Genomic DNA, 231,426 nt, shown 5'->3' with positions numbered 1-231,426 from the left:
GCTCCCAAGAGGGTCTCAGTCACATGGGGGTGACATAAGGGAAGAGGGCCCCCCCAACACTCATCTTTCGCTATAGCGAGGGTCTCTCATGATCAGATAAATCGGCTTGTGGAAAATTAAAGTAAGACCACACCCGTGTGTGGAGACTGCCTCCCCAGAAGGGACTGGATGTTTCCAACCTCAGTCACAGGGGAGAGGATGGACCTGAGAAGGGAAACAGGACCTTAGAAAGCGGGGCCTCTCATTCTGTCCCTCTGGGGCCTGAGCGCTGATAGATCTACCCCCGTCTGCGGATGCTTCCGTGATCGCAGCTTTCACAAAGCACCCTGTTGCTCTAGATAATTTCCCGTAGTTTACAAATCCTCTGTAATCTGGCCTCATCCCTCACTAAACCCATCCTTCCCTTGCAGGATACTAACCAACTGCCAGTGGTCACCTGCACACAGCATGCTAGGTCACACTGTAAAGATTTTATCTTGAAGTCATCTCTACACCCAATGCGGGGCTCGAACTCACAACCCCGAGATCGAGGGTCGCTGGCTCCACCAACCGACCCAGTCAAGCGGCCCCCGCCCCCCCCCCCAGGTCACACTTTAAACAGCACACGCCACACCCCGTCCCCTGGTTACCTACTATCATGGTTAAAATGAAGCTAGGTGTCAACTCATCTAGGCGGCCTTCTTTGACAACCTCGGGCCGGGTTCAGTAACTGCCCTGTGTGCGTATTTGCGCTCAAGCACTTGGCACGTCGTATTGTAACTGTTGACTTGTGTGTTTCCCTCAGTAAAGTTCCTCAAGAACATGGATCCTGTCTTACTTGTCATCCTACCAGGGCGCCTGGGTGGCTCAGTCGATTAAGCGTCCGACTTCAGCTCAGGTCATGATCTCACGGTTCGTGGGTTCGAGCCCCGCTTGGGGCTCTGTGCTGACGGGTGGGAGCCTGGAGCCTGCTTTGGATTCTGTGTCTCCTTCTCTCTCTGCTCCTCTCCTGCTTGTGCTCTGTCTCTCTCTCAAAAATAAATGAACATTAAAAAAAAAAAAACGATCATCCTACCTCCAGCTCCACCTTAGCACCTGGCACCCAATATCCTGCCCAGAACGATGGGGCGGACAAGGGAACCACCGCAATGCCTCTTTCCTTCACATCAAACCCTCTCTGTCCACACATCTCCTTGACTTTGACTTCCCTGCTGTTATCACTCAGGATGAATTGGAATGTGGCCCTAGAGTCTGGCTTCTCCAACTCATCAGTCCTGCTTCTCAATCCCAGTTCCTCCCACCTACTCCAGAAGATGAGGGAAACAATTCAAACTAGGGGCACCAGGGGGCGCTCTCGGGCAAAGAAGAAACAGACCCTCTAATCTTGAGTTCCGATCGCATCACATCGGTTGCCATTGCTCAAGAACCCGCAGTGGCTCCCGATTGCCTACTGTCTCTTAAGATCCAGTTCTTCCCCTATGACCTAACTCCACCCCGTCTGTCCAAACTCACACATTACGCACCTTCTACCCTGCTGAATATCTAGCCATGCAACACTCTTTCTTGGGCACCAGCTGTTTACGTAAAGGTGATGCCAACAGGTGATGGTAGTGGCTAAAGCTCTCCTCAAGGCACTCCAAATAAACCTATAATGGAAATGAAAGCAGATATACTTGCCCCATGTCCTAGCCTCCCTTTCAGTCCCAGCCCTCCCCTTGCTCCTGCCACCCGCCCTGCCTGGAAAGATCTCTCCTCACTGCTCCCTCTCTAAATCCAGACTCTTCACAGAAGCCTCCACCGTTCCAGAAAGACTTTCCTGGCTAGTGCAGGCAGAGGTTCACATGGATGTTGCCTTTTCTGAATCCCTGTTGAACATCCTGTTTATACGACCGAATTCAGTGCTCCTCAATCCACTGCCTTTGTTTCCATTATAGGCTTACTTAATTCAGCTGTAAATTGTTACAAGTATAGCACACTGGTTTGTGAGTTAGAGCAGTCTTGGTTCAGAGTTTAGTTCCTTGAGGCGATCAGAAAGTTCTGGAAGTAGGCAGTGTTGATGATTGGATAATACTGGGAATGTACTTAATGCCACTGAATTGCACAATTGGAATGATTAAAAGGGTGAATTTTATGGTATGTGTATTTTACCACAGTAAGATATATATATATGTGTGTGTGTGTGTGTATTCCCATTGCTCACAGGCTGTGTGAGTTTAGATCATGTCACTCTTTTTTTTTTTAAGTTTTTTAAAATTTATTTATTTTGGGGGGTGGGGGGAGGAGGGGGCAGAGAGAGAGGAGGAGAGAGAATCCCAGGCAGGCTCTGCACTGCAGTGCAGAGCCCAAAGCGGGTCTCAAACCCATGAACCTTGAGATCATCACCTGAGCTGAAATCAAGAGTCAGACGCTAAACTTAAAAGGGGGTGGGGGGGGTGGGGAGCACCTGGTGGCTCAGTCCGTTAAGCATCAGCTCTTAGTTTCGGATCAGTTCATGATCTCATGGTCTGTGAGTTCGAGCCCGACATCAGGTTCCACACTGATGGTGCGGAGACTGCTTGGGATTCTCTCTTTCCCTCTCTCTCTGCTCCTTTCCTGCTCGTGCTCTCTCTCTCTCTCTTTCAAAATAAATAAACTTAAAAAAAAAAAGATGCTTAACCAACTGAGCCACTCAGGCACCCCTAGATCATGTCACTCTTCTTCAGTTTTTTCATTTTTTTGCAAAGATCAAGATAAATACTGGTGATAAAAATGATCTTGATGTGAAACGTCTAAGTTGTAAAGCACCATATATTAGATATGAGTGGCTTCTTCCCTCATTCTGAGCACTGCCGTGTCCCCTCTGAACAGTCACTGGTTTGGTCACTTGCCCAAGATTAGTTAACGAAGTGGCAGGGCTGTCTCAAAGCCACCCACAGTCAGCAGTTTGAGACCAAAGTTGACAGGCACGCAAAGGGAAGATGCCAGGGGGGAGCGCAGCCCCAGTCTTAAACCTAGTCTGGGGCTTTTTCCTGACTCCAAATTCTGTGTTCATCCTCCAGCCACAGGGGTGTGGCACAGGGAGGCAGGGAGCAGTCTCCAGGCGTGCCTCCCCTCTTCTCTTTCCTCCTCTCTCCTCTCCTCCAAGGTCAGCTGTGTCAACTACAGTGGGGATCACAGGTCCCCACCTCCAGGGCTCCTCCCAGGTGGCTCAGAGGTCTGTGTGGAAGGAGGGGAAAACAAAATGCAGAAGTCGCCTGGAAGAGAAGGCCAGGAGACCCTGGTGGTGTGCCTGGGTCCCCCTTAGGTCTCTCTGCAGTTAGACTAGCTGGCCTTTTCTCAGGGACAACTCAAAGTCAAATTTAAACAGCCCTCTGGGGACATTTCTAGGTGGTGGTATTTTGGGGAGCGGATGTGAACTTCCCTGAGGGGGAGAGGTGTAAGCTCCAGCATCCTGCTCCCATGCCCTCCCCCCCACCCTACCAACTTGCTCCCTTCTCCAAATTTAGGATGGGAGGAGGAAGCAGCAGGGGCCTCAGAAGCCAGAGAACTGAGATCCAGGATTCGGGGGGGGGGGGGGGGGGGCGGGGAAGGGGATGTGCAAGGAGGCCCTCTTATCACAGCTAACAGGAGTGGGTATTGCAGAGCTAGAGAGAGACCCCGAAACCCCCACTCCTGTCCCGATGCTGAAACCCTGGCCGGAGGGTCCTACTCTTTCCTTGATCCGAGGTAGCTGCGCGCCCAGGAGGCGGCCCCCTGGGGCTCCCCATGCGGCCTCGGCTCTCTCCACCCACTCCCCCAATTCTACTTCCCGCTCCTACTTTCCAGCGCGAGGGGGGCGGGTGGGGTACTGGACTGAATCACGGCTGCCGGCTGCGCTCTGGGAAAGGCCTAGGGACCGACTGGGGCTTCCGGAGAGCTCCCGGGCCCCCGCCCAGAGCCCCTCCCCGGCCCGCGGCTGCCGCCTGAGCATTTAAGGTAATGTTTGGGTTGGTGCGAGCGGCGCCGGATGCCCCGCCTCCCGCGGCCCCCGCTGGGCGAGACCCCGAGAGCAGGGCTCCTGGGACGCCCGGCGGGCTCCCCCGGGCCGAGGCCTGGGTGCTGGAGGGCCGCCAACGTGGAGAGGCCCCTGGGGTCGGAGAGGACGAGGACAGTCACCATTCAGAGGCCTTAGCGGGGTTGGGATGGGAGGGCAGCCCCCCTCCATTCTGGTGGAAGGGTCCCTAGTCCCCAGGAAGCGTCCCTATGCATCCACATCCTCTTTCTCCTTCTCTCCCCCCACTCCCAGCAGACAGGGGGCCGAGAAGAGAGGCCAGCGGCTCCCAGGGGAGTCTCTGGAATGCTGGGAGCCTGGGAACAGGCCGTGCAGTCCCTGGGAAAGCCAGGCTGTGGGAATCCCACCCGCAGCCCCCTCCCCAGGATGGACCACCACCGGATGCCAGAGACCCCAGCTCCCCCACAGGGGGCTTTGTGAGAGTGGAACCCTCCCCCCCTTCCAAGCCCCAGCCTAGGCCGACCCGTAGTTCAGTAGGCCAGCTGTGACGAGGAGTCCCCTCCCCCGCCCTCCGCTTGCCCCGCCGGCTCCAACATAATTCTTGCCATTGTGCCACTCACCCCCTCCCCGCTCCCCTTCTCTAGACCCCTGTACAATGGGGCCTTTGCCGCCTCCAGCACTCAGGGTGGAGATGAACTCACTCAAGGTTTTCCAAGTTTAAAAATAGCCCCTCCCATCCCCCGCGCCCAAGTCACCCTCCTCTTCCCCTGCCTTTCTGGGGGCACACCTCAATCCAAGCTGCACCTCCTTCCTCCTGCCCTGGGTCAGGTGCAAAGGACATGTGAGACTGCGTCCGGCCAGGATAGGGGCTGCTTCCCCCCATTCAATCTCTTCCCCCACATCTTCCAACCCAGCCCCCCAGTATCCGGTTTCCTGGCCTGATGATGTCTTCGGCAACAACCGCCCCCCACCCTCTTCCCACCCTATTTTCCACTCCCTCAATGCGGTCTCCTCCCAACTCAGACCCCCATTCTGGAAAAATTCCCCTCCCTTCCCCTCCAAACACTCAAACTGGACCCTATTCTCTGGCCAGGCCAGGGGGTTCCCCAGCCTCCATAATTGCCAAGATTGCTGGGCTGCCCCCCCACCCCCAGTTCCTTCCTCATTGCAGCTGCAAACTTGTCTTTATCAGCTTCCTTCCTCTGCCCAGCCCCCCCTTCTCCTATCTTCCTCCCAGTCAAGCCCCTCAACTAGAGGGTTGGGTGGAAGGGCCACCGTGCCCACTGTGCTGAGACAGGACTCCTAGGTTAGAATCTTGCCCCGGCGGCCCCCTGGGCCAGGCCCATCCTTGTCTTTTTACCTCCCCATCCGCTACACTGCGGCCGGGGCCTCACTCTTCTCCACTTTAACTTACACTGAAACGAAAGCCCCACCCACCCTGGAGACCAGACCATGGCCACCACCCCACCCAGCCTCAGTTTCTCTGCCTGTGGTCAGACCCATGCCAGGGAGACACGAAGAGGACATTCTACACGGCGGGACCCCTCATCTCCGAGTAGCCTGGGCCTATCATGGGGGTGGAGGAAAGCAGCCTTCCTACCCCTTCCTTCTGGAGAGAAATAGACAAAGAATTAGGACTCTGGTCCTGGGCTGCTTTTTGTCTTGGCCTACATTCGAGTAAAGCTGCTTCCAACGCAGCCCAGGTGTCTCTGCCCGTGGCCACCGCCTCCTTGATCCCTCTCCAGCTGGGTCACAGTCCTTTCTTGCTGAAAGTTCTTCCTCTGCTGCCTTCTCTCCTCCCTGCCATTACTGCAGCCCCACTTTCTGGCATCTTCGAGGAGCCGGAGGGCTGATACTCTCCACCTTCTGTTCTCTCTACCCTGTTCTCCTGCCTTCACTGCCCTTTCTTCTTGTTTCCGTGCCCCTTTGCATCCTCTCCAAGGTCCTGATCTCTCTTTGGTTTGGAATCTCAAAGTGCCCCCATCATGAGCCCATCCCAAAGCTGCCTGCCCCCTGACCTCTACCACCCACTCCCTGGCAGCCCAGGTCGCCCCCAGGCTGCCGGCTTCCTTAAAGGACAGTCTTTGTGCATGTTTGGTGGAGACACACTGGGAAAGGATGTCACCCTGGGCTCTAACCTCATTTCCCCTTCGACGCTGAGGCAGCTCCTCTACCCCCACCTGGCCGCACTCTGCTCAGGGCGGAAGAAGAATTCCGAACTGACTGTCCTTGGTGGCTAGCTGGCTTTGTTTGCAGGCGGAGAGGAGAATGATTAGTTAATGGTGTTAAGTGAAGGGAAGGGAGTGGGGGCGGGGAAGCGGAGCTCCCTGCCCAGCTCTGGCTTGTGGGGTGGGGGAGGCAAACAGCATCCTTCAGCCATTCCTGCTCCTTCCCCCGTAGCCGAACAAACTCATCCATTCCACTCCGGGCCCCGGGGCCAGTCCATACATTCACTCCCGGGGGATGCGGAGCCACGGTCCTCCGGTCCTCCGCTTGGCCTCTCCCCCTAGGCTCCAGGCCCCACGCCCCTGCCCTGGCCGGCTTGGCATTGCTTCTGGCTGGAGACTGATGAAGGGAGAGGAGGGGTCAGCAAGGTTCCAAAAAACCGAGGCTCATGTGGTTTGCCAGTCATCTCTGCGTCATCAAAATACCAGCCCAGAGCATTCTCTCAAGTCACCTGCCCATCTCTAGCGTTTGCTGCCTCACGCTGCTCCTCCCCCAGCCCGCTGAGAGGCTGCTCTGCCAGGCGACCGGCCTCCACCCCAAATCCAGACCTCTATTTGACCCTCTCCCTGGAGTCCCAGCAGATGTGATGCTGGGGTCTCTAAGAGGCAGGAGCCCATCCCACTCCCCAGAGCCCGAGTTCAAGGGGCCAGAAGACTTGGGTGTGGGAAGAGGGGGAGCTTGCTGTGTGGAGGGCTGCCTGCGATCAGACGGGATTCCCCCTCCACGCTTCCACCCCCAGCTGCGGAGCCAGTCCACAGGGGGCCTGGGGTTGTGCTGTTGGTGGTGGTGAAGGGCGGTGGGGGGGGGGGGCGGGGAAGCCCCGCTTCAGGGGGTCCTTTCAACCATCAGGACAGCAACAGGTTTTCAGAGGTCAACTGGAGACGTCGCACCCATGAACCCTTCCTTCTCCCTCTTTTCTTTATTCAGGAGAGGGGAAACTGAGCCCCAGCTGGGCTCATTGAGTGAAGAGGGCAAAAGCAGAATCTTCAAGGCCCGGACTCGGTTCCGTGTGAAAGCCTTGGGCCTGTGAATTCAGCCCCCCTCCCTCTTCCGCTCTTCAGACTTGCGGGGGCTTGGGTTCGAAGGGGGAGCCCACGGGGCACCGTCTCCACTCCTCAGTGCGGGTACCTCCGGGTCTGCGGGCCCCGGCCCGGGGCTCTTCCCTCAAAGCGACCAGCACTGCGAGGCTCGGGGGTGGGCGAGGCCTTGGGGGTAGTGTCAGGCCGGCGGCAGCCGCAGTGGTGCAATATTTCTGGGAAGCCGCCGCGGCCGGCCGGTTTCTCGGTGGCAGGGGTCCGGCGGGGTGGTTGAGGAGGCGGGCAGAGGCGCCTGCACGGGAGGCCCCCAGCGGGGCGCCGGAGGACCTGGTCTGCTGCTCCTCCGCCCGGCCGTCCCGGTAGGGGCCGAGCGGGGCCGAGCGCCGCCGGTTCTGAGCCGGCGTGACTCGGGGCGTCCGGGCCGACCTCCCGTAGCCGCCGCCTCGGCCAGTCAGCGCGGCCTCGAGACACCTGTCACTGCCCCCTCGCCCGACCCGAGCCGGCAAGGGGGGCTGGGCGCCGGGCCCGGCCTAGCCGGGCGCGCGGCTCCGCGCAGCTCCGGGCCCGCCCCCGTGGAGCGGCGGCGGGGGCGGGGGGCTGCGCGGGGCGGGGCGGGCCGGGCCCCCTCCCCCGCCCCCCTGACGTCAGCCCCCGGCCGCCGCCGGCTGGCTCACTAGGCGCTCGCCCTCCGGCCGGGAAGCATGGGGCCGTCCGGGCTCGTCTGCGCCCTCCTGCTCGCCGCCTGCTGCTGCTGTCGCCGCACCGCGGGTGAGTGGCTTCGCAGGGGGCCCGCGCCCCCGAGCGGCCCGGGCCAGGGGTCTTTGGCGGAGCGCGCCCGGGGAGCGGAGCCGGCGGCGCGGCGCCGGTCGGGGCTTTGCGCCCCGGCGTGCGCTCCTCCTGCCCGGCGCCTTGCGCGCGTGCAACTCTTCTCCGCGGCCAGTTTGCAGTCTCGATCCTAGAGTATCCCGGGGAGGAGGACGCGGGGAGGAGGCTGCTGCCCGGAGCCGGAGGGGGTGGAGCCGAGCCTCTCGGGGGAGCTGGGGGAGAGCTTTTTGCCTCAGGTGCCCACTCTGGGGGCCCGCGGCTGGAGCGGCGGCGGGAGGCGCCGCTGGAGCGCATCCCCAAATCCCCGATTCTGCGCCCGCCTGTTGCTGGAAAAGGCGGCTTGCTTAGCGGGAGGGGGCGCGCCGACGCCTCCTCTCCGGCCTGGGCTCCGAGCCAGGCTGGAGGTGAGCGAGCGGGGGAGGGACGGCGGCTCCCGCCCGAGCAAGGGCGTTGGCAGGGGCTGGGGGGCGGCGTGGGTCGCCTGGCGCCTGTCCCGGTGAGGGGATCCCAGGTGGCAGAAGCGAGGGCTCGAGGGTGCCCAGGGTGGAAGCGCCCAGAATTGTTACGCCTCCCGGAGTGGGAACCACGTTCAGGTGGGAAGAGCGCCCCTGCACCTCGGAGTTTTTCTCTGGAACTGCCTGGGAGCCGGGCGCTCCCGGGTCCACGCTGCCCTTGTATGGCCTGCAGCGGTGTCGCGTGTTTCTCTTGGCTCCCTTTCCCGGGTCCCAGCCGCTGTCCGGCTGGGGAAGGGGAGGGCTAGGCAATACCCAGCTCGCTGGCCTCATGCCCGGTGCCTACAGTGTCCCTGGGGTACCCCAGGCTGCTGCCTCCCAGGCTGACTGTGTTTCTGGGGAAAGGGCTAAATTGGGCTCCACAGCTGCAGCCAATCTAGCCCCGCCCTGCCCCGCTCCTCTCGCTCCGGGGAAACGGAGTCAGGGACGCGAGCGAGGCCTCTGCTGTGGGCTGAAGACCGCTCCATCTGCCCTCCTTGTCTGGGCGCCAGCCCCGGGGCAACAACCCAGGCATCCCTGAGGCCAGCCAGATGGTATTGAGTGACATCACCTCCTCACAGGGCAGGCAGCACGCTGGCACCACTGACGTCACTCTTGCTCACTGCCTGGCCCTCACCCTGACCCCTGGGGGACATTCTGACCCCTTCGTGCTCACGAGACTCCCAGGCTGGGGGGTCCCCTGAGCGTGTGGGATGTCCACAGAGGTACCGCTTTGGGAGCCTGAGATGGGAGCTTCTGGCCGGGGTTGGCTCGCTGCGTCTTGTGGGAAATTTGGGGAGGGCTTTTTTGGGGGGCAGAGTAGTGAGGTCTTCCCCGCGGTGTGGGGACACAAAGGGGCCTGTGTGCCCCAGCCTGGCACATGCCTTGCATTCCCACACTCTGAGCTCACTGGGAGTGGAGGGGGCCTGGAAGGAAAGGGGCCTTCCTCTTGGCCCACCGCCTGGGTTGCCCCTCTGCCAGCCTCGTCTGGAAGGTGCCTGGTGCTCAGGGTCTCCTCCTGCGATGACCAGAGACGGTCCCCCCCGACTCCCCTGAACTGGGGGAGAGGGCGGCCTGGGGCGGCCGGTAGAGAGGGGTTGAGGCTCAGGAGGGCAGGGCCCTCTCCCGGAAGAAGAGCTGCAGGGAGCCGGCTGGGAGGGGAGGCCACGGGGAGCAGCTGGAGCTGACACCACCGCTGGGGTGTCCCCTCCCGCACCCCAGGTGTGCCTGGAGAGGCGGAGCCCCCCACCCCCGAGCCCCTGGAGGTGGAAGTTGGCGGCACAGCCCTCCTGAAGTGCGGCCCCTCCCACTCCCCGGGCAACTTCAGCCACGTGGACTGGTTTTCTGTGAGTGCGTGGAGAGGGTGGCAGGGTGGCAGGGTGGGAGGCTGTCCCCCTCCCGCAGCCCCAGGACCCTCCCCTCCCCTCCGTCACCCCTCCTCAGGTCCACAAGGAGAAGCCGACTCTCATCTTCCGCGTGCGCAAGGGCCAGGGCCAGAGCGAACCCGGGGAGTACCAGCACCGGCTCAGCCTCCTGGACAGAGGGACTACTCTGGCCCTGGCGCACGTCACCCCCCACGACGAGCGCATCTTCCTGTGCCAGGGCAAGCGCCCTCAGTCCCAGGAGCACCGAATCCAGCTCCGCGTCTACAGTCAGTGCCCCGTCCGTGCCTCGCGGGCGGTGTGGGTCGCGGGAAGCGGTGTGGGTCGCGGGAAGCCGTGTGGTCCCACGCCCCTCCTCTCCTTCCCTTGTAGAAGCCCCGGAGGAGCCGACCATCCAGATCAATCCCTTGGGCATTTCAGTCAACAGCGAGGAGCCCGAGGAGGTGAGCCACGCCAGGGTGGCCTGGCGGGGCCTGGTGGGGCCCGAGCGGCAGCGAGACTCACGGCCTGTCCCCCTCAGGTTGCTACCTGCGTGGGGAGAAATGGGTACCCCGTTCCTCAAGTCATCTGGTACAAGAATGGGCGGCCCCTGAAGGAGGAGAAGAAACGTGAGTGCAGCCCCGTCAGCCCTTAAGGGCCCTGCTTATGGTGCCACCACCTTGCCTTTCGTCGGACCTTGGTTTTTTGAAGCACACAAGCGAGGCCTGGAAACGTTCTCGTGAGGATGTAAACGACCCAGGAGATCTAGAAGGAAAATTCCCTTCTCGCCCCACATCCCCTCCCGGAAAGTAATCTCTGCTGTCAGTTGAGTGACATACCCAGTGGGTATGGTGTAGTCAGGCTGGCCGTTCACTACCCCCGTGGGTGGGCGTCTGGAGCGTTTGCTGAGGGGCACGGGTCAGTCGCTGCGGCATTCCTGGCACGCGCCCTGGTGTGCGCGCGCACCCGCGCGCCCCTGGAACAGGTGGATAACGAGCAGTAAAGCTTCGGAGGTGAAGAGTCGCGGCTCCGTGGTGCCTGGCCTTCTGCGGAGGCGGGGGTCCCTCCGGGAGCCCCCTCCCGCAGCCCCTGCGACCAGGGGTTGGGGGCGGAGGCGGGGCCGAGGCCGAGCCTCTCTCCCCTTCCTCCCTGCCCAGGGGTCCACATTCAGTCGTCCCAGATCGTCGAGTCGAGCGGCCTGTACACCCTGCAGAGCGTTCTGAAGGCCCAGCTGGTTAAGGAAGACAAAGACGCCCAGTTTTACTGCGAGCTCAACTACCGGCTGCCCAGCGGGAACCACATGAAGGAGTCCAGGGAAGTCGTCGTCCCGGTTTTCTGTGAGTCCCCATAGCAGCCCTGGGCTGGGGCGGGTGGAAAAGTCAGGCCGCTCCCCGGCGCGGGGACGGCTCGCGGGCTGACGGCCGCCGCCCCCGTGCCCCCCTGTGCAGACCCGGCGGAGAAAGTGTGGCTGGAAGTGGAGCCCGTGGGCGTGCTGAAGGAAGGGGACCGCGTGGAAATCAGGTGTCTGGCTGACGGCAACCCCCCCCCCCACTTCACCATCAGCAAGCAGGTGCGGAGGGCGCCCGCGCTGGGTGCGCGCGGGCTGCGAGAGCGGCTGGAGGCGCACGCTGCTCACCCCCTCGCTCTCCCCCAGAACCCCGGCACCCAGGAGATGGAGGAGAAGGCGACCGAGGACAACGGGGTCCTGGTGTTGGAGTCCGCCCGGAAGGAGCACAGTGGGCTCTATCAGTGTCAGGGCCTGGACCTGGAAACCATGGCATCGCTGCCGAGCGAGCAACAGGAGCTGCTGGTGAACTGTGAGGGCCCCGGGGCCCCGGACGGCGGGGGTGGGGGCAGGCGGGGGGCAAGCGGGAGTTTTGCCCAGGCTGACGCCCTTGCCGTGTCCCCAGATGTGTCTGATGTCCGGGTGAGCCCTGCGGCCCCGGAGAGCCGGGAGGGCGGCAGCCTCGCCCTGACCTGTGAGGCAGAGAGTAACCGAGCCCTGGAGTTCCAGTGGCTGAGAGAAAAGGTACTCAGGCGGGCCTGGGGCTGCGGCGCGTGGGGGGCCGTGTGGCTGTGAGTGACCCACCGACCCCTCTCTCCCCCCAGACAGGCCAGGTGCTGGAGAAGGGGCCTGTGCTCCGCTTACACAACCTGCAGCGAGACGCGGGGGGAGGCTACCGCTGCGTGGCCTCCGTGCCCGGCGTCCCGGGCCTGAACCGCACTCAGCTGGTCCGCGTGGCCATTTTTGGTGAGGCCCTCTGGGCAGAGACCGGGCGGCCCGGGAAGCTACCCCCGGCTGGGTGGTTTCGAGCTCTTCGAGGACGAAAGGCCACCGGCTGCCCCGGGATGCTCGGGCAGGGAGGGGGAGGCAGGCCAGCGGAGTTGGCCGCCACACCTGTCCCCCTCCCTCTCTAAGGGTCCCCGTGGATGACATCAAAGGAAAGGAAGATGTGGGTGAAAGAGAACACAGTGTTGAATCTGTCCTGTGAAGCGTCGGGACATCCCCGGCCCTCCATCTCCTGGAGCGTGGACGGCACGGTGAGCCCCTCTCCTTTTCCCCTGCTCACGCACCCCTGCCCCAGGCTCTGCTGCGGGGACCGGGCCGGGCCCCTGAGCTCCGCCTCCTTCCTTACAGGCCCATGAACAAGACCAAGATCCGCAGAGCGTCCTGAGTGTCCTGAATGTCCTCGTGACCCCAGAGCTGTTGGAGACAGGTGCAGAGTGTGTGGCCTCCAACTTCCTGGGCAGAAACACCACCACCATTTTCCTGGAGCTGGGTACGGGCCTCGTCCGTCCTCAGTGTGGCGGGGTGTGGCGGGCACGGGCACGAGCTTGTGCTTTTCTTAACCCGCCTTTCGATCCGTTTAACCACAGACTCAAACAGAACCACTGGCCCCAGCACCTCCACTGTCGGTCCTTACACCAGAGCCAACAGCACCTCCACAGGTGAGCAGGCAGTCTGGGCTCCAGAACGGGGGGCCGCGAGGCTGTGCCAGGGCACCCTTATCCTGCCCTGTCCCTGCCCGGGGAGCCCCGGGCTGGGTGGGGCAGTGGTGGAAGCGTGGCCACCTGGGGCCGGGAGTGACTAGGAACATCTCTGTGGGACAGAGAAGAAGCTGCCGGAGCCCGAAAGCAAGGGCGTGGCCATCGTGGCCGTGACCGTGTGCGTCCTGGTCCTGGCCGTGCTGGGTGCCGTTCTCTATTTCTTCTACAAGAAGGGCAAGCTACCGTGCGGGCGGTCGGGCAAACAGGAGATGTAAGCGTGGCACCCCGCGCCCTCGGTCCCCCCGCCCCCCGTCGTGCTACCCAGCTTGTTGCCTCCGCGGGCACATTCCCTGCCTGCTCGAGTGCCCGCTCACCCCTTAGAAGCAGGAGGGGGACGCTGTGTGAGTGCTCCCTGCTCTCCTGCCCGCTGCATTCACCCACGCCTTCTCCCTTCCATTCACTGCGTGTTTCCCTTCCCTGAGCTGGCCCCACAGCACCTGCCTAAGAGCCCCATCACCCAGTCCAGCGTCTTTCCCAGCGACCTTCCCTTCCCTTGCCCCTGAGTTGCCAACTTCTTGCCTCCCTCCCTCCTCCCAGCACGCTGCCCCCGTCTCGTAAGAGCGAATTTGTAGTTGAAGTTAAGTCAGATAAGCTCCCAGAAGAGATGGGCCTCCTACAGGGCAGCACCGGTGACAAGAGGGCTCCAGGAGACCAGGTAGGAGGCAGTTCCTGCGGCCAGTGCCTGACGCCTCTCCAGGGATTGGGAGCCGCTAATGGCTCTCGTCCCCTGAACACTCTCTCTCCCTTTCCTCCTCCTCTACTGGAGACTGGGAGCAGGCCCGTCTTGCCTTCCTAACACTAGTCCCAGGTTGGTAGGGCGAGGAGAGTGGCCGGGGGACCGTGGACAAGGGGTAGCTCCCGGGACTGACAGCACACACTCTGCCCTGTCACCGCCACCTTTCCCCGAACAGTGCCGTGGCTCAGGTCACCGAGCGCAGTGTGGCCAGTCCAGTTCGGAGCCTAGGCCCTCCTGCCCCGCCCCCTCCCACCGCGTCCCTCCACGCCTCGTCCATCAGCTTTGGCTTCGGTCCCTCATCCCTTCGGCGCTCCCACCCCAGACGCCAACGTGGTCCCCCCGCGCTCCCCTTACCTCTCTCCTCTTCACCTACTTCTAGGGAGAGAAATACATCGATCTGAGGCACTAGCCTGCTCCTCACACTGCGTGCCCTTCCCGCCTGGAACACTTCCTGCTCCCTGCATCCCTCTCCCAACACTCAGGATGATCGCCAAAGCCTCTAAAGCGGGGCAGGAGAAGGTCCCTACTCCAGCTGGCCTGCAGACCCCATTTCTGAGGGAAGGGCCGTCGGGAGAAGGTCCTCTTCAAGGACCGACCCACCGCGGTCTCGGTTGGGTGAGGCTCATCCCAGGGAGGGGGCCTCGGTATCCCGGGAGTGGGAAGGAGCTTCTTGCAGACCGCGTTTTCTCTGTAGACATATTGTGGATGTATATACCTGTTTTCTACCAGCAGCCAAGTTAGGTAGTCTGTTTATCTGGAGCTGGTTTCTGCCCCAAAGGCTGGCGTCCTCGTTCGGTTGTGTCACTGAGGTGAGGACACACTGAGCCCAGGCCCCTCTCTGCTGACACAGATTCTGGAGAGTATGTACCCCAGCATTCATTACAAAGCAGCTGCCTGCCTGCCGCGGGAGGCCCTTTTGTGACCCACCTCTCTGGGAAGAAGCCAGGACTGGTGTTGTTCCTTAGATCTTGTTGTCCCTGCAGGGAGGAAGCTGGACAGTTTTCCAGAGTTAGGCCATTGTGCCCAAACCCCCTGCGTTAATTTGGCTCCCATTGTCCTGTCGGGGGTCACGTAAGACTGAAAGGTGGGGTTAGTGGACAGCCATGAGGTCCAGACTGTCCTTTATGACGATTAAGACTGTAACTCTACAAGCACCCAACTTCTATAAAGTGAGCTAATGGCCTTAAACCCTGGGAGAAGGGCCTTCCCTAATGGGAGAATGGTACTTGGGGATGAGAGCTGGCCTGGCTGGAGCTTTGGGGTGTGAACGTGTATCTGTGTGTGCGCACCTGTATGTATATGTGGTTTCGTTAGGTTGTGTGTAAATTCGCAAATTTCCTCTATGTATGTATATATATATATATATATATATGTATATGTAAGAAAAATAAAGCTTAACTGTCCCAGAAATCTCACCCCGTTTTTTATTCATCCTGGGCACCACAGCAGCCTGGGGTCTCCACAACTGGAATCGTACCGAACAGAACACAAAACCCTTCACATTTAGGAGCGGGGACCAGAGGTTCCCTCTGCTTCTGAGCAAACAGCTCCTGCTCCACCACAGAGGATAATCCCCCTGCCTCTCAGCAGCAAGGCCGCCTCGCTCTAAGGCAGCTCTCAGGGCCCGGCAGGCTGTTGGCAAGGAGGAGCTATCAACTTTTTTCTAGGCTTTCCAGCGGCTCGGACTTGCCTTGAGGTAGCAGCAGACTCACCACGATGACTGTGCGGGCCTGGTCTTTCACTCTCCCACCCCCACGGAAGGGCAAGAACTCCAGGCTGCTACAACAAAAGAAACTTTATTTAAAAATATTTTTTTTTTTTTTTTTTTTACAGACACGGGTGCTTGAAAAAGCTCTTTAGTTAACTGTGTATGGAAATGAAAAAAAATTAATAAATAACATTAGTATAACAGACCTCTAAACATTAATACATTGGCAAAACAAAAGGGACGTCAAATGAAAACCAATCTTAAAGCTCTGCTCTTCTCTGTAAGAATATTTACCTTCTGTCTTATTCTTTACAGGTGAGAAGGATTAAATACTGCTAATAGAAATTTTTTTTTATATTAATGACACATTTTTAAAATAGTCCACAAAAATCTCCTCTAAGTTTTCGTTTTGTTTCATTTTTAACACTGATATACAAATTGGGACTCTATTCCGGAGGAAGCATCAAGTTCTCCTCAGCCCCACCCAGGCCAAGAATGTCAAAATCCTAAAGAGGGAGGACGTTCAAAAGAATGGTTTCTCTCCCAATTCTTGATTAAAGGCAGGGAAGAACTGAAAGGGGAAAGGGAGAAGTAAAATCTCAGAAAACTTTTTTTCCTTTTTTCTTTGCTGAAACTGACCGTGACCACCATGCTGAGGGCCGGGCACGTGGTCCTTGCTGCCTTCCCCAGGGGAAAACTGGACCCGCAGAGGGCACTGGCTGCTTAATGCTTTAAGACTGAAGTCTGCAAATGAAAGGAAAGCCACGTCTCGAGGGAGAGGCAGGAGGTCTAGGCCAGTTCAGGATCCAGCAAAGAGAAAAGACACACACCACGTCTGTTCTCAGGAGAGTCCGTCCTACGCTTTTCCATGCAGTCGAGTCACTAGCAGGCCCAGAGGCTGGCACACTTGAAATGGTCCAGGGCGTACCTGGAAATCCCAGAACAGTCTCCCTCTCTCCTTGCTGGAGACAGAGCCTTCAACCTGGCGGCTGCGATCCTGACTAGAGCCAAGCGAATGATCCCAGGGGAACACGTACTCCAAAAGAGCATCACGGCAGGGAGAGGGGACCCCAGACGTGCCTCACCTATCTGACATCTCTCCAGCCACACAGAGCGTTTCCTCCTCCCCCCAGTCTGTAAGGATGGACACTCAAGGTAGAGGAGCTAAGACTCTGGTATTTCCATATTAAGTCCTAAAATGCAGCCTGAGTTACAGTGCTGCCTTAGAAAGGCACAAAAATGTTTGGCTTTTTTTTTTTTTTCAGTGTGCTAAAAATTGTTTTGTTTTGAATAAAGGAAAAAGATATATAAGGTTAAAAATCCCAAGTCACCACAGCCAGAAAGCAAATGTAGGAGGAGGTACCTCGTAGCTGCCATGCCCCTACCACATGTTTCAGCAGGAGGTCAAGGCCGAGACACGGAGACCGGTAGGTCAGGAGGCATCCACTCTCACGGGCAACGTGCCTGCAGGCTTACCCAGACAGCAGAAGGAAGAAACCGAGGAAGAGAAAACACAGTCTACAGACTCCTACGTGGTTCTCTGCCTCTGCGGTTTCAAGACAGCCATGAGCATGGCTACCTCGCCCCGAGCAGGGTCCGAGGTAGGGAGGGAGGAGGGAACGGACACACGGGGCACGCGACACGCGAGCAGGTTGGCGCACTGGGCGTGGGCACACGGCGCCCCCCTCGTCGGGGCTGGGCGGGAGGCGGAGTGAGGCCCGAGGAGCTGCCCGGGGCGTGTGCCCGCGCCTTCCCCCTTCCCTGGCCCTCCGGTCCGGCTCGGGCGCGCAGAGGACTTGGGAGAGGCAGTGGCGGGGTGCCCCTCACGTTCATTTCAGGAGCGGGTCAAGAACGTGGAGCCGGGCAACCAGAACTCCGCTGATCTGTTCGGCCGCCTGAGCGGTAGGAGAGCGGAGGCTGGCTTTCAGCCTTTGCTCTGGGCAAACAGAGGGAGCGGCCCACCGCGTTTTTCTCGAGCGTTACACAAGGGAAGCGGCAGGGAGAGCTCCAGACAGCTGTTGCTCTTAGCCGACAGCTGGCCCTTCCGTTCTTTTCCCGTTCCCATCTGAATGTGAGGGAGCCTCCGGCCAGAGCTTGCTCCTCCCGTCCCGGTCCCCCCGCCTCTTACGCGGGTGCCGCTGCTCAGACCCAAAAAACACTGCGCTCCCCTGTGGAACCACGCCAGATTTCCTAGGACACGGAGGCACCCGGCCCTGCTGTCCCTCTGCTCCTTGATTCTGGCGCCCAGTCCAGGATACCAACTGCAAGGGCTGACGACCCACCCTTCATCACGTGCCTCAATGTGTATCTTTGGATTACTAGGTTACTTCTGTGTATTCCTAACGACTCCAACAGCTTAAAAAAGTTACAAGTAATTATGAACGTGCCTTAAGAACACGGGACAGGCTCTAGGATGAGGTAAGCAAGATCAAAAGACTTAGTAGGCAAGCAGAAGCAGTTTTTTGAAAAATAAAATTAAAATTAAAAAAGGCTCTGATACAGGACTACAAAGAAATCAAGTGGACAGGGGAGACCAGGGTTCCCGGTCTAAAGAGCTCTCAGTCAAAACTCTTCTAAACTGGAATCTACATCTAATTTATATCCTGGCTACTGTCCCGGTTATTATATATTCCTGCTGGCTATGGGGAAGTAGTTTCTGAGGTACCCCGGAAGGCTTGCCCAAGAATATTACCGCAGGGCTCTCCTCGAGGAGGAGGGGAGCCACGGCCACAGGCCCATAGAATGGATGTATTTTCGGTGCTAAAACTTGAAGAGAGCCCAAAAGTCCATGGGTGGCTACAGTGGGATGTGTGATCTGCTCTCCAAATAATATGAAAGAAGGCTAAAAACCTGAGATTGAATGAAGGCAAAGAAACGTCACCTAAGAACAGACTAGCTCCGGAACAGGAGAAACGGGTCCTGAGGAGGGAGGTAAGAAATCTTGGATGCCAAGACTGATAAAGGGATTGAAAACAGGAAATAAAGAAACAAAGACGACGATAACCCAAATTAAGCAAAACCCAAGAATTTTCTCAATATCCCAGACACAGTCCCATGTCTACCTTTCTACTCTAAAAAAAGGCAGTATGCCAGCAGTTTTACTACTAAAATACCTTTAGGGTATCTATCCTGCCTATAGCCTCTTCTCCCCCCATCTCCCACCCGAAGGGGCACACCGCTGCCGCCCCACACGCCAAGGCTAACTGGTCAGGCGTAGACACCCAGGCAATGTGCTGGGCTGATCGTGTTCTTTCTCGAGAATCTGAATGAATCAAGAGGCACTGGGAAGCTGTGTACGGTGATCCCTAGAGCTGGGACGTCGTGTAGACTTGGGGACTGGGTCGTCTATTCCAGGGCTGTGCCCGACAAGCAGGAGAAAGGACCGAGTGCAAAGTCTGCCAGTCCCAGCCCAGCCCCATACAAGAATCAACTGTACTTCTCACACTGGGGTCTATAAAATACCCTGTATCCTTAGGATTCCCTCCTTTCTTTAGCCTGAATACCTGTTTCTGACATCCGAAGGATTCCTAAACAGGACAAAGATACAAAACTGTGGCTTCCTTTCACTATGAACCCTCCTCCATGCACTGCGTAGCTTTACGCGCTTCTAAAGAAAGACAACGAACACAGGCTGAGGTCAAAGTAGTGCCAGTAACACTGCAGGTGGACTTAGAATACTTCAGATTGAATTCTAAAGCCTGAAAGTCTGGCAGGAGAGTGGTGACGTATGTATTCTGATGCTAAGTTCTAGGGTCCTAGGCTCCTTAGCCCAGGAAAGGCTGGCATTTCTGAGAACTGAGTTCCATCTATTTTGCCGACTGGCTCTTGGGAGACCAAAGGATCGGCTGAAGACCAGGACCGAACAGCAGGTATCCGCCCCTCTCCCACACCTGCAGCCTTTCTAAGACACAGAATCGGCTGCAAAGGGTGTTGGAAGACTGGAAAATAAGTTCCAAAGAGAATGGGAGGTGGTAACAGGTCCCCGAAGGGCGACAAGGAAACTTCACAACAAGGGGGATTAGGAACTCCAGCAGCTCAGGAGGAAGATCAAGGAAGGCACTAGACTGGAGAGGAACTACGGGCAGATGCTTTACTTAAACACGTAACTGCCCTAACTGTGCAGCTGAGCCAACACACCCCTCAACCCACCAAACAGATTCCACTGAAATACACAAAAGACGGTGGGTACCCATGAGACACGTTGAGGAATCTCCCAGAAAGTATCGAAGCTCTAGGAAGACGACATGGGTTAACGGAGGAGCCTTGAATCGATTTTACCCAGGACAGCTCTTTAAGGAAATATAGATCTACATAAAAGAGCTGTGAATAAAAACTGCACCATCTTTTGGGGAGGAGCTATTTTAGGGCCAAATGCAAGTCCTGGACAGGGAGGGACACGGAGAAGCTGGCGCTTCTGGCACATGGTAATCGCTCATACACATTTGCTGAACGAACAACCTAACTGGTAACCACCAGGCCAGGCCGATGGTTAGAATACCACTGTTCCCTGGGCAGCGGTCACCAGAGTCAGAAAGGCCAACGGCAGGAGGGGGGACTTCCTTAGCTTGGGAAGGAGGTCTAGAACCCTGACTGTCATGAGGTGAGGTAGGAGAATATTCTGCATCAACACCATCGCCAACCACCCACACACAACACACACAGGTGTCAAGTCTGATGATGGTGCCTTGAAGGGAATATACAGTCCCTACTCTGCCAGCAAATTTACAAAAACTCATTTGTAGGTCTGCTGTTTGGACCCTAAGTTATATTTTAGTTTTCTATAGAGGAGATAAATACTTGAAGATTGAAGAACAGCGACCCCCATCCAAAAATTTTAACCCAAGGCAGCTGAATGACACTACGAGCGCTACCCCCCATCCTGGGCCCTGGTGTCGTCTGTATGGGAAGAGCACAGAAGAATGGCGGAGTGTGTTGAGTGGGGGGAGGAGGGCTAGCGGAAGAGAACGGCCGTCCAAGGTGCAGATCGTTACTTACATAAAAATGAACAGAGGCACGTGGAGACCGGAAAGTGCCCAATCTCTTATTTTCTTAAAGGGAGGTATATCACAGAGCCCACAGGTTTTTCTGCTCTGGGAATCTTTTACTTTAGCGGAAGGAGCACAGAGGGCAGCTGGCGAGGCAGGCCGGGCAGGGCAAACCAGAAAGAGGGAAAGGAGACTGGACTGAACAGAATAGCCTAATGCATCTGAGAAAAAAGAAAAACATCAAAGTGACTTTTACCTTATCCACCTGGCAAGTTAACACAGAAGGAACCACGTGTAATTCGGAGGGAGAAGGGAGATGGGTTTACCCAAAATGGCAAAACGCAAAGCCTACTTCTGAAAGAGCAATTCTAAATTCAGAGCAGAGCCCAAGAACTAAAAACTGCCATACGAATGGAGGACGAAGAAGGTGGTATTTGTGCCTTAGCCCGAGGAAAATTTAAGAAATTCAAGTTTTGGAAATACCCTCAAGACAAGCCTCCACGTGAAAACTTTCGTGAGACTACCTTGGCGACCTGAGGCTTGCACCCAGGTCTGTCCTCGCAGACCTGAGGAGAGAAAACCTCACAGAATGGTCTCAGAAGCTTGAAAGCCTACAGCTACCCAGCTGCCAGGCCCATGACCAAGCCAATCAATGAAGCGTGTGTCCAACACTGGGATCTGACACCCCAGTTGGAGGCCTGACCCCATGAGCCACAGGGGCGCTCAACTAGGAACAAAAGGAGGAACTCGCCCTTAGCCTACATATGTAAGGACATACTCTCCAAAGGTTCTGGATACACTGAACAGGCAAAAGATACGCAGAATCAGTGTTCTGTTCTCTTGACACATCTTCGGACTATGGGCAATGTCTGCGGACAAGGAAAACTTCCAGTGTGGGCAGGCATGGAAAATGCTGCCATTTCTTCTAGTTTTTCGTCTGGGTCTTCAGCATTTAAACAAAATACAAGCTGAACGTTACCACAAACGAAACCCTATCCTTACTGGCTTTTAGAAGGAGACGCTAGGTTACTGCCACTCTCCCTGCCCCCAGCCACGACCATCAGGACCTCCTGCACCTGACGGTGGGCTGGGCTGTTTTCCGCCACGTGGAGCAGGCATTGGGGAACCAGAGCAAATCAACAAGAAGTCCTGTACCTTCTACCCTGGGAATGTAAATGGTTCGGAGGCAAGAGGATAAAGCCAACAGGTCTAGGAACAGCTGAGAGCCAAGAGAAGAGTTAGAAAAAATTTTAGTTCCACAGATGACAAGATGAGAAAGAAAACCGATCTGAAGAGATTCTGGATCTAAAGACAAAAGCGTGACTTAGATTTTGAGGAGGGCAGATTTATCAAAGAGCAGGCGTGCTTCTGACAAGCGAGGGGGTACACCCGCTTTGCTGGGGAAGCCAGCAAAGACCGGACAGAGAACTGACCCAACTCTAGGGGTCATTTCGCAGCACCTCCAGGAACCGACTAACGGGTGCCCCATGCTGGACCCTGAATCTCCTTTGTAACCTGCAATTACACAAACCGTCAGGCTTCTCACATACGGTCTCTGACCACAGTAAAGTCATTTATACACTGAATGCTAATCACCGTGGAGAACGCAGTCACGAGAGAGTACACAGGACTAAGGTGACGAGGAGACGGAAGGACGTGCTACATGCCCAAAGCCACAGGCACAAGAGAAACCCAGCTGTCGGAGGCCCCGATGCGGGACTGGGGCTGTCAGCGCAATGCTGCACCACCATGGGTGTCAGCCCCTTTCCTTCGAGGGCAAAGAGCAGATTCTCCTCCGAAAATATAACCTGGCTCATGTTCAAAGGGAGACACCCGTATAAGAAGCTGGAATTAACTCACCGGGAAAAAAAAAACCCAACAGAGACATCTTCACTATTTTGTGCATCTTATGTAGAACAAGGCAAAGAGCCTGTGCGTGAAGCTTGCTAAAAGTTTTGTGGTATTCGGGTCAGAAAGCCACTGCTGGAAACAAATGCCCTTCCCTTCCCGTGAAGCAGAAAAACCCACGGCCTACGTTAGAACACATACCTGGCATCAAGGCAACGGACTCCCACAGACCATCTTCTGGGGAGGGCATGGAATGTATCTGAAGGCCTCTTTCTCGAATCAGTCATTATGGAATTAGGACAATGAAAACATCGTACTTTAACAGAGTCGATGTTCCTAGGGAAACAGTGCTTTGGAGTGACCAGTGTTAGCTGCTAGATCAAACATGACTATAAGGATACAGCAACAGTACTTTTTCCCCCACTACCCATCTACCACACAAACCAACACCGACCATCACACATAATAAGGAACAGCCTATGAGCCACCCGGCTTCAGTAAGTCTGGTCACAGCAAGCCCACTGCCAATGACAGACACCGAGGAGGAGGAGGAAGCAGGACAAAGGACAGAGGGAGGGTGTTCTAAAAATACAAGACTTGAGCTATGCACGTGGTAATCCAAGCCGTCGGGGAGTGTTGAAGTTGTAATACACACTGGGGTTGGGTAGAATACCACAGTAGATGGAAGTCTTTAAACGATTCCTTCCTAAACCTCTTGTGCTAATTCCCTGCCTGGGATTAACACACACAGCAGGTTAATCTTATAATCACAGGACACACGCGACCACAGACAGACAGAAACACAACCACATCCTTAACCCAGGGAAGTCTGAAGTCCCCAGTGAGGATTTACAGCACAATACTTCTCCTACTGCTTTCCGGACTGTTCCCCAGGTAGGCTACCATTTACTAAGAATCCACACTCTAAGGTGAGGACTGAAGGACACCTTCGAATCCACTCTCAAAACAAATAAAATAATAAAACACACTAGCTGCTCCATGTTCATTCCACTGCTTTGAAATCTTGGAACCACAGATGTGAAACCCCACAGAGAGGGCGAGACCTCACCGCGAAGTCTCCAAAGGCACCTCTGCCCTTGCAGGTGCCACTCCAGTAAGAGCGGCCGGCTCACTGGTCCTCTGACGCTGCAGCGGGGCGGGGGTGTGCTAGGTGGCGACGTGGGCGGGAGAAGAAATAGAAACAAATTCCCGGAGGATATTTTTGGCCATTTCGATGTTGTTGTGGGCAATGACCAAAGCTTTCTGAATGTCCTGGTAGGAGTATCCCTGACTCATGAGGTTCTCGATCTCGCTGGAGAGCTGCGGTGGGGCGGGGGCGGCACCGCCTTGCTGACAGCTACCTGCTTTTCGTTCAGAGTTGATTCTCCGAGGGAACGGTTTGGGAGGCCTTTCGGGAACTTGGGAACCCTCAGTGAAGTCTAGAAGAAATCAGAAAGAAAATATTTGCAAATCTGGCGGGGGCGGGGAGGGGGGGAGATCCCCACTTAACGGCAGGAATAACAGTGTGCTAAGATCAAGGTATTACCGACCTACTGTACCTGGGCAGGGACTTGTGCTCTTAAAGGGCCGGGTTTTACCGGTTCCAGGGTTTTAGCAGAAAGCCTTCTCCTCCTCCTCACAGCGGGAGCAGCCTTCTAAATATACCATGCACCTGCTCCGCTGACAGGAACACTGCTGTCCTGAGCACAGACACCTGCATCCGCATCACGCTTTATACACTTTTCACACAGAGTGCCTAGATTATTTAAAACAACTTCTCTGGCAGGGCCAAAGACACTAAACTTCTCCTTCCACAAAGAGGACAACAGAAATAAGACTAAGTTGCAGTGGAGAAGCATTAAACAAGGCTGGGCGGGTGGGGATCACCACCTGTTTGGGCAACTGGATGTATCTTTTTTGCCAGCTGTCCTGAGCACAGTCTTCAATTTCCAAAGTGACAGCAACTCTGGCTGCTGCCCTCCCAGGCAGCCACAGGTGCAAGGGCAGCCCCTGAGAGTCAAGGCCCAAATGTGAGCTGGCTCCGAGCCCACTCAGTGTGCTTCCAGAGCCGGCGCGCCCTCGTTCCAATGGGACAGGGCCCGGAAGTCAAGAATGCGTGCTCTGAACCATCAAGCTTCGTTACTGGTGTCATGACACGCACCCCAAAGAACCAGACGTCCTACCTAGCACCAGCCAGGAGCAGCCACGGGTTAAGGAACAACCTTGTTTCTAAGTCTGGCAGAATCCTAAAGAGTCTGACTTCAGTTCAACTTCCTAATGGAGACCCCGGGACCACCTTTCCTCCCACGTAGACTAAAACAGACTTAACATCTGGTGACAAAAGCACTGTCACCAGGCAGTCACCTCTGTTGCAATACAAACCGGGAGCCACACAGCCATTCAGCACAAACCCAGGCCGGCCTGGAGACTCACTTGCGGTGGGGTCGCCTTCCAGAGACAACCAGCCGAACGAAGAGCTGGCGTTAGAGATGTCGGACAGAGTCCGCCGGGCCAGCACTGCCGGCACAGGCGGCTTGGGGACGTCATAGCCATCCTCCTCGTTTTCAGACTCCTCGGGTCCGGTGCTGGCGTGGGCCGGGGCCAGATTCCCTTCACCTAGAGAACGGTTTGTGCGGTTATCTTCTGCGTCTCACACACACACCCCGTCTTCTAACGCAGCTCGTTCGTTCACACATGGCCAGCACGCAAGCTACCAATGGTCTACCCTGGGCCTGACCGCCATGGCAGGCCCCGCGGGTGGAGACAAAAGAACAGAGAAAACGCAATCTGCACCGACACTGCGGCCCTGCTCTCCCGAACGTGGTAAAGGCTACCCTTGTCAGGGTTAACAGCCACTGAAGCCAAAGACTCAAGTGTCATTTTATAGCATTCATTCAACATTTCTACTGGCGTTTCACCTCGCAAGACCAGCCAAAGGGCCTGTGTGTGCTGCCTTCTTGAACTTTCAACTTGGTAAGCTAGTTGATATGGGAATTGAGTATTCACCACCCACACACAAAAGAATTTCATCAATGCTAAAAAGCAAAGGAAATAAAAGGGAGCTGCCAGCATTGTGGGCCCAGGCCACAGAACCCAAATGTCTCTAGGCCCTGGAAGGATGAAAAAGTACAAAGGGAACTAGTTGCGTGAACAGGAAATAAAACAGAGGAGACGGTTCTACTGCCCCTGGATCAAAGATATTTTGCCAAGAAGATCATTTAAAAGAAGTTTCTGCCTAGAATCAAGCTGTCTCAAATAGCGAAGTATGACAGGCTCATTCCAATGGCACATCAATGATTTTCAAAGTAGCAGAATGGCTACTCACCAAAGGTGCTGCTCTCTGTGACAGCCGGTGCCGCCTGGGACTGAATATTATACATTGCTTCATATGTACAGCTATCAATCTGCTGGTCACAATCACACGCTCTGAACCAGAAGGAAAGTGGCATATGATCTTCAGAAATAGAACTCTGTTATCTGCAAACTTATTAAGCCTGGTCTATTCTTAACTATCCTAGACCCTGAGTCTATCAAGATAGCATTTTCCTTTTGCCAGGATCACTAATAAATGGCACAAGATCGACTCTTACGATGCACAATGGACGTGTGGTTTTGTAACCACTGTGACAGTGAGGAAGCCTAAGTGGAATTGCTTCTAGGTGCGAGGGGCCAAACGCTGGGGTATGTAGGCTCCACACGTCTTTCTGCTTTCATTCTGGCCGGATAACATCACATAGGGAGCAGCTAGGCAGGTGAGTGGTGTCAACTTAATTCCCAGAAGACTATCGTGAACGTACCGTGAACTCTGGGTTGTGTCCAAAGGCCATTTCCCATCCGGTTTCGGAAGTCCTAGAGGCCTGGAGGAGGGGGTCATATACTCCGTGTCCTCCTCACTTTCACCCTGCTCCCCGGGGGGCAGCTTTGGCACAGGAAGAGGCCTGGGAGAGGAAGAAGACAGAAAAAGAAAATGAAAACGATAAACAAGCTGCAAAACGTGCAAGTGTGAAATGAGAGTCTTCGAGACAGACCGCAACTCACTTCTGACGGAAAAACACATGCCACCTAGGGAACTGTGACTTCTCCTGGTCGAGACAGGTTCATTATTACAAAACACACTAACTTCAAGTTTTGCTTTCAGCTGACCACAGACACAGCTATGTTGTCTGAGATGGGCTACACGGGAACAGTGCTTGAAGCCAGTTCGTCTCAGTCCCCAAATAAACTGGGGTCCCAGCCCAAGAGCTGGCGTGCCGGTTTTTCCCTCACCAGGCACGAAGCGAGCAGCAGCTGTGGCCTTCTGACAATATGCTAGGAACCTATGCCAGATGCTAATTCTTAACATCTACCTATGGTTTCAAAGACTAATACAGCTTGTTGAAAGCTTCCTCATAGGTTATCTCCTACTTTAATCACTTTTCTCTTCGTTTTAGAAAACAAAAATCTGACATAAAGAGAGATCAAGTGGTAGGTTAGCATCAATTCTGAGATGGCATCTCCCATCTTCTGACTCCTGCTTTGGGGATCTTGCCGTTCCACCCGAAGCTCTCACCTAGCAGCTCTGGAATCAAAACTTCTCCTGCTCCCTCCCCCCACCCAAGAAACTTGACAAAACCAGGGGAAAAAAATCAACAAAACAAGACACATGCACATGTGCACAAGCACACACACATACACACAACTGCTGCCGGGAACGTGAGTTAAAGAGTGTATCTCCTCCCTTCCTCTTTGTACTTTTTTTGCACATCCTGACACTCGATAAGGAGCATCTACTGGATTTGTCTGTATTTACTCCATGTTTCTTTTTCCCAACTATAAAAGCAATAGCTGCTTATTATAAAACACTTAAATGTTACAGAAACCTAAGACAGAGTGACAGTCCCTATAATCTAACTGCAGGTTTTTCTTATGTCTACGTATTACTTTGTGTTCCGCATGCTGAAGTTTTGGGGTGGAAGCATATTAGTATCTACAATTTGCTATGAAACGTGCCCAAGAAGTCAGACAGACTGACAGATGGATAGGGACAGAAGTATATAGAGGGGTGCCTGGCTGGCTCAATTGTTGCAGCGTGTAACTCTTAATCTCAGAATTGTAGGTTTGAGCCTCACGCTGGGTGCAGAGATGATTTAAAAACAAAAAGTACACGGAACTAAAGGGTATTATGCTAAGTGTAATTCGCAAGAGAAAGACAAATATATGACTTCACTCATATGAGTAAGTTAAGATACAAAACAGATGAACATAAGGGACGGGAAGCAAAAGTAATATAAAAACAGGGAGGCGGACAAAACATAAGAGACTTTTAAATACAGAGAACAAACAGGGCTGCTAGAGGGATTTTGGGTGGGGGGATGGGCTAAATGGGTAAGGGGCATTAAGGAATCTACTCCTGAAATTACTGTTGCACTATATGCTAACTTGGATGTAAATTAAAAAAAAAAAAAAACAAAAAAAAACAAAGTGTAAGTGAGCATAAGAAAATGTTAATAGAGCCCGGGTGGGGAATGTATGGCTGTTCACTGTAAAAATCTGTCACCCTGACTCTATGCTTGAAATTTTTCATAACAAGTTGTTGATGGGAAAAACCCATCAAGATTAAGAAAAAATGTCAAGTATTAGTGAAGATACAGGGAAATGGTACTTTCAAATAGTTTCAGAAATGAGACATTGGTACAATTTTTCTAGAGTGTAATTCAGCAAAAATATTTAACCAAACAGGCATACACACGGGCTCAGAAATTCCATTTCTAAGAATTTTCCCTAAGGAAATAATCAAGAATACTCACTAGAGCATTATTTATGATACTGAAAAAATAGGTGCTAACCGGTCAAATAAGAATGTACTGAATAAAGTAACTTTGGAACCACATACGCAGCAATATACCTGAAGCCAACCGGGTCCCTCAGTGCCTTAGAGGTTCCAAGCAGAAGCCTCAGAGGCCTACTTCCTTCTACCACAGTCAGTCTGTTCTTATCTACTTTACCTACTAAGGTTCCCATTAAGCCAGTTCTGCTGCTTTGTAATCATTTGCAATAACCTGAAAATCATTGTAGTAGGAGACTATATTATGATGTCCTAGGACGTTCAAGATCCTCCTAGTGAAAAAACGCATGCACAACAGGATTCCATACCCACATAGAATGGCAATGAAGATATTCAAATTGCTAACCACTGTCTGAACCTAGGTGTTAAGATTATGGATAACTTTCATTTCTTCAGTGTCACGTATCTCTATTTTCTAAATATTCTTTAGCATATTACTTCCATAGAGAGAAAAAGATCATTAAAGGTGCAAGCAAAAGCTTTTTAAATTATTAGAATCTTTTTGTTGATGATGTTAATAAAAGTATACAACTGCACTTCCTTCCTCATTAAGTATCTTGGCAATACATCAAAACACTCACAATCTCTTGTCCTGGTAATTCTACTTTGGATGTATCTCTGGTTATGTGAAGATGTTCAATGAAGCAAATTTATTATGGTAAGAGGTTTTATACAAAATAAATATCCAACAGGGCAATGGTTAAATATGTAATGTTATATGATACTATATAACCATTAAAAGTGACTATTTTGAAAACCCTTTTTTTTTTTTTAATTTTAGTTAACATATGTTGCAATACTGGTTTCAGGAGAATTCAGTGATTCATCACTTACATGCAACATGCAATGCTCATCACAAGTGCCCTTTTTAATGCCCATTGCACATCTAGCCCATCTGCCACCCACCTCCCTCCATCAATCCTCAGTTTGTTCTCTATCGTTAAGAGTCTCTTGTGGTTTGTTTCCCTCTCTTCTTACCTCCCCCTTCCATATGTTCACCTGCTTTGTTTCTTAAATTCCACATGTAAGTGAAATCATATGGTATTTGTCTTTCTGATTGGCTTATCTTGCTTAGCATAATACATTCTAGCTCCATCCACATTGTTGCAAATGGCAAGATTTCATTCTTTTTGATGGCTGAGTAGTATTCCATTGTATATGTACTACCACATCTTCTTTATCCATTCATCAGGTGATGGACATTTAGGCTCTCTTCCTAGTTTGGCTACTGTTAATAATGCTGCTATACACACTGGATTGTTAAAGAACTTTTTTAATGATAGGGAGAAATGCCCAAAATAAAAGGCTAAGGTGAAGAAAAGGGAGACTTTAAAACCATACCTTGATTTAAAACATACGTACATTTTACATGTCTACAGACACGACCAGTCGCAAACATCATCTAACTGCCTGAAACAGCTATACAGGCAGGATGAAATACAAACGAAAGGATGCACTGGACAGCGGCCTGGCAGCCAAGACTCAAGGGGCCAAGACTCAGAATACCTTAAAGCCAGCTCTATACAGGGGTTCTGAACTTGAGACGTGAAGGCAGTTTCAACAGGCTAGGGAGAAAGGGACTAGAAATTTGGGGTTCCATGATGGCCAAGACATGGGAGGCCAAAAATCCCAGAGAAAGGCATAGGGGAGAAGTAGTCTGAAATCCTGCTACAGTTTTCCCTGGAGCTGCAGCTAACCTCTGAACTGTGTCTAGAGGCCAGCAGATTCTGAGAAACTGAGCAGACGGTAGTAACTGAAGGGCTCAACTGATACTTTGGTTATCTCACTAACCTGGAGAGACAAAGCTGGAGTTAACAGATATGACCTTTGAAAGATTACTCTTCACGTGCTCAGTAACAAAAACGAATGGAGAATTTTATTAGAAAATTAGAATCTATACATTTTTAAAAATCACGTGGAGGGGCACCGGGGTGGCTCAGTCGGTTAAGTGTCCGACTTCGGCTCAGGTCATGATCTCACGGTCCGTGAGTTCGAGCCCCACGTCGGGCTCTGTGCCGACAGCTCAGAGCCTGGAGCCTGTTTCGGATTCTGCGTCTCCCTCTCTCTCTGACCCTCCCCTATTCATGCTCTGTCTCTGTCTCAAAAATAAATAAAACGTTAAAAAAAATTTTTTAAAAATAAAAATAAAAATAAAAATCACGTGGAAATTCCAGAACCTTAAAACACAGTATCTGAAAATACAAACTGAACAGATGGATTCAGGGCAGGTTAGAAACTGTGAAAGAGAAGATCAGGAAACCGGAATAGAGTAGAAACTATTGAGATCAAAGTAAAGAGAGGAAAGGAAAACAGCAGAGAGCCTAAGAGCTGTGTGAGGCACGGTCAAAAGGAGGGACATTCAGGTAACTGTGGTCACAGAAGGAGAAGGGAAGGAGATGGCAGTGCTCAGTCTATTTTAAGAAAGAGTGGCTTGAAATTTTCTAAAACAGGTTTTAAAACGTGAAATCACAAAATCAATAAGCTCTACAAACCTTAAGAAGAATAAAGAAAACTATTTAGAAGTATTATAGTAACAGCACTGGCATCCAAAGACAAAGAGGTCTTAAGGAGTCATGCAAAGAAACACTACCTGTAAAGAAGCAACATTAGCCTGAGAGCTAATGTTCCAACAGAAACAATGGGATATTTTTAAAATGCTGAAAGAAAGCAATGGTTTGTAACTGTACTTTTGAATTTCTTTCTTTTTTTTTTTTTTTAACAAATTTATTTGTTTTGAGAGACAGAGCTGAGAAGGGGAGGGGCAGAGAAAGAGAGGGAGACAGGATCTGAAGCAGGCTCCAGACACAGAGCCCGAGGCAGGGCTCGAAGTCACAAATCATGAGATCATGACCTGAGCTAAGTTGGATGCTTAACTGACTGAGCTACCCAGACACCATCCCCCACCCAACCAATTTTTTTTTTAAGTGATTTCTACACCCAACATGGGGGTCGAACCTACAACTCTGAAATCAAGAGTCACATGCTCCACCGACTGAGCCAGCTGGATGCCCTACTTCATAAAAATGTTAAAATATTTTATGCATCGAAAAACGATCCACCATAAAATAGCAACCCACAGAATGGAAGGGAATTACTCACAAATCACATCTGATAAAGGATTAACATTCAGGATATAGAGAGAACTTATAAAACCCAACGACAACAATGAAAGAACAAACAATCCAATTAAAAAACAGGCAGGTGCCTGGGTGGCTCAGATGGTTTCAGCTCACGACAAGATCTCACAGTTCTTGTGCCGTCTCGAGCTCCTGTGCCGTCAAGCACAAGGAGCCTGGGATTCCTTCTCTCTCCCCCTTCTCCTGCTTGGGCTCTCTCTTTCTCAAAATAAATAAACAAAATTTAAAAAATTACAAACGAGTCGGGGCGCCTGGGTGGCTCAGTCGGTTAAGCGTCCGACTTCGGCTCAGGTCATGATCTCACAGTCCGTGAGTTCGAGCCCCGCGTCGGGCTCTGTGCTGACAGCTCAGAGCCTGGAGCCTGCTTCGGATTCTGTGTCTCCCTCTCTCTCTGCCCCTCCCCTGTTCACGCTCTGTCTCTCTCGGTCTCAAAAATAAATAAACGTTAAAAAAAATTTTTTTTTAATAAATAAAAAATTAAAAATGATCGAATGTCTTAAATAGACGTTTTTCCAAAGAGGATATGTGAATGACCAATAAACACATCAAAAGATGCTCAATATCACTAATCATTAGGGAAATGCAAATCAAAACTATGACACCACCTCATTAGAATGACTACCATCAAAAAACCCCCAAAATACCAGGTGTTGGCAAGAATGTGGAGAAACGGGAATCCTTGTGCACTGTTGGTGGGGATATAAAATGGTACAATAGCTGCTGCAGGAAATGGTGTAACAGGGTCTCAAAAAAATTAAAGACAGAATTATCCTATGATCCAGGAATACGACTTCTGGGTATACATTCACAAGAACTGGAAGCAGGGTCCTGGGGGGTACTTGTTCACCCACGCTCACGGCAAACTCTTCGCAAACTGCTGAAACGTGGAAGCGATCCAAGTGTCCATCCACCGATGAACGGATAGGCAAAATGTGGCCCAGCAGTCACCCTTTATCTGCAATTTTATTTTCTGTGGTTTTACTTCCCCAGTCAATTGCGGTCTGGAAGCAGATGATCCTCCTCCTGATGTACCATCAGAAGGTCAATAGGGGCCTAACACTATGTCACGGTGCCTACGTCGCTCACCTCACTTCATCTCGTCACATGGGCATTTTACCATCTCACATCACCCCAAGAAGTGTGACTACAGTACAGTATTCAGAGAAAGACCACAGTCACGCACTTGTATCATAGCATACTGTTATCATTGTCCTGGTTTATGATTAGTTATTGTCGATAATCTCTTACTGTGCCTAATTTATAAATCAAACTTCATCATGTATGTATGGAGAGAAAAAACATAGCATACACACGTTTCGGTACTATCCTTGGTTTCAGGCATTCACTGAGGGTCTTGAAATGCACCCCCTACAGATAAGGCACAGGGTGGGGTGGGTACTGCATACAACGGGAATATTATTCAGCCTTAAAGACGAAGGAAATTGTGCAATACTGTACAACATGAATGAGGACATTATGATAAGTGAGTTAAACCACAAAAAGACAAATACTGCATGGCTGCACTTATATAGGTGGTAGACTGGTCAAAATCATAAAGTATAACGGTGGCTGCAAGGGGCTGTGGGAGGGAAGGATGGGGAGCTACTATTTACCAGGTACAGAGTTTCCGTTTTACGAGATGAAGAGTTACGAGCATGGATGGTTGTGATGGTTGTGAATGTAGTTAATACTAATTTAATATTTAATACTGATAATGTACTTAATACAGCGAATGTATTTAATACTGCTGAGCTGTACGCTTATAAACAAGATGGTACAGTTCATGTGTTTTTTTGCCACACACACAAAAAGAAGACACCGCAGAATTAAGAATTAAAATGAAAAATGATAAGAATTAAGAAAAGAATTGTTTTTACAAAAGTCAACAAAACCAGAACTGCTTCTTTAAGAAGACGAGTAAAATTGTTAAGCCCAATAAGACAGAGAACATGCACACAGAAAAAACATTAGTCCAAAACAGAAAATATAATAATTCTGAATTGATACAAATACAGATCAATTTTTATTTTCTTTACACTCCTGTGGGTTTTCTAAATTCCGTGAGTGAGCTGTTTTAACAGTACCAACTCCACGGTGAAATACAGCTTTAGGGGCACCTCGGTGGCTCAGTCTGTTAAGTATCCAACTTCAGCTCAGGTCATGAGCTCACAGTTCGAGCCCCACATCAGGCTCAGTGCTGACAGCTCAGAGTCTGGTGCCTGCTTTGGATTCTGTGTCTCAGTCTCTCTCTGCCCTTCCCCCGTTGTGTGTTCATTCTCTCTCTCTCTCTTTCTCCCTCAAAAATAAGTAAATGTTTAAAAAAAAAAAAATTGAAATACAGCTTTAGTACTTACCTGGCAGCGAGAGAATAAATGGCACTGGCAGACGCAGAAGGTTTGATTTTGGGGTGCTCAAACTCTGAACCTGCTAATGGGCTGTTATTCATATTCTGGAAAGAAAAGTGGTGAAAAAGAACCTTCTTAACACAGCTCAGTATCTCCTCTTATTTATTTAACTTATTCAAAATAACAAGAACAGTAACACAGACACAGACCTCACTCTCAACGCTGTGCTTACGGGTTATTGCATCCCACCAAAAGTAGGACTGCTTTCAGGCTCTGAAGAAAGTGTAAATGTAAGGGTTAGGAAGACAGAGATCTAAAAAGAGCCAAGGAGATGGGGGTTATTGTTTCAATTCTAGATTTGAGGAAACTGGCTGTCTCCACAAATACCATTTCTAATTTTAAATATCTGCACCTCTGTCTACAATGATGCCACCAGAAAGTCCAGTCTAATTTATTCTAATTAGACTGCCTATCACACAGATGCCACTTAAATGTAAGCCACTCTCCTCCTTCTCTTGCAACCGAGAAATGTGCAGTTCATTCAAGGGCCACAGCATTCCTCAGCTTCACTACTCACAGACCATTCTCTCTTTTTCTTTGTCTGGAGGAGACTGCCAGCATTACTATTTAGTTATGCTGCTAATTAACCTTCAACTATCCGTACAGCACACAAGAAATAACACCGCTCGCAGATACAAGAGAACACGGGGTAATGAAATGTGCACTAGACCATTCTCTCTCTTGCTTACTTAGCATCAGAGCTCGATAAGCCCCTTTGTGATTCCTCACAGACTCTCCCAAACTCGCTGGCTTCCCCTCCATCCTGGAATGGTCTCCCTGAGAATCAGCACAGCGGCCTCCAGGTCTTTGCTCAGAACTGTACCCCATCCCTCCACGTACCCCTCAGCCCGACTCCAGCTATCCCTACAACCCCGTTTTGAGCTGTTTTCCTCCACAGCACTCATCAGCACCCAACATCCTGTGTTTCATTAACTTACCGAGTTTATTTTGTCTTCACTCCACCAGAATGTAAACTTTCTAAGAGTAAGATTTCTTGTTGAGTACATACATAAACGAACCCCCAAAAAACAGATACACCTCCCCACGCCCAGGTCTGGACCCCTTTCTCATGCTTATTCAATGAACTACTAGCCTTTTTTCAATCTATCCTTTTAGCAATCTATTTGACATAGTGCTACTACATGTACCTCTTGAAACCATCATTTTGCTCATGTCCCTCCACTGATTTAAAACCTTCAGATGCTCATTTCCCACCAAATAAATTCAAATTCTTTTGGCCTTGATGGGATTTTCAAGGTCCTCTAATCTAGTATTAACGCTCCTTTCATGACCTTTTCCCCACTCCGATACACAAACCTTCTGCTCCACTCATATTCACCTACTTCTTATCCCACAACACACCTCAAGCATTTGTGTCACTGTGGCTCTGACCTTAAAACTATCCACTTGGGAAAGAACACTTCAAATTCAGATGCCATTCGTTCCATAAAGCCCTCATGATTGCTCTATTTGGAAATAACCTCTCCTTTCTCCAAAACTGAAGTGTTTTCTATTTACACTACACGAATCCAGCCATACCTACATATATACACACATACGCACGCACCCACATACATATTGCAGTATTTACAAACATGCCTTATCTGATCTATTAATACACTTCTTGAGGGTATATATACTTCTGAGGGTAGGGATTACGTTTTATTATTTCTGAGTCCTAGACAAAAGTGCGACCCATGAAATGCCATCCACAAATATTTGTTAACAGGCTAAATAATTTCAAAAGCAGGACTCACCACGGAGGTATCCACACTGAATGTGCTTCCAAGCCTAGGCACATCTGTTCTGGGCTCCATTTGTGAGGGCAATGAAAATGGAAGTGAGTGCCGGTTGGTTAATTCTCTACCTGTCCAGGGGTCACTAGCGTTTGGAGCGACCACTGGTACTTTGGGGATCGGCCGAGGCAGCCACGATTCCCCAAGGCGGCTAGAGGGAACAGGGGGCAGTTTGTCCCTGGACGGACAGTCGCCTGGTGTGCAAGGCAAGGGGCGTCTCTGAGGCCGGCTTTCTGCTCCAACAGAGTATGGCCGGTCTGGAGGGGGCGGTGGTGGAAGATCTCGAAGTGTGGGAGGTATCGGTAACGGTTTGTCCTTATGAAGGGAGCCAGAAGCTGCCTGTGGACGCAGGATGAAAGCAAATCAATCAAAACCCACTAATCAAAAACAACAACAAAACACCCAACAACCACCACCACACACACACAAAGCCCACTAATCCACAACAACGAATCAGAAACCGTAGAAACGGATAATGTCTTACCTTAGAAGCACTTCCAAGCCCAGAAGCACTGGAAGGAATAGACACCCGCTGTTGCAGAAGGTCAAGTCGCGGTGGCACCGGGGAAGGGAGGCTTGCGGGGCCACTGAAAATGGAGAGGGAGGCCGTTCCACCTGACACAAATAAAATTTCCTAATAGGTTATTCTTGTTTTGAGGGAGTGGCATGTTTCAACTCCTCCGAAAGCTGTAGACAGCAAGTGCTAGATGAACACTGACTAGAACTGCCAATGGCTCAGACTTCCTGAATTAGTTCTGTGTCACCATAAGAGGGCGCTCTCAATCACAGAAACACCATACAGATGCAAGTTACAGGCAAGGATCTAAAAATGGCTGTGCTACAAAAAGCTTCCTAGTTTGCATCCGAAAACAAGTGTTACAATTTTCCACATCTTCACCTGGAGAGAAAAAAATCTTTTCAAGGTTACAAATACGAGCCCATATAAAAAAGAAAGGAGCAGACGTTAACCTTTCAACAAGTCACCTGGGAAAAAAAACATTTAAGGGCACAGGACAATGAAAGAGATCAAAGATGATAAATTCTCCATGGGTTGTTATGATAGAAATAAATAAATAAATAAATAAATACATAAATAAATAAATAAATAAATAAAGGTGTTTTAAGAGGAGGAAAACAACCAACAGGATTGCTAAAAAGCATCTTGCGTCCTTCTGAAGAAACAAGTTATTTCAATTCAGCAATTCAAAGGGATTAATATTTTCTGTCAATCTGTGTTCTTAAAATATGAGGTGCCAAACTGGACGAAGCAATACATGTCTGTGCCTATGCAGGGTGACCGAGTAGCTGATAAGCGTTTCCAGGTAAGCGATCAAAAGAGATGCATAATTCATACAAAATGCTACTTGGCATTTGTGTTCCCTTCCAGGAAGCAATACAGATGGAATATGGGTAAATATGTATTACAAGCACTTACGTAAAATGACAAAAACAAAAAACAAAAAACACGTTCACACCCTTAGTCCTGCCATTAATGCTAAGTGGTTTGTAAACGAGGGCAAAGAAAGCCCTCATCATCAGCTAGCGGCCGTACTCATGCCTAAGGAAACGGGGCTCCGGCTCTGACTCAGTGGTGCATGAGCGATGCAGCTGGAGCAGCCAGGCACCTCAAGGGTTAAAGTGAGAAGTTGTTAGTCAGGCTAATTCTCACTTCTCCATTAGTTTCTAGCCAGTCGCTGTACCGGATTTCTCCATGGAAGAGTCTCGTATCTTTATGTGCCTTTTCGTTCTGCTCACCAATCCCAGACCCGATTTATCAAAGCCAGCTTCTAGCAATTCTCCCAACTTCTGGTTTCTTATCTCGCCAAATCCTTTTGCTCACCGTTACCAGCTTAGCCATCCTTCAATATGCAGTCGCTCAAAACACCATCCAACACTAACTCACTTTCCCAGTGTCTCAGCTCAGGAATTCCTACCTCCTCACCTTTGTTCAAGTTGTTTCCCAATCTGAAAGGCCCTCTCTGCCTTGAAGATTTATTTTTAAGTGATCTCTATACCCCACATGGGGCTTGAACTCACAACCCCAAGAGTCGCTCGTTGCACCGGCTGAGCCAGCCTATTTCAACCCCTCTCGACATCTATCCTCGTTCTCATTCCTGAAGTGCAGAGGTTGAGCTAATCATACTCTTTAATTCATGTCTCACCATCACAACTGATCCTTGCAGTGTTCTTTTATCTCAACATATATGAAAGTTCCAGAAAAGGAGAAAAACACAGGGGAGAAATTATCAGAGAAATGAAACAAGAATGTTTCTGAGACCTAACGGACACGAATATCCATAGGAAAGTTTTACTGCACAGTTAGCCCAATGAAGGAAAAAACCCACAACAAACAAGCAAATAAATAAACCAAAAAGGCCCTTACATTTTCAAGGAATTAAGGATAAGGAAAATAACCTAAAAGTTTCTTGGGGACAGGAAAAGGGGACACCAAGTAGCAAACTAGAACCCATGAGCGAAGTGAAGCCGTAACCATTGAGAGTTGAGTCTTTTTCAACCTATTCTGTAACCAGTCCGTCTGAAGGTTGAACAAAGACACTGTAAGGTGTCAAACGTCTCAAAAATTTTACCTCTCACCTTTTGGAAGAGATACTCCACCCAAACAAGGAAGTAAAGCAAGAAAGAGGGAACATGGGAGACGTGTTTCACAGGCACTTCCACAGAAAGGAGAGACAGGGAGGTTTCACGGGGGTGAGAGGAAGGCTCCAGGGGCTGGGTCGCAGCACCCCCAGAAAGTCCAGGCTGGGGCTGGAACGTGAAAGACTCTCATATGGTCCTACACTATATTACATACTATGTACTGTATTCAGAGAAGTAAGAGGCTATCGGACAGCTTGGTAAGCCTCGGCAGTGACAGGTACAGACGGAAAACTAAGGAAATAAAAATAAAGCGATTATCCCAAGAAGAGCAGAAGGTCGTATGAGAAAACAACAGCAACTGCATCGTAGCGTATTACTTGGAGAGTCAGGGAGCAAAATCCTTACAGACCGAATAGTGATTTGGCCCCAAACCACTCAAATGTAATAGGGAGATATGGTGGAGGAAGGAGGGAGACAATAAACCCTTTGCTACAACACCTGAAGTGAACAGAGACTACTACTGAGGAGGCAAAAGAAAGTAGCGTAAGTAGATGGTATGAAGGGTTCAAGGACTAACAAATCTGAGTGGGCACACAGAGGAGCTGAAGGGAGGGCGGTGGAGGCAGGGAGCCAAGGTTTCTGTCAGCCTTCTAGCAATTCTTTTACACTTACCAGAAAATCCACACGCATTTATCATTTGGATTTTGTAGTAAGTAGATCCACTGTATTAAAAATGAATCAAAATAAAACAGCAACAAAAAACAGCAGCTACCCAGGGCATGATGAAACAGGCACTCTCCTAGTCTCATTTACCTTTGGGAGCGATTTTACAACAAAAAAAACCGGGGATAAATTTTAGTATCTATACAAAAAAAATTAAATATTTTCATAAAATATTTTATTCATACAAATGCAAAGAATAATAAACACCTACGTAAGTACATCTAGGAAATGCAACAGCACTGTCTCTGTGAAACTCCCCTGTGCCTCTCCCCTAACTGTATCTTTTCCTCCATCAAAGAGTCTAAATGTACTTTCACTTTCATTCGGCAATCCCACCGCTTGAAATTTATCATACAGACAGACTTGCAAAAGAACACCAGCCTGCATAAAAAGTCTCGAAATAATACAAAATGTTCATGGAGAGACTACGTAAATTGGGGGCGCTTGGGTGGCTCAGTCAGTTAAGCATCCAACTCTTGGTTTGGCTCAGGTCATGGTCTCACCGTTCCTGAGTTCAAGCCGCAACCTAGGCTCCACAATGACAGCACAGAGCCTGCCTGGGATTGTCTCTCTTTCCCTCTCTCTCTGCCCTTCACCTGCTCACACACTCTTCCTCAAAAATAAATTAAAAAGAGAAAGAGAGAGAGAGAGAGAGAGAGAGAGAGAGAGACTACATAAACTGAGGTACCTGGCTCAGTTGGTGGATCTAACTCTTGATCGCAGGGTCGTGAGGTCAAGCCCCATGTTCGGTGCAGAGATTAATTAAAAATAAAATCTTTTTTAAAACAGGAAAGACTATAAATAAAGTATGGAATAGCCAACTGATAATACACGAAGCTGTTTTTTCTTGATTTGAATTTTTACAGTGTACTTTTTATTTATACTTTTATTTAAATGAATTTAAAATCATTCATACAGATCACATTAAGAAAATTTTTTACAAGCAATTTTTTTTTTTTTTAACAAAAATAAGGTGACACTATATACAGTATAGTTATTTTTAAAACAATATAATTAGGGGCGCCTGGGTGGCTCGGTTGGTTTTGGCTCAGGTCACGATCTCACAGTTCACGGGATGGAGCCTTGTATGGGGCTCTGTGATAACACCGAAGAACCTGCTTGGGATTCTTTCTCTCTCTCTCTCTCTCTCTATCTCTGCCCCTTCCATGCTCACATTCTCTCCTTCTCTCTCAAAATAAATAAACTTTAAAATCTATATATAGATATATACATGAGACAGCTTTCCACTGAAGTGTATGTAAACTGAACTCCTTCTGCAGAGGATTCCATCATGTGGACTGTGGTAGCCAGAATGAGGACTCCCTGTCCCCCAGCCCGAAGATGCTCATGCGCACCCTCAAACCCAGCAACTGTGGATACCTTACTTTCCTTGGTAAAAGGAACTTTGCTGATATGATTAAGGGTGTGGATCTTGAGATGGGGGAATCACCCTGGATTATCAGGATGGGCCCATCTAATCCCAAGAGTCCTTAAAAGCAGAGAACCTCTGAGAGATAAGGCAGGAGGAGGAGGAAAGGAGTCCAGGATCCAAAGAATGCAGCTGACCACTGGAAGCCGGGAAGAGCACGAGCTGACAGCCGGCAAAGACACAGGGATCTTGATCCTACAACTGGCAAGGAACTACACTCTGCCAAATCCAAATAAGAAAGGAAATGGATCTTTCCCTAGAGACTACAGAAAGAACTACAGACCTGCTGACAGCCTGATTTTAGCTTGACGGCAAGTGTGTTGCACTTCCCACCTTCTTGGAAACTGTAACAATAGTTTGTGTTGTTTTCAGCTGCCAAATTTGTAGTCGTTTGTTACAGCAGCCATAGAATACAAGCACATGGATGTATCATAATTTCTTACTGCTGGACATGTGAATTCATTTTGATTTTTCATTGTTGCAGATAATGCCGTAAGAATAACTACATCCACATCTTTGTGTGCTTATCTGAGTTTTTTTTTTTTTTTTTTTTAAATTTGAGAGACAGAGAGAGAGCACTCGTGCAAGCAGGGGAGAAGGAAAGAGAAAGAATCTTAAGCAGGCTCCACACTGAGCAAAGAGCTCAACGTGGGGCTTGGTCCCACGACCCTGGGATCACGACCTGAGCGGAATACAAGAGTCGGACATTCAACCGGCTGAGCCACCCAGGTGTCCCATTCAGGATAAATCGCTAAAACTGAAATGGCTAGTTTAAACATTACACATTTTGATAGATGTCAAATTGTCCTCCAAAAAGATGGGCTAATCTGTACCCACATCAACACTGAATGTGATGCCTATTTCTCCACAGTATTACTCATCTATAAAATTTCATAAAGGGGTAATTTTAATTTCAAATAAAGACATCCATGAAAGTTCACCTCTTTATCCTTTTATTCAGCTTCCCTAATATTCCAGGAGTTACGAATAGATTTTCATGAATGAACGCACAGAAATTTATGTAAGAATATAAAACTGCTTCAGAGGCCAAATTAATCTCTTAAAGTGGAACCAAAGAGCCTGTTTTAAGAGGCCAAAACTTTAAAAAAAATCTGTGCACTTCAAAAAACCAAAAATGTACACCTCACTCCAGATTTCCTCCACTATCCATTATTGATACAGTATAGATAGATCTATCAATCCTGTTCTGAAGCGGTTTCAATTCCCAAACATTCAAAACAATTACTAAGTGCTCGATTTTGAGGAGTAAATTACAAATGAGACATGGCTCTTGCTTTCTGGGAATTTATAACATACCAGGAAATACATGTATAAAATATTACAAGGTGGTAAGTTCTGTGGCGGACATATTCAGCGTCCTAGAGACACCCGGCCAGACCTAGATGTGTGTGCAAATCCATGTGAACTAGGGGTGGAGGAGGCAGGGAACAGTCTGGAAAGGTTTCCTAGGAAATGAAATCTCCACTAAATTACATAGAAACTACCAAGACAAAAGCATGGAGAGATTTTTACCATCTGGTTTGGCCTTGCTGGACCATAAAACGTAAAGCAGAAAGGATTGTAAGGGCAAAGTGCCTAGAAAGGAGAATGGCTTAACCCATTAAGTAATGAGAAGTCTGTGGTAAGAGTATGAGGCAAAGGAATGAGGTGGTCAAGTCTGCACGGTAGACCAACGGTTCTGGAAGCAGGAAGAAGAGATAAGGAGGACAGCCTGAAATAAGGCAGTGGCACGGAGAACACAGAGGAGACACAATGGATACAATCATTTAAGAGATCAACCCATTCTTTCGATACTTATTGAGCACCTACTATGTGCCAGGCAGTAAGGGGATGATATGAAAGAAAGCTGCCCATGAATCTGTAACACTCTAAACTAGAGAACCTAAAGCGTATCAGAAGCTTTTGTTTGCCCTATATTGGCTAAAATCTTCAAGGACTGCCTTACTTCTTACTCGTGAATAAATCTGTTTTACCCTACCTACTCATGTTACAGAATTTGATCCCATCCTTTCCCGGCCTTCATGTTTTCTCTCTTTACCAGGGCCTTTCCAGTTTGTTTAGTTTCTACATAATACTTCCTACCGCCAGTTGTCATTTATTTCGTTACTAACAGTGCCTCGCCCGCGCCCCCCCCCCCCCCCCCCCGCAATCTAACCTTCTAATGCCAAGACATTAATTAGGAAAGAAGGCAAGAAGACCACATTCTCCTCACAGCAGCAAAATAGGGTCCCATTTTTTTATACTCCCCTCATTTTCTCCAACAAGCTACGTGAGTAAAGCCCAGTCTAGGACACAGGGCACGGGCCTTAAAGGCGGAATGTCTGGCCACAGACCCCGGTTCAACTCACTAGCAGTGTGACTGTCAGCAAATTCCTTAACCTTGCCATGACTTGGTTTCTTCATCTGCTAAATGAGAGGAGTAGTATCTACTCCTCGGTTATCGGAGGAGACATGAGTATAGGACTGTAGGAGTTAAAATAAGGGAAGTGCTTAACATGGTATCTCTCACATAACAAATACTCAGTAAACGTAAGCTACTGTGACCCCTTGTAGATCGATGTCAGCAGGCGCTCTATCTATCGCTTTAGAGCACAACTCACCATGCAGTTTGTCACAGTCTCTTGCACTGCAGTCTTACCTTGGCACCAGCCAATTCCTTCATCATAAAGAGAGAATCATCGGCTCGTTCGTCGTCATCGTCATCATAATTTGGGGAGGGAGCTCCCTCGGCTCCTTGCCTCAGCAGGCTGCCACTTCCTCTGGGGTCAAACGGATCTACCACAATGGGCTCAGTACCTTTAATTTCACATCGGCAGAAAGGACAGCCCTGGCCTTCTGATTCCTGCGGAGGAAACAGGAGATGGTAACAGACACGTCTCAAAGTACTGACAAGATCTGTCCACTGGGAAATGCATTTCCTAGAGACGAAAAAAGAAATCAAAAATTTAAAACCTACCCCACAAGCCAGGTCATCCTTTTTATCTGTAAAGGATACACAATCCCCAATTCTTCAGAGTGATTACACAGCTGGGGAAATGCATGCTTTGGATCCATACCTGCCAGGACGTAAGACAGGACGTGCACATGAGGTGTCCACAGGGCTCGATTTTTACATCCTTATCATTTTCAGCACATATTTTACACAGTTGGAATGTGGAGCCCATCTCACAGTATAATTCATATTGTTCCTTTGATTAAAAAGAAATTAAAGAGATTACTCAGCCCATTCAGATATTTGTTGAACTGTAACTGTACTGTTACCGATTGTAACCGTAAATACTAACAACAGAAAAACTAAAGACTTATTTTCTATACAAATTTTGCTTGTACGAAAGTGGTCAATAGTCTCTCGTTAAGAGAGAAAAAAAGCACTCGGTCTCGGTCTTATTTTAAGTTCTTTAGAGAAACCACACACACATAAATTCACTAATCTAGTCAATGGTTTAAAATGTAAATGTTCTGGGGCGCCCGGGTGGCTCAAACACCCGCCTTCCACTCAGGTCATGATCTTGAGGTTCGTGGGTTCGAGCCCCACGTCGGGCGCGGTGCTGACAGTTCGGACCCTGGAGCCTGTTTCACATTCTGTGTCCCCCTCTCTCTCTCTGCCCCTCCCCCACTTGCCCTCTGTCTCTCTCAAAAATAAACATTAAAAAAAGGATAAAAATACATAAATGTAAATGTTTCAATCACTTAATACAATAGAACTGTCAGTTCTGTAAAGTACATACAAAAGCTCGCCTCCAGAGCTATGGTTACACCATACAACAAAATTCACCTGGGTCACTTTGATGTGGTCTTGGGGAGTTGGTTCACACAAGCCTGTCAGGTCAGGATTCTGATTCCGTCCATCTGGAAACAGATAGCTGTAAAAAGAGTAACCAGCCTCGGGGTTTTACTAAAGCTAATTTGTAACTGCTACCAAGACAGACAAATTTTATCTAGCAATTCTCTCATTCTAAAAGGGTAGTTTTGCATAAGTACAAAGATGTATCTTACTAATACTTCAAAAAAACATACAGGGGCGCCTGGGTGGCTCAGCAGGTTGAGCATCCGACTCTTGATTTCGGCTCAGGTCATGATCCCAGGGTTGAGGGATCAAGCCCCACATCGGCCTCCACGTTGAGCATGGAGCATGCTTAAGATTCTCTCTCCTTCCCTCTGCCCCTCTCCCCCACTTGCGCGCGCGCGCTCTCTCTCTCTCTCTCTCTCTCTCTCTCAAAACAAACCAAACCAAACCAAACCAAACCAAAACAAAAACAGAACAGTTCCAAGAAGATATTCCCAAACACTGATAGCTCTTTCTCTAGGCCACAATGCCCCAGGCTCTATCGTCTGAGAGGCTGACAACTTTTTCAGTAAAGGGCCAGACGGTAACTATTTTTGGCTCTGCAAGCCACGTAAGTCTGTCTGTGTCATGTATTCTTCTCTGGTTGTTGTTTTTTAAGTAACACTTGAAAAGGGAAAACCTGTCTTAGGTGCGGGCTGTACCACAACAGCCAGCCTCACAGCTAACAACAGCTTCGAGCCATAGTTTGCCAACCCCTATGACTCCTTTTAAATAAAAACAAAAGTCCTCCAGAACCTGGAGGTCAAAACAATATAACCTGTTAAGACGCTCCTTGAATCTTAAACTGCAAAAGAACCCTGGAATAAAGTCACTGATGGTCAAGTTTCACAACCCCTAAGTGCCTAGACTCCAGCAGATGACAAACAGTAGATACTCACAAGCCTTCCCTGAAGCCGTCAATCAGGGCTTGGAAGAGAGGTTTATTGTGTGGGATTGTCTGGAGAATGTTCCCGTCAGCAGTGACGTACCCAATAGCCCACTGACCCAGACGAGTGCAGCTGAGCCGGAAAATGTAACTGTGAACGGTGAGGAACAGAACCTTTTACATACTTGTATTCGGGTGGAAGCGGAGACAGAGACAAAAATCAAAAGGACCACCAATAATAGATTCCACGATGACTACAGAGCAAAAGCAAGAAACACATAAGCTCAATTTTTAAGTGGCTTGAAAGCATTTATCAAACCCTAAGATCTGAATCCGTCAACTCCTCTGGTGAACGGACAGCAATCCCAGTAAAGAAACGTGGCCGCTGGGGAACTAACACAAGATGGTGTTTCCTCCTTTCTGGCAAAGGTCACAAGAGAATAAGATATAGGAGGATAAACCTCTTTGCTTCAAGGAACTGACCTTCCAGGTTTGTGAATGAACTTCTGGAGCCGAGCTTTTACTTCATCATACGTCAGGAAAGCCATGTATCCGGGATGAGTTACAGCAAGACTGTTCCAGTTCCTGAGCAAAGAGGACCACGGCTAAGGGAACAAGAGTTCAATCAGACCACTCGGCTCAAGACCTAAAACCAACTTCAGAGCAATGAAAAACAGAAGGCAAACAACCTTGATTCTCAATGATAAATTCTCCATTTACTCTCACAAATTTTGAATTATGTTGTCACTCTGAGGGAAACACGGTTGAGATAAGAGCTTACAAAAACTAAGAGAAAACAAATATACACTTACAGAAAGATTTTTTTCATAAAATGAAATTCAAGACATTCTAACGCAGTTCTACTGACAGGAGTGAGGTTAAATAGCAACAAACAAAAGAATCAGAGAAACAGCAGGACCCACACATGCAACTAAGAAGTTGCAAACAAAGGCTTATGCAAGTTTGGCTACACGCACATTATCTTTATGGAAAGAAATAAATGAGCTCTTTCGAAGCTCTCAATATTAACAGTCAAGAATTTCAATACAATAGGAGAAAAAGTTGGAAACACATAATGTCCAGCAACAGGAAACTGATTAAATAGATCACATTATACCCATTTTCTGGACATTCCAAAACCATTAAGACAATGCAAAAGAAGACTACTCACTAACAAAAGGAGATAATAAATATGAGGCGAACAAAGCAGATCATATAGTTATTTTTACCAATAAATAAATAAATAGAAATACAGGGCAGTGGGGTTTTTTTTTTTTTTTTGCTTATAATTTCTAGACTAAAAATACTTTTATACAATAGACTTTCAAATGTTACTTTTTTAAAGAGCTCTCTCTTCAGAAAAGTAGCAACAACTAGTTGTTAGTTTTCTGTTTTTAGTATCCTACCTGAAAGAGTCTTGTGAAGATGTCAAATTCAAAAACTGAAATATAATCATTGCAGGTCAGATCAATAGTGGATTTCAGAGCCATGGCCTCGAGCCCGGAACTGATGGGATGCACTTCGTGAAGGGCCTGTCGGAAACTCTTCCAAGGGACTATTGTCCTGGGTGGGGGGTGGGAGGGAAGGCACTGAGTGAGACAACAGACAATTCTGGGCATTGCTAAAATAACCAAGGAAAAGAAAGCCACATGAAGGTCTTAAAATCAATTTCAGGGGCGCCTGGGTGGCTTAGTCGGTTGAGCGGCCGACTTCAGCTCAGGTCACGATCTCACGGTCTGTGAGTCCATGAGTTCGAGCCCCGCGTCGGGCTCTGGGCTGATGGCTCAGAGCCTGGAGCCTGCTTCCGATTCTGTGTCTCCCTCTCTCTGCCCCTCCCCCATTCGTGCTCTGTCTCTCTCTGTCTCAAAAATAAATAAACGTTAAAAAAAAAATTAAAAAAAAAAAAAATCAATTTCAATTCTCTTAAAGAAGCTAAGCTATATTTTGGATTGAGAAGAGAAAGGGAGTAAACGATGTATTTAACTTTCTAATGCGTACATTAGTAACAGAGACATCTTCTTCCACTATTCTTTGGCAGAAGGTCACAAACCAACGCCTTTCTCCTCTTTCTTCACACATTTGTTCCATTTAGGGAAGCATGGAAAGAGAGAGGAAATTACTCTTTTTATATAATAAATTCAACCTCTGGCCAGGCCTCAATTAACAGCAAGCTTACGTTTAAACTAAGTTTTTTATTTTTTTAAATATTTATTCATTTTGAGAGAGAGAGACTGCACACGCATGTGCGCGTGCACGAGCGGGAGAAGGGCAGAGAGAGGAGGGGAGAGAATCGCAAGCAGGCTCTGAGCTGTCAGCGCAGAGTCCAACATGGGGCTCGATCCCACGAACCGTGAGATCACGACCTGAACCAAAATCCAAGAGTTGGACACTTAACCAACTGAGCCACCTAGGCGCCCCAAAATAACTTTTTCTTTTAATTTTTTTTAACGTTTATTTATTTTTGAGACAGAGGGAGACAAAGCGCGAGTGGGGGAGGGGCACAGAGAGAGGAAGACACAGAATCTGAGCAGGCTCCGGGCTCTGAGCTGTAGGCACAGAGACCGTCGCGGGGCTCAAACTGACGGACCACGAGATCATGACCTGAGCCGAAGTCAGAAGCTCAACCGACTGAGCCACCCAGGGGCCCCCAAAATAACTTTTTCAAAGCATGAAATACATTCTGAGTTCTTTGAGGAACTCACACTCTCAAGGATGAGACAGGAGGAAATAGGCTTATGGCACAGGAGCAACAGAGTTTGACAGGGATGAGGAATAAATTATTAATATAAGTGATTAAACCCCAGATAAGGCAAGCACCAGATATTATGGGATTTCTATTTCTCAAAATACAAGCTCATTGCCTTTGAAAAGTTTTAAGACATCAAGTGGCATTTTGAACTCTTTTCTAATGTAGTTATTAAGTTAAAAGAAACAAAGTTAAACTTATTCCCGTCCTCTTTACCCAGATTTTTAAATCACTAATTATTCTATGTTTTACATTTACACATATTTTGAAAAAGGTGGCATTTAAAAAGAAATTTACATTAGGATCTGTATATTCGATGAAAAAGTTTTATTGTTTTCTATCTTTTCATTTCCTTGATCCAAGTTTCAGAGGACATACAAGAACATTTATATTAATACTTAAGAGCATAAGCTTAATTCATGAATCTGTCTGTCGAATTTAAAACTTCTATACATCAAAAGACAATATAAGGAAAGTGGAAAAACCAGCTACGGATTAGAAGATACTTGTAATGTAAGTAACTAACAGACAATCCGTATCTTACAAGAGGAGAAAGAGTAGTAAAAAGGACAAGTCAGGAAGAGGAATAGGCAAGTTAGGGTAAGAATCCTGACTGGTCACACTTGTGAAAAGATGCTCAGTCTCCCATGTCATCAGGACTGTAAAGCAAAATATGACACCCAATTCACATCACCAGTGTTGGCCAGACTGTGGAGCCACTGGAATTTATGTACACTACTCACAGGGATACAAACTAGTATAACCACTTTGGAAAGCAACTGGGCAATATCTGGCAAAGCAGAGGATGTGAAACCCCCTGATTTGGCTATTTTGCTCCTAGCACGGAACTATGAAGAAGCTCCTGCCTATGAAGGTGAATATAATTTTGTTCACCTCAGCGGTTTGTGATAGCAAATAATGTGACACATATGTCCATTAACAGCAGAATGGATGGGGAGAAAAAGAAATAAATATTCAAACAAAGAGCACGGGTCTCAACTGAATCTGCGAAATTTTCTCCAAAAAGAAAAAAAAGTTAGCTATTTACACCAAAGCAGGGAAGCAGATACAGTACGTCCTCCCTTATCTGCAAAGGATACTTTGCAAAAACCCTCAGTGGATGTCTGCAAACGCAGTAATACCAAACCCTATCTGTATTATGCTTCGTCCTATACACACACACCTAAGATAAAGTTTAATTTCTAAATTAGGCACACTGAGAGATTAAGAACAATAACTACTCAAATAGAACTATAACAATAGACTGTAATGGAAGTTATAGAAATATGATCTTTCTCTCTCACAATATCTTACGGTACATACCCTTCTTGTCGTGGGTGATGTGAGATGATAAAATGCCTAAGTGATGTGATGAAGGGAGGTGAATCACGTAGGCACTGTGATGTAGTGTTAGGCTACTAGTGACCTTCTGATGAAGTATCAGGAGGATCACCTGCTTCTGGACCACAGGTGACCGCAGGGAACTGAGACCATGGAAAGTAAGACTGCAGATAAGGGGGGGAGGGGGGAAGCTACTGTACATTCGTGTTCGTTATTTTTCTCTATGCTTTTCCATATTATTTCATTCATAAAAAAATAAGTAGGGGCTCAGTCAGAAGACCATATGACTCAGGGTTGTGATTTCGAGCTCCACACTGGGGTTAGAGTTTACTTAAAAAAAGTTGGGGCAGCTGGGTGGCTCAGTTGGTTCGGCATCTGACTCTTGATTTCAGCTCACAGTTGTGAGATCACTGGTGACATCAAGCCCTGTGTCGGGCTTCGTGCTGAGCAGGAGGCCTGGTTGGGATTCTTTCTCTCTCTCCCTCTCTGCTCCTCCCCCACTCTTTCTCTCTCTCAAAATAAAATAAACATTAAAAAAAAAAAAAAAGGAAAAAAAGTTAAAAATTAGGTAAGAAATTAAAAAATACACAAAAGGCCAAAACATATGCTTTAGTTTTTCATAGTTCAAATTATTTGAGCACTTACTTTTCCCCAAAAGCTTTCCTCCAAAATTCTGCAGCGTCTGCTTTCGTAATCCGAAATGTGTCTCCTTGAAAGAGTCCACTTGGAAAGATTCCTTTTAGTTCCGCCAGCATGTGGCTGAAGATCAGTGACAGTTTGGTTAGGTTTCGCCTACAGATGATCAGAAGTGCAATAATTAAACACATAAAGTTATTTTTATTTTAAATTCACTGAAATCAACCATGTCAGGTGTGTAATTAATATGAACATGAATATACATTTACGAAGAACATCTTCCAATATACTTTCTGATCAGTATTATTCAGAGATATTATAAAACTAGGAAAGGAGAGAGGAAGGAAATGTGCTGTTGACATATGAAATACTCTGTGATACTATCTGTGTTCAAAGCAGGGCTTCAGAAACTGTTTTTGCTCTAACATTATATGAAAGATACAGATATAACAAAGACTGTGGCACTCACTAGATCCACTCCCATTCCCTCCATTCAAAAGATGTCCTATAGTAAATAGAAAAAATTTAACAGGAATATATTTTAAGGCTTTTAATCTAACTCAAGCCAAATACCTCTGAGTATTCACTAATATGAACAAATCCACGTTTTGAAGATGACAGAGGACTCAAATAAAGGTACTTACTTGAACACCTCTACTAATCTCACAAAAGAGACGAAATGCTAACAAAGCAAAATAATCAGAATAGCTTTGTATAAGCTATTCTGGATTTTAAAACGAATCATCATACGACTCACACAAATTAAAAAATAAATTACTAATAAATTAATAAATGACAATTCTCAATTTAAATATCTAAGACCTAACAAATATTCTCACTTAAATCAGACCTGAAAAGAGGTTAGATTTTACCAAAACAACTCCTCATCCTATACCAAAACTGAAGTGCTAAAATCCAAACCGTGTAAACATTTCTAAGTGAATATGCTACTATTTTGCTTTGACCATCAGGGAACTTATTCTCATAACCTGTTTAATCTCTGCTTAATGAATGGAATCATAAAGATGCCACACAGCTTAATGTACTGAGTTATGTAATCACTGTGTTGGGGCACCTGGGCGGCTCATTCGGTTAAGCGTCCAATTCTTGATTTTGGCTCAGGTCATGATCTGAGGGTCGTGGGACTGAGCCGCACACGTTAAGATTCCCCACCCCCTCTGCTAGCACTCTCTCTCTCTCTCTCTCTCTAAAATTAAAGAGTCACATGCTCCACCGACTGAGCCAGCCAGGCACCCCTAGGTGTATACTGTAATCAGATTACCTTTCTTATCTTTAATGTGCTGTCACACAGAAAAGATACAGACAGATGCTTTACTGTTAAGCACCAAACCAGCTACCGTCTGCACTACCTTCCCTTTGTCTCAGTCATTGGTATTTCTGTATTCAAAAGTCTATTCTTGTCATGAGTGGCTTATAAAATTTCAAGTCAATTCATAATCAAATTTGCTCATCTAAAAATTCTCTTTAATAGAGACTTTTCTCTTTATGTTATAATGGAGATCCCATCTTTGTCTTTAATGTATAAAATGCTGCACCAAAGTAACCAAGTCTCTCTAGCCCTGACTCTTGTGCAAAATGCTACTGAAATCTTTCCAGTCAGCTTTTCAACAAATCTGCTCCATTTTCCTGATATGTCTTCTTGCACTTGTAGCAAGTTATTCTCTTTCTAGTTTCCTATTTGTTTTCTGAAAGCACCTACAAAAGTGATAATATATTCCTTGAAGACAGTCTGAAAATAATTCATATGCTAAATAGATCAAGTGTGAGACAGGAATACACGCACTTATCCAATCCCTGAGTTCCATCAGCAGTTCTCCTCTTGGCACTCGGAGATCCTTCCATTATGGCTTGCTAGAACTTTTACTATTTTACCAGAGTTGTAACAAAAATCATAAAGATCAAGGCTGTATCACAGAATGGGGTGCCTGGTTGGCTCAGCTGGTAAAACATGCGACACTTGATCTTGGGGTCGTGGGTTCCGAGTTTCACATTGGGTATAGAGAGTACTTAAAAATAAAATTTTTAGGGGCGCCTGGGTGGCTCAGGCAGTTAGCATCTGACTCTTGATTTCAACTCTGGTCATGATCTTCCAATTTGTGCGATTGAGTCCCGCATCAATCCCTCTTGGGATCCTGTTTCTCCCTCCTTCTCTGTCCCTCCCCTACTCTCTCTCTCAAAAATAAATAAACTTTAAAAACAAACAAACAAACAAAAAGAATATATCACGAATATATCTCAGAAGAATTCTGCAACACAGAACTTGGTAGAAAACGTGCCAAGCACCAATTATTCCCAATGACCTTACTTTCAAGTCGTCAGCGGGACACAGTAGACTGAACCTCAATAAACATAGATCACATTCTGCCAAATGTTAATCTTTAAAGAGAAACAAGTGAGAGCCCAGGATTTCCTTAGGTTATGCTAAATTGTTGAGAACTTCCTATGTGTAAAGAACTATGCTGGGGCGCCTGGCTGGCTCAGACAGAAAACATGCGACTCTTGATCTCAGCGTCGTGAGTTTAAGTCCCACACTGCGGGTATAGGTTACTTAAATATTAAAAACACAAAAAAACAAAACAAACTATGCTAAACAGTACAGCAGAGTAATATATGTATAATATGACCAAGAAGATATTATATCACACTCTCAAGGTTTTAACAGCTTTTTCAGGACTCTTATTTCCTCCTGAAAGTATCTTTCTTTGGTTTCTCTCATGTTGTCCTCTCTTGGTTCTCCTACTGGCTTTGTCTTTCTTTGGCTTTTCTTCCTATTCTCTCAACAGAGCTATTTCCCAAGAATATGCTCTCGGCTACTTTCTTTTCTCTCTCCGTGTAATCTCTTGACTCTTCCTTCACAATCAGAAGCTTGAGAAACCACTCTGCAAGTGATTCCCAAATCTTAAAATTTGGTAACTTTCCAACTGCCAACTATACTTCTCCATTCACATGCTAACACCTCAAAGCAACATGTTCAAAATTAAATTAATCTTCCTTCTCAAATCTGTTCTGTCTTCATATTCTCTGTAACGACAACACCATCTTACTTCCCACAAATTCAAAACCTTAGAAGGGCGCCTGGGTGATTCAGTCAGTTAAGCATCCAGCTCCGACTTAGGTCATGATCTCACCACGGTTTCATGGGTTCAAGCCTCACATCGGGCTCTCCACTCTCAGCACAGAGCCCACTTTGGATCCTGTCTCCCTCTCTCTCTGCCCCTTCCCCGCCTGCACGCAGGAGCGCATGTGCGTGCTCTCTCGAAAATAAACATTAAAAAAAATTTTTTTAAATAAAGAGTTTCTGAAGTATATATATATATAAATATAAAGCTTAGAGTTATCTCGGCTTCTTCCACCTCCCTTATTCTCCATATCTGACCTATTTGTCAGTTTGCTGACCACTGTTGTCTTCCTACCTTTAAACTACATGATTTTAATTGAAGTTCGTTGCTACCCTCCCCCACCTACTCCACAATTCAAACTTTAGTCTTCCACACAGATGGCCAACAGACATGTGAAAAGATGTTCAACATCACTCAACATCAGGGCAATGCAAATGAAAACCACAAAGAGATATCACCTCACACCTGTCAGAATGGCTCCTATCAACACACAAGAAACAATTGTTGGTGAGGATGGGGAGAAAAAGGAACCCTCATGCACAGTTGGTAGGAAGTGAACTGCTGTAGCCACTGTGGAAAACCATACGGTGGTACCTCAAGAAGGTAAAAATAGGGACGCCTGGGTGACTCAGTCGGTTGATGTCCGACTTCGGCTCAGGTCATGATCTCCCGGTTGGTGGGTTCGAGCCCCACTTCGGGCTCTGTGCTGACAGCACCGGAGCCTGGAGCCTGCTTCAAATTCTGTGCCTTCCTCTGTCTCTGTCCCTCCCCTGCTCACACTTTGTCTCTCTCTCTCAAAAATAAACATTACCAAAAAAATGTGGTTAGGGGGAGGGGGAGGAGGAGGGGAGTGGTCTCTAGTCCTATGATTAGGTCTCAGCCTTTAAAAAAAAAAAAAAAAGGTAAAAATAGAACGATCCTACAATCTAGTAATTGCACTACTGGGTATTTACCCAAAAATTACAAAAGCACTGGTTCAAAGAGATACATGAACCCCTATGTTTATAGCAGCATTATTTATAGTAGCCAAATTATGGAAGCAGCCCAAGTGTCCACTGACTGATGGATAAAGATGTGTGTGTGTGTGTGTGTGTGTGTGTGTGTGTATACACACACAATGAACTATTACTCTGCTATAAAAAATGAAAGCTTCCCATTTGCAACCACACGCATGGAGCTAGAAAGTACAATACTAAGTGAGATAAGTCAGGCAGAGAAAGACAAACACCATATGATTTCACTCATACATGTAATTTAAGAAACATATGAGTAAAGGAAATAAGATAGGCAAACCAAGAAACAGACTCTTAACTACAGGGAACTCTGATGGTTAACAGAGGGGAGGAGGGTGGGAGACGGGTGAAACAGATGGTGGGGATTAAGGAGGGCACTTATGATGAGCACGGGGTGATGAATGCAAGTGTAGAATCACTAAACTGTACATCTTAAAACGAATATTACAGGTTTTTTAAAATTTATTTTGAGAGAGACCGAGAGAAAACAAGCGGGGGAGGGGAAGAGAGAGGGAGAATCCGAAGCAGATTCAGCATGGACATAGGGCTCGAACCCATGAAACCGCAAGATCATGACCTGAGCCGAAATCAAAAGTCGGACGCTTAACCAACTGAGCCACCCAGGCACCCCATTATTACACTGTACGTTAACCAACTGGAATTAAAATTAAATACAATAACAAAAACACACTTCAGTCTTCAGTCTCCTCCTGTGAAGGCGAATCCTGCCACATATACAACTGCCTTTTTAAGGAGGGGAAAAAACAATTTCCACACTGCCAGGGGGACAAAACCCAAACTCATTTTGATTTGAAGACTTTCCGCTGACTTGAATCTAAGCTACCTCTCTAATTTCTTACTTCTTCACGAGTATGTTCTAGCCAAACTGAATACGTCATCTTTTCTCATACATACTACCCTTGTTCACTTTCCCACCTATAAGCCTCTGCTTATCAGTTTCCCTAGTCTGAAGTAAGACGCAGCTTAAATGTCATTTCCTAAGAAGACAGCTAGAAGTAATAAACCACTCAAATACCCACAGCACGTTCACCGCAGCTCTCATGTCATCTGAACCCCTCTTGTACTATAGTTATCTATGTACACGAGAGCTAAATCCATTTCTAACGGGTATTTACATCGCTTTGGGCAGCTGCCACAATTTCTAACCTTCGTTATACCTTCAGAAAACACTGCCTACTAGTGCTAGGCTCTAGGGATGGATGCAGCTATGAACAAAACAAAATCTGGCTTTTTGGCATTCCTGTTCCCATGGCAGAGCATCAGGTGGTGGGAGAAAAGTGCTCAGAAGAAAAACAATGCAGCCTATGAGAAGAGAGTCACGGAGAGTTGCTGTTTTAGAGAGGGTCGTCTTAGGAACCTCTCTTTTCAGAGTTGATTTCTAAGCCAAGTCTGAAGCAGGGGCAAGAAGGGAGTCTGGGATGACTGAGCTGTGTTGGCATCTTTTCAAAGAATGTTCCAGAGAGATCTACCAAGGGTCCAGCACGATGCTGGATCAGAGATAAAATATACACACCAAAATCATAATGAGCAGAAAGCTATTTTAATTTGTGAAGCCACCAAAAAAAAAAAAAAAAAAAAAAAGAGAGAGAGAGAGAAAGAAAAGAAAAGGGAAAGTTATTGACCACAAGGATGTAATGGCACCAGGCACCTAAGAGCAGCTCAAAGTGCTGACTGAAATAGTTACTGAAAATCAATTTGAGACACTTTCCTACTCAAGGATGCATCCCCAAAAAGCCAACTTACATTTCTGAAAACCACCAGAGTTGTGCACCATAAGCATCATACTTCTTAAAAGGAAATTAAATATCTATAAAAGCCCATGGGTCACAGCATTTTGTAACTGATCTGAGTTGAAATTCTGTTCAATAACATTTTAAGGCCGCTGGCTTATGGTTGAGTGCTGTGTATAAGGCTGAGTTTCATCAGCAGAATCCGTCTAAACATGTAATCTTAGAACAACGAGGCGTGATGGATATTTAGCTTATTACGAGGTAAGCAATACTTTTCAAAATTCTGTCAGCAGTTACTTCAATTCATACAATATGTTCTAACAATTCTCCAAAGAGCCACAAAGGAACACAACTGTTCTATTTTTTTTATAAATACCCTGAAGACAAAACTTTTCTTAAGTTCCAGCAGTAGCAAGTAATACAGGTTTTACTTTAACTCATGAGGTATTTGAAGAAGGAAGTCATTTTTTTTAATGTTTATTTTTGAGAGCGAGACAGGGAGCAAGTGGGGGAGGGGCAGAGAGAGAGAGAAAGGGAGAGAGAGAAAGGGAGAGAGAGAAAGGGAGAGAGAGAAAGGGAGAGAGAGAAAGGGAGAGAGAGAAAGGGAGAGAGAGAAAGGGAGAGAGAGAAAGGGAGAGAGAGAGAGAGAGAAAGGGAGAGAGAGAGAGAGAGAGAAAGGGAGAGAGAGAGAGAGAGAAAGGGAGAGAGAGAGAGAGAGAAAGGGAGAGAGAGAGAGAGAGAAAGGGAGAGAGAGAGAGAGAGAGAAAGAGAGAGAGAGAGAAAGGGAGAGAGAGAGAGGGAGGGAGGGAGGGAGGGAGAGAGAGGGAGAGAGAGAGAGAAAGGGAGAGAGAGAGAGAGAGAGAGAGAAAGGGAGGGAGAGAGAGAAAGGGAGGGAGGGAGGGAGGGAGGGAGAGAGAGAGAGAGACAGACAGACAGACAGACAGAGAATCCCAAGCAGGGTCCAGGCTCCAAGTTGTCAGCACAGAGCCCGAAGCGGGACTCAAACTCACAAACCATGAGATCATGACCCGAGCCGAAGTTGGATGCTCAACCAACTGAGCCACCCAGGTGCTCCCATTTTTATTATCTTTGACACCAAACATCTACACCTAAGTAACCACAAATGCTACCCTCTAGCTTCCCTCCTCTTCTTCTCTTAGCTCACAACTTCCCCATAATAATCGAATGCTGACTCAGTATACAGTGTCAATTGTTTTCAAAGTTCAGACCAGTGTCAGCTCTTTCCCCCTAACTCAGGTCCTACTCTACAAGCCAACATACCTTTGTACCTGAGGCCTAAAATAATGGTTCCATTTTCTGTGTATAGTTTCAGTTAATAAGGGACTAAGATTTCTATGTCACCAATACATAGCTATATTAAAGATTAAAGAAGCAATATAGCTCCTGCTTTAGCTTCTAAAGTAGAAAGATAAATACAACTTGATACGAATTGCAATCACCATTTCTATAAATCAAACAGAACAGTGTTGAAAAGTAGCCTTTATATGAACACGAGATAAACAGAAAACTCTTCAAACGATTCCAACCAATGAACTTACCACACAAAATACTGAAAAACAAGCCATCTTTAGAACTCATGGCCACAAAGTACTTTGCAGAGAAAGAGGAAATGAAAAAAAGAACATAGTATGGGGAGATAAATTAACTCTTTATGTTAAAATTTATGAACATTTAAGAGGAATACTGAGAATGGCACCACTCTTGCTTTAATGAGAATGCTCCATCCCTTCCAAGTATAGCAACAATTTATTGCATGAAGAAAAGGACTTTTCAGAAATAAGTATTAAGAGATTGAGATCTTTTAGAAAACAATGATGACTTACAATACAGTTAGTCCAACGTATTCATAAAGACATTCTCACTTAGGGTTACTTTTCTGAAACTCCATTTTGGGGGCGCCTGGGTGGCCCAGTTGGTTAGGTGTCTACTTCAGCTCAGGTCATGATCTCACAGTTGGTGATTTCAAAAACCATGGAGGGCTCTGGACTGCCAGTGTGGAGCCTGCTTGGGATCCTTGCTCCCTTCTATCTGCCCCTCCCCTACTTGTGCTTTCTCTCTCAAAATAAATACATGAACTTAAAGCACAGTCCTTAAAAAAAACCAAAAAACTCCATTTTGATAGTAATAAATTCTGTAACTCACAAGCATGGTCTGTCTATTCTTTCTACAAAGGAGTATGTGAAAATATATGTGAGAATAGTTAAAAAGACTAGAGATCTAAAATGTATTTCCTGGAGGGGATGCGTGGGTGGATCAGTTGGTTAAGTGACCGACTTTGGCTCAGGTTGGGATCTCGTGGATCGTGAGTTCAAGCCCCATGCTGGGTTTTCTGCTGTCAACACAGAGCCTGTTAATCTAATGTGGTGAGTTAAATATTGTTACCTATTTGGGGGTGCCTGGGTGGCACAGTTGGTTAAGTGTCCGACTCTTGATCTCAGCTCAGGTTCATGATCTCATAGTTCATGAGTTCAAGCCCTGCCATCGGGCTCTGTGAGGTTGTTGCAGAGCCTGCTTGGGATTCTGTCTCTCCTTTTCTTTCTGTCCCTTCCCTGCCTGTGCTCTCTCTCTCAAAATAAACTTAAAAAAAATTTTTTTTAAATATTGTTATACATTCTAACATTAGAGACTTGCTAAATGCCAGAATCTGTGAATTATTTTACTCAATTTTCTTTCTGAAGAAATAACACAGGGGTGCCTGGGTGGCTCAGTCTGTTGAGCATCAGACTTCAGCTCAGGTCATGATCTCACAGTCCCTAAGTTCAAGCCCTGCATCAGGCTCTCTGCTGTCAGCACGGAGCCTACTTAGGATCCTCTATCCCCATCGCTCTATCCCCCTTGGTTGCTCTTGCTCTCAAAAATAAATATTAAATGTTAAATAAGTGTTAAAAACATTTTAAAAAGGTAACACAGAAACATCAAAAATCATCTCAGCCATTTCAAAATACTGTCTCATGTGAAAATGGTTCAAAGACTCAGAAAGAAGTTTCTTTGATTTTTAAAGCAAAGGAAGCAAGACTTTCCTTTTATAATTTAGTCACTTGTAGAATCTAGGGGACAGGTACAGGATTGGTGTAAAGTTCTTTCAATGTTTCTGTATGAATGAAAATTTTCATAGTAAAACACTGGGGGGAAACCCCAATAATTTAGGCTGAAATGTATTTTAGTATTTGTGGACCCAATGAACCTGTATTTCCCAGTGGGTAAATTTCAAAGTGATTAACACTTTTAATACAATGATTCATAAATAGCTACACAACATTATACAGTATCATTTTGAAGTTGTAAAACATTCTCCCAAATGAGGTCAATATAACCCATTTTTTGACATTTAGCCATGGTGTGGGCTAAGGACTCCACAGAGATGATGACAAATTAATTATACTGTTGAATGGTGAAATGATCAGTGTTTGTAAGTACTTCATGTACTGGTACCATTTCAGTGATAACTATGCTGCTTTCCTAGTCACTGGACTCCAAAAACCTTACATGCAAACACTAATGTCATCCAAAGAATGCTGACTGAGAACATAGTGACATGACATTTATAACTCAATAGCAGCATCCTCTGCTCAGAGTAATCAGCTTTAAAAATAGATACAACGGAACTTCTTTCAACAAGCTTCACAGGAAGTCAATAAAGTACTGTTTAGCTCTTATCTGCTTAAACTGCTTTAAAAGGGGGGGGGGGGGGTGCAAAACCAAAAGCATCACCTACAAAAGGAGTTCTGAACCAGTATCTCTGAAAATATCAATGACCTTTTTTTTTTTAATAATACTAAACACACATTAAACGTATCTGCATATTGGTGGTCCTGCCTTTGAGGTCCCCAGTTACATGTAACAGACTACCATCACACAACATTAATCATCCAGAGCATTTTGAACTACCGGTTTCATAGAATTCAAAGCTAAAGGGACACTAATTTAATTCACCAAGTGACTGGGAGGGCAGCAGCCCATGTGAGAATCTCTAATACTCCCCTCACACTTCTAACAAATTAATCTTAAAACTCAGACTCAATCTCTTTACTCCCTCCTACACAAAGATTTTCAAAGACTTCCCAATAACCACCAAAAAAGTTCAAACTCCTCAGCTTGTAAATTAAAGCACTTACAAGATGGTCCCAATTCATCCTTCTAAACACATACTACAGTATTTTCCCAAACATTCTATACTTTCTGGGGCCCCACACCTCTCTTGATGGTGTTACATCAATACATGCCTCCCTCTAGTTCTAATAGTTCACATTAAGAGCTTATTATGTGTCAGATGCTTTGCTAAACTACATGCATACCTCCTGTGATTCTCACAATGCTTTGAGATAGGAATCATTAATCCTACCTTACAAATGAAGAACAAAGACAGGGATATTAAATGACTCACCCAAGGTCATAGAGCTAGTAACTGGCAGAGCAGGTCGTGAGCCCAAGCTGGTGGGAATGATATATATTTCCTTTCTAATGCCTGTGGTTACTAAAATCCTGCCCAAAGTTCATTCTAAATGCTGTCTCTTTGGTGTATGTATTGGGTGGGGTGGGCACGGGATATTTAACAGCTTTCATTTAAGGTCTTACTCTCCAACCCCAGACCCCAAAGCATCTTAATTCTTGGCACAGGCTTCACGGGGCGCCTGGGTGGCTCAGTCTGTTAAGACTCCAACTTTGGCTCAGATCATGATTTCTCAGTTCATGAGTCTGAGCCCCACATCGGGCTCCGCACTGGCAGTGTGGAACCTGCTTGAGATTCTCACTCTCTCCTTCTCTCTCTGACTCTTCTCTGTTCTCTCGCTCAAAGTAAATAAAACCTAAAAAAATAAAATAAAAAATAAAATACTTAGCACAGGTTCCATCATGTTCTGCTTTGCATCAGCTGTCTCAGTCCCCAACAGAATAACAACTCCTTAGGGACAGGAGCAGGTAAAGTGTCTTACACACTATCTCCTGCAGTAGTGAGCACACTGCCTTGCACTTAACAGGCATTCAATAAATGTGTAGAATGAAATTAGAAAATATAACTTTACCTTTTAAATAAACTTTTTATTTTGGAATCTTAGATTTACAGAAAAGTTGCAAAGATAGTACAGAATGTTCCCATATACCCCTCATTCAGTTTCACTTTCTCCTAATGTTACCACCTCATGTTACTATGGTACATCCATCAAAAGTAACAAACCTTCATCAGTATGGTCCTATTAAGTAAACCCCAGACATTATTCAGGTCTCACCTGTTTCTTCCATTAATGTCCTTATCTGTTTCAGGATCTACTCTAGGATACATAACATTTATCATCATATATCCGCACTCTCCTCTGGTGTGGGATAGTTTCTTAGTCTTTGTTTTTCGTGACCTTAAGAGTTTCGAGGGTTACTGGCCAGGTATTCTGTAGCACATGCCCTCAAGGTGTTTAGCTGATTTTATTCTCATATTTTTGACCGTGCTTGAGTTTACAGAAAGAATGTCATAGAAGTGAGGTGCCCTTCTCATCACAACAGGGGATATGTGAAGTCCACATGACATCACTAGTGATGCTAAGCTTGACCATTTGGTTAATGCCGGGAGTGTCTGCTTCTCCACTGTATAGTTATCAGTGGAAAAGATTTACTTTTTCACAATCTATTCTTTCTTTCCTAACTCATCTGAAACAGTGATCACTTATACTAGAGACAATATTTTAAAATAATTATTTCTGGGGTGCCTGGGTGGCTCAGTCGGTTAAACATCTGACTCTTGGTTTTCGCTCAGGTCATCTCACAGTTCGTGGGATTGAGCCCCATGTTGGGCTCTGTGCTGACAGCATGGAGCCTGTTTGAGATATTCTCTCATTCATTCTCATTCTCTCTCTCTCTCTCTCTGTCTGTCTGTCTGTCTGTCTCGCCAAAGCATAAGAGACTCTTAAAAACTGAGAACAAACTGAGGGCTGATGGGGGGGGGGGGGAGGGTGGGTGATGGATATTGAGGAGGACACCTGTTGGGATGGGCACTGGGTGTTATATGGAAAGCAATTTGACAATAAATTTCATATATTTAAAAAAAAAAGAGAGATTCTCTCTCTCAAAAAAATGAATAAACAAATTTCCTAAAGAGTTTAAAAATAAAATCTGACTTCTCTATATTTCAAAATAACCTTTGAATTTATTCAACCAAGTTCTGAAAGGTAACTATATAAGTTATTATATACACTGAAGCATTTGTCTGCAGCTAAAAGCATATTAACCCCGAGAACTGATTACTACTTCTCTATACCAATTCTTTAAATACACAAACACGTAAGTAACATAATGCAGAAATCTCCAAAACTTCTCATATCCTCCCACTAACAAATGACAAAACCACCAGGCAATTTTCAGAAAGCTCATTCTGTAAACTTAAAAAATAAATTAAAAATATAAGGATATATGGGGCACCTGGGTGGCTCAGTCTGTTAAGCATCTGACTTCAGCTCAGGTCATGATCTCACAGTGAATTCGAGCCCCACGTTGGGCTCTGTGCTGACAGCTCAGAGCCTACAGCCTGCTTTGGAGTCTGTGTCTCATTCTCTCTCTGCCCCTCCCCGATTTGTGCTCTGTCTCTCAAAAATAAATAAATGTAAAAAAAAATTTTTTTTTAAATATATGGATACATTATAGACAGACAGAACAAATTATACTGAGGAGATAGCTCTAATAGAATCTAATCAAATATGCAGAAAGTCTATCTGGTTAGCATTAATTATTTACCTCCTGAATATATTAGACATTAGACATTTAAATACATGGTTTTTGCCAACAAATACAGAGCAGCTACTAAACTTTGCTATCCTCAAAACCTGGGAAAGAACATGGAATTTTCTATAACTATCTGAATCTAATGCTTCTAAGGGATCAAAACTAGAGAAATCTTCATCATTGCCATTCTCTTCAATGTATTTTCCATGAAATATAATCCTCAAGCTCACAATTCTGTATCTCTGTACAACTCTGGTATTAGTATTTTAGCTATTAGTATTTAGTATAGTTTATATATGTAAAGGTGTATATATAGTATATATGTAGTATATAGTATTAGCAGTATTTTATCAAACTTAACATACTTTATTAAGAAACCATCAACAAAGACAACTCCTACGACATAAGAAAGAACGTCTTCCTCGACGCTACTGTCTAGTTAGCAAAGCAGACTTGCACACTTAGGAAGACTCTATAAGTACTAAAGTCAAGTAAAAACCAAGTGCCATAAGAACATGGGTGGGAGAACCACAAATTAAAACTAGTAAAATTTAGGAGACCTCTTGGGCTTTACAGAATCCATAAAACTTCCAACGATGGGAAAGAAAGCGATTCCAGGCCGAGGGAGTGAACCAAGACTCCACAGAGGAGCTCGGAGACTGGTAAACCCGACCGGGATGGCTGGAGTGTATCACCACCATGGGAGCCTGCGATAAAACTGAAAACGCGGGCAAAACTCAAAATGGAGATTTAGCAAGCTGGGTGGGAGACAGGACAAATGCAGTGGGAAGTCATTAAAGGTCTGCAATCAAGAGTCATATTTAATGTGTTTTAAGGCCATAAATAACAGCAGCATTGAAGAGTGAATTAGAGGAGAAATGACAAAAGCAGGAACATCAGTTAGGATATACTGCAGTAGAAAGGTAATGGGAGCCTGAACATGGGCAGTAAAATAAGACCGATTTAGGGTGCCTGGCTGGCTCAGTAGGTAGAGGTTGCAACTCTTGATCTTGGGGTCATGAATTCAAGCCCTGTGTTGGGTGTGGAGATTACTTTAAAAAAAAAAAAAAAAAGGAAAAAAAAATATACACACACACACACACACACGTATATGTATGTATTTTTGAAAGACCAATTTGAGAGATACTGCAGAAGTAAAATCAAGAAGAGATGACTGAATAGAAGAGATGGTGAACAGGAAACTCTGAGCCTGAGCAACTGGGATAGGGTTATTCCCATTTTTATAGTAATAAATATACAATATATTAATATTTTATAGTAATAAAAGCTAACACTTTTATTAAAGGCTTTCTATGTGTCAGGCACTTTATGTATCTTACTATTTAGTTAATTCTCATTTACAATCCTGCCAGATAGATTGAACCATTATCCCCATTTTACAGATGAAAAACCCAAGGCTGAAAGAAAAAGCCTATAACCAATCCTAGCAGTTTGGGCCTATCACCACTATGTGATACCAATGCTAGGAACAAAGCAGCAGCTGCTGGTCTGCTTAGTGAAAAGGGCACATTCTGTGTTCTGACACGTTGAGTGTGAGGTGTCCGAAAGATATTAACACGGCAACATCCAGCCAGCTGCCTGAGAAAGAGGCAGGGAAACAGATGTGCACAGGATTGTTGACACGACTGGGAATGGAACGGCCTGTCTGTTCCTTCCCTCACACAGGACAATCCAACTGAAATGATGGCGTTTTGAAAAAACGTGGAGCGTGTCTCCCTTTGGGAGGAGTGTGGGGGAAGGTGGGATGAAGTCGGAACATGAGTGGCAGACTTCTTTTATAAAAAGCAGAACAAATCCATGTGGAAGGTTGTCTTGAAACAATGGGCAACCGGTGTCCCAAGTGAGCCACCTTTCTAAGAAAATCATGATTTTCTACTTGTTCTCACCTAAGGCAGAAATTAATGCCATCTCTTTGGACCCAGTCTTTGTTTCTCAGTATCTTTTACAGACTTGATGAAAATGCATTTAGCATCCCAGCGCATCTCCCTACATTCTAAAATTTTAGGGGTTCTACCACCCATTCATATTTCCCAACAGGAAAATCATATGGAACCTGTATATTAGAGCCACCATGCAAAAGTAAACCATATTTACTGTGTTCATTAAATTTGGTAAAGTAAGACACGTATGATAAAACGTCAACATTGTCAAAGTGCAGAGGTATGTTCACAAATGAAGAAAAATAAAGAAAAAAAATCACAAATGTGTCTTGAGTAGAATGTAAGATATTTGAAAGCTGAAATCTTAAACCTATCATGATGAATTGGTAAAATAAAATCTTCAGAATGCACCAGCTTTTAAAATCTAACACAATTAGACACAAATAAAAATATAGAAGGTATTTTAATAACAGAATACAATGAAATCTATTCCAATAACCCTTACTAATTTACTCATTCCATAAACAGTGAATGCCTACTATATGGCAAGCACTGTTCTTAAACGTGTTAAGTTTAGGGGAAATGGACTTTCATTTCAAACCTTGAGTAAACCACAACCCCTAAACAGAGTAGGCATCAAAAACCCCCTCCCCAGCCCTCACACACAGACATAGTTATGCACGCATGTATGCACAAGCATGCACATTAGACCATAACAGTACTACAGAAGAATTTTTACTGAATATTCCCCACAAAAACTAATGATTTTTGCAAACGGTCACAAATACAGAAAGAGAATAACTCATTTTGATTACTTCCATAGTCAAAAGACCATGAGAAAAAAATTCTATGCTAGTTTCTCTTACTGACATAGATGAAAAAATTGTAAACGATTGTTAAATAGAATCCAATGAAGCATTTATACATCATTACAAACTAGGGTTGATCCAAGCAATGCAAGGATAGTTTAGCATCACAAATCTATTACCACAATTCACTGTTAACAACTGCATACAGAAATAACAAAAACAAAAAAGGTTCCCTTTATAGAGCCATCTTTTTTTTGAGAGGGAGAGAGAGTGCGCATAAGCGTGGGGGGGGGGGGGGAACTGAGACAGAGAGGGAGGGAGAGAATCTTAAGCAGGCTCCTCACCCAGCATGGAACCTGACGCAAGGCTCAATCTCATGACCCCAAGATCGAGATCATGACCTGAACGGAAATCCAGAGCCACATGCCCAACCACCTGAGCCACTCAGGTGCCCCTATAGAGTCATCTTTATCTCCATCACAGTCCACTTACCACTTTAGTCCCAGCCACCATCATCTCACGTAGATAACTGACTCTGGCTCCTGACTGACCATCCTATGCTCTCTGCCAATGAGCTTAGCAATGAGCTAACAAAGACCAAGGGCTCCTCCTTCCCTGACAGGAAGAGTTTCTCCTAAACATCTTCCCAAGGGCTCCCACAGTCTCTACGTACCAGGCAGCTGGTTCTCAGCAGTTCCTGGAAACAGGTGGTTCCCCAAATTCCACTTTTTACCTTACTCATCACACTCAACCCCGTAAAGAGAGCTCAGGAGTGGGTTGGGGAGGTAGGGTCTCTTTCCTGGAGCTCAGTCGCATGCCCCAACCTAAGCACTTCTCTCCACAGGGCACCACGAGAACAGGGGGATCTGTGTACCTGTCATCCTTCCATGCATGAATTCCAGCCTGACATTCATCTGGAGTCTACTGAGAGTCAAGTTTTCAAAAGTGACTTCAGTAGTTTTTGAATTATGAGATTTCTTCTGAAAAAATTATGGTAAAATACACATGACATAAAGTTATTTTAACCATTTTCAAGTCTATAATTCAATGGATAGGACATTGAATACTTGTCTCCTTCCCATAATCTGAGGACTGTGTATCTAATTTTTTTTTAAGAAAGCAAATACTTAGGTCTGTTTTCTGTGTACAGGCATTTTTCTAAGAGTTTTCTAAATATTAACTTATTATAATATGACAGCTAATATAATAGGATATATTATAAATACAATATTTACAATATAATAAAAATTATATAACTTATAATATAATATTATGATATATAACATATATAATTCATAATAACATATTATATAATATTTATGATTGTGATATGTAATTATTATAATAAATATAATTATATATAATATTAACTTAATATAACGTGATTATCACATTATAATATAATCCTATGAGAACACCTTTAAGTGAGATACTGAGGCAAAGAGCAGTAACTTGTCTAAGGCCATGACACACGGCTGACGGCAGAGGACTCCAATCTGGGCAATCCAGCTCACACATACCGTCAGCCCGCTTAGCACCTAATTCTACTGTGCCAAAGCATCACGGCTCAACGTGCCATGTTTCCTGATACATAAGTGTGCCGCTGAGTGGAAATGACTGACAAACTGTGCTATAAAACAGGGCCTTAATAATCATTCAGGATCTGCAAGTAAAGATTTAATCTACAAAATCTTGATTCAGTGATTAAAAAGTAAAATAGACAATATTCACACATACACAGGCCTAAAGACCCCTGCGCAAAGTTCGTGTGAATTTAACTCACTGTTAACACAAACAACAATGGAAGATTCTCTCTCCTAAATCCCTTTTCAATCATGCTCTTTGAAATCAGAACAGGAGAATCAAAGGAAAGGATCACTATTATCTGGTTCAACTTCACCAAGATTATACAAGTCAACTATTCTAAATATAAATAACTGGGGGCGGAGGGAGGCGGCGCCCGGGTGGCTCAGTCGGGGTTGGGCGCCGACTTTGGCTCAGATCACGATCTCCCGGCTGGAGCCCTGAGTCGGGCTCTGTGCTGACAGCTCAGTTTCTGGAGCCTGCTTCAGATTCTGTCTCCCTCTCTGCCTCTCCCCCACTTGCAAGCGCTTGCACTCACTTGCGCTTGCGCTCGCTCTCTCTCTCTCTCTCTCTCTCTCTCTCTCTCTCTCTCTCGCTCTCTCAAAAATAAACATTAAATGTAACTAACTGGGGGAAGAGGCCCTAAGAATAAGAATGGAAACAAGTTAAGAAATACTAACTCTAAGTACTTAAACTTGGATTTCAACCGTCTAGGTGTATTTTATTAGACACTAAAGCTGGGTGAGTGTTTTGCATGTAAAAGGAGGAGGGGGAGGGTTTAAACAAAGAGGAAAGAAAAATGCTAACGAAGTCTTCTTAGTCCATTTCTTTGGCAAATTTAAAACACTGGATTTAAGCTTTCGGGAAAAAAAACAAAACAAAACGAAAAACATGTATTGCAACACACAGTAAGTATAAGGAGAAAAAGAAGTTGCCAGGATGAGAATTCACATAGTTACGTATCCCTAGCAAGCGTTTGCTACTTTGTACACAACAGCCTGGCAAAAAAGGCATTCTTGCAGCCAGCTTTTGAGCTTGTTCTTTAAGATGTTCTCATTTAAATGCAGTTGTACACTTCACAAGTATTATGGTTTTAGAGCAAGCCTTGGTTGGCACTATTAGAGCAAAGTGATTAGAAAAAGGCTTTTACACATTCTACTTGACATTCACTGCCTACTTCGCTATAATGTTCTGGTTTCATAGAAGTTACCACAGATTCTTTGCGGGGAGGCAAGGGAGGAGCTCTTCATATTCCTTCTATTTGCATAATCAAGCTTATGTCCAATTAGAAGTATTTCAGTGACCTTCTCTTGTTATGTAAGGACATAATCCTGTGATAAATGGCACTGCTGAATGTTTTTGTGTTCAAAAGACATGCCTGTTAAAAAAATGTTTTAACTTCTCTGAGTCTATGTGGTTTACTATTTCAGAAGATACTTGAAAAGTGGGGTCTCCAAGGGATCATTTCTATAGTATGGAATGGAATATACAGTTACCTTTCCTTTACATTCAAAGAAAACCAAAGTCATGAGTAGTAAACATTTGGGAGAGTAGCTTTAAAAAAAAAAAAAAAAAAAAAAAAAAAAAAAAAGAGGCTCTGGCACTTAACTAGCTACACGTACTTGGGTAACTTATTCTAACTCTTGATAACACAAAAATATCTATCCGGGGCCTCTGCCCATTGTTTAGTCAGGTTATCTGTGTTTTTGGTATTGAGTTGTAGCAATTCTTTATATATTTTGATTATTAACCCCATATTGGACATATCATTGGCAAATATCTTCTCCCACTCAGTGGGTTGCCTTTTTGTTTTGTTGATGGCTTCCTTCACTGTGCAAAAACTTTTTAATTTGAGGTCTTCTCAAAAGTGTTTATTTTTGCTTTTGTTTCTCTTGCCTCAGGAAACCAATGAGTTTACTGCCTAGATTTTCTTTTCAGAGTTTCATGGTTTTATATTTTAATTCAAATCCCTTCTCACTTCTTTTGATAAATCTCTAAAAGTGGAACTGGGGGCACCTGGGTGGCTCAGTCAGTTGAGCCTCTGACTTCGGCTCAGGTCATCTCAGTTTGTGGGTTCAAGCCCCACATCGGGCTCTGTGCTGACCTCTTGCTCAGAGCCTGGGGCCTGCTTCAGATCCTGTGTCTCCTTCTCTCTCTGCCCCTCCCTACTCACACTTTGCCTCACTCTGTTTCTCAAAAATAAATGTAAAAAAAAATTTTTTTTCTTAAATAAAAGTGGAACTGCTGAGCAAAAGTTTAAATCTTTGTATATAAACCAGCCCCCAGAAAGGCTGAACCAATTTCATTCCTACCACAACCAGATAGGGGTGCACTCAATTTCCTGCACCCTCCTTTGAAACACTAAAGCCAATTTTCCATTTTTTTGCCAATTTTTTTAGTCCAAAGGAAAATTATTTTAGGACTAGCAAACTAGATTTATTTTTTAGTATTTCTATTTGCCCTTTTTAGTTTATTTGAGAACAGGGGCAGGCATGTGTGTTGCACAAGCAAGTGAGGAGCAGAGGGAGAGGGGGAGAGAGAATCACAAGTGGGCTCCCTGCTGTCAGCGGAGAGCCTGACACAGGGCTTGATCTCAGTAACCTTGAGATCATGATCTGAGCTGAAATCAAGAGTCAGGCGCTTAAATGACTGAGTCACCTAGGTGCCCCCTGTCAGCTTTCTATTTAGAGAGAGGGTTTTTGTGTGTGTTTTTAAATTTTTCTTTGCTGGCTACTGCAATCTATCCTCTCTCCTTTCTTTCTTTTTCAGTCTCCACCGTCAACTCCTCTCCCCTTAGATGATTCTGTCTACTCTCATGGCTTTAAATATTATTCTGAAAGCCACTAAATTTCTAACTGTAATCTACACCTCTCCCTCTGAATTCCAATGTCCAACACAGCTAATTGCCTGGTTGACTTATTGCCTTAGATCGCTCATAAAAATAGCTCAAAAGTAAACAAGTCCAAAAGGAACTCTTGATTCTCCCCACTCCCGATTTAGTTCTTCCCACACCTAGACTCCAAATTCCCCAGTTTAGTAAATGCTGCCGCCACTGGCAGAGTTAACGACAGAAATCTATAGGTCATCATCGATCCTTCTCTGTCATCTTTTCTAGCTCTCCCCTTGTCCAACTCACTAGCAATTCTTTTCGATTCTAGCTCCAATCCATCTCCTGTCTGTCCACTTTTCTCCCCAGACCAGGATGTCTCACCTCCCATGTGGCTGACAGCAACAACCTTGTCACGTCCGCCTCTCCCCATCACTGCTACCCCCACAGGCCTAATCTGTTTCCCACAGAGCAGCCAGCAGGTATCACTGTAAAGAAACAGCCAGATCAGGTCCTTCCCCTTTTCTACTTCTCTATGGCTTCCCATTGCACCATCTAGCCCGTTTCTCAAACCAGAAACCTAGCCAATCATTAACAACTCATGTTATGCCAGCCTGAAAACACATCAAGTACTATCTACTTCTTACCTTCTCTGCCATCACAACTTTGTGTTCAATTCATCATCTTCTCTGTCCAGCATTGAAAAGGAGGTGCTGCCCCTCTCCCAATCGAGAGAAATGCATTCCTAATCTGAGAGGGAATCTTTCCTCACCAAGCCCAAACTTCTCAACACAAAGATCTAAGCTGCCATCATCTACCAGTGAGATTTGGCATACTAACTTTATAACTAAAAAGGCAGGACAGTTACAACAAAGTTTAGTCTTACTTCCAAAGGACATACAACAAAACGGTAATGTTTTAAAATTAGCTGCATCTCAATATCCCATTCAGCTTCTGCTATAACATCCTGTGCAAGAAAGAAAACAGGTGCAAAAACCAGGGTTACAGATCAAAGACAAGAAAGCAGCTTATAGCTTTTGCTTAAATCGTTTTTATGAAGTCTAAGAAAAACAAGGGCAAATTTCTCTTTAGGGAAGTTACTTCATCCAATATCCTCTCTAAAACAAAGACAGGAAGCAACTATATTAAATATTGATAGATATACTTATGCAGAGCATATTGAAAGGATCAGCTCTTCAACTTTCAGTCTAAGAACAAACTCCCTTGTGCATACAGCTTGAGGGGAATAAGTATGCTCCCCAAGCCACAGGTTCATCTAGAGGGGACACCTGGCCCACGCTGGATGAATCCCAGCACTTGCCTTTTCTTTGGAGTCGACTGGTTCAGGGGTAATCAACTGATCTCTAGCAAGTCAGATCAAAACGGAAACTAAGAGTCAGATGTTCTGCTACAGCAGAAACCCTTAAGATGTAAATCCTGGATGTAGCAGAGGTCAGATTTTCCTTTAATTCAGACATTAACCTGCATTGAGAGAACGCAGATAGAATCCCAGCACATTTCCAACCCTGGTTTCAGTTACTCCTCAGGCTTACTTGCATTCTTGCCCCTAATGCAATTTAACATACTCACTTTTTCTAGAATTTTACAAGTCCACAGATTTCCCTCTCCAAAGAAGAAAAACCAGGAATGAAGCACGAAAGGCTTGTTAACTTCCTTTCATGATTTAAAAAACAAAAAACAAAAAAACACACGAAACAAGGAATAGAAGAAAACTTTCATAACCTGATAAAGGACATCTCTGAAAATCCCACAGCTAAACATCATACTCAGTGGTGAAAGACTGAAAGCTCTCCTCCTAATATCAGGAACAAGACAAGGATGTCTGCTCTTACCACTTCTATTCAACATAAATTCTATTCAACATGAGGTTCTAGACAACACAAGTAGGCAAGAAAAAGAAATAAAAGTTATCCATAAAGAAGTAGTAAAATTTCCTCTATTTGCACATGACATGATCTTGTTTGTAGAAAATCCTAAGGAATCCACTACAAAACTACTAGAACAGGGGCGCCTGGGTGGCTCAGTCAGTTAAGCGTCCGACTTCAGCTCAGGTCGTGATCTCATGGCTCGTGAGTTCGAGCCCCACGTCAGGCTCTGTGCTGACAGCTCAGAGCCTGGAGCCTGCTTCAGATTCTGTCTCTCCCTCTTTCTCTCTGCCCCTCCTCTCTCTCTCTCTCTCTCTCTCTCTCTCTCTCTCAAAAATAAACATTAAAAAAAATAACTTAAAAAAACCCTACTAGAATCAATAAATGAGTTCTGCAGAGTTGCAGGATATAAAATCAATACATAAAAATCAATTGTGCTCTATAAACCAGCAATAAAGTATCCAAAAGTGAAATCAGAAGAGCAATTCCATTTTTAATAGCATCAGAAAGAATAAAATACTTAGGAACAAATTAAGCTGAGGTGAAAAACTTGTACACTGGAAACCACAAAACAATGTTCAAAGACTTTTAAAAAAACCTAAATAAATGGAAAGATATCCCATGTTCATAGATTGGAAGACTTAGTATTGTTAACATAGCAATACTTCCCAAATTGATCTTCCAGTCCAATGCAAAATTACAGCCACTCTTTTTGTAGAAATTGATGAGCTGATCCTAAAACCCATAAAGAATCTCAAGGTACCTCAAATAACCAAAACAATCTTGAAAAAGAACAAAGCACACTTCCTGATTTCAAAGCTTTACTACAAAGCTACAGTAATCAAGATGGTGTAGGGGGGCACCTGAGTGCCTCAGTGGGTTAAGCTTCCAACTTCAGCTCAGGTCATGATCTCACTGTTCGTGGTTTCAAGCCCCACATCCAGCTCTGTGCTGACAGCTCAGAGCCTGGAGCCTGCTTGGGATTCTGTGTCTCCCTCTCTCTCTGCCCCTCCCCTGCTCACACACTGTCTCTCTTTCTCTCTTTCAAAAATAAATAAACATTAAAAAAAAAATTTTTTTTAAAGAAAAAAAACCCGATGGTGTAGATACTGGCATAAGGAAAGACACATACCCAATGGGAAGAACAGAAAGAATCCAGAAATAAAAATTTAAATTTACATATAAAATTTACATCTAAAAATAAAAATTTACATATGGTAAATTGACTTTTGACAAGTGCATCAAGCCAATTCAATGGGGAAGAGTGTTCTTTTTCTCTTTTTATTTTTTTTAATGTTTATTTATTTTTGAGACAGAGCACCAGCAGGGGAAGGGACAGAGAGAGAGTGGAAGACACAGAATTCAAAGCAGGCTCCAGGCTCTGAGCTGTCAGCACAGAGCCCGACATGGGGCTTGAACCCACGAACCATGAGATCATGACCTGAGCCAAAGTCAGATGCTCAACCGACTGGGCCACCCAGGTGCCCCAGAAAGAGTGTTCTTTTCAATAAACAGTGCTGGCACTAAAGGATACCCACCTGCAAAAGAATAAAGTTGGACCCTTACCTTTAGACCATATACAGAAGTTAACTCAGAATAATCACAGGCATAATCTTCATGACACTGAATTAAGCAATGGTTTCTTGGCCATGACATCAAAAGCACAAGTAACCAAAGAAAAAACAGTGGACATCAAAATTAAAATCGTTTGGGGGCATCTGGGTGGCTCAGTCAGTTAAGCGTCCAACTTCGGCTCAGGTCATGATCTCATGGTCCGTGAGTTCGAGCCCCGGGTCAGGCTCTGTGCCGACAGCTCAGAGCCTGGAGCCTGCTTTGGATTCTGTGTCTCCCTCTCTCTCTGACCCTCTCCCATTCATGCCCTGTCTCTCTCTGTCTCAAAAATAAATAAACATTAAAAAAAATTTTTTTTAATAAAAAAACAAAATTAAAATCATTTGTACTTCAACTGATACTAACAAGAAAGTAAAAGACAACCCACAGAATGGAAATAAAATTTTGTAAATCATATATCTGATAAGGGTCTAGTATCCAGAATATGTCAAGAACCCTTACAACTCTACGATATAAAGAAAAACCACCCAAAATGGGCAAAGGATTTTAATAGACATTCCTCCAAAAAAGATACACAAACAGCCAATAAACACATGAAAACATGTTCACATTATTACTCATTAAGGAAATGCAAATCAAAACCACAATGATACCTACTTCATACCTAGTAGGATGGCTATAATCAGAAACAAAAACAATAACAAGTGTTGGTAAGAAACTGAAACCCGTGTACGTTGTTGGGGGAATGTGAAATGCTGCTGCGGTAAACAGTCTTGTAGTTCCTCAAAAAGTTAAACGTAGAGGGTGCCTGGGTGTCTCAGATGGTTGAGCAATCAACTCTTGATTTTGGCTCGGGTCAGGATCTCAGTCATGAGATGACCAAGTTTCGTGGAGCTTCACGGAGCCTGAGGCTAGGCTTGGAGCCTGTTTAAGATTATCTCTCTCCCTCTTCCTCTCCCCCACTAGTGCACTCTCTTTCTCTCAAAAAAGTTACCCTATGACTCAGCAATTCTACTCTCAGGTATATACCCAAGAAAACATGGCCACACAACAACTTGCACACAGATGTTCATAGCAGCATTACTCATTATAGTCACATGGAAACGAAGATGTCTGTCTGTAATCAAAACGTGATATACCCATGCAAGCAGAAATTATGTAGCCATTAAAAAGGAATGAAGTACTGACCCACACCATAACGTGAATGAGTTGTGAAAACATGCGCTATGAAAGCCAAACAAAAAAGGCCACATGTTATAGAACTCCACTTATGTAAAACACCTAAAACAGGCACATCTTCAGAGATAGAAAGGATTGTGATTGTCAGGGGTTCAGGGGTACGGAGCAGGAGTGGGGAACGGAGAGTGACTGCTAATGAGTATGATGTTTCTTGTTGACGGAATGGAAACATTCTGAAATTAGACACTGGGGACGTGACACAATTTTGTGAACATAATAAAAAAACCACTGAATTCCATGCTTTAAAAGGGTGGATTTTATGATATGTTAACATCTCAATGTGAAAACTGATTGGGGGACGCTGGGTGGCTCAGTCGGTTAAGCATCCAACTTCCGCTCAGGTCATGATCTCACAGTTCGTGGGCTGGAGCCTGCATTAGGCTTTTCGCTGACAGTGCAGAGCCTGCTTGGGGTTCTCTCCCCCTCATGCTTTCTCTTTCAAAATAAATAAACTTAAAAAAAATAAAAAACCGATTAGGAAGGGGCGCCTGGGTGGCTCAGCTGAGCATCTGACTTCGGCTCAGGTCATGATCTCACGGTTCGGGAGTTCAAGCCCCACATTAGGCTTCTTGTTGTCAACGCAGAGCCTGTTCTGCCTCCTCTGTGTCCCACCTTCTCTCTCCCTTTCCCCCACAGAGCCCGCTTTTGATCCTCTGTCCCCCATCTTCTCTCTGCCTTTCCCCCGCTTGTTCTCTCTCTCTTTCTCAAAATAAACTAAAAACAAAAAAAAACCCAAAACTGATTAGGAAAAAAAGCCTCTAAGAAACCAAAATACAGATCACAAAGGTCATACAGTAAAACCATTTTCCTTCATTGAAAAAAAAAAAAAAAAACTGTATCTCAACTGAAATTTATTCTCACTTTACATATAACTTGTACAAATCTTGCTGTATTAATCCCATAGTACATTAAAAATTTTATATTACGGGGAATAAAACTGATATTCCCCAGGAATACTGGGGTAAAGTATCAGGCACACTAACAGTAAAGTAAAAAAAAAAAAAAAAAAAAAAGGCAAACGAGGGCCCTCTGTGACAGCCCGTTTGTGCTTAGTGTCCCGTGCACACGCTTTGCAAGCAGCGGCACCACGTGTCTGACTTCCAGCACGCGAGGTGAATGGATGGCAGCAGTTACTATTGCTGCCAGTACAGCTGCGACTGGATTATCTGGCTCACAAAAGATTTTACATTAAAGATCATCCAACAAGGGGCGCCTGGGTGGCTCAGTCAGCTAAGCGTCCGATTTCGGCTCAAGGCCGTGAGTTCACAGTCTGTGGGTTCGAGCCCCGCGTCGGGATCTGGAGCTCAGAGCCTGCAGCCTGCTTCGGATTCTGTGTCTCCCTCTCGCTCTGCCCTTCCCCTGCTCGCACTCTGTCTCTGTCCCTCTCTCCCACCCCAAAATAAATAAACATTAAAAAAAGATCATCCCACAAATCTATGGTGAACCCTCACATCCAGAAAGACAACCCTAAGGTAGTACATGCTTTTGACATGGAAGATTTGGGAAATAAAAGCTCGTGTACTGCCACTGCTGGAGGTCCAAAAAGTTCCCAGTCTGTGATGGATTCACACAAACGCAATGAAGAGACTTGAGACAACGTGGGACCTCTGATCATTAAGAAGAAACAAACTTAAATGGACAGTTTTGATGCTGCAAACCGACTCGTCATGATGTTACCTGATTGTTTAACTAGAATGACTACCACTTCTGTCTAATTCACCTTCCCTGGGTTCTAGATGGGGTATATTGCCAACTGCAGCTTTCGTATTCATAGCATTTGCTTCCTTGTTGAACCATCGTGGTGCACATTGTTTAAACAAAAAAAGGAAAAAGTAAAAACTAAAAACCTCATGGCCTTTGGGTTAAAAAAAATTCAAAAGAACTTGAAACAATAGTATGAGGCCATTCAGTTAGGACAAATCGGTCTATATACTTCATTAGGATCTGGCAGTGTCACGAATACTCAGCCTTGTACAAGCTATGTTTAGAGTGAAGAAAATGAGGAAGATGATTAAAATTAGAGCTAATACACTTATCACTTTCACTGTGCCAATCACTGTCCTAAGCACTCAACCTTTACTCAATAATTCCCAACAACCTTACAAGGAAAGTACTACTATTATCTCATTTTACAGATGAAGAAACTGAGGGATCAAAGAGCTAAGTGCCAAGTTAAAATTCAAACACAGGCTTCAGAGTCCATCCTCTTAACTAGTACACCATACTGCCACTCAGAGATGAACATTTCATTGTTTAAAAAAAAAGTTAACGGGCGCCTGGGTGGCTCCGTCGGTTAAGCGTCCGACTTCGGCTCAGGTCATGATCTCACGGTTCACGGGTTCGAGCCCCACGCCGGGCTCTGTGCCAACAGCTTGGAGCCTGGATGGAGCCTGCTTCAGATTCTGTGTCTCCCTCTCTCTCTGCCCCTCCCCCACTCATGCTCTGTCTCTGTCTCTCAAAAATAAACAAACATTGAAAAAAAAAGTTAAATATTCAGTATGTTCTAAGACTGGAAAATCTATAATTTCACTGTAACAGTGCTCTTTAAAAAAAAATCTTAAAAATCATGGCAGCGTATGTATGATCTATAGGGGACTGTCTAGAAGTAATAGAACAGTTACCACCTGACTTCACCCTGTACTCCCAGCTCACTTATCTTCCCTAATTCTAGCCAAAGTAGACTGCTCCCTTTCCTTCAACATACAGAGCCTATGTTTTCATGCCCCTGTGTTAAAGGTGTTTTCTTCATTTCACTGACTAGGAAATTTCTACTTGCCCTCCTAAAACCTAGCTCAAATAACACTTCCTCTGTGCCAAATTCTCTGATGCTGCTAGGCCAAACTGTGTTCACACAGCATTTTGTCCATATCTCTATTAAGCAATCTAACACAGTACCTCAATTGAGAGCTTAACTCCCCTTTTCACCTCCTACAATTAGAACCTAGTTCACTGTAGATGTTTAAATTTTAAAGTTCTGGTACCTAATAAAGGAAAATTATTTTTTAAAAACTTAGCAATACAAAATCACCAGTTAGCTATAGCCCACATAGTCAGGGTTTTATTTTAACAAAAGTCATAAAATTTAAATATTTTAAAGGAACAAAGTTCACGTTCCTATAAACCTAGGAGTTACAAAGGTTCCCACAGATTGAATTCAATCGCCAGAGATCTTTTTAACAAGAAAAGACTGGTACTCTGGACCAAACCTGAGTAATTTGTCATAGTAAAGGTAATACGAATAATGATGTGGGTATAATTTTAAGTGAGAGATGCAGGTTCCTGGAATCTGAGCCAACAGAGTCAAAGGAGTGGCAGGTAGGCCACAAGGATACCATTTAGTAAGTTACTGCTTCAGTCGTCACACATGCCAACTTAACCCCGTCCTTCCTAATTCATGTCACTCCTGGAGAGTAATTTACTACCTAAAAAGTTCAAGTAGGATTTACATTTTTATGACTTGTTCTAGATGAATTAATATGTCCAACTGGTCATAACCTCACGGTTTGTGAGTTCAAGCCCCACGTTGGGCTCTGTGCTCGGAAGTCTAGAGCCTGTTTCGGATTGTGTGTCTCCCTCTCTCTCTCTGCCTCTTCCCCACTCACACTGTCTCTCCCTCTCTTTCTCTCAAAAATAAACATAATAACGGCACACTTTTAAATCAAATGTCAACGTTGCATTCTCGTTGACATAAATATTAAAACCAATTCAACTACTTCTGTGTGTCACCCACTCAGGCAGTCACAGACCTGAATAAGTATTTGTGTGGTATTTGCCATTACCTAGGCTGAGAATTCTCCTCATACATTCTTTCTTTCCCCTCCTTGAAGAGGCTTATGGTCTGCTTAGTTTTCTTCATCAAATTCTCCATGAACACCCTAAAATACTCATTTTCTCCAAGTGTCTCCATCTTCCCCTCATATCTTGACAAGATAGTGCGCAGATGCTGGTAGGTATCTGGCAGCAGGTCTAAGATATAAGGTGGGCTATTCTTTAGCGCCAGCTTTGGGTTCTGACACAACCGCACCACCTGCAACAAATGGAAAAGAAGGGCTATTACTGGGAGGATCTTAAGGACAATATCCTTTTTCAAGTTAAAAAAAAAAAAAAAGTTACAAAATATGTGTTCGATTGCAGAAATATAAAAAAAAATGCACAAGACCCTAAGAGATGATCTGTAACACCCCTGCCTGTGGACAATGATTTTCCATTTTTAGTGGTTCCCCTGGAAGGGTGGGTTCTTAACACCGTACAAGAGACTAACGGTTCAGAAATTACACAGCAGGCTAGGGGCGTCTGGGTGGCTCAGTCAGTTGAGCGTCTGACTTCGGCTCAGGTCATGATCTTGCGGTTCATCATTTAAGCCCCGCATTCGGCTCCGTGCTGACGGCTCGGAGCCCGGAGCCTGCTTTGGATTCTGTGTCTCCCTGTCTCTCTGCCCCTCCCCCTCTCTATATAAAATCAAACACATGGCTACCCTGGGAAGTAATGCAGAGGCCAGAGTTTAACAACCACTGGGGTGAGGGAGCAGAGCGGCCCTGAACCCAGTAAAGCATGCATCCGAACCGAGACACCATTCCTTGCCATATAAATGACCTCCAGAATTTGCCTGATAATTCTTTTTCCCATCTTCTACTTTCAACTTTTCTGAGTCCTGATGTTTTATATAGGTTTCTTTTAGAGAACAGGTAGCTGTATTTTTAAAACTCAAGGTAACAACCTTTGTTTTTTAACTAGTGAGTTTAGTACATTTTATATTTGTTACAATGACCGATAAATTTGTATTTATTCCTACCATCTTATTTTGTACTTCGCCACTTACATGGATTTTTCTGTGTCTGGGAAAAACAAATAAATTAGTGGGACAGAAAAGCTTAGAAACAGACCCACACGTATACAGACCCTTCACTTATCACAAAGGAGTGGTCTTTTCCAAAAATAGTAGTGGGACAACTGGGTATCCATATAGAAAAACAATAAAATCAAACTAAACCCTCACCTTACACTATCCCAAAAATAAATAAATAAAAAAGCAAAAAAACAAAAACAAAACACCAAAGAACTATGTGGGTTATAGACCTAAATGTGAAAGGCATATCTATAAAGCTTGAAAAGATAATAGAAGAAAATTATCTTCATTACTTCATGAGAGAGAAAACTTTTTTAAACAGGATAAAAAGCATTAACCACACACATACAAAAGCTACTTAAATTCTACCACTTTATAAGAACTTGTTCACGAGATATCGTACAAAGAGTAAAAACACATGTACAGAATCAAAGAATGTATTTGAAATACACAGAATACGTCCAAATGTACCTATATCCAAACTACACAGGCATACCTCAGAGATATTGCAGGCTCGATTCCAGACTACCACAATAAAGCACCCATCTCAATAAAACGAGTCAAATGAGTATTCTGGATTCCCAGTACATATAAAAGTCATGTTTATACTCTACTATAGTCTATTAACAGTATAATAGTATTAGGTCTTAAAAAACGTACATACCTTAATTAAAAAATACTTTATTGCTAAAAAATGCCAACCATCCCCTCAGCTTTTAGTGAGTTGTAACCTTTTTGATGGTGGAGGGTCCTGACTCAATGCTGACGGCTGACTGACCAGGGTGGTGGCTGCTGAAGGTTGGGTGGCTATGGCAACTTCTTAAATTAAGACAACAGTGAAGTCTGCTGCTTCGATGCACTCTTCCTTTCATGATTGAGTTCTCTGTACCAGGAGATGTTCTTTGATAGCATTATGCCCACAGAAGAAATTCTTTGAAAATCTTTCAGTCCTCTCAAATCCTTCCACTGCTTTATTAAGTAAGTTTATGTCACATTCTAAATCCTTTGCTACCATTTCAACAGCCTTCACAGCATCTTCCCCAGGAGATTCTATCTCAAGAAACCAGTTTCTTCGCTCCTCTGTAAGATGTAACTCCTCCTCTGTTCAAGTTTGATCCTGAGATTACAGCCATGCAGTCCCATCTTTGGGCTCTGCTTCTCCAACTAGTTCTCTTGTTATTTCTATCACACCTGCAGCTACTTCCTGCCCTGAGGTCCTGAACCCCTCAAAGTCTACATGAGGGTTACAATCAACTTCTTCCAGATTCCTGTTAATGTTGATATTTTGACTTCTTCCCATGAATCAAGAATGTTCTCAATGTCATCTAGAATGGTAAATCCTTTCCAGGGGTTTTCAATGGACTTTGCTCAGATCCATAGAGGAATCACTATCTGTGGCAGCTATAGACTTATGAAATGTAGTTCTTGAGCAGTAAAACTTGAAAATCGGTGTTAATTAAATGCGGTGTTAGCAGGCATGAAAACAACATTAACCTTATACATCTCCATCAGACCTCCTGGGTGACGAGGAGCAATGTCAATGAACAGTAATATTTTGAAATAATTTTTTTTAGTATTTACTTTTGAGAGAGAAAAACCAAGTGGGGAAGGGGCAGAGAGAGAGGGAGACACGGAACCTGAAGCAGGCTCCAGGTTCTGAGCTGTTAGCCCAGAGCCCGATGCGGGGCTTGAACTCATGAACTGTGAGATCATGATCTGAGCCAAAGTCGGATGCTTAACTGAGCCACCCAGGCGCCCCTGAAATCATCTTTTTTTTTTTTTTTTTTTACTCTGAGCAGGTCTCCAAGGTAGGCTTAAAATATTCAGTAAACCATGTTGTAAACAGTTGTGCTATCATCAAGGTTTTGTTGTTCCATTTACAGAGCACAAGCAGAGTAGATTTAGCATAATTCTTAAGGGCCCTAGGATTTTGGAGTAGTAAATGAGCAGTGGCTTCAACTTAGTCACCAGCTGCATTAGCCCCTCAACAAGAGAGTCGGCCTGCCCCGTGAAGATTTGAAGCCAGGCACTGATTTCTCTCCACTGATGAAAGTCCTAGACGGTGTCTTCATCTGATAGAAGGCTGTTTCATCTACACTGAAAACTTGTTTAATGCAGCCACATTCACTATCTAAGCTAGATCTTCTGGATAGCCCGCTGCAGCTTCTTTCTACACCAGCACTTGCTGCCTCAACTTGCATTTCTGTGTTATGGAGACAGCGTCTTCCCTTCAACCTCAAGAGCCAGCCTCTGCCAGCTTCAAACTTCTCTTCTGCAGCTTCCCCCACCCTCTTATTGGCTTAAGGGAATGTTGGGGCTGGTTTGGTCTTCTATCCAGACCACTCAAAGTTTCTCCACATCTGCAGTAAGACTGTTTTGCTTTTATCAATTGTGTGTTCACTGGAGTAGGTAGCACTTTTAATTTCCTTCAGTAACTTTTCCTTTGCACTCAACTTGGCTAACTGGTGCAAGAGGCACAGATTTCAGCCTATCTCAGCTTTAGATAGGACTTCCTCGCTAAGCTTAATCATTTCTAGTTTTTGATTTAAAGTGAGAGACCTGCCACTCTTCCTTTTACCCGAACACTTAAGAGGCCATTACAGGGTCATTAAATGACCTAATTTCAATATTGTTGTATCTCAGGAAATAGGCCATACGAGAGGGAGAGAGAGGAGGAATCTGGTCAATGGAGTAGTCAGAACACATACCACATTTATCAATTAAGTTCACCATTTTAGGAGCACCTGGCTGGCTCAGCACAACACACAACTCTTGATTTTAGGGTCATGAGTTCAAGCCCCACATTGGGCATAGAGCTTATTTAAAAAAAAAAAAAAAAAAAAAGTTCACCATTTCACATGGGTGTGGTTCATGGTGCCCCAAAACTAGAATAGGAATATCAAAGATCACTGATCGCCGTAACAAATGTAAATAAGAAAGTCTGAAATACTGGGGGAATTTACCATATGACAGAGACACAAAGTGAGCAAATGCTGTTGGAATAATGGAGTAAAGGGTTGCCACAAACCCAATTTGTAAAAAAAGAAAAAAAAAATGCAGTATCTGCAAAGCACAATAAAACAAGGCACACCTGTAATTGCTACTGTGCCATTTCCTTTCTCCTCTCTTTCTGGGACTTCAATTACTTATACATAAAGACCTTTTCATCATATTCCATTTGTCCTTTACACTCTTCGGTCTTCTCCATCCTTCTGCCTCTCAGTGCCTTAGTCTGAATTTTTTTATCTTTCACTTTCCTAATTTTCTCTTCACTTGTATCTGCTATTAAACCCATTCACTGAGTTCCTAATCATCAGTTCTTGTGTTTTTCGGTTTCAGAATTTCTAATTCATTATTTCAAATCTCAAAGTTACCAATTTTATCTTTAATTATTCTAACACATTAATCACAGATTTATTAAGTTCATGACTGATAACTCAAATATCTCTGCTTGTCCTATGGGTATATTTCTATTGTCAATTTTTCCTTTTGGTTTCCAGTTGCATTTTGTCTTTTCATACGTCTATTTATTTTTTACTGAATGTTGGACACTGTATACAAAAAATTATAGAGGGGCACATGGGTGACTCAGTCAGTTAAGTGTCCAACTCTTGATTTCAATTTCAACTCAGGTCACGATCCCACGGTTTGTGAGATCAAGCCCCGCATTGAGCTCTGTGCTGACAGTACAGAACTTGCTTGGGATTCTCTCTTTCCCACACTCTCTGCCCTCCCCCTCTCATGTGCACACTCGCACACTCTCTCTCTCTCTCTCAATAAATAAACATTTTTTAAAAATTATAGAGGGGTGCCTGGGTGGCTCAGTCGGTTGGGCGTCCAACTTCAGCTCAGGTCATGAACTCAGAGTTCATGGGTTCGAGCCCCGCATCGGGCTTTGTGCTGACAGTGTGGAGCCTGCTTTGGATTCTGTATCTCCCTCTCTCTCTGCCCTTCCCCCACTCGCACTCTGTCTCTGTTTCTCAGAAATAAACATCAAAAAAATTATAAAAAAGAATTATAGAGACAACCTGAGGCCACGGATGATGTTATTCAGAAAGGGTTTACTTTTGCTTCTGGCAGACAAAAGGCTGGGGACATTAGGAATCCCAGACCACCTTCATGTAATCCAGAATCGAACAGATTGAAAAACTGGACTCTAGTCCCTATAAAGACTAGTCTACTTCCGTTTCACCCTTACTCCTACAATTTAGGCCCTGAGGGACCCAACCCCAAAACCTAGAGTTTCCCAAGGCCCTCTACCTTGGCAGGCTCTAATTCCAATTTTTTTTCCTCGACATCCGTATCTTGAAAAGTCTACTCAGCCTTTCAACGGTCGCTTCCAGAATCAGCCATGACCTCATGGGCAAGGTAGCCTCAAACATCAGGCAAACTTCTCAGAGCTTTCCGTATCTTCCAGAACCTGGCCTCGTAATTCCTTACTGCCTTCACAGCTCTTGAGGGTCTTCTGGTTTTTCTAATTATCAGCAATATTTGGTTTGAAACTTACCTAACATTGTGTACCAGTCGGAGGAGAGAAGTGTAACATCTTGCTTTTTATTTCACGCTTAAAAACACCGATTTCTTCCTTGAGTCAACAAAAGCTCATTATAAACCTTTTTGTGATGTTTAAATGATTCCATTCTATGGATATACCATAACATATCTCAAACATCCCCCCCCCCCATTTGTTTTAACGTTTACATTGTTTTCAAGTCTTTACTGCTCCAAGTATCACTGTGATGGACATCACTGGGCATGGTACTCTTCTGTACATTAGATTATTTCCTTAGGATAGGTGCCCCAGAAGTGGAAACATGAGGTCCATCTAGAATAACTGTAAAATTCCCATTTAATAACTAATCATCAGTGACTCTTCAAACGATGAGTAAGTCGATACATTTTTAAAGCCAGGTAGGTGTTCTATTCTCTGTACACCATTTCCTGAACTCTTGAAAAATAGTCCCATAGAACCCTACCAAATCAACACAAGCTGCATCAATATAAATATCTGATGTATGAATATTTTAACAGTGTTTTAGGAAGCTGCTCATCCTATCAAAGGTTTAAGCCAAAAGGGAACAACACAGCCAAGAAAAAAAAAAAAAAAACTCTACCTCAGAAGACAACTATATGCTAACAGCAAGAACTCATATTAATAAAACAGTCTCCAATTTACAAGTGTTACATTCCAAAACCTCATTTGTAAGTCAGTTGTTTATAATTCAGAATATATTTTTACAGTATATTTATAATAAAAACTAAAATGAGAGCTTCCTTAGGTTAGTCCATGGAGGGAGGTAGGAGAGTCTGACAATAAGACTAAGAGATCAAGACCCAACAAAGACTACAAGAGGTCTATAACTAAAGGGTTTTATTTTCAGAGAAAATTGGACATGATTTATATGTAGAAAGAATCAGAAGAGAAAAAGATAAACGAAAAGCTAAGGTTTCTGGCAAACAACAGGGAATGAGATCTACCACACAGCTAGAAACACTAAACACCATTAAAAGAAAGGCTACCTCCTTCCTCTAAAACAGAAGAAAGGCAGGGAGGGCAGGTTCAGAGATAAACTCAGAGATATGAAGGCAGTAAGCTGAAGGCTGTTCCTGATGGTTTTGACTTTTCTCAGTGCACGTATTCAATAAATATATGCCAAGCACTGGGATAAAGAAGTGAAAAGACGACATGCCTGAATCGGAGAGCAATCAGGCAATAAACTATAAAAAAGAAGTAAAAAAATACAAAGTTCTAAGACCTGAAACCATAAAACTCCCAGAAGAAAATACAGGTGGCAAGCTCCTGGACATGGGTCTTGATGAGGATTTTTTGGATCAAACTCCAAAAGCAAGGGCAAGAAAGCAAAAATAAATGGTACAACATCAAACTAAAAAGTTCCTGCACAGCAAAGGAAGCCATCAACAAAATGAAAAGGCAACCTACTGAATGGGAGATGATATTTGCAAATCATGTATCTGGTAAGGGGTTAACATGCAAAACACATAAAGAACATTTATAACTCAACAAAAAAACTTTTTTAAAACTCTTGATTTTCACGTGGGCAAAAGTCTCAATAGACATTTTTCCCCAGAAGACATTCAGATGACCAACAGGCACATGACCAACATCACTAATCATCAGGGAAATGCAAATCAAACCCACAATGAGATACCACCATATTCCTGTCAGAATGTTTAGTATCAAAAAGAAGTGTTGACAAGGATGTAGAGAAAAGGGAACCCTCATGCACTCTTGGTGGGAATGTCAATTGGCGCAGTCATATGGAAAATAGTATGGAGGTTCCTTAAAAAATTAAAAATATGGGGCGCCTGGGTGGCTCAGTCGGTTAAGCATCCGACTTTGGCTCAGGTCGTGATCTCACAGTCCGTGAGTTCAAGCCCCGCGTCGGGCTCTGTGCTGACAGCTCAGAGCCTGGAGCCTGCTTCCGATTCTGTGTCTCCCTGTCTCTCTGCCCCTCCCCTGTTCATGCTCTGTCTCTCTCTGTCTCAAAAATAAATAAACATTTAAAAAAAAAAAATTTTTTTTTTTTTTAATTAAAAATAGAGGCGTACTTAGGTGGCTCAGTCAGCTGAGCGTCTGACTCTTGGTTTTGGCTCAGCTCATGACCTCACGGTTCATGAGTTCAAGTCCCGCATCAGGCTTCGTGCTGACAGTGCAGAGCCTGCTTGAGATTTCCTCTCTCCCTCTCTCTCTGCCCTTCCCTGCTCGCTCACTCTCTCTCTCTCTCTAACTTAAAAAAAATTGTTTTAATTAAAAATAGAACTACCATAGAATCCAATAATTCCACTTCCAGATATTTATCTGAAGACAACAAAAAACTAATTTGAAAAGATACATGTACCCCCATGCTCACTGCAGCATGATTTACAAGAGCCGACATACGAAAACAATCTAAGTGTCCGCTGATGGATAAATGGATAAAGACGACGTGGTAGGGGGTGCCTGGGTGGCTCAGTCAATTAAGTGTCTGACTTGTGATTTAAACTCAGGTCATGATCTCATGGGTCGCGGGACTGAGCCCAGAATCAGGCTCTGCACTGCCAACCGGGAATATCTCTCTCTTCCTCTCTCTGCCCCTCCTCTGCTCGCACTCTTTCCCTCTCAAAATAACTAAACAAACATGTTTAAAAAATAAAATAAAAAGTGTAATCCTGAACTAAGAACTTGAAAAGATGTGGTATATATGCACAAGAGACTACTACTCAGCCATAAAAAAAAATAAAATCTCACCGTCTTTGACAACATGGATGGACCCTGAAGGTATTCTGCTGTGAAATAAGGCAGAGAAAGACAAATACCGTATGATTTCACTTACATGTAGAATCTAAAAAAATAAAACAAGCAAATAAAACTCATAGATACAGAGAAAAAAAATTCATGGTTGCCAGAGGGGAGGGGGGATTGGGAGGTCAGCAAAATGAGCGAAGGGAGTCAAAAAGTATAAACTTCAGTCGTGGGAATGTAATATACAGCTTGGGGACTACAGTCAATAATACTGTACTGCATACTTGAGAGTTGCTAAGAGAGTAAATCGCACAAGTTCTCATTGTAAGAAAAAAATTTTTGTGAGGACAGGTTTGTAATTCTGTATGGTGACAGACGGTAACCATACTTATTGTGGTGATCGTTCGGTAATGTATACAAACACAGAATCATGTTATACACCTGAAACTAACAGAATGTTCCATGTCAATTATACTTCAATATAAAGAAAAACAGCACACTCAATGCAAAGAATTAGAGTAATATAGTAAGAATATGCTGAACAACTCCTCTAGGCCAGTAACAGGGAAAGCTTCTCTGAGATGAATCTGGACTAAAAGTTGAAATTACACAAAGGAGCTGGCCAGGTAGTAGCAGCAGAAGAGGAGCCCAGAGGACGGGTCATCTTTAAGTCCAAAAGTGAAACAGGTCTAGATTTGTTTGAAGAATAAAAACATCAGTGAGACTAAAATGGAGACAGCAAAGTAGAGAGAGCAAGAGAGAGATGTGGAAGAGGGAGGGAATTAACAAGGAGATATTACAATAAAGCCTAAAATACAGCCTTTTTAAATTTTCAATGAAATTTTTAAAAAATTAAAAATGTTTAAGCTTTCAATTAAAATTAAAAAATTATCTGCAAAAACAGAGATAATACCTACTCACAATAAACACTTATGAAAGGCCTGTATAACTTCCAATAAAGTAGGCACTCAATAGGTTAGTTCCCCTCCCCATTTCCATACAACTTGACCAGGCTTATCTTCAGGGTAGGCAGGAATTATGTACCGAAGATGAGTGAGAGAGAACACATCACCCTTTGATGACTCCCAGGAACTGGTACCATTATTTCTACCATCTTGGTTCACGCCACTCCAACTTCCTAATCCTGCATGCTCTCTGACTGATGACCAAAGGATAGAGAAAAGGCAGCAGGCCACCCGAGAACAGGGTAACCTACGATCTGCAAAAGCTACAGTAACCACCACTCCTTCAAAGGCACAAATCCAGCAGAGCTCCCAATAAGAGTTTCCATTTATATCCAGGGCGATACACACCAACCCACATGGTCTCCCTATTTAAAGATAAGGGCACTGGGGTCCCTAGTTAGCTCTGTCCGTTAAGCGTCCAACTCTTGATTTCGGCTCAGGTCATGATCTCACAGTTTCATGAGTTCGAGCCCTACATCGGGCTCCGCACTGACAGTGCACAGCCTGCTTGGGATTATCTGTCTCCCTCTCTCTCTGCCTCTCCCCCACTCACACTGTCTCTGTCTCTCTCAAAATAAATAAATAAATGTGAAAAAAAAGAGAAGTAAATGCATTAACTTCACAGAACTTAGGTTAAAATGCAATATTAGCCTAATACCTCTGGAAAAAAGACATGCTTCCTTCTAACAAAATGAAAATAAAATTGCTTAGTCTTACATACAATGTCCAACCTATAATATGCAATCAATAAATGTTTATGACAATTAATTGAAAAATATATCACTTCTCATAACATACCAGATTTAAAATATCATCCGTTAAAAAATGTCTCCAAAACATCTGATTTGCTTGCATTTTCAAGCTGGTACCATGTACCTTCCACAAGTATTATTTGTCCCTCCTTCAAATGTGACCTTGTAAAGATCATTTGTAGATTAAATGTCTGCTTTTCTCAAGATCTTTTTGAGATGAATCCTCCAATGACCAGGGAAATCCGCATTCTACCACTAGCTCTTGAGTTTTTAACACTAATGCAGACATAAAGAAAACATAGAGACCTACCCTTTTGATGTTAAAATCTTCTAGAAACACCCTAAATATGTATAATCCCTAGGGAAAAAGTTCAAAAAAGGCTTTGTGAATAATTCAAGTCAATAGTCAACAAACTTCAAAAGCTAACAACCTGCCTTTACTACTTAGTGAACTTTAAATTAGCAGTCATAGTTAAAGCATAAATGGACACTCTGAGCTTAAAAAACATTCCCCCCCCCCAATTTCTAAAAAGATAAAATATTTTCCTGCTTAGTGTGTCCTCCATTTGGCCAACTTTATTTTGCCTTCCAAGTCTTGCAATAGCAAAAATGGCTTCCTTTTGTTTACTTCTGCCTGTACATTTACAGCGTCACTCAAAACAACGCCAAAAAGAAACGTGCTTAGCTCTGGGAAAGCAACAGCATCCTTGTACAGCTGCCATACAGCCCATTCATAATAGCTTTCTCATTGGCCTCGCTCCTCCCTTTGCTTCTGCCATGGCTCAATGGTCAATAGTAAAAAATTTGGAAAGTGCTATGGTCACAATAAAGAGGAATACAATTATGCTTGGAAATAGCTAAATTTATAAAAAGAGAAAAGGTACCAAGAACAGTGCCTAAACCTAATTCTACTCTGAACACAGACTCCTTTCTAACACTAAGGAATGTGAATTTCTAATTAGGCAGAAAACTCTAAGCATATAGGACTATGAATGACTAAGTATTTTTATCTCTACAGACCTCAACTTATCCATGGAAGTTTTTTCAAACATTTTTATATGTTAAAACATGATAGGGGTGCCTGGGTGGCTCAGCTGGCTAAGCGTCCAACTTCAGCTCAGGTCATCTCACAGCTCGTGGGTTCCAGCCCCGCGTCGGGCTCTGTGCTGACAGCTCAGAGCCTAGAGCCTGCTTCGGATTCTGTGTCCCCTCTCTCTCTGCCCTTCCCCTGCTCATGCTCTCAAAAATAAACACTAAAATATTTTAACGTGATTAAGCTTTATACTTTAAAAATGAGTATTCAGGGGCACCTGGGTGGCTCAGTCGGTTGAGCGACCGACTTCGGCTCAGGTCATGATCTCATCGTCTATGAGTTGGAGCCCCGCGTCGGGCTCTGTGCTGACAACTCAGAGCCTGGGACCTGCTTCTGATACTCTGTCTCCCTCTCTCTCTGCCCCTCCCCCACTCATGCTCTGTCTCTGTCTCAGAAATAAACATAAAAAAAAATTTTTTTTTTAATGAGTATTCAGTATGTTGAATTCAACATAAAACATGTAGAATCTGACTACAGTTTTAAAAGGCTCCATATTGCTCAAGGGAGCAGGAGATATAGCAGGGAGGACACCAGGTCTGGAAACCTGGGTTCTAGTCTGATGACCAACATTAACTGGCTCTGTTGACATTAGGCAAGTTTATTCACCTCTCTGGATCTGAATTTCTGCCTCTATAAATGAGAATGATCAATTAATTGCTAAAGCCTTGTTAAGTGTTTCTTAACATCTTCTTAAAGCTTCAAGTTTTAGAAACTCATCAACACAGAAACTTGAAGAGATTTAAGTTTTACAAGCATAAATGTACAGCGAAGCTTTTAAATATTTTTTAAAGAGAAATCAGAAACCTATACTTTTTTTTTTTTAAGAAACATATCATCACTAGATAACGACCCCAAGAAAAAAGCCTTTTACTTCTAATTACTATTCTCCATTATTGATTTATCAAAACTCCATTCAGGGATTTGAACTGTAATTACTACCTAACACTTCTCAAATACCACCCAACACTATTTATTAAAGACACTATGCCACTTACAACTAATTACCAATCTCATTACTTTCATTTATCACATTAGCTGCGCACACAAAAAAAATACATCCAACACAATGTACGATATTAAAGAAACTACATGTGCTGATAGTTTAAACATGCAGTTTTTATACACATATCCTATTTTTAAAAGGAAAAAAAAAAATCTCTATCCGGACTCACTGGTGCAACTTCAAACCAAATACTCAGCATGAGCTAGAAATTAGACGATTTTAGCATCGCTTTTGGATGTCAGGCCCAACTGAGATGTAACTGTGGCTCAGGATATCGCAGAGGCACCAATTTGCTCTAAAGCCCTCCCCATTCCCAGTCCCCTTTCTCGTGTCCTCAGGGACTAAGTCATGGTTTGCCTAATGATTCCCACAGAGGCTTCCCAGAGCCTTTGTACGACTCCAGTTACATCACCAGAGTCTGAGTACACTGATTCATCTTTAACTCTCCAGCACCAGGCATATAGCTTGAGTTCAGGAAAAGTGTGACTGCGACCAGATCCACCATAATTTTCACCTAAGGTAACAAGGAATCATATATATTTTTAAATGTTTATTTATTTTGAGAGAGAAAGAGAGAGAGCAAGCAGGGGAGGGGCAGAGAGAGGGAGAAAGAGAACCCCAAGCAGGCTCCACGCTATCAGCGTCCCTGAACCATGAGATCATGACCTGAGTCGAAACCAAGAGTCGGACGCTTACCCGACTGAGCCACCCAGGTGCCCCAGGAATCATTTAAATCAACAAACTAGACAAAGATTGTGGTCGGAAGCAAACTTTTTGGAGGGCAATATATATTTTTGGAGGGCATATATATATTTTTAAAACTTTGACGTGCGAGTCCTTTGACGCAGCACATTGCATTTCTGGGAGTTTATTCTAAAGAAATATTCAGAAACCACAAAATGGATAGTCACTACAGCACAGTTTCTAATATTTAAAATCAGAAATAACCTAGAAGATCATCAATACTGTGCCTGGGTGGCACAGTTAAGCATCTGACTCTTGATTTCAGCTCAAGTCATGATCTCACAGTCGGGAGACTGAGCCCCACATAGGGGCTCGATACTGAGCATGGAACCTGTTTAAGATTCTCTTTCCCCTCTCTCTGTGCCTCCCCTGCACGCTCTCTAAAGAAATAATAAAACAAACAAAAAGATTGTTAATATGAATTCAGTAAACATATTTAATTATGAAATCTTATACAATCCTTAAACTTCAGGAAGACCTATATGTGGTACTAACATGGAAAATCTCCACAATTTAGCAAATAAAAAAAAAAAAATTCTAGAACCATTTTTGTTTAAAGTCCCACTTTTGAGGTACGTGGGTGGCTCAGTCAGTTAAGCAACCGACTCTGGTTTTGGCTCAGGTCATGATCTCACAGTTCATGAGATCAAGACCTGAGTCCGGATCTGCACTGACAGCACGGAGCCTGTTTGGGATTCTCTCCCTTCCTCTCTCTGATCCCCTTCCTTTCTCTCTGTCTCAAATAAACTTAAAAAATATTCTTTTAATTAAAAAGAATCCCCCTTTGGTTTAAAAATGTTTAATTCTGAGTATAAATTACTTTTGAAATTTAAGAACATAATAATTAAAATCTTCAATATAAACAAGATATCCTATTGCCATTCCTTCAAAAAAAAAAAAAAAAATCCAGCAAGCTTACCTAAAATAAAAGCAATTGTGGTATGGAGGTTTGGTACTTCAAGCACAGTCCTTTTGCCAGCTGCATGGACATCACCTGAGAGCTGGTCAGGACTACAGAATCGAGGGCCCCACCCAGATCTATTCAGCCTCTACATTTTTAACAAGATCCCCAGATGGTCTGAATTCATGTTAAAGTATGAGAAGCACTTGTTTATAAGAATCACTTAACAGAATCTGAATACCAGTTCAAGATCCACAGAAAAAAACAAAAGTATTAGATGGGTGGGTGACTTAGGTTATTTAATCTCTCTGAATCTCAGTTTCATTCTCCTAAAACACACTGTTTTGAGATTTTTGATGTATCAGATGTGAAACTGTAAACTGGTCTACAATATAAGGAATGATTAGAACTCAGCTATCAGTCTTAGGGAGTAAATGCTAAGAAGTCAGTAACTTGCTCAAGTTGATAAGTCTTTCAAGGGCAAAAGGTGTCCATCCAACCTTCTCAGAGCCACTTAGGGAAAGGGATAAGGACAGACTGTAAGCTATAGATGCCAGGTACCTCTGGAGAGGTAGTCACTTGAAGGTATGAGAGTAAAGGGAGACATTTTGTTCTGCATTAAACTGTTTTTCATAAAGAGTGTTACACCTATGCAAAGCAGGTCTAAGAAAGGAAGAGGCAGGAATTAGGATCCCATCCCATTCACTGAACTACCAATAAGCTGGTCTCATTTTAAGACTTCCTCATGGCTGATCCCAGAGCCAGAGGAAAGGCAGTGACCAGAGATGGTTCTGACAGGGTGCCCAGGAAGCAGAGTCTGCTAAGAAAGACTCATCATCCATCCCAAAAGCTGCAGACAGGAGACCCAGAGTCATCTGTGGATTTCTTCTGAAGGAATCGCAGGAGCATCTATGAGAGTAGCACCCAATCTTCCCAGGGCTTGAAATTTGCACCCTTTTCCCCTCCTCCTTTTGGAAGCTGCTGCAGGAAGGAACATTGTGGGGACAGAGCTGAGGCTGGCTTCCAGTGCTCCTGGTTGACTACTCCCACCTATTTCCTTCCAGCACAAAATGTGCTAATCATGAAAACATTTCACAATGACTTGCTTGTCATAATCCCCCTACTTTCAACAAACCTAACGTAGATCAGAATTAACAGCTTCATTAAAAAAATGTGATTGAAGCTTAGGCTTAGCTTCCAAACCAATACTTAATTTGTTTTTCTTTTAATGATCTAGGTTAATCATTAGGGAAATGGGGTTTTTTTCACGGCATAAACGTTATGGTTGCCATCCCCATATCAGGTTTAGTGTATGTATACTAAAAACATACCAACAACATACTAAAAACAGGTTTACTACCGAAAATTAAATAATCCAGTGAAGAACTGGGCGGAAGACACGAACACTTTTCCAAAGACATCCAGATGGCAAACAGAACACATGAAAAGATGCTCAACATGCCATCAGGGAAATACGAACCAAAACCAAAAGGAGATACCACCTCATACCGGTCGGAATGGCAAAAATTAACAACTCAGGAAACAACAGCTGTTGTGGAGCAAAGGGAACCCTACTGCACTATTGGTGGGGATGCAAACTGGTGCGGCCACTCTGGAAAACAGTGCGGAGGTTCCTCAAAAAATTAAAAATAGAACTATCTTCGAGCCAGCAATCGCACTACTAGGAATTTAGCCAAAGGATACAACAATGCTGATTCGAAGGGGCACATGTACCCCAATGTTTATAGCAGAGCTATCAACAATAGCCAAATTATGGAAAGAGCCCAAATGTCCATCAACTGATGAACAGATTAAGAAGATGTGGTACATAATATAAACACAATGGAATACTACCCGACAGTGAAAAAGAATGAAATCTTGCCATGAGCAACAACACAGATGGAACTAGAGGGTATTAGGCTAAGCGCAATAAGAGAAAGATTATCACATGATTTCACTCACATGCGGAATCGGAGAAACTGAACAGATGATCAGAAAGGAAGGGAAGGAAAAATAAGATAAAAACAGAGAGGGAGGCATTCCATAAGAGACTCTTAAATGCAGAGAACAAACTGAGGGTTGATGGGGGCGGGGTCAATGGGTGATGGGCATGAAGGAGGGCACTTTTCAGGATGAGCACTGGTCGTTATATGTAACTGGTACATCACTGGGTTCTACTCCTGAAGCCAAGTCTACACTGTATGTTTAAAAAAAAAAAAAACAACAACAACAAGGTTTACTATATATAGCAAGAATTACCAAAAACTTTAGCCAAAGCTATAAAATGAACAGAACAAATTCTCTTCTCCCCTGGCCCAACCCCACTTTTATTCTATATACCTTTCAAAATTTCTACCATGAATCACATGAAATGCTCAAGTGAGCTCATTTCGTAAGAAATTATGAAGAATTTTACATCCTTTTGGGGAGTTAATAGCATAAAAACAACACAATCATGTTTTACAATGACTGTATATTACCTTTATAATCGAAAAAGGTAAAACTAATTTAAGTAAATGATACTTTAATTCAGCACTCAAGAAGATTCCTAGGGCTCCTGGGTAGCTCAGTCAGTTAAGCTTCCAACTCTTGATCTCGGCTCAGGTCACGACCTCACACTTTGTGACATGGAGCCCCGAGCCTGGCTCCTCACTGACAACACAGAGCCTGCTTGGGATTCTCTCTCTCCCTCTGCCCTTCCCCACTTCTGCTTTCTCTCTCTCAAAATAAATAAACATTAAAAAAAGGGGGGGATTCCCTACCTGATTCCCCCCTAATCAATCATACAAAAAAATGAGGAGGGACTATGTTTTGACCTCATTTTATTTTGTTAAATGTCTGCACTTCATTCAGCAAGTACCACATGTTAGGCCCGGGAACTGATATCAAGACAGAGCCTGGGTCCTGAAGAGCTCTAGCGAAGGGAGAAACGGATGAAAAAGTGATAAATACTACCGCAGAGAACACAAATTAAGTAGAAGAGGAAAATGAAGTGTACAAGCCTCTGTGACCACCATGCAAAGTAACCAGTACACATTAATTTGAAGAAATGCAAACACTGAACTTGAAAGCAGATAACAGACATTTCACTGGATGGTATTAAATGCTACCTTATTATTAAAGAGAATGTCTACTTTGCTCGGGTGCGTTAATGAATGTGTGTGCGTGAGGACTATTGTAACCACACAGGTCACTTGCTGAATGGTTTCTGTTACTGACGCTTTGTGGAACACCTGAGAAGGTACTGTATGGAGGAAATAACCAAGCCTAAGGAGGTGGGTTATCCTGGATTCCAAGTCAGGCTCCACCATTAACTAAATTAAATTACGTAACATCTCTGAGCCCAAGTGTCTCCATCTATAAAAGAGATGATACCACCGAAGGGCTACTGCAAGAAATAAGTTTAATGTGATTAAAATGTATTCCCACCCCCACACGTTTTCTTTTCAGTTATTCCTTCAGAACACACAAAGCAATTTAAATATTTACAAAGCTCTTACTATTGTATAAGTCCTCATGACTGGACACTGCAGGAGATAAGCAGATCATGGTCGCTGTGCTGTCCTCACGGAATTTACAATCTCAAGAGGTTAAGGTGAGTACAGAAGTAATATGTACAGAAAAAATAAGTCTAAACTTAAGAGATCTCCTATCACTGTTTACATACTTACGTAGTCACTCATCACTGTAATGTAATCTGGAGTGTAAGAATTTACACCTAGCAGTATGCCTGGGACTTAGTGTGCAAAGGAAGGAAGGAAGGAAGGAAGGAAGGAAGGAAGGAAGGAAGGAAGGAAGGAAGGAAAGGAGGATGTAGTCCAATGAAATACACTGAATCATAAATTCTAATTAGTGCCTCTTACTTCCCAAATACAGGAAGTTACTCAAGGTATTTTTTGGGGGGTGGTGGGACAGAGGTGGGACAAACAGAAGAAGGCAGGTAGCAGAAGGATCACCTTTTGAAAATACTTTTTTAAAACTCATGCCTTAAAGGGAAGCTTTTTCCCTTAAAATCATAAGGGAACTATAAATTCTCTTATAAATTATATCTCATTAAAAAAAATCAACACCTTAGTGTTTTAATGATATAAGCTAATTCGAAATAAAAACATAACATAGACCTAAAATATAGCCAGTATGTTGCTCTGCTTCAGGGGCAGGCAAACTACAACCGCCAGCCCTTTCTTTTTGTCCACCTGCAAGCTAGGAATGGCTTTTACTTTTTTAAAGAGCTGTGAAACAGTAACAAAGAATACAAGACTAAGTATGTGTCCAGCAAAGCCTAAAATATTTGCTGTCCCTTGACAAAAACAGATTGCCAACTCCTGCTCTACTTCGTAATGGAATTTTGAGTCTCACTAGATACCTTACTACTTCTAAGTTTACATTTAAGGCAATTTATAGGATTTTTCTCTCCACTCCCCTGCCCAATCCTCTCTTCCCAGCCACTTTCTTCACACACAGGTATTTACACAAGTATTTATTACAATATACTCGGCTGGCAACATAGAGGTTGACCATGTTTTTTGTTTAATAACAAGTGTCCCAGCACAAGGATTTTTCCGACAGTGAGTTTAAGTTCCACAATGGATTAGTAAATCGGGCCTGTGTTGACCAGAACCCATGACTTATGCCGACTTCTCCATCTGCACACATTCATACTGGGGGAGGGGAAGAGACTAAGTTCCCAGCACGAAGTCAAGACACTGATCATTGATAGGCTAGAATAATATTCACCTAGCTTCAACAACAAGGATAGAACAGGTGTGAGAGAGAGACTCAGAACCGAATTCAATAAATGTGTGGGGCAATTGTGGATTTGACAGTAAGTTCTTTACCACTTACATCATACCACATGAAGAAGGGTTAGTGACATTTATTTAAGACTCTACCAAATAAAAACGTGGAAAAAAATATGCAAGCATAAAAGAAACAGTTCAATCCAATACTTATGAAAGTACTAGGAGATCTGGGGAGCAATATGAACCTAGCAGCCTAATACACCAGAAACAAGACTAGTAATTTGTGATATGGGGCAGAGACATTACTAAAAATCACCTTCTAAGACAAGCAACCCAAGAATAAAACATCCCTCTCTCCCAACACTAGAAAGGAAAAGCTGGGCACCTACTTCCCTTGAAGCTATCAAAACCTGAAAAGCACTCAAAGTGAGTCCTATTCTCCCCATACAACTAAACATCCTGCAGAAAAAAAATCACATCGCTTATACACATACTTTAAAGAAATGAGGGAAAAAAACTTTAAAAAGGATCTTATTTGAACTACCTTATAGAGATTCAAAAGTTTGAGGAAAAGTGTATTATTTTTAAGGAAAGGTCTCTAATCCATACAAGTTTGGGTATATTGCATACACGTATCTTACACGAGAAACTAATTAAACATACAATTTTTTTTTTTTTTTTAAATCCAGGAGAACCTTTTCAGTCCTCAGCTGTAAATCCCTAAAATGCAAACCTACAAACTTCAGATCTTGAATACATCTGGTATTTTTTTAAAAAGATGTCAATGAGGGGCACCTGGGTGGCTCAGTCGGCTGAGGGTCCAACTTCCGACTTCGGCTCAGGTCACGATCTCAAGATCTTGTGGTTTGAGTTCGTGCCCCGCACAGGGCTCTGTGCTGACAGCTCAGAGCCTGCAGCCTGCTTCAGATTCTGTCTCCCGTGCTCTCTGCCCCTCACCCACTTGCATTCTGTCTCTCTCAAAAATAAGTAAACATTTAAGAAAAAAAAAAAACGTTTTTAAAGGTGTCAATGAATTTAAAGTTTCCTTTACATGCCTAACTTTCTGTAACGGTTTTATTACAATTTCTAAATAATGAAATTAAAACTACACCCACCAACGTAATAAATATGAAAAAACTTGTATCATTAACTACAATACCAATTATTTAACATGAGAAACACCAGCCCCGAAAAAGTGGCTCTGAAACCACTCGTATGCACTTCAGGAGTGTTAATGCACGCACGGGACTTATTAAGCATTTATACAGCACTTTTATATTTGCCAAGTGTTTCATAATCATTCTTACTAGCTGTTTTAGTCCAAAACAATCCATGAAGAACTTTACAGAAGAGGAACCTAGACCTAGAGAGGAACCAGAGAAAACCAATTTTCCTCTGGAGGAAATAACACCATTCTCTTACAATATGCCAGATACTTCCAGTTACTTTTCACTGACAATATGAAATTTTCCAAAAATAAGTTGTTAATTAATGAACGTGAAAAATACTAAGAAAACACTGTACTGGGTGCTCTCAAAATGCTTAAACACTTTTAAGGACTCTGGACTACTACATTATAGACACTATAATGAGGCAAACTTCTCCCAAACGCCACACCTGATGGCTAACTATAAAAGCGATATTTTTCAAACTTGCTTTAAAAAAGGTAAGCAAAGAAGCTCATTGAACAAACTTAAAAGTCAGGTCCTGTAACAAGGAGTCAGGTCGGCCACGAAAAAAGTAGAACCCAGCTAAAAGCAGCATGAGGAGGAAGTTCTGGAAGCAGTCAGAATCTGGAAGAAGTCAGAATCTGCTGCTTAGCACGCTCCGTTAATACATCTTTCAGAAGATAATGTTTCTAACCAGAACTTGTGGTTTAATCTCAGCACCAGCAATGGATCACATCCAATGTTTTGGAGAATAAAAATTTGCCCCAGCGCTAGAGGTGGAGGAAAGTTCCTTCCTTGGCCATTTAAACGTCCCGATTTCTTTTACCTTGGTGTTAATATCTTAATGAGAAAAAACTATGGGCTCTCCCCGAGCGCAGTTTGCCTACGGAGTTGTCCTGACCCCAGGTCTCTCAACCGGAGCCCATAAACGTTAATTCCCGACTCAGAGCTCGACTGCTCATCCAGCTAACAGCCCCAGCCGGTAAATTGCACGCTCTTCTTCGCCCTCCCCCTCCCTCCTACCTCCTGGGGCCAATTCCGTGACCCACATCCCCAGACCCTGCAGAGCCCCAAACTCTGCACCCCCCCATTATACTTCCGCCCTGGTGGCTTCCCAGTTAACCTTCACCCCAGCCCCCACCCCATCTTTGTCTCGCCACCCCCAAACACTACCTCGACGTTCCCCAACTCCCAACCGCAGCCCTTCCCCCCACCGCCGACCCCCACCTTCCCGGTCTCTTCCTCACCCCCGCGTCCCCCACCCTTCGGCCGGGTCACCCCAGCTCCTCGCCTCCCCAGCCCCGCATGACCCATCCCCTCCCCCAGCTTCCTCTGTCCCTTCCTTCCCTTCCCTCGGCCCCCTCCGCCCACGCCCACCCCTGCTCCCGCGGGTCCTGGGCAGGCCTTTCACCTTGTCCATGAGCTTCCAGCACTTCTCCACCATCTTCTTGTCCACGGTGCCGGGCGGGTGGGGGCTGAGGTGGTGGTGGTGGTGGTGGTGCGGCTGGAAGGCGTCCTTCATGAGCCCGATCAGGCCGCCCGAGCCCGAGCCCCCGGAGCTGCCGCCGCCCCCGGCCCCAGAGCTCTTTTTCACGTTGCCGGCCATGGCCCGGGGAGGGTTGGGGGCCCAGCCGCGTCCGCCGGCTCCGCTCCGCTGCGAGCGAGGGAAAGAAGGAGGGCGTGAAGGAGGGGCCTCTCCCGGCCGCCGCCGCAGCCGCCGCCGGCTGTCCGGGCGGAGGGAGGGGCGGCCGCGGGGAGGAGGAGTGGGCGGTGACGGGAGCGAGGTTCGCGCGGGCGCGCCCCTTCCGAGAGCGCAAGCCCGGGGACGGGAGGAGCGCACGGCGCTCCGGGAAGCCGGCGGCCCGGTCCCGACTGGGTAGCGACCCTTCCTGCGCCACCCCCTCCCGAGCCACAGCTCCCGGAAAGCCGAGGCCAAGTTTCCGCGCCGCCTACCCCTCCCCTGCCCCCGGGGGCGGGCCCAGACAGAACCTTTGCGCCTGCGCCCTCTGCTGGAGAATCCGGGAAAGGAAGGGGCGGGGTCTGGGGTGGAGTCTGCGCGTTAGACAGAAGGCGAGCCCTCCATGTTCCTTGTGGGTTGTTAGGTTGGCGCTCTTTGAGGGGTGATTGGGGTATTTAAATTAGGACAGCTAGCCGTAGAAAGAAACTTAACGTCAAGTCTTCCGCCACATACCTGATAAATAAGGAAATTGAGCTTAAAGTCATTTGCTTCTAAACATCGTGGGAGAAAAACGGAAGTTATTTCCCCACCCCTTTGGTGTTTTAAACTCATTAAGTCGGCACCGAGGGACAGGAATGCGAATACTGCAGACTGTTCCAGCCTGATTAAGAACACTCCAGAAAGGCTTAAGACACTTAGGCCGCAAGCTCTTCTTCCAGGCCCTTTGACCTTCTGAAAACAAAACATTTCCCCCTTTTTTGGCTTCTGAACACTAGTTCCTTTTCTGGGAATTGGGTATGTGCTTAAGATTCCCCGGGCTCAGCGCATTGCACCGCAGGTTAGCATCCCCAGCACCAGGCCTTGACCACAGAAAGACAGCTGCGAGCCCTAGCCCGAGGAGGACTCCTCTCATGAAACAAAAGCAGTTTCCAGTCATTTCCACTTCTCTAATCTAAAAGCTTCGTTGGAAAAACTATGAAAAAAGGGAACTTTCTTCCTGAAGAAGGAAGTGCCCTGACCTAATTTGTTAATTCTGAGCCTCTTCTTGGGGAGCTTGCAGGCTCTAGCGTGTCCGTAAGTACTCAGTTCCCTCTTAGATCCTCCCACCTGGGTCCTCCACAAAGCCCTTGACTGATTAAGGAATTGAGTTTATTGTGTGCCCCAGTAAGGGGGGGGGGGGGGGAATATCTCTGGACTCAAAGACCTATCCGTCAGACCTCCTTATTCTGCAATTCAGTGGCCTTTATCTAAGATTGATTAAGGAGTCCATTATTGTTTCCTATCAGTAGAGTTAGAAAGAGAAGGGGCGCCTGGGTGGCTTGGTCGGTTAAGCGTCTGACTTCGGCTCAGGTCATGATCTCACGGTCTGTGAGTTCGAGCCCCGCATCGGGCTCTGTGCTGACAGCTCAGAGCCTGGAGCCTGCTTCAGATTCCGTGTCTCCCTCTCTCTCTTTCTCTCAAAAATAAACATTAAAAATTTTTTTAGAAAAGAAAAGAAAGAAACCTTTAAACACTGCTAATGGTCTCCTGAATGAAATTAACAGTCATGATCTAACTCCAAACTACCTTGCAGTTTTATATAATATCAATGCACATACTATGCTGGGTGACTGACCGAATCACAAAATACCACAATTCTTTTTTTTTTTTTTCCATCCACATTGCTCAGAGCATTCCCTCTGCCTAAAGTGTGCTACCGAAGTTCAATCCATTCTTCAGAATTCAGCTAGAAATAACCAGACATTCCAGCTAGAAATAACCCTGTCCTCCTCTAAATTTCCATAACCATTTATTCTTACAGCTACCATACATTAATTCATGCCATACTGTCTTGTTGACTTTGGTCTTCCACAGTACCTAACACAGTGTAGGTACACAGGGTATTTCCCCCCTCCATCATCAACTTGTATTGTTTGTACAAATTGTATAGTTTGTACTTTGTTTCTGCTGAAGAAGACATATTTCTTTAAATATACAAATGACCTACCTCGCATATTTGAATAAAGCAGAGTGACAGTTCTCTCCTCTATATCCCTTAAACACTCCCAGATGGACAGAGTTCTGTCTGGTGATAGTTCCTATTTTCACTTCTAAACTGAAGTTAATGAGTGGGGCACCTGGGTGGCTCAGTCAGTTGAGCGACAACTTCGGCTCAGGTCATGATCCCACAGGTTGGTGACTTTGAACCCCCGCATGGGCGCTGTACTGGCAGCACCAGAGCCTGCCTGGGAGTCTCCCTCTTTCTCTGCCCCTCTCCCACTCACACTCTTGGTCTCTCGCTCTCTCTCTCTCTCTCTCTCAGAAAATAAATGAATTTTAAAAAGAAATCAGGGACATTTGGTTAAGCATCCGACTTCAGCTCAGATCGTGATCTCACGGTTCGCGGGCTCAAGCCCCCTGTCGGACTCTGTGCTGACAGCTCAGAGCCTGGAGCCTGCTTCAGATTCCGTGTCTCCCTCTCTCTCTGCCCCTCCCCCACTCACGCTCTGTGTGTGTCTTTATCTCTCTCTCTCAAAAATAAATAAACATTAAAAAAAATTTTAACGTTAATGAAAAAAGAAGGAAAGCTTGGCCTTTTTTTTTGTTTGTTTAATAATTTTTACTTGGCTTATTTTCAAAGTGTACTCAAGATGGGATTGGATTGTTGATCACAGTGTCATTCTTATTCTTGGTTATTCTAGAGCTGGCTCAGTTTGTACCATCACATCATGTGACATGAGGCACTTTTATTACATTTCACCTTCACCCAGACCACATCCTCATTCTGCACCTGAATGTCGGTTGGTTGACTGAACATATTTGAAAAGTAAATGCTCTTCCAAGGCGTGATATGTCGTTTGTATTCTGTAAATTCTGTCCTCAAAATGCCATCCAATGAATGCATCAGCATAACAGAGAAACTGATCATTCCGTGGCAAATGACCCCAATGAGGCTTCTAGATGAGGAGGACCAGTGCAAGAAACTCTACTGCATTCCAATGCAGGGGGAAACGGTTCTGGGGGAAGAATAAATGCAAGCTGACAACAGGCAATTGAACAGAAGTGTGGAGGGGGACAGAGATAGAGAGAAATAGCTAAAAAAAAGTCTGCAGCTTCCTTAATCCACAAGGGGGAAATCCCTGACGTTTTTGCTGTTTTCATTCTAGCCAGTATGGTGCCCAGAGATCCAGGTGGCAGACAGATGACAAGGCTCCAGAATAGCAACAGGGCTGGAAGGAGGGTAGAGGCTGCCCCACAAGGGCAGGTCGCTCACCATACTCCTTCCCCCAAAGTCGTTTTTCCAGCCATTCATGACTCCAGCAAGATGCTAGAAAGTATCCCCAAGAGGGAGGCACCATCAATAATTTAAGTAGAAAAATTTAGGAGCCTGGCGGGGGGGGGGGGGGGGGGGTGGAGGGGGGGGCGTCAAGCAAGTCCACTAGAGGGAGCCCCGACAAACTCAATACCACAGAGAGCCCAGCAAAGTAGTTTCTGAGCACCTGTCTCTGAAAACCAGCCTCATAAGGGAATAGGGGAAGATCAATAAATTAAGTCTCCACAAGGGAAGATAGCCCTGTGAATGCCCAGTTGAAACCCAGGCCTTACAGGATTTACAGAATCAAAGACTTAAAGACCAGGAAACTGAAGCTGAGCAAAATTAAATGGCTTGCCAAGTTTACATAACTGGAGGGGAGACTAGAACCCATGGCTCTTGTCTCTAACCAGTATCCTTTCTTCTACATTTGTAGCCTCTATGTCAGCAGCCTGGAGTCCGTGGGTCTATCTTTCCTCTGTGTCTCCTTTCTCCGATGCGAGAAACACTCTCAACTCCCTTCTCCTGCATTTCTTTCCCTTGTATGCTACAGAATGCCTTCCCCAAGCCTAATAATGTCATTTGCTGATCAGCCCTAGGGATGTAAATTGCCCCAAATGGCTACTTTGAGCTCTTTTCCTCTGTATCAGCATAACAGCACCATATCAGATGTGTAAATCTGTAACTTGTAAGTCTCCAAACCTCAGGCGGTGCTACATGGAAATGAAGCATAGTTACCGGGCTCCAAAGCCCTTTCTCCTCAAACTACATTTAGAACGTAGGGATAAGGAGAGAATTGAAGAATTGACCCTCTGGGACCTTGCTATTTTAAGCTTTGTACTTGGCCCATTCCACCTGTCTCTGACTCCGTGTTTCCCAGTTACCTGGACAACACTCGGCCTCCCGAAACCCAACCTTCCAGTTCTCAGTCCTGCCCTCAAAGGAAATTTGTCACCCTGGATTGGCTCCCAGAACCCAGGCTCCTCCTCAGGCTCCTAGCTGGTTGGGCCATTTCTCTGCCCCTCTCCATGAGTGGGTCACCCTACAGGGAAATACAACAGAAGCAAGAGAGGATCCTACAGGTAGGACGAGGCAGGGTAAGGATGACGGAAAGAGGGAAGAGACAAGTACTGAGGTTTATTTTCTCCAATAGAGGGTAGAGGGGAATGATTTCTGTACATAGAACCTTACTGGTAGAAAGAAACAGCTCTACCTTCCCCCTACCCCAGGCTTGCCTAAAGGCCCAAGGAGACCAAGAACAGAAGCTTCTGGAAGGTATAAGAGACATGCTCAGAGACTAGAGCTCTAACTCTCCTGGGACTCCTGGTTCGATCTAGGGGTCAGGAAAGCAACCCCATGTGCAGTCTTCAATACAAGTCCTCTCCTTCCCCAGGACAGCAAGGAGATGCCATCTAAGACCAAAGGAAAAGGGATGAAAGCTGGGTCACAGAAGAAGAGAAAGAACGTGGGTGCTGGTGAGTCAGGGTGGATGGAGGTGAGCGCCTCCTGCTTCTCCATTCTCTGGCTTAGACACCAAGCAGAGGTGCTCCAGAGAGAATTCAGCCCTCTGCATGACAAGATAGAGCCTTCAGGACCCTCTCCCCCGATATCTTCCCTCCACGTTCCATGGAGCTGGGAAATTGGGGAAACCGGCATATACCCACTCTGTGCTGCCCTTCTGGCTTTGTGCCTTCCCTATATATTCATTACACATATTCTGAGTACCTACCCTGGGCTGGGCTGCCAGGACACAGCAGGGAACCCTGCCATCAGAAATCCCTCCTTGAAAGGTCCTCAGATCTCCTGCAGGAAGAAAGTTCAGGGCGTGGGATGAGGATGGGGAGAAGTGAGGGAGGCTGAGATCATGATAAGTTCCTAAAGGTCCAAGGAGACCAAGCTGAGGCTTTGCCAACTTGCCAAGGCAGATGTGGAAGCCAAATCCGCACACAGGCTGGCAGTGCTGGAAAAGGAGTTGCTCCAAGACCACTTGGGTAAGAAAGTGGAAGCTCAGGACAACAGAGGTGGGCGGGGGGGGGGGGGGGTGCATTTCACATCGTCACAGGCTCGGAGGCTTAGAGCTGTTTGCGGGAGGCTGAGGTGACCCCTGCCAATCCTCTGGTGGAGGAAGAACCGACGTTTCGAGGAAGGGTTGGGCCGGGAGGGTTGGTGATGATAGCTAGTTTTTATAAGCAGAACATAGAGGGGGATTTCCCTTAGTAAGGAAAAGCTCATGGCATTCCAGGGACAAACCGACCAACCCAGAGGGAAAATGAAAGGCTGGAAGCCTGCCACCGGGTTCCCAGAGGTGGGCACGGTCCATCAAGCCCACGGGGCCACGTGGGACCCCCAGCCAGTGGTGAGGACGGCTCTGGGACTTTTCACAGCTCTGAGGAGGGACGAGGCCCGCCGAGCCAAGGCTTCTGAAGACCAGCTGAGGTGGAGGCTGCGAGTGCTAGAGGCTGAGTTGGAAGAGGCCCGAAGTGAGGGGAAGGCCGTCTATGCAGGTGTGTGTGGTTGGTCAGGCAGGCGGGCAGGAGACAGGGGCCTGGAAAAGGACAGCCAAGAGGGCCAGAGGATACAAGGAAGTGAAACAAGAAAGATGTCCGTCTGCCATGCCTAACTTTAACCTTCCCGGCTCGGCATGAATTGGGCAGGGTCCTGAAGGAAACGAAGGACAGCCTCCCGGGATCCCAGGCAGGAACCTTCCCGGATGCCTGATGCCATGTGCTTTGTGGATTAAAAAATGCAGTCATGGCCTTTATCTCATTCATCCCATGGGAGTGAGTGGGGAGAAGGGCTACTGTCTAGGTACTGAGTTGGAATGGGGGAAGGAGTTTTGTTTCCTAGCTCTTCCCCAGCTTTTCGGGGTCGGCCAGCCTCTCAGAATCACAAGAACCACCAAGGCGGCCTTTATGCTCCTGTCCCACTGGACCAAGAAGGCCCTCCCTGCCCACAATGTCCCTTCCTTTCTCCACCACTCCATCCACACCTGGGACCCTCTGTCCCCACCACAGAGATGAGTCGTCAGTGCCAAGTCCTGCAGAAGGAAATGGAGACCCGCAGCAGGCAGCTGGAAGAAGAAGTGAGGGGCCTTCGGGAGCAGCTGGGTAGGATCCCCACTCCCTAACCCCTGTCTCTCCAAGGGGCACTGACAGGGTCCAAGTCTGCAGGGGTGGGCTTACGATGGTCCTTCTCTAGGGAACCCTGGGCGGCTCAGTCTGTTGAGCATCTGATGACGGCTCAGGTCATGATCTTACGGTTCGTTGGTTTGAGCCCCGCATCAGGCTCACTGCTGTTAGCATGGAGCCCACTTTGGATCCTTTGTCCCCATCTCCGTCTGCCCCTGCCCTGCTTGTGCTCTCTCTCAAAAATAAACATTAAAAAAAAAAAAAAGTCCTTCTCTAGAAGACTGCTATCTAGGCTCTCTTACCCTTTTCCTTTTTTAAAAAAAAAAAAAATTTTTTTTAACATTTATTCATTTTTAAGAGAGAGAGTGAGCGGGGGAGGGGTAGAGAGAGAGGGAGACACAGAATCCAAAGCAGGCTCCAGGCTCCGAGCTGTCAGCACAGAGCCCGAAGCGGGGCTCGAACTCAGGGGCCGCAAGATCATGACCTGAGCCAAAGTTGGACACTTAACCGACTGAGCCACCCATGCGCCCTCTCTTATCCTTTTCCCCATCAACTCTCCCACCATGGAAGATTGGAGCAGAGGGTTCAAGATGGCAAAAACCTCTTAGGTTGTAACTAAAAAAAGACCTAAGTCTCTTACCCCATCTTCCTCTCTCAATGGTCTCTCCAAATCCAGATCTTTCTCCCCACCACTGCCATGTCTGTCATGGGCAAAACATACTCCCTCTCAGCTGATTTTCGCAATGAAACTGAGGAAAGATATTAGACTTACGTCCATATCTTCAATGCCTCATGCATGCTCAGTCCTACATAAGTACTTGCTACATAAAGGAATAAACCTTCCAGATAAGCAAAAATGTAAAAAACAGGAAGTTTTTCCTTTCTCTCTTGGTTACAGGACACAGTTGAGCTATGTTAGCGTGCACATAAGATCTTTCACAATTGTGGTCTCAAAGTTTTCTTAACCTAAAATAGCCTCAGTTTAACCTAAAATAGTCTCAGATACCTAAGAGTTGCTTATCTGCCATGCAGACCCTGAATGCCCTTCCTCATCCTTGCCTTGTCTGGAATTTAAATTCGATCAGCATTTATGGAGCACCTCCTGTATATGCTATACATTTCCCCCTATATGCTCGCATTCAACTCACAGTAAGCCTGTAAAGTTTGGATCATTCTGTCTTTAAAGATGAAGAACCTTAGGCTCAGAGAGAGACATGCCTGAGGTTACACAGGTAGTCAATAAGCGACAACCAAACTCTGGACCCACATCTCTTGTCCCAATGCCACTACTCTCTCTACTGAACCTTAGAGGTACATGTCCGCTCTTCATACGGGCTGCGGGAAAATTGGTGATACTGGGGGAGTCTGGAATGATCCCATTTAAGTTCCGCTTTTTAGGTACCTTTGGAGACTCTGTTCACAGGTAGGGTGTCACTACCCAATCCTCTTTCTCCTTCTGCCCGGCCCCACAGAGACGTGCCAGAGGGAGGCTGAGGCCGCACGGGAAGGGGCAGAGCAGGCCCTCAGAGAGCGGGACCAGACCCTGGCTCAGCTTCGGGCACACGTGGCAGACATAGAGGCCAAGTACGAGGAAATCTTACACGTAAGCACCCCTGTTTGAATCCCAACCACCCCAGTACCCAGCACCCCCCCATCCCCCCAAACCCCAACTAGTATGACAGTGACAGACCGGGGGAAGGAGAAGCAGCATCTCCACAAGGAAATCTGCTCTGTCTTGAGGGCAGACAACCAGGGGATGCAACCACGCCCACTAAGTGTAAAAGCTCCCAGAAGCCACTGGCAAAGGAGAGCTCACAGACTAGCCTGGGGCACCCCTCACGCTGCCCTCTCCCTTCCTGGGGCCTGAAGCTTGGTGTCTGCAGGGCAGCCTGGACCAACTCTTGGCCAAGCTGAGAGCAGTGAAGCCTCAGTGGGATGGGGCCGTGCTGAGACTTCATACCCAATACAAGGAGCGGCTCCGCCAGTTTGGACTCAACCCCCTGGATCTGTGAAGCTGTAAGCCTCTAGCCCCTGGGGCTCTGGGAAGCTCCAGCAATAAAGCTGTCTCCATGTGGAACTCAGCAGAACTGTGGGCTGTGGCTTTTTGGCAGAGGTGAGGACCTCTTACGGGGCAGCTTGGTTCTGGGCTGACCCATTACTCCGAAGACTGAACGAGAGGAGAGAAATTCGGTAAGGTCTCAACTCTCTTTTAGAGAAACTGGGTCCCATGCCTTGGGTCTGGAGCTTTTTTGGTCCCTCCAAACCACGTCCCGCCCCCCCCCCCAACACAGGCAGCCAGATTTGTAGGAGAAAGGCCATTTCTATAATAGACTAACAGTAACCAGCCACCAGCCCGCACAATCCTCAGGTTGCAGAGGAAGGTGTAACTTGTCTCCAAATTCTTGCAATATACCCGAGTCTCCTGGCGTCATGCCTAGGGCAAGTTCCAGATGGCTTCAATCCTAGCCAGCCCACAGCCCACCTAAAAAGGGAAAAAAAACCCTGGGATTCTCCTCTATTTTACTACAACCCTCCCAGTACTATTTCACCTCTGGTCAAATGTGGGGGGCGGGGGGGGGGGTTGGTTTCCCACACCAAGAAATCCCCTAACAGTTCTGTGGACACCAGCCGGGTGCCTTACAACTTAACTCAGTTCTGTCACTACTGACGTGAAGAGAGCATCAGATCCCTCAGGCTCAGCCCCGCAAGACCGGCCCCACTTCAAAAGCCAGCGGCTGTCACCTGTGCTTCTGACCAGCTGGCCAAAACACAAAGGTTCCCACGACCCCGCTCCCCCCCCCCCCCCTCCTTGGGCTCCAATATTTGCCAGAGCGGCTCACAGAACTCAAGAGAAACCTTTTAATCGCTAGATTGCCGGTTTTTTATAAAGGACACAAGTCAGGAACGGCCAGATGAAAGTAGGAACGGGACAAGGCATGAGCGTGGGAGCTCCATGCCCCCTCTGGGTACACCACCTGGCCAGCACCTCCAGGCTCCCTGAACCCCGTCCTTTTGGGGGGTTTTTTTTATGGAGGCTTCACTAGGGAGGCACGAGCAGTGAAACCATTGGTCATTGGTGATTAATTCAACCTCCAGTGCCTCTCCCCTCCCGGGAGGTCCAGGGTGGGGGTGGGGCGGGGCGGGGCTGAAAGTTCCAACCCTCTCTAATCACGTGGTGGGTTCCCCTGGCAACCAGTCCCCCAACCTTAGGTGCTTTCCAAAAATCACTTCCTTAATTAATAAAGTCAGATGTAGTTGAAAGGGGCTTGTTACGAGTAACAGAAGACACCTTTGTCATCTTACTACTTCGGAAATTCCAAGGGTTTTAGGAGCTCTGTGCTGGGAAAGGGTCTAATTTATTACAAATCACGAAATCACACCATTCTTCGTTTTCGGGCGGGAAGTTCATCCCAGGGACACAACCCGATGCTCCTAGGCCCCCTAGTGGGCCTGCCGGAGGCCTCTGGCCACACCCTCTTCTGGGAGGAAGGGAGGGAGACCTTGGGCAATCCTGTGATTGGGGGTGTCCGGAATCCTAGAGCTGCAGTTCTGGCTTAAAGAGAGCTTCTCAGCTCCTACCATCACTAGCCGGAGAGTGAAGACGGAAAGGCCACTGGGCAGATCTGTGTCCAGCGGAGGAGGACTACAGCAGCTCTGAGGCTAGAGCCCCGTCCTGAGCAGAGAGAGAAGACAGAAGGTCATTCAAGGATCAGAAGAGTTCCTTGTCCCTGCCCCCACCCCCACTGGACCGGCCAGGGATGTGGCTTGTTCCCTGGGTCCTTCTGTCCCCACCTACCATGGTCTAAAGTCCCAACCTGCATGCCTCACACTGCTTCACCCTGTAGCCCTCCTCTTGGGCTCTTTCTCTGGCTGCTCACTGCCCGTCTGTCCCTACTTTCTTACCTCTCCAAACCCTGGGCGATCGCAGGCTTCGAAGCCCCGGCAGGACCTGGCGGCCAGCTTCAGGCAGAGGGGTGGCTCAGCCTCAACCAGCTGCTGAAGCTTTTCCAGGTCATTCTCTCCACCCATGGGATACCCATTCACCTCCAGAATCACGTCTCCCGTTTGCAGCCCCGCCCGGGCAGCTGAGCCTCCTAGGGTCACCTGGTGAAGAGGGGGGTTACAGAACATGGGACACCGTGGAAAAGTCGCTGGATGCTCTAAGACCTTGGGAGGGAAGCAGATGATGGCTCATTAGGAGGCAAAGGACTGGAAAGATCCGAGGTCCATAGGGCATAAGTCACCTGGGAGACGAAGAGATGAGGCTCACTGGCCACACAGGTAAGCCGGAAGCCGTAGCCACCACCAGGCCCAGGGTACAGGAAGCACTGGCGGGAGCCACACGGGACAAGAGGCATGGCTGTGTCTTCAACTGGTAGGTCCTTGGTTTCAACCAGAGAGGCCGAGCAGTTTTCCTGGGGAGAGGCAGGAGCCTCTGTGCTCTCCAAGAAGAGAAGTGGGGACAAGCGAACCTGGAAGGAGGCAGACAGAACAAACCTTTCTTTTTTGCTTCTCCCCCCTACCGGAGCCCTGCTCCATTCCTGCCCCCACTCCAGCCCCCGGCCCTCAGCTCGCACCATGCTGAAGAAGCGGTCAGCCTTACGGTCGACAACAGTGAGGGAAACAGAAGAGCCCTGCGCGCGGATCCTGGACACTGTCTCCTCGTGGCCCAGCCCCTCCACACTTTCCCCAGCCACAGCCACCAGCCGGTCCCCAGCCTGCATCCCGGCTTTCTCAGCTGGCAGTCCTGGGTCCACCTCCCACAGGAACTGTCCTAGGACGTAAACATCCTCATGGCCCCTTCCCTGCTAACCCCAGGGCCAGCCCAGGCCACTGTGGGCACACAGGGACTAACCCCGGGGGGGGGGGGGGGCGGGGACACAGTAGGAGGAGGCTCAGGGCTGGGGTTCAGCCGGGGATACCACTTATATGCACTGAGAGTCGAATGTGAACAGGTTTAACACACACCTTCCCTACACGCCTCCGGGACTACCACTCACCGGGTTGGCCGTCAAGACCTTTCTCCTCCCGAAGCAGGAACCCAAAGCCCCGGGGCCCCTTCTGTAGGTGCAGAGAGCGCGGCTTGGTGGGCAGCGCCCAGCCCTCCGCTAAGGGCGCAGCCAGGGGCATTCCCAGCCGGCGACACTGTTCCTCCACCTCCGGCCCGGCCACCAGCAGGGTCACTTGCTCTCCACTCTGCCAAAGCTGTAGGGGCCCAGCAGGGCATCGGCATCAACCAGCTGGGTAGGGAGGGCAGAGCCAGGCCCTCCTCCAAGCCCCAGGAAGGAGGCACTAAGGGTGGGGGAGAGAAGAGCCTAGCAGGAACTGTGAAGGGAAGCATGGCAGGAGGTACAAGGTCAGATGAGAAGATGAGCGCGAGGGGGAGGAATCTGCTGCCTGAGGCGTGGCCCCCGGGCCCAGAGGGGTGAGGCCCGAATGGGGGAAGACAGCCGGCCATACCTTCCTGCCGAGTTGGTTATAAGTGAACTTCTCCACGCTGACCCCATTCACTTCTAGCAGTCGGGCCCCAGGAGGCACCCCGGCCCGCTCAGCTGCTCCTCCAGTGCTCAGCACCAGCCAGAAAGGAGCCTGATAACCTGGAAGCCGGGGGGAAAAAAAAAAAACAAGTAAGTTTCCATCTGCCACCTGCCCAGAACTGGGCTGAGATCCCGCTCTTGACCTCCCTCCCGAGCCTCGGGGCTCACTGTAGGTGACACTGAAGCCAAAGCCGCCCTCATCTTTCACTATGTGACACAGTCGGGGCCGGACCCCTGGGCCGAGAGTAGGAGACAGGTGGGCACTGTTCCCCTGCCGAGCTTGAACCACGTCATACACGTGCTGCGCCAAAACTGTCAGCAACACCCGCGGACCGCTGGCCCGGATACGGCGCACCACCTAAAGAGAGGGCATGCAGGGGGAGGTTGGGAGGGGCCCCTCTTGCCAGCGCCCCCTCCCTGGGACCAGCTGTCTGCAGCCAAATGCTCTACCCCTGAGCTATACCCCCTGGAACCAACCCTCCGGATCATCCCAACCTGGGCAGCCCTAAATCCTGGAAGGTAGGGGAGGTTGAGGCTTAGGGACTGCCCCCATCTATCCAGGGAAGTGACTTTCTCTCTCCTTGAGGTGCTAAGAGATGTTCTGCGCCACAGGGAAGCCCCAGCCCAACCTCACCACAGCATAGTCTTCACATTCCACAACGTGGTCGTTCACCCCTAGGATCCGGTCCCCTTCCCGAAGACCCTGGCGCTGGGCAGATGTGCCCGGCTCCACCCTGCACACCACAGGCACAGCCTTGCCCAGCTCCTGTCTCAGGTGGAAGCCAAAACTCCTGCCCTCCTCTTTGCTCAGCAGACAGAAGCGAGGCCGCTCCAGGCTCCAGAGATCTGGAAGGGGGTGTGGGCAACAGAAAAGGGGGAGGAAGAGGGGGCATGGCCCAAATACAAGCCGCCTTGTGCCCGGCAGACGCTACCCTTGTGATAGGGCACTGGGCAGGCTCCTACCCAGTTAAGTATTGGGCAGTGGGGCCAAAGACCCAAATGTGGGAAGAGTGGCTTGGACAGAAGAAAACACCCAAACCCCTCCTACCTCCACACAGTTACTCCCCACCAGGCTGCTATCAGAGGGAGGCCGAGTGGAGTGGTTACCAAGGAGACGGGAGGCCGGTGAGGAGCTGTGGTATCTCTGGGGAAAGGGAATGGTTGCCCAGGGCGAGGGGGTTACCGGAGGGGTCAAGGTCTTCAGCCAGAGAGAGGACAGGATTATCAATGCCCTGCTTTGGGTTAAACTCAAACTTCCTGCAAGGAGGCAAGGGACACAGGTAGGAGCAAGCTGACATCGGGACTCTGGTCCCGGTCTCTACTTGAGGTGCGAATGAAGGCCTTCCCCACCTTGGATCTCCTCCGCCCCTTGCCCCAATCCTTCCCAGCATGGCACTTACAGAGTTAACGAGGCTGTGTCCTGAAGATCTGCTGGGCAAAGAAGGGATGAGGAGAGGAGGGGCGCATTCCCTCCCCCCCACTCCTCTTTCACAGTCATTAACTGAAAGGACTTGGGTGAACCCCCAAATTTAGAACTTGCCCCCTCCATTCTGCTCCAGAAAGACCTTCCCTTCTTCTCTCTTCCCTTTGCCTCCCAGTCCACAGAAATCTGAGCATATCAGGACAGGGCGTGGACCAGGAAGACAGACCTATCCACTCACCTCTTCTCTTCTAACTCACCATCTATTTGCCTCCGGGCACCAAGCCCCAACATCAAGTACACCCTGGTCCCAAAGCCTTGGCCTCCCAATCTGCCCTCTCAACTACCCTCTCAAGTCCCCAGCAGAGGATTTCTCCCAGTCTCCTACCTGCAGCTGCTTCCATAGTTGGATCAGTGACCCAGTGCTCAGGGTAGGGACAAGGTCCATGAAAAACAGCTGACCCTCCCACCTAACCTGCCACGTCCCGCCTCCTTAAAGACACTGCCTTAGGAGCAGTGAGGTAATGGTTAACGGGAGGAGTCTTATCCCCCAGGGGGAAGTATGTGTGTTCCTCCTGCCCCCATTCCTGGGCCCCAACTTTCTCTGGAGACTGCTGCGGTCCCAGCTTCTGCTCTGGGCGGACAAAGGTAGGTTGCTGGTCACGATAATGCCAAGCCTGGGATAGGTATGTTTGAAAAGGTGATAGAAATCCTATAGCCCAGCATGACCTCCTCCCACCCCAGTATCTTGTTCCTAGACCACCCCCAGCCCTTGCTGCCTCTGAACCTAGCGTCCAAGAACCACCTACAACAGAAAGTGGTCCGAAAAGAGCGCCCCTTCTTGAAAGCATCAGGCAAGAAGGAGGCCATAGTAGGTAGAAGACACAGCTTTTTAATAGAAGCAGGGCAGTGCACAGGCCCCTCGGAGCCACTGAGCATAAGTACGATTGTGAGAAAGGGGGCGTGAAGGTGAGGAGAAGGCACCAACAAGAGAGGAAAGTGGCTCCGGGCATCCTCCGTGTCCTCTGATGAGCAGAAAGGCAGAAGGTGGAGGCCCTCCAACGCATCTGCTTGGCAACACCACCGGTGAGGCGGGTGGGAGAAGTGCGCCCCCTGGTGGCACACTCGGAAGCTCCTCGAGAGGATGGAGGTAAGGTTGGTGGTGCCACAGGGCGACTGGCTGCCAAGATGCCACATGAAGAGTCTTTCTCAGCCCTAGCTGAATGGAAGGAGGCACGTTCCATGACCCTGGCAATTCCAGACTTGGGGGAGCAATGGTTGGACACGCCCCGGGAGAGCAACTGGCACAGTTGTGCCCTATCCTTTACCTCCAGCCCCACAGGGATCTTTCTGGAAGTAGTAGTGCAAACCAGGAGGCCACAGAGGGAAGGGTCTTGGGGCCAGGGGTCACATAGCTCGGTGACTGCCGCCACTGCTTCAGCTTCCAGGGCCTCCCAGCTGCTCCAGGAGGGCCCTGACCTCACCCTCCACTCGCAGCAGCTGGGCCTTGCGCCAGGGGTTAAGGGTGTCCCCTCGGCTGTCTTCCAGATCTCGAAGCAGCAGCTCAAGGTGGCGCCGGACACGACTGCGATCCCAGCTGTTGAGGTTCCGCTGGACTTCACTAAGGATCACCGACCAGTACTCAGACACTGCTGTCCCCTCTGTCAGCGATACCACGACCCGGGCACCACCTTTAGCAGTGCTCCCCACATCCCGCAGGGCCTGGCGGCCCTCTGAGCTCAGCTCATTGAAGTAGAGGCTAGAAGGAGAGAAAATAGAAGATGCCATTCAGCGGGGCTCTGAGAAGGAGGGCAGAGGGTGGACGGGACAGAGCCTGGGGGGTCCTCACGACTCCTCCCCTGGCTCTGGAATGCGATGGGGTGTGTGAGATGAGCCAGAGATGGAGGGGGGTGGCCAACAGGAGGTGGAGATGACATCTAAATTCAGCAGGATCCGGGACAGTAGGGATGCAGCCACTAGGACTCGAAGAGAAACGGTAGTAGGGAATCGGGGCGGGGCAAGGCGTGGGTCGGTTCCGAAGCGGGTCCGTGAGGACCAGAGAGAAGGCAGGGGTAGAGGGTAGGCCCTAGGGCAGGAAGAATGCAGTGGAGACAGGAGGGAGACTGAAGGGCTGGGATGGGGGGCTGGCACCGAGGACAAGACTCACTGCAGCAGCTCCAGGGAGGGGTGGTCCTGGGCAGCTTGGGCCAGGGCCAGGGCCGCTGTGTCGCCAGCACCATTGTAGGCCACGTTCAGCTCCTGCAGCTGTTGATTACGGTCCAGCTGGGTGGCCAGCAGCTCCAGGCCCTCGTCCCCAAGGCCCGTATGCAGCAGGGAAAGGTGTGTCAGTGAGGTGTTTCCGGCCAGCCCCTCCAGCAGCAGGGCCACACCGGCCGCCGTCAGCGGGTTGTTGGACAGCCTACGGCCACAAGCACCCCAACGTTATGAGGGCCCACGACAGATGCCCTGCGCTGGGCGGCGGGACTTGGACCGAAAGGATACACGGCCTGGGGTGGGGGGAGCCTGGACACAAAGGTGTGCGGGCCGGGGAGAAGAGCACCGAGAAACAGGGGTGTGGTAGAGCGCACAGGAGGCAGAGCAGGGTGGGGGCTGGCTTCTCCTCCTTCCTTCCATTCTCTTCTGCTGACCCACCTCTCTTCATCGTTACCACTTCTCTTCTCCTTCCTTTTTTCACCTCCTCCCCAGACCGCCCTGCCCCTTGCCCTCCCCCTCTTCATTCACCTCCTCTTACTCCAACCAGGCTTCTGGGTTCCTAGTAAACCAGTCAGCGCTTTGGAAGCATCTGCTGAGTGCCCGGCATTAGGGTCATCCTTGTGAGGCGACAGGGAAAATCCTGGGAGAGCATCAGCGGCACTGTTGCCAGGCAACCGGCCTGGCTATTATTCCCCGGACCCACGCTGATTTTAGCCACCAGAGAGGCACCTATTCCCGGTGGCAGCTTTCCTCCACCCCGCTGCTTGTACTGGACCTGGGCGGCAGGACGGGGTCTAGGCCCCCACCCCCTTCACCACACCAGGGGTGGGCCAGCGCCAGGTGTGTTGAGGCGGGAGGCTCACCGTTGACCTTAGCCTGCCAGCAGGATGGCCAGAGCCTCCCTCCAGCCCTCCCCCACCGGTCCCGAAACACTCACCGCAGCGTGGTGATCTGGCACTGGTCGTGCAGCAGCAGGTCTCGGAGGTCGCTGCAGGCCTCGGGGCCCAGGCTGTTGAGTTGCAAGCTGGGACGGAAAGTGGCCAGAGGGGAGGTGAGAAGCAAGGGAGGAGTTCAGCATGAAGCCTGCCCACCCACCATGCCCTTTTCTCACCATCCTGCCTCTCAAAGCCCACGCAGCCCTCCCTTCTATTGCTTGTCACCTCCACGCACCCCAGACTTCCTCGTCCCGCCCCCTGGTCCTTCCTCACTACCTTTGGTCTCCCCAGCACCTTCTCTTCCCACCTCTTCACCCCCAACCCTCTCCTGACTTCCGGCCCATGCTTGAAGGCGGGTCCTCACCCCAGCTTCCGGGCACGCAGGAAGACAGGCCTGAGTGTGCGCAGCCCGGCAGGGTCCAGCTGACAGGAGGCCAAGTTCACCTCATCCAGGGCGTGCCTCCCGCTGCCCAGCACAGCTGCCACCACTGTGCACTTGAGGGGTGTCATGCGCACACCGGCCAGGTTGAGCTGGCGCAGGGAGCTGAGCACCTCAGCAGAGAAGCGCTGATTCTGGAACTCATAGTGGAAGAACAGGTGGTCCAGGAGCTCTGATGGGGGCAGCACCTGCCGGCCCAGCTTGCCCAGCTTCTTCTTGATAGCCTGGGCGTTCTCCAGGGCATCCAGGTTCTTGATGGGGCAGCCGAGCTGAGCCAGCACGGCCCGGTTGTGCGCGGACAGAAGCCCTCCCATGAACATGGGGAAGAGCTCAAAGACCTCATCATCGGGAGGCTCGTCTGGATGGCGCCGGGGGCCCTCCACGCCCAGGATACTGGCACCCATCTGGTCCAGGACATCGTCGTTGTAGTAGTCCTCCTCTCGGAACATCTCCAGCACCATGGCCTGGGCCACCGCCTCGCGGCTCTTACCCACCACGCGCCCAAACACTCTTGGAACCACCTGGGAGGGGACACGGGGACGGTGCTGCAGCCTCCTGTGTGCCCGCTCGGCCTTCAAAGCTCAGCGGAAGGTGCATTCTCCCTGCCCATCCGGCCTCACCGTCTCTCTTAAACCCCCAGCACGATTTGTCTGATCATACTACTCCCCCACGGCAGCACCCGCCGTGGCTCCCCACTGCCCACGCGGAATAGAAAACTTGTCATAATTTGGCCCCAATTTGACCTTTCCACAGCCACCTCTCGATACTTGTGTCCTACATTCCTGACATTAGGAAATTCTTTCTCCCAGACACCCCATACATTTGCAAGCCCGGTGGTGGGAAGGAATTTATATCTATTTTGCATTTGGTTTGGTACCAGGCTAGGTGCTGCTACGAAGATATCCTCATCTTCCACATCATCACGGTCACCCCAGCAACAAAGACTGATGTCGCTCTTGCTCCTTCGAGGCCCTGCCAGCCACACTGCCTTCAGCTACAGACTTCTTACGCTCACGCGCTCTGCTTCTGTCCTTTCGGTTTTTGTCATTATTATTATTTTTCGACAGTACCACGGTTCCATTCCTTCAAAGCTGTATTCTCTTTCTGGGGTGACTCCCCTCCCCAATTCTTCTCCTTGGCTATGCTCCAGGGTCAGGTTAAATGCTCTTCCTGCAGAGAAGTGTTTCACACACACACACACACACCCATCAGGTCCCCCACTTACACATTTTCACAGCACCTGCAACTTTGCTTTCCAGGCACTTACCATAAATCTCATTTATTTATTTTTTTTTAGTTTTCATTTTTTCTAATGTTCTGCTTATTTTTGAGAGAGAGCATGCAAGTCGAGGAGGGACAGAGAGGGGAGTAGAAGATCTGGAGCAGGCTCTGTGCTGACAGTGGCAAAGCCCGATGGGGGGGCTCGAACTGGCACACTGTGAGATCATGACCTGAGCTGATGTCGGACGCTTGACCAACTGAGCCACCCGGGTGCCAAACCATAGTTTTAAATCACACGGTCACAGGGACATGTTTGTGTTCCCCCTGGAAGACCAGAAAGGGCGGAAATCTGGGGTTTGGTTCATTGGTCCTTCCCCAGAACCTAACACATTGCCTGGTATACAGCAGGCACTCAAATGTTTGTTGGGGAAACATTTAGGAGGTTGGGACATCGTCTCCCGTCCTTGCCTTGGTGCAAGGCAAGGAGGGCCCGTGGCTCTGGCAAGGAGCCACGAGGTTGTTTTCTGACACCTCCTCTAACGGCTGGTTTGGTTTCTTTTTTCCCTTTTTACAGGTCAGGTCTCTGCCATGGAGGTTATAGCGCTCCTCCCTCAACAGTCACATGGTGACATGAGAAAATGTCACCCTGCGAAGCTGAGTCAATAGGCTTGTGAAGAAACAAATCGGACCAGCATTCTGCTCAGCAGCCCTCCCTCCCAGAGGGCCGGAGTTGTGGTGCTAACAATTTGGTGCACTGAGGGGCTTCTGGAATCCTGTCAGGAGACCACAGCCTCTCACTGTAACCCAGACAAGGCAAACACATCCTCAAAGGGCTGGGCTGGCCTGAGCAATGGCCATTACCTTCCCGTCTGAGCCTATGGTGTGGGAAAGGGTGGGCTTCCCGAGCCTGTTTTTCTGTCTAACGAACAATAAATAGCACTTATTACGTATCAGATCCTGAGGATGAATACATTTACTCCTCATATTAGGCCAAATGATATAGATTCTGTTATCCCCATTTAACAAGTAAGACTTGGAGGCACATAGCAGTTAAGTAACTTGTCCAAGATCACACAGCTAGTAAGTGGCAGAGCCTGGATTTAATCCCATATAGCTGAATTACTGAATCCCTGCTCCTAAACATTATGCTTCGGTGCCTATAAAGAGGAAAACCTGTTAACATTTTGCCAGCACTGACCAGGGTTCTACCTCCCAAAGAAGAGTTACTGATGCATTCCTAGAGAGGACCAGGGTTACCTAGCAAGGCACCAAAGCTTAACAGAAATATCTATCACACACCAGTAAAGTTTGGCAGAGAGAGCACAGGGTTCAGACTCCTAAACCTGGACCCAGATCCCAGCTATCCCGCTTACTATCTGGGTGACCTTGGGCAAGTTACTTAGCCTCTGTGAGCCTCGGTCTCTTACGATTTTTCTTAGGATTCTAAAAAGGGATCATAATAAGATTTCATTCACAAGACACCTGGTAGACATCACCAGAAGGTGGATCCTTCTTCCCCTCAAAAACTTAGCACGTCTGCCCTGCTCACAGCACAGTCCTTGGGCCTGTAATTTGGACTCTGGAGCAGGCCTGCGCTATCCTAAGCCAATTATCAATGCCATTTCTCCTCCTGGTATAAATGAATAAAACGGCATCTGCTTTATAAACTTGTCTCTGGTGATTTAGTTAGAATGAGTCATCATTCCCGGAGTCTAACCACCTCCAAGGGAACAGATACATTGGAGTTTCTGGGCCTGCAAAGAAGAGGCCAGACCCTGGACTGTAGCGCGACTCCTGCCTCCCACCGACAAAGGCCAGAAGAGAGGCAAAAAGAAAACCGTCATTAGGGTCATAGGATTGTGACTAAAGTGCCCGCGCCCTCACATCCTCCTCCCAGCCATCAAGCCTTCCCCAGTCTGTGGTTTCCTGCTCCCCCTTCCCTTATGTCTCAATCCCACTAAAAGCCAGATTGCCCAAATCTGAAACCAGAGTCAAGAAGAAGATTCACAGCTACACAGGAAGTGGCGGTTTCCTTCTGGGAGAGGAGCAAGGGGGTGAACGGGGGATAGGGGGGCTGAGAGCCCGGGGTGCTGGGCCGTTACCTTGAGCAGGTTGAAGAGCAGAGGCAGGGCTCGCAGGGGTAGAAGCTTGGCCACAATGCCCAGGACCAGACTGACGTCCTCCCCGACGCGGCCCACGAGCTCGGCCACTTCCTTGCCCACCCGCTGCAGGGTCGTCTTCCGCAAACCCAGCACGATGTAGAGGGCGGCCAGGTATTCCTGCATGGCAGGCACGGTGAACACAAAGGTGCCCTGGCGCCCTGGTTCCACACACGGGGCCAGAAAAAACCTCAGGGCGTCCCGGCGGAAGACACGTAGCAGCTGGAACTCTTCTTCAGTCTTCATGCCAGCTTCCAGGCAGCCACGGACATCCTCTTCGGAGAAGTAGGTCTTGCGGGACGACACCCCCTCGTAGGCCAACTTGCCCATGGTTCGGGCTGCATAGGCCATTAGGGACAGCTTGGAGGGGTCAGTGCTGTCCAGCATCTCCCCACTGAAGTTCAGACGCAGGAAGCTGGTGTAAATGCTCGTGAGGGTCTGTCCAGCCGGCGTGGGAGCGTGCAGGAAGTGCAAGGTGGCACAGACAAGCCAGCAATAGGAGGGCAGGAAGCAGGCGGCGGCGATCTGGTGGTGCCCCTCCAGGTTCCGGGAGAGCATCTGCACCAGATTGTCACGCTGAGCTGGCGTGGCCGAGATCCCTGCACCCCCAGCACCGTACTCACAGTCTGGCTGGTTGAGGCGGAGCTGGAAGTAGAGCTTCTGCAGGTTGGTATCAGAGAAGCCACAGATCTGGCCATAGCGGCCCACATACTTGCTGGGGATTCGGCCGATGGCGGAGGGCCGGGTGGTCACCAGAATGCTGGCCTGGGAATGGCACGGTTGAGAGTTAAGCAAGACCTTTGTGTCCTGATGGCCTCACTCTCCAGAGAGCCCCTGAAGATTGAGTGTCCCAGGATGGAGATGATGATGCCCACAGGGCACCCGGGTGGCTCAGGTGGTTAAGCATCCAACTTCGGCTCAGGTCACAGTCTTATGGCTCATCGGTTCAAGCCCCAAGTCAGCGCAGAGCCTGCTTGGGATTCGCTCTCTCCCTCTCTTCCCCCCTCTTTCTCAAATAAATAAAAACTTAAAAAAAAAAAAAAAGAAAATGATGGCGACTATAATAATTATAACTAACAATTACTGAGCCTCCACTAGGATCCAGGGCACCGTGTTAAAGTACTTCCTATGCAGTGTCTCAGTTGAGTATAGCTCTAGGAGAGAAGGAACAGAGCTTGGGGAAGTTACTGACTGGCTTAAAGACACACAGCTGGGAAGCGGAGGGGCAGCTTTGAACTAACCAAGAACCTATGCCCCCACACCAATAAAACACAAGGGCTCGGGACACACAGGTCTTTAGGAGGCAAGTTAGGGGCAGCAGCGGTGAGGCAGGGGGCCACTCACCTCGGGCAGCATGTATTTGCGCAGCAGGTTGACAATGATGGCAGCTGGCGCCTCTGGCTCCTCGGGGTCACTGCAAAGCCCTGTTCCGGCTAACCGGAAGTCGAGGTTGAGATGCTCCAAGCCATGGAGCACAAAGAGCAGGCGGGACCCAGCAGCAGCCAGCAGGGGCAGAATCTCCTTCAGGGGCGTGTAGCGCTGAGCCACAAGTTGGCACAAGGAGGCGGGGGCGGGGCCCAGGGAGGACAGATCCTCGCAGGAGAAGGGGATGAGCAGCTCGAAGGCTGGCAGCTGCCCGTAACACCAGTCCAAGACCATCTTGCGCACGAGTGTGCTCTTCCCCGTGCCCACTGTCCCATAGAGCACCACTGTCTGCACCTGGCGCCCACAGGCATCTGGGTCAAAGAGCTGGGACAGAGCCAGTGCGGGGAGACCGGCTAGGGGTGGCTGATGCTCCAGGGCCAGCTCTGCCGTTGGGCGAAACAGCTCATCTGGGCTGCTCTCGCGGATCACAGGGTCTACATGGACCGTGTCTAGTGCAAAAGTCGGGCCGAACCGGCGCTCTTCTCTGGGCAGTCGGCTGAACCACTCGGCCAGATTCCGGCGATAGCGCTGGACAGCTTCTGGATGGGAAGGCAAGGGGAATGGGTCAAGGAAAGGGGCTGGAAGATGCAGGAGCTTAGGGCTGGCCAGGGAGGTGGTAGGGTCAGGCAGCAGAATCGAATCACAGGACCAGGATACCGAGACCCAGAACGATGCTGTGCACAGAGGACTCCCTCAGACAAGACTGTCCAGAGAGTTTGGAACGCCCATGGCAGAGAGTGGTGAGCCGTGAGACAAGTGACACCAAACCTGGGTTGACTGGTTGTGTGGTTGTGTGTGCACAATCGCCACCTGAATGTCAGACCCCCGGTTTGTTGAGGGCAGATGTGATATATCCCCCCCACCAGTGCTTTGTATACGCTAAGTGCGCTAAGAGTATACTGCACAAGTGTTGCAGGAAGGGATACACGGACAGGTGGACGATGGGGTGAGGGGAGTTGATGGATCCTCTCTGCCTCCTTCTTCCTGCCTGCTTCTCCCTCCAGACCCAACTCCCCCCCCCCTCGCCCCCCATCAATCCCCATCACTAGGATCCCACTCCGCCCCTCTCCTCAGGCTGACTGAGCAGCCAGTCTCTTTACCAGATGCAGAGATGCCCTGGAACAGCTGTCCATGCCTTCTGGATGGAGGACCACTGCCTGCTGAGCTTCCATGGTGACGTATAAAGGCCCTGAGAGCAAGAAGGGTTGAGCTGGGGCTCGGCTACTGGGCTCAGCCTCTGCACAGGCTCAGAACCCAGGCCCGTCTGAATTGCTGGACTTCGAGCTTCCTGAGATCCAGGCCTGACCCTGGATACCCAAGTCGAGAGCCTTATCAGACTCTCACACCCTTCCCGGGGACTGAGGTCTTTGTCCCGCTCACCGCACCCCCACCCCGCCACCCCCCCCACCACCACCACCACTCTGCTGACTGCCTGCCTGGAGCTCAGGCTGGCCACTGCCAGACTCCACCCACTTCCCACAGATCCTCCCTCTGGCTGCCCACGGTCGCTTGTACTGTAGATCATGTAAACCGACTTCATCTTAGGCCTGGTAGCTGACTCTGTACCCTCCCCACCCTCAGAAAAGCCAATCTCACTCCCGAGAGATCAAGACCTCTCCGAGTCCTGCCCCTTCCCAGGCTACTCAGCTATGCCCAGATGTGTCCTAAGGCATGGCATGGAGGCCTCACCTAGAGAGCCCAAGGGGACGCTCCCCTTTATGGGGCCAACTCCAGTGGATCAGGAAGGGGATCCGTCCATCTACAGAGGGAAAGGGGAAGGAAGAAATAGCACCCAGATCCCACCCACATTTTCCCACCAATACACAGACTCCGTGTCTACATTAAATCCCCCATCATTTGTTCGCAGAACATCGTGTTCTGCCCTCCGTAGCAGTTACCATGCAATTTTATATCTTGTTGTATGATTATTTGATTAACAGACATTTCTGCCCCACCCCCTCCATGAGAGCAGGGACTCCGTCTGTTTTGGTCCATAATTACATACTTAGAACCTAGCACAGGGTCTGGCACATAGCACATACTTAAGAAATGTCTGCTGAACGCAAAACGAAATCAGACAAGGGATCCTAGACTCCTATAGCTACGGGGACCCTCAAAGGTCATCTAGCTTGACTCCCTTATTTTAGGATGGGAAAAAGGAAGCTCAGGGAGGTGAGGTGGCTCGCCCAAGGCCAACAGCTCCTGAAGCACAGTTAGGGCTAGCACACCTGGTGTCTGGATCCCTGCCCTCTTGGAGACACCATCTGGACCCTGAAGAGGAATGTAGAAACAGAAACTGCTTCTTCCTGCTCACCTGCTGACTGGAGTACTCTTCCCAGACCAGGGCCCCAAGAGGCCCTGGGCAAGTGGCAAACCCACCACATGGTAGGAAAGAAGGTCAGAGCCCGGGGGACTTAGCACGCCACCTTCTTTCCTGTTCCCCTGTAAGAAGACTTCTGTGAATGGACCACACACACACACACACACACACACACACACACACACACCTCCCCACTCCCATCTCCCCGTGCAGGCCACAGAAAGGCCTTTCTCCTCAGGGAGCATCAGCCTTCCCTTAAATGTCAGCATTGCCAAAGCCTTGACCTGGCTTCAGATCGACTCCCTCCCCTACACCCCCTACTCGAGGGATTCCGTTTCATCTCCTACTACCCCTGAGCCTTCAACGAATGCCTTTCTCTCGAGTTCCAGCCTGGTGAACTACTTTATTTAGGCGTCGTTTCCGCTTGGCTGCCAGCAGGCTCAGATGAGTCCTGTGTTCATTTTCAACGGCTTTTCTGAGCCGACGTTTTCAAGTAACAATTATCCACTTTTCCCAGCTCTCGGGTCCTGTTGGCTGAGTTTTAATGATTTCATCACTTTATCTATTCTATGACTTTTATGTAAGCCGCCTTTGAGGCTGGCATAAATAATAAATGAATGGATGACTTCCTACTTGACATCTCCATATGGCCATCCTGCCTGTGCTTCATGCTTCGCCCATACACTCCTCACCCCCCCCCACCCCTTTTAGTTACTTTATTGCTTTATCTTTCCAAGCACCCCATTTACACTAGGCACCTGACCTCTTGGGTCTTGAAACGCTTTCTCCCTTCACACACTTGAAACAGCCTTACCGACTCCTCGTGCCAGCGTTTTGCCAGCCTGTTCCTATGGTATTGCCTCTGTGCCCCCTTCTCCTTCTTCTCCTTCCCCGCTCTCTGCCTTCAGTCTCACCCCACACCATTCTAATCCCTCATCTCAGCCACCAATCACCTCCCTACAATCCTGGGTTACGCAAAGAGTCCAAACACCTGGCCCACACAAGCTATTTTTCAGTTTGCCCCCAACCCCTACCTCAGTAGCCAGGCTCACCAAATTCTTGCTCTCAACTTTCCTAACTGTTCATACATTTTCTTTGGCTTGAAATGGCCTTTCTCCCCTGCCGGAATCCTACCCAATTTTTTAAGACCCTGCTCCAAGGTCCCCTCTCCTGGGACCCTGATGCCCCTTAAATGGAGCGTGCTGCTAATTTGGTACCTGGTCTGCCCTGAGATGTGGCTCCTTAAGGGCAGGACACGTTCAGGGCAGGGGAAATGGGCTTGGGCCCACCCACCAGCAAGGCCCACCGGTGGAGCGGCCGGGGCCAGAGCCGAGGTCCCAGGGGCTGGAGAAGGCTTAAGAGAAGGCCCTGGAAAGCTGAGAAGAAAGCTCGGGGAAACTAGCTCAGTGGGAGAAAGTCAGATCCAGGGCCACTGCCTCAAGATGGGGCTCGCCGAGCAGGCGGGGCTGCGGTGAGGGCAATTTCCAAAGATCATTTCCAAGCAGCGGGCACAGCAGGAACAGTACGGGGGCTGTGCTCAGAGCTCCTCCCCGCCCTCCAAACTGGGTCCCAAACAGCTCTCCCCGTTCCCGCTGCTCTCGGAGCCCAAGGGGAGAGGCTGTCGGCAAGCCCACCGCTCAGCGCACCCGCTCGCTCCTCCGGGTCCCGGGCTTGACCTCCCCGAAGCAGCGGCCCAGCCGGGGGGGAGGCGGCGCGCGGGGCTTCGGCGCCGCCCGGGCCTTCACCCGCGGCCCTCAGGCGGCTCCCGCTTCCTCCCAGAGGCCCCCGCTCGGCGCGTCCCGTCCGCCCCGCCCCGCGTGCGCGGAGCCCGGCCCGCCCCGGCAGCAGGCCCCGGTCGCGGGCCGTGGGGAGGACGGCCCGGACCGACCCCGGCGGCCCGCGGAGGAAGGGGACGGCGGCGCCCGGAGCCCGGCGCCGCGGGGAGCAGACCCGGGGCGGGGACGTCCCGGTGCGTCACCCCCCCCCCCCCCCCCCCCCCCGCCTTCGCGCCCGCCCTCCGCGGCTCCGGGCCTCGATCCCGGCTGGCCCCGCCGCCGCCGCCTCCCGGACTGCCCTCTGCAGGTTACCAGGCGCCGGTGCCATCCAATTACTTCTCCCCTCTCGGGCGGGGCTTGCTGTTGTGCCCATTGTACAGACCGAGGAACTGCCGCTCAGAGGGTGGGATGACTCCCGCAGGTTGACCCAGTTAGGAAGTGGAAGGGCCGGGACGAGAGTTCCCGGGCCTAGATCTCCCGGCCTCACCCCTCCTGAGGCACCTACCCGTCCCCGGGGCATTTCTTCCCTCTGGGCCTCTTCACCTCCTCAGCCTACCTCCTGGCAGAGAGCCGAGTCAAGGCCTTAGCGGGCCCTCCCTCTGTACCGGGCCCTCTCAGCCCCCAGACCTCTGTGTGTGGCTTCTGGTCACTTTGATCAAGAAAGGAGTAAGAATGAGGGATACGCTCCCGCCCCAACCTGCTCTTCTTGTCTGGCGCCCTGTCATGGCCTCGCCCTGGGGCTTCCTGGTCCTCAAAGCCCTCACTCTCATCCCTGTGGCTCCACACAGGGCACACCCAGGACCCATGGAGCTGATAGAGCAGCCACCCACCGCCCACAGCCAGGGCCCGCCTCCACGTGCAAAGGTAGGAGTGCGATGTGCACGGAGCAGAGGTGTGCAACAGGGAAGCCATAGAGAGGCACCTTGAGGCAAGGCTGGGAAGAGGGCTTTGTGATCTCTACTGTCCATCCGGACTGAAGACAGCGTTGACATTTCATGAACACACATAGGCCTATGTTCATTCACTGAATACATGGTATGGGGTTAGTTCTGAGCGACCGGAACAAGGCGCGCAGGGTCCAGACCATAGCAGCTCCCCTCCGGCTAGCCCAAATGATGGTCCATCGGAGGCAGACAGAAGCCTTTGGAAAGGCTGGGGGAGGAAGTTACTAACTGCCTCTGACAGAGAAGGTGACATTTGAATTGGATCTCGAGTAAGTCCAGGAAGGGAAGGGCAGGGCATTCCAGACAGCAGGGGAAATGGCACATTTTCATTTTAAGAGAAGCTCTGAAAGGGGAGAAGAATGGCGGGGGGGGGACAACGCTGTGAATGTGGTCTCGGGGGTGACATTTCAGACCTGGGGGACTCTTCCAGCTTCACTCCACTTACCTAGCCGTGCGAGGCAGAAGGGCCCCCGGCTGCAGTTACCGGACACGGCTCAGAGCAAACCATTCCCCTCCCCCACCCACACTGGGTATGACAGCCATGTCGGCTTTATTAATAACATATCATTTGACCGGCATCTCACGGACAGAAGTACCCTGAGTCACGCTGTGGGCATGTGCTCTGTCGTCCAACCTCAGGATGGGGCACCAGGTGCTGTAGACCCATAGCGTGGAGAACCGCCTTAATCATCTCTGCCCTCCAGCCCCTTGCACGGGCCCTGGCACAGAAGGTGGCTGCATTGAAGGAAATGACCTCCGAGTCCGGGGAGGCTGGCACTCAGGGGGAGCAGGCCCATTCCTAAGCATGCTTGGACGGGCAGAGGGCACACCCCTGCAGGTTGATGGGGCCGGTGGGAGAAATCGTACGTGGCTCACAGTGGCAAGAGGACAGGATCTGGAGAGCTTGCTCAAGTTGCTTCTCCAAGCCTTGGTTTTCTTCTCTGTGAAAGGAGGAAATGATAATACTCATCCCAGCAGCCTCATGGGGTTACTGTAAGAATCGAAAGAGCTTTCTTTGCAAAGACATGAGCCACTCTACAAAATGTTCTCTGGGCCTGAGTGGCCCTTGCTGGCTCTGGATGGCTGTTCGTCTCCTGTAGCTCCCAAGGGCTCTTACCAGTGTGTGAGTTTATAAATGTTTTACTCTTTTCGGAGTATTTACGTTTTGAAAGAGAAAGTAAAGGTGAAGAATCTTGAGAAAGACGGCTTAATGGTGGGATTTTGTGCCCTCTGATTTTAATAAGCCACCTGCAGGCATTACTCCAGGGAAAGGGCGGCACCCAGAACGGCCCCTAAAGCTAGCTAGGGTTCCAGAAGCTGGGACTCTGACCTCTTCCCACTTCCCACCACCACTCTGAACCCCTCACGATAACGTCCATCTCCAGGGGTGCCTGGGTAGCTCAGTCACTTAAGCGTCCGATCCTTGGTTTCCGGTCAGGCCATGATCTCACAGTTCATGGGTTCGAGCCCTGCATCGGGCTCTGTGCTGACAGCTCGGAGCCTGGAGCCTGCTTTGGAGTCTGCGTCTCCCTCTCTCTCTCCCCCTCCCCCACTAGTGCTCTGCCTCTCTCTCTCTCTCTCTCTCTCTCTCTCTCAAAAGTAAATAAACATTTAAAAAATTAAAAAAAAAAAAAAAGTCCATTTCCAGGCAGGCACCCAACCAGTAATAGACTAGACCCTCATCTGGCCCGGGACACTTAGCTCTGCATGTAGCACATGCGAGGTAGTCCTAGCAGCTGGCAGGGTCAATGTCAGTCCCTTCCTTCAGTCCCCAAGCTTCAGGATCAGGAAGGAAGAGGGTGAGACAATGTGCTGCTTCTTGGGTCACCTTGCCACCAACCTTCAAGGACTTCTGGGCAGTTGTCTACTGCAAACCTCAGACCACCAACCCACGTCCAGTCCTGATGGCTGATGGCTGGGCCCTGGTTAAGTGTGGCTCAGGGACGGGGCTGGGGGGTGGGGGGCAGGAGAGAAGAGAGGAAGAAAAAGAGAAAGCTGGGGTAAGTTCGGTGAGGTACCTGGTATTCTCATCCTAGCGCTTAGGCTCTGGGGTCAGGCTCTGGGGTCTTTCCTGCTTCTCACTGCCCTTTATGACCACTGACTAGATGCCCTCCCCCGCCCCGCCAGGCACAACCGGGGCTCAGTGACTTCTGAAGAGGAGGACATGTATCACTTGGCGAGAACACACCCATGCAACAGACACAAGGCACCCACACAGAGCATGCAGAGCCACCCTAATCATCATCATTGGCCAGTGTCAAGAATGAGGAGTCTGGAGGCAGAAGACCAGGTTCCCAGATCTGGCTTCGCCTCCATTAGCTAAGGGTCCCTGGGCAAGTTACTTAGCCCATGTCTCAGTTGTCTCATCTGCAAAATGGGTTATCATGAGGGACGATGCACAGTCGGCATTGGACTTTCTTGAGATAATGAACACCAAGCATTTGTAACATATAAAGCATAATACGGGTACTTTATATGCTACACGTTCGCTACCTTGACATGTACTAGCTTGGCTTACCACCCACTGCCACAAACTCCCTAAAGCGCGCAGACTCCTTTCAAGTGCTTCGAAGACCCCTCACAGCCCGTGGCCCTGGGCGCCACGCCCGTACACATTTCTGCACCGCATACTGTATAAATATAGGTTTTATTAATAATGGGTGAAACCCCACAAATACGACTGGCATCTCTGGGTGATGGCGGGAATCCGTGGCAGGACAAGAGAAGGAAGAGTGGTATGTGTACAGAAATCCGGGGGGGCGGGAAAGAGCCCTGGGGGAAGGGGAAATCAGAAGTGGCATGAGCCTGGACCTCCCACAACAGCCAGACATGTTCTGTGTCTGCCGCTCTGGGGCCCAGGGGCCGCGTTGGCTGATGGGAAGGGTGTGGAGAGACCCAGACGGGAGTTTGAATGAGCAGCAAGCGGCTGGGGAAGGGGCGAGAGAGTGAGAATACCAGCCTGACGCACAAGAGAGGGGGCATGGGGTGGCAGGCGGCCAAGGCCAACTGATGCCCGTCTTGTGCTTGTGTTGGCTCCTGAACCCCAGGGAGATAGTGCCTTGTGCCGCCCCTGACTTGGAGGGGAAGGAAGACCCGGGGGTAGACACCTGCAGATCCTGGAGACACCCCGGGCAGCACCAGCCTCATCCTTAAAGGCCAAGCGGCATGCCCAGGAGGAGGCCGGCACTGCCCTTCCCGCAGCTCCCACCGCCACCACTGCCACCATCGCTCCTCGGGGCCACGGCGGACGGCGAGCGCGTGTAGGTCTGAGATTGCCTGTTCGCATGTATGTGCCCGTTAACTCTGGAGAGGGTAGGGAGTTTTGCAGGACCGGGCAGGAGAAGCAAGAAAGGAAGCTTGGTCTTCTCCTACTCATGCCCCAGAATAAAGTGCATTCTCCAGTTCCAGTGGCAGGTGAGAGAGAAACACAAACATTATTGCAGAGGTGCCACCAGACCCTACCCCCACCAAAGGGGACGGGGAAGGGTGAACGGGGCGTCCCGTGGCCCCAGGCCTCTCCAATCCCCAGGATTGGGAGGGGCGACCCAGACAGAAAACCCAGCTTCTGTCCCAGCAGATTGTCCAAGGCGGCCAGGTCTGGGGGTGGGGAGAAGGTGAGGAGGAGGAACAGACTTCCAGAGCCTTCCCTGCTCCGTTCCAGTGTCCAAATGGGACTTCCAGGGGGCCCCACCAGGGCCCAGCCCTGGAACCTGAACCTCAGAACAGTCCAGTTTACAAACACTTGTGTGGCGGGGACCCCCAGAGGAGGCCACTTTGGTCAGTTGTGAGTGGGGGCCTGGAGACCCTGGGGCTCCCAGGCAGACAACAGAGGAGGGTGCCGAGGGCGGGAAGGAGGGCGGCAGCCTCCTAGTGGTCTTTGCATGCAGATGTTGGAGGGACTAGGGAGGAAGCTACGAACGGCATCAACTGGGGAAGACTCCTGGGCATGGCGGGGAGGGCTGGAGCCCCGGTTGCCACGGCCACGGCCGGGAGCGCAGTCCAGCAGCCAGCCTGTGGAGCAGCCGAGAGAGGGGAGGATGGCTGCACCAGCAACCAGTGCCAAAGTCTACGAGGTTAAAACAGTCCCAGAGGGCTGGGGCTGGGGGCTTCCGCTGCGGGGGCTGGGGCGCAGGCCAGGGCCAGGCTCTATCTCTCGGACTTGACCCGGTAACGGAGCACAAGGTACGCCAGCAGCCGCAAGGCCAGGAAGAAGATGCCCAAGACCAGGAAGTCCATGTAGAGCTTGGCGTCCTCCACATCCAACGCTCGAAGGATACTCTGTGGATTCTGGAAAGGGCAGTGCTCCTCCAGGCAGGTCAGATCTTCTCGATCCATGCCATAGATGGTCAGAATCACACCCTCAAAGCCATACCTAGGCACGTGGGGACATCAGAGCAGGATACAGGGCATAGGTCACTGTTCCCTGGGCAAACCGCCAGGGCCCAGTTGCAACTCTCTCAGCCCTGGGGCCTGGGCTCCTGCCGGAGGGTGGGGGTGGGGGGAGCAGGGGCAGATGGTGAGGGAAGGGTCACTGACCTGACATAGGAGAGGTAGGAGCTCCATTGCAGGTAAGTGGGGATGGTCTTGAAGCTGACAAAGAAACCGGAGAACAAGAGGACAGGGATGGCGGTAACTGGGCCCACAAAGGTGGCCACCTGGAGGGGAGGGAAGGGGACCGGGCCATCACAGGAGTGACCAGGATAGACTCAGGACTGAGGTGGCCCCGGGGTTTCCCACAGATCCATTCCCATGCCAGCCCCTGTTTCCTCCCACCAGATCCTGTCCACCGCCCCTCAAGATCCCCAAGTGCCGGGCCTCCCACCTGTAGGGAATTGGAGGCGGCTCCAATCAGCAGCCCCAAAGACTGGGCCACCAAGGCGGTGGCAGTGGCCAGGGCTGAGAAGAGCAGGAAGCGACTGGTTTCAGCCGGCTGGCCTGTCATCCAGTACATAATGCTGCAATATACCACCGGGCACACCACCTGGGGAGGGGACACAGGCCTGGGCAGTGGACCGCGAGCCAGGGGCACGGTAGAAGCCTAGGACAGCCCTTCCTCCAGCGTCCGTGCTTAGTCCTGTCCCCGCGCTCTGTCTGCTGTTCCCCCCCCCCCCCAGGCTGACCCATGACCGCTTCCTTCCTGGCTATATGAACCTATTCTCTTCCTCCGGTGTCACCGCTTCCATTGGACCCACTCTGACCAGTTCAGGCATGGCGACTTCTCCATATCTGAGCTCCGAAACCTGGACCAGCTTATTCTTTGTATTGTTGATTAATTAACTCTACATGGAAAGCACACTTTGTCCCCCTCTGAGCTATCAGCTCCTGGAGGCGGAGTCCAAACCCACGAGTACGGTACGGCAGGCTGCCCCCTGCACAGGGGCGCCCAATCAAGAGGCCACCAGAGGCCGAGATCCAGCTGTGCTCTCCCCACAAAGCCATGCACCCTGGCGCGGGGCAGCAGCCACCCTGAGGAAGGGGCATCTTCGTCCAATCTGCACAAAGGTGCCCTCGGGATTATTGGTGGCCCTGGAGCTTGGAAAAGAGTGGCAGTGGCCAAAAAAAACCCAAAAATACAACCCGAACTGGCTAACATTTAGTGGGCACTTTAGTGCATGCCAAGCACTGTTCTTTTTTTGTTTGTTTTTTTAAAATTTATTTTAATGTTTACTTTTGAGAGACAGAGTGTGAGCAGGGGAGGGGCAGAGAGAGAGGGAGTCACAGAATGCGAAGCAGGCTCCAGGCTCTGAGCCGTCCGCACGGAGCCTGACGTGGGGCTCGAGCCCGTGAACCGTGAGACCACGACCTGAGCCGAAGTCGGACGTTTAACTGACGGAGCCACCCAGGCACCCCTGCCAAGCACTATTCCAAGGACTTTACACGTATTAACTCATTTAATCCTCAAAAACGACCCTGAGGTAGATACTCTCGTCACCCACTTTATAGATGGGGACGTGGAAGCAGAGAGAGACAGGGGCTCAACGTCTCCTGGCTACCAAGTAGCACTAAGGCTCCAGGGACTCCACCAGCCCCCACTGCCGTGGATAAGATTTACAGAGTCATTCACGGGGTTATTATTCTTATCACTGTCTGTCTGTCATCGGTCGTTCCCACTAGAACGTAAGTTCCACGAGGTCAGGATTACATCTGTCTTATTCATTGCCGGATCCCAGCGCCTGGTGCACGGTAGGGACTCCCTGCCTGCTTGCTAAGTGAAAGGGAAGAGAAAGGATGGCAGGGGACAGGGTTGAGGGAGACAAGCAAGCAAGTGAGGAAAGAACCAGATAGGAGGGAGGAAGAGGCTTACCTGAAAGGGCACGTCGGCCATGGTCTTGGCCAGATAATATGCTTTGAGGCTGTACCAGTAGTTGAGATGCTCCCTCATGAAGACTGCCATCTCTAAGGGGACTGAGGACACAGGCAGATTAGGCACAGCTGTCTGATACCCTGACCCCCTGTGCCCCCAGCCTCCCCCCCGCCGCCACCACCACCGCCCAGGGCAGCTCAGCTCACAGGTGAGCACAGTTGGCATAAGGGCAGCAAACATGAGGAACAGCATGGAGAAGAAGAGGCAGCCGGTGTTGTTGAAGACCTTGCTGGCATCGTTACCGATGTGCAGGTAAAGGAGACCAATGAGCACGCCGATTACCACGTGGGACACAAACCGCAGGTGGGTCAGGACCTGGGTGAGGAGAGGGGATGGGCCGCAGGCCAGGGATGAGCAGCCACACTGGGGTAGGAACTCAGAGCTGCCCTCGCGGACACACAGACACACAGGGGTACCGGGAGACTGCCGGCGGTGGGGGCTGGGGGGAGGGGGGACATTCCCCTCCCAGCTGCTGAGATCCTATGCCCCCCAAAGCCAGGCCTCTACCAGCCTCTTCTCCCCAACTTGATGCCTCACCGTGTCCCTGAGGATGGACAAGAAGGTCCTCTTGAAAAGGATGCAGAACTGTGTAAGGGTGCTGGTGGCAAAGGTGTGGCTTTCGATGGGATCCACTTCCTGGGGAGAGGACATTGGCTTAGGTGAGCCTGTCCCACCCACTCACTGCACATCCAGCTCAGTGATGGGAAAACCCCTGAGCCCTTCCTCAGGGCAGGGGTCCTCCAGGTGTACTGATGGAAAATTCCCCACCATTGAGGTGCGTGCCTGGAAGCTGGCCTCAGAGTCATGAACTGGAGCGAGATTCCGAGAGAGAGAGAGAGAGAGAGAGAGAGAGAGAGAGAGAGAGAGAGAGAGAGACAAGGAACAAGTAAAAACGTGGGAGGCAGGAGAGAGCAAGGAGGTCAAGGACACCTGTGGGGGCTAATAGGAGACCAGTCACTCCTCTTCTTTACTCCATCAAGAAACCTTTACCCCAAGGGCATAATGACAATCATATCTAGCAATGATAATAATGACCGCAGCAACAGTAAGGAACCCTTCTGGCTTTTGAAGCCAGCATCCATCTTATCAGTTCAGAAGAAAGAATTAACCAGAGGTCATATGGCCTCCAGGCACAGCTGGACCAACCAAGGGATTGGAGGAGTGCAACGCCACCAGCTCACAAGTGGTTAATTATCACTACCTTAAAGATATAAGCACCAGATGGACCGAATGAAATCTCTAACATAGAGAACAAAGATTTTTCAGATTCCAACTCTCCTGAGGTGGGAAAGATCCCCATCTGCTCCGGACGAAACAGCACCACAGCACCTGCTGGCATGACCTTATGGGTCTCCAGTCAACGCCATCCACCTTCTCAAGAGACCCTTGCCCCAAATTTTGGCCTTAAAAACCCTCACTTGCAAGCCCCTGGGGAGTTTGGGACTTTTGAGCACTAGCTCCCCATTCTCCTGGGTGGACCTACAGTGCAAAGACATTTACGTGATGATCTAGTTAGTCCTGCCAATAACCCTGGAGGTAAGTGTCATCACCCCCAGGCTGCAGATGACAGTAGGACACGTTTTGGCCATGAGGCAAGAGACAGCATCGGTTTTGCTTACCAGGTGGCACCGTGCCGGCACCGAGGACAACACACAGATGCTCAGTAAGAACTTGCTGAACAAATAAATGAACGAGAACGCCAAAGCTCAGAGGTCGAGCAACGTGCCCAAGGTCACACAGCTGTTAATGGTAGGTCTCCTCCAAGTTCTGGGTTCTTCCTAGAACCCAGTGGTTGTGATGCCTCTGGGGGACAGCCTCTTTGGCAGGGCCGTTGTCCATCGTCCCATCCCCCCTCCCCCACTTTTCCTTCTCTGCCGTCCCCACCCCTACTCACCTGAGGGCAAGGGGGGCAAGGGGTGGGGACCTCATTCTTCTCTGGGATGCTCTTCTTCTCAGCCATGGTACAGAGCCCATTCTGCACAGCCCTGAACAGCATGGGGTTGAGGTCTCCGTACTCTCCAGAGGCCACTTCGATGACTAGGAGGCACAGAGGGGAGCGCTTAGCTAAGATGTATCCTTGGTTCCCAAGGGCAAGCCAGCCCCTCCATGCGTGTGTGGGGAAGGCCAGTGACAGTGAGGCCTCTGCCCCCAAGGAGGCCCCGGGCGCGTGACCCGATCCCCCAGGTTTGGCCCAGCGGCCAAACTTTGACTCACTGAAATCAGCCGGGTTGTGGTAAGTGGGGCAGTGCAAGCCGAGCCCCTTCAGGTAGGGGATCAGGTTGGTGACCACGCCCTTGAAGATGCACTGACCCTGGCTCAGGATGTAGAGCTGAGGCAGAAAGAGAAGGGTGAGGAAAACACAGCCAGTGGACCCGGCAGGCCCCACCAGCACCTCTACTGATGCCCTGCTCTCTCCCCATTGCAGGCCAGGCACGTGTGAGGCCCAGAGACACTCACCTTGTCAAACATCTCAAAGAGCTTGGCACTGGGCTGGTGGATGGTGCAGATGATGGTACGGCCCCCCTGGGCCAGGGACTTCATGAGGGACACCACTTGGAAACAGGAGGCGCTGTCCAGACCACTGTCCAGAGAAAGGGGGTGGGGTGGGGTGAGGTGGGCAGAGCCCAAGAAGGGAGAGTTTGGGGTGGGGCAGCTGCTATGAAGGGGATGGAGCTGGCAAGGAAGGGAGTCACTCTGGCCATCCCCGTAGCCTGTACATACTGGACGATTCAGGCGTTTGGAGTTACCAAGAGGCCCAGAGCACCACTCAGTTCAACAAGCAAATAACCAGCGAGCACCTGTTGAAGGCCAGGCCCTGGGATTCCGGTGATGGATCACTAAGACAGACTCTGGTCCAGAGGGAGGGAGAGATAAGCGCACAGATCACTTGAGATAATGTGGAACGTGGCGTGACAAAGAGGGGAGGGTTCAGGTCTGCCGTACAGGGGTTGGGGGGTAGTCAGAGGAGTTTGCCGGGTGCATGTGGACGAAGAAGGAGCTACGCCAGCTCTGGTGGAAGGGCAGGCATGGAGGCGAAGGGCATTCCAGGCACAAGACACAGCATGTGCGAAGCTTAGAGGCAGGAAACACATGTCTGGCCCAGGGAATTATAAGCAATTCAGTGTTATTAGAGCATAAAATAGAAGACGGCATGAAGCAAGATGTGAGGCTTGGAGAAGTAGGTTCAGACCAGGACCTTGTAAGTCCTCTGATTTTATTAGGAGGGCAAACGGGAACCGTTGGGTGTGTTTTCAAGCAAGGGAGTGAGAATTGCCAGACTTGTCTTTTAGAAAGCTCTCTCTGGCTGCACTTTGGAGGAAGGATTGGCTGCGAAGAGACTGAAGGCAAAGAGATAGGAGTCGGCTGCAGAAATGCGGGCAAGAGCTGCTGATGTCCTGAACTCAAGCAGGAGCCCTAGGGATGGGGGTGGGGCAAATCTGAGAGACGGAGAAAGGAGGTAGAATCAGCAGGATTTGGTGACTGCTTGGCTGTGGGGAAGAGAAGGAGAGGGAGGCATCAGTCAAGGAGGACGTGGGATTTCTGCCTGCATGAAGGATGGGGCTGCTACGGCAATAGGACTGGCAGGGACGGACGAGGAGTAAGCCCTTATCTTGGCCCCAGGAGGCTGCGAAGGCCAGACTCTGGTCTCCAGCAGTGGAGCAGATTCCCCGGCTCAGGGCTGAGAGGAGGGGGCATCCTGCTGGGGGAGGAGGGGGAGAACTACCTGGTGGGTTCGTCAAAGAACATGACCGGCGGGTTGTTGACCAGCTCCAGGGCGATGGCCAGGCGCTTCCTCTGCCCACCGGAGAGCAGGGCCGTCCTCGTGTGGGAGCAGGACATCAGGCCCAGGGCTGTCAGGATCTCCGTCACCTGGCCCAGGCCCCACCCCCATCCCAGGTCAGCTTCAGAGTCTCCGCTCCTCCCCACCCCCACACCACCCCAACTTAAAGAAGTCTTCCCTTAAGTCCTCTGGCCCCCCCCCGGGCCCCCCCCCCCCAACCCGGGGCTCTAAGACTCAGAAACACACACAGGGCAGCCGTCCTCTTCTCACCCCTGTCTCTTCCCCACTCACCAGTTCCTTCTTCACCTCTTGCTTCTCACTCAGCTTCAGGTTAGCAGAGACCTGAGGCCCAGAGAGTAGGCGGGTCAGATGTGTGTGGGAGGGGGGCCCTGCCTCGACCCCTTGAGGATGGGGGCGGGGGACAGAAGCGGGGGCTGGGAGGAGGAGGCGGCCATCCAGCCCTCACCATCATGGCTTCCAACACCGTCAGGTGTGGGAGCAGCATGTCTTCCTGCATGATGTAACAGGACATCTTGCGGAAGGTCCTCAGTTCCCGCGGCCTCCCGTTGACCAGGATCTGCCCCTTCATGCCAGACTCCCTGGAGGAACATTGGTCGCGGGTGGGGGGGTCAAGGCCACTTCAGATCCCCTTCTGGGCTCTCCCGGGGATCCGTCCTCCCGGCCCCTTTCCCCGCTTCCGCCCCAGCCGCGTCCTCACCTGTACCCTGCCAGGATGTTCATGAATGTGGACTTGCCAGCCCCCGAGGGGCCCATGATGCCGATCAGCTCCCGGCGGCAGAATTTACCCGACAGGCACTTGAGGAGGGTCTTATAACCTGCAGTGAGGGAGGGAGGCACGTCTGATCAGGGTTGCAGTGAACAGAGCAGCCCCAAACTCTCAGCAGCGGCCATGGCTCTTATTGAAATAGGCAGTCCCTACTCAGGGTAAACTGATTCGGAGGGAGGAATGACCTTCAGAGCAGCAACAGTATTCACACCCTCTCATCCTGGTCCCCTAGAAATGGCCACTCCTAATGTCGAAGCATCAGGGGTGACCATACTCTTCGGTAGGCTACGAAAAACCTCCACAGCTCATGGATGGTCGCGGAGAGCGGGGTCAAGCTTATAGACGACCCTGCTCCCCTTCTATACACACAGCAGTGACCCTCACTGCCTCCAGGAAGATTTTCCCAACGATCAGCCCGAGTGAGCTGGTCGAATGGCCTCGGTGTTCCCATAGCGCTTTGCATATGCCAGCACGGTGGCTATTTGACGTGCCTGTCTCCCACCCCTTCCCCACCCAGCCTCTTAGTCTGTGAGCTGCTTGGGGGCAGAGTCTGTGGCTCGCTCATCTTTGTAACCTCAGGAGACTGTCTGGCAGGTACTAGGTGCTCAGTAAGTGTTCCCGGAGTGAGTGTTCTCAGAGCTTTTGCTTCATTCTGGAAAAGCCTTCTTTGTGCTCCCTTGGCCCCCTAGGCTTGTCTCTGCAGCCCCTAACGTGGCCCAGTAACACATCATCATTCATTCACTCGTTGGGAGGCAGCATATGCATTAAGAGCACCGATTTGGAGTCAGGTGGATCTAGGTTCAAATTCTGGCTCCACACTTACCAGCTGTGTGACCTCAGGCAAGTTGCTTAACCTCTCTGAGCTCCAGGTCCCTCATCTGTAAAATGAGGATGATAGTACCTATCTCATAGGGTTGTTGTAAAGAGTCAATGAGATAATATATGTAAAGGCATATGACACAGTGCTTGGCACATAGAGTATATTTAAAAAATGACATTTTATCATTAATTCCATTTGACAAATGTTTATTGATATCCACTACATTCCAAGCTCTGTACCAGACACTGGACAAATAAAAAAAAAATGAAGAAGACACATTTCCTGCTTTCAAGAAAGTCATAGTCTGGGGCGCCTGGGTGGCTCAGTTGGTTGAGCGTCCGACTTCAGCTCAGGTCATGATCTCACAGTCTGTGAGTTCGAGCCCCGCGTCAGGCTCTGTGCTGACAGCTCAGAGCCTGGAGCCTGGAGCCTGCTTCAGATTCTGTGTCTCCCTCTCTCTCTGCCCCTTCCCCGCTCATGCTCTGTCTCTCTCTGTCTCAAAAATAAATAAAAACATTGAAAAAAAAAAAGAAAGAAAGAAAGTCATAGTCTAGGTAAAAATGGCGGGAACGTCTGTGGATCTAAGGAAAGATCAAATAAGGGTCATAATAGAAGCACAAATAATGCGCAATGAGAATGCAGAAAATGGAACTGAGGAGGGTGGAGGGGCAAGGGAAATATCAAGAATGGCTTCCCGGAAGAAGTGGCAATTGAGCGAAGTCTTGAAGGATGCTCAGCACTCAAAAATGGAGAGGAAAGTCAGAGGCTCGCCAATCCTTGGAAGGAGGAGCTCTGCCACGTGAGAGAATATACAGAACACAATCCAGGAAGCAGAGGTCAGAGACTACAGGGAGTCACCCGGGAAAACAAGGTAGAGAGGAAGGAGGAAGCCCATGAGACCAGCCTCGCCTCGTATGCTTGCAGACCTGCCTCAGTGAGGCAGAAACACCAATCTCCCACTGGAGATTTTGTTCATTACCACCCTCCTCCGACCCCCACTGAGCCCCACTCCCTCTCCACAATACCTCCTTAGCAGAGACAGCGAAGGGATGTGATCTTTCACTCTCCCTCCACAGCAGCCAGCTCTCCCTCTGGACGCATCCATTCAGAAGGAGGCTCAGCTGCTGTCCACTCTGGGGTCCTGATCGCACCGACGGCCTGGATAGTGCTTTCCCGTTTATAAACTCATTACCCGGGTTGCTGCTACAGCAACATGGACGAGCCAACTGGGGCCCAGGGACGTCCAGTGACTCACCCAAGGTCACACAGCAACTTCTGCACTGGGAGAGGGCAAGTCACAGGTTCTATCCCTCTGCCTCAGTCATTATGACCATCAACCCGAAAGACGCGTGGTTGTATACTCCAGCAAACGCCTTTCAGAACCACTCACGGGAAATGATTTCTTTTGCAGGGGAGGAAACTGGCAATGATGAACCTTCCTCTCATTTAATCACAGCCAAGCACTAGATTGGACACTGATGCCTAATACAAATATCATCTTACACTTGCCTTTCACAAAGCATTTCCACAGATAATGTCTCAGCTAAGCCTGTGCAATGACAGTTCTTATCACCCCTATTCACAGATGAGGAAAAGTGAGGCCGAGAGAGGGTAAGCAGATGGCCCAAGGTCGTCTTCCAGTGGACAGGTGGCTAGGAACCCAGTCTTTGAACCCCTGCTGTCCCATAGCTGCTCTTCATGGGAAGGGCCTGCCAGGCCTTGACATAAAGACACATCAGAGTTCTAGTCCCGCCTCAGTCAGTAACTCTCTTGCAATTCTGTCAAGTCCTGTCAAAATCAGGACAGTAACGTCTCCTCCCAAGGCATAACAGGGTTATTGTGAATGTTAAGTGAGGTATTTAATAATAACTAATAGGAAAGTGTTTTGAAAACAAGAAACACCGTAATAATTAGGGGAAATGGGCGGCAAATCCTTACCTGGGAAAGGCAGAAACTACCCTCTCTCCACATCCCTCTCTCTTTCTCCTCTCTGCCCACCTCTAATTTCTCGAATTGCTTTCTGTCCTCCAGACAAGGGGAGAGGGACTCCAGTGAAAAGGCAAGTCAAAGAGAGGAGGACAGAAGACAAAGAAAAGGGCAAGGGACAGAAGAGAGAGCAAAGTGGACAGTGGAGAGTATGGGGCTGGCAAGGTCAAAGGAGAAAGGACCCGGTCACAGGTGCCACTTTGTGACGGGTGGGTGGGTTGAAGCAACCGGTCCATCTAACTACATTTCTTTCTTATCTACACATCTCCTCGAAACTGAGGAAACGAGAGGGCTAAGGACATAATGGCTACCTCTTCATTTTGCCCAGAGCTGGTCTCGGGGCGGAGAGGCTGCTCAGGGACGGGCACCGGGCAGGGGGCCCAGAGGCCTCCGTTGCCATTGGCTCAGGCCCTGTGACCTTTTGGTCACTCATGGGAGTGAGGGTGGGGAGGACAGAGACAGCTCATGCTTGGTCCTGCTCGGAAGCACCCCAAACTTATTCTTAAGTCTCAGAGAACAATGTCCCAGCTCCACCCCTCATCCACACCCAGCTCTGGGGGAAAACAGAAACAACAACAACAAAAAACCCTCAGCTTCTCTATTCCCAGCTCAAGCTGCCGGTGGCCGGCCAGGGGCAAGGGATCCAGGCGATGGCGAGGGTTCCGAGGAACTCAGAGCCCCAGCCCTTCCCCACCTGTGCTGATGAGAGAAAAGAGGAGGAGATGGGAATTGGTGTACCAGGGAAGTTAAGAGACGGGGAAAAACAATACGCAGGGAGCTGGAAAACCTGGCTTCTGGTCCTGGCTCTGCCACGTATGAGCTGTGTGGCACTGGACAAGTTACTCAACTTCCCTGGACCTCAGTTTCCTTATTAGTGACGTGAGGATGTCATCTCTCTTGCTAAACCCTCACCCTCCCTGCCTTGGAGGACTTCAGCAAGAATGGAGTAAGGCGACAGGAATGAGAACATCTTTTAGGATTAGCAGTGTTCTGTGGGTACAAGGATATTGCTAACCGCTGGGGAGAACCTGTGCAACACAGCCCCCCGCTTCCTCGTACCAGCCCTCAAAGGCAGGAATTCTACCTAAAAATAAAGAAGGAAAACTCCGCAAGAGTCACTGAACCCCCGGAGGTCATCATGTCAACCTAGAGGGAGAAAGCTCCAGGAGCCAGTTGAACCTAGAGTCCCACACAGTGCTCGCGGGTGTGGGGGGAGCACAGACCCGCCGCCTCAACTGTGTGCATAGTCAGCGGGTTGAGATTTCAGCGCTCCCACAGGGCCCATTGGTGCGGAACAGGGGACTCCCAGACCTCCTGCTCTCCACGAGGCCACTCCTGGGGGCTCCGCAGCTCCCCACCAGACTGCTCCCTTACCCCGTTTGCGCCAGCAGGGCCCCTCCCGCACGGAATAGGACAGCTCCACGAACTCGATGTCCACTGCTGAGCGCTTGGGTAGGTGGGAGAAGCGCTGGGCTTCGGTGATGTGGTTCTCCACCTTCTTCAGGTGCGTGGTCAGCATCGGGGGCTCCGCCCCGTCCTCCAGCGCCACGGCCATGGCCACGGCCCCGGGTCCTAGTCCACAGCCCACGGCCTCCAGCGCCTTCTCCGCCATCACGCCGCCGGCCTGCAGGGAGAGGGCCTGCTCGGTTCGGCGGAGACCCCCAAGCCTTGGCTCAAACCTCCCTCGCCTTCTAAGGCTCCCCCGCCCCCACCCCCCGCCTCTTTCTCAGGGCAGATCTGCTACGGAGAGCACCCCACTCCCCACCGCCAGAGCGTCTGCCCCCTCCTGCCCCCCACTCCCGGCGCAGCAACGCTCGGGTCCGACCTCTCCTCGGTCCGGCCAGCCCCAGCCCCGGCTCCAGCCTGGCCGCAGCCCGACCCCTACAAGCCCTCACCCGCTCCCCCCTCCCCGCGGTGGCTCTAATCTCCTTACCCCGCAGGCCAGCAGCCCCTGGGGGCTGGAGGGTTGGGGAGCGGGGAGGAGGGAAGGGGCGGCCCGCGGAGGCTGCCCGCTAGCTGGTCTGGGTAGCCGGGTGCGCGCAGGGCGGACCGGGGGGAAGGCGGAGGAAGAGGAGGCTCTGGGCCTCCCGCAGCATCCCCCTCCCCATCCCCGGGCGCGACGCCCGGCCCGCCCCTCCCGCCGGCGCCCCGGGGCCCCGGCGGCCGCACCACCCGCACCCAAGACCTCCCCCCTCCACCGCGGTGGGCTCCCCCCTCCCCATCTCCCGCGTGCCTAGTCACCTTGATGCGCCCCCGGGCCGGTGCGGACCGAGAAGCTTGGCGCTGCCGCGGGCCGGGGACGGAGACTCCGGGCCCTTCTCACCTGCCTCCGGCTGCGGCACCGCGGCCCGGCTCCCGGTCCCGGCGGCGCGGGCCGGGGCGGGGCCGGGGCGGGGCGGGCGACTGGGGAGGGCCCGGGCCCCAGTCCGCCGAGAGACGACAAGGATGGGGAGGGGCGAGGGGGGCGCGCCCCGACTCGGCTGGGCTGCGCACACCCGGTTCCCGGAGCCCGGTCCCGGGCGCTGCGTCCTCCCGAGCCCGCCGGGCGACTGCGCTCCGCTCCCAGCTACTGCTCGCCGGTCCCGCTGTTCTTAAAGGGCCCGCGCGGCCCCGCAGCCGGCGGGGGGCGAGCAAGGCGAAGGGGACGGCGGTGCCGGCGACGCGGAGGCCGGAGCCAGCGCAGGTGTGGCCCCGGGACTGGGGGGTTGGCGACGAAAGGCCAACTTGAAGACAGGAAAGGAGCTGAAGTCGTGCAGTGGGGACAAGTCCCTGGATTACATACTAGATGACGGTGGTGCGTATATGGGGTGGGGGGGTGGGCATGAGGGTGCAGATGCCATCTCTCTCAAGGGATTGTGAAAGCTGACAGACTGCGCGCGCACGCACGCACGCACACACGCACACACACACACACACGCCATCAGTTTCCCTCGGTTCTGGCCCTTGAGCTCAGGCTTCCCCCAGGGATTCCCCAAACTAGATAAAAGGCTTTGAAAGCTAGTCTTGGGATATCCTCCTCCCCTTTCCCCACACCGCCCCCACTTTCCCTCTCTAAGCCGGAGGAAACTAGTTAAGAAGGGAAGGAGAGTGGATGCCTTGGGAGAGCTTGAAAGCAGCTCCAAGGTTAAGGTGGTACTTAGAGCTCAACCTGCTTCGCTTGTACACATCTTTATTCTCCCAGGCAAATTCAGGCCTTTAAGACAGGCACAAGCCTTATACACAAGCACATATGCGCCGGGGCATGTACAGGGCTCACAGACACGGCCTTCCGCATCTCCTAGCACACACGTGCGTTCTCTCCCTCACCCCACAAGCCTTCAAATGCAGGTCTCTAGAACACTCTGGGGCTTGCCCCTGCTTTGCTCCTTACTCTTGCTCCTCTTGGTCCCTGCTTGCCCCAGACCCAGTCTTCTAGGGGTAAGTAGGTTAGCCAGTTGAGACGTGTGACCTGAGCTTTTAAGTTCCCACCTGTCACAGGGCAAAGACAGATGGGAGGGGAGGCTGCTGGTGCTGCAGCCACCTTCTTACTGCAGCAGTTGAGAGGTTACTAGCAGTCAAACCTCTCCCCTGCTCATCGGCCCCTCCTCCAGCCTCTCCAGCGCATGAGCGCCCCGAGGCTGGCAGCCTCTTCGAGACATCACCAGGCTCCACCCTGTAACTGTAAGGTTCAGTGGGTTTCGGATCCAGCCCTCCTTACCTTCCCCCCCACCCCATGCCCTACATCACCGCCGTTCCTCAGGACCAACGTTCTCCTTCTCCAGATGGACCCTCCGTTCTCCAAATTAACTCCAATGCCCTAGTATAGACTCCCCATCGCCAATGGTTGCATTCATTGAGTGATCATTATGGACCTGGCGTTATCTGACTTCATTCTCACAATATCCTCATGCGGCAGGCATTACAACCTCTCTTTAGAAATAAAGAAACATGCGACAACGTGGTTGGGACTGGAGTGTATTATAATAAGCGAAATTAGTCAGAGAAAGACAAATATCATATGACTTCACTCACATGTGGAATTTAAGATACAAAACAGACGAACATAAGGGAAGGGAAGCAAAAATAATATAAAAACGAGGAGGGGAACAAACCATAAGAGACTCTTAAATACAGAGAACAAACTGAGGTTGCTGAAGGGGTTTTGAGTGGGGGGTGGGGGAAGGGCTAATTGGGCAAGAGGCATTAAGGAGGACACTTGTTGGGATGAGCACTGGGTGTTACACATACGGGATGAATCACTGGATTCTACTCCTGAAGTCATTATTTTAAAAATAATGTAAATTTTAAAAAATAATAAATTTAAAAGAAGGAAAGAAGAGAAGGAAGGAAGGAAGGAAGGAAGGAAGGAAGGAAGAAAGAAGGAAGGAAAGAAGGAAGAAAGGAAGGAAGGAAGGAAGGAGGGAAGGAAGGAAAGAAAAGAAAGAGAAAGAAAGAAAGAAAGAAAGAAAGAAAGAAAGAAAGAAAGAAAGAAAGAAAGACAGGCATAAGGAGGTTGGTTAAGCAATGTGCCCAAGAGGACACATCTAGTCAGCAGCAGAACAGGGCTTGAATCCTGAAGTTTTTGCGTTTACCCACCTGCTATGGGGCCTCTCAGAACCCTATTCTCAAATGGACTCCCTCCCTCCCTCCTGTTTTCTAGACAGGCTCTTCCATTCTCCCAAGATAACCACATCTTAATGACACCCCCTCCTTTCCCTGGCATACAACTTTCCAATTCTCGGGAAAATGTTCTCCCCTTTCTTAGGAACACAGTGTCCCCCTTTCCTCGGGACAGGCTTCCCCAGCTTCAGAGACCAACATTTCCAAGTGTTCCATCAGCTTTCCACGCCATAGGATTTACACCCCATGCCCCAGAGCCGTGGTCCTCAGCCCTGGCTACGAGTTAAACATCACTTGGGGGATGTCTACAAAATATGTCCAGATAGTACCGCAAACCAGTTAGTCCTGATCTCAGGACTCAGCTCTTAGTGTTTTTAAAAAAGCTCCCCGGTGGACCCCACTGGGTAGGAAGTCGAGAGCCCCTGCCCTAATTGAACCTTCCATCCCCTGGGTTTGAACACGTGCCATGGGCCCATGAAAGTCCTCCCTCTTCCCTAGAACAGACTTTCCCATTCTCTAGGGCACCCTCTCCCCATTTTGTGAACACATCTTCCATGTCCTGAATCTGGAGTCAGTTATCTGCTTTCTGATTTTGATGCTTTGATTCATTCTGTGTTCTTAAGCAACTTTCTCCACCTCTCTGAGCTTCATCCATGAAATAGAGATGATAAAAATTCCTGCAGATCGGCCTCAAAAGAGTCTCATGAGGTTCAAGTGTCCAAGACCTTAGTGTTTATTCTCAAGAATAGATCATACATCCTTACTCTCCAGGCCAGGCTTACCATGGTTCATTTTATTTCCCCCAGAAGAAGCTCCCGTTTTCTTGGCAAATGAGGGAAACTACATTTATTGAAGGCCTACTATGTGCTAGGCACGTGGCATAACCACGTGACCTCTGAAAAGAGCTAGGGCTGTGTCTTTCTCCCCTGGATTCCTAGAACTTGGACACACAAAGTACTCAATAGCTATCAGCTGCCTGAATGGTCTAACCCGTCCTCATGACAATTTTATGAGGTCAATATTATCCTCCCGTGTTTCAGATAAGGAAACTGACGCTCAGAAATGTCAAGCACAAGTATGAGTTGATGTGATGGCTCCAGGGATCCATGTCAGAATCATCTGGCGGGCTTGTTAAAACAAATTGTTAGCCCTACCCCCGGACTTTCTGACTCAGCATCCGCAGTGGGGTCAGAGAATCGGCATCTCTAATAAGTCCCTAGGTGATGCTGATACTGCTAGTCTAGAGACCACACTTTGAGAACCATTGCTCAAGAGACCCTTCCCTCCTCAGTCCAGACCTCATCATTCCCAGAACAACCCCCCCATCACCTACCAAGGACTTTCCCTCAGAGTGGACCTGCTCCCTCTTCCCCAAATAGTCCTCCTCCATTCCCTGAGACTGATCCTTTTCTTTCTCTGAGACCTCCCCAATTCCCATCCCAGACCCTTCCCCCCTTCCCAAGAGGGAGCCTCCAAACAGGGCAGGCTCCTTAGACCCAGAAAGGTAAGGGTTGATGATAATTGGCTTACGAGGAACAAGGCAGAAGCAGAAAACTCCTGTCTCAGCTTAGTGCCAGGAGTTAATCTAGCAGACGGGTGCTCTGGGCAGGGATTTGTGGGAGAAGCAGGTGGTAAGGAGCTTTATGTACCTATGGCAAAAGGGGGGTAGCAGTGTCCTATGGGACCGGGGGAGGAACTGGACTGGGGACTCTGGAACCAACTCAGTTCTGTTCCCACCACCCCAGGCCACTCATCCGCGGGGCCTCCTTTGCCCACGGCACTAGTCTCTCGTCTTCGCCAAGAATGGTTTTAAAATGTATTTACCAATAGAAGGACCCTCTGCTGGCCACTGGGGGAAATGCAGCTCAGGACTGGGAATGAGGGGTGGATTAAGAGGGAGGCTGCCGGAGCCCTCCCCTACCCAAGGCAGGAAGCAAAGATGGGCGTAGGCTGGAATCTGGACGGTGGAGGGGGGTACCTGCTAGGCAGAGCCCCTGCTGTTGCTTTCTAAAGGATCTTTATTCTTTTAAAATTATAAAAATACAGGGGGACTTGCGTGGCTGAGTTGGCTAAGCGTCTGACTTCCGATCAGGTCAGGATCGTACCAGTCCTGAGTTCAAGCCCCGTGTGGGGCTCTGCACTGACAGCATGGGCCTGCTTGGGATTCTCTCTCCCTCCCTCTTTCTCTGCCTCGCCCCCATTCACGTGCTCTGCTTCTCTCTCTCTCTCAAAATAAATAAATAAACTTTAAAAAAAAAAAGTGTAGTAAGTAAGGGGTCAGTCAGTTAAGCGTCAGACTGGCTCAGGTCATGGTCTCAGAGTTCAAGCCCCAAGACCCCTTGAGACCCGCATCGTTCAAGCCCCGATCCCTGCATCAGGCTCTCGGCTCTCGGCTATCAGCACGGAGCCCACTCCTGATCCTCTGTCCCCCTCTCTCTCTGCATGCCCCCTCGCTTTCGGTCTCAAAAGTAAATATTTTTTTAAAGTGTAACACATACCTCTCCATCTCTCCCCTGCTATGTTGTACCACTCCCTTCTGCTAAGAAGAAAACGAGGGGACCTCCAAAGCTGCAAAATGTCAAGGGTCACTACCCAAGAGTCTCTGTCTCTTTTTCCTTCTGATCCCACACACCCCCCTCCTCTTAGTCTCAGCTTGTTTCTTCCCTTACAACTTGAACCTCCACCACACCTCTCGGTTATGTGTGTCCTTTGCATGGAACCAGCCTTGAGCGGGTGTCACCCAGTGGTTCTCTGGCGTCGGTTCCCCTTGTGAGACAGGACCCACTCCACTGGAGGGGACACAAAGGCCTCTGCAGGTAGGTGTTTCCCTTGGACTCTTCCACTCCTGTGACATGTCTCCACTCTGCAGCCTACTTCCTTCCTTCTTTCTTTCTTTCTTTCTTTCTTTCTTTCTTTCTTTCTTTCTACGTTTATTTATTATTGAGAGACAGAGAGACACAGAGTGTGAGCAGGGGAGGGATAGAGAGAGGGGGGAGACACAGAATCCGAAGCAGGCTCCAGGCTCCGAGCTCCGAGCTGTCAGCACAGAGCCCGACGCGGGGCTCGAACTCACAAACTGCAAGATCATGACCTGAGCCTAAGTCGGTCACCCAACCAACTGAGCTACCCAGGCGCCTCACCGCAGCCTACTTCTTTTAGATGTACTGTGGACTCTGAATAGCTCCATTTAAAAATGTCCCCTTTCTGACCACAAGCATTCCCCTCTGCCCTCTAATCTTCAGAAGCCTCATCGGAACCTCTAACGCTTTGTTTTTCAGCTTTTTTTTTTTTTTTTTTTAAGTAAGCTCTATGCCCAACATGGGGCTTGAACTCATGACCCTGAGATCAAGAGTTGCATGCTTTATCGACTGAGCCAGCCCGGTGCCCTGAAACCTCCAGTGCTTTGATCCTAACCACTACCTTCTGGTCTCTCAGGGGCTCCCTGTCCAGTCTTCTCCAGATGCTGTAATTACCCTGCTCCTTGGCCCGACGCCATCCACGTCCTGGCTGTGGGTCAACCCAGCGGTCTGTCTTCTGCTTTTGCTCCGGGGGTGCTGGTATCTGCTACAAAAAAGTACCTGGTTGTGCTGAATTTGCCAGTGCCTGATCTTGGCCTTCGACCATCAGCTGATCTCACTCTTTTATCTTCTAATGGCGATTCTTATCACTCTCCTCAAAACTTCAATTCCTACTTCCTCAAGGAAATAGAGACAACCAGATGTGAAAGCTTTCTCACCCCTCCCGTTCATCCCTCCTTCCCTGGCTCCAAAGGGCTGGCTCCATTCCTTCCCCAGGTGTCATTTATCTACTTGTCCTCTCTATTCCTTGCCCGGTCAAGAAATGCAAGCTATTAAGCGTGAAGAGTTGCCAGCATCCACCAACCTTGCCTCTCGGCCTCAACTCCTGCTGTTGAACAGGACGGCTGTGCTCCTTATTCCCGAAGTGCATCATGGGATGCCTGCCCTTGAGCAAAATTCATCCATTCATCTACCGCTCACTATACCTATATTTGATAGGTCGTAACCTTACGGAAATGACCTGATTCCCCACGACCATTCCTCCCTCTCCTCATCTTGGGGAATCATTGCTCTTCTATACCTTAGTCAGCTCTCCTGTGCTCTTCTCTGAGACTGTGGACTTGCCCCAAGTAAGAGAAAAGAAGCATTCGCTTCCACACTCCTGGGCCGCCTGCCTTCTCTTTGTACCCCCACTCTTTAAGGGACAGTAAGGTAGGCTGTCTCCTTAATCTTCAGACACCATGATGTCTGACGTATGGGCTGACTCGGGATGAAACCCTAAGGTAATCAAATTAGCAGTGTCATCGCCCTACCTTCAAAGTCCTGCGCTGACCCAGCCCCAGCCTCTGATATCCTTCCACAGGCCTCTAGTTGCTTCGATTCCATAACCCCTCACGCTAGCTCCGGTGCTTTCTAACCTATGCATGCTGAGCCCAGAATCCCCTTCCCCCGAAGAACTAGATTCACGCGGTAGCAAGCCAGAACCTCTTCCGCTGTCCCCACGGTACAGAGCATGAGATCTGGTGTGGGTGTAACAGCCAAGACTGGTGAGGGAGGTACTTTACATAAGGGATTGGCTTGATCCTCAAGACACTGCTCAACTGAGGAAAGGACGGCATCAGGGATGCTGGAGGGGGGCAGCCTCAGCCACTGCTTAGAGCACCAGCAAGGGGGCGCCTGGGTGGCTCAGTCGGTTGAGCATCTGACTTCGGCTCAGGTCATGATCTCACGGTCCGTGGGTTCGAGCCCGCGTCGGGCTCTGTGCTGACAGCTCGGAGCCTGGAGCCCGCTTCGGATTCTGTGTCTCCCTCTCGCTCTGCCCCTCCCCTGCTCATGCTCTGTCTCTCTCTGTCTCGAAAATAAATAAAAACGTTTAAAAAAAAATTTTTTTTGTTAGCTTATTTTATTGTAAGAATACACAGCATATAATACATATACAAAACATGTGTTAATCAACTTCTTACGTTATTGATGAGGCTTCTGGTTAACGGCAGGCTATCACCAGTTAAGTTTTAGGGGAGTCAAAAGTTACACATGGATTTTCAATTACGTGGGGGGAGTCGGCGCCCCCACCCCCCCGCATTGTTCAAGGATCCACTGTATTTGAACCGTATAGGGAAAGTGGGGCACCACCGTGTGTTTTCAAGGTTTGGAGTCTTTAAAGTCTTCATCTGGTCATGGTTAGGAGAAAGGTCTCTAGGGACTTGCCTTTGGGGTTTGTCTTTGGCCCTGTTTTATTCAACCTTTTAATCCACCTCTTGGGGACAGGTGTCAATCTCACAAGACAAAATTTAATAAGGACAAACAGGAGGGCCTGCTGTTAAGACCAAGGTAACAAGTGCATACCTCAGAAGTAAAGGAGCATGGTTTGGGCAGCATGAAGTATGGAAAGACAGGGGGTTCTAGAGGGCAGTGGCTTCACAATGTGTAACCACCAAAAACACAGACCCAGAGGAGGTGGGGTGGAAGGGGCCCCAAATTAAGTGACGTGAGAAGATATAGAAGAGACTGAGGGTACTTAGCCCAAAGAAGCCTCGCTTGTCTTCGACGAACTGAAGGCCTGCTGGGGTTAGTGGATTATACTTGTTTAGGGGAAGGACAGGGCGTGGGTGGCAAAATCAGTACAAGACCCTAGAGGAGTGAGCCTGGGAATGAGATGGCCTTGCTTGAGCACATTTTTCATTCACATTTCCTCTCTTCTCCACACTGCCATTTCCTCGAAGGTGCTCTCGTAGAGGCAACGTGAACATCCACACGGGCATAACCTTAAAGCCCTCATGGTTTCTTGCCTGAATTCTTCCCAGCAGCCCCCTAACTTCTCACTGTTCCAATCTGTATTCCTCATCACTGGCAGAATCACCGTCCTAAAACCTCACGTGGATCCTTTTGGGTGGCCCGGCCTTCCTTCCTGGTCTCGTCTCTCCCCGTGGCGTACTGCCCTGTGCTGCAGGCCACGGAGTCCTCCTTCAGGTGTAGAGACCTGGTTTCCTCTACCTGGAACAATGTGTCCACCTCTTTGTACCTTGTAGCTCTAATCACTTCCTCGATGAAGCCTTTCCTGATCCCTCACGCACATAATGCTCTCTCCTCCTCCTCTGAGCCTCCTCAGTGAACTCTGGTAGGCTTCCAACCCTCCACTTACTTTGGTCTTGTCTCTGTACTCCAAGTCTCTTCAGGGCAGAGAGTTTCACTCACCTCTGGGTTTTACTCATCATTTACTGTATCTTCACCACCTGCCACGGCGCCCGGACTATAGAAGGAACTCGGTAAATGGCGGCTGGAATTAACGAAAAGCTTGTTCTTTCCTAAATTCTTCCTGCAACAGGCACATGCCGTTTTTGCGGTAAGAATTAAGTTCGGTCCTCTCAAAAAGGTGCAGAAATCTTTTGTGGGCAGCTTTCTGCCCACGAATACCCCTGAGAGTATTCCCTTGACCTCAAGAGTGGCAGCGACCCCAAGAATGGACACAGGGTGCCGAGAGGTGGCTGGACAGGCCAAGGGAAATGGTTCTTATTTTTGGAGGGTTTCAACCTCTTTGAGAATCTAGTGAAAAACAGACCCTTTCCCCCAGGAAACTGTACATTCAGACACAATTTTCTAACCTGGTCTTTAAACCTACAGTACCTGCCATTCCCTAGGGCCTCCAAATCCACCACCCGTCCCAGCTTCCTCCTCAGCCCCACAGGTAGAGACCCTGCCCCAGAGACACTGGATTCTAACCAGGACTCAGACGGGATGGCCGTGGCCAGGTGCCCTACCTTCCTGTCTCCCAGCCGATCGTGCATTCTAGAGGGAGTGTTACTACTGCCCACTCACAGCCTACGCCTGAGACCTCCATGGAGACAGCAGATGCTCTGGGAAGAAATGGAGACGTTTCACCAAGGGGGGAGGGGGAGGGGAACAAGAGTAAAGATACAAACAAAAACAAACCCCAGTCACTAAAAGGAGAACAAGCCTAATGAGTCAACTCCTCTTCTGGGCAGCTGCATCTCCTATCTGGTTGAGAGCCACCAAGCATAAGGAAGACATGAGCAAGAGCCCGTGTTTCTTTTATTACCAAAACAACCGTTACACACACACTCAGTGCCTCCAATCCCATCCCTGAGGGTAACCATGAAAGTCCTTGCGATCGCAGGAGCCCTTTAGAGGGAGACGGCTGCCTGGTTCATGCTGCCTTGGCTGGTTGTAAGGAAAAGGCCCTCGCAGGAACCAGTTATGTGTCACCCACGGACCTAAGGACGGGAATGGGTGCGAGTTGACGGGGGCTTTTACTCACTGTTTCAGAGTGACTAGGGGGTTATGGGTAAGCCTGATACCAGCCCCTCTACAAGGACACACACGACCAGCGCATCCCCCTCAAGGAACCCAAACTTCTCGGGTCCCCACAAAGCGCCGTCTGGCAGAAAAGGAAGTCCTTTGGATCCGCTGAATGACGCAAGCCGGGTCCGGAGTGCACCACACAGCTCTTGGCACCACCCTTAAAGGCATCCGTTGGCAGGGGCTGCCCGCTAGGGGCACCGCCACCAGCCTGGCTCACACGCCAGGGTCTGGGGTAGGAACGGTCAGGCTCTGCAGCCCTCACACCATCTGGACTTGTGGCTCCTCAGCTACTCCCTGAAGCTTTTCCATGACGTTCCCTGAGGGGGGCTCGGGGGCTGGGGGGGGCTCTCCCGGGGCCTCGGACAGCACATAGTAGACAACCTCTTGCTCGCCTTGGGCGTTGGTCTGGTTCACCACATGGACGACGGGGCCGGGGGTGTCCTGAGAGGCCGAGAGGGCCGTGCCGTCACCGCTCCCACCCTCCTCTTCCTCTTCGGCCTCTTCCTGGGGTCCCGGCTCCCCTGGCACTGCTTCAAGAATGATGCCCTGCAGGCTGCTGTCACTCAGCGATGCTCCCGGCTCCAATCCGTCCTGCGGCTGCCGCAGCAGCTGCTGTGTCAGCTCCACACTCTCATAGCGAACCAGCTGCAGCCGCATGTAGCCATCTTCATGCTCCTTGTACCTGGGGAAGCGGGAGCATGGGGGGCAGCAAACATGCGCAGGGGGACGCAGAAATGTCCAGAGACCGGCAAGCTACGGGACAAACACGAGGGATGGGAGAAGCCCTGGGATGTTAAGTGATAGGAGTTGGAGACCAAGAGGGCTCTTTATTGGAATGTGCAGAAGAAATGACAAGAGGGAGGGAGCATTACTCGAAATGGAAAATTTGATGTAGAAACTTGAGGCGGAGGGAGGGAGGGAGGGAGGGAGGGGGTGCAGAGGGGGAAAAAGAAATGATCTGTGTTGGAGGGTGGGAGTGCCACAGGATTCAGGAGATGGCCTTGGGGCTACGGATGAGGGCCGTTAGGCTCCGGTTCTGGCTGTAGGGCTTTGGCACCGTGCCTTCCACTCAAAGGTCACAAAACTCATCTTTGCTCCACCACCGATTCTCGGGGTTCCCCGAACCTCAACGGAGACGGTGGACATCCAATTATCCTCAAATTCAAGGTTAACTTGTTGAAAAGGTATCGGGGGGCGGGGGGGAAGGTCTGCGAACCTACGGGGCAGGGTTCAGAGACATACCGAAAACGGGGGTGCCCTGAGGGCCACTTGAACTGGTGCTTCTCTCGAAGGTGCACGGTGAGGTTGTTGCCCCTCGTGAAGCATTTGTCACATACGTGACATTTGTATCTCGGCTCTGAGTCTCCCTGACGGGGAGGGGAGGGAGAGTGAGGCCAGCTCTGCATCCTGGGCTCCCCCACACCTGCACCTGCCCTCTCCCACCGACCGCCCAACTCACCTCATGCACTTTTCGGTAATGGGACTTGATAGAGCAGAGGGATCGCGCGCTGAAGCCGCAGCTCTCGAAGTCACACCTGTAGGCGGGCTCCTTGCTATGGGTGTCCAGGTGCTTCCGCAGGTCAATCAGATTCTTGCAGCTGCCGGGAGAGGTCAGGAGCGGTGGGAGGGCACGGGGGACCCCGGACCTCGGGTTCTCTGATTTCTGGCCCCTGGTTCCCCTTACCTGTATTCACAACAGTCACACTTAAAAGGCCGGTCCTCGCTGTGGCGAAAGCGCATGTGGTTTCGGAGGGACGATGGCAGCGGGCAGGTCATATCACACAGAGGACACTTATAGTGATTCACTGAGAGGAGCAGAGAGGAGGCTGTGATCGGGGGCCTAGCGGATACCTGGAGGGTGGGCAAGGAGGTCGGGGGCGCCGGCCGCTCACCATGGTTACGCATATGGTCCCGCAACAGCCGCTCCGTGGCAAATCTCTTGGAACAGTGAGAGCACTGGAAGCGTTGCTCTACAGTGGGGCAGGCAGAAGAGAGCCTGGGCTGCGGAGGATGGCGGAGAGGCACAGACAGGAGAGCAAGCCCGGGAGAGGAGACCCACCCAAGAAAGGGGGGGCTCAGGAACCAGGGATGGACACAGCACCGTGGAAAGAGCATGGCGCTTGCGGTCGAGAACCTGAATGAGAATCCCCGCCTGACCCCTAACTAGCTGTGCGACCTCAGGTAAGTGAGGTAACCTGGCCCTCGGTTTCTTCACCTGCAGAAAGGGGGAGGAGCAGCACACCTCATGGGGTTGCGAGGACTCACCGGGAAGAGATGTGGCACACAGTGAGCACTGAACAGTAAGAGCACCTAATGACTCTCCTGTCACACTGTGGCAGGTGACTGAGTCCTAGAGGTAGATGTAGCCAGGCTGCAGATGCCTTCGGTGGCCCCCACTCCCGGGAACGCGCCCCTTACCCCCACCGCAAGGACGGCCTGCACCCGCTCCCCTTCTTCTCTGATTGCTTACGATCCAACGCGGTCTGGCGACGGATGTGATCTAAGAACTTGGTGTTGTTGGCAAACATGCCCCCGCAGGTGGGGCAGGCCACCACCTTCTCCTGGGTGTGGCTGCGGAGGTGCTCTCGAAGCTTCCGGCAGTCCTTGAAGGTGCAGGTACAGCCTGGGAAGGAAAGCCCAGTCAGGCTCAAACGCCCGGAGGCAGTTCTGACATCAAGTCTCATCAAGCCAGCAGCCGACCTTACCCTGGGGGACTGGTCCCATGCCCCGCCGCCGCCCCAACCCCTTGCCACCCCCAGGGATTCTTTAAGGACAAGACGTTAAGGAGTGGCCCTACCTTTCCAGCCACACAGCACCACCTGGTTGTCTTTGCCGACCGCTTGGTATTCACAGCACAGGCTGTGTGCTTCCACGTGCCGATAGAACCACTCGGGGTTGTCGAAGGAACTCTGTGCCAGGGGCAACCTGGGGTTAGGACCGAGGGTGGCTAGAGGGACTTTTACACCGACGTGCCCAAAGGGGGTTTCTTGGCGCTCCCTCAAACTAACTCGGTGGGCCTGAGAAAGTTGGAGCATGGGGGCCACCCGGAAACGAAATGACACAGTAGCAGGAACCTGGCAGACGCAGGGCATCCCTGAGAGGGTCAAGGCATCTGGAGCTAAGACCCCCAACTTCCTCCCACCCCTACGCCCAGCACTGCCCGCTGACCTCACAGTGCTCCCACAGACACAGGAAGTGGTCAGGGATGTCAGGGATGATGTTGCGGCTCTGGAAGTCCAGGATGCAGGGGCTGAGGTCGGCCTGGCTCTGCAGAGCCTGCAGCCCCCACTGCTTCAGCTTGGTGTGGTAGCAGTGGAAGTAGACGTGGCGGATGAGGTCAGCAGAACTGTCCATGGAGCAAAAGCCACACTCCTGCCACAAGCAGGAGAATTCTTCTTCTGCAGAAAGGGGTTTAGGGGGAAAAGTCTGATACCTTCCAAAGCTCAGCTCTCCTTCTACCTGTGACACTTAGCGGCGAGCGAGCAGGCTGGACTCTGACCAGATGACCACAGTTCATTCGGCAAATACCAGCATTTCACAACTACCAATCGTGCACCAGGCACTGGGGGGTGGGGGGTGGGGGGGGGTAGTGATGAGTAAAGAGTCCCCGTCCTTGCCCTCACGATAGCTTTCAGTCAGGGAGAGGAAACGTTAGTTAAGTAATCCCACGTATAAATCTAAAAGCGCAGCCAGCTCCGAGTTCTATGAAGGGGGCAGGGGGTGCGGGTTACTGCAACGTAATTAAACAGAGCCCATCTGATGTAGGCATGGGGGACTGGGAAGTGTCCCTGCGTTGAGATCCGAAGGGCGAGCATCCGTGAGCTAGATGGAGAAGTGTGGTCGAGGCAGAGGGAAGGGTGTGCGCAAGGTCCAGAGCCACCAGCTCACAGTGTGGCTGGCGTGCGCTGCCGCCTCCCGAGCTGGGACACCCCTCACTCCTTCCCGTCGGACCGCAGGTCCTTCTTTCCTCCAAATTCTGCCCGGGATCCACCCTCTCCGGGAAAGCCATCAGCTGCGGCAGTCCAATGCCTGGCTCTCATGCACCTCTCTCGAAGCACATTTTCAGTGCTTTACAGGGGCTCACTTGTTTTTAAAAGGAGCTACTCTGAAATATATAACCCCCTAATTTCCCTTTTGTGTACGTACTGTTTGACTTCGGAAACTATCACTTATGCTTCATAGTCACGAGACTTAAAACAGAATCTGAGGTTGGGGAAGGAGAGCTGCCTCTGTACTTTCTGTAGAACAGAATTTTTAAAACTGTTTTGTGACCTGTTAGTGACTGAATACATCAATTTAGGGAGGCGCATAACAATTTTTATTTTTTTAAGTAGGCTCCATGCCCAACGTGGGGCTTGAACTCACGACCCTGAGATCAAGAGTCACATGCTCTACCCACTGGGCCGGCCAGGCACTCCCCCCCATTTTTTTTTTTTTTTTTAATGAAAAAGAATAAGAATACTTGAGAGAACATTTAACAAAAGCAAGTATTGTTTCAAGCACTTTTTTAACTCTTTATCTGGGGTTGGGAAGTAAAGCGCATGCCTATCTGGTAGTTGCAGTGGGAAAAAAAAACAAAAATTGAGAAGCATTACCAGAGAAGCAGAAAAGCAGGTTGTCGACAGCCTGTATAATAATAATATGATCCTTTTTAAAAAAGAAAATCGTCTTTATCTAATTTACTATTGCATGCAGAGAGACGTCAAAAGGACATTCACTAAAGTAATGTCACTAATTGCCTTTTGATGGCAGGATGGAGGATTCAGATTCATCCCACGTTTCCTTGTTGAATGAATTTTCCATGATGAGTCTACGATGCTTTTGTTTTTTAATGTGAAATTTATTGTCAGATTGGTTTCCATACAACACCCAGTGCTCCTCCCAACAGGTGCCCTCCTCAAGGCCCATCCCCCACTTTCCCCTCCCTCGCACCCCCCATCAACCCTCAGTTTATTCTCAGTTTTTAAGAGTCTCTTATGGTTTGCCTCCCTCCCTAACTTTTTTTTCCCCTTCCCCTCCCCCATGGTCTTCTGTTCAGTTTCTCAGGATCCACATAAGAGTGAAAACATATGGTATCTCTCTTTCTCTGTATGACTATTTCACTTAGCATCACACTCTCCAGTTCCATCCACGTTGCTACAAGGGGCCATATTTCTTTCTTTCTCATTGCCAAGTAGTACTCCATTGTGTATATAAACCACAATTTCTTTATCCATTCATCACTTGATGCACATTTAGGCTCTTTCCACAATTTGGCTATTGTTGAGAGTGCTGCTGTAAACATTGGGGTACGAGTGCCCCTCTGCATCAGTACTCCTGTATCCCTTGGGTAAATTCCTAGCAGTGCTATTGCTGGGTCACAGGGTAGGCCTATTTTTAATTTTCTGAGGCACCTCCACACCGTTTTCCAGAGCGGCTGCGCCAGTTTGCATTCCCATCTACAATGCTTTTATAAGCGAAACAAGCACAATTAGGCAAGGAAAGTCAGACGTTCCACCTTCCTTGAGCTCCTTCCCCCTCCTGTCCTGCCCCCTTACCAAGTGGGTCCTCCTCCTCCTCCTCCTCCTCCCCGGAGCCGTGCAGGTGCTGCCGGAGGTGCTGAGTGACATGCTCGCAGAACTCCTCCATGGCTGAGCACACAAAGGAGCAGGACCCCCACTCACACTGTAGCCCCAGATTCTCCTTTCGGGGAACTTTCCCAGGGGGCGGCATGGCCTTCACCCTAGAGGGGAAAGAAACCCACAGCTGCAAGGATTCCACCCAAACGCCACCAGGGGGTGAACGGCTGGGCTGACAGGCTGCCTAGAGGCGGCAGCAGGCGCCTTCTCCCGTGACCTGCGAGAAACCCTGTGCTTTTTCAATAAGGATGGAGTAGCAGTTCCTCAAACCCCTGGAAGCTGTCTGGCGTTCTTGGGAAGGGAAAAACACACTAACATTATTGAGCGTGTGCCAGGCACTGAGCTAAGAACTTTAAAGGCACATTTCTCTTGAAGCTTCAGAGCAACTGGCCAAGAAGGAATTAATTATTCCAATGGGATGCAGAACAACGCACAGGTTCAAAGAGATGGCTCTGGACAAGGAAGAGACTTCAAATCTAGACTCCTGTGTCCGCCACCTACTAGCTGTGTGACCTTGGCCAAGTAACTTAACCCTTCTGTTCCTGAACATCCTCATCTTCAAAACGGGGATAGCAAAACCTTTTGTTGTTAATTTCACACTTAACTATATGTCAAGCATCATGCTAAGCATATTATATTACGTCACTGAATTACTAACACCACCCTATGAGGTAAGTACTATTTTTGACTTCATTTACAAATAGGAACCTCTGGCTCAGAGCGGTTAACTGGTTTGCTCAAGGTCACACACTACTGGTGTGGTAGGGTCAGGTCAGGCTGACTCCAAAGTCCATATTCTTTCCACACAGCTTACAGATGAGCCCAGAAGCTCTTTTATTTTTCACTGCATCATGTCCTAAATCCCCACCAGACTTTCAAACTGCCATACTGTCAGCCTTTGCCTAATCTATCCAGTGGTTACTCACCACTCCCCTGACATTCTCTGAACTAAAATGTCTATTTAATCCTTGAACAGAGATTTGAACTGTGCGGGCCCATTTATATGCAGACTTTTAAAATACTTTTCAAATACATTGGAAAATTTTGGGATGTTTGCAACAATTTGAAAAACTTTGCAAATGAACTGTGTAGCCTAGAAATATTTTAAAAAATTAGGGGTGTCTGGGTGGCTCAGTCAGTGAAGGGTCTGACTTTGGCTCAGGTCATGATCTCACAGTCTGTGGGTTCGAGCCCCACGTCAGGCTCTGTGCTGACAGCTCAGAGCCTGGAGCCTGCTTCAGATTCTCTATCTCCCTCTCTCTCTGCCCCTCCCCTGCTCACACTGTCTCTTAAAAAAATAAGAAAAAGGTAGGTCACAAACACATAAAATCTATGTAGACACCAGTCTTTCATTATTTAATACCATAAAATATATACAAATCTATTAAAAAAGTTAAAATTTATCAGGGCACCAGGCTGGCTCAGTCAGTGGAGCATATAATTCTTGATCTCGGGGTCATGAGTTTGAGCCCCACACTGGGTGTAGAGATTACTTAAAAAATTTTTTTATTGGGGCGCCTGGGTGGCGCAGTCGGTTAAGCGTCCGACTTCAGCCAGGTCACGATCTCGCGGTCCGTGAGTTCGAGCCCCGCGTCAGGCTCTGGGCTGATGGCTCGGAGCCTGGAGCCTGTTTCCGATTCTGTGTCTCCCTCTCTCTCTGCCCCTCCCCCGTTCATGCTCTGTCTCTCTCTGTCCCAAAAATAAAATAAAAAAAAAAAAAAATTTTTTATTAAGTTAAAATTTATCAAAACTTACACACACACCTACAGACTGTCATCTTTTCATTTTTGACATCTAGTGTTAGCAATACATGTAACATCTGCAGTGTTGTCGTTTTTTTTTACATAAGACAATATTTTTTTAAGTTTATTTATTAAGAGAGAGAGAATTTATTAAGAGAGAGAATAATTTAATTATTAAGAGAGACAGGCTCCGCACTGTCAGCACAGAGCTCGATGCGGGGCTCGAACTCACGACCCGTGAGATCATGACCTGAGCCAAAACCAAGAGTCAGATGCTTAACCGACAGTAGAGCTATTAGTAGTCAAGCTTTGGGGGAGTCAAAAGTTATACATGAATTTTTGATTGCATAAGGGTTGGCACCCCAACCTCCACGTTGTTCAAGGGTCAAGTACAGATTCCATTTGAACAAAAGAGGCCTTATCTGTCTAGCTGATATCGTACCTTGGGTATTTACAGTGCTAGTCATGCTTAGGCCTATAATAAATGCCTGTTGAAGAAAGCTGAATAAGAACCTGCAGGTTCTCCACCTTTAATATGAATTCAATTGCAGGGTTCTCTAGCCACCCTGCCAGAGATTCGGATTCAGGTAGGCTGGGGTTAAGCTTAGAAATCTGCCCTTTTACCTCGGCACCCCAGTTCTGATGCAGGCAGTTCCAGAAGCACAGTTTGTGGGACAATAAAAGAATAGTTTCCCTCATTAAAAGGAAACAGAATGACAGAGGACAGCAGTGAAAGCAAAAGTCCAGGGACAAGAGAGGACACCAAGAGGCCTTGACTCTGCCTGGTGTGTCACCTCTGGGCGGATGTTAACTGATTGTCGCTGCCCTAAAAGGGAGCAAGGCACTGGTCTACCTGATAGAGCTGGGAACTCTGGGAAAGGCCTTTACTTACTACGCACGGAGAAGAAAAAAAAACACAGAAAAAACAAAACACGTGAAATCCTTCATGACTACAAGTTCAAGAATCTCTTATACCTTACTGCTTATCAGAGAAACCCCTTTTTAAGCCAAGGCTTTTGCCCCTCCTCCGAGAAGCCAGTCACCTCGGACACTCCGGGATGACCATGGGGCTGCTGGGCTGCTCGAGACTAACAGTGAACCTTATCAGGAGAAAATGTTCACTGTTTTTATAACATTGGGGTAGGAAAAGTAGGGAACACCTTCCTAAGGCAGACACAACATCCCAGACCTCCTCTAACTCTCTGCCTACGGGATTCAAGTCCACCTAGTACCGCATGCAAAGCTCTTCAACTGGCCTCAACTTACTTCTCCAGGAACTGGGTAAAGAAACTAACCCTTATTGAGGGCCTACCATGAGTCAGCCCTGTGGAAACTTCTCTTCCAAAGTTCATTTCAAAGTGAGAGCGCCCAGACTCTAACCCAAAGATCACTCCCTCCTCCTCTACACCATGCTGCTGCTCTGGCTTCCTCTCCCATTCATTCGGTCCTCTTCCTTCTCTGATTCAATGAACTTTATCTTAAACACATCACGTTCTCCTCAAGCTCTCTGCCTGAGAAACTTCTACCTACCCTTCAAGCCCAATGCCCCTCCTCGATGAGTTCTTTCCCAATTCATCCAGGCACAGCTGGAATATCTACCTGCTGTCCCCACAGCACTGTGCACACCTTCATTATGGTGCTGCTACAGTGGAATGGAAGGTCTGTCTCCCCCAGACTAGGAGCTTCTCAGCGCAGGGACCATCACCCCTTCATTGCCTATTCCCAACATTAGCACAGAGCTCTGTACTCCCCACACACTCAATAAATGTCAGCATCTGATCACATTCCAGGAAGCTTTCCAAAACTACCCACCCCTCAGATTATGCTTGCCTCTTGGTTCTATGTCTGGCGTAGATAATGCCAGAAAATCTCGACCCTATTTGTGTGCTGCCCATGGTCACTCATGGTCATCTGATGTGTTCTATTCTCATTTGCCCAATGGGACAATCTTAGCTGCTTCTGGGCAGAAACCGCATCGCACCCATCTGAGTCCTTATACTATGTCCAGTACAGTGCTGAGCACAAATGCTCTAAACACACATCTGTTGTTGACTGGTGGGCAAGACCCAGGAGATGGGTTATCTAGATATCGAGAATGACCTGAACTTTAGGCAAAGCTCCCCGAATCCCTCTTTTTTTTTTTTTTTTAATTTATTTTTGAGAGAGAGAGCGAGTGGGAAAGGGGCAGAGAGAGAGGGAGACACAGAATCAGAAGCAGGCTCCAGGCTCTGAGCTGTCAGCACAGAGCCCGACGTGGGGCTCAAACTCACAAACCCGTGAGATCACGACCTGAGCCAAAGTCAAACACTTAACTGACTGAGCCACCGAGGCGCCCCCCTGAATTCCTCTTTTGTCATCCCCCAGCTTCCTTTACTTACTTTGCCTGTGTCCTACTTGTTTCTAGCCTGGGGAACAGTGGGACAGTGACAATCTGGTCACCACTCCTCTTTCTGTGAGCAAAGTGAGGCAACTTGTACACTGGCGAGGGCAATGGACAAGTTGTCAGAAAACCTGGGTTCAAGTTCCCTGTCTCAATGATTTTACTCTGCCTAGAATAATGTAACATTAAGTACCTACTGTAGGCAAAGCACTGTTCTAAGAATCTTATGTATATAAAAACTCACTAATACAACCACCCACCCATTGAGGGAAGTACCGCTATTATCCCACTTCACAAATGAGGAAATGGGCCCTGATAGGTTAAATAATTTACCCAAAGCCACAAGCTAGGAAGTGATGGAGACAGAATTCAAAGCCAGGGAATTTGGTTCCATTTTCTTTCTACATCTGGCGTCTCATCACTCCTTGTCTGATTCCTTCCTCTCCACAGACCTGGTATCTGTATACACAATACCCCAAACATGTTTTATTAAGTAGCTATTTTGTCAGTTTCCTCCAATAAACTGTGAGCTCCTAGAAAGCCTGGCCTGTGCCCTGTTCAGTTCTAACTTCAGGGCCACGACATCCTAATACAAGCTCTTTTAATGTTTACGTGAATCTAGGACTTATTATTTTATTTTGGATAAATCACCTAGCTTCTCTGAACCTGTTTCTCTAAATGTAAAACAGGATACTAACATCACAGCTGATGTTAGAGTCAACAAAACTGGTTAGAAAGCTCCAACATTTACTAGCTGTGGGGCCCTAGGCAAGTTACTTAAGCCTCAGTTTCCCATATAGCAGAGGAATCATTAAACTTGTCTCACTGGATTGATTTATGGACTAAACTAGATAATGTAGATTAAAATGCTTAGCATAACACACCCCTAGAACTCAACAAGCGTCAGCTATTTGTATCCTTGCTTCTGACGGTGAGATGATCTAAGCAGAATTCTACAAAAAGGTCAACAAAAGGACAACCCGACGGATTCCTAACACTTCTTTTCATCAGGGGTCACAGTAAGAAACAACCAGCAAATACTTGAGTATATATTTTAACGCAAGGCATCAAATTAACCCTGAACGACAGTCAAGAAAAGAAAGGACTGATGTCCTGAACCTCCTAAGGACTCACAATCTGGCCGAAGAGATGACTCTGACGTGTGAAGACAAATGCCAAAACAAAGCACCCGATGAGGGAGGTCAGGACAGAAAGAAATCCCAGTGCACAGGCGAAGCGGGGAAGACTTGTCCTGAGCGGCCGGGATCGGGCCCCTGAAACACCGGGAGAGTTCGAAGAGAAGACAGGAGACCCTCCTGGCAGCCCCGCAGGTTTCTCGTAGTGCTTCCCGCATTAAGGCATGGCGGTGACCACGTCTCAGCAGCAGCCAAGCCCCACACGAGAAAGCAGGGAGGTTCGAGTTGGGGTTAGGGACTAAGGGCCAGGGGCGCTGCAGGCGCCAGGCCGACCGGCGTGGCCGAGCTACAAGACGAAGCCTCGCCAAGGTGACCAGGGAAGAGCCTGGCTTGAGCAGCCTACTCAGAGCGTCCCCAAAGTCGCCCAGGCAAGCCGGAAGCCAATTTACCGTCCCTCCGCTCCCGGGTCTCTCCAGCTCTTCCCACCTCCGCCCATCTCCGGAAGGGCGCTTGAGCGACGGCCACCGAGAGCCAATCATCGCTCTCGGATACCTCTAGCAGCCAATGGCCGCTACGACTGACGGAACCCGTGCGCGACCAAAATACGGAAGGGGCGGGAGCAAGGAGCGGCGGGCTTCGGGGATGGTAGCTTTGCTGCAGCCGCTGCGTTCCAGGCGAGGTGCGGGCGAGGATCCCGAGGCCCCGAATTCCCCCAACTGCGCAGGCTCCGCGCTCGGCACCCACTGGGCCTGCGCGGGGCTCCAGCTGCGCCCCGAGTGGCATCTCCTTCGTCGCGTGGGTTACTGTGTTAAGCTGCCCGCGAGCACAGGGAGGGGGAGTAGGAGGAGGCGGCGGTGGCGGCGCGTGAGGCTGGGTGCGCGCGGCTGTAAGCCCCGCCCGGCCCAAATTAGGGTCGTACCTCTATCCTTCGTTCTCTTACTCCGATTTCTTAAATATCGGCATTCCTGAGCCGTCTTCCCTCCCCCCGCCCCCCACCTCTCCTGTTCCTGGCTCAGTAAGCAACCATGTTATCCACCCACTCCAAGTCAGAAACCCGGTCGTCATCCCTGATTCCTCTCTCGTGCATCACGTCCGACCCTCCTCCAAGTTGAATTCTACGTCCTTAAACACACGCCGGAGCTCTCGAATTCAGCCCCCTCTGCCCCTCCTCCCGGTCCTTCTCCGCTCCCTCTTTAGTCTATTAACGACGTCGAGCCCGGATGTCTACACTAACTGGTTCCATTGCGTGGACTCTTGTTTTCCTCTAAGCCATTCCCCACGGAGACCTAATCAAACCACCACCCTGCTTTAAACGCTAAAAGGCATTCTGTGGCCTCGGGGCACACACCGACCCCTCCCCCCCCCCCCCCCCCCCGCCCAAACTATACTGAGGCTTTCTAGAACCTTCAGCATCTGAGTCCTGTGTACTTCGATGGTGTCTTGAGTCCTAGTCCTCTATTTCTGTTCTCCCGCCCCGAGTTACTTTCGGTTTCTCTACCACACCTAGCTGCCTTTTACTTTTTCTGCTTTGTACTTGTTTCCTCTGCCTGGTACCGTCTTTCCCTTCTCCCCAGTCTGGCATGTATTTGACTAACGCCTACTCATTCTTCTGGTCTCAGTGAATATGCTTCTTTTTCCAAGAAGTCTTCCAGTCAGGGAGGGCAGGGATTGTATGTGTTCTTCACCTTCATACTCCATCACTTAGTCTAGTGGCTGAAACATTAAGGGCTCAAGACATATTTGTTAAATAATGTACCTTAGTAAAGTTCATTGGGGTTGATATATATTTTGTTACATTTTCCTGTATTTCCGAACCTAAAAATAAGCCTATATAATTCATATAATCAGGAAACACATTAAATGTTCAATAGAAGATACTATTAAAAATAACCATCATAGTAAAATCTGAAATTTGTGCATGAAGTTTGTTGCTAACAACAGAGAATTATATTATTGTCCCTATTTTAAAATAGGACTTTTAAAATACAATCCACAAGTAACAAAAATATATTTTATCAACTTCATTCCTTCAAAAGCGCATAGAGGAATACTTCACAAAATGCCAACGTTACTTTCATTCAAATTTACACCACTGAAGATGGTTCTTAGCTTTAATTTAGCAATTGCAGGAAGAAAAAGTCCATTCACAGAACTATGTAGACTCAAAACAATTTTTACAGAGCAAAAATTTCAGGATAGCTCTGGAATCCACACATATGTCTTCAAAATTTGAGACTGTGTCTTGCTGTCTAGCATAGTTTACTTCCATCTCAATCTGCTTCTCTTGAAAACAAGCTACAATTTTGGCCGGATAATTCAGACACATCCTCAGATTTGGTCTTTAAGAGCTGCCACACAAAAAACTTAAAGCATAATTCATACTCCTCAAGAGCTGTGGCTCTCTTCTGAAAGTGTAAAATGAGTAAAGTTATCAAGTGATGTTTTGTATTTCTTTTGTGTTCATGTAAAAACACCTGTATCTTTGAAATGTGATCAGGTTCTTTACCATAAAATAGAGGATTCCATTGAGCTCCGGGCAGCTAAGCAAGTCGCTCCCGTGTGGACCGCTAAGAGTTGCACTTTTTAGATCAGGCGAAATAGCTAGATAAATCTCTTTGAGTTCTCATGACCTAGAGTTGAGCGGATCACTGTATACAAATTAGCTAAATGTCCATACTCTACCACTCTTTCTAAATATCCCATATTCTGTGACTAGCATGGACAGGAACGTGGGGAATATCGCCAGTCCCGTGCTGCCTACCCAAAGGCATGTGCCCTAACCCCCCAGTGATGTAGGTCAGAATGGTGAGGCTGGAGGTGACCTGAATGGTTATCTAGGCCACTCCTCATTTTAGAGATGAGGAAGCGGAGTTCCAGAAAGGAGAAGTGGTCTGTCCCAAGGTCACTTGGTGTGTCTGTGGCACACTCAGGCTTTCTGTCCCTGGTCCAGGGCTCTGTCTGACACCCTGTAGCAGCTTACCCAGGTCAAGTCCTGTGGAAGGTCCCGGAGAACAGGGACCAGGGGTGTAGATTTTGCTAGTATCCCTAGCTCCCTGAACCTTGCCCACACTTAGGAATGAAAGACTTTTCATTGTGATGAAATCCTTATGAGACTTCCCCCTCCCAATCTGTCTCTTCTGAGGCAACAGTTACACTTATTCAGCACCGACCATATGCCAGCAGAACTGTGAGCGCTCGACGCATTTGCTTCTCAGCCACATCCAAGCCATAGCTACTATCACGGTTCCCATTTCACAGATGAAAAAACTGAGGCATTCTGCGGTAACGTAACTTGCCCAGGGTCACGCAGGTAATTACAGCAGCTGAGATTCAAATCTAGGCAGTTCTAGAGCCAGAGTCCCTGCCTAGGATTCTGTTCTATCAGGGAAGCAACAGCCTATTCAAGAAAGGGGAGTGAAGATGCCTGTCCTAATTGATTTTTTCTTCTCTGATGGACTTCTTTTGCTACAGTATCATCCCTCAAAGGCCCGTTCCCTCAACCTCTCTAGGTCCTCTCAGCCCACCCTCCACATCCTCTCTAGGTCCCTTCTTCCCCACGGGAACTTCTTAGCAGCCCCAACACGTGGGTCGCCTCCTCCACCTCACCGTCTGGGCCCCCGTCTCTGACCCTCTCGCCCCACCCATCCCACAGCCTCGCTGCCCACTCACCTTTCAAAGGATAACCAGTGGTCCAGTTTATAAACTCCAATTTGACTTTAATTTAATAAATTAAATTCCAAGCCATCACACAGCAATGGACATCATCATCTCCCAACACGCGGAGGGTGCAGCCCTGCTCTCGCTCCATCATCATCAGTCTTTAGTAAAGCCCCTGGAGCCATCGCTCTGGGGAAGGCTCCCACCCAGCTCGGGGCTCCCTCCTTCCAACAGAGCCACTGCTCACAGAGAAGGCATCAAGTACAAAAACGGTAATAAAGGGAGGGAGGGACGAGGAGCAGGAGGGGAGGCAGGGAGGTGGGGAGTACCTGCCCCCCAGCCCGGGCACCGGCCCGGCTTTCTGTGAGCTGCCAATGTCCTCAGAGGCAGACACTGGTGCTGGTCAGAGTGGGGACCTGAGGGAGACGTGGGAGTCCTGTCCCAAAGGGAATTGCCTACCTTCCTGGGACAGGAAAGAAGGGTCACCTGGGAGAGATGCCCTCTCTCGTCTGTGCACTGAGGGTCCTGGACCACACATATAAATAGAAAAGAGAATAAATAGGGGAGGAAGGACCAGCTGAGGAGCTGAGCACCCTGGGAGTCCTCTGAGGGGCCAATGTCGACAGCACAACCGGTTCCGAGGAATGCCCACAAGTGCAGGGGCAGAGCCCTCCTCTTGCTCCCAGCCACCCACTCCCTTTTCTGTGTTCTCAGCAGCAGGGGCCCGCCTCTCTCATGCTTCCCGTTGTAAGTACCCTTCCAACTGGCCCCACAGCCCAGGGTGGACAGGGCTTCCTGGAACCCAGAGGGCTTCCCTGGCCCAGGCTGTTGGGAATCCAGGAAGGGGAATGGAAGAGGATGTGGAGGGTGGGCTGAGAGGACTCCTGCCCTCTCCTCGCTCAAAAGGTGAGGAGGGCCCTCAGAGCTGGGGGCTGGGGTTGCCATTGGCCTTGGGTTTGGATTTGAAGGAAAAGCGCTTGATAAGGCGGCGAGAAAAGCTGCCAGCCTTCTTTCGGACACTGGGTGTGGCCGTCGTGTTGGAGAGGTCGTCGTGTGATTGGCTCAGACCAGCTTCCTTCTGTCGAGGCCTCCGGCGGAAGATAAGCTTCGTGCCACTGCGCAGGAAGCTCACTGTGGGGGAAGAGGGGAGGCTGAGGCAGCCAGAGGGGTATGACAGGCGTGGGGTGAGGTGGGGAGCAGAGAAAGGACCAAGCACGGAGGGGTCAAAGATACAGAACAGAACCTCTCCTTCGCCTAGAAGCCAGGCTTCCTTAGGAAAGAAAGTAGAGACAAAACAATGCCTCTTATCTTTCCTGAGGAAAAAATGGTGGCGCTCGTGGGATTCTGCGGGCAAGTCTAACTATTGCCGCTGAGGAGGAATGTCACAGGGCTGCCTCCCTGTAAGGGCAGACTGACAAATGGACCTCTTTACTCTGGAAAGAAAAGACGGAGCAGAGGGCATTTCTAAAAGCCCATAAAAATCATGAAAGGATAGGTGGGTGGCCAAATTCCAGGACGCGAGCAGGAAAGCTGCATCTGGAAAACTTCAAGGAGGTAAATTTGGGACCAGTATAATGAGACAAGTGTTTACACAGCGGGCTTTGGACTTAGGAATCTCATTATCCCAAGAAGTGATGCAGGCTTACATCATAGTTAAAATACATGTGTGGTGGACGGACTCGTTGGCAGAGGGATAAAGATGTTTGGGGGCAAAGCCTCTCATCCTTAGAAGTTAGAAAAGCACCACGACTATCCACGGGCTGTGTCACTGCTAGAAGGACACTTCTAGGTTTGACTGGGCGTAGGATTCCTTATACTCAGAGGAAAGCGAGTACAGAATGGAAGTCGGCGGGGGCGGGGGGGAGACAAAAAAAAAGAAGAAAGGAAAGAAGGGGTGTGCTTAGACCCAGGAAGAAAGAAGAACAGAGGTAAAGGGAAATCCTTTGGCATCGCTCCCAGTCACCTGTGCCTGTCAGATCCAGGCCAGGACCCAAGGCAGTAAGTGCCCCTTCTCTACGCTGGCTTGGTTGAAACAGGCTGGGAAATGCAGCCATCCCGTAGGGGAGGAAGGAGAAGGCAAACTGGGTTGAGAATCCCATTCCCGTAAGTGTCCAGTAGGACCCAGGTCACGATACTGGGCATAAAAGGGGAGGGGGATAAATAAACATTAAAAAAAATTTAAAGGGGTGGCTAAGTGGCTCAGCCGGTTAAGCGTCCAACTTTGGCTCAGGTCATGATCCCGAGGTTCGTGGGTTCAAGCCCCACATTGGGCTCTCTGCTGTCAGGGCAGAGCCTGTTTTGGATCCTCTGTCTCCCTCTCTCTCTGCCCCTCCCCTGCTCCCTCTCTCTGTTTCTCTCTCTCTCCCTCTCAAAAATAAACAATTTTTTTTAAATTAAAAAAAAAAAAGAAGTGGAGAGGACATGCCAATATTTCCCCACCTTTGTGATCCTTGAGGCTGCGGGTCTCCAGGGCGCCAGTAGACCCTGTTTCTGACTCAACATCATCCACAGATGGCCTCTCAGAAATGTCCGAACGTGTTGTCTCATCTGCTTCCTGGACGCTCGTGGGGCTGGAGAGGGGATCTAGGGGTCCTGGAGACATGGCCGGTGGGTCTGGGGGAGGTGAGGAGGGACCTCCACTGGTTCCTGCATCATCCTGCATTGAGGCCTCCAGGGATGCCGCATAGCCCAGAGACAGTGCCAACTCGTCCTGAGCGATGGGCACCTGGCAGGAGGGACACATTTTAATGGGCAGGACTGACCCGTTAGGGCTTTCTCCCTATCCCAGCTCCTCTCCTCAGAGCCCTGTTACCTTGGAAACGCCAGAGATGATGAGAGTGCTACGCTTGGTGGGTGTCTTTTTGGCTGCCCGCCCGCTGGGCTCCGTCAGCTGGCGAATCGCTGTCTCTGCTACAGGGTCCAAGCCGTTGGAAAGGTGGCTCTCCCCTGCTGGGGGTACAGAGGATTGGTAACATGACTCCTCCGTGGCTCCTTCTTGGACTTGGACTCCTGTGCCCCACCCAAAATGGTTTCTGACTCTGGTGCCAACCGCCACGCATACTTCCCGATCCCCCACTCACGGCTGCTGCTGTGGGAGGCACTGCTGGGGCCGCTGCTCTCACTCAGCACAGTCGTAGTCTTCTCGGTCACCTCCACCTTGGACGGGGAGCGGGAGGGGGAGTCTGGTGGGTGGGGGAGGGTCAGTGAGCCGGGAGGTGCCTTAAAGTGGCCCCCACCCCCTACTGTCTTTATTGAGATGCACACTTTGGCTGACTCAGAGGGCGGGGGTGACTAAGGGACAATTAATCACATGGGTGATTAATAAGATGCCATGGGGGCAAAAAGACAGCACGGGAAGCAAGGGGAGTGTGGAGAAATGGCATGGGACCCACTGAGGGTATTGGGGAGACACCTTGAAAATGCAGAGTGCACAGAGATGACACAGCAGTCCCCTGGGGGTGGGGGGAACCCCAAGAGACCTCTGGAGCTGGGAGAAATGTCCTGGAGGGCCCCTGGGAGTGGGAGAAGTACCACAGAGGCCACTGGGTTTGTTGGAGGATCCCAAGGATGCTAGGAGGTCGAGGGTAGAAGGAGGCGCAAGTAGGCAACCGGGGCCAGGGGGGAAGGGACGGCAAGAGAGCGAAGTACAAGAGTCTTGTAGAGGAGGGCCTGGCCGACCCAGCGCTAAAGCAGGATAGGAACAGCGGGGAAAAGGAGGGATGGAAGAGAAGGCTTGAGAGAGAAAGATGATGAGGAAGATGTGGCTGGAAAGCAGGAGGAGCTGGAATTAGGTCTTCCCTTGCCCTTCCCTGTCCTGCATGGGTCTGCAGCCAGGGACCCCTGGCCTAGTTTCCCTTCTAGTTCTTTACCTAGTTTCCCTTCTTTACCTAGTTTCCCTTCTACACGAGGCCGGGACTGGACGGTGGTGACTGTGGTCACGATGGTGCCATCAGGCATGATGGTCCGGTCCAGCTCGATCTTCTTGGTGGGAGTGATGCTGGGGCGTGGAGTGGAGGGAGCAGGTGTACCTAGGTTCCGGGGGGAGCCCTCCTCATACTGAAGCTGCCGAGGGGTAGAAGAGCAAAGAGGCAGCGCCTCAAAAACTGCGCTTCCCCAGTGTCCTCCCGTCTTCTCCCCAGGCTCAGCTTCTCACCTCCACTGCGATGGTGGCCGCTGGTCCCAGGGCTTTCCCCGGCCCTAGGGTGAGCGGGCATACCTGTCTTCGGGACAGCGGTCTGGAAGGGGAGCCCACAGGCAGCGTGACCTGGCCCAAGAGTTCAGCTGGGGAAAGGGGGAGCACTGTGAGCTGGGCCCACGACCGGGCCCCACTGAGCACCCATCCAGAGGGGTTCCTTCCTGCCCCATACTCACTGTCTCCAGAGCTGCCGTTCCTCAGCACTTTGAGGGTCAGCTCCCGACTCTGGGGGCCCAGATCCCTGTGGCCAAGAGGAGGTGGGGCAGGGAAGGGGAAGATTAGTAAACTGAATCCACCCTTGAACTGATCACAGGCCACAGGCCCGTGGAATAAGGGCTCCAATGGAGCCTGCCCTCCAAATTACCGTCTCTTCCCAGGGTGCCTGCCTGGCTCAGTCAGAAGAGCATGTGACTCCTGATCTCGGGGTCATGAGTTCGAACCCCACTTTGGGTATAGAGAGTAGTTAAATAAATAAAATTTAAAAAAAGTAAATCTTAAAAAAGTATATATGCTAGCTAATTTGGATGTAAATTTAAAAAACTAAAATTAATGTTTAAAAATCTTAAAACAATTAAACACAAGAACAAATACTCTTCCCAAGAGAACGGGACAGAACTCTGCTCAGTGAATAGTATGCTAGGCATTCAGATCCTCCCTGATCCTGCCCCATTTGCCCTCCCTGTCTCTCCATATCAAACCACCCCCTTCCCTTTGCTCAAGCTGTTTCCTCTGCCAAAAACACTTCTCTCTCACACTCTGTTGAGACCCTCTTCTTGCTCTAAGGTGCGGTTTAAATGCCACCTTCTCCACGAAGCCTACTCTGATCTTTATTCCCCATGGGAATTAATCTCCCCACACCTAAGCACGCCCACGGCATTCTGTGTAAATCTTGACTGGAGCCCTTATACCATCGTCTTTACATACATCTGTGTCTGCCTGGAGCCTGTAATCGACTCAGGGGTGGGGGTGTATCTCGGTCACGTCTGTATCCACAGGACCTGGGCCAGGGCCTGGCATACAATGGGGGCTCACACCAAAGTTCAGTGAAAGCAGAGCTGATTCGTGCTAAGGCTATGCTGGAAGGGTCTGATCTTCAGTCTGCCCGTAGGAGCAGGGGTGGGGTTGGAGGAGTCACTCCTTACAGTGCCAGGTCGTCAGTCCACTCCACGTCGGGACCGGCACTTGTGGGCTTGGTCCACTTCTGTTGTGCAGGGTTGTCGAGCTCAGCTACACAGCATAGCTCCCCAGTGCCTGGGAGGAACGAGAAATGAGAAGATGCTCAAAGATGGGAGGCCACTGAGGAATGATGAAACTACACCCGTGGAAGAAGGGCAGGCGGCACCTGCACCCATAGCCCTGGCAGGCCCCCAGCTGCTTCTAGCTCTCACCTTCCAAATCACCTCCCAGGTGAGATGCTCGAAGCTGCCGTAGGAATAACCGGATAGGTCTGGAGATGGCTGGCTGTGCCTGGGGCACCGTGGGTGGCTTCTCACTGGGTACCTAAGAGCAGAAGGAGGGAAAACGAACGCGGATCCCGACATAGCACCCTGGGGACGATATGCATACAGACTATTTGCTTTGAGTGCCTACTTACCAGGCCTCCAGGGGCAGAGCAAGCCCTGAGGTTGACCATCATGGCTGGCTGAGTGCTGACAATGGCATCCTCAATCAATTCCTCAATGGTGGAGAGCTCTACTTCCTCCTCGCCTCTCTGTAGGGAGAAAAGGAGAATAAAGAGGTGGGGCCCCCAGCTCTGCACCCCCTCCTTGCTCTGCCTCTTCCGCCGAGCCCTGCCCCCTTACCTCCCTGGCCTGCAGCTTGGGAAGCACCGTCAGGCTGAGATCTGGACGATCAGTGAAGGCCCAGGACACAAGCAGCCCCTCATCAGGGATTTCCTCCAGGCTGACTTCCAACTGCGGAGGAGGGACAAAGGGGCTGGGTTGACTTGCCTCACACCTCCAACTACTCCTACTCCCCAGGACCCTCCCTTCCCAAATTCTGTCCCAGAGGGAACCAAACTGAAAGGCTGAGGCCTTGAACCGCCCCCTGCCCAACTCAGTTTCCCACATCCCCTTCCACCTGTGTTGGTGGCAGTGTCAGAGTGACGTGGTAGGTCTCCATGGAGACGGCAGCGGGGGACTGCTGGGTCACGGAGACTGGGAACATCACCTCTTCAGCAGAGAGCTGGCAATGCAGCACCTGAGACAAGCGAAGCACGGAGGCCAGGAGGGTCAGGCATGGAGGAAGGTGCCCAACCTTGCTTTGCGCTGCCCTTTAGAGAGCCCTCCCCACTGGGTTTTCCTTGGGACTTCACCCTTCTGGGGTCACAAGCCCATAGAAGAATTAAAGTCAAAGACTCCTCTCTCCAGAAAAATGCAGATACACACACACATGTGCTACATTTCGCATGCAACTTTAATGGGATTCTCAGACCTCCTGAAGCCAATCCTTGCATCCCTAAGGCATTCACAGACTTCAGGCCAAGAACCCTCAGACTAAAGGGAACTCTTGGGACCAGCCCCCCAGTGCCCGGCAGCCCCTTACCATGGTGCGCTCTGATTGGTCTACGCAGGTCACATGACTAATGCTGGCTCTGGGTGGGAGTTGGGGCACCTCCTCAAAGGCGATTTGGATGGAACTCTGAGGGAGTAAGTAATGTGGACACAGGGTCAGGTCTCTGGAGCTGCCCCCCACAGGGCTGGCCTGCTGGGTTGCTGGCTGGGTCCTGACACTGCGGAGTCCTCAGCTGCAGGCTGGCTTCTGGCCCCTTCTTGGCTCAGGGTTTTAGGACAGGGAGTGTTCCCCTTGAACCACACCTCTCTGGGGCCTACAGTTGCTAGGAAGGACGGAGGAGCTAGAGCACCTCAAAGACCAGATCACCTTGAGCTGAAGACCCTAGATTCCTCCTGGAATACTAGGAGCCTCCCTCTTCTCCTCCCACCTTTCTCTTCAACCCTCAACCTACCCCCAAAGAAAGGTGCGCACCGGAAAAAAAAAAAATAATAAAGGTGTTCGTTGCTACCTACGTATAATGAGGGAGAGAGTGACTCGGCTGAGCTAAAGGTAAAAGCAATAGGGCCACTTATTCAAGATAAGAGCTGGAGAAATGAGGCTAAGCCTACGTCTACATACACAGGATGCAGAGGCTCAAGAGTATGACCCTATCTATATTCTTGGGGTTGAGGACTAGCTCCACATGGGCGTGGGGAACTTTACCAGAGGCACTGGCAAGAAAAGCAAGCTCAGAGAGCTCAAGCTTCCAGAGGCCTGGCTAATTCCCCAAGGCAGACAGCAGGGTGGTATTAGGCAGCAGAAAGCTGCTTAGCTTGGGTCTTGAAAGAGCTTCCTGATTCTTACACAGCAGTGGAAACAGCCTACTGCAGTCCTATCCAGAAAGCAGGATGGGAAGGAGAACTGAGGAAGGGGCACCCACTGAGCTGGCAGCCCTTCCTCGGGTCTTGGGATGGGAGGAAACAGAGCCACAGGGCCCGTGTGCCTGGCACACCAGAGAACACCAACTTCTCTGCGCCTGTAGCTGGCTTGTTTGAAGGCCAGGCCCAGGGAGATGGGGAGATGGATGCTAGGAACCCCAATCTCCCCACCCCCTGCAAGGGAGGCCAATGTCCAGCTGAGTCAGCTGTCCTGGGGAGTCTCTCCTGACCAAGGGACAAGGTACAGGGAGAAGTGGGTGGAGGCATGAGTTCAAGATGTAGACTTAACAGATGCCATCTGGCTTTCTGCTGGCTAGCTGGACAGAGGAGACTGAGCAACTTCTTACGTGGCCACTTTTGTTTCCAGGCATCTGGGGAGCTAGTGGAGCAAAGCCCTAGTGGGAGCTGGAAATGGAGAACCTTCTGGGTAGGGGGCTGATGGGCTGTGAGAGTGAAGACAGAATACTGAGCCGGGATGGGAGAGCGCCCCATGACACGGAGGCCTCTACCTCCCACCCCACCTCAGTCTTATGACCACGCTTCCTGCCCTACTTCCTGGGAGACCAGATGCCCATGGTGCAATGGGAGGAAGTAGGCTGGGCTGGTTTGTGACTGACCCTCAAGAGGCAGTTCCAGACTCATCTACTGAGAGGGGCATGGACTGTCAATCTGCTCTCCACCTTAACACCTTTTCCTCAATATATACACTGCAGGTCAGCAAAAAGAAGGGTGTGTTAGACTGTATCAGTGAAATTACTAAGGGCCTGGGGGGGCGGTGTATATTTCAGGCTCCTTGGGGATCTATCTGCCTGATCAAACCAGGGATTTGGGGCATGAAATGTTAACTGGGTGTGGTGGCATGAGGACCCCGCAAATTTCTTCTGCAGGTGCACCTGTTTCCCTTCTATCCTTGCTCCCCGACACAACCAGCACGCAGGCTACACGGAAGTGCCCTCGGCCCAGGGATTAGCGTTGCTATGAAAACAGCAACTTGTGCTTGGGTTTGCAGCCAGAGAGTACCTTGACCACAGAATAGAGGATCTGGGACATAGCTAGATTTCTGCAACCTCCAGCCTCACCTGCACCCTTTTCTGTGATCCCAGAGGGGAAGAGAAGCCAGTAGGGTTCTCCAGTTGATCCCCACCCCCATGTGGCCCTCCAGGCAAGAGCAGTCCCTCCCTCCCCGCCCTGGAAGGAAAGGCTGAGGGAACCACCTAGGTGCTCCTGTCCAACTCACCCCGTCCCTGCAGGCCTGCTCGTTCAGCGCTCGCACCCAAGCCCGTTGCCAGTTCTCTCGGAAAGACTTGAAGGCGAAGAGCGACGCCAGGAGGCCCCGGACGCCTGGCTCCTCGGGGGCACCAGCCCGAGTCGGCCGCAGCCGCAGCAGCGAGCGCCACACGCCCAGCTCCCGAAGGGAGCCCGCGGGCTCGGCAGCTAAGGCGGGTCCCGGCCCCCGGCCCCCGCGGGCCCGTGACAGCCACAAGCCCCGGGCATACTGTAGCAGCCAGCCAAACACCGTGAGCAGCGAGGCGGCGAAGAGGATCAGCAGGGCCGCCCAGCCCACGTCCTGCTGCCCCCAGCCCGGATCCATGCTCCGCACGGGCTCCGGTCCGGGCCCCGGCACGGGCTCAGCCGCTGCCCCGGGGGAGCATGGCCCGGGCGGGCCGCGGGGCGGGGGCGGGCTCCCCCGGGGCTGAGCGCGCGGGCTTGGGGGCTCTGCGGGGATGGGTGTCCGGAACTAGTGGATGCCACAGATCGATGAGAGGAGTCCTGGGGGCTCGCAGCGCCGGGGTCCCTCTCTGCGTGATCCGGGTCCCTCCTCAGTTGGTCCGGCAGTCCGACCTGGGTTAGTCGCCTGCCAGCGCCCGACTCCTCCCACGGCGTGGGCCCTTCTGGACCCGGGCGGGGACTCTTCTGCAGAGACGTGGGGGCTCGCGGACCGGCACCGGCTCCGGAAGGGCTGCGTGCGCAAAGCCGACATTGACAACACGGCCGGCGCCCCGCCCCCACCCGCCCTTAAAGGAGCCGCACCCGCGCTGGGCGGGGCTTGGCGAGCCCGGCGCCCAAGCGCTTAGAGGAGGGCGGGAGGACTACGCCGAGGGGAGGAGGTTCCGGGGTTGAAAATAGGCGGGATCTTTGACCACCCCGCCCCATACTGAAAAAGGGGTACTCCCTTTCCCCCCGAGCTCACAGCAAGAGCAACTTCGCTCACTTGAGGGATCTCCTCTGATTTCCCTTACGCACTTAGATTTCTATAGTTTGGACGCATGTGGGGTTAAGGACATGACCTCCGTGGATGGCGTCGGCTCCTTCTCCCAACACCCCTAGGCGCAGCAGCTTCTTTGGTTCCCATTTCTTGGCCTGAGCTAGGCCCTGGGTGAGTAAATAGGTGCAGAGCATCCCTCCTACATAGAAGTGCCTGGAGGAGGTCCAGGAGACGCCGACCAGAAAGCACTTGAACCTAGTAGAGTCTGAGAATAGAACATGGAATATTAATCTCCCTCCACCACCACCACCTCCCTTCTCCTAGCACCTAGGACCCAGGAACACCGTATTAACCTCCTTGCTCGCGTGGGTTTGTTCTGGAGATATTTCCCAAGCTTGGGGCTGCTTCTGTTTTTAAAAATAATATATTTCCATAGTAACAGCTCTTGCCCATGGAGCACGTGTAGAAGAGGTGGTAATGAGAAGGGAGCTGGCAGCGTAGCACTGGACTATCAATAGATTCAGCCAAAACATGTGATGCCATCCAAATATGTGATACCCCAACAAGTGCACACACATACAAAATGATGCTATAGGTACACTCTGGCCTCAGGATCGATCCCTTTTCCTGGATTTAAGGGAGTAGATTCCATCCGTATGGGACAGGAGCTTGTCATTTCCTTCTGGAGGGAGAGGAAGGAAACTCTTGCAACAGAATTAAAAGGAAGCCCCATTCCCCAAGAGGCCCTTCTCCATGTACATATGGCAAAGTGTTCAGCACACAGGGTAACAGGGTAGGTATTAATCTCCCTCCCAAATCCAGTCAGTAGTCCAAAGAAGGAGTATCTGGGAATAAACAATGCCTTCTAAAGTGCAGGGCTGCAGAGTTAGGCAGAATCTGGCAGGTCAGCAACAGGGTTCCTGAGCCAGAGGAGGTGGTGGGGTAGCCTGGGATGCTGGGAATTCACTGTAAGAAATGATGGGGGGATGGTTGGTAATGGACTAACCTTGCTGTCGTCCTGCCCATGCATGCATCATCACTGGACACCAAAAATAATGAAAGATTCCTAGAATGTGTTTTTTTTTTTTAAGTTTATTAAATTTTTAATTTTTATTTAATTTTTATTTTTTTTAGTAATCACTCAACGTGAGGCTCAAACTCATGCCCTCAAGATAAGAGTCGCATGCTCTTCGGCTTGAGCCAGCCAGGTGCCCCTAGAATGTTTCTAATCATTAGGTGAGGAAAAGACATGAAATGAAGGGAAGAAAGAATCCCAGGCAGGCTCTGCACGGCCAGTGCAGAGCCCAAAGTGGGGCTCGAACTCACGAACTGTAAGACCATGACCCAAGCCAAAATCAAGAGTTGGCCGCTTAACCGACTGAGCCACCAGGCGCCCCTATCATTTAAAAAAGTCTAACAGAAAATATTCCATTATGCATGTCAACACTAAGAATTTCTATACTGTTTCCATCTTTTGAAAACTCATTTTGGGGCCCCTGGGTGGCTCAGTTGGTTAAGCGTCCGACTTCAGCTCAGGTCATGATCTCGCAGTCTGTGGGTTCAAGCCCTGCGTCGGGGTCTGTGCTGACAGCTCGGAGCCCGGAGCCTGTTTCAGATTCTGTGTCTCCCCTTCTCTCTCTGACCCTCCCCAATTCAAGCTCTGTCTCTCTCTGTCTCAAAAATAAATAAACGTTAAAAAAATTTTTTTAAAGAAAACTCATTTCATCTCAATGGAATGGGAGATCTTGGGGCTTGCTTTCAGCTAACAACTTTTGATATACTGATAGGGGAGAGATGGGAAGAAAAGGAAAACGTAGCTCAGCTGCCTGGAAAGAGCCTGGATCCTGCAAGTGTCATTGCCCAGACTATCCAAAGCTGTCTCATGGACTTGGTAGGCACTATAAAACATTTTTGGGACAGGCTTTGACAGGGAATCAGACTTAACAATAGATTGGCCTTGCTCACTGGGAGGTGCTCAGGGCTCCCTAGTAGGAGACATGCATCTGAGATGTTGTCTCCTTAGCCCAAGAAACCAGCAGAAGCTACTGACAACTCACCTTATCTGTAAGTTCTAGGACCACCTTCAGCATTCAGGCAAATGCTTTGAACTTTAACCAGGAAAGCCACAAAATTTCAAGTGTGGCCAAGTCCTGTGTTTGTTTCTCCTAACTAGTCGGATAATCAACTGGGCATTTACCATCATGGGTACAAAAATATTGAGATTATAATGTAAGTACCCAAGTAACCATTTTCTGATGGTAAACATGTATATTGGATGAAAAATCCCTAGTGTCTTGACGCTGAACAAGCCCCCCCCCCAACCCTGTTCCAGTGGGGGTTGCAGGGGGGGGGTGGGGGGTTGGCTAATGATCTCTGGAGAAGGAAGAGTCAAATGTTCCCACTGCCAGGTTGGGAAGGAAGATTTATTAGGACTGAACTCCTAATAAAAAAGGAAATAGATACACTGTCCCTCAAACCTGCAGGGAGTCTCAACCTGCTCCTGATCAACAAGATAACTAAATGCTGCCTCCTCTGAGGCTCCCACAAGCTCCTCCTTTCCACCTGCTCCTGGAGTCTCACTTTCCCTATTTGGGAGGCCCTTCCACCCTTGCCACCGACTGAAATCTTTGGAGATGCTACTCTTCAACATCCTCTCACCTCCCCCTAATTGCTCTGTGTGCTCCTATTGTGATTTGACCCTCTTTCAAGACCCAGACTCATTGTGTGTGATGATGCCTTGTATACAGATATCTGTGTGTCCTTAGCCCCATGGGGATCCCCTTAGAACAGAAAACACTCACCTCTGGGGAGTTTCCAGTCTAAGAGGCACTGATACACACACACACACACACACACACACACACACACACACACAGAGAGAGAGAGAGAGAGAGAGAGAGAGAGAGAGAGAGAGAGAAACACTACCAGTGGAATAACAAGTACTTACAATCTGGTGGAATACTATCAAGTACGTTACTGGGATTACTTTATATATATAAAGTATATTTTATACAGAGATGAGTTTTTTCTTGCTAATTACAGCTGCCTTCAAGTCGAAGGGACATTTCACACCTGGTTTTGAGAGACAGGAGAGACCATCTTTGGCCCCAAAAGTCAACCTGCCTCTGACTCCTGGTGAGCACCATTTTTTAGAGTGGACAAAGTGAGGGGATACTTGAGTTGTCTTTGTACTCCCTGGTGGCGATTTCCTCTCTGTGGAATGTAAATCATTTTCCACTGAAAGCCTGCTGGTGAATGAAAGGGAAGAAACGGGGGAACCGTTATCTGCAAGGAAACAGGTGCCAAGGAAAAGGCACGGTAACCTAGAGGAAGAAACCTGACTGGCAGTTCCTCGGGCCCACAGGAAACCACGTGTGGGGCTCAGCCTCCTGCTTCCTTAGCTCTTTCCAATTCCACCTTCCAGCTCCACCTCTTAGGTTTGGGAGCTTGGCACAATGCAGTGTTCCAGGACTAAGGAAAGTCAAGTACCAGGTTGAATTCAAGACGTGAGGGCACTCTCAGTCCCTTCAGTGGTTAAGTGCCCCGCTGGGTTGCCCGGCAACTAACAGCTTCGGCGGGGGTAGAAGGCGGGTGGGACTTTGAAAGAAGAGTACCTGAATCAAGGACAAGAAAAACATGGAGTGGGAGGGAGTTTCCAAGTGTCTGGGCTTTAGAATTTACATCATCTTCCAAACTGTAGTTGCGTTTCCAGGAGCCAAGCTGCTTTTACCTTGGCTTCCGACTACGTTGGCAACAAGCTTTCTACCAGGAGCAGGGGTGCTCCTCATCCTCGTCCCTCCTGCCCTTCCCCTTGCCTCCAGGAGCCATCTTCCCGGCTCCAGAGGTACCCCAGAGGAAACGCGGGGTACTGGCCCTTTAAATGTGACCTGAGGCGGCCGGCCGACCTAAAACTGACGTGGAACCAAAAGAAAGCAGCGTCAGACACGTGGGACAAGGAGGTGTTCATTTTGGAACCGGGCAAGGAATTTTTCGGCTTTGGGCTGTACACCTTTAATATGGTCTTAGGAAAGTATCCACTCTTGTTTGTCTTTTTAATTACTTTCCCAATACCCTCGTGGTGACTCAACTCTCGAATAAAAGGGTGAAGTTTAAAATAACACTCCGGTTCCCGCTCTCGTGCCCGCATTAAAAATGGCCGCCGCCGCCTCCCACAACGCTGGTTGCTCTGCGAGCAAGATCCGGGAGGAAACCGTGGGAAGGCAAATGCAGTGGGGCCACAGGCGAGGTTGCTCTATAGAGGCCCGCCGGAGTCCCGAGGGCGGCTCAAGTCGGAGTTGTTGGGTTTCGCTCAGGCGGCTGTGGGAAGACGCAGCCACTTCCCCCTGCTGAGGGCCGAGGGCTCCCGCCCAGCTTGCCCTTTAGCTGACGGAGGCGGCGGAGCGGGCCCCCTGGCTGGTCATCATGTGGGCCTTCCCCGAGTTGCCGATGCCGCTGCTGGTGAATTTGTTCGGCTCGCTGCTGGGATTTGTGGCCACAGTCACCCTCATCCCCGCCTTCCGTGGCCACTTCATCGCCGCGCGTCTCTGTGGCCAGGACCTCAACAAAATCGGCCAGCAGCAAATGTGAGCGGCGGCACCCTGGTCCCGGGCGGGAGGCAAGGGCAGAGGGAAAGGGTGGGCCGGGCAACGGCGGGAACCGGGGTGCCTGAGCGCAGAGACGGAACGCTAACTCCGCAGAGAGCTCCGGGCTCTGGGAGGTGAAGGGCAGAGCTAGTTAACATCGGGAAGGGATGTAGTGGTTTGGGGGACCCTCGTGTGTATCAGGCACTCCAGCACTGGTGCCCTTCCCCCCTTCCCCATTAGATTGCTGTGATGCCTGCACTAGTGAGTGACCACGCCCCCTTTCCTCCTTCCTCCTCCCCCCCCTCCCGCCCACCCCTTTTGCTGCTGGGCCACAGCCCAGAGTCCCAGGGAGTGATCAGCGGTGCTGTTTTCCTTATCATCCTCTTCTGCTTCATCCCTTTCCCTTTCCTGAACTGCTTTGTGGAGGAGCAGTGTAAAGCCTTCCCGCACCATGAAGTAAGTGGGTGAGTGGGGGCGGTTGCTTGTTGGCTGGGGGCTGGCAGCTACTTGAGGGAGTCGGGGTTATTTGGGTTTGGGTTGAGGGGCTGAGGAACGAGCGCAAAGACAGGAATTTTTGAAAGGCGAAGTGGGAGTAGGCTTGAGCTGTGACCTGCCCGAGCCTCCCCCAGTTTGTGGCCCTGATAGGTGCGCTCCTTGCCATCTGCTGCATGATTTTCCTGGGCTTCGCGGACGATGTACTGAATCTGCGCTGGCGCCATAAGCTGCTGCTGCCTACAGCTGCCTCACTACCTCTTCTCATGGTCTATTTCACCAACTTTGGCAACACGACCGTGGTGGTGCCCAAGCCCTTCCGTCCGATTCTTGGCCTGCATCTGGACTTGGGTGAGTAACCCTGCCGCTGCTGACCCTGTGGCCTCTACTTTAGGGCACCTTATGCTGGGAGATACCTAGCAGAGCATCCTTCCTGATGCTCCAGATTCTCCCCTAAGTATCCCTGTCTTGTCCCTGTGTCGTCTCAGATCCTTTCTGTTGCTTCTGTACTTTTTCCTCGCCAGTCTTCTCTGAAGAATACCTTTAAACCCTCATTTCTATGAGTGGCACACTCCTGTCTTCTTCCCCCAGGGATCCTGTACTACGCCTACATGGGGCTGCTGGCCGTGTTCTGTACCAATGCCATCAATATCCTAGCAGGAATTAATGGCCTAGAGGCTGGCCAGTCGCTAGTCATTTCTGCTTCTATCATTGTCTTCAATCTGGTGGAGCTGGAAGGTAGGTGGGATTGGGGAGTAGGGAGAGAAGTCTGAGTGTTGAGGAACTTGCCTGATATCTGGCTTTGGGGAGGTTAGGGGAAAAAGCAATGTATTCAGATTTATTAAATGTGAGAAAAATAGCTGCCCTGTCCTTTATAGCTGGGTTGGCACTAATAGGTAGGTTATGGTCTTCTCCTATTGAACGTAAGCAATTTCACAGAACCTCGGAATCAGACAAGGGTCACTCTGTGACCATGACACAGTAAAACAAAACCAGATTCCTCCATAACCATGTCTGAATATAGACAAACTGCAAGAACACTGTGCATTAATAAAAACGACTAAGACCTCCCTCTTCTGGCCAACATGGGCAGTTGCTGCTGCTTTCTGATAACTCAGTTCCTGCTAATTCTTAGATAAAATTAAGATACTCAATCACAGAATCACTTCTACTGAGAGCACCCAGTCTAGGGCAAAGCTCTGTCTCCTTGCTTTGCCCAGAATGACTTAAATCCTATAATAGGCGCCTCTTACTGAGGCATCCCCTGGTTGCCTGTGATGTGTGGTCTCCAATGTCTCCCTTATTACAAGTCAGTAAACCCAGCTTTGACTACAGGTGTGTTTCTGGTGGTCTTTGGCTGATGGATATCAGTAAGTGCCTTTTAAAACTAAGTACTTTTAGGGGCATCTAGGTAGCTCAGTAGGTTAAGCGTCCGACTCCATTTTGGCTCAGGTCATGGTCTCACAGTTCACGGGATGGAGCCTGGCATCAGGCTCTGTGCTGACGGTGCAGAGCCTAGTTGGGATTCTCTCTCTCCCTTTCTGTCTGCTGTTTCCCTGTTGGTTCTCTCAAAATAAATAAACTTCAAAAAAAAAAAACTAACCACTTAAAAAAAAAATTTTTTTTAACGTTTTTATTTATTTTTGAGAGACAGAGAGTGCAAGCTGGGGAGGGGCAGAGAGAGGGAGACACAGAATCGGAAGCAGGCTCCAGGCTGTGAGCTGTCAGCACAGAGCCCAATGTGGGGCTCAAACTTGTGAACCACGAAATCATGACCTGGGCCGAAGTCGTACACTCAACTGACTGGGCCACCCAGGTGCCCCAAAACCAACCACTTTTAAAACATGATCTCATTTAAGCTTTGTAACATGTGGCACGTATTCTCATCAACCGTGTTTTACATTTGAGGAAACTGAGGGTTAGAAAATTTAAATGGTCATGATCAAAGTCACACAGTTAGGAAGTAAAGCTGATATGTCAAACCTCGGTGTGAATGATCTAAACCCAATTGAAGACAGTAACTCATTTAGGAGGGGTTCATGAACAAGGTGGAATATTAGGAGTTGCCTGGGTGACATAAAAGGGGTAGTGTGTTCTTGAATGTGACTGGGAAGAGGTGGAGAATACAGCTTGGAACAGAACTTAAGAGACAGACAAAAATAGGACCAAGGTATGCAGGGGAAATACCTATCAACTTGTGCTTTCTTTTTCCCCTGCTTCCAAAGGTGATTATCGGGATGATCATGTCTTTTCCCTCTACTTCATGATACCCTTTTTTTTCACCACTTTGGGATTGCTCTACCATAACTGGTAAGTAGGCCTGTGGCTAGGGGTAATAACTATTTGAATATGTAGCAAGTATGGTCCTGATCTTGACCCACCTCCTGCTGGAGAGGCTACACCTGTACACACCTGCAGTGAGTGTTTTCCGGGTCTTTAGTCGGTAATATTCTTCAATTACTCTCTATCCAATCATAGTTAGGGACAAGTGCTATAGAGCCCCCAGAAAGAAATGAACTCAGGGCTTTGGGTTCTGGACAGTTGCTGAAAGAGCTGGAGTCTCTGGGCCAGAACTAGAGTCAGGGCTAGCCCAGGGCCCAGGGTACGTGATGTGCGAGAAAAGATTGGTAGTGCCTCCTGCCCCTGGCTCAGATCCTCTCCCCCACACAGGTACCCATCACGGGTGTTTGTGGGAGATACCTTCTGTTACTTTGCTGGCATGACCTTTGCCGTGGTGGGCATCTTGGGACACTTCAGCAAGACCATGCTACTCTTCTTCATGCCCCAGGTGTTCAACTTCCTCTACTCACTGCCTCAGCTCCTGCATATCATACCCTGCCCTCGCCACCGTATGCCCAGGTAGCCACTTTGGGGCTTGAAAGGGACATCATAGCTTTCTCACTTGGGATGCAGAAAAGCCAGCCTTACACATATGCTGTGCAAAGGGAGTGGGCCCAAAGAAGGGCTAACTCTGGCCATGTGGTTAGCTCTTATAAATTACAGAGCACGTTTACCTACATAATCTGATCAGCTCTGATCACACAGTAGTAAGCAGAGCCAGAAGATCTTAGGTTGGTTTCCACATTCAGTGCTCTTCCTATTAACTGGCCACAGTGAGGAGAGTTCTTGTAGTGGCCCGGTCACATAAAGCTCTCTTCCCCCTGCAGACTCAATACCAAGACAGGCAAACTGGAGATGAGCTATTCCAAGTTCAAGACCAACAGCCTCTCTTTCTTGGGCACCTTTATTCTAAAGGTAACAGGGTAACAAGGAGGTAAGGCTCTAGGCCGCCATCTGGAATTCAGGGACTGGGGAACCTAGGCCTGCATCAGATCCGAGGGGAGTTTGGAAGCATGAAGCAGATCCCCATTGCTGAAGCATGGTTGATGTTCTCTCCACCTCTGATCCTTCCAGGTAGCGGAGAGTCTCCAGCTAGTGACCGTGCACCAGAATGAGAATGAGGACGGTGCCTTCACAGAGTGTAACAACATGACCCTCATCAACTTGGTACTTAAGGTCTTCGGGCCCATGCACGAGAGGAACCTGACCCTGCTGCTGCTGCTGCTCCAGGTGTGGTTGGGGAAGGGCTTAACACTGCCTCGGGTCCCTTTTTCCAGGGTTCTGACTCTAGTGCGTTTCCCCTCACAGATCCTCGGCAGTGCGGTCACCTTCTCCATTCGGTACCAGCTTGTCCGGCTCTTCTACGATGTCTGAGTCCCCTGATCATTGCCCTGCACTGCACGGTCTGCAGGGTTCCTGACTCAGGCCCACCTCTTTCTGGACGCGAAATGCCTCCTGGCCAGGCCTCTCCCACCTTTCATTCTCCTCCAGATTTTGTACTTAGCATTTCCTTCGTGCTGTGATTATTGACCTCTAACGACTGTGGATTGGATTTTGGCTATGGCTTCCTTCAACCTGCCACTCTCCCTCTCCATCCCGTCTTTGCAGCCTCCGAAGGTGGGATACTGCAGCTTTTATGCAGTTATCCACAACCCTGAAGGAATATGTTGGGCCTGAGAATAGAACCCTGGCTGGGGATAGGGACACGGGCTCGAAGATCACTTGATATCTGACTATAAATTAAGTATTCTGATCAGTAAGAGCAGACTGGGGGGCCAGGTGCTTCCAGTGGTGACAATAAAGTGTTGTCTTTTTCTTGTTGTTCCGGTAGGTGTATTTCCTATATGGGCATTTTAGGGTAGATTGGGAAGGTGGGTGGAGGCACCTCCTTCAAGAGGATGCTTCTCTCGGGCCCCTCTTTTTTCTTTCAGTGTATGGGGAAGTGAACAAAGAACGGAGACTGGATAGAATATGTTGAATAAATATTGAAGTCCCGCTACTTCAGGTAGCATGAAAGGCCATAAGATTGGACTTACCTGCTCTCTGGTGTGGGATAGAATTGGGGTGGCGGGCGCGTCTTACCTATTCCCTCTTCAACTTTACCTTTGCAGGATGGGAGGAGGGAGAAAAAAAGAGGGTGACCAAACCTGGAAGGAGAGGCAGTGGTGTTGACCCCTTGCCGTTAAAACTCCTAGGCCCGCAAAGATTTCCCAGAGGCTCTTGAGGTGGCGCAGACTCCACCCTCTTTGTCTTCCGGGTCTGGGCTCCAGCTGGAGCGTTTAAATCTGGCGCCCTTCACATAGATTGGCTACATCAGGGAGTGGCTGGCTGGCTGCGTGCTACCACTCCTCCTCGCCTTTTTCCCCGGGCAAAAGGTTTTCAAATTCGACCAATCGGCGGGCGCGCTCCCTCAGTCGTGGCACGTCACTGAAGGGTTAACTGCAGCCAACCGGAGGCGGGTATTAGAGAAAAGGGCCAATCAGGAGGGCGCGGGGGTGTGCCCTGGGGGCTTATAAGGGCGGCCCCTGGGCGCGCGCGGCAGCAGTTGGACTGCGGCGGGCGGCTGTTCGTCGGCCTTTTGGTAGGCGTCCCTTTTCACCGCTTCTCTACCTCGCGCAGCATGTCGGGCCGTGGCAAGACGGGCGGCAAGGCCCGAGCCAAGGCCAAATCGCGCTCGTCGCGCGCCGGCCTCCAGTTTCCAGTGGGCCGCGTGCACCGGCTGCTGCGGAAGGGTCACTACGCCGAACGGGTTGGCGCCGGCGCGCCTGTGTACCTGGCGGCCGTGCTGGAGTACCTCACCGCGGAGATCCTGGAGCTGGCGGGCAACGCGGCCCGCGACAACAAGAAGACGCGGATCATCCCCCGCCACCTGCAGCTGGCCATCCGCAACGACGAGGAGCTCAACAAGCTGCTGGGCGGCGTGACGATCGCCCAGGGAGGCGTCCTGCCCAACATCCAGGCCGTGCTGCTGCCCAAGAAAACCAGCGCCACCGTGGGGCCGAAGGCGCCGGCGGGCGGCAAGAAGGCCACCCAGGCCTCTCAGGAGTACTGAGGGGAGCCCGCGTCGCAGCCGGCCCCCCCATGCCACCACAAAGGCCCTTTTAAGGGCCACCACAGCCCTCACGGAAAGAGCTGAGCCACGTCGGGCTCGGGGCGGGAGGCCGCGGCGCTCGGCTCCCCCTCCCGCGTTGTCGTCGTCGCCGCCGCCGCCCGGCCCACCCCTCCCCCGCGCGGGCTCGCGGGTCCTCGCTCTCGGTGTCTCGGGCCGAGGGGCGGCCCCGCTCGCCTGGCGCAGAGACCAGAGAGCTGCGGCTGGGAGGGGGCTGGGGGCGCGCACCTGCCCTCCGCGGCGCCCGTGACTCAGCCGCGCCGGCCCCGGAACAGCCGGTGGGCTGCGGTGAGGCCGCGGTGCCTTCTGGAAGAGCCGCTCGCAGCTCTGACGCAGGGCTGAGGCGCGCGCCGGGGCCGGGACTCTATCGCACGCGGTGCGGGAAAGACCGATCGCCGTTCGTCCTGGCAGCACCCCCCCCCCCCCCCCCCCCCGGCTCCCGCCTCCTTCGCCCGGGGGGCCGGCCCGCGGCGGGGAATGGGCGGGGAGCCCGGGTTTGCGGGCCGTGGGGACCGCAGGAGGTGTGCGCGCGCCCGCGGTGTGACCGCCGCCGGGCCCTCTGGCTCCGCCGCTCGCCCCACTTCGCTTCCGGCGACTACTCTACCGGGCCACGCGCCTCGTACCAGCACCGGCCCGTGAGTCCCCGTCTGCACTGAGCCTCCGATAGCTTCGGAACTGGAATTTTGCAGCTATAACCCATCCAAGACTAGTACCTTACATATTGGGGAGTTTCAGATGGACTAATTTTGTTTATTAAAGGATTGTTTTTTAAAAACGCAATGTCTGTGGTCGTTCTGTACGAGTTGTAGGGTTGACTTTGTAGACGCCTATCTTCCTGAGGTCGTGGGGGCTAGTGGGGGAGGGGGGCTATCTGATACGTGGCTCACCTGATAGACACACGGGTTAGCCAGAGAGGGGCAAGTCCTAGGTTTGTCTGATCACGGCTTTCTTGGTGTTCCCTGGGAGACCATTTGTTGTTTGAAATAACTACGGTGGCAGAAACCAAAAATGTCCCAGAAGAACTTTGGACAGACGTCCCAGCCTCTAGAATAAAAGGTTTTCTGTTGGTCCTTGACTGCAACCCCACCAAAAGCAAAGTCGCCTTCAGAGCTGGTTTATTAGTTGAGTTGGTGACATTCAAAGGCTGTGGCTTGAACTTTTTCTCTAAAGAGATGAAACCCCCACCTACTGAGGAGGCAAGGCACTCACACAGCCCCAAGGTGAGGCAAGTCCCTGGGAGTCTCTGACCTTGCAGTTCAATCCCCTGGGGTAATCACTCCCCAGTTAGCAGTGAGACGGGGGCACTAGGGCTGGGATGCAGGCGCTGCATTATAGCAACCCAGGCACTTGTGCCCCACAGACCAGTTAGTGGGCGTCGTTAAGCTGTCGTGCAACATCCAGGATGTTCTTGGCTCCTTTGTTCAGCAGCAAGCTGGCCAGGCTGATGCCCAGGTTCTCAGCAGCCAGCTGGGCTTGTCGTGGAATGTTCCGGGCAGTGATCCCCACCAGCTGTGGATCATCCTCTGGGCCATCTTCATGCTAGGTGAGGGAAGGAGGGGGGATTTGGTGAGCACAAAAGAGGAGGTAACACGCAGGTTTGTTTCTCACCCTCTCCCTCACCCTCCAGCTTTGGCACCTGGGCAGTGACACAAATGGTGGCCTGCATGGTCTCTTGCATGCTATCTGAGCCGTCCAGACTCCAGACTCCTCCTGTCAGGTACAGCTGGGAAAGAAAACGGTTATCTCAGCATATTCTGAGAGAACTGGTTAGAAACCTGGGCTCTTGTGGACAACTTGACGTGCACGGGGACAAGTGTCACAGTGCTTACTTGCCCATCCTTCATAGCTGTATGCACGGCCACTGGCACACTGCAGCCTCCTTCCTGCAATGAGAAGTTGCCCGGTGAACTCCAAGGACTCTGTCACCAGAACCCTCAGAGACAGACTTCTGAAGACATAACTGAAACAGGCAGGGGCCCAGTCCTGCCTATACATCGAAGAATGAATTGCCATGAAATAAAGAGCATCAATTTGAGAAATCTCCCCCATGACTATTCCCAACTCCTCAAGTCCCCACCCCTCCAATCCCCGGAACACAGGTCCTACCAGGTGCCTCAGGAAGGCTCGCTCGGCAATGCAGCGAAGCAGGGTCTCAGGATCATGCAATACACCCACCAGATCCAGGATGTCCTGGTCCTTGGCTCGGACTTCCACGCCCAGGGCCCCCTGAGGGAAAAACAGCCTAAGACATCAGGCCTAATCTTTCCCCAACCAATGGAGCTGAGGATGGGAACCAGCCCACCTCCACCTGCTCCCTGGGGTCTCTTTTAGCCCAGAAATCTCGCAAGCCCTCCCCCTCCCTAGAAATGTTTATGCACAAGGTTGCAAGACCAGCTTTTTGGTTGAGAACAAAAGAGCACATCAACACATGGCTTCCCGGGTCAAACATACCTGACCCACAGCATACATGCACTCCTCCGGGTGGAGTATCTGCAGGGGCAGAATAGGCACTCAAAAGGGTGGAACTGGGGGTACTAAAAGCAGACAGTGGTGAGATGGGGCTTCCCTACCACACAGAAAGCCCAGGTAGGCAAAAGTGGGGGGTCTGTCCTCTGATCCCCAATCTTCCCAGCCTGGGACTCACTTCCAGCTCGTACCGTTAGAGACAGGGTGTTCAGAAAGAGAATACAGGCAGGAACAGGGGGAAGATTAACTGGGGATGGAGAAGGGACAGCCCCTTACCTGTCCCACCCGGTGCTGCCAGCCCATGCGCTGCAGGCCAGCTGCAGCCAGGATGATGGCACTGAACTCCTGAAATTCATCCAGCTTCCGAAGGCGTGTGTTGAGATTTCCCCGCTGTGCAGAGACGCTAAGGACCACAAGCGCCGGGCAGTTTGGAGCCTCATGCTGCTGCTCCCCCTGCCTGAGTCCTTCTGTATCCAACTAACATCTCACCTTTAGTTTTCAGCTTACGGATAACAGCTAACGTTTACTTAATTACTAACACTTAATTGCTACATACCAGACACTGATCTAAAGTGCCTTGCATACATCTATTTAATTTTCACAATCCTATGAGGTAGGTATTATAATTATTTCCATTTTACAGATGAGGAAAATGATCCAGACAGGTTGAATAACTTGCCTGAGATTACAAGATCTCTGGGAAGCATTCCCTGACCCCCAAGTCTGTGTTTATCGATGTTCCAGCTAGAAGCTTCTAGAGAATTCCCTACTTCGTGCACTGGAGCACTCAACGTGTACTATTTTGAAAATCAGCTTTATGAAACATTCGATATATTTAGAACATCAAAATATAGTAGAATATGAAACAAAAATGGAAGCACCCTCCACCTCCCCTGTTCCCCAGTAATCACTGTTCAGTATCACTCTGTATTATCAATGCCTGTTTGTCTCCAGGCAAAAATGTAAAACTCTATAAGCAAGGACATCGTTGGTCTCACCACTATCCCCAGTGCCAGGCACTGGCCTGGGGCTAAGAAAACATAAAAGGATTAGGGATGGATGGATGGATGGATGGATGGATGGGTAGATGGACAAATAGGGCAGACAGTGGAGGACAGACCTGCTGGTCCATGGTCCACTTCCTCTGGAAGTGGCCCCATGGACCCCATCTTCCTCCCTGGCTACTGCCCCCTCCCTCCTCTGAAAGGATACAATGCTCTTGAACTCCAGGTGTGGGAACTTTCTCTGCAGCTGGGCCGCCCTCCGCAGGGAGCTGGTTCCCACCACACTGCTCAGAGAGAGGGTGTAAAATGAGATATAACCCAAGAAAGGCATGGTTCCTTTCCTCCTCCTCTTAGCTCTCCGTCTTCTGTGCATGTCCCACCGGGATGTCTATCTAGGCCCCACTCACCTCTTCTCTGGCAAGGTTTCTAGGGTCTTCCCAACAAATTTTGGGTGAAAGACAACGGCATCATAGGGGTTCTCCCGCCTGGAGATGGAGGAAAAGTCACAGAATGAGAAAGAGATCTCAGTTCAGGTCACTTCCAGGGTCTCTTGATAGCCAACTAACTGGCATTTTCTGTTTTTGGCCATGCCTGACACCCCTCAGGGCAGAGGAGAGAGCCGTAGAGGCAGAGGGTAGCGTCCCAAAGGGAAAAGCAAAGGTCAACATGATGCCTGCCCCCCTGCCCATCCCCCCCGACTCGCAGCGTTCTTACTTGCAGATGGCTCCAATGGTGAAGCCAGGAGGAAGCACAGTGGGCAGGTCCTTCAGGGAGTGAACGACTAAGTCCACTCTAAAGAGACGGGAGAGGGAGGCTAGAAGGGATCCCAGCAGCAGGCCCCCACCCCTCCTCTAACTACACCTGCCTCTACTTCAGTGGTATGCTTAGAGCACATTAGGAAGCAGGCACGTCTAAGACCTCAGGACCCTGAGACCCGCTCCTCCCCACCCTCCCTCCTGTCCCCAATACCCCAGCCAATCCTGCCCTCCAGGCAGCCAGATGGCTAGGAATCAGAACACTCCCCTTTTGTGAGATCTGAAAAACCCGCATATGAGCCTCCTTCTAGCCAAGGGTTGAAGCCCCCAGTCTAGCTGATATCCAGCTCTGATGTGCACTGGGGTCCCAGCGAGAGACTGGGACGGAACCATGCTCTCCCGTCTTTCACATACTCATTCTTTTCCAGCGCGTGTTCCAGCTCCTTGGTAAACAGGCTCTTCTCGCCAATCTGCCGGTCAAGAAAAAGCCTCAGAGTGAATCTTTTGGGGGAAGGAAAGAGAAGGGAGGGAAAGGGATTGGGGGGGAATACGTTACCTTAGAGAGCGCAGTATCAAGAATCTTGTCCCCTGTGGTGGACATAGCAACTGAGGAGAGAATCAGTCACGTGCTCATCGATCGGCGTTTAATGAGCCCCTACTGAGCCCAGCACTGTACTAAGACTCCTAATGGATACAGGCACCCCCCACCCCCGCCCAATTCCTTGCCCTCTAGGAATGTATGATCTAGGAAGACCAGACACACTCATAATAAGACCCAAAGCAGAAGATGCAAAATGCCAGGTTAGCCCAGGGAGTCAAAGCTAGAGGTATTCAGAGGAGGAAATGGCCCTCCAAAATGGGGACAGCTAAGAATTCTCTTTTTTTTTTTTGGGAGGGGGGAACAGCTAAGAATTCTTAAAGGCACTGGGACCAAGCTTTGGGTCCAGGGAAAGCCAGCAGTGTTGTGTTTTCCCCTCTGGGGTGAAAGGGCTTCCCTTTAGCTTCCATTCCTGTCCAGAAGACTCACCGATTTCAAACTGCAGGCCTGGGTATAAGGCTTTCAGCACTGCCACCACACTGTCTGTTTGTATGCGAGCCAGCTGGAGGCAAACACTCAGATTAGTCCTATCCTTCCCTGGCACTGCCCCGAGCTCACACCCTCACAGGGTTTGGGAGACTCGGAAGGAATTGGAGTCAGAGAGGTGGCTGAATGCCCACGTAGGAAGGAGAGGGGCCTGGCCTGGTCTGCTCAGCCCAGGGACTCTCTCTCCACAGAACGCGATATACCATTCTGCGTGGGATTTAACACCCAGCCCCCCACCCCCACCCCGTTTCCTCCATTCCTAACCCTCTCGGCCCCCCAGCTTGCAATACTGTGGAGCACAGAACTCTTGTGACAAACTTGCTCTGCCCAGTAACCGTACTCACCTGGCTTTTTCGGGTACCCACGCGAATCACTCTCATCTTTGGGCTGTTTTCTTCCTGCAGAAAAAGTCCCCAAGTCACAGTCCCCTCTGTTCCTCGTGTGCCTCAACACCTTGTCCAAGAACCAGAATCCCTGGCTTGGAAGAAAAGAACCTCAGCCAGCCCCTGGCCTGTGGCCAGCTGAGCCTTGGAGTGGGAAAGTACTCCAAGACTGGTCCCTTTACCTGCCTCAGCACCTTGTGCCCTCTTCACGGATCCAGAGAAACAGAGACCTGAGGGAAGCAATAGCAGGACCCGCTGTTGCTGTTGCTGTAATAACCGGACAGTGGGTCCAGAAGCCCATCCCGGCTAAGGTGGTGGGAGTGCTGCACACAGCCAGGTGGGTAAAGAGATAAGGCCCATCAGCCTGGCCACAGCGAGGGTGGGCCCTGCAGTCGGCAGGGGCAGGGCAGCTGGGGCCTCGAGGGAACTTGCGCTGAGTCACTGAGGACAAGCTCAGTATCCATAATACAGCAGGCACAGGAGAAAGTTTCAGTGCCACCTAGATACGGAGAGCTACCCCACAGGTGCCACACCATGGATTCCCTAATCTGGCTGGAATGTACACATAAAGGACTGGGATCAACAGATCTTCTGTAGAGTCCAGGTGACCTTGATCCCATTAGTATCAGTTTGTTCATCTATAAAATAAAGAGGTTTGGACTCCAGGATTTTCTGCCGCTGATGTTTAATTTTTTTTTTTTTAATGTTTGTTTATTTTTGAGAGAGGGAGAGAGACGGAGCATGAGTGGGGGAGGGACAGAGAGAGAGGAAGACACAGAATCCGAAGCAGGCTCCAGGCTCCGAGCTGTCAGCGCAGAGCCCGATGCGGGGCTCAAACTCACAGACTGTGAGATCGTGACCTGAGCCGAAGCCGGACGCTTAACCAATGGAGCCACCCAGGCGCCCCGGTGCCGCTGATGTTTATAAGACTGAAAGGCTGAGCTGCCTACTGTCCATTCACCTAGAGTGCTGCCTCTGGTCTCACCAACCAGAAATATCAGGAGGTCAGTGACCAAGCTAGGAACTCAAAGGGACATGCCTCTTCCTCCCGCCAGGGCACCCTGGACAAAGGCGTTCAGTGCCTAGCAGGTAGAATTGCGTTCCTCAGTCTCAGGTCCTATTTCTTTCTAGACCAAAGAGTAGCCACTGCAGATAATGTCAATTTTCCCTATTCTGAGATCTTTAACCTGTGGAGTTGTTTTGCAGGCAGGATTCTGGGGCCTCTGTTGTTGGGGATGTGACAGCTGGCTGCTCCTGGACCCTAGTCTATTGCATTGCTGTCACTTCTCCCATAAATAAACCCTAGGGACCCTGAGCAAATTAGGCTAGGCCTGAAATGCTAAATATGGCCCCTAAAATTCTGGGCCACTAGGAGCCCAGAGAAAGAAATCTAAGGTCTCAGAAACTGCTGGGTTCAAACAATCCCTGCATCGATTCTGCACAGCATATTTTATTCCATTAAAAAGTTATTTATTGGGGGCGCCTGGGTAGCTCAGTTGGTTAAGCCTCTGACAGGCTCAGGTCATGATCTCACGGTTTGGGAGCTCAAGCCCCTATCAGGCTCCGTGCTGACAGCTCAGAGCCTGGAGCCTGCTTCAGATCCTGTCTCCCTCTCTCTCTATCCTCCCCTGCTCATGCTCTGTCTCTCTCTCTCTCAAAAATAAATAAAGGTTTTTCAAAAATTGGGAAAAAAAGTTATTTATTGAACATGTATACTATTGCTTTTAATTTTCATGACAACCTATCAGCTAGACAGGGCAGGATCTCCAGCACCATGTTATGGAAGCAACTGAGGAGTGAAATGACCTACCCAGAGTCACACAGCTAATAATGGGCAAAAAGTTGGAGCTAGAATTTTCCTACTCCTAGTCGAAAATTTTCCTACTCCTAGTGCTCAGGAATGTGTGCAATGGTAGGGGTGCCTGGGTGGCTCAGTCGGTTAAGCCTCCGACTTCCGTTCAGGTCATGACCCCTCGGTTGGTGGGTTCCAGCCCCACATCTGGCTCTGTGCTGACAGCCTGGAGCCTGCTTCAGATTCTGTCTCCTTCTCTCTCTGTCCACCGCCCCCCCTCTCAAAAATAAACATTAAAAAAAGAATTAAAAAAAAGAATAATGTGTGCAATGGCAAAAAATCCCTCTCCTCACCAGCAGGCTGGACAACGGGAGATAAGCATTTTTTAAAATGTTTGAGAGAGAGACAGAGCACTGGGGGGAAGGGCAGAGAGAATGACAGGGGCAAAGGATCAGAAGCAGGCTCTGTGATGACAGCAGAGAGCCGGATGCGGAGCTCGAACTCACAAACCGGCTGAAGTCGGACGCTTAACCGATTGAACCACCCAGGGGCCCCTGCCCATCTCAGGCTAGCAGTGGCCTCCACTGGCTGTAGTCTGCATCTACACAAGCCCACAGCTCCGGCGCCGAGCTTGGGAGAGGAAGGCGCAAGGGTGGCGCCCCACCCACCATCGTAACCCGAAGGTGTGTCTCAGCTGGGGACTCTGAGTAGGCCAGGGCTGAGTGACCGCTAAAACGGAAAAAGGGGAGAAGGCGCACTTCCAAGATGTGTGTGTGCAAGTGGAAGACTTGGGGTACACTCTCCTCTCAGGATCCGAAGTGGAACATATTCCTAAAGTGGCCGAATGCTGCCTCGGCCCTGTCTCGTATAAAAGGGTCCCGATCTTGTGTAGACGAACTTATCTGGGCTGTTCACTAAGTCTAGAGCGGATACCAGGCCCGGCGGAACCTCACCCAGATCCTCGCAGGGATGGGGGTTTCGTTCCAGACTATCCCTCCACTCTTAATCCCGCCCCCACAGCTCCCTGATCTCCCGTCCTTCCTAAGGGCAACTCAGCTACTGGTCCTTTAAAAAACTATTTCGGAAAAAAAAAAAAAAAATGACGGATAGTCGCTCGGACCAATAGACGAGCGAGGGTGGCAACCTGGGGCCAATCGTTGCCCGGCTAGTCCGGAATGCCGAAGTTGCGAGGATCACCGGCTCAAATACTCACCGCCGTCGCGGCCGCGTTGCCATTGTCAGACATGGCTGTGCTCAGGAGGTAGGTCCGGGAGGTGCCGCCAGGGTCCCCGGGAGTACAGGGAAGCCGGAGGTCCCGGCCAACGGGCACCAGGTGCACGCGGGGTGCGAACTCCTCCTGCAGCCTCAGACTCCGGGCTCTCCGTCACTTCCGGCGCCCGCCCCCGGAGGGGAGGACCACCCTCGGGGCGGGAATTAGAAGGATTGCGACAGACCTGACCTTATACCCTTCTGTTACCGCCCCTACTCCACCCGGCTGATGGGGACCCTGGGACCCTGTGCGCCCGTCTTCCTTGCTGGAGACCCGGGCCTATTAACCATTCATTATTACTTTTACATATACCTCGTTCTGAGCCGGGAGTACTGATGGTCAGTGACTAAGAGATGCTCCCCAGATTTACCCGCAGAGCAGCCCTCCGACGCCACCCAAAGGGCCAAGCCAAAGTTAGCAGGGCCCGAGAGGAAAAGTATTAACTCTAAAATGCTGCGTTTGAAGTAAAGCGTCCTTGGGTAACTTCCATGCCCCTTCCACTGGATTCAACACCTCCAGATAAGAGGATGCTGCAGAAAGTTGGTCACCCAGAATTCTACAGCTTTATCTCCTTGGCTGTGGCACAATTAGTGAAACTGATGCGGTGCTTCCTTTGTTCTATTAAAACCTCGCTCTGCCACAGCCCTGAAATAGGCAACACTCCTATTTCTTAACTGAGGAGACTGGCTCAGAGATCAAAGGTCATGCCCCAAGAAGGGGGGCGCCTGGGCGGCTCAGTCGGGTAAGTGTCTCACTTTAGCTCTTGGCTCAGGTCATGATCTCCCAGTTCGTGGGTTGGAGTCCCATGTTGGACTCTGCTGACAGCACAGAGCCTGGAGCCTGTTGTGGATTCTGTGTCTCCCTCTCTCTGCCCCTCCCCCTGCTCACACTGTGTCTCTCTCAAAAAATAAACAAACGTGAAAAAAAAAGACAACCCAAGTGGGAGTGCCGTTATCAATGGCACATAATTGTTAGTGGGAAAAGTGCTGGAGAAAGTGCTTGTATTAATAACCATGCACTGAGTGCCCACGTGCTAACTACCACCAAGGAACTGGACACCCATTCGCGCCTCAGGCCTTCACAACAGCTATACGCCATGTTGTCATTCCTAATGTACAGATGAAGAAACAGGTTCAGAGGAGGTAAGAGACAACCTAAATCAAGCTAGGATTCAAACTTAGGTCAGCGGCCCCGAAGTCTGTATTCGTAGCCACTGCAAATACAGTGTACTCTCCCTTTTCCACGTACTACCTAAACTCTAAAGCCCAATGTCCGAGTTACTCTTCAGCTGAGTAACACAGAAGAGCAGTCTTCCGACACATTTATAGGCAGACACGTAGCCACACAAACTTCAATGGGCAGCTTCCAAGAGGTAGGAACAAAAGCATTTCAACCAAGCACTTCTATCTTGTTTATCACTTGGTACTAAATCCGGCAAGACACCAACCTATCCATAATGAAGGCAGGCTCAAACCCCAGGATTCCCACCAGAATCTGCCTCCTGCTTGAATATTTTGTGCAAACAAGAGCCACTGAGACCAGCCAGACTACAGAGCAGGCGCTAGTCTGGGGGCCTTGGTCCAGGTTGCTCCTGGAGCTCAGGTACCAGGCCTTTCGTCACTGAGGCTCTTCAGTAAACTGGTCTACTGGAGGCCACCAGCCCCACCCATTACTGGAATGAGGTCTTGTCAACATAATCTTCAAAGAACCCTACAAGAAGGGAATTGGAGTTCTACAAGAGCAGAGGGAAAGTACATCTTGCACAATTAAGAATCACTAGGAAGTCCCAGAGCAAAACCTTCAACCCCCAAACTATTATATTCTTTTATTTATAGACTCTGGGAGCAAGGACCCAAGCACAGCCTGGTGCCCTTGGATAGAGAACAAAGCAGCTATTGTCCACACTCAGAGGTTGCTGAGGTACCCTCCCCCGCTGGTCTGGAATGATCCACACTGCTCAAAAAGTCAACAGGAGGAATGGCAGGCTGGCCGAAGAAGGGAGAAAAAGTCCTCTTTAGTCCTGAGGGCTATGGCATCAGATCAGGGTGGAGTCCTGGGCATGTCTGCCTGACTCCTGTGCAACAGCCCTGCCTCTGTCCCCCATGTCCCTACTACTGTGCCTCCACTATCACACCCCTTCCCCTGAGCTGCTTAAGTGCCCCTCCTGGAGTGCATGAGCAAGTCCCGCTGCAGCCCAGCCTCCAGGCTTGCAGTCAGCCTGGCCGTGGGAGGGTCGGTCAGCAGAGTCAATTTGTTGAAAACCCCTCGGCCGAAGTAGTCAGCAATCACAGAGAAGCTATCGTTGGAGCACTTGAGCTGCAGGGAAAGAGGAGAGAAGAATCAGAACTGCAGGCGTCCTGTCCTGAGGAGGAGGAAAGAAAAGAAGCGAATGCTCCCGTGACTCTCCGTGAGTGGGGCAGTCATCTACCCACTCATGCCCACCTGGTGCTGGAACTGATCATGGAGATCGCGTTTCTGTTCCTGGGCCCGGATCATATCCATGACCTTCCGGTTTTCAGGGAGGCAGGTGGGGCAGTCGGCATCACTTTCCGAGTAACTCTCAAAGCAGTGCTGGTGGAAGGAGTGGCCGCAGAGAAAGTGGACCGAGGGCAGCTCCAAGGCACTGTTACAGATGCTGCACTTGGTCTTCTGGAAAATCTTCGGACTGCAGGCAAGGGAGACCAGAAAGGAGTGGCAAAGAGTGGGGGCAGAGCCAAGAGCCGGGTGCAGAGAGAAGGTGGCTGGAGTTGAGGGGTCCCTGTCGAGGGACTACAAGGTCTTGCTCTTAACCACCAAAAGGGAGTGAAATGAGGATGCCGCCCGGGCCTGCAGAGTCTCAGCGTGCTTCCAGCAAGTCCGGCTAACCCGTTCAGTTTTCACAACCACCACTAAGTTGTCTTTCATGGTTTTTAAAAATTTTTCATGTTTGTTTATTTTTGAGACAGAGGGAGCACACACACACGAGTGGGGGAGGGGCGGGGAGAGAAGGGGACAGAGGATCCAAAGCAGGCTCCGAGCTGACAGCAGTGAGCCTGACATGGGACTCAAACCCACGAGCCTTGAGATCATGACCTGAGCTGAAGTCGAACACTGAACCCGAGTGAGCTACCCAGGCGCCGTTTTTTTGTTGTTGTTGTTTTTAATTGAAGTATAACTGACGTACGTTACATTATTTTTGGGTGTACAACATGGTGATTGACAAGTCTGTGTGTTGCACTACGCTCACCACAAGTGTACCTACCATCTGTCACCACACAGCACCATTACCACACCGACTACGTCCCCTGTGCTGTACCTTTCATCCCCGTGACATTCGTTCCACAGCTGGGGAACTTGTACCTTTCAGATCTTTACTTAGACGTGACCCTTCCAGTGAGGACCTTCCTGGCCACCTTATAAACGAGCGCGCACACACACACAGCACCCCACTCCCCTTCCTAAACTAGTTTTCTCCTTAGACCTTATCACCATCTGACATACTGTAATATTTCGTTGAATGTATTCAGCGCCTGCCTACCTCTATGTTGTAAGCTCCACATGGCAGGGCTTTTTTTTGTCTGTGTTAAGATCAGTGCTTGCCATCTGACTCCTGATTTTAGCTCAGGTCATGATCTCACAGCCCTCCCCTGCTCTCGCCCTCTCTCTCTTTCCCTCTCTTAAAAAAAAAAAAAAAAAAGTGTCTTTAGAAAAAAATACAGACTCATAAAAAGAAAAACACCTGCTGCAAGTTAACATCCTCCAAAAACCTAATAAATAACGATCTATGGAATAAACCATTCTTTGGAATTCTTCCATTAAAACAGATCTTCAAAAATGCAAAGTTCGAACACATTTTCATACAATCCTCTATGAAAAGTATTTAATGACACCCAGTGAAGAATAAGATTATCCCCCCTCCACATATCTAGTCGCCAAGTACCTCGCCTTGAGCTCCTGGATCTCCTGGCGGATGCGGGTGGTCTCCTCTCGGTACCGTCGCACCCGGAGCTCGTCCTGTGCAATCTGCTGGCTCTGTTTCTGTAGTTTTTGGACCAGGTAGTCCCGGATGACAGACAGGGTGGCTGTGGAGTTGTGGGCCAGAGTCTGCACCACTGAGATTGGGCCCGGAAGGAAACAAGACAGTGAACCGAGCAGCACCCTCTCGATAGAATGGAAGCGCCCCTGGCCCGGAGCTGCGGGCAGCCTGCACCCCTCCCTACCGCCCTCTGAAGTACCTAGAAGCGGTGGCATGAGGTTCTTGCTCTCGATGTGCTTGAGCACGGCCGCCACATACTCCTTGCAGTCCTCCTCCTTGCGGGCAAAGTAGCTGAGTGCCTGCTCCCACAGGGACGGCTCCTGCTCCCCGTGGCGCTCGCACACAGCAATCACCTGCCGGTACTGCTCATGCTGCATGTGGTAGTGCATGATCTGCTGGAACCTGGGGCCGGGGCAAGGCGCACCTCAGTGGCTGTCCCTGGAAAACCGGATCCTCCCCCTTCCCTGAAGTGGCCCAAATCTTACAGCTTCCCCTGCTCATAGAGGTAAAGGACCCCATCCTGGAAGTCGTGCATCTGGCAGAGGACCAGGGCCTTGTCAAAGACGTCGCAGAAGCGGCCGCTCTTCAGCAGGGAGATGGCCTCTGCATGAAGCTTCTCTTTGACCTAGGGAAGGAGGGTAGAGTTGCTGGGCATAAGGGGGAAAAAAAATCACAAAGGTCTCTTGTGACAAGGCAAGTCAACTGCCTCTTCGATCGCCTCTTCACGGAGGAACCAGTTAGCCCCCAAGGGTGAGGGGTCACTGGTCTAAAGAATGCAGCAAAAGGCAACCACAAAAGATGGAAGGGCTGTCTTTTCTCCAGCACCTGCTGCAGCTTTTGCCAGGCCTCACCTGTGGATCTTTCTCATGGGCCCAGTTCTGTAGCCGCAGCTCAAGGAGTGTGTCATAGATGCCCTGCGGGGAGTCAGGCTGTACTTCACTCATGTGTTCTAGGAAAGCTCTCAGCTCTCGAGGGTTGTTGGCAAAGATGGGGATGAACTCCTCTGAGTTGGCCTAGGATGGCAAGGGAGGAGAGAGGAGGCCGAGTGAGTGGGTGTGGTATCCATAAGGCCCCGGAAGTGATCCCTGTTGTCCAAAAGCCATTCTCCTTGACGTCTCACCCTGCAGCCTGGAGCCTCCCTGTCACCTCGGCCTTCGAGGCTAGGCTGATAGTCGGTACACAGTCCCTTTAGCAACTGGGTCGTCTGCTCTGGTATGTGGTGCATGAGGATCTTGCCATAGCGTTTCATGTTGCTCTCTGCCTGCTCAAAAGGCAGCTTGCCGATGTACCGAAGGGCTTCCTGATAATTCTGTGGAGAGGTAAGGGCAGAGTAAGCGCATGCTCCTGCCTTCCCACCAGGAAGTACTTTCATCATTCCGGGGATGTCCTGGAAAAAGAACAGGTCTCTGTCTGGGTCAAGAGTCTCACTTACTTTAATGTCCTCTAGCTGAATCTTTAAGTACCACTCATGATGTGCATGGTTCTCAGCCAAGTAGAGGGCATGGGAGTAGTAGCCAGCCTGCCGGAGGACCTTGATGGCTGTCTCCACATCAAAGTGGACTTCACTCTCACTCTTGGTCTGCCAGGGAGACGTCAGACAAAATCATTCACAGAAAGGTTGTGGTTGGGGAAGGGAGAGGAAACCTGCATCTGAGACCAGATTCTTTTTTTTTTCTTTAACACGAACTCTAGGCCCAATGTGGGGCTTGAACTCACGACCTGGAGATCTAGATTTGCATGTTCTACCAACTGAGCCAGCCAGGTGCCCCCTGACAGATTCTTAAGATAACAATAAAGTTGAGGCCGGGAGGGTTGGAGACAAGAAAAAAATGAAAGAAGGTCCATGGTTTTAAAACACTAGGTCCTCCTACTTCTCAGTAAGTTTTTAAGAGCTAAAGTCTTCCTCTTCCCCTACTATTACAGGGACACTTCTGGGGACCCAGGGGCCCACCACTGTTAATTCCCTGAACTTACATACCCTCAAAAGTTCAAGCATCATAAAACAAGAGGGAGACAGGAGAGAACTAGCAGGAAAGGCTATTCCTCTTCCCAGTTTATAGACCAGAGGGGTCCTGGTCCCCAAATAAGGTGAGCCCTTTCTTCTCCCTGCATCTGCTGAAAAAGGGGCAAACCCTGGTAAAGCCACCTCCCGCTCAGCGGGGCCCTCGGGGAATCTACCACCACCACCACCACCCTGCACCTTGATGAACTCCTCTAGCTTCGAACTGTCCTTGAGCTTGGTATAGCAGTTGAGCAGCAGGGTAGTGTGGTCAGCATTGGCCAGGGACTGCCGGTGCAGGGTCTGTAGGTAGGCGGTCAGGTTGTGGATGCGCTGGGCATCCAGAAACTTGCGGATCACATAGGATGGCTCCAACTTTCCAATGGTTCTAGAGAGACACGTGCATCAAACAGCATCTGGATCAGCGTACTTCTCTTTCATGTGCCTAGGAATCACTTGCAGATCCTCAGCATGTCTGGGGGGAGGCCTGTGAATCTGTATTTCTAACAAGACCTGGATGATATCAATGCTACTAGACTGCAGACCACATGAGATGCAAGGCTAACACAGCACTGGTTCTTAAACTTGGCTGAAGATAGGAATTCTAGAAAGGTAGAGAGGCCAGACAGGTTCACACCACCTCTTAGTAGGGCAGAAAATTTCAAGAATTAGGGTTTCTTCAAGGGAAGAAACTGTAGAAGCCAAGAGATGAATACCCTTTCCCTTTAAAGAATCAAATCAAGGGGCGTCTGGGTAGCTCAGTCGGTTAAGTGTCTGCCTTTGGCTCAGGTCATGATCTCATCGTTCATGAGTTTGAGCCCCCCATCGGGCTCTCTGCTGCCAGTGCAGAGCCCGCTTCAGATCCTCTGTCCTCATCTCTCTCTGCCCCTCCCCCACTTGTGCTGTGTCTCTCAAAAGAAACAAACAAACAAACAAACGAATCAGGTCAAAATGATATATATTTTTTTTAAACTAAGCTTTGTGCCCAATGTGGGACTTGAACTCATGATGCTGAAATCAAGAGTCGTGTGCTCTACCAACTGTGCCAGCCAGGTGCCCAAAAATGAATATTAACAAAGGCCAGCCTAAACAAGAACAGGTGCCTGGCTGGCTCTGTCAGTAGAGCATGTAACTCTTGATCTCTGGGTTGTGAGTTCAAGCCTCACATTGGGTGGGAAGCCTACTTAAAAAATATAGATACGTAGGTAAAAACAAAATAAAGTTTAAAACAAGAGATACTCATCAGCTCCACTGCACCCTGGTCACGTAATATTTGACCCTCAATGTTCCCTTTACAGTGAACTGTACCAACTTCTCACCCGGGCCATCACAGTTTCTGCAGGGAAAAAGGATGGCTCCTTTTGGTGGAGTCCATTCCCCTAACCCAAGCCCAGGTGTTAGTCTATCTGGCTGCATTCAGAGCTATATCCTAAAGCACCCAAGACTAACCGGATATACTGCTGAACAGCCCCATCGTGGTTGCCCTTGCTGTAGAGATGGTCCCCATACTGCATGAAGATCTGGGCCAACCCATCACTATCTAGGTGCTGGCTCTTGGCCAGGTTAATGGCCATCTCAAATAGGTTCTTCTTAAACAGCATCTGCAAGGGGAGAGAGATTAGAAAATTACTAGAAGCAGTCCCGAGGAGACACCCTACCAGAAAGCAGCTACAACACACAAGCCAGACGGTCCTGGATTTCTGATCTGCCTAGATCCTAGACAGGGCAAGACCTCTCAGATAACCCGAAGTCCAACATGGCCTTACTTTCCAAGGCTCTCTGCAGGCAGAATGGACCCTGAGAGTGGACTCAGGCTCTCAGCCATTACTTTACTCTTAAAACCTCATCCCAGGCCATTTGCCTTGTAATTCGGCCCTAAAGGAGCTAGGTAAGGCTGTGCCCCAAAGGGAAGGAAACACCCTGGCCAAGGTGACTTGGCCTCCAAGAGGAGCCTGTTCCTACACCTGCGTCTGGGTGCCCGTGGCCAGCTCTGGAAATCTGGTGGCCTTGCCTCCAGTTTGGTCTGTGTGTCCTTCTCCTGCAGCGCGTGGACCCGCCCATCCCGCGTCAGCACGTACAGGGAGCCCCACTCAGCAAGAACGTCCACTACGTCCTCAAAGATGGCACTATAGGCTATGAACTTGTTGCACAGGTCGTAGATGTTGAGGATCTGCTTGTCGGAGCTCTGGGAGTCCCTACTGGTAAACTCTGACCTGTGTGGGAAAGAAAAAGCACCGGCTATTTGCACCAGCTCCTCTTTCCATGACAACTTCGGTGCTGCCTACTCTGCCCAGAACAAATCACCCTCTGGCCCCTCTAGCAGCACATCCCATAAATGCAGCATTGCATAGGCAGTTGTAGGAAGAGAACTCATAGACCTGATCGTACCTTTCAGGATCCTACCATTAACATAAGGGGTGGCTTAAAAAATTAAGAACATCCAAACACCCATTCATATAATTAGCCCCTGGTATATGGGAGATACTGCGCTTAGTGCTGACTGAAGATAAACACTGACACGGATCATTCCCATCACGAGGAAGAGCCTGCCACCCCTTTTCAGGTGGCTCAGAATAAAAATACTGTGTCCTGCATTCCCCAGCCCTTTATAGCTTCCCCACTGTTCACTTCCTTGTTCCGCCACCCAGTGTGTTTTGACTGAAGAGTAAAAAAAACAAAAACAGGTCAAAAATTCCCTGGGGCGTTCTAGGGCACTTAGCAAATACCTGTAGCAAAAATACATTTTTTCAGTAAAAATGTTACAACTGAATCTAAGTGTGAGGACAATGTACAGAAAACCAAAGTAGCAGACTGACAGGATTGGGGTATTAGGATTTTAAAATCATGTTAATTCTGGCGAACAAGTGCAGCCTTCTCCCTTTCCCTTCCCCTTGGAGTCCTTACTTGGGAGAAACCTTCCGGTCACGGGAGACAATGACAAGGTAGCCTCTAAACCAGTGAGCAATGAGTTTATGGCCCTCGAAGGCAAAGCAGGGCCCACGTTCATCAGGCTGGTACAAGTAGACACATTCGTCTCCAGCCACTATGAACTGCAGGTCCTGAGAAGGGTCGCTTAGAGCTGAGCAGCGCAGGCCACAACCATGGGTGTCCAACTCCACACGAGGGTAGTCCTTTCCAGAAACTATATAGGACTGCAAGAAGAAAGGCGTTAACAGGCTCCCTTTCAGGAGGGGGCATCTAAGCCTTCCCAAAGGTATTCCCATCTCCATACTGGCTCTCTTTCTTTTTGACTCTTAGCACCCTAACACTTTCCCTGGCTCCTTGCTTTGTCCATTACCATCACCCACATTTTCTCCCTCTGTGTGTATGGTCACTAACTACAGGAAAACTGCCACTACAAGAAATGCAATAATTTTGAACTTTTACCAAGACCATACTTGAGAGTAGACTGTTAGAAATTAAGAGCATCAGACACCAACAAAGTAAAATAACTTGTCCGATGTTACTTAACAAGTTAGGGGAAAAAAGCAGGTCTTTCGCTACAAGCCCATTGTTCTTTTCCTAACTCTGACTCTTCCTTGCCTCTTAAGTGAAAAAATAAAATATTAAGCTGGGCAAATGACTCAAGGCTACATGATGAAGAGTTTAAGAACCCTACCTCTCGTCATTTCCTTATCGTAGGCCCCTTTCTTGCCTGCCCCTAACAGTGCAGGCCCCCATCATACCTGAACGTTCTCAGTTGTCACAACAAACAAATGAGTGGTCTTTCCCGCTTGGCGAAATGCCAGTCCAGTAACAGGATAGTTGCCCTTGTGCAGAATCTGGGTCTTGCTATGCCGGTCCCGTGTGATGTCTCCTTTGTTCAATGTAACACTGCCATCTGTGAAACCTGTAGGGGACCAGGAAACAGCACTTCATTGAGGCTGAAAAGATCAGGGAGCACAGAAGGGGAAAAAGACCATTTAAGGCACTTGTTAGAAGTGACAAGCTTTCAGGGTGCTTGGGTGACTCAGTCAGTTAAGCATTTGACTCTTGATTTCGGCTCAAGTCATAACCTCATGGTTTGTGGGATTGAGCCCTGCGTCGGGCTCTGTGCTGACAGCATGGAACCTGCTTGAGATTCTCTCTCTTTCCCTCTCTCTCTCTGCCCCTCTACCTGACTCATTCTCACTCTCAAAATAAATAAACTTAAAAAAAGAAGTAACAAGCTTTCTCCTTATATCTAACTCTTCCAATGGTTAACATAAAAATCGGTGCACACAGGCTCTTTTTCAAAGAACAAAACTAAATGCTCTCCCGCTCCAAACTTTACTATCTCAAAGACCTTAATTCAGTATAAAATGGTCTCATTAAAACAACGAAGACGAGCTGCAGAAGCAACTCTGAAGAAAATCTATAAAAACCACGGAGTGTTAGCTTTGCCTTCTTCTGCTTACCAATGGCCATAAAGTTGAGATTTTCATGGACAGTCAAACAAGACACAACAGTTGGCTCTGTTCCTGGGATGGCAGGGAAGATGCGAGTGCAGAGTGGATTGCCACCATCTCTCTTTTCCAGGTTCCAGATTTTTACCTGTGAACAGACCTCAGATATGTGAATACTAGTCACCCTCCAACAACCATTCCCAGGGCCTGGGTCTTTCCCACTTCCTTTCTGGGACTCACCAGGGGGTTGATGCCTTCTTCATCTTCACCAACAGATGCCAAAATATTGTGCTGCTTCAGCTGATATAGGTGTGTCACCCGTAGTTTGTAGGCTTGGAAGCCTGTAAGCTGTAGAGAGCGGGGCAAGAACCAAATTTGGCCTTCCATATGTGTAGAATAGTCAAGGAACCTCCTTTCCAAGGAGAGAGACTTCTATTTAGACCAGATCCCAGATAACTACTAACATATATTATTTAATCTCTCTCAAATTTTCAAGAATTTCTCCACATATTATCTCCTAAAAGTTCTCCATCTTAAAAACAGTGAAAACGGAGACCAGAGTTTAGTAGCAACAATATGAAGAACACAGCAGCAAACTTCTAGTCTCATGTATCTCCTTGCCCACAATTTGGGCAGGAGAGATCACGCCACCTTACACATTCACCTTGTAAAGCCAACCTGCATACGCTGTTTAGACAGATCTTAAAAATAGCCTTGCCAAACTGGTATCTTACACCTCTTTCACAGAGAAGTAAATGGAAGCCCCAAGAGGTTGCCTTGCCCACGATTGCTCAGTTGGCAACAAGTTACTGAATGGACTTCCTCCTTTTCTTCCCTCAGGCCACAGAAGGAGCCACTGGGCGCCCACCTAAAGGAAAGTGTCACGTAACACGAACCCCTCTGACCGACAGATTCCATCCCAGCTGGATCTCTTCAGGGATCCGGGGAGGGAACAGACAGCTCCAGAGGAAGGATATCTCCAAAGACGAGGCTCCCTCGGCCTGAGTCGCAGACAGTGATGCCAGGAGGAAGGCAAAGGAACTTAGAAGCAGCGGGTCCTGAGGCAGGTGCAGCCGCGGGAGCAGCACCATCGTTGCCCAGCGGCTCCTTCACCAGCTCCTTGTCGAAGAAAACGAAACGCCGCCACTGCAGGTAGGCCGCCATCTTGGCCGAAGGTCCCCGCCTCTGGGAGAGAGGTCATGTGAGAGGGGCGGAAGGATCACGTGAGCCGACAGCTTCCTGGGGCCTGAGTGCACATGCGCCCTGGCGGCCAGGTGACAGCTTCCCGCGGCGGGGAGAGTGGGCGGGGCCGCGTGAGGTAGGACTCCCCGCCGGTCCCTCGCCCGGCTGTTGGCCTGTTTACCGGCTCTGTACCTGCGCTGGCTAAAGTGCTTCTGAAGTGCTGGGCCCTTCACCTCTTTGAGCATCAGTTTCCTCCTTTATTAAATTCGTGGGCACTGAAGGATCAAGATGAGGACTATCACACGCTTTAATTGTAACCCACTGTGCTCAAGCGGATTATGACCTCCTACGACGGTTTTGAGGCATGAATAAACCAATGTATATGAAACTGGCTTTTCAGCTGTAGGAGCGGAGACATAAAGTCAGAAGTTTGTGTCTGCAACGAGATACGGATTGCGCACCACAATCAGTGTCTTAGGTTCATTTTTGTGTCCCTCTGTCAGTGTGGCATGAATTAGACATGTAAAATCTGTTTCTTAACGAAGCTAGGAAATACTTGTGGGGCAGGAACTCTCAAGAACGTGGGCTTTTTTTTCCCTTTCCGTAGTGGGAGGGTATGGGACATAAGCCGAACGTGGGAAAAGGCCTGGAAGTGGCAGCTCTGGGAGCTGAGTGATTGAACAAGTGGCAAGTGTCTAAGATATTCCATAGCCGCCCACCATTTACATCTCTGGCTAAAGCAAGTGTTCCTGGGGAAAACTGTAGGTGTACACTTTGGCGTCACAAGGAGCTCTGTACAGGAGTGACATTTTGAGATCATACGGACATATGAAAAAGTGACCATGTGGTATCTGTGAAGTTTGTTTTTGCACCTCTCTCCCCCACAGCTTTTTATTTCCGGAAAGTTTTATCTTGATTCCCACCAGCTGGAGATCCCAGAACGCGGGGGCTGTGTTTTGTTTACCATGACCAGTCCTAACAGAGCCCGGTAGAGGCTTCGTGTTTGGTTGAAGGAATAAATGTGGATGATTTTCCTCTTACCCCCGCCTCTCCTCAATCTGGTTGACGGGAAAGGTAGTGTCCATTTGCTAAAGAGATAAGTGAGGGGAAGAAACTGTATAGCACATAGATTTCCTGACTTCTAGCTCAGATTTCTTTCCTCTTTCACAGTTTCAACATCCAAACCCATGTGAAGTATAAATGGGGAGTAGCCTGGACCCACTTTCACCTGCTGAGTATATTTTGTACTACTCATCGGAATTTTTGCAAGTGTGTTACGTCAATCGTGAAGTCTATGAATAACATGTTAAAAGAAGTGATGTGGGGGGCACCTAGCTGGCTCGGTAGAGCATGAGGGTCTCTCAGGGTCATGAGTTCAAGCCTCATGTTGGATGCAGAGTTTACATTAAAAAAAAAAAAAAGCAGTGATGTGAGGACAAGGGGTGAAGGATGGGTGAAATAGATAAAGGGGATTAAGAGGTATTTACAAAAAAGACAGGTATGTAATGTACAACACAGGGAACACAGTCGATAATATTGCACAAACTTTGTATGGCCACAGATGGTTTACTGGATCTATGTGGTAACCATTTTGTAATGTATATAAACACCGTGTACACTTGAAATGAACACAAGGTTGTACATAAGTCACTTTTCAAGAAAAGAAAACAAGCAATGTGAAATATAGAGACGTGAACAGCAGAGTGGCATCTTTGTTGTTGACTTAGGTGCTCCCCCTACTGTCTAACAGCAGAGGTCCAGAGTTTTCCTACTTCCTATTTGAACCTGGGAAGGCCGATGCCCATTTGGTCTTATTGATGAGGGTACAAAGGCAGGGATTGGTGACCCACTGCATTTCTTCAGACTCACTGCCTTCCTTCCCTTCCTCCTTTAGAAAAACACGTATCAAGTACTCACTATCCCTGCAATTGTACTAAATGCCCAGAATATAAATATGAACAAGAGGTGGTTCTTGCCCTTTAGGGAGCTCAACCACCACCATGGGAGACAGACATAGAAATGACTGCCAGTAACCAGCCCTGAATTTCATACAATTAATTATACCTAACAGAGTGCTTTCACTTTTTATGGACTTTCCTAGCAACCATCTGCAGAAGTATCATTATCTCCGGTGAGAAACGGGAGTCTCTATGAGGTTCAAGTGACTCTCTGGGCAAGCACATCAAAGTTCTTCAGTTCCCTAACTATTAATTAGATGCTTTTCTGGAGTGTGAAGCTAGGCTGTACTTGTCAGAACATACACCAGGATTTGTCTTTTTGTTACACTTGTCTGAATCCAGGAACTTCAGTATAGTGAGGAAGATAAGCAGAGAAACTACACAGAAAATGATGTACTAATTGTTACAGTTCTGCATTTGGAGAACTTTGAGTTCTGAAGGGACTAAAGAAGCAATTCAAGTCTTTAGCTTGAAATTAAAGGGATCGCTACTCAGAATCAAGGATTGCCTGGCAATGGCCTCTCTTTTCTGCATTAGCAAAATGCTGCCCATGATGTATAAAACAGTCATATTCACTGGAGCAAAACAGGAACTTTTCTTGTTTTGGCTTCAAACTTTTATTTTCTATCAGGTTTTGGTTTTTTTGTTGTTTTTTTCCTGCCTCATGTGGCTCTCTGGGTAGAAAACCATTTTTTAGACTACTGAAAAGTCTGTGTTTTTTTCTCTTAACCCCTAAAAGGCTATCAAAAGTTTCCACCTTAGCAACAGGACAGCTAAAGTTTCCGCTTCAGCAACAAACTCAGAGGTCTCCCCATACAGGTTCCAAAGTTACAGGGAAACAGGAGGAAGCAATTAGCTCATTATTGATTGTGAAAATCTGGCCAAAAAAAAAAAAAAAAAAGGGAAGGGAAATTCCCCATGAACTTGGCAAAGCACTTAACCAAGCTTTTAACAACTGCAGTAGTGCCCATTTTTAAGTTGTATTTCTCTAGAGTAATAATAAAAACAAGTGGTTAACTAACATGTACTTGGTGCTTAGGATGTTCCAAGCACTCTACTAAGCACTTTACCCCCTTGTACATCAACCTTGTGAGGCATGTACCAGCGTGTCGCTTTTAATGATGTGGAAATTGAGGCTCAGGAAAGCTAAACAACTTGCCTAGAGTCACACAGGTAGGAAGTAGTGCTTACAGGCAAATCCAGGTCTGTCCAACTCTGAAGCCCCATATTCTGGGTGCTTGATTTATTTTTTAGACAATATTTATTTATTTTTGAGAGACAGAAAGAGACACAGAGCATGAGCAGGGGATGGGCAGGTAAACACAGAATCCGAAGCAGGCTCCAGGCTCTGAGCTGTCAGCTCGAACCCACAAGCCGTGGCATCATGACCTGAGCCGAAGTCGGACACTCAACCGACTGAGCCACCCAGGCACCCCTGGGTGCTTGATTTAAATTTTTGTTTTTAGAAGTCAATTCCATAAATTTGTTCATAAATCTGAGTGATTTTCTAGGTGTTCGTGAAATCACAGAATTCAAGAACACAAAAAGCCTTGCTTCTCTGGACACATAATCATTCCCATCTCAATGCAAACTGGGAAATGTCCCCAGTACTTTGTCTCCTCATCCACTCCTCACTCCATCCAATTCAAATTCATAATACCAGGACTGGAGAATTGCATCAGTATTTTTTTCCAATGTTTTTTAGTTTTATTTATTTTGAAAGAGAGAGAATCCCAAGCAGGCTCTGCATTCCTCAGTGTGGGGCTCAAATTCATGAACAGTGAGATCATGATCAGAGTCGAAATCAAGAGTCAGATGCTTAATCAACTGAGCCACCCAGGCACCCCTGTATCCTTAACAGTATTATTAAAGATACAGGGGCTGTCATTCACTGCTGTTGGTAGTGCATATAGTAAACTTTTCTGGAGGGCAACTCGGCAATATGTATCAAATGCCTAAAGAGGAATTTAAGCCTGCATAGGCACTTCTAGGAATTTATCCTAAGTAGATTATAGGGGACAGATTTGCATAAATATCTGTCAATAAGTGTCTACTGCAATTTTATAATAGAAGGGAAAAAAGGAAGCAACATAATTGTCAAATACTAATGTTGGTAAATAAAATTATTGTAGTTCTTTATACAAGTCTATAAAAATAGCCACTGAAAATTCTGTAGAGGAAAAATGACATAGGAAAATTAACGGAATTACAGTCACAAAATATTATCTCCATTAAAGTTTAAAGTGTGTGCATATACATCAGAATGCTAAATGTTTAATTTAAAAAATGGAATTGTGGGTGATTTTTATTTTATTATTTGTTTTTCCTATGTTCTTCAGTTTTCTTCAATCACATTTCTTTCGTAAGTCTAAAACCACTGGTGAAGAAATAGAAAATAAAAACAAAAACAAAAAAAAACTTATCTAGGTACAGCCTCTCCTGCTAAAAGTGAGTTTTCCCCCATCTCAGGGTTCCAGCAAAATCAAACCTTCTAGTCTTTTGAGTGACACAAAATAACTTCTAAAAATTTTCTAAAATAACTTCTAAAAATTCTATTAAGGTATAACGTATATAGAAAAGCATACATACCATAGCCCATTAAATTTTCACAAAGCCATTGCAACCAGCATGGTAACCAGAGGGCGGCAAGCACCCCCAAGAAGCGTGTTATGTCCTCTTCTAAACACTAGCACCCCACAAGGGTAAGCACGGTCTCCACCTCTATCACCATAGCTTAGTTTTGCCTGGTTTTAAACTTTATATAACTGAAATCATAAAGTATGTACCCTTTAGCTTCTGGCTTCTTTCACTCAGTATTAGCTTTGTGGGCTTTAGTTAAGTCGCAGACTGTAATCATAGACCATTTTCATTGCTGTATAGAATTATATTGTGTGAATTCACCACAATTTATTTACCGATCCAACTATTTTTTTATTTTGAGAGAGAGAAAGAGAGAGAATCCCAAGCAGGCTCTGAGCTGTCAGTGCATAGCTCAACATGGAGCTTGATCTCACGAACCATGAGATCATGACCTGAGCTGAAATCAAGAGTTGGATGCTTAACCGACTAAGCCACCAAGGCACCTCTACCCATCCAACTATTGATAGGCATTTAGGTAATATTCAATTTGGGGCCGTTATGAATAAAGCTATTACAAACAGTCTCTTAGTGAATATATATAAACATTACCTAAACCTAAGATGGAAGTTGCTGAATGACAACTAATTTTTTTTATTTTTATTTTTTTTAACGTTTATTTATTTTTGAGACAGAGAGAGACAGAGCATGAACGGGGGAGGGGCAGAGAGAGAGGGAGACACAGAATTGGAACCAGGCTCCAGGCTCTGAGCCATCAGCCCAGAGCCCGACGCGGGGTTCGAACTCACGGACCGTGAGATCGTGACCTGAGCTGAAGTCGGATGCTTAACCGACTGAGCCACCCAGGCGCCCCGACAACTAATTTTTAAAATTCTCCTGAACCAGGATGTTTGTCCTGATTAACACTGCCCTCAGCACATGATGTAACATGCACGGTTTATAACGTATGCACATGCTCCTGCTAATGTGTTCACTTTAATCTTCTGACAGTTGCACATGTCCTGCAAGATGGCAACTTTAGGGTTTCTGCTCAGGGTGGGGGAAGCGATGTAGTCCTCAAATGTTCTTAACATGTTGTTCTAAATGAGAACTAGTGAATTCAGCTGCCTTTGTCAATCTAAATCAGGTGTTTCACCTTAACATTTTCCCATCATTTTACAACTTGTTCTTGTGAAACACTAGGGTCCTCTCTGGTCAGAAAACAAAACAGGTGACTCCAGAGCACTCGCACCTGCTGCACCTCCCAAGGGGACAGATACCCAGGTTGAAAACCGTAGCTGCAGCAAAACTGTACTCCCACCAAGGATAACCCGAGGATGGGAGCTCATTTAGGAGCAGATCAAACTGACTTTCTTAGTGTCCCAATTTGCACACATTCAATAGGTTTTTAATAAGTACACTGAGAGGCGCCTGGGTGGCTCAGTCGGTTGGACGTCCAACTTCAGCTCAGGGCATGATCTCGAGGTTCATGAGTTCGAGCCCCACATCGGACCCTCTGCTGTTGACTCAGAGCCCGCTTCAGATCCTCTCCCCCTCTCTCTGCCCCTTCCCCTCTCGCTCTCAAAAAATAAACTAAAAAAAACAAATAAATAAATAAGTGCACTGAAACCATAAACATGTTTCCCAACAGACTGACTTTTCCAAAGGCAAGGACATGGTCATCCCCATCTCTGGAATCCCACACCTAGTGCAATGCTTATATCTGACAGAGGCCCAATAAATATTAGAAATGAATAATCTGTTTGAAATGGATGGAATCTATCCTACCAGACTGCTACCCAAAAGTTGGGTCAGTCATACAGTAACAAAATCTTTCTCTGTGGAACTGAAATGACAACTTAGCATGTCTCATAGAACTGAAATGACAACTTAGATATCCATCACTGTGGCTGACCAACCCCCATGCTATGGAATGTTCTACAGCAGTAAACAATGAGGTGAATCTTTACACACTGATCCGGAAAACGCTCCGTGATATGTTATTACTTTCAAAAAAGGGAGGAGAAAATGCAAGCTGCAAACAAACTTCATTACACAACATTTTATCATTTAAAAAGAAAGCAAAAGCTACAGATTTCAACAAATGTCCGTAAATGCCCAGGAGGAGGCCTGGAAGGTTACACACCACGCTGTTAACAGTAGATAATTCCAGAAAGAGTGAGATTGAGCATGGTATCAAAGGGATTTATTTCCCCTTATTTCTACCAAGGTCTCTATACGAAGACTGAACAGTCCACAAAGGGAAGAAAAATAGACCTCTCCCTGATACTACCAGTAGATGTGTTTATCTTCCAAGTACAGACACCTGACTACCCTGCCTCCCTAAGCATCATGAAAAATGTAGGGAAAGGAACAGGTTAAGAGTTCCTTAAACAAGTCCTGGCCGTTACAGCCAGGACCTTCTAGGGAACCTTCTGCGAAGGGAGGCTAGGAGTCGATTTCGGAAGAGGGAGGATACAGGAGACCGATTTTCCACATTTAAGAAAAGTGCGCTCAGGTCAACAAAACGGTGGTGGGGGTGGGGGTGGGGGTGGGGGTGGGGCAGATTGAAAAAAGAAAAGTGAGCTCTCCAAGCGCTGTGCACACTTCCATTAGGCTATGAAGTACACAGAAGGGAGGGAGGAGCGCCAAACCTGCCCGAGATACTTTAATTCTGACAGAAGCAGGAAAAAAGAAGATATACAAGATTTAAAGGAACGGAAACATGAAGTGATGCATTTATGCTCAGTTGATCACAGCCTCATAGATAAAAGTGTCTTTTGCGTGCAGCGCTTTCCATTTTGGAATATTCTGTCTCAGAAAAATGGGTCGTAGAGTAAGGGGTCCAGGCCAAGTTCTGTTATGTCTGTCCCACCAGCGAAGATCTGTCTTGGTGTCTTTAAGGTGAAACGAAGGTGGGGGTGGACCACGCCTGAAGCGTAGCCATTCTGGATTTCTATCCGAAGCCTAAGCAGTTCAATACCAACCAGCAAGCGAGAGCCTCTTCCGCGTGGCTGCGGAGGGGATGCCGGTCATTCCTGCTCCTCGGCCGGGGCTCCCCTGGTGACCGGAGTAAGGGGACCGACTGCGGGACTGTCCGGGTGCTCACTTGCACCGGGCACGAGTCACTCCCGATACCGGCAGTCCGGCATCCAGCGCCGAGGCCGGAAAGGTCCCGGAACGCACCGGGGCGCGCGCCAGGCCCCATGACGTGGCCCAATCCCGAGCCGGCGTCGGCCGTTTCCCACCCACAACTGGCGGACTGGCCCCCTCGGCAGCCTCCGGACTGAAGCCGGCGACGGAGGAGGGGGCGGGCCTAGGACGTGGCCCAATGGGAGCGCGCGCCGCGGCGATGGGGGCGGGGCCCGGCGCGCGGCGCAGGGCCGGGCGGCCGAGGCTCCAATGAGCGCGCGCCGCGTCCGGGGCCGGCTGGTGCGCGAGACGCCGCGGAGAGATTGGTGGCTAATGTAACAGTTTGCAAACCGAGGGGAGTTGTGAAGGGCGCGGGCTTGGGGGCGCCCTGCCGGCCTCGTGGGTACGTCCGCCGCCGCGTTTGTCCCAGAGCTGGGGCCGCAGGAGCGCAGGCAAGCGGTAACGGGGTTGGGGATGGCGATGGGAGCCGGCCACCCCTCCTAGGAGAGGCAACGTGCTAGCTCCGGGGGCGGGTCGGTAGCGGGAGCAAGGGCCGCACGGACGCCGGTGCGCTTGACCCCGCAGCTCGGTCCCGGGGCGCCCCCACGCTTTAGGGGAGGGCCGGGCCGCGTTTCCGGTGGTGGGAGCCGCCGCCTTCGCCAGGTGACGCTTAGGTGAACTCGGGGGACTCGGTACCTGCCCGGCTAGGAATCTTACCGTTGCAGGCGCGGCGTCTGTGTAGGCAGCGGGGCGGGGGGTTGGGATGGAGAACGGGCGGCGGGCGGGACAACCCGAAAGGATACCGAGGAGGAGACAGGCCCTTCTAACATCCCAGCCTCCTCCAACGTCACCACTTCTCAGTTCCCGTCCAGGCCCGGCCTGGCTTTCCCCGCCAGCGGGAGAGCTCCAGGTGTAGGGAGGCAGTTGAGCTCTGGGTGGGGATCCCTGGCCGCACCCCAGGTGTCTAACAGCAGGGGCAGTGCTAGGGTGAGCCAGTTACAGCCTATGCCGTGGACGGAAGGCTCTGGTCTCCTTTCTCCTGTCCCGGTACCTTTCCTGGTTAGGGATGTGGTGGATGGAGTCCAGGACCCTTTGTGTGATTAGAGTGCTGGGTCCTTATCAGGAGGGCGGGGAGGGGGATGTAGGCCCCTTTGCCCCCTGGTGAGGGTGGAGTATGAATCTTAAAGCTTCTCTGTTCTGGGATGAGTTTCTGTCTTCTTCACTCAGGGCATCCGGTTACAAGTGTTGTTTTTCTCCTCCCTCAGAGGCACAATGGCAGCCACCGTCAGGAGGCAGAGGCCAAGGAGACTAGCCTGTTGGGCCTTGATGGCTGTGCTCTTGGCAGATCTGTTGGCACTGAGTGGTATGTACCCCAGTAGTGGGCTCAAAAGAAGAATTGATGAATGAACTATGGTGGGAAGGGAGGCTTTTAGTTGGAAGTTGGACTCTTGAGTTGCTGAACCTAGGGTTTTATCTTTGCTATCTTTCCTTCTCTTTGGAGGGTGAAGTGCTTTGGTTAGAGGGGACTCGGGAGTGTTGGGGAACAGGGGGTAATCAACAAATCTCTTTCTTTTTCAGACACGCTGGCAGTGATGTCTGTGGACCTGGGCAGCGAGTCCATGAAGGTGGCCATCGTCAAACCCGGAGTGCCCATGGAAATTGTCTTGAACAAGTGAGGGCGGCCCCAGTGTCAGGGGTGGGGGAAGAGGGAAGTCTGTGCTCCAAGCCCGAGTGTATTCTTGCTAGGGCCCACAACAGGCTGGTGTCGGAGTGATTGTATTTGGGGTGTTGAGGCTCCTGAATCCACATCCTGCTGTAGGCACCTGGGCCCTGTGTCTCTTTTTTTTCAGGGAATCCCGGAGGAAAACCCCAGTGACTGTGACCCTGAAAGAAAATGAAAGATTCTTTGGAGACAGTGCAGCAAGCATGGTGAGCTAACAGCCCACCCCCTTCCCATAAGCGATGGGCAGAAAAGAGATGTCAGACCCCAGAGCCTGTTCTCTTACCAGCCTCTGATGTGAGAGGTAGGTGATGGTGGACTTGGGAACCTCACGCCATATTCCTTATTTATCTGTTCTCAGGCCATCAAGAATCCAAAGGCGACACTGCGTTACTTCCAGCACCTCTTGGGGAAGCAGGAGGGAAACCCCCATGTGGCCCTTTACAGAGCCCGTTTTCCAGAGCATGAGCTAGGCTTCGACCCACAGAGGCAGACTGTGCACTTCCAGATCAGTCCGTGAGTGTTGTGCTGGGGACAGTGGGCTCAGTGGGCCTCATGGGCTCCTCTGCTCATGGTTGTCCTTGCCTTTAACTCATCCCCTCCCCACAGGCAGCTACAGTTCTCACCTGAGGAGGTACTCGGCATGATCCTCAATTACTCACGTTCCCTGGCTGAAGATTTTGCAGGTGAGCAGCTAAGGTGGGGCCAGCGGTGGCCAGGTTCCCTAGGGTCTCAGTGGGACAGTTTTGCCTCCCAGGGAACAGCCAGCCATATTTGAGGACATCTTTGGTTGTCACAACTGGGGAGCTGCTACTGGCATCTAATGAGCAGAAGCCAGGGATGCTGCCCGAGATCCTACAATGCACAGAATAGCCCCACACAGCAAAGAGTTACTTGGCCCAGAAGGTCACTAGTAGCAAGACTCGGAAAGGGTCGTCTTGAGTATGGAGCTGGTGGGAACCCTGGTCTGTTGCCCTCTGTAGAGCAGCCCATCAAGGATGCAGTGATCACCGTGCCAGCCTTCTTCAATCAGGCCGAGCGCCGAGCTGTGCTGCAGGCGGCTCGCATGGCTGGCCTCAAAGTGCTACAGCTCATCAATGACAACACCGCCACCGCCCTCAGCTACGGCGTCTTCCGCCGGAAAGATATCAACACCACTGCCCAGGTGAGCTGGGGAGGAACTTCTCACCGGACTTGGAGGCTGGCTGGCTGTGACGACGGAGACCGCTTGACTCTGTTTTGCATCTCGTTTGCACGACTAGCCCTTGACAGAATGCAACACCAGGCCCCTCTCGGCTAGCGTTGGGGCTTTTTGGCTTTCAGTGGAGAGTCGATACAGCACCTTGGAGTTAGAGAAGGTTTCCGTGACAGTTGTCTCCATGTCTCCACAGAACGTCATGTTCTATGACATGGGCTCTGGCAGCACCGTGTGCACCATTGTCACCTACCAGACGGTGAAGACTAAGGAGGCGGGGATGCAGCCACAGCTGCAGATCCGGGGAGTGGGGTAAGTGGGTACTTGCTGAGACACCTTCGGGTCGGGGGTTTCTTCTTGGAGGGGCAGCTGCCTCCTTTTCCTGCTCCCTGCACGAACGTTCTCCTGAAGCATCGGTCACTGTAGGGTACCTCTTGGAAGAACCGGGGAAAGATGGAGAGAGAAGGGGACAGTTTGGGAAGATTGAAAGGCAGGGAACTTACCGAGAGCTATTACTTAGGAAATCCGTGGGGCTACCGACCATGCGCAATGTCAGATGCGGTCATTTGCTTGTTCTTGTCACTTTCAGCGTACTTACTGGTGACGTGGTCTGATTTTCTGAGCCGTTCTTTTCTGTGCAGTTCTTCCTCCACCACTCTAGTCCCAGCTTCCATCATCTCTGACCTGCAGGGTTACGATAGAAGGTCTCCCCGTCTTCACTGTGGCCCCCCTCCAGTTCTTTCTCCACGTTGTAGCCAGAAGGTTGTTTTCAAAATGCCAACCTGAGTATAGTCTATTTCTTTAAAAGCCTTCAGTGGCAGGGTGCCTGGGTGGCTTAGTCGGTTGAACATTGGACTCTTGATTTGGCTCTGGAGCCTGCTTAAGATTCTCTCTCTGCCCCTCTCCCCTGCTCTCGCACGTGCCCACATTCTTGCCAGCTTTCTCTTTCAAAGGAAAAAAAAAACTTAGTGGTTCCAGACCTTTATCGTGGCCTGTGAGAGCTCTGACTCCTCCCTTTTGTCTCTACCCAGAGCCTTTGCTTTTTGAGTTCTACCATGCCTGTCCTTTGGAGCTTATTCATTGGGCTGTTTCTCACCTCAGGGTCTTTATGCACACTGTTCCCTCCATCTAGGGTTGTTTGCTCTTCAACCCGTTAACTCCACTCAATCCTGCAGGTTTCAGCTCAGGCATCACATCTCCACAGAACTTTCTATGGCGTCTGTAAATAGGGGGCATTTCCCTCCTACGTCTTCTAACGCTGTTGTCTGTCTCCCTTATAACTCGGGGTGGTTGGCATTTTTTTTCGTGTAATTGTTCGATGCTAGACTGTAAGCTCCTTGACAGCAGGTTCCCTGTCTCTTTGCTGTTAATTGCATCTCCAGAGACAAACAGATAGTCAATGCCCAGTAAGTATGGTGGATTGGATACGCACGTGAACTCCCACTGAGGTGTCAGGCACGTGGGAGGAAGGTGAGGTTCCTAGGTCAATGAAGGGACACTGTGTGTTCCTCACGCTTTTTCTGTCTCTTTTCCCTGGATAGATTTGACCGCACCCTGGGGGGCTTGGAGATGGAACTCCGGCTGCGTGAGCACCTGGCAAGGCTTTTCAACAAGCAGCGGAAGGGCCAGGGAGCTAAGGATGTGCGGGAGAACCCCCGTGCCATGGCCAAGCTGCTACGGGAGGCGAATCGACTCAAAACCGTCCTGAGTGCCAACGCTGATCACATGGCACAGGTGCCCACTCATGGCTGGTCGAGGGCAAATATTCTCCATCCTGAGCTAGGCCCCTTGTGTGCGGTGTGGCCCATCCCTCTTCCCAGGCCTCCTACCATTCTCCCAAAGTCCAATTCCCTCGATTTCTGACCTGCCCCCCCAAAGAGGAGGACCTGGGTGGGCGCTCTGACTTGCCCCATCCTCCTCCTAGATCGAGGGCCTGATGGATGATGTGGACTTCAAGGCGAAAGTGACCCGTGCGGAGTTTGAAGAGTTGTGTGCAGATTTATTTGAGCGGGTGCCCGGGCCTGTGCAGCAGGCCCTCCAGAGTGCCGAAATGAATTTGGTGAGGGGGTAGTGAGATGTGGGCGTGGGGTGGGGGGCATGTGGGATAGAAAGTGGTTAGGTGGCAGGGGGGAGGGGGCGGGAATGTCACCGGATGCGTCGGTGCCGAGGAGGAGGGCTGATGATGTGCCGTTCCATTTCCCATTCTCTGTCTGTAGGATGAGGTTGAGCAGGTGATCCTGGTTGGTGGGGCCACTCGGGTCCCCAAAGTTCAGGAGGTGCTGTTGAAGGCTGTGGGCAAGTGAGTGTGGGTGCTGAGGCATTGGGGCCAGGGCTGCGGAGAGGGCGGCCAGGCTGGGTGCTCCAGAGTAAACGTGCTGAAGCGCAGGACTTTTGCAGGGAGGAACTGGGGAAGAACATCAACGCAGACGAAGCAGCTGCCATGGGGGCTGTATACCAGGCAGCTGCGCTCAGTAAAGCCTTCAAGGTGAAGCCGTTTGTAGTGCGAGATGCGGTGATCTACCCCATCCTGGTGAGTAGGCCTGTCTGATCACCTTACCGAGGGTGGTTTCTCTCGTCTGCCGTAGCCTGTACCCTTGTTTTCTGCCAGTTGACAGTCTCCACGTACCCTTACCCCAGAACCTGCTCTGGCTCTCCAGTGTGCTTCCTCTCTGCCTGCTGTGTAGGTGGAGTTCACAAGGGAGGTGGAGGAGGAGCCTGGGGTTCGCAGCCTGAAGCACAATAAGCGTGTTCTCTTCTCCCGAATGGGGCCCTACCCTCAACGCAAAGTCATCACCTTTAACCGCTACAACCATGACTTTAACTTCCACATCAACTATGGTGACCTGGGCTTCCTGGGGCCCGAGGATCTTCGGTGAGAGGGTGGGGCGAGGTGGGGGCTCCAGAAGGGAGGATCTGGGGCCACGGGGCTGACGGGGAAGCGGGCTGTGCGGTCAGGATTGGGGTGAGCATTTTCTCTGGAGGGCCCAACATTTTGTGCTGGGAGGCCTTGTAGTCAAAGGCTGGAGGCTGGCTGGCTGAGTTCCCTGGACTTGCTCTCTCCTCCCCAACCAGGGTATTTGGCTCCCAGAATTTGACCACAGTGAAGCTGAAAGGTGTGGGTGAGAGCTTCAAGAAGTATCCCGACTACGAGTCCAAGGGCATCAAGGCTCACTTCAACCTGGATGAGAGTGGCGTGCTCAGCCTCATCAGGGTGAGAGCAGAATGAGACCGTGGGTACAGGGCAAGGGTCCAGGCCCCACCAGCCTTTGCAGAGCGGTTCCACCTGGTATTAGAACATGATAAGCGGGAGAGGCTTATGGAGGTGGATAAGTCCTGGCTCTAAACACAGCTAACCAGGGACCTGGTGGGTCAGGGCCTATAAAAAGTTACAGATGTTGTAAATTTCAGGATCTGTAGAATGGCCAAGTAATCCGTTCTCAAAGAATGGTTAGGGGCTGGTGGGGGGGGGGGGGGGCGCCAGGGTTGCTCAGTCAGTTAAGAGTCCCAACTCTTGGTTTCAGCTCATGTCTTGATCTCGTGGTTGTGGGTTCAGGCCCTGTGCTGGGCTCCACGCTGGACATGAAGCCTACTTAAAAAAAAAAAAAAAAAAAAAAAAAAAAAAAGTAGTTCTGGGTGTTAACATCTTTTAGAAGGTACCGTGGGAAATCACGGCCCATTCTGTTGTCAAGTGGAGAAGTGCAAGGCCGTGAGGGAAAGAAGGAGCTATGACCCAGTCCTCAGGAGGGCTCATAATCCAGGGGGGTAGTGATGACTTGATTCAAGATCCCTTAGAAGAAGGCGGGTGAGGGAATAGGCCAGCACCGCCACAGGTCACGTGGATGTGTGTGAGTAGACACCCACTGTGGCAGGACGTTTGTGGGGACGAGGTGGGTTAGCGTGTGCGTCTCGTCACCTCGCATCCCTGTTTCTAGGTGGAGTCTGTGTTTGAGACATTGGTGGAGGACAGCCCAGAGGAGGAATCTACCTTGACCAGTGAGATGAGTGTGTGTGTGTGTGCGTGCGCGTGTATGTGTGAGAGAGGATGTACTTGTGTGCCTTTGGGGGAGGCGGGCAGGCCTTGCCCTTGGGCAAGGAGGTGGTGTCACTGCTGTGGCCCCTTTGAGTCTTTGGGTTTTCTTCCTCCTAGAACTTGGCAACACCATCTCCAGCCTGTTTGGAGGTGGTACCACACCAGACACTAAAGAGAATGGTACAGACACTGTCCAGGTAAGGCCAGCACGGAGCCAGGGGAGCTTGGAGGATGGTGAATGGGGCCGGGTAGTAGCAACAGAGGCAGGGAGGGATTGGGGGCAGGCATTCCAGCTGCCTAGGACTGACTAGACCCCCCCCCCCCCATCCCCGCTTTCCCCGGGCCCTTGCCGAGTGAACCATACCCTCCTCTGGACCCTGAGCTGTCCCTGTGCTCGGGCTCCAGGCCTTCATCTCGAAGCACTGCTCCTCCGACCAGACCGCCTGCCGTAGTCTGCACAGCCTGTGACCCTATGGTCATCTGCCTGTCCCCAGGCTGTGCTGGGAGCAGCAGGCCCCTTCGTAGCAGAGCCTGGGGGATTTGGCGTTGCCCTCTGAGCGATTCATCCATAGGCTCTGCTGGGGACCTCTTGTTTCCCAGGAGGAAGAGGAGAGCCCTGCTGAGGGGAGCAAGGATGAGCCTGGAGAGCAAGCGGAGCTCAGGGAGGAGGCGGAGGCCCCAGTGGAGGACACCTCTCCGCCCCCACCCACTGAGCCGAAGGAGGCTGCGGTCCCTGAGGAAGAAAAGGCCACAGAAAAAGAAAACGAGGAAAAGCCTGAGGCCCAGGTGAGCCAGAGGCAAAGGGAATAGATGCCTGCCTGTGGGGAATAAAAGGACCTGAGCTTCTCCTGACCTCCTCGTTTCTTTCCCCCACCAGAAGCCAAGTGAGAAAAAGGAGGCAGGGTCTGAGGCTGCCCCTCCAGCCCCAGAGGAAGAAAAGAAGCAGAAGCCTGCCCGGAAGCAAAGAATGGTAGAGGAGATTGGGGTGGAGCTGGTGGTTCTGGACCTGCCTGACTTGCCCGAGGATGAGCTGGCCCACTCAGTGCAAAAGTGAGTAGAAACGTGCACGTGTGTGTGTGTGTGTGTGTGTGTGTGTGTGTGAGCATGCACGCACAGGGTGGTAAGGGCAGTGGCACCCATGGGAGGGAGAGCTGTCTGCCCCAGGGTCTGAGGTCAACATGCTCTCTCCCTCGTGCTTGCTTCTGTCATCCCACAGACTTCAAGACTTGACGTCCCGAGACCTAGAGAAGCAGGAACGGGAAAAGGCTGCCAACAGCTTGGAAGCTTTTATCTTTGAGACCCAGGTTGGTGGGCTGGGAGACCCAGCTGCCCCGGGACCTGTGTCTGAGGAGGGTCTGCCTCTGTGAGCCCTGCTCTTGGGGTTCGGTGCATGCTTGGGCCCGTGTGCACCTCTCTAGGACAAACTGTACCAACCCGAGTACCAGGAAGTGTCCACAGAGGAGCAGCGCGAGGAGATCTCTGGGAAACTCGGCGCTGCCTCCGCCTGGCTGGAGGACGAGGGCTTTGGGGCCACCACAGTGGTAAGCGGCTTCCCAGGACGTGGTGGGTGGGATGGGAGCCCTCGCTTTGCTCTTTACAGGCAGAAGGTCGGAGAAGGTGAGGAGAGCTGGGGTGTGAGGCCAGGAGAAGGACGCGGGGCCGGCTTCAGGGCCAGCCTCTCATCCCTTCAACCCCCTCTGCCCACTCCCGCCCTGCATCCGTCAGATGCTGAAGGAGAAGCTGACTGAGCTGAGGAAGCTATGCCACGGGTTGTTTTTTCGGGTAGAAGAGCGCAAGAAGTGGCCTGAACGGCTGGCTGCCCTTGATAATCTCCTCAACCATTCCAGCATGTTCCTCAAGTGAGCAGCCCCTTCGATTTTCTTCCTTATTCGGTCCTGCCAAACCTGGAAGTCCATCAGCTTCCCATGCCCACACCCCAGATCCCTCTCTCCCCTGGGCTCACCGTCTCCTTCCTGGCTTACAGGGGCGCCCGGCTCATCCCAGAGATGGAGCAGATCTTCACTGAGGTGGAGATGACAACGTTAGAGAAAGTCATCAACGAGACCTGGGTAATCAATCCCTGCATGAACACTTACTGGGATGCTCCCCTGGCAAGGTGTGCTATGCTGGGCAGAGAGGAGATGCCGAGAAACCGGGGTTCAGCAGCTACTGCTGCCTCCTGGCCCGGCAGCTAATCGGGAAGGCGGAAGGCATTTACATTTGAGGCCACGTCTGATTAGCCCCAAGCAAGGGTCACGGCCATGAGTTTTGTCAGACTGCAGGAGCAGCAGAGCCCATCCCTCTGAGGTTAGAGCAGCTGCTCCAAGCAGCTGGGGCTTGAGCTGCGCTCAGAAGGTGAGCCAGGGAAGACTTGTCACGGGAGGCCGAAACTCTTCCTTTTGGGTGTGTGGAGAGTGATATTGAGCCAGAGCTCAGAAGTGGAGAGACCAGGGAATAATCAATCAAGAGCTTCAGCTGTAGTTGGTCCCTAGTATTGTAGGCCACAGACATGGCTACGAGTTTGGGACTCCTTTGTGGGGAGCCTCAGGTGCCGTTCTGAAGAGTCTGCTTACCATCGTGGGGCTGACGGCCAGGAGTAGTGGAGTGGTTTGCCATCTGAGGGAAGAGCCTGGGGCCGGTCTGGGGTGTATTTCATCCGGGCCAGAGATAACCTACCCTCTCCAGGGCTAGCTCTGAGCCTGTCCTGGGCTCACCCACAGGCCTGGAAGAATGCGACCGTGGCCGAGCAGGCCAAGCTTCCCGCCACAGAGAAACCCGTGTTGCTCTCAAAAGACATCGAGGCCAAGATGATGGCCCTGGACCGTGAGGTGCAGTATCTGCTCAACAAGGCCAAGTTTACCAAGCCCCGGCCCCGGCCCAAGGACAAGAATGCAACCCGGGCAGAGCCTCCCCTCAATGCCAGTGCCAGTGACCAAGCAGAGAAGGTCATCCCTCCACCAGGTGAGGGCAGGGTGCCTGGCTCCAGGTGCCACTGGGCGGGAAGAAGGCCTCCTTTCCCTCCGGGGACTACATTTTACCCCTGGTTTTCCTCCAGGCCAGACTGAAGATGCAAAGCCCATTTCAGAACCTGAGAAAGAGACTGGTGAGTTGAAGAAAGTGATTGGGAATATGGATATTGCTAAGCCTAGGGGTCGGCAGACTTGCAGGCACAGCCTGTTTCTAGAAGGTCCACAAGCTGTGAACAGCCCTTACGTTTTTAGGTTCTTACATATCCACACAAGCATGTCTGTGCAAAGAAGCCGGGTGTAGCCCACAACCCCTAAAACATTCACCATCTGTCTTTTTCTAGAAAAAGTTTGCCAACCCTTTCATTAGTCCCTTCCTCCCTTCTGCAGAGGCTAACCTCTTCCTCCCAAAAGCAGGATCTGAACAGGCAGACACCGAACCTCTGGAGTTAGAAGGTCCTGGAGCAGGTGAGCATGGGGCTGGGGGCACCCGGGAAGCCTAGTAGGGCCCAGCGGGGAGGATCTGCCCGGAACGGGGCCAGTTACCTTTGTCTCACCTGCTGCTGGCATTCCTTCGCTCTTCCCCACTCCCAGCAGAACCGGAACAGAAGGAGCAGCCGACAGGACAGAAGCGGACTTTGAAGAATGATGAATTATAACCAACCCCCCAGCTCCCCTTTCACCCCTCCCCCTTCTCCTACCTCCTCTATTTATTAAACATCGAGGGTCGGGGGAGGGGTTGCTCCTGCCTTCAGCGGCTTCGGTTCCTTTTCTCTCACCTTGATTGGAGGTGTGGAGAAGGGGGAGGAAGGGACAGCTCACCAGTTCCTTCGGCAGTGGTTCTGTGGTAAAAACTGAAATTGTTTCATTTCCCAGTCCCACCCCTGGTTCCTTACCCATCCAGGCCCTCATTTGGGGAAAATCACTATTATGTCTTAATTCTTTGCCTGTGGGTGGGTGAGGGATTGGCTGTTGATGGGGTCGATGGACCTGGCAGGTGGGCGAGGGATGCCCTGGGCTATTAGAGAGTCTCCAGTCTTCTCTGTCCTCCTCCCTGCTTCCCTCTTCCACTACCAAGTCCGCCCCTACAGGGGCCAGTGTCTACAGAGCCTTGGTTACCAGGTCTGGTTTCTGAGTGCCTATCTATGCTCTTTCCTCCTCCAAGGTCTTGTCTTTCCCTAAAAGGCCCCATCCCCGGTGACGACTCTTCCCCTGGTTTCCTTGGCTTCCGGTTGTGAGTAAGGCAGCCGTCTGCCTCTTGCCCCAGCCTTTCCATCTGGACTGGCTGCAGTAAAGCTAGATCCATCCCCACCCGCGGTGGCCAGAGTAGGCAGCAAGAACGTGAAGAAGGGAAGCCAGCCGCCTCTGTGGGAGAGACGTCTGAAAACCCGGGAGCTCCCACTTAAGGCCTCTCAGACACAGGAAAGCGTGCCGAGTGGCCAGGGTGGGATGCCAGCATCCTGCGAGCACTGTCGGAGTCTGCATCTTCCCTGTTCCTGTCCCTCCGTGTCCCTGTGACTCCTGGCCCTCTCTGCTCTCCTGTCTTCTGCCCTCCTAGATACGGCCTTTCCCTGGTCCCTTGGCCCCCTGGGCTGACCAAAATGTGCTTTCTACTGTGAGCCCCTATCCCAAGACCCCGGGAGAAGGAGAGACCATGGCGTGAATGTAAAAATGCCACCTCGCCCTCTTGGAGGCAGGCCGTGTGGGTGAAGGAAGAGGGTGTGGGCTGGCCTGCCTTTCTTGCATTGCTCTGCTAAGATGGAGGCTCTTTACCCATCATGCCGATGTTGGGGAGCCTGTCCTCCAGTGTTCGTCTGGAGCAGGAGCCACAGCGCCACCCGGCTCCCAGGGCAGGGGGGAACCTGGTTGTGTCTGTCCTTTGTCTTTTTTCCTTTTTTTTTTTTTTTTTTTTTTTTGCCACATTGGCAGATATGAGACTTAAGGGTCCCACCCCATCCTGTATGTTTGAGTTCTTTCACTAGCGGTTGAGGCTGGTTGGACAGGTTTGAGTCAAATTGTACTTTGGTCCATTGTTAATTGAGAAACTGTTTCAATAAAATATTCTTTTCTACAGTTTTTGTGCTATGGTTTTTAAAATGTTTGTTCCCTGGGGCAGCGTGGTGGCTCAGTTGGGTTAAGCATCCGACTCTTGATTTTGGCTCAAGTCATGATCCCAGGGTCAGGAGTTCGAGCCCCAGGTTGGGCTCCTTGCTGAGCATGGAGCCTGGTGCACTTGCTTGCTCTCTCTAAAAACAAATGTCTCCTGTGTATGAACAATACATGTTTATTATAGAAAATTTGGACGCTAGAAGTTTGAATCTTAAAATTACGTATCCTGCTACCGCCAAAATACATTTTGGACTTAGTTGAGATTCGTATATGTAAGTTGTTTTTTCATGAGAACACAATTGTGGTTTTATTTTTCTCTTGACCTTTGGACCCCTATGTCCCAGGCATTTTTAGGTGACTACCATTTTTTAAGATAACAACCCCATTTTGCAAGTAAGAAATTGACAGTTCACGGGAGACGGCCCAGCTGGCTCAGTCAGTGGAGCATGCGACTGTTAATCTCAGGGTTGTGAGTTCATGCCCCACATTGGGTGTGGAGCCTACTTAAAAAAGAAAATGAAATTGACAGTTCAGAGGTCTCGGTAATGGATCCAAGGAATCAGAGGTGGTAAGTGCCTCGGCTAGGTTTGAATTTAAGGCTGACCCATTAGCACTCGCTGTTAACTGCTCTGATACGAGAATGTGTTACTAAAGTCACCACTCAGCACCGTTAATTTGGGTTATCAGTGGTGATGGAACCATATTTTGCCAAAGGAAGATCATTCTAGTCCTTAATCGCATGTCTAAGAAGCTGAATAAATAATGGGAAGATTATGTTTTTCTCTAAAGTTTGAACAGGTCAGACATGTTTTAAAGCCTGAAGGTTTTTATTTTTTAAAATAGACTTTCTTAGAGCAGTTATGGGTTCACAGCGAAATTGAGCAAGAAATACAGAGACTTCCCATATACTCCGGCTCCACACATGCACAGCCTCCCCCACTATCAACATCCCCCGCCAAAGTAATACAGTCATACTAACGTATGACCCGATGTTGATTATTGTCATCACCCGAAGTATAGTTTACATTAGGGTTCACTAATGCACTAATGTTGACATTGTACATTCTTTGTAATTTGGACAAATCTATAATGACATGTGCCCACCATTACATGTCATACAGAGTAGATTCACTGTCCAAAAAAATCTATGCTCTATTGGTCCATCCCTCCTGCCACTTGTAACTCCTGGCAACCACAGATCTTTTTGCTGTCTCCCTAGTTTTGCCTTTCCCGGAATGTCGTGTAGTCGGAGTCCTACAGCACGTAGCCTTTCAGCCTGGCCACTTTTGCTTAGCAACATGCGTTAACATTTCCTCCATGTCTACGTTTATTTATTTATTTATTTAGAGAGAGAGCAAGAGTGTGTGCAGGAGGGTCACAGAGAGAGAGGGAGAGAGAGAATCCCAAGCAGGTTCCACACTGTCAGTGCGTGGAACCTGATGTGGGGCTCAAACTCACAAACCCCTGAGATCACGACCTGAGCTGAAATCAAGAGTCGGACGCTTAACAGACGGAGCCACCCAGGCGCTCCTGTAGCCATTATTTTTAAAGGATCAATTTTTAATTCTCTAGTTTCCATCATCATATGGGCATTATGAACAACTCTGTAATACACTGGCTAGATATGCCATAGTTTTTTTAAATCTTTCATCCATATTGCACCCCTGGATGTTTCTGCTTTTCAGTATTACAACAGTGACTACCTTTGGGCATAATATTGTTTTCTTGATCTCTTAGGTTACATTAGAAGGTAGGAATATTGAAGACAGCGGTTCTCAACCAGGGAAATTTTACCAGGGGTCATTTGGCAATGTGTGGAGACATTTGGGGCTGTCAAAATTGGCAGGTAGGGGGCTGTAGAGGATAGGTTTATTGGTATTTAGTGGATAGATGTCAAGGATGCCACTAAACATTCTCCCATGCACAGGACAGCCCTCCCCACTGCAACAAATTACCTTGCCCAAAACGTCCATGGCAGTGATATTGAGAAACCCTAATCTAAATTCTCAAGTATTACCTTCTTTTAATTCTTTTTAATTCTTAATGTGTATGGGAAGCAGCGCTGTTCATTGATTAAGGACATGGGTTTTGGAGTCCAACAAATTAGGAACTAGTCAGTAACCTACACCTGAGACAAATCATTTGACTTTGATTTTTCTTATCTTTTTAAAGCAAGACGAGACCCAACCCTACATAGTTGCTAAAGCCAACACAGTATTTTTTTAACCAATACGGTATTAATACTGTAATTTTGCCAGACTGATAAATTAAAAAGTGGCTTCGATTTTATTTTATGATTGAGGTTGAACATCTTATTTAAGAGCCGCTTGTATTTTCTTTTGCCTTAAGCTATTGTTCCCTATCCGTTGCCCCTTTTCCTTATTAGGTGGTTGGTCTTAATGATCTTTAAGAATTCTCTCTGCATTAAGGAAATCAGTCCTTAGTCCGTGACTTAAATCTGTCTTACCCAGTTTAGGTTTTGACTGCGTATGTGGTATTCAGCATGAATTTATTTTAGGTAGAATTTATTATTTTGTATTATTTTGTATGGCATACATTTATTTTAGGTAGAACTTACTATTTTTGTATGGCTTTTAGGGATTTGTTGTACTGAGGCCTTCCCCATTCCAAGATTACGTTGCCATGCTTTTGTCTGGTATTTTTGGTTCTACTTTTTTGTGTTTAGATCTTTTGATCCACCTACAGTTTATTTTATGGTAAGGTATGAAGCAGGATCCAATTAGCCAGTATTCCAATACCATTTATTGAAATCTGCTTTTTCTAGGCTGTTACAGAAAGCCACCTTTATTATATAACAAATTCTCAGGTGGGTTTGAGCTTCTATTGGGATTTTTAATTCTGTCTCAATGGTAGTTTATTTTATTTTAAGTTTTTAAAGCTTTTCCCTTCTTGTTTACATGTTTTTTAATGTTTATGTTTGAGAGAGAGACAGACAGAGCGTGACTGGGGGAGGGGCAGAGAGACAGGGAGACACAGAGTCTGAAACAGGCTGTCGGCGCAGAGCCCTATGCGGGGCTCAAACTCAGGAATGGCAAGACCACGATCTAGGCTGATGCTGGACTAAGCGCTTAACCAACTGAGCCACTCAGGAACCCCTCAATGATATATATATTTTTTAATAAGGCAGAGGTTTGGGGCACCTGGCTGGCTCAGTCAATAGAGCATGCAACTTTTGATAAATAAACTTAAAAAAATAATGCACAAGCTTAATTATTGTAGTTTTAAATTTTTTTCTTGGGTAATCTTGCTTATTTTTTTCCTAAAGCTTTAGAATTGGCTTATCTGAGAGGTAGCAGGAATGAGTGGGTTTAAATCCTGACTGCCACTTAATGGCCCTATGATTTGGGCAAATTTCGTAGCCCCTTGCCTCAGTTTTCCCATAAAAATCGTGCCACCCTCATACGGTTGTTGTGAGAATTAATGGAAATAACATAGGCAAGCTCTCAGGGCAGTGGCACGCACATAATGCGTACTGTCTAAATGTTTGCTGTTTTATTAACCAGAATCCTGAAACAGGGCTCCTGGGTGGCTCAGTCGGTTAAGTGTTCAACTTTGGCTGAGGTCGTGATCTCACAGTTTGTGAGTTTGAGTCCTGCATCAGGCTTTGTGCGGACAGCTCAGAGCCTGGAACCTGTTTCAGATTCTGTGTCTCCCTCTCTCTCTCTGGCCCTCCCCAGCTCGTGCTCTGTCTCTCTCTGTCTCTCTCTCTCAAAAATAAATAAACATTAAAAAATAATTAAAAAAAAAAAAAGAATCCTGAAACAAAATGATAAATGATGGCAACTGGAGATGGTAAGTAAAGGAATTTAAGGAATTTATCTTATTAAGGGGATATCAATTTTGGAAAGCTTAAGGAATAGAGAAAAAAATAAAGTCAAGTATGGATCTCAATAATTAAGGATACACTGCCTCCAAAACACTCACTTTATTTTTTAAAATATTTATTTATTTAAGTAATCTCTACACCCAATGTGGGGCTCCTGAGATCAAGAGTCACGTCCTCCTCCAACTGAGGCAGCTAGGTACCCCCCAGAAGACTGACTTTATTTTTTTATTTTTATTTTTGCTTTTTATTATTCTTTATTTATTGGTCCTACCACGTGACCCATGTTCCTATGTGCACTGGCTACCAAAAGACTAACTTTAGGTCAAAAACAGTAATATGTTGACAGTGAAAAAATGGGCAAATTATATTCCATGCAAATAGTGACTAAAAAAGTAGCTGGAGTAGTTCTACTAGTTTCAGACAAAATGGACCAGAAGTCAAAAGAGACTTAAGAAAGACATTCTAGGGGTGCCTGGGTGGCTCAGTCAGTTAAGCCTCTGACTCTTGCTTTCAGCTCAGATCATAATCTCACACTTTGGTGAGTTTGAGCCCCGCATCGGGCTCCATGCTGAGAGTGCAGAGCCTGCTTGGGATTCTCTGTCTCCCTCTCTCTCTGCCCCTCCTACACTCACACTGTCTCTGTCTCTCTCAGGATAAATAAATATATATATATATATATATATATATATATATATATGTATATACACATATACACGTATATGTACATATATGTACGTATATATACATATATGTACATATATATACACGTATATGTACATATATGTACGTATATATACATATATGTACGTATATGTACGTGTATATACATATACGTACGTATATATACGTATATATACATATATGTACATATATATGTACATATATGTACATATATGTACGTATATGTACGTATATATATACATATATATACGTATATATATGTATATATATATATATAAAAAGAAAGACATTCTCTCTATATTTTTGTTACGTACACATTTTTCTTCATCTTATAAGAG

General features: G+C 49.3%; 13 protein-coding genes and 1 non-coding gene across 42 annotated transcripts; 5 read left to right on the top strand and 9 right to left on the bottom strand.

Annotated features, from left to right (window-relative positions):
* Positions 1 to 7,880: 7,880 nt before the first annotated feature.
* On the top strand, positions 7,881 to 15,082 carry MCAM (melanoma cell adhesion molecule). 2 transcript variants are annotated; one of them, XM_042958745.1, is made up of 16 exons: positions 7,881 to 7,980; positions 9,750 to 9,874; positions 9,972 to 10,179; positions 10,283 to 10,353; positions 10,431 to 10,518; positions 11,047 to 11,226; positions 11,338 to 11,459; positions 11,544 to 11,706; positions 11,800 to 11,918; positions 11,999 to 12,140; positions 12,309 to 12,430; positions 12,528 to 12,669; positions 12,767 to 12,838; positions 13,001 to 13,148; positions 13,475 to 13,592; positions 14,053 to 15,082. In XM_042958745.1, the coding sequence occupies exons 1-16, from the start codon at positions 7,914 to 7,916 to the stop codon at positions 14,080 to 14,082; spliced, it is 1,917 nt and encodes a 638-aa protein (XP_042814679.1). In that variant the 5' UTR covers positions 7,881 to 7,913; the 3' UTR covers positions 14,083 to 15,082. The 2 variants fall into 2 exon arrangements, with proteins under 2 accessions (XP_042814679.1, XP_042814678.1); XM_042958744.1 differs by lacking the exon at positions 13,475 to 13,592 and having other exon boundaries at positions 7,888 to 7,980.
* Positions 15,083 to 15,453: 371 nt separating this feature from the next.
* On the bottom strand, positions 15,454 to 99,427 carry CBL (Cbl proto-oncogene). The gene is given in 17 exon segments (XM_042958743.1): positions 15,454 to 23,653; positions 24,648 to 24,830; positions 25,540 to 25,640; positions 26,012 to 26,152; positions 33,530 to 33,624; positions 35,338 to 35,715; positions 35,861 to 35,943; positions 35,946 to 35,991; positions 42,786 to 42,989; positions 43,204 to 43,335; positions 43,923 to 44,010; positions 44,873 to 45,010; positions 45,343 to 45,464; positions 46,266 to 46,422; positions 49,592 to 49,738; positions 77,810 to 78,057; positions 98,900 to 99,427. Coding segments are annotated over 17 exon segments (2,730 nt in total). The 5' UTR covers positions 99,095 to 99,427; the 3' UTR covers positions 15,454 to 23,381.
* On the bottom strand, positions 34,116 to 34,245 carry LOC122231612. Its single transcript, XR_006208869.1, has one exon. It is a non-coding gene; the product is annotated as a small nucleolar RNA SNORA19 (small nucleolar RNA).
* Positions 99,428 to 99,570: 143 nt separating the features above from the next.
* CCDC153 (coiled-coil domain containing 153) lies at positions 99,571 to 107,663 on the top strand. Of its 7 annotated transcripts, none has more exons than XM_042958374.1 (8): positions 99,571 to 99,578; positions 100,227 to 100,240; positions 103,852 to 103,933; positions 104,384 to 104,449; positions 104,843 to 104,962; positions 105,473 to 105,565; positions 107,059 to 107,189; positions 107,470 to 107,663. In XM_042958374.1, exons 3-8 carry the CDS (start codon positions 103,864 to 103,866, stop codon positions 107,596 to 107,598), a joined length of 609 nt encoding a protein of 202 aa, XP_042814308.1. In that variant the 5' UTR covers positions 99,571 to 99,578; positions 100,227 to 100,240; positions 103,852 to 103,863; the 3' UTR covers positions 107,599 to 107,663. The 7 variants fall into 7 exon arrangements, with proteins under 7 accessions (XP_042814308.1, XP_015393792.2, XP_015393769.2 ...); XM_015538283.2 differs by lacking the exons at positions 99,571 to 99,578; positions 100,227 to 100,240 and adding exons at positions 103,515 to 103,540; positions 103,688 to 103,733; XM_015538340.2 differs by lacking the exons at positions 99,571 to 99,578; positions 100,227 to 100,240 and adding exons at positions 103,541 to 103,555; positions 103,688 to 103,733.
* A 1,098-nt stretch (positions 107,664 to 108,761) lies between these two features.
* Positions 108,762 to 112,514, bottom strand: PDZD3 (PDZ domain containing 3). Its single transcript, XM_042958373.1, is given in 9 exon segments — positions 108,762 to 109,259; positions 109,490 to 109,690; positions 109,831 to 110,058; positions 110,164 to 110,360; positions 110,587 to 110,791; positions 111,047 to 111,183; positions 111,292 to 111,481; positions 111,758 to 112,246; positions 112,248 to 112,514. Coding segments are annotated over 9 exon segments (1,944 nt in total). The 3' UTR covers positions 108,762 to 109,229.
* A 1,466-nt stretch (positions 112,515 to 113,980) lies between these two features.
* On the bottom strand, positions 113,981 to 124,988 carry NLRX1 (NLR family member X1). Of its 2 annotated transcripts, XM_042958372.1 has the most exons (10): positions 124,903 to 124,988; positions 123,251 to 123,378; positions 122,626 to 122,695; positions 122,037 to 122,125; positions 120,856 to 121,475; positions 119,455 to 120,276; positions 116,057 to 116,652; positions 115,695 to 115,781; positions 114,711 to 114,962; positions 113,981 to 114,302 (listed from the first exon to the last, which is right to left on the bottom strand). In XM_042958372.1, the coding sequence occupies exons 2-10, from the start codon at positions 123,318 to 123,320 to the stop codon at positions 113,981 to 113,983; spliced, it is 2,928 nt and encodes a 975-aa protein (XP_042814306.1). In that variant the 5' UTR covers positions 123,321 to 123,378; positions 124,903 to 124,988. The 2 variants fall into 2 exon arrangements, with proteins under 2 accessions (XP_042814306.1, XP_007072950.2); XM_007072888.2 differs by lacking the exon at positions 124,903 to 124,988 and having other exon boundaries at positions 123,251 to 123,439.
* A 5,108-nt stretch (positions 124,989 to 130,096) lies between these two features.
* On the bottom strand, positions 130,097 to 142,014 carry ABCG4 (ATP binding cassette subfamily G member 4). Its single transcript, XM_042958613.1, has 15 exons — positions 141,955 to 142,014; positions 141,088 to 141,337; positions 136,839 to 136,956; positions 136,587 to 136,719; positions 136,412 to 136,462; positions 136,064 to 136,209; positions 134,797 to 134,920; positions 134,554 to 134,668; positions 134,234 to 134,376; positions 132,877 to 132,975; positions 132,486 to 132,654; positions 132,280 to 132,380; positions 130,798 to 130,956; positions 130,512 to 130,630; positions 130,097 to 130,347 (listed from the first exon to the last, which is right to left on the bottom strand). Exons 2-15 carry the CDS (start codon positions 141,323 to 141,325, stop codon positions 130,122 to 130,124), a joined length of 1,941 nt encoding a protein of 646 aa, XP_042814547.1. The 5' UTR covers positions 141,326 to 141,337; positions 141,955 to 142,014; the 3' UTR covers positions 130,097 to 130,121.
* Positions 142,015 to 151,362: 9,348 nt separating this feature from the next.
* On the bottom strand, positions 151,363 to 164,006 carry LOC102954484 (histone H4 transcription factor). 7 transcript variants are annotated; one of them, XM_042958488.1, is made up of 12 exons: positions 162,975 to 162,993; positions 162,524 to 162,663; positions 157,187 to 157,371; positions 154,818 to 155,047; positions 154,447 to 154,558; positions 154,120 to 154,272; positions 153,542 to 153,619; positions 153,334 to 153,454; positions 153,109 to 153,247; positions 152,892 to 153,016; positions 152,042 to 152,331; positions 151,363 to 151,561 (listed from the first exon to the last, which is right to left on the bottom strand). In XM_042958488.1, the coding sequence occupies exons 3-12, from the start codon at positions 157,359 to 157,361 to the stop codon at positions 151,410 to 151,412; spliced, it is 1,575 nt and encodes a 524-aa protein (XP_042814422.1). In that variant the 5' UTR covers positions 157,362 to 157,371; positions 162,524 to 162,663; positions 162,975 to 162,993; the 3' UTR covers positions 151,363 to 151,409. The 7 variants fall into 7 exon arrangements, with proteins under 7 accessions (XP_042814422.1, XP_042814423.1, XP_042814424.1 ...); XM_042958489.1 differs by lacking the exons at positions 162,524 to 162,663; positions 162,975 to 162,993 and adding an exon at positions 163,930 to 164,006; XM_042958490.1 differs by lacking the exon at positions 162,524 to 162,663 and having other exon boundaries at positions 152,031 to 152,331; positions 162,975 to 163,058.
* A 2,228-nt stretch (positions 164,007 to 166,234) lies between these two features.
* Positions 166,235 to 175,800, bottom strand: C2CD2L (C2CD2 like). 2 transcript variants are annotated; one of them, XM_007072919.2, is made up of 14 exons: positions 175,046 to 175,800; positions 172,922 to 173,017; positions 172,457 to 172,576; positions 172,180 to 172,290; positions 171,972 to 172,088; positions 171,766 to 171,877; positions 171,520 to 171,628; positions 170,554 to 170,618; positions 170,336 to 170,463; positions 170,070 to 170,244; positions 169,263 to 169,364; positions 168,995 to 169,131; positions 168,622 to 168,907; positions 166,235 to 167,313 (listed from the first exon to the last, which is right to left on the bottom strand). In XM_007072919.2, exons 1-14 carry the CDS (start codon positions 175,397 to 175,399, stop codon positions 167,102 to 167,104), a joined length of 2,124 nt encoding a protein of 707 aa, XP_007072981.2. In that variant the 5' UTR covers positions 175,400 to 175,800; the 3' UTR covers positions 166,235 to 167,101. The 2 variants fall into 2 exon arrangements, with proteins under 2 accessions (XP_007072981.2, XP_042814958.1); XM_042959024.1 differs by having other exon boundaries at positions 168,995 to 169,128.
* Positions 175,801 to 180,212: 4,412 nt separating this feature from the next.
* DPAGT1 (dolichyl-phosphate N-acetylglucosaminephosphotransferase 1) lies at positions 180,213 to 185,214 on the top strand. The gene is made up of 9 exons (XM_007072895.3): positions 180,213 to 180,597; positions 180,933 to 181,053; positions 181,227 to 181,440; positions 181,681 to 181,827; positions 183,315 to 183,399; positions 183,760 to 183,948; positions 184,257 to 184,344; positions 184,504 to 184,659; positions 184,738 to 185,214. Exons 1-9 carry the CDS (start codon positions 180,437 to 180,439, stop codon positions 184,801 to 184,803), a joined length of 1,227 nt encoding a protein of 408 aa, XP_007072957.1. The 5' UTR covers positions 180,213 to 180,436; the 3' UTR covers positions 184,804 to 185,214.
* Positions 185,215 to 185,994: 780 nt separating this feature from the next.
* On the top strand, positions 185,995 to 186,967 carry LOC122231138 (histone H2AX). Its single transcript, XM_042958329.1, has one exon. The coding sequence runs from the start codon at positions 186,050 to 186,052 to the stop codon at positions 186,479 to 186,481; it is 432 nt and encodes a 143-aa protein (XP_042814263.1). The 5' UTR covers positions 185,995 to 186,049; the 3' UTR covers positions 186,482 to 186,967.
* A 642-nt stretch (positions 186,968 to 187,609) lies between these two features.
* HMBS (hydroxymethylbilane synthase) lies at positions 187,610 to 195,402 on the bottom strand. 4 transcript variants are annotated; one of them, XM_007072897.3, is made up of 15 exons: positions 195,236 to 195,402; positions 192,413 to 192,460; positions 192,192 to 192,245; positions 191,791 to 191,863; positions 191,320 to 191,369; positions 191,178 to 191,233; positions 190,723 to 190,800; positions 190,416 to 190,493; positions 190,217 to 190,292; positions 189,281 to 189,394; positions 188,990 to 189,028; positions 188,645 to 188,764; positions 188,368 to 188,421; positions 188,175 to 188,261; positions 187,610 to 188,077 (listed from the first exon to the last, which is right to left on the bottom strand). In XM_007072897.3, exons 3-15 carry the CDS (start codon positions 192,225 to 192,227, stop codon positions 187,904 to 187,906), a joined length of 1,035 nt encoding a protein of 344 aa, XP_007072959.1. In that variant the 5' UTR covers positions 192,228 to 192,245; positions 192,413 to 192,460; positions 195,236 to 195,402; the 3' UTR covers positions 187,610 to 187,903. The 4 variants fall into 4 exon arrangements, with proteins under 4 accessions (XP_007072959.1, XP_042814261.1, XP_007072958.1 ...); XM_042958327.1 differs by having other exon boundaries at positions 192,417 to 192,460; XM_007072896.3 differs by lacking the exon at positions 192,413 to 192,460.
* A 1,700-nt stretch (positions 195,403 to 197,102) lies between these two features.
* VPS11 (VPS11 core subunit of CORVET and HOPS complexes) lies at positions 197,103 to 214,577 on the bottom strand. 4 transcript variants are annotated; one of them, XM_042958495.1, is made up of 17 exons: positions 214,396 to 214,577; positions 206,669 to 206,876; positions 205,932 to 206,080; positions 205,704 to 205,839; positions 204,993 to 205,156; positions 204,211 to 204,458; positions 203,318 to 203,519; positions 202,756 to 202,907; positions 201,508 to 201,694; positions 200,740 to 200,886; positions 200,428 to 200,616; positions 200,159 to 200,320; positions 199,793 to 199,932; positions 199,507 to 199,709; positions 199,212 to 199,353; positions 197,735 to 197,957; positions 197,103 to 197,608 (listed from the first exon to the last, which is right to left on the bottom strand). In XM_042958495.1, exons 2-17 carry the CDS (start codon positions 206,853 to 206,855, stop codon positions 197,444 to 197,446), a joined length of 2,796 nt encoding a protein of 931 aa, XP_042814429.1. In that variant the 5' UTR covers positions 206,856 to 206,876; positions 214,396 to 214,577; the 3' UTR covers positions 197,103 to 197,443. The 4 variants fall into 4 exon arrangements, with proteins under 4 accessions (XP_042814429.1, XP_042814428.1, XP_042814430.1 ...); XM_042958494.1 differs by having other exon boundaries at positions 199,212 to 199,383; positions 214,396 to 214,574; XM_042958496.1 differs by lacking the exon at positions 214,396 to 214,577 and having other exon boundaries at positions 199,212 to 199,383; positions 205,932 to 206,039; positions 206,588 to 206,864.
* Positions 214,578 to 214,820: 243 nt separating this feature from the next.
* HYOU1 (hypoxia up-regulated 1) lies at positions 214,821 to 226,524 on the top strand. Of its 8 annotated transcripts, none has more exons than XM_042958631.1 (26): positions 214,821 to 214,943; positions 215,806 to 215,903; positions 216,119 to 216,212; positions 216,391 to 216,469; positions 216,622 to 216,776; positions 216,870 to 216,946; positions 217,244 to 217,425; positions 217,652 to 217,767; positions 218,997 to 219,189; positions 219,380 to 219,514; positions 219,672 to 219,754; positions 219,853 to 219,985; positions 220,140 to 220,327; positions 220,528 to 220,666; positions 221,388 to 221,448; positions 221,603 to 221,682; positions 222,086 to 222,271; positions 222,363 to 222,535; positions 222,702 to 222,789; positions 222,904 to 223,026; positions 223,211 to 223,344; positions 223,470 to 223,554; positions 224,206 to 224,446; positions 224,541 to 224,588; positions 224,842 to 224,919; positions 225,046 to 226,524. In XM_042958631.1, the coding sequence occupies exons 2-26, from the start codon at positions 215,813 to 215,815 to the stop codon at positions 225,108 to 225,110; spliced, it is 3,027 nt and encodes a 1,008-aa protein (XP_042814565.1). In that variant the 5' UTR covers positions 214,821 to 214,943; positions 215,806 to 215,812; the 3' UTR covers positions 225,111 to 226,524. The 8 variants fall into 8 exon arrangements, with proteins under 8 accessions (XP_042814565.1, XP_042814570.1, XP_042814569.1 ...); XM_042958636.1 differs by having other exon boundaries at positions 214,821 to 214,992; positions 224,869 to 224,919; XM_042958635.1 differs by having other exon boundaries at positions 214,821 to 214,992; positions 224,866 to 224,919; positions 225,049 to 226,524.
* Positions 226,525 to 231,426: the final 4,902 nt, after the last annotated feature.

The sequence above is a fragment of the Panthera tigris genome, chromosome D1, assembly GCF_018350195.1.
Source record: "Panthera tigris isolate Pti1 chromosome D1, P.tigris_Pti1_mat1.1, whole genome shotgun sequence".
NCBI lineage: Eukaryota > Metazoa > Chordata > Mammalia > Carnivora > Felidae > Panthera > Panthera tigris.
Note: the sequence above shows the minus strand (reverse complement) of the source record. Positions and strands in the feature narration are given on the sequence as shown.

Coding starts and splice junctions, on each gene's coding strand:
- MCAM (XM_042958745.1), top strand. CDS start 7,914: ATGGGGCCGTCCGGGCTCGTCTGCGCCCTCCTGCTCGCCGCCTGCTGC. Junction 10,519..11,046: donor CCTGAAGGAGGAGAAGAAAC/GTGAGTGCAGCC, acceptor CTCCCTGCCCAG/GGGTCCACATTCAGTCGTCC. Junction 12,670..12,766: donor CACCATTTTCCTGGAGCTGG/GTACGGGCCTCG, acceptor GTTTAACCACAG/ACTCAAACAGAACCACTGGC.
- CCDC153 (XM_042958374.1), top strand. CDS start 103,864: ATGCCATCTAAGACCAAAGGAAAAGGGATGAAAGCTGGGTCACAGAAG. Junction 103,934..104,383: donor GAGAAAGAACGTGGGTGCTG/GTGAGTCAGGGT, acceptor TTGCCAAGGCAG/ATGTGGAAGCCAAATCCGCA. Junction 104,450..104,842: donor GTTGCTCCAAGACCACTTGG/GTAAGAAAGTGG, acceptor GACTTTTCACAG/CTCTGAGGAGGGACGAGGCC.
- NLRX1 (XM_042958372.1), bottom strand. CDS start 123,320: ATGTGGTGGGTTTGCCACTTGCCCAGGGCCTCTTGGGGCCCTGGTCTG. Junction 122,696..123,250: donor AAGAGTACTCCAGTCAGCAG/GTGAGCAGGAAG, acceptor TTCCCTCTGTAG/ATGGACGGATCCCCTTCCTG. Junction 115,782..116,056: donor CTGCGTGCCCGGAAGCTGGG/GTGAGGACCCGC, acceptor TTTCCGTCCCAG/CTTGCAACTCAACAGCCTGG.
- ABCG4 (XM_042958613.1), bottom strand. CDS start 141,325: ATGGCGGAGAAGGCGCTGGAGGCCGTGGGCTGTGGACTAGGACCCGGG. Junction 134,669..134,796: donor TCTTTGAGATGTTTGACAAG/GTGAGTGTCTCT, acceptor TTTCTGCCTCAG/CTCTACATCCTGAGCCAGGG. Junction 134,377..134,553: donor CCACAACCCGGCTGATTTCA/GTGAGTCAAAGT, acceptor TGTGCCTCCTAG/TCATCGAAGTGGCCTCTGGA.
- LOC102954484 (XM_042958487.1), bottom strand. CDS start 163,021: ATGGGCGGAGGTGGGAAGAGCTGGAGAGACCCGGGAGCGGAGGGACG. Junction 154,559..154,817: donor GTCTGTGGGAGCACTGTGAG/GTCAGCGGGCAG, acceptor CCCCTGGCACAG/AGTTCCTTCGACAACCCCGA. Junction 152,332..152,891: donor TCAGGGCACCCCCGTTTTCG/GTATGTCTCTGA, acceptor CCGCTTCCCCAG/GTACAAGGAGCATGAAGATG.
- C2CD2L (XM_007072919.2), bottom strand. CDS start 175,399: ATGGATCCGGGCTGGGGGCAGCAGGACGTGGGCTGGGCGGCCCTGCTG. Junction 172,291..172,456: donor TGACACTGCCACCAACACAG/GTGGAAGGGGAT, acceptor CCTCCTCCGCAG/TTGGAAGTCAGCCTGGAGGA. Junction 171,878..171,971: donor GCTCTGCCCCTGGAGGCCTG/GTAAGTAGGCAC, acceptor TTCTGCTCTTAG/GTACCCAGTGAGAAGCCACC.
- DPAGT1 (XM_007072895.3), top strand. CDS start 180,437: ATGTGGGCCTTCCCCGAGTTGCCGATGCCGCTGCTGGTGAATTTGTTC. Junction 183,949..184,256: donor CCTCGCCACCGTATGCCCAG/GTAGCCACTTTG, acceptor TTCCCCCTGCAG/ACTCAATACCAAGACAGGCA. Junction 184,660..184,737: donor TGCTGCTGCTGCTGCTCCAG/GTGTGGTTGGGG, acceptor TTCCCCTCACAG/ATCCTCGGCAGTGCGGTCAC.
- LOC122231138 (XM_042958329.1), top strand. CDS start 186,050: ATGTCGGGCCGTGGCAAGACGGGCGGCAAGGCCCGAGCCAAGGCCAAA.
- HMBS (XM_007072896.3), bottom strand. CDS start 195,268: ATGTCTGACAATGGCAACGCGGCCGCGACGGCG. Junction 190,801..191,177: donor CACGCGCTGGAAAAGAATGA/GTATGTGAAAGA, acceptor CCGTCTCTTTAG/AGTGGACTTAGTCGTTCACT. Junction 188,422..188,644: donor GAGCCTTCCTGAGGCACCTG/GTAGGACCTGTG, acceptor TTCTCATTGCAG/GAAGGAGGCTGCAGTGTGCC.
- VPS11 (XM_042958494.1), bottom strand. CDS start 206,855: ATGGCGGCCTACCTGCAGTGGCGGCGTTTCGTTTTCTTCGACAAGGAG. Junction 199,933..200,158: donor CCCATGAGAAAGATCCACAG/GTGAGGCCTGGC, acceptor CTCCTTCCCTAG/GTCAAAGAGAAGCTTCATGC. Junction 197,609..197,734: donor ATGATCAGTTCCAGCACCAG/GTGGGCATGAGT, acceptor CTTTCCCTGCAG/CTCAAGTGCTCCAACGATAG.
- HYOU1 (XM_042958631.1), top strand. CDS start 215,813: ATGGCAGCCACCGTCAGGAGGCAGAGGCCAAGGAGACTAGCCTGTTGG. Junction 219,190..219,379: donor ACGCTGATCACATGGCACAG/GTGCCCACTCAT, acceptor TCCTCCTCCTAG/ATCGAGGGCCTGATGGATGA. Junction 223,555..224,205: donor AAGTCATCAACGAGACCTGG/GTAATCAATCCC, acceptor GCTCACCCACAG/GCCTGGAAGAATGCGACCGT.